The sequence below is a fragment of the Bubalus kerabau genome, chromosome 18 (assembly GCF_029407905.1).
Source record: "Bubalus kerabau isolate K-KA32 ecotype Philippines breed swamp buffalo chromosome 18, PCC_UOA_SB_1v2, whole genome shotgun sequence".
NCBI lineage: Eukaryota > Metazoa > Chordata > Mammalia > Artiodactyla > Bovidae > Bubalus > Bubalus kerabau.
Window position 1 is genome coordinate 40,544,387 of NC_073641.1, and position 288,358 is coordinate 40,832,744.

Consider the following 288,358-nt stretch of genomic DNA (forward strand, 5'->3'; position numbering starts at 1 on the left):
CACAGTCTCTCCCTAGGTCCTTGGTCATGTCCACCCAGAATTTCTCCAACCTTCAACAAATCTAGTGATACAATACATGAAATTGCCATAATATCGAACTCTGTTTTACAAATTAATAACACTTTAAATAAACTTCTCTCTTTAGATGTATTTTATCATTAGGGATTTTTTTTAGTTTATTTCAAAATCACTATGGCTTAAAAATGTTTCTTTAAAATAGACTTTTTCTTTTATCAGTTCCACTGCAATATTAAGATACAAAAGAAGTTCTTCCATTGGTTATGACACCTCTGGTGTCAGGCAGGGTGACATATTCCATGGGTAAAATTGTACACAAAAGAGCAGCCTCTTTGACCTCTGACAATGGCATGTTTTAAGGAAAATAGAAAACATATTTTGGCAAGTGTTATCTCCCTTATGAAGGATCATTTTGATCCCTTTTGGGGAGTGCAGAAGTTAGAAAGATTTGAGTTTAGTTATTGCAAAATCTTTACTTCTGGTTCTAAAAGAGAAGTTGATAAAAGCAGCTTAAAAGAGTTTTTAACATTATTATGAATTACTTAATAATATGAGCTAAAGGAGAAAATGAATGAAAAACACAAAGATTAACAATCCTGTTGATCATATATGTGTTTAAAAATTAAGAGAAAAAAAGATTTGTCCTGAGGATAAAGGCTTTTAGTACCTTTTCCACGGCTATAATTTTTAGCAGCCTCTTGGGCCCTCTTATTATGTAAATATGCAAAATATGGTTATTTGTGCAGAAAGCATAAAGAAATCAACTTTACTTAGAGTTAGTTTATTGTGTGGACCTACCAAAGCAAAATGGATGACCACATACAGAAAATGCCCCTAGAGATTACTGGTGATCCTGCCATACTGATTTGGGATCAAAGATGCAAAATTGTTTACATGAGATTATATAGAAGGTAAGAGTCAGAGTAAGGCTGGTTCAAAACACCTAATGTTAATTCCTGACAGAAAGGAAGAGTTATTGGGCAATGAAAATGTTAGAAATGCTTACTATTAGTCAAAATAATATCTCTGTGAACCAAAAATTTCTCTGTAATAGTTTATAAACTGTGTAGCAGGCATTTAGTGAAATTAAAATCTTCCATTTATGTAAAATAACTGTATGATGCAATAAATACTTTTAAATTTACAATGTTACAAAAGAGCTCTGAATATTTAGTATTTCAGAACTCTTATTCTATGATTAAATTATCCTGCTATAAAATAAGAATATATGAATTTGTTGAATATGTTTTATGTATGTGAGAAATCTACCTTATTGGTGGATTAATATTGAATTGAGAATTCATTCTTAGGCGCTGGTTAATGCACTTAGTATCACATTATCAAAAGATGAATCAGTTTTGAACCTGTTGCAACTATTATTATTCTTATATCATATATGAAGTTAATCGCCAGTCCAGGTTTGATGCATGATACTGGATACTTGGGGCTGGTGCACTGTTTAATTTTTTTTAATTATTTTTGTAGGATGGGAAAAATGGCCTGGTATAAGATTTTTCTCCTTTAAAATGCTACTTTTATGAAATAAAATAAAGAATATACAAAACATTTTAAAATGATAGTATTCACAAAATTTGTAGGCAGTGGAGAAAATCTTGAAAGGAGAGGTGGATTTGATTAAACAAATCTTTGATTTATTCAGTTTTAACTGGTCCTTCATAATGTTATTTCTCAAAATAATTGTAATTTTATAAGATCTTTTCTTTCACTCATTCCTTCATATAATTTTTTTTTCTATTACCACTAATTATGCTTTTCTGGTTCTTTTATCCTTCCAAGTTGGTAAATAAGTGTGTGTCTTTTCTCTATGACAATCTTTCTATTATAACAAGGTCTTTATTTAACTAAGCTAATTTATCCTCTAGACAGATCATTAATGATATGCATGGTTGTGTGTGTCCTGAATACCCAGATGGTCAGGTATCTTATTGTGAATTTTCATGCAAAATTTCAAATTTAAGTCTCTAAACAGATAAACATTTCTCAGAGCCAGTTTGAATATTTGTGCCCCAAGTGTCTCTGCTTGTCACATTCCAGATTCTTCTATTTCAAGGCCATTATAATTTATCACCATGAGTATCTGAAGCATGAGATTACAAAAATTTTGCTCTGGGAACACTGTCAGCCTAGGAATTAATTATAGACAGAATAAAAACCAAAACAAAAAATCTTCCTTTAGAGTTGAATCCAATCTATCAGTGTGAAAAGAGTATCTCAACTTGAGTTATTATTCATTCCCCATTATTTATTTTGAGTTTTGTTTTTATAATAGTTTGAAAAATTATTTTCCTAGTGTATAAGGGGATGATAAAAGGACTATATCAAACTTAAAAAAAAAATTGTACAGCAAAAGCCCATCATTGAAGTAAAAGGCAACCTACATAATGGGAAAAATAATTGCAAATTATATATCTGTTAAAGAGTTAATATAAAAAATATATAAAGAACTCATACAACTTAAAGAACACATACAACTTAATCCCTGGAGTAGGAAATGGCAACCCACTCCAGTATTTCCACCTAGAAAATGCCATGGACAGAGGAGCCTGGCAGATATAGTCCATGGGGTCATAAAGAGTCGGTCACAACTGAGCATCTAAGCACATACAATTTAATAGTAAAAACAGAAAAATCAATTTAAAAATGGGTAAAGATTCTAAACATAAATTTTCCCAAAGAAATACAGATGGCCAACAGGTACATTAAAAGGTGTTCAACATCACTAACCATCAGGGAAATGCAAATCAAAACCACAGTGAAATATCTCTTCACATTGGCAAAACCAATACAATATTGTAAAGTAATTAGCCTCCAATTAAAATAAATAAATTTATATTAAAAAACAAAGAAAAATAACAATAAGATACAATCTCATAAGAGGAAAGGAAGGGTCTCTTCTGTTCTTATTGGCTTTTTGTCCTGCCTGTCTTTTGCTTTCAAAATTGCTCCTGATGTAGCCTCAGCATTTAGGAGTTTACAGACTATTTCTATGTATATGGATCATCACATCAGACCTATAAGATGGACAAAATAATAATTTTTTTATCAGCTCTGCAGAACAAAACTTCAAGTTGAAAGGATGTGACTTCACCAGGGTAACAGGCAATGAAACCATGACTAAATTTCAAATCTTCTTCCTTCTGATCTACTTTTTATGAGACAATAGGTTATCTATTACCACACAGATTATCTTAAAAACTGCTTCACAATCTATCAGTTCAGTTCAGTTCAGTCGTTCAGTCGTGTCTGACTCTTTGCGACCCCATGAATCGCAGCACACCAGGCCTCCCTGTCCATCACCAACTCCCAGAGTGCACTGAGACTCATGTCCATCGAGTCAGTGATGCCATCCAGCCATCTCATCCTCTGTCGTCCCCTTCTCCTCCTGCCCCCAATCCCTCCCAGCATCAGAGTCTTTTCCAATGAGTCAACTCTTCGCATGAGGTAGCCAAAGGACTGGAGTTTCAGCTTTAGCATCATTCCTTCCAAAGAAATCCCAGGGCTGATCTCCTTCAGAATGGACTGGTTGGATCTCCTTGCAGTCCAAGGGACTCTTAAGAGTCTTCTCCAACACCACAGTTCAAAAGCATCAATTCTTCGGCCCTCAGCTTTCTTTATAGTCCAACTCGCACATCCATACATGACCACTGGGAAAACGATAGCCTTGACTAGATGGACCTTTGTTGGCAAAGTAATGTCTCTGCTTTTCAATATGCTATCTAGGATGGTCATAACTTTCCTTCCAAGGAGTAAGCGTCTTTTAATTTCATGGCTGCAGTCACCATCTGCAGTGATTTTGGAGCCCCCCAAAATAAAGGTAGACACTGTCTCCACTGTTTCCCCATCTATTTCCCATGAAGTGACGGGACCAGATGCCATGATCTTCGTTTTCTGAAAGTTGAGGTTTTTTTTTTTTAATTAGCTAAGGTAGTTTCTTTTTTTCTTTTCTTTTTTTAAAATTTTTTAACTTTACAATATTGTATTGGTTTTGCCATATATCAACAAATCCACCATGAGACAGCAAAAGAGACACTGATGTATAGAATAGTCTTTTGGACTCTTTGGGAGAGGGAGAGGGTGGGATGATTTGGGAGAATGGCATTGAATGTTGAGTTTTAAGCCAATTTTTTCACTCTCCTCTTTCACATTCATCAAGAGGCTGTTTAGTTCCTCTTCACTTTCTGCCATAAGGGTGGTGTCATCTGCATATCTGAGGTTATTGATATTTCTCCCGGCAATCTTGATTCTAGCTTGTGCTTCTTCCAGCCCAGCGTTTCTCATGATGTACTCTGCATAGAGGTTAAATAAGCAGGGTCACAAATACAGCCTTGACGTACTTCTTTTCCTATTTGGAACCATCTGTTGTTCCATGTCCAGTTCTAATGTTGCTTCCTGACCTGCATATAAATTTCTCAAGAGGCAGGTCAGGTGGTCTGATATTCCCATCTCTTTCAGAATTTCCCATAGTTTATGGTGATCCACACAGTTAAAGGCTTTGGCATAGTCAATAAAGCAGAAATAGATGTTTTTCTGGAACTCTCTTGCTTTTTTGATGATCCAGCAGATGTTGGCAATTTGGTCTCTGGTTCCTCTGCCTTTTCTAAAACCAGCTTGAACATCTGGAAGTTCACGGTTCACGAATTGCTGAAGCCTGGCTTGGAGAATTTTGAGCATTACTTTACTAGCATGTGAGATGAGTGCAATTGTGCAGTAGTTTGAGCATTCTATGGCATTGCCCTTCTTTGGAATTGGAATGAAAACTGACCTTTTCCAGTCCTGTGGCCACTGCTGAGTTTTCCAAATTTGCTGGCATATTGAGTGCAGCACTTTCACAGCGTCATCTTTCAGGATTTGAAATAGCTCAACTGGAATTCCATCACCTCCACTAGCTTTGTTCGTAGTGATGCTTTCTAAGGCCCACTTGACTTCACATTCCAGGATGTCTGGCTCTAGGTGAGTGATCACACCATTGTGATTATCTGGGTCGTGAAGATCTTTTTTGTACAGTTCTTCTGTGTATTCTTGCCACCTCTTCTTAATATCTTCTGCTTCTGTTCAGTCCATACCATTTCTGTCCTTTATCGAGCCCATCTTTGCATGAAATCTATGCAGTTTAGTAAATCAGACGAGTAGCTTCCTCTACCTTCCTGTCTTTAATCATAATGTGAATTTTTGCTACACTTCAAGTTTTCATTTGATTAAACCTAAAGTGGAGCATATTTCAACTGATTGCAAAATCCCCAGAGAAAACCCTCATGTGATTAGGCCAATCTTTTTTTTTTAATGTATGGTTTTCTATTACTTTAGTAAACTGCCATACTGCATTTACTTAGTGTATGCAATTTATAAAAAACATATCATATTCCTATTAATTCTCTATTTATTAAAAACTCTGAAAACCAGCTAAATATCTTTAATTTTAAAAAAATCCTGACACTGCTTCCTTGCAGAATGCATCAGTGCATGTTAAACAATGCATGACATATGACATACCATATACTAGTTTGTTTCTTCTTAAAATATAACAGTATTTGATCAAAAGTTCACAGACTTTAAGAATTTCTCATTGATGTATTTTCTAGTAATTGACTTGTTTGGCTCTGGGTTATTGCTTCCCTTTATTTTTTCTTTATAATATATTGTTCTCAAGCTTTGTTTCCAAAATAACTGCTTGTTTAGTAAGTAATAATAATTATAATTTCCACTGAGTAATAACTTTAATTCTATTTCTCCAAGGAAAACTCACCACTATTTAGAATTTTTTGTAGACTCGTTAAACAGCCTCAATTAAATATATGCAGATGAAATTCATTAAGCGATTTCCTCTGGAAGATGATGTTCAGTTTGATGTCGGGAGCCGCATTAGGCATTACTGACAAAATGGAGCCACAGCCCCAGACCCCTGTCTTCATTCCGCAGGCACGGTCCCGGGATGAAGGAGTTAGGCCTTGTAATTCTGACTTGTCTTTTCCTCTCCTCGGCTGAGTTGACTGAAAAGGAATATTAAGGTGCTTATTGTTCTTGAGAGGAGCATGAGAAGGCACAAAGCCTTCTGTGGCTGTGCTCAGAGAATAATTTATAAAGTTAATCATCGACATTTGTTTAAGGACTTTTACAAAAGAGTGTTCCAGGATGAGCACATAGGCCGCAGCTTGAGGCCATGGGAGGGATTGCTATCTGAGGCCTATTTGTGAGGAAAATGTTTATGGCAAAAGAGTTTGCTGAATTTAGGTCTTAGGAATAATTAAAATAGTTAGAAGCTAAAGATTTAAGGAATGTTGTAAGGTTAGCATATTCTGCTATAGTTTATAGAAATTAGGGACTTTAGAGATATTATTAGCTAGAAGCCCTTCCTAAGAAATAGTGAGCTTAGGATACTAGGGGCAAACAGGACTTAGAAAGATAAGAAATAAACTGAGGAATGTGGTATGCAGCCCAGACATTAGCATGAGTTACAGTGTATTCACAAGGACACATGAGAAAAAGTAGATAAGAGAATCACTGAGCTAGAAACTCCTTTTGAGGGGAAACAATGATTTATGGAGACAACAAATCTGGGTCAGTGGGAACTGAAAATATCAAACCTCTGACCTAATGCTTTTGTAAAAGTATAAAAGAAAATCATAAGCTTGAAATAAACAGACAGTCCAAGAAAACTGAGAGGCTGCCTCAGTTTCTCGCTGACACCGCTCACCCCTTCCGGTTGAATCCCTGGCTGCTGGAGCTGGACTCCGGCAGTTTATTTCTATTGTGTTGAAGTGGATTGCTATGGTTGATTCCCTTTCATGTGACTCTTGGGTTTTTGTTTTTGTTTTTAGTATGATCCTCTTTGTTTGAGAGGACTGTGCTAACCTTTTAGACTTGCACCAGGATCCATGACCTCATCCTGATGGTTAAGAGACTTGCTCTGTACTTCCTAACCTTTGACTTAGCTTCTTCCTATGATGTCCATTAGGGCTTCTCTCTTCCATGTCAGTGTTGTCAAGATGCTGCTTTGTAACGAGGAAAGAAAGCCCTTCAGATTGTAAGTGCTACTTCATCTAGATTTCAAGATCGTAGCTTTCCATTGAGTTTCCTAGGAAGTGGTATTCACTATACTTTGAAGCCAAAACTCTTAGAGACAGAGTTCAAAGAGCTGTTTTGAGAAAGTACTGTCATGTTCATCTAGATGGTAAGTGCAGAGTGTGACTCCATTTTGGGAGATTCTGAATATTTTGTGGTGGCTGAATTAAAGATAAATATTTTTTGAGGTAGTATGTCATAGACAGATTGAAAACTTAGGTTCTAGTGATGTGGAGAAGTCCTGGTATCTGGGAAACATAGTAGCAGACCTGCCACCTTCTTCTCACCTGGAAGAGGTGTCAGGATGACACTGAAGCTGAATCTCAATCAGCATCTAAATCTGTAACTCCAAGGTATAGTCTTTCCCATTTGGCTCATTCCTTCCAAAGTTTCCACCCCAGCCACCATATGCTGAAAGCCTGCTACAGCAGGTATGACATTCTAATAGAACATGGAAAAGGTCCTTCGAGAACCAATTGTACCTGAAATGTCATAGGCTTAGAAATTCATGTTTACCTAGAACATGATTCTAAAAGGAAAGTGAATACAGGATTTTGATAAAATATAAACTCCATCTAATTGTTGGGAAGACCACATACAGACTGAAATGTGTAACACAGGTACAAATAAACAGTTGGAAAAGCAGATTGTAGGTTCTGGGTCATGTAAACAAGCTAATGTTAATAAATTTAAAAAATAAGGACAGAATCACAGCTGCTGTTTAAACTGCTTCCTAAGAATAGCCAATCTGTAACCATATTTATAATGCTTTCTGAAAGAGGAAAATGTTCTTAGTTCTCAAAAATGTTAGAAACAAAAACTTACAACTGACCCACAAGTGCATGTCACAATTTCAAGGTTACATGACTGAGGAACAATTCTAGAAATTCTGTTATTACATGGGAAAAAGGAAGTTGCAGGACCACGTGGACTTTGGTTAGACTTTGCTGTAGCCTCACAAGCCTTGGAAGTCAGTAATGATCTAACCTTGGAATACACACACTGTCATTCTCACACTATCCATGAATACCAGGCAGCAAGTTCATTGGAGGCCACCTTGGATGGCATCTGGGAACTCACTAGACATTTGTCATGTCTAATGGCATTCAAGGTTATCAATAAAATATGCACAAGTTATGCAAGAGTTAAATGAAAATTTAACTCTTTAACATACTTAGGTATTCCAGGATGATGTTCATTACCAACTTGTGTATTGACTACCAAATCACATGCATATTTTATTGATAATCTTGAATGCCATTAGACATGGCAAATGTCTAATGAGTTCCCAGATGCCATCCAAGGTGGCCTCCAATGAACTTTGCTCCCTGGTATTCATGGATAGTGTGTGAATGACAGTGTGTATATTCCAAGGTTAGATCATTAAAGACATAGCAGCACTTACTTTACTCTCTCTTGGATCACTCTGGGGAAAGCCAAGTGCTGAGGTATGAAGACATTCAAGAAGACTTATAGTGAAAGTCCATGTAGGGAGAAACTGAGGTCTCCTTCCAGCATTTACTTGACAGAGTTGGAAGTGAGCTACCTTGGATGCTGATCCTTGAATCACCTTGGATGCTGATCCAATCACCTGCAGGGGATGGAGGTGTTGGCTGACCTCTTGAGCATAAACTCAGGAGAGACTCTAAGCCAGATCCATTCAGCAAACTGCCTCCTAATTCCTGAGTCAGAAATTGTGAGATACTACATGTTTATTGTTCTAAGATACTAACTTTAGGGGTAATAGTTTATGCAGCCACAGAAAACTAATACAAATGTGTAAAGTATTGTTCTCCAAAATCTCATTCATCAAAAATGTGCTTCTGGCTGAGACTCTCCCAGACCTTTTTCAAAATGCTAGAGTCTAGGTCATAGAGGATAACCAATGGCAAAAAAATGGGGATAATGAAGCCCTTTTTCAGCTCTGCTTTAGTAACTTGGCCCTAGTGATCAGAGGGATCAGAAACATCCTGCTGCTCACTGTTTTCTTCACTCTTCTCTGGTTTGAATGCCACTTAAATGGCGCCTGAATTGGAAGAACTCTAGAAATAAACACTCTTTGCGACCCCATGGATTTGCAGCCTAAGAGGCTCCTCTGTCCATGGGATTTTCCAGGCGAGAATACTGGACTGGATTGCCATTTCCTTCTCCAGGAGATCTTCCTGACCTGGGGATCAAACCCGGGTCTCCCACATTGTAGGCAGATGCTTTACCGTCTGAGCCACCAGGGAAGTCACAGAAATAAACATAATGGATTCCAAACATTTTTGCTTGAGTGCCTTAAATTTCTAGCTACACCACTAGGTAATTCAGAATTGAAAGGACCACTGGGGTGGTAAATATGTAAGAGTGTTGCACTAAAAATGACTGAGAAGAGCACCTGGAGAAGGGTTCTGTCAGGTTCCAAGATTCAAGAAGGCGGACCTATTTCTTTTCAAATCCCAGGACTTTAACCTCATGTGCTAGGTAGCACACTTGCAAAGTTGCAGTGCATGGAACAGAAGCTGGACCAGGCCAGGGTTGCAGGTACTATGGGCCATGTGGGAGGCATGGGGGATGTGCAGTGCAAAATCATGGAGAAGATACTTCAAAAGAAAACTCGAAATCTGAGAAACACTTCTTTCAGAATTTAATCATTCATTTTTTATGAACTTACCAAAAGAGGCATAAACTTGGAAAAGACCTTCAAGAGATTGCAGAAGAATATAGCCATTACATAGCATATAGGAAGTTGATAATAAAGACAGTTGCTGGGAAGAAAGACTTTCAGAGTCCATGGAAAGAACCAGAAAACCATCAGGATTATGTGAAGAGAGGTGACACCAGAGGGATGTTATACACATTTGGAGAACTTTTAAAATGTCTCTTGAGAAGAGAGCAGATGGAGGGTAGCCAGAGAAGATAGAAGAGAACATCCTAACAATACAGGCTTAGACCTTATAAGGGACCCTAAGACCTTAAGGGAAAGGTTGTTCTTCTAGGGTAAGAATGCTAGTTTGGAGGGGTGCTGGACAGATGATTTGTTGAATGGCAACTTTATAATAGTTAAACATTCAAATAAAACAGAAACACTTTTGATAGCATGTATAAAGACGATGAATAACTTTCATGTGGCTGAGAACTTCCTAAGAAAGAGAATCTGTCTGTAACATCCTTGGATACTCAGTTGCCTGGCATACTCCCTGGCATATGATTGGTATTCAGAAATATTTATTCAAACATAAAATCTAATTTTACCTAATTTTGTTAGCAAAGTTGTGCAATTCATCATTTTGACCTCCTAAAGAGTTCCAGCAGCTAATAAGGATTTTGTTTTGGGTTTGGGGTTGGTTTGATCTGCTCTTGCCACTTATCCAGTTGGCATAAACAATGGTTTCTTTCCCCAGCTCAGGGCCTCATATTGTTCACATGGTCCTGGAGAATCTCTCTGGTACCAGGCAGCTCGCTTATTAGTTCTATGTGGTTCCTCTATTTTGCAAATGGGAAATCTGAGAATTTTGCCAGGGCATGCAGCTGGAGAAGAGTGGGTTGAACATTGTTAGCTACACCCTAGTGCTCTTCCATCTTAGCTACATCCTAGTCCTCTTAGGTGTAGGAGACACCCTAAACCAGATCCATTCAGCAAATGGCATATTAGATAGTTCAGTCACTCAGTCGTGTCCGACTCTTTGTGACCCCATGAATTGCAGCACTCCAGGCCTCCCTGTCCATCACCAACTCCTGGAGTTCACTCAGACTCATGTCCATCGAGTCAGTGATGCCATCCAGCCATCTCATCCTCTGTTGTCCCCTTCTCCTCCTGCCCCCAATCCCTCGCAGCATCAGAGTCTTTTCCAATGAGTCAACTCTTTGCATGAGGTGGCCAAAGTACTGGAGTTTCAGCTTTAGCATCAGTCCTTCCAAAGAAATCCCAGGGCTGATCTCCTGCAGAATGGACTGGTTGGACCTCCTTGTAGTCCAAGGGACTCTCAAGAGTTTTCTCCAGCACCACAGTTCAAAAGCATCAATTCTTCAGCGCTCAGCCTTCTTCACAGTCCAACTCTCACATCCATACATGACCACTGGAAAAACCATAGCCTTGACTAGACGGACCTTTGTTGGCAAAGTAATGTCTCTGCTTTTGAATATGCTATCTAGGTTGTTCATAACTTTCCTTCCAAGGAGTAAGTGTCTTTTAATTTCATGGCTGCGGTCACCAGCTGCAGTGATTTTGGAGCCCCCCAAAATAAAGGCAGACACTGTTCCCACTGTTTCCCCATCTATTTCCCATGAAGTGATGGGACCAGATGCCATGATCTTCGTTTTCTGAATGTTGAGCTTTAAGCCAACTTTTTCACTCTCCACTTTCACTTTCATCACGAGGCTTTTGAGTTCCTCTTCACTTTCTGCCATAAGGGTGTTGTCATCTGCATATCTGAGGTTATTGATATTTCTCCCGGCAGTCTTGATTCCAGCTTGTGTTTCTTCCAGTCCAGCATTTCTCATGATGTAGTCTGCATATAAGTTAAGTAAGCAGGGTGACAATATACAAAATATTAGCTACACCCTAATCCTCTTCCATCTTACAGCCTTATCAATAGACCCATATCAGCCCCACTTCTGATTCCTGCCTCAAAACCAGCAGTAGCTGACCCTGAGCCATGAGTTCTTTGTGAAATATAGAATTTAGAGCATCAGTTTGGATTCCACTTACAATTGTTAAGTATGACAATAACTTGGAAAATGGGTTGACTACCCTGGAAAATAGTAATTTTCTTTTCACCCAAATATTGGCACTGTGGATTCTAGTCTTCTATGCAATGCTTTTCACCAGCTATAGATATCTGAGAAGCATGCAAAGGGAAAAATAAGATGACTCTCAGAAAGAGAAAGACAAATATCACACAATACCAAAAAATGTAAAATATTACACAATAAACCTACCCATGAAACAGAAAGATAATCACTGACATAGAGGACAGACTGGCAGCTGCGAACAGAAAGGGAATTGGGGGAGGAACAGAGCGGGAGGTTGGGGCTAGCAGATGCAAGATTCTATATTCAGAATGGATAAACAACGAGGTCCTACTGTATAAAACAGAGAACCATATTCAATATCCTACAATAAACCACAATGGAAAAGAACATTCTAAAACAGAATGTGTGTGTGTGTGTGTGTGTGTATATATATATATATATATATATATATATATATATATATATATATATATAACTGAATCACTGCTCTACAGCAGTAATTAATACAACACTGCAAATCAACTCTCCCTGATTTTTAAAGGAAGCTAACTCTGCTGTCTGTTCTATGTTTGCTATTCCTCCACCCAACCCCCACCACCACAGATCCTCTGTAAGTAGAATCTTAGTACTTCTCTGTCTTGCTCTGTGTGTGCCCTGGGAGGAATCAACCCTGAAGTTTGCAGTTCCTAGGCATCTTTGTGCCCTGGCTTCCCACTGGGTTTGGTGAGAGATTTGAGGGAAGAAAGAGGAAGATTGGGGCTCTTCTCTCCTTATTCCCTCCTAGCTTCAGCACTAAGTTTTGGCAGAATCTGTGACCACAACTCCTATCATCACCTTCTTTCCAAAGCTCTAGGTCTCACAAGGCTCTAGAAATACCATCTCTACACCCTGGATTCCTCTTGCCTGAGGAGGTCACAGCTTTCTTTTATTGATAAATCTTATGAGCCTTCATATCACTTGCCCATATCCTCAAATTGCCCATAGTTCTCTAAGTCATCACTTTATTCATTTGTTTCTAAAATCCCAGTTGGATGAGGCCTTTGCTTCCTGCCAGGACCCTGCCTGATGGAATCACTCTATGAGAAACACTTTTATAATCAATATTTTTAATCAGGCTCTATAATCAGGATTTCTCAACCTCAGTAGTATTGTCCATGGAATTCTCCAGACAAGAATATTGGAGTAGGTAGCCACTCCCTTATCCAGGAGATTTTCCCAATGCAAGGATTGAACCCAAGTCTCCTTCATTGCAGGCAGATTCTTTACCATCTGAGCCACAAGGGAAGCCTATTGATATTTTAGGCCGGATAATTCTTTCCTGTTGAAGAAGCTGCCCTATGCTTTGGTGGATATATAGCAGCATCCCTGGCCTCTGTGCTCAAGCTGACTGTGGCTCAGATCATGAACTCCTTATTGCCAAATTCAGACTTAAATTGAAGAAAGTAGGGAAAACCACTAGACCATTCAAATATGACCTAAATCAAATCCCTAACAATCATACAGTGGAAGTGAGAAATAGATTTAAGGGACTAGATCTGATAGATAGAGTGCCTGCTGAACTATGGATGGAGGTTCGGACATTGTACAGGAAACAGGGATCAAGACCATCTCCAAGAAAAAGAAATTCTTAAAAGCAAAATGGCTGTCTGGGGAGGCCTTACAAATAGCTATGAAAAGAAGAGAAGCAAAAAGCAAAGGAGAAAAGGAAAGATATAAGCATCTGAATGCAGAGTTCCAAAGAATAGCAAGGAGAGATAAGAAAGCCTTCCTCAGTGATCAGTACAAAGAAATAGAGGAAAACAATAGAATGGGAAAAACTAGAGATCTCATCAAGAAAATACCATGGGAACATTTCATGCAAAGATAGGCTCAATAAAGGACAGAAATGGTAGAGACCTAACAGAAGCAGAAGATATTAGAAGAGGTGGCAAGAATACACAGAAGAACTGTACAAAAAGGATCTTCATGACCCAGATAATCACGATGGTGTGATCACTCACCTATGGCCAGACATCCGGGAATGTGAAGTCAAGTGGGCCTTAGAAAGCATCACTACGAACAAAGCTAGTGGAGGTGATGGAATTCCAGTTGAGCTATTTCAAATCCTGAAAAATGATGCTGTGAAAGTGCTGCACCCAATATGCCAGCAAATTTGGAAAATTCAGCAGTGGCCACAGGACTGAAAAAGGTCAGTTTTCATTCCAATCCCAAAGAAAGGCAATGCCAAAGAATGTTCAAACTACCACACAATTGCACTCATCTCACATGCTAGTAAAGTAATGCTCAAAATTCTCCAAGCCAGGCTTCAAAAATACGTGAACTGTGAACTTCCAGACGTTCAAGCTGGATTTAGAAAAGGGAGAGGAACCAGAGATCAAATTGCCAACATCCAGTGGACCATCAGAAAAGTAAGAGAGTTCCAGAAAAACATCTATTTCTGATTTATTGACTATTGCAAAGCCTTTGACTGCATGGATCACAATAAGCTGTGGAAAATTCTGAAAGAAATGGGAATACCAGACCATCTGACCTACTTCTTGAGAAATCTGTATACAGGTCAGGAAGCAACAGTTAGAACTGGACATGGAACAACAGACTGGTTCCAAATAGGAAAAGGAGTACGTCAAGGCTGTATATTGTCACCGTGCTTATTTAACTTATATGTAGAGTACATCATGAGAAACACTGGGCTGGATGAAGCACAGGCTGGAATCAAGATTGCCAGGAGAAATATTAATAACCTCAGATATGCAGATGACACCATCCTTATGGCAGAAAGTGAAGAAGAACTAAAGAGGCTCTTGATGAAAATGAAAGAAGAGAGTGAAAAAGTTGGCTTAAAGCTCAACATTCAGAAAACAAAGATCATAGCATCCAGTCCCATCACTTCATGGCAAATAGATGGGGAAACAGTGGACACAGTGGCTGACTTTATTTTCTTGGGCTACAAAATCACTGCACATTGTGACTGCAGCCATAAAATTAAAAGATGCTTACTCCTTGGGAGAAAAGTGACCAACCTAGATCAACCTAGACAGCATATTGAAAAGCAGAGACATGACTTTGCCAACAAAGGTCCATCTAGTCAAGGCTATGGTTTTTCCAGTGGTCATGTATGGATGTGAGAGTTGGACTATAAAGAAAGCTGAGCACTGAAGAATTGATGCCGTTGAACTATGGTGTTGGAGAAGACTCTTGAGAGTCCCTTGGACTGCAGGGAGATCCAACCAGTCCACCCTAAAGGAGATCAGTCCTGAATATTCATTAGAAGGACTGATGTTGAAGCTGAAACTCCAATACTTTGGCCAGCTTATGTGAAGAGCTGACTCATTTGAAAAGACCCTGATGCTGGGAAAGATTGAAGACGAGAGGAGAAGGGGATGACAGAGAATGAGATGGTTAGATGCATCACTAACTGAATGGACATAAGTTTGAGTAAACTCCAGGAGTTGGTAACAGACAGGGAGACCTGGCATGCTTCAGTCCAGGGGTCACAAAGAGTAGGAAACGACTGAGTGACTGAACTGAACTGAATAAACAATAAGGTTCTTTCCAGTCATGCTAGAGAGAGAACCTGCTGGCAGATGCAGGAGACTTAAGAGAAGTGGGTTCAATCCTAGGGGCTTTGCAGGTTGTGCTAGAGGTAAAGAACCCACCTGCCAATGCAGGAGATGCAAGAGACGTGGATTTGATCCCTGGATTGGGAAGATCCCCTGAAGTAGGAAATGACACCCTACTCCAGTATTCTTGACTGGAGAATCCCATGGACAGAGGAGCCTGGCTGGCTACAGTCCATAGGGTCACAAGGAGTTGGACATAACTGAGTGACTGAACAATAAAAAATAATTCCTCTGTGGCTGAGTATTAAAGAATCTGCCTGCAATGCAGTGGACATGGGTTCCATCCCTGGGTCAGGAAGATCCTCTGGAGGAGGAAATGGCAACCCAAACCAACATCCTTGCCTGGAAAATTCCATGGATAGAGGAGCCTCATGGACTATAGTTCATGAGGCTCACAAAAGAGTCGGACACAACTGAGTGACTGAGCACTCAATAAATTATAATAGAAAAACATTTTTAAAAGAATATATATATGTATAATCTAATCACTTTTCTGTACAGCAGAAACTAATACAACATTGTAAATTAACTATATTCCAGTTTTTAAATGTTTATTTAAAAAAAAAGAATTACTGCTTTATATTAGTCATACCCTTTATGGAACTTCGTCTCTTTGTGTCTCACTTCCAATCCACAGTTGATATTTGTGTCACTCATTAATAATCACAATTCCATTTACAGTTCATCTTTCACATATTAACTTGTTTGAATTTCATAGAAGTAGGCTCAGCCTGTTTCAGTGCTATGGGAAACCAAAGGTCAAAAAAGATTTTGTGGTTTCTTCAGGAGCTAATGGGGGACTTTAGATTTAACCCTTACCCTCAGCCTGCAAGTCCCTTGCTTCATCCAGCTGGTTCTCAGCCTAGGGTGATTTTGCCCCAGGCACTCACAGGGCCTTGTCTGGACATTGGTTGTCACAGGTGTTGGGGAGATGCTGCTGGGATCCACTGGGTAGAGACCAGGGGTGCTGCTTAACATCTCACAATGTACAAGACAGCCCCTCACAACGAACAATTTCCCTCCCCAAATACAAACAGTGCTGAATCTGAGAAACCCTGATCTCTCCACCAGGCTATGTTATCTCCTTAATCAGCTAGTGTTTTCTTTGACTTTTCCTGCCCTATCACATTTATAAAGATAAATCGAAACCATAAATCAGTAGAGAGGTTCCCATTTCATGGAGCTTAACGCATGCTGTTTAACTTTTTAAAATGTTATAGCCCTGTCTCTCTTCTCTATTATTTTTATTTTTTAAATGTTTAATGTTTTTACTAGTCCCTATAGACTATGTTGGTTTAAAAAGTGTAGAGAGAAATCTGCATTTTTCTAATTAGATTTGAAAGCAATTTGGGAACACGGGAATGACAAAAGGGAAAAGAACATTGGTAAATACATTGAAACCTAAAGGAAATTTTTATAACTTGATTATGAATGAAATATTTACAAAATATCCTAGAGCAGGAATAAAAGTTCTAATACTTTTCAACCTTGACCTAGAAATATGATAAACAGGAGGATTAAGGAAAAGAAATTTTTAGTAGGGTTTGAATGAGTCAAAAGGGTATAAGAAGTGTGGTATAGAGTCTGGTGTGTTATTATTGTTTTAGTAGTCCTGGACTGGCTCTAAACTCTGCTGCTTTCATTTTTTGTATTTTTTAAAATTAATACACAGTAATAGGCTATTTTAATGTATTTTAATGCCTGTATTTTATGCATTTTAATATATAGAAGTATGGATTTGTGTAAATACTATCACAATCAGAACACAACAATTGCATCACCCTAAAATTCTCACTTAACATCCTTATGTTGTTCACTAACCCTTAACTTCCCGGAAACCACAATTTTGTTCCTCATTATTATTGTTTTGTCTTTGCAAGAATATCATCTAAAGTGAAATACAGAACACACCACCTCTGCAGACTGCTCTCAGTTCTATAAGGCTTTTGAAATTTGTTTTAGTTATTGAAGATATCAATACCTCATTAATTTTTTATTGCTGAGTCTCATTCCATTGTATAGCTATACCACACTTTATTCATTTATGTCTTGAAGGATATTTAGTTTCCATTTTGGGGGCTATTATAGAGCTACTATAAATTTTAGTGCAAAGGTTTTTATAGGAATATAAGTTTTTATTTCTCTAAAGTAAATACCTGGGAGTGAGATTGCTAGGTCATATGGTAAATGCAAGCTTTCCTTTATATGAAACTGCCAAACTGATTTCTAGAGTGGCTGTGACATTTTGCATTTCCATTGGTTGCTAGATGAGTCTTCCTGTTAATTTGTGTCTTCACTAGCACTTTTAGTTCAGTTCAGTCACTCGATCGTGTCCGACTCTTTGCAACCCCATGAATTGCAGGCCTCCCTGTCCATCACCAACTCCCGGAGTTCACTCAAATTCATGTCCATCGAGTCAGTGACGCCATCCAGCCATCTCATCCTCTGCCGTCCCCTTCTCCTCCTGCCCCCAATCCCTCCCAGCATCAGAGTCTTTTCCAAATGAGTCAACTCTTTGCATGAGGTGGCCAAAGTATTGGAGTTTCAGCTTTAGCATCATTCCTTCCAAAGAACACCCAGGACTGATCTCCTTTAGGATGGACTGGTTGGATCTCCTTGCAGTCCAAGGGACTCTCAAGAGTCTTCTCCAACACCACAGTTCAAAAACATCAATTCTTTGGAGCTCAGCTTTCTTCACAGTCCAACTCTCACACTTTGGTATTGTCAAAATTTTTAAATTAATTTTAGCCATTCTAGTAGGTATGTAGTGGTATTTCATTGTAGGTTTTATTAATTTTTTTAAAACATAACTTCATTTCAGAAGTTTTAGATTTACAGACCTATGAAAATAGGTCCAAGAGTCCCCATGTACCCTCACCCAACTTGCCCACTCATTAACATCTTATATTAATCTGGAATATTTTTCACAATTAATGAACCATATTAATACATTATTATTATTAACTAAAGTTCATGTTTTATTCCATTTTCCTCAGTATTTAGCTAATATCCTTGTTTGTTCCAGGAGCTCCCTCAAGATACCAGTTTTACTTACTCATCACGACTACACACATCCTTTTGGCAGTCATATTAATAATTGTCTAATCTTTTTTTGACTTTGATAACCTTGAAAGTCTTAAGGAGTACTTATCAAATATTTTGTAGAATATCCCTTTTTTGAGATTTGTCTGATATCGTCTCATTTTCAGATTGAGATAGTGAAGTTTGGGGAGAAAGACAGCAGAGGTTAAGTACCATTCTCATCATATCAACAGTTAATGTGTTAATATTAATATCTGTTAATACTGTTAATATTAATATCTGCTTGAGAATATTATTGATGTGATGTGACTTTGATCACCTGACTCAGGTGGTATCTGTTAAATTTTTCCACCATAGAGTTACCCTTTTGTTCCTTTTCCATATTGTGCTTTTTCAAAGGAAGTTCCTTTGTGTACCCCATACTTAAGGAGTGAGTAGTTATGCTTCAGGGCTTTATCTCCTTGTGGGCTGAGTAACTGCATAAGTAAATTATTTGTTATTCTTCTGCATGGGAGATTTATTTGTTCTTCCTTATTTATTTGTTTATTCAATACTTTATATAAGTATGGATTTATCAATATTTATTTTTATACTTTGGGTTATATAATTCAGAACTACTTTTTTTTTTTTTTTTTTTTTTGCTCAATCGTTTCCAGCTTTGGCCATGGGGAGCTCTTTCAGTTGGTTCATTCTGCGTCATTTTGGTTTTTGTTTGTTTTGTTTGCCTAGCACTTCCTTACTTTTTAGTACAAAAAGATGTTTGAGGATCACTTTGTATATGCCATACCCCAGTTGTAGAACCAGCAGTTTGTTCAAGGAGACCTGGTTCCTTTTATTGGCGATGGTATTAGAAACCAAATTCTTGTCCTCCCATTGTGACTAGGGTATCATTGTTTATAGGTCTTCTCAGCTGAGAGAAAGGAATTACTTGTGTGTACACTAACCCATACATACATATCTATAAGTGATTCTATGTGTAACCGTCCATATCTTTATTAAGCATGAATTTATACCCATGCCTCCTGCTCTAATCCGTTGTCACATGCATCAGTCTATTTTCCTGTTCCCTATCTGCAACCTCGCTCTCTCTAATGGTGAGAAACCTGCTTCTCATCCTCTGGTATCTATATTGTATATTTTGAGTTTATATGGATAGTAGTTTCAGAATCATAAATCCATATACCCATGGGATACAACATTATCCGCTGAAATACGGTACTTATGTACAGTTTCTTTTGCCTTTTGTTGTATGTGCCCCACTCATTTCTAAAGTGACATAGGTCAGCACCGTTTCTCATCACCTTCTTCAGTAAGACTTTTCCATACATTTGTAACAGAGTTAGATTTATTAATATTTAGTCACATTATACAACCCATCCTGGGATCCTCAAACCCCCTAATTTTTTTTTCTTTGCATCATTTAAGGTTCACTCCATGGGTTTGACAAAATCCTAGTGTCTTGTGTGCTTCACTATAGTACCCTACAGACTAGTGTCACTGTCCTAAAAAGTCCTCTGAGCTAGTAACCTTCTCACTCTTGAACACTGGCAACCACTGAGATGTTTACCATCTCATAGTTTTACCCTTCCAAGTTGTCATGTGAATGCAATCATAGTACATGTAATGTTTTCAGACTGCTTTATTTCATGCATCAATATGAATTTAAAATTCATGAATAAAGCTACTATAAACATTCACACCCAGGTTTTTTCGTATACTTAAATTTTCAAGTCAGTTGAGTAAATACCTGAGGCAGGAATTGCTGGACTGTGTGTTAAGACTATGTTTAGCTTCGTAAGAAGCAGCCAAACTGTCTTCCAAAGTGGCTTTACCTTTTTGCATTTCCACAAACAATGAATGAAATTCTTATTGCTCCATGTCTTCACTAGCAATTGGTATTGTTGGCATTTTGGATTTTAATGATTCCAACATGCATATATCACTCTTTATTTCTTTCTCCTGTCCATTGTGACATTGTTATCATTCATGTCACTTCTCCATGTGCTTTAATCACCCAATACATTGTTACTATTATTGATTTAAACAAACATATCTTTTTGATCCATTAAACATTTTAAAATTAAGATCATAGTTTACCTTCATTTATTACTTCACTGATGCTCTTCCTTTGCTTATATTAATTCAGGTCTCTGATATATATCATTTTCCTTCTGCCTGAAGAATGTCTTTTAACATTTCTTGTTAGGCAGGTCTGCTGGTAATGAATCTCCTGTTTTGTTTGTCTGAGAAAGTCTTCATTTCTTCTTTACTTTCGAAGCATAATTTTGTTAGGTATAAATTCCAACTTGGATTGTTCCTTTGAACATTTGAAATCTTTCATTCTCTACTTACTCTCTGTTATATTTTTTCTGCTTGGTACTATCTGAGCTTCCTAGATTTTTGATTTGAGGTATGTTTATTCATTTTGAAAAGTTCTGGGCCATTACTATTTCAAATATTTTCTCTCCTACTTTTCTCCTTTCTCCTCATTCTGCTATTCCAATGATGTGCATATTATACCTTTAGAAGCTGTCCTCCAGTTCTTGGATGTTCTCTTCTGTTTATATGTTCTTATTTTGCTTTACTTTTTAAAAATATTTTTCTTTGCATTTCACCTTCGGAGATTTCTACTGACCTATCTTCAAACTCACTTGCCTTTGGGGCCACTGGCAAGTATACTGATGAGCCCATCAAAGACATTCTTCATTTCTGTTACTGCATTTTTGCTTTCTAGCATTTTCTTTGATTCTTTCTTAGAGTGTATTTCTCTCTGCTTACATTACTCACTTGTTCTTACATGCCATCTACTTTCTATAATGGAACCCATTTCATATTCATCATATATATTCTAAATTTACTATCTCATAATTCCGAAATCTGTGTCACACTTGCTTTGTCTCTTCAGACTGTTTTTTTTTTCCCCTTGTCTTTTAGCATGCCTGGTAGTTTTTTTTTTAATGCCAGCAAATACTGTAAGATCTTAGATACCTTACTTAGCCACTCTAAGTAACTCCCTGTTCTTCATCTCTAAAATAATGCCCTACTTATAAATCTGACATGAAGATTGCTTAAAATCAAGATCTGTGTAAAGGTGAGACTTATGGCAGCCAAGGTGAAGTGCATGATTTGACATTTCTTGGAGGTCAGTCTAGTTGATTTTAGGAAGTAGCGAGTTTTCTTTCTTCCTTGGATTTTCATGGCACTCCCTTTGTTTGAGGATAATAGAAATGGAGGGAGTACTGAGAAAGGAGAATCAAATCCTGTATACCTGTTGGAAAGTAACTAAGCCTAACTAAGCCTAATGGTTACATAGGAAGAATTCCATCAACCGTCATTCCTGAATGTGGAAATTGGTTTTCTCACACTAAGCACCAGGTCATTTCCTGGAGTTGTCAGATTGCATTTAAATCTATGCCGCTGCAATTTTCTGTACTAAAGACAAATGGGATGATAGTCATGGTGGAAAATTTGGAGTCAGGAGAAAGCTGATCATATACCACCAAAATACTGTAAATCAAACTCATTTAATGAAAAATACACTCACAGGAAAAGATATTTTGCACAAGAAGAGATTTAAAGAGCCTCTCGGAAAACACAGATGATAGCACACACACATACACCAATCAATTATTTAAATCTCAAATTATTTAATTGAATAGAATTAATTTTAACATGCAGTTTTGCTCCTCTATATTTCAGTGCAAGGAAAGCTATGGAGTTGTCTGTTTGGGGAAAGTCTATAGAAATAGTTGGTTATCTATTATTAAAGATACAACGCCCATACCTTGTGTGTCAGCTTTTCTTAGCCTTGAAAGTACTACCTGTGAAAGGCAGAATAATGGCTTCTCAACGATGTCCACGTCTTAATCCTTGGATCCTTTGAAAGTGTTACCTTACATGCCCGAAAAGAGTTGGCAGATATGAATAAGTTAAGGAGATTGAGATTGTTCCATGGAGGTGCAAATTGAGATGGACATTGAGATTATCCAGGATTCCAGGTGGGTCGAATCTAATCTCCTGGGTTAGTAAAAGCAAAGAGCCTTTCCTGGCTTGTGGTCACAGGGAGACATGATTAGTGAGGGATTGTCAGAGAGATCCAATATTTGTGGCTTTTAAGGTGGTGAAAGGAGGCTGTGAGCCAAGAAATGGAGGTAGAAGCTGGAAAAGATGAGGAAATTAATTTTCCTCCAGAGCCTCTAAAAAGTACTCACCTTGTTGATACCTGATTTTAGCCCAGAGAGACGAGAGTCAGATTTCCAGTCTACAGAATGGAGAATAAATGTATGCTGTTTCAAGTCAATAAGCTTGTGGCAGTTTGTTATAACAACAAAGAAAACTAACACAGTACTATTTTAGAAATTAATTATATCGTTTGCAATAGTTCTACCACTATTCAAAAAGGAAAGCTTTTGTAGTTCTCCCAGTAAACTGTCCAGATCCTAGTACTATATTTGACAGATTATCCACATAGCATTAATGTCCTAGAAATAGTTCTGACCACTATTTTAATTCTGACTATTAAAAATCCATTTGAAAAACATCAGTCCTGAACTTCATGACAACCTGTCTCTTCATAGATTTAGGAGCACAGACAGAGTAGCTAAAATAATTTCCAGTTTTTAGGAGATAAGACAGATCACCAAGACTTCAGATTTGCTGAGTGTGGTAAAAGAATCCACAATGTAGGTGACGCAGGAGACCCAGGTTCTACCTTTGGGTCAGGAAAACCGCCTGGAGGAGGAAATGACAACCTACTCCAGTATTCTTTCCTGGGAAATCCTATGGACAGAGGAGCCTGGAGGGCTACAGTCCATGGGGTTGCAAAGAGTTAGACATGACTTAGCAACTGAGCACTCACACACACACACACACACACTACTTTGCCCTAGCTGCAAATCTTTTACATGTCATTATAGGCTTCTCATATGAGTCACTACATTTCCACGTCTTATAGGTTTTATGGCCCATTGGGAAAAAAAAGTATAAAGAGAACATGGGGCAGCAGTGTATTTTCTGAAGCTAAAGACAAGCAGCAAACAACTGGGCCCCTGATCCTATTAATCATAGCAGAGGTCAGAGAAGGATAATATTTCAGTGTAATTAAAAAAAAACACATAACAATAAGAAATATGAAATTCTAGGTTTTTATAGCACATAAAAATAAAATTGTCCAACATTTAGCAGTCCAAGGAATGAAAAGTTAGAGGGTACAAGTCATCCAAAAACCACCTCTCTTAGCTCTTGGTATGTATATTGGGGGAATCGATAAAATCTGCTTCAGGGAAAACTAAGCCAATTTAAATAAGAAATAAGCTCATGTGCCCGTACATGTCAAATGAGTGAGAGTTTCATTTGTTGTGAATCCCCAAGAAGTTGACATTTTTTAAGAATGTATTTCTCCTTTCCAAAGATTTATCTGGGAAGACAGTTAGTCATAGAAGGACCCTAGAATTATCACCAGAATTGTGGCAATTGAGATCTGCTATGAAAAATATTCTGTAGGACAGTTTGGCATTGCAGGATCCTTAGTATCGTTGCTACAGTTATCGTAATGGAATGATTTTTGCTTAAAAATTAGATAAAAGTACATTTGAACGCCACAGGAAAAGTGACAAAATAACCAACAATTATTTTCCCCAGAATGCAGTAACTGAAAACATGAAAGCTTAAGTTTTTACAGCAAGTGAAAAAAATCTTTCTTTGTTGGGGGCATATAGGCAATTTATTCTCAATTTTGCACTGCATCGTTTGGGAAATTTTAACTTTTCTTCTCTGATTTTAGCCTGATTTTGAGTCTGCTGCAGCTAAGTCACTTCAGTCATGTCCAACTCTGTGCGACCCCATAGATGGCAGCCCACCAGGTTCCCCCATCCCTGGGATTCTCCAGGCAAGAACACTGGAGCGGGTTGCCATTTGCTTCTCCAATGCATGAAAGTGAAAAGTGAAAGGGAAGTCGCTCAGTCATGTCTGACTCTTAGCGACCCCATGGACAACAGCCTACCAGGCTCCTCCATCCATGGGATTTTCCAGGCAAGAGTACTGGAGTGGGGTGCCATTGCCTAGATGCATGTAATATTTCTGAGTACTGTCAGATAATTGTACATTAAACAGAATGAATTCAGAGAATCTCAGTTTTCAGTTCAGCTGCTCAGTCATGTCTGACTCTTTGGGACCCCATGGACTGCAGCACATCAGGCTTCCCTGTCCATCAGCAACTCCCAGAGCTTCCTCAAACTCATGTCCATCGAGTCAGTGATGCCATCCAACCATCTCATCCTCTGTTGTCCCCTTCTCCTCCTGCCTTCAATCTTTCCCAGCATCAGGGTCTTTTCTAATGAGTCAGTTCTTAGCATCAGGTGGCCAAAGTATTGGAGCTTCAGCATCAATCCTTCCAATGAATATTCAGGAAATCAGTCCTAAAGGAAATCAGAGAATCTAGGGTAGTTTGAACCTTTTACTGGATAATAAAAAATAAAATGTTTTAGAGAATTCATGCTAAAGATAAATAGAATCCAGTAAATCTAATACTCCATATTTAGTTCTTGCTGTGCTGCTTGGCTTAATCCAAAATGAATTACGTGGATACACCTTGAAAAAATAGAAGAAAATACAGGTCAGAGAATGACACCTGTCAGAAATTAGATTATCTGACCTGGAGGGGGCAGCAGCAGGAATGAGCGTGTCAACAATAACACCAATTAGAAAGTTTTAACCACCTCTCTTCTCAATGAAATCATATGATTGATTCAGATGGAGTGACCAGATATTGGCTGAAGTTATTATGATCCCTAAGGAAAACACTCTTCCTTCTTTGCCACTTTTAGCAGTGTAAAGAATTCTGAAGCTATATTTCCTTTCAAGAATCTACATCTGGGTTACAGAGATTTGCAACAATTATATATATATATATATATATATATATATATATATATATATATACACGTAAATAAAGGACGAAGTCCAGAGAGCATTCCCTTTGGTATTTAGTGATTGCAAAGTGAACACTTTTTCAGAGAAATGCAAACCTTTTTTTTCATGCCTGGCTAATATCAATAGACATTTATTATGCACAAGTTTGTGTTGTCATCTCTTAATAAATACTAACTCCTTGTTACAACAGCACTATGAGGTAACCATTGTTATCTCATTTTTCAGATGCAGAAGCTGCAGCTCAAATGATTGGCATTTGCCCAAGGTTATGCATCTAATATATAGTAGAGCCAGTAGGTGTGACTCTAAATATTCTCTGTCTCAATTACAACAGGGAACTACTTCTGTGAGCTGGGGTGGAGATGGGGCACTTATTGGCCTTATATTAATACTGCATCCATTTCCTCTCAGCTGCAGAGCTGTAGTCATGTATCCACAGCCAGGAAACCCACCCAAGCTAAAAAGTAAGTTATGTGAAATGTTGATGTCATTAACAAATCAACATGGAACTCCTGGGAGCTGAATGGATGCAAAGACAGTCAAACATTCTACATGTCCTCTTTTTAATAGCAGCGTAGCAGTGAGCAGTTTGATGGTAAGTAAATGGAAGCTTTTCATTTCCTTTATTTATGCAATAATTTGATAAACATTGGTAGAGAGTTACTGTGTATCTGTAAACATTCTAGGTTCTAAAGATCCAGTGGTGGCTGAAAAATGTATCCTGCCTTCAGAAACCTCAATATCTAGTGAGGAAGCCAGGGAAATATGTAGTTTACAAAGATGTGCAGTAAGTGTTCTGCTATACTAAAGCAGGAGTCTCTGAGCACATGTACAAGGATTGCCTTCTCCAATCTGGAGGATGAGAAAGGCTTCTCACACAAGATAAAATGATCACAACGTCTGCTATTTTAAAGTTCTCAGTAAAAACAGACAAAAATGGCAATGAATAAAAGAGATTCAATTAGAATTTTGGAGAAGATTACTTTTGTATGTTTTACAGGCATGGGTAAAACCTTGGATTATTGAAATCAACAGATTGAACTCCATGAGCTCTTCAAGAGAAAGGACTCTATCTTAGACAAATTTATACCGTCAGTACACCTAGAACCCAATAGGCATCTAACAAAAGGTTACTGAACTGAATCTGACAGAGGGTTGTAGTGGTCTTGTTTGATTGAAGCACCATGTTTAAGAAAGATATGATCACTAGAGAAGAAGAAAAGAACAGTAAAAAGATGATTGAAATCTATGTATGAAGTCTTGATCCCTAATTAAAATTTCTGAGTTTTTCTGCAGACCTGCTTCTGTAAAAATGGACTTGAGTCTGATCTGCTTCATCAAAAGTTCTCTTGGAGAATGTTAAAAACCATGAGTTGTGAGGAGCAACCAATCTATGCTTCTCATCTTGGTTAAAGAAGGTAGGACAAGATTGCCCTAATTCTAAAAAGTTAAGAATCACCTGCTTCCAAGTCTAGCTCAAGGATGAAAACTTAAGCTAGACAGTAGAATTAAATTTGAAGTGAACTTTAAAAAACAATAACAATGGAAATATGTCAACATTCCTACTCAGTCTCAGTTGAATCACATGTTTCCTTTCCTTTTCTCCAACTCCTACCACTGGGAGATTTGGGCGTGGAATTGCAAAAACAGGGAAGAGGTCAGGTTTGAAAGGTAAGATGGTATCATAGGAAAAGACTACAGAGTCACTGCAGAATTTAATCTCCACTAAAGAACAGAAATATTAGCACACTACCCAATACTTCCTACCCCACAACTTACCACCAACAGACATGAACAGATGTTAAGAAGAAAGTGCTTGACAGTAGGTTAAATGCCAGAACTCTAAGGATGGAGGCCATGCTCTTGTTGCAAGTTTTTATAAAAAAACATCATTTTGGGGTGAAGAGAATATACACTAGAAGCAGTTGTAGTGTTTTTCTGCCTGTTTTTCTTACTATGCATTGTTTTCAAAATTATTCATCTTTTTGAGAAAAAGAACAACTGAGTTTGATTAAAAATGAATCTAGCTATATTAAATTATCACTTGAACCAAACCCAACATGCTGGGGGAAATAAACCACTTTAACAAGAATTTAAATGATGTTGTCTAGCATTCATGTAGCTGAAGAACCACCACATATTTCAATGTGGGGGACATCATGCTAAATGGGAAATGTATCAGGGAAGACTCTGCTGGTTGGAAAGAGGTTTCATGTTTAAACTTCCTTTAGGATGGGCTTTCATGTTTCACAAGCTAATATGGAGACATGTCATACCTGTCAGATCTGCAGTGTTAAGATCTTACAGAAATATGTTACAGTTTCAGAGCTGGGCATAAGCTAGAAATCAACAGGTGCCATGAATGTTTGCTAAATTGATCTGCATCAGGATTCTTGTTGTTGTTCATTGTTCAGTTGCCAAGTCGTGTCCAACTCTTTTCGATCCCATGAACTGCAGCACATCAGGCCTCCCTGTCCTTCACTATTTCCCAGAGTTTGCTCAAACTCAATTCATTTAGTCAGTGATTCAATTCAATTTATCCAACCATCTCATTCTCTGTCACCCTCTTCTCTTGCCCTCAATCTTTCCCAGCATCAAAGTCTTTTCCAATGAATTGGCTCTTCACATCAAGTGACCAAAGTATTGGAGCTTCAGCATCAGTCCTTCCAATGAATATTCAGTGTTGATTTCTTTTATGATTGAGTGGTTTGATCTCCTTGCTGTTCAAGGGACTCTCAAGAGTCATCTCCAACACCACAGTTCAAAAGCATCAATTCTCTTGCGCTCAGCCTTCTTTATAGTCCAACTCTCACATCCATACATGACTACTGGAAAATCCATGGCTTTGACTATACAGACTTTTGTTGGCAAAGTGATGTCTCTGCTTTTTAATACACTGTCTATGTTTGTCATAACATCAGGATAAACACAGAAATGAAGGATATGTATTTAGAATTACAGCAATTTGACAGTTATTTTGTATCTTTTGCATGTCACAATTTTTTAAAAATCTAGGATTAACTTAGTGTATCTTTGCTTTAAATTTCATTTTCTGGTCATTATATTTTAGTATATTTTACCAAGTTATCCTTGGGAAATTGGAATCTGTTTTAAATTTCATTTTCTGGTCTTTAATTTTTACTTAATTGTCCAAAGTTATCAGTCCTTGGGAAATAGGAATTTTTTTCTAAAAGGTCCTTCTACCTATAGTTTGAGAACTTCCCTGGATTAGGGCTCATGCTGAAATGACCCCAGGGGCAGCCTGGGGCATGAGAAGGTAGAAAGAGGGGGTCAGTATGCACAGTTGCAAGTTCATCTTTCCTTGCTTTGGAAAGCAACACACTATTAATCTGTTTTAAATATTGTATGTCTGCAGGATAGATGATTGTTACAATGAGAGTTACAATGAGATTTATGCTGAGAAGGAGAAAAGGAAGTCATATACCTGAAGGACTAATGCTGAAGCTGAAGTTCCAATACTTTGGCCAACTGATTCAAGAATTGACTCACTGGAAAAAAACAAAACAAAACAAAAAAACCCTGATGCTGGGAAAGATTGAAGGCAGGAGGAGAAGGGGATGACAGAGGATGAGATTGTTGGAGGGCATCATCGACTCAAAGGACATGAGTTTGAGCAAGTTCTGGGATTTGGTGATCGACAGGGAAGCCTGGTGTGCTGCAGTCCATGGGGTCACAAAGAGTCGGACATGACTGAGCAACTGAACTGAACTGATGTCTATAAAAGCTCCCTCTAAACAGAGAGATAATTTATGTTGCTTTTATACCTGTATGCTTCTCTCTGTCCCCTAACGTGTTTTCAGGGATGGGAGTTCAGCCTAAAATATGTGATCAGGTTGGAGGAGAAACTAATTTCTCTCTGTGTTTTGTGCTGTGGCTGCACCAAGGAGTTGTCCTTGTTTAACAGACCTTTGGAACTCAATTTGGGTATGGGATAGAAATTCAAACTGATCTTTATGAGAAGCATTGGAAATTTGAAGTCTTTTGAAAACTAAGGTGGTGATGGAGAAAGAAAGAAAGTTCGAGGAAGATAACCTAGAGATGGGAGAAATTCCCGATGACAGAGAAAGGCTATGGATTTTAGGACAGTATTGCTTAGTATTTCATTTTAAGTTATTGTCCAAGCTATACTGTTAATATTACAGGCAGGAATTTCCTTCCATTAGCCCAAATCTTTCATAAAAGTCCATTTTCTCCAATTGTTTTGTATTAATAGAATTTGGGGATAGGAAGGAATGGAGTGGATGTGTTATGCATTTGTGCAAAGAGGCGTATTGGGTAAAATATCAACTCTGAGGCAAGTTCACCATTCCAAGGGCAGAGTGGCAGAAGCAGAGATGCAGAACAGATATGGAGAATCCAACAAAGTCAGACAAGTGGATGAGAAATGCCCAGAGTGTCAAAGTGCTACTTCTGCCTCTGCCCTGGCCATCACCTCACAAAGATATTTTGTGGATGGGTGCTGGATTTCTCACTGAAGTTCAAACAGAAGCTCAAAGCATTCATTTCAATAAAAAAAGAAAAAGACCCTGCTGCTGCTGCTGCTAAGTCGTTTCAGTCGTGTCTGACTCTGTGCGACCCCAGAGATGGCAGCCCACCAGGCTCCCCCATCCCTGGGATTCTCCAGGCAAGAACACTGGAGTGGGTTGCCATTTCTTCTGCAATGCATGAAAGTGAGAGGTGAAAGTGAAGTCGCTCAGTCGTGTCCAACTCTTAGCGACCCCATGGACTGCAGCCTCCCAGGCTCCTCCATTCATGGGATTTTCCAGGCAAGAGTACTGGAGTGGGGTGCCATTAGTGGCCCCAAAGCTGGTCAAGAAATTTCTATGTGCTAAGTGTAAGAATTTCATTTGGCATCTCATTTACTCTTTAACAAGACCTCAGTAGTTGAATTCTATCAGTATTGCATTTTATAAGTTTAGCAAACCTAAAAACACAATAGTGACAAATTGAAAATCACTGATTGAGACCAACCTCCTTTATCTTTAAAGATAAAGATAAAACAGAAGTCCAAATATTATAAGTTAAACAAATAGAATACAACAGTAAGCGTCAGGGTCAAGTCTAAAAGAAGCCCAGAAGCTTTGCTAGAAACTTATTCTTTTACAAGAGAGCAGAGAAGGGTCCAACAGCATATTCTTAAAGAATTTAAATCTACACTTGGCTAATTAATCTTAAATGACAGCTTTATTTCCTGACAACTTAATTAGAAATGTTTCTGTTTTATCTGAGTGGCCAAGTTGGGTTTTCTCTCCTCATTCTCTTTTACCTTCTTCTGCTATTGCGAAAGAAGAATAAAGGTGTGTTTCTCTAGCTGATTATTCCCATAAGAAAAAACATTCTGTAATGGCAAAAGTACCAGCTAAAGGCAGCTCTTTGTGGATAGATTAGCCTTATCTCGAGACTGACACCTCCATGTATGTACTTACTAGTCTCTCCAGTTTGGAGTAAACAATACCATGTGTGAATTCAGTAGGGTAGGCAATCAGTCGTAAGAAGTTTGTTCTGTTTGATAGGTTTCCTATTTGAGGGTCGAGTACCAGTGCCACACCCTGTCTTACATCAAGGCATGAAACATTGTCCTGTCATCCTGGCAATCCCTGATATCACCCAGGGAAACATTCTTTCCTAGTATTTCTTGATTCATGATTCACTTATATGCATCTAGTTAATGTGTGGCTTAAATAGTTTCCCAGACTCAGAAATGATTAGTTTGAGTCATTATTTCTTCTAGTTTATACTTAAATTTTTTTCATAGATGTATAATATAATTGAGACCTTAAATATCATATTGTGAAATCTCTTTGATTTCCCAGATGAGGAAACTGAGGTTTGGTTCCTGGTGCATAGCTGTTTTTATTGAACCATTTGATAGAACAAAACTTACTTGTGGGTCATATGGCAGAGTTGTGAGAAGAAATCCAGTCGGAAACATCTTGCTCATGGCCCTTTGTACTACATCATCATCTTCCATCAGCCTAAACACACATCTCTCAGTTACTCTGCAACTGCTCACAAAGAGGGAAATTCCAAGTATAAAGAGATAAGAGTCAATGGGGGAGGCTTGGTTTCTAAACACTTAGATTCTGCATCTATCGCAAGGCAATTGATGGGGACCATATTTAAAAGAATGCTAAGCAAGCAAAGTAGAGGCAACTGAGAGCACTTCCTCCTTATACTTCTCTGTTTCTGTCTCTGTTTCCCTTTCCTGAGTAGCAACCTAAAAGCTACAGGTGGAAAGAAGCATAAGGCAGAGAGCAGCAGGCAGCAGAGCTGATAGAAAGCAGTGTCTGGAAACAGTGACTATCATTCATGTACCAGCCTTGGCAATGGTTTCAAGGGACATGTTAGACTGAAGCAGAGGCCAAAGGCAAAGTAACTGCTGACTAGTATTCCTGTGATGACTTGGAAATATCACTGAAACAACGTAACTCTTTTAGGAAGGGAGCCTATGAGAAAGAATTTTCCATCTCATCTCAAACCTGGGACACCGTGCCCTTCCACTGCAGGGCAAATGGTTCCAGTCTGCTCCAAAGGGAAGCTTATTAGAGTGAGCCAGTATTAGCCAACTTAAAAAAAAAAGAAAAACAAACAAAAAACCCTGTCTGCTGTATCCTTCTCCCCTTGGAGACTCCTCCAAGTAAATCCAGCTTTCGCAATTCTTTGTTAGCACTTTCCTCTTTTTCAGCCACCCTAGACCACATGAGTTTACTCTCCTTCCAAGGCGTTTTCTTAAAAAGAAATAACAATGTGAACCCTCTGTGCCATGAATCAGAGGAGATTTACTGCTGATAAACAAAGCACATTAATTACAGTAGCAAGGCTACACTCGCCATCAGAAGTGGGACCCAGCTTCTGGTGGCTTCAGGCTGTCGGCATCCTATGGAGTCTAGGCACTGTCAGTGGGTACACTGATAAACTCAGGGAGACATTTAGGGCAAGAGATTTCAGAAGCTGATGGGTTGGGACATCAGAATCTACAAGCTCTAATACTGAGTGGTCTAGTAGTTTATTTGTCTGAATCATAGTTGGTGTTTCTATACAACAGAAAGGTATTTACTTAATGTGATTTATAGATATGAGTGTTATAATGAGCTTACATATGTATGAGTCTAACATTTGCTCCTCTAATTTCTAGCAAGCAGAGAAAAGGTGGTGAAAGTAGATCTGAACTCAATTCATACAGGAGGAAAAGTCTAAAAATGTCTAGTGCCAAAGATTTAAGGATATTTCCTGAGATCTCTTTACCTAGGAACAAGGGACATTTCTCTGCTTATAAAGGGATGATATGTATACCTTCCAGCATTAGGCTTTTATGTCTATCCAAGTGTGCAAAGGTTAAGTGGTTTGGATGAGATCTTGCAAACCCTTACAAATTTTAACCAGATCATTATTCATGAATATCAGGATCATGCTTTTCTTGCTCGCCAATGAATTCACACCACCTGGCATTCAGACAGTTGTTTCACAAATGAATAAATGATTCATGAATGGAGCACCCTTTGGAGTGCTTGCTGGTCTTCTATGTGGAATGCCTTCTCAGGTCTTTGCAAGGCTGGCTGGTTCTTATCATTCTGGACTCTTCCAATAATACTTTTCTAGAGAAACTATTTTTTCAACCTTCATTTAATAGTCCCTAACCCACCTTGGTCAATTTATTTTCACCCTGCTTTATATTGTTCATAGTTCTTATTATGATCTGTTTACTCCTTTGCGTGTTGAACTATTTATTGACTTCTCCTCTAAAATGAAAACTTCATGTGGGCAAGAAATTTGTCTTGTTCTTTGCAGAAACCACAGTTCCTAGAATGGTGGCACCTGGTATACGAAATGTACTCAGTAAATTTGAGGGAAATAAAAGTTTTTTGATGAAATAATATATCCCTCTAGGTGCATTGGATGGAAAGAGAAGTTTTCAGCAAAACTTTATTTCTTCTCATCTGTTTGAGAGCTATGAAATTTTATTCCTCCCATCCCTCATGTGTGTGAAACATATTCCTCAGAACACTTCTGTGGATCAAAACACTTCTGATGCCTAATCGTCCCAGCCTTTCCTCCAGTAGCTCAGTTTGGCTTTCTCCATGAGCATGAAACTTACTCTTTCCTGCACTCTTGCATGATGAGCAGCCGTAAAAAAAGAATGTGCAGTGGCTTCCCAGGAAGCGCTAGTGGAAACGAACCTGCCTGCCAATACAGGAGACACAAGAGATGCAGGTTCAACCCCTGGGTCAGGAAGATACCCTGGAGGAGGGCATGGCAGTATTCTTGTATTCTTGCGTGGAAAATCCCATGTACAGAGGAGACTGGGGTGCTACAGTGTATAGGGTCGCAAAGAGTCAGACACGACTGAGCACAGCACAGCACAAATGGGCAGTAGGGATCAATATATTTTTAATCACTCCATTAAAAGATTTCTCTGTAAAGTTTTTCATGTCCATTCTTAAAACTGATGTCCATTACATATACTCTACATCCCTTCTCACTCTCCAGTTCACCACCTAACATTCCACAAACATTTCCCCAGTCCATTTTCATCACCCCAGAGAAGAAAATGTTTCTTGGTTTTCTAGTAGGGTCTTTGTTTTAATCTAGGTTGGCCTATCACTTTGTCAAAAACGAAGGTCTACCCTTTCGTTCCTCGATTAAAGTCAAGTATTGATCAACATCAAAGTATTGAGAGGCTTCAATAGCTAAAGTTCTTGCTGAAGCTTATAATTTTTTTTTATATTTAAAGAGACTAGGGGGAATCTAGGATTCCTTTTAACAGTAACAATAATTATAATTGTATAAAACATCCATGACCTCTGGTTTGCTCTAGCTTCTGAGTGGAATAAAAGTTTACTATATCTTAGGTTGTTGTTTCTAACTATTAAAAATTAGCCCCAAGTACACCACTATGAATATACGGGACGAAAAACAAAATGGCAGGTATACTCACCCTGTCTGTTGAGGCTCTCAAGGCAGTCAGTCTTGACTGTAAACATACAAAGACTTTGTATGTAAACATACAAAGAAGTTGTATGTAAACATACAAAGACTGTATGTTTAAGGTCGAGATTAGCACAATGTTTTGTTCTCTACTGACCACATCCAAGAAGCTATCTCAGTGTTAAATTCAATGCATTATTGAGCTAAAAATACCAATTTCCATATAATGGGATACAGTAGTTCTCAGCTTTTTGTCCATCCCCATATCCTTGAAGCATGCAATATATTTTATAGTTTACTATGAAACCTTACTATGCCAGTGTTTCCTGTGGGAAGCAGAGTGTGAGAAATCCATTCAGTTGATTCTGATTTTACACACTCACACACACACACACATGCACACACCTACTGCATAAAGAATTAAAATATAAAGTGGATCTTCATTTCTGTAACATTGTTAGATATTGGGGTTTTTTTTGGTATCCTGCCATTCCCAGCATGTGTAGAATAAATACTTGTTGTTCAATCACTCAGTCATGTCCAACTCTTCATGACCTCATGGACTGCAGCACTCCAGGCTTCCCTGTCTTTCACTATCTCCCAGACTTGACTCAAATTCATGTCCATTGAGTCAATAATGCCATCCAACCATCTCATCCTCTTTCGTCCCCTTCTCCTCCTGCCCTCAATCTTTCCCAGCATCAGGGTCTTTTCGAATGAGTTGGCTCTTTGCATCAGGTGGCCAAAGTTTTGGAACTTCAGCTTCAGTATCAGTCTTCCTATTGAATATTTAGGGTTGATTTCCTTTAGGATTGATTGGTTGGATCTTCTTGCTATCCAAGAGACTCTCAAGAGTCTTCTCTAACACAACAGCTTGAAGCATCAATTCTTCAGTGCTCAGCCTTCTTTATGGTCCAACTCTCACATCCATACATGACTACTGGAAAAACCATAGCTTTGACTAGATGGACCTTTATTGGCAAAGTCATGTCTCTGCTTTTTAATATGCTATCTAGATTTGTCATTGCTTTTCTTCCAAAGAGTAAGTGTCTTTTAATTTCATGGCAGCAGTCACATTCCACAGTGAATTTGAAGCCCAAGAAAATAAAGTCTGTCACTATTTCCCCATCTATATTCCATGAAGTGGTGGGACCTGATGTCATGATCTTAGATTTTTGAATGTTGAGTTTTAAGTCAGCTTTTCCACCCTCCTCTTTCAGCTTCATCAAGAGGCTCTTTTGTTCCTTTTCCCTTTCTGCCATAAGGGTGGTATCATCTGCATATCTGAGGTTATTGATATTTCTCCCTGCAATCTTGATTCCAGCTTATGATTCATCCAGCCCAGCATTTCACATGATATCCTCTGCATATAAGTCAAATAAACAGGGTGACAATATACAGCCTTGATATACTCCTTTCCCAATTTGGAACCAGTCCTTTGTTCCATGTCTGGTTCTAACTGTTGATTCTTGACCTGCATACAGATTTCTCAGGAGACAAATAAGGTAGTCTGTTATTCCCATCTCTTTAAGAATTTTACAGTTTGTTGTGCTCCACACAGTCAAAGGCTTTAGTGCAGTCAGTGAAGCAGAAGGAGGTGTTTTTCTGAAATTCTCTTGCTTTTTCTATGATCCAATGGATGTTGGCAACTCGATCTCTGGTTCCTCTGCCTTTTCTAAATCCAGCTTGTATGTCTGGAAGTTCTCAGTTCACATACTGTTGAAGCCTAGCTTGGAGGATTTTGAGCATGACCTTGGTAGCCTGTGAAATGAGTGCAATGGTGCAGTAGTGTGAATATTCTTTGGCATTGTCCTTCTTGGGGATTGGAATTAAAACTGGCCTTTTCCAGTCCTGTGGCCACTGCTGAGTTTTCCAAATTTGCTGCCTATTGAGTGCAGCACTTTCACAGTGTCATCTTTCAGGATTTGAAATAGCTCAGCTGGAATCCCATCAACTCCACTAGCTTTGCTTGTAGTGATGCTTCCTACTACCATCATTTGAACGATTCTGCAAGCAAATGTCACATGCCACACAGTATTTCTGAGATTTGTAATGAAGAGACATTTTAACACATTGATTTGCATTTTTAATATATTAATTTTTGATTGAATGGTAATTGCTTTACATTATCATGTTTGATTTCTGCCAAACATCAACATGAATCAGCCATAGGTATACATATATCCCCCTCTCTTGAAACTCTCTCCCACTTCCCTCCCTATCCCATCCCTCAATGTTGTTACTGAGTCCTGGTTCAAGGTCCCTGACTTATACAGCAATTCCCCATTGGCTATCTATTTTACATATGGTAATATATGTTCCCATGTTACTCTGTCCATATATCCCTCCCTCTCCATCCCCCACCACCACATGTCCATAAGCCTGTTCTCTATATCTGTGTCTCCATTGCTGCAAATAATTTCATCAGTACATACTGGTTTATAATTTCACCAAGCTGCTTTTAGGGACAAGAAAGGTCAGTGTTTTGGTAAAGCTAGAAGCTTAAATGATGCTAAAAGAAAAAAATTCAGAGGTGGAACGGTGATGGCATGTGCTTCATACTTAAAAGAGGCAATTATTTTACAAATAAAGTCAATAATTACTTGAAATAAATCACAAGATTGTGAGACTGATTTGGCTCATTTCAGGTCAATGTAGCAAAGAGAAAGCACATATCAAAATCAGTCAAGGAATTTTTCCATCAGACATACACCTCCCACCTCTTGTTGAGTATATGCCCACTTTGCCACCTCAATGTGTGAACTGAAAAACCTCCAGGTTACTATGAATGGCTCCCCCACTTCTACTCCTATTGCAGTGAGTATTAAAAATTTGATAGGAAACAGAGAAGTAAGTATTTAAGGCAGCAGGAGCAGAAAAAGTGACTACTTTGAGGCTAGTGGCTTATAGAAGAAAAAGATAACTTCAGATTTAACAAAGTTGCAAATGTAACAAAACAGCTAAAATTTATCAAAGTTTGTTATATTGCAGATAGCACATAATAAGCACCATGGACAGAGAAGGGTGGTAGGCTGCAGTCCATGGGGTCGCTAGGAGTCGGACACGACTGAGCAACTTCACTTTCAGTTTTCACTTTCATGCATTGGAGAAGGAAATGGCAACCCACTCCAGTGTTCTTGCCTGGAGGATCCCAGTGATGGAGGAGCCTGGTGGGCTGCTGTCTATGGGGTCGCACAGAGTCGGACACGACTGAAGCGACTTAGCAGCAGCAGCAGCATCCACCAGTTCATTCATTAGTTTACTCTATTTATTAATTCAACAAATATTCACAAAGTTCCTCCTATGTGCTGTATATATGATAATATTCCAAACAGATTTGTACCTAAGCTTTATAGAGCTTCCATGGTAGATGGGAGAGATATTCATTCAACCAGGGGAAAAACGTAGTTAAAAATTCTGATTTGTGTTATGAAAGAAAACTGAAGTAATATGAAAGAGAAAAATAGGTTAGATGAGCACATGGGGCCATATTTATAAAAGAGACTCAGGAGGAAAGATTTCTCCATTAAATGTACATTTCAGTCAAAGCCTCAAGGATAAACAACACTTAGCCACACGTAGCAAGGTACCAGCGCCCTGTTCCTGTCCCTTCACACTTAATTCCACTGTCAGGGCACTGACTCCCAATTGCCAGCTCCTGTATCTCTTTTCCTGGGGGCTTTCTCAGGTAGCCAGAGCCCACTGTGTCCCAGTGCAGCAGGCAAAAATGCTGGGAAATTACCTTCCCACCCCCAGAGTAGGCTCAAGTAATATCTGACAGGAGTTGATATGTAAATACCCCAGCTTTCTTGCCCCTGGGTGGGATAATTCTGACATGCACTGTGTCAGCTATTTTTCAGTACTCTCTGTTGGGATTGAGCTCCAGCCATCCACAGCAGTGGCCATGGGGTGCCGGGGTCCAGCCCCGGTGGATCCAGGGAAATTTGAAGGAGAGACAGCTTCGGCGAACTGGATACAATAGCTTTAATTAAATATTAATTAGAGATATAAAGAGTAATAGAATGAGGATAGCTCAGTAGGAAAATTCAGTGGAGAAAAGAGGCTGAATAACTTGGTTTACATGGAAAGCTAGTAAAATTCCAAGGCAAGGAATTTACGTCACCTATGTAGGCCGCAGGCGTCCTCCTGTTCTCCCGAAGGAGAGGAGACACTAAGGCCTCCCCAGTCAGATCTTAGAAGCCCAGGCATAATTAGTAGGCTTGACGAGCCTCCATGTTCCAGATGGGGATTCAGCCAGAAGGTGAGAGAAAGAACGACATGGGAAGACCAGTCTTTTGAGGAACTGATCCCATTTTTTATTTTTCCAGGGTCTGTTTTTATACACTGAGATGTTACACAAAAGTCACACAGGGTCAGCAGTCCTGACTTTTATTAAAGTCAGGTGCTTCATACAAATGTATACAGAGGTCTTAGGGGTGTTACATCATCTTCTGGCTAGGGGGCCTGCTGACAATTTATGACCCTCTCCTTGTGACAGCAGTCAGTCAACCAGAACACTTATTTCTCCAGGGGTGATTATTCTTAAAACAGATGCCACCTTCCGAAGGTACCAGATAAAGTTACATTCCTATAGGGTGAGGGTGTAGTGGGTTTTAATTAAGGAAAGAATTTGCTTAGTCTAAGGTCTAATGTGATTAATATCAAAGGTTAATACTTATTTCTCTTATATGTTAGTTATATTCATTAATGTGTATAAGGGGCAAGAGATATGGAGATGTAGCAGTAAACATTGGCTCAACAAATGAACAACCCTTCACCAATACAATTTCTAATCAGCCCACTATACTATACTAATAGTTTTCTACCTTCTCTAAAGAACCTGTTTTTAGAAGGTTTAAAGCATCTCATGCCTCTCACGGTTGGGAGGCTGTGAACAATCACATGTGGCCAGACAAGCCTGTCAGGCAGGCTAGAGAACCTTCAGAGGAGTTTGTAGATTGAAACACTCCTGTCATGCCCAGGAATTATTATTAACTGGAGCTCTAAGTTAACACCTTCTCTGAAAGAGGTGGTGGGGGACAGCCCCCCATAAAGTCAGAGGTGTAGGTGAGAGCACAAAGCAGTAAAGTAGGCAGACTCTGGTTTTGGGGGTAGATGCTCGAGAATTTCCAGGGGGACTCCTGAGGCTTGATCCCGCCTTTGCGTATGTCGAGCCTCCTTCCTCATGACCTTTGCCACGGGTGGAGGTCCTCATTCTGGCTCCTGGCAATGGCAAAAGTGAGGTGGGTTGGCTCTGAGGCTGGCCATAAGTAAGGATGGGATTACTAAAGCACATCAAGTGAGGTGGGTAGTGCCTGAGACCAACCAGGGGAAGGAGAAGGGAAGTCGCTCAGTCGTATCCAACTCTTTGAGACCCCCATGGACTGTAGCCCACCAGGCATGGATGGAGGAGCCTGGTGGGCTACAGTCCATGGGGTTGCAAAGAGTCAGACACGACTGAGTGACTTGAGCCTGGTGGGCTACAGTCCATGGGGTCGCAAAGAGTCAGACACGACTGAGTGACTTGAGCCTGGTGGGCTACAGTCCATGGGGTCACAAAGAGTCTGACATGACTGAGCGACTTCCCTTCTCCTTCCTCTGGTTGGTCTCAGGCACTCCCCACCTCACTTGATGTGCTCTAGTAAACCCATCCTTATTTATGTGGCCAGCCTCGGAGCCAACCCACCTCACTTTCCCCATTGCCGGGAGCTAGCGTGAGGACCTCCACCCGTAGCAAAGGCCATGAGGAAGGAGGCTCAACATACGCAAAGGCCGGATCGAGCCTCAGGAGAAGGCAGCTATAAATCAAGCAGAGTCCTAAAAGCCCTCATTTCCTATTGCCAGATAATGTTCCTAAGCATACACTTAATGGCCTAAGCTACATAACAAAGCTATTATCTTACAGTTCTGGAGGTCAAAGGTCCAATATGGGTCTCATTGAAAGAACTAAAATCAAAATACTAGCAGACCTGTATTCCTGCCTAGAGTCTAGTGCCTGTTCTGCCTGCATCCTTTGGTTCATGACCCTCTTTCACCTTCAAAGTCAGCAATGGTTGGTTGAGCCTTTCTCACTTCTCATCACTAGGACTCACTCTCTCTTGGTCCCCTCTTCCACTTATAAGGATGCTTATGATTATATTGAACACACTTGAATAATACAGGCTAACCTCCCTGGTTTAAGACCAGCAGATTTGCAACCTTCATTCCATTTGCAATTTCACTTCCCTTTTGCCTTGTAGCCTTTAGTAGTCACAGTTCCAGGGATTGGAAATTGAACATCTCTTAAGGGTTGTATTATTCTGTCTGTCATCACCATAGAAAGAAGTTTGGATTTTTCAAAGAGCTAGAGACAAATGGAGAATTTTAAACTATAGAATGGTATGATCTAATTTTTTTTTTAAAGATCCTGCTTGGATGCCCTATGGTTGGAGGGGAGAAAAGTGAAAATAAGGAGATTGATCAGGAAACTATTTCAAACATTCAGATGAGAAGCAGTGATGAGGGACCAAGGGATCAGAGATTTGGGGGGAGGTTCAACCAACAAGACTTGGTTAATGATTGGATCTGGGGAAAAGAGAGGGGAAAGTTTAGAATATGATCCCTATATCCCGCTTTAGCATCTGGGTGAATGAAGCTGGTCAATGACTGACATGAAAAATATTGATTTAGAGAAGATAAAACTTTCAGATTTCATCAAGCTCATTTTTAGATGCATGTGAAATATATAAATGTATATAATCAAGTGGATATATGAGTCTGGAATTCAAAAGTGATAACTGGATCAAGAAAAAAAAATTCAAGCCACTACCATATAGATTGTATTTCTAACCATGGTAATTAATGTAGTCACCACCAGATAGAGAGAAGTAAAACGAGAGGAGGAGGGGACCAATTGTTCCAGCACAGCCTACACTTGGAAATTATTAATATTTGTTCATTCTTCTGTTCATCAGGTGGCTTTTCCTCCTTCTATGTTCGGCCTCCAGGACTTCTATTTATCAGATCCTCTCCTTTGAGACTGTATGCTTCTGGACTGTTCATATTTTGCATTTATTATTTTTTAATCTGTATTTTGGATAAATTTCTCAAATCTATAAAACAGCATGCATGCATATGTGATAAGTGGCTTCAAATGTGTCCCACTCTTTGTGATCCTATGAACTATAGCCCTTCAGGCTTCTCTGTACATGGGATTCTCCATGCAAGAATGGTGGAGTGGTTGCCAAGCCCTTCTCCAGGGAGTCTTCCCAACCCAGGGATCGAATCCACATCTCTCACATCTGATTAGCAAGTGGGTTCTTTATCACTAGTGCCACCTGGGAAGCCCCATACAATTGCATTTGGTGTTGTTCAGTCATTCAATAGTGTCTGACTCTTTGCGATGTCATGGGCTGCAGCACACCAGGGTTCCCTGTCCATTACCACTTCCTGGAGCTTGTTCAAACTCATGTCCATTGAGTCAGTGATGCCATCCAATTATTTCATCCTCTGTTGTCCCCTTCTCCTTCTTCCCTCAATCCTTCCCAGCACCAGGGTCTTTACCAATAAGCCAGTTCTTTGCATCAGGTGATGAAGGTATTGGAGCTTCAACTTCAGCATCAGTCCTTCCAATGAATATTATGGGTAGATTTCCTTAGAATTGACTGGTTTGATCTCCTTGCAGACCAAGGTACTCTCAAGAGTCTTCTCCAGCACCACAGCTTGAAGGCATAAATTCTTCAGTGCTCAGCCTTTTTAATGTCCAGCTCTCACATTGTACATGACTACCGGAAAAACCATAGCTTTGACTAGACAGACCTTTGTTGGTAAAGTAATGTCTCTGCTTTTTAATATGCTTTCTAGGTTGGTCCTGGGAAAAGGCAATGGCAACCCACTCCAGTACTCTTGCCTGGAAAATCCCATGGACGGAGGAGCCTGGTGGGCTGCAGTCCATGGGGTCACTAAGAGTTGGACACAACTGAGTGACTTCACTTTCACGCATTGGAGAAGGAAATGGCAACCCACTCCCATGTTCTTTCCTGGAGAATCCCAGGGACGGGGGAGCCTGGTGGGCTGCCATCTATGGGGTCCCACAGAGTCGGACATGACTGAAGCGACTTAGCAACAAGTTGGTCCTAACTTTTCTTCCAAGGAGAAAGTGTATTTTAATTTCATGGCTGCAGTCACTATCTGCAGTGATCTTGGAGCCCAAGAAAATAAAGTCTGTCACTGTTTCTATTGTTTCCCAATCTATTTTCCATGAAGTGATGGGACCAGATGCCGTGATCTTGGTTTTTTGACTGTTGAGTTTCAAGCCAGCTTTTTCACTCTCCTCTTTCACCTTCATCAAGAAACTCTTTAATTCCTCTAAGTTATCTGTCATAAGGGTGATGTCATCTGCATATCTGAGGTTATTGATATTTCTCCCTGCAATTTTGATTCCAGCTTGTGATTCATCCAGCCCAGCACTTCCCATGATGTACTCTGCATATAAGTCAAATAAGGAGGATGACAATACACAGCCTTGACATACTCTTTTCCTAATTTCGAACCTGTCCATTGTTCCATGTCCCATTCTAACTCTTGCTTCCTGACCTGCATACAATTTTCACAGGAGGCAGGTAAGGTGATCTGCTATTCCCATCACCATCTCTTTAAGGATTTTCCACAGATTGTTGTGATCTACACAGTCAAAGGCTTTAGTGTAGTCAATGGAGTGACATATATGTTTTTCTGGAGTTCTCTTGTTTTTTCTATGATCCAACAAATGTTGGCAATTTGATCTCTGGTTCCTGTGCTTTTTCTAAATCTAGCTTGTACACCTGGAAGTTCTCAGTCCATGTACTCTTGAAGGCTAGCTTGAAGAATTTTGAGCATTACTTCACTAGCATGTGAAATGAGTGCAACTGTGCAGTAGTTTGAACATTTTTTGGCATTGGCCTTTGGGATTGGAATGAAAACTGATCATTTCCAATCCTGTGGCCACTGATGAGTTTTCCAAACTTGCTGGCATATTGAGTGCAGCACTTTCACAGCATCATTTTTTAGTATTTAAAATAGCCCAGCTGGAATCCCATCATTTCCATCAGCTTTGTTCATAGTGATGCTTCCTAAGGCCCACTTGACTTTGCACTCCAGGATGTCTGGCTCTAGGTGAGTGATCACACCATCATGGTTATCTGGTCATTAAGATCTTTTTTGTATAGTTCTTTTGTGTATTCTTGCCACGTCTTCTTAAAATCTTCTGCTTCTATTAGCTCCATACTGTTTCTGTCCTTTATTGTGCCCATCTTTGCATGAAGTATTCCCTTGGTATCTCTAATTTTCTTGAATATATCACTAGTCTTTCCCATTCTTTTATTTTCCTCTCTTTCTTTGCATTGGTCACTTAGGAAGGCTTTCTTACCTCTCCTTGCTATTCTTTGGAACTCTGCACTCAGATGGGTATATCTTTCCTTTTCTCATTTGCCTTTTGCTTCTCTTCTTTTCTCAGCTATTTGTAAGGCCTCATCAGACAACCATTTTGCCTTTTTGAGTTTCTTTTTCTTGGGGATGTTTTGATCATTGCCTCCTGTGCAATGTTACAAACCTCCATGTATAGTTCTTCAGGCACTCTATCAGATCTAATTCCTTGAATCTGTTTGTCACTTACATAATCATAAGAGATTTGATTTAGGTCATACCTGAATGACCTAGTGATTTTCCCTACTTTCTTCAATTTAATTCCGACTTTTGCAATAAGGAGCTCATGATTTGAGCCACAGTCAGCTCCCAGTCTTGTTTTTGTTAAATGTATAGAGCTCCTCCATCTTTGGCTGCAAAGGATATAATCAATGTGATTTCGGCATTGACCATCTGGTGATGTCTATATGTAGAGTGATCTCTTGTGTTGTTGGAAGAGGGTGTTTGCTATTGCCAGCATGTTCTCTTGGCAAAGCTGTTAGCTTTTGACCTGCTTCATTTTGTACCCCAAGTCCAAACTTGCCTGTTACTCCAGGTATCTCTTGACTTCCTACATTTGCATTCCAGTCCCCTATGATGAAAAGGACATCTTTTTTTGGTGTTAGTTCTAGAAAGTCTTTCAGGTCTTCATAGAACACAATTGCATAATTGTGTCTAATCTACTATTTAACATGCTCATAGAGCTTTTTTTCCCTAAAATTCAGTGACTATACTTGTTTGCACAATTTCTATTTAATTCTTCACAAAAATCTTTCTGCCCTTAGATTTCCTTCTTGACTATTTTATTCCTTCTTTCATCTTTCCAAACATTTAAACTTTGCTCATTTGAGGTCTCTTTTTTAAATGTATTTTTTAATTGGAGGAAAATTGCTTTACAATATTGTGTTGGTTTCTGCTGTGCAATGATGCAAATCTGCCATAATTATATGTGTATCACTCCCTTCTTGAGATGTTTAAAATTTTCAGTGCTTGAGTTGCAAATACTCCCCCCCCTCCTTTTTTTTTTTTTTCATTTGCTATTTATTCTTCAGAATGATTTAGTTCCTTGACTGTTTGCTATGTCTGTGAGGTCAACACTGCATTTGGTGGTCAGTTCATGTGCTTTGGCCTGTGGACATTTCTCTCTGCAATTATTTTGTTTACTTTTGCTTTACCTCACCTAGGTTCCAGGGATGCACCAGTTTTACATGAATTTTTATGTGAAGAGCCCAGGCTTACCAATTATTCCTCATTATTGTTGTTAATTAGTTGCTCAGTTATGGCTGACTCTTTGTGACCCCTGGACTGTAGTCCTCCAGACTCCATGGATTCTAGTAATAGACCAGCCATTCAAAAAATCAGAAATAGCTGATTTCAGGTTTGATAGTTCCCACATGCAAAGGATTTGTATCTATACCCCTTGCCTACTGCTACAATGAAGGACTGAACCCCAGCAACAGCCTTTAAGGCTGTGTTCTAACCACTAGTCAATTATTAGATTTAGCTCCCACAAACTATGCTTCTTTTGAAATTCCTGTTTTTTTGAGGGTTTGTCTCTCTTAGTTTACTGCTTGGCTATGTATCTAAGAATTTTAAGACTGAGTTAATTAAAAATCCCTGATCATTCAGTTATAAACATAAAACTGTTTATGTTTTCAGTGTGTGTGTATGCATGCATGCTCAGTTATGTCAGACTCTTTGAGACCTTATGGACTGTAGCCTGCCAGGCTCCTCTGTTCATGGGATTCTTCAGGCAAGAATACTGGAGTGGGCTGCCATTCCATTCTCCAGGGGATCTTTCCAGCCCAGGGATCGAACCTGTGTCTGCAGTGTCTACTGCATTGCAGGTGGATTTTTTTTTACCATTGTACCTCAGTAACTGCCACCAACTGTGTTCTAGCTAGTCCTCTTTCCCACAAGGCATCTATCAGGAGCCTTGGCAACTCCTTGACCAGATGCCATCACTTTTCAAATAAAAAAGAGTCATTTCCTAGGCAGGTTGATAGGGAGTCTAGGGGTCCCCAAGGAGAGAGGGGTCTGGAATTCTCAAGGAGGAAGAAAGGACAAACTTTTTTTTCTTTCTCCACATTCCTTAGGATTATATAACAATAATGTATCCTGCCTAAGGACAGTCTTTGGATTCAACCTTCTGTTATCTTAAAATGTTAATTATGGGAGTAGACCTGGTCTTTACAAGGATGTATCTTGCCTGAGGACAGTGTTATCTTAAAATGTAAATTATGGGAGTAGGTCTGATGAGGTCTTTACAACCTCCAGACATTCTTTGGATTATATAACCTCATTGTTAACACTAGCAAGTGGGTACTCTTTCTGCCCCCTTCTTCCCATCACACGTAAAACTCACTGACTCACGAAGTCCGCCAGACACATCTCTTCCCAATTCCAAGTGTACTGATATCTGTTGAAACTTAAAATTGGCCATGATCTGAGTATTTACACTATGGCAATCATCAAACACTGCAAATCGCACTCACCATCCACCCACTGCCTCCCAGAGAACCAGTTACTAAACATTCACCAGCACACCGCTGCCCTTTCCCTTTGAGGCAAATGTGTGGCTCCACTGCGCTGCAATGTATATGTCTGGGAGTGGGGGAGTTGGGGAGTGGGAAGGAAGAGGGGTCATGCCTCACCCCTGACTCACCTCCTCTGGCTAACATCCTGCTATTGCTACTGGAGGACGTCTATCACAAGTTAACTGTATTCTTCTGTGCTACAATTTGCTTCTAATGGGAAAAGACTGTTACTGAAGCTGAAGTTCCAATACTTTGGCCACCTGATGTGAAGAGCTGACTCATTAGAAAAGACCCTGATGCTGGGAAAGGTTGAGGGCAGGAGAAAAACAGGATGACAGAGGATGAGATGGTTGGAAGGCATCACCACCTCAATGGACATGAGTCTGAGCAAATTCCAGGAGATAGTGAAGGACAGGGAATCCTGGTGTGCTGCAGTCCATGGGGGTTGCAAAGAGTTGGACACCACTTAGTGACTGAACAGCAACATTGGGACTCTGACACTTGTGGTCATGAATCTACGATCCCATTTCTGTTGATCATCACTACTGACCCAGGCCTTTGTCTAGATCTCAGGAGAGTGAGGTCCAACATGTCCTAGTGACAAGAAACAATCCCAAATAGCTGTTCCCTGGGTACTGCTGGACTCTGAGACTGGGTTCCACATTCCAGCAGATCCCCAGCTGATTGCCTTGCACCTGCATCCTTCTGATACATATGTCTCTTTGCCCCATGATGGAGAGACTCTGATAAGCATGTGACCATCATATTTATGGACCTCTTGCACCTAAATTCTGGGTCCACAGACTCAAGTAAGATGTATCTTCTCTCCTTTTAACCAAGAACTTCAGGAGGCAGTCTTTTTTTTTTTTTTAATTGAAGTATAGTTGATTTACAATGTTGCATTAATTTCTGCTGTACAGCAAAGTTATATATATACACACACACACACACACACATATATACATGTTCTTTTTCGATATGACTTATTATAAGCTACTGAATATAGTTCTTTGTGCTATATAATAAGCCCTTGTTGTTTATCCAGTCTATGTATAATGTTTGCATCTGCTAGTCCCAACCTCCCAATGTAATGCTCCCCTGTGCCTCCACCCCAGATCTTGGCAGATACAAATCAGGAGCAGTCTTTGTAGCTGTGTGTTCTGGCCTTACCCAGGCCTTACTGATCTCCAACTACAAAGCAAGCTTTCACGTCCCCTTCTTGCAGATACCAGAGGATTTATAATGCAAGTCTTGAGTCTGTTCACACTGTTCTAACACCTAAGGGCAAACTTTCAGTCTCAGGCCAAGAATAAGATTTTCTTTAAAGAAACCAATCAGACCTTGAAGAATGTTGCCACTTTGTTTTCCATCTAGAGCTATCACCATGTCTTATGTTGATATCTCTGTTACATGTAATCTAGCAGTTAATGTCATTTGAACAAGAGGCATTGGACTTTGCATCAGCTCAGTCTCAGGAGAGGAAGTCAAATTTCACTTCTACTTTCCTGAATTCTATGTTGTTTAAATCTTTATATCTTACTTTTATGATAAAAAAATAAATAAATGCAATGACATAATCTTAATGCACCCTTTCTGACAGAGGTTGGAAGAAGGCAGCCTAAAAGTATTCTGCATCTGGGAAAAGAGATATAATATTGTAATTTTTAAACAAGATATTGTATATATAATTAAATGTTGGTTGCAATATCTTGGTCAATAAGAAAGTAAGCAGATTTTTGTATTTCAAGTTATAGCATAAACACATGTGATTCCACATGAAAAAAAGTTACCTTTCACACTTCTCTTATCCAACCCTAACATACAAATGAGAAAACAGATAATTTAATTATGTATAATAAATCCAAATACTTCTGAGAAATTCTTAAAAGGACATAGCAGTGGTGACTTTGAAATAAATAATAAATAGAGAGTCCAATAGGAATAGAGTGGATTCTGTACAGAAATTAAAACACATATGTAAAGTAAAAGTGAAGTTAGGATAGTAAGAAAGAGGGTCACAAACCTGTTAAACTATCAGCAAAATATCCAGGATGTCAAAGAGATAGCAATGGTTTCTTAACCTTGGGTCTGTGGAGTAAAATGATACACATGCTTCATAGCATGACAGTTTTACTTTTAGGATACTATTGTTTTACTTATGATAATGTTCTTACAGCATATAAAACCAGCAATGTATAATAGCCAGAAAACAACAGATATGTACTTTAAAATTTTTTTTATTTTTATACAATTTTTAAAGGTTATTTTCCATTTACGGATAAGACAAAATGTTGGCTACATACCCATGTACATCCCCATGTATATTCCCCACAACACATCCTTGAGTGCATCTTACACCCACTCCCACTTTGTGCCTCCCACTCCCCTACCCCTGTATCACTTCCTCCCACTGGTAGCAACTAGCTTGTTCTCATATCTGTGAGTCTACTTCTTTTCTGTTAGAGTCACTAGATTTTTGTATTTTTTAGATTCCACATATATGACGTCATACAGTATATGTCTTCCTCTGTCTGGCTTACCTCACTTAGCATAATACACTCCAAGTCCATCCATGTTGCTGCAAGGGGCAAATTTTTACTTTTTATGGCTGAGTAAAATTTCTTTCTCTCTCTCTTTCTGTCTGTCTCTCTCTCTACACACACACACACACACACACACACACACACACACACACACACATCTTTTTTATCCATTCATCTGCTCATGGACACTTAGAAATGCATTTCTTACTCATGTTTACTAGTGGGGGATGAGCAGAGGTTGGTTGAGAGTCTTTCACACAGTCCCTCAGAGATTCAGGATGATGGCTGTTTCCAGGGTTACATTGGGGCTTGTCTCTATCCTTGCCAGAAGGAAGAGGAGGATTACAGAGGTGCATGTATGAAAAGTTTATGTGGTCCAGGCCTATGAGTGGTTTTGATTTCCACCCATACTCCTCAGCTAAAAGTCAGTCACAGTGACACGCCTCACTGCAAGAGAAAGTAAGAAATACATGCTTGCCCCAAAAGAACACATGTTAGTCACTCAGTCATATCTGACTCTTTGCAACCCCATGGACTCTAGCCCACCAAGGTCTTCTGTCCATAGAATTCTCCAGGCAAGAATACTGGAGTGGGTTGCCATTCCCTTCTCCAGGGGATCTTCCTAACCCAGGCATCAAACCTGGGTCTCCTGCATTGCAGGCAGATGCTTTACCATCTGAGCCACCAGGGGAGCCCTAAAAAGAACAAGGGAACATGCACTTGATAAGCAGCTAGCATCAATAAATGTAAATAGAATTACCTTCTCTGAAGGTTGTTCAAAAGAGAATAACTCTTCATCTGAATGCAATAGGATGTGCGTAGCAAGGCCTCAGGTACAAGCATAGACTTCACCAAATGGTCTCTGAAGGACTCTTCAAGTCCTCTAATTTTTTGAAAGTCTCTTGTAGTTTTATTTAAGAAAAAAAAGAGCTCATGGAAGAAGTACACGTGTAAAGCAGTGTGAATGGAGCAATTGGGAAATTACATCGAGTTTCTTGTTGTCAGGGGACCTGGAAGGAGGAAAGTTATAAGGGAACGTGTAGCAAATAAAGAGACAGTAGTGGGAGGGAAAGGGTGCGGGAAGGGGAGAGAGAGAACGCTTTTATTTTTCTGAGAAAAATTCTGCTGAGAAAAGTGTCAAAACAGAAATGAACAGTGTTCTTAAAAGTTAAGAGAAAATACCTCAGTACATTTAGTGCCACTTCTTCCTAACTCTATAAACTTGATCGGCAAAACAGGTTGGTAAATGCAAAGATACAGACTTGGGCTTGGGAAGTCTCTACCACATCAGCCTCAAGGCTACCTTGAAGGTCAGTAAATCAGAGCTGATATGATTTTAACACAATATTTACACTTGGTTAATATGTACTGAAATCAGCTGTCTATTGTCACTATTTGACAATTCTTTCTTAATAAAACTTTGATTAGATTTTGATTGCTTTTTTCCTTTCTCTCTTTCCCCCCTCTCTCTGGAGCCCATGTCAAATAAGACATTCTGTAGCTGTTTTAAAAAGATTAGTGCTATGAAGGAGTTTGAGACTTTTAACTTAAAATAAATAAATAAATAAATAAATCTAGTGGGGACGATCAGTTTAAATTCTGCATGAGACTTTAAGCCTGCCCATATTTTCATATGGTACATTTAAATGAAGATGCCAGAGCCACACATGACCTCAGTAACCAAAATCAAGCAAAGCTGCTGATTCCAATTTTTTTATTTCTTCTGTATCCAGGTGTTTATCTCGTCTACAACTGCCTACATGGAGAAGCATTGCAGCACTTTATCAGCTATTTTGTTTTCATTAGCCTGGCATCAAAATGGCGTGTTCCACTTGGATCAGGATGGACTTTTGAAATGCATCACCAGTTAGAAGGTTGTTCCTTAGGACTTTGCCTCCTTGCTTTAAATTATAGCAGCCAATGTCAGCTGATTGCCTCATGGACTATAGATCATGTGAAATCTGCAGGATCCACAAAATTTATTTTGGTTCCTTCTACAAGAAGGAAAAAAGTAGATGTAAAGTAGAAACTTTAATCGGACACTTTTCCATCTCCATTGGCTCAAAGTAGCTGACCTAATACTTGCCTTTTGTTGTAGACAATGGCAATCGCTAGAGCCAAAATTATTGTCTTAGTGTATTGATTTGGCTAGACCTCACGTAATTTTGCCCCAATTTTATTTTTTTAGCAATGGCTCAAATTCCTTGTCCACTGAAGCCGTAAAATATACATATGCATAGAAAGGACTATATACTGTCAGTTACTGGTGATTAAGGATAGTCTCAGAGATGTTGGCAAAGGATGAAACTTCTTTTGGACACAAGCAAGGAGTATAACAGTCTGGAGACTTTGGCAAAAGACATTATGGACATAGGATAAACCATGTGAAAAATCTAACAATCAATAAAGTTAGTGATATTTCCTTAAAGCATACAAAAAAATGGTGTACATGTAAAATTTCTTTGTAGATTAATACTACAATCATGTATTCAATACAAAAGTTTTTTGTGATTTGAGTGAGTTTTTCTACTTATAAGTTTGCAAAAAAATGTATGTGTAAGTGGGAAATGAAAAAAGTGTTAAAATTGTTAAATATGTTAAAAATATGTTTAACACTTTAAAAAGTGTTAAAATATGTCCATGTTGATTGTTCTTTTGAACTGAGATTTATTTGGTCTCATAGATGGAGATCAAACCAGTCAATTCTAAAGGAAATCAACCCTGAATATTCATTGGAAGGACTGATGCTCAAGCTGAAGCTTCAATATTTTGGCCACCTTCTTTGAAGAGATGACTCATTGAAAAAGACTCTGATGCTGGGAAAGATTTAAGGCAAAAGGAGAAGAGGGTGACCAAGGATGAGATGGTTAGATAGCATCACCAACTCAAAGGACATAAACTTGAGCAAACTCAGGGAGATGGTGGAGAACAGGGAAGCCTGGCATACTGCAGTCTAAGGGGTCACAGAGAGTTGGACACGACTTGGCAACTGAATAGCAACAAAAGATACATGCATGGACTTCTGGTCCTTTCTATATAGGCCTAATCTGTAAGGCCCAACAAAGGTCGATTGGGGAAACAAACCACATTTCTTTACCTTATTGATTTGAGTTTCATAAAGATAGGAGGTTAATGTACTTTCCTTGATGTTAGAATAAATTGCCATTAGAGGACAATATGATAGGCAAAATAATGGCCTCTCAAAACTGTCCATGTTCTAATCCTCAGAATCTATGAATATGGGCAGTTATATGACAAAAGCAAATTAAAGATACAGATGGAATTAGAGGTGCTAATCTGCTGATCTTTAAACAGATTAACCTGGATTATCTAGATGGGCTCAGTGTAATCACAGGGGTACTTAACAGTGGAAGAGGGAGACAAAAAAGAAGTTAGAATCTTGCCACAAGAGAACTGCTCAACCCTAAACACAGAGGACGTGAACCATGAATCAACTGTGTATCACAGGGAGCTCTACTCAATGCTTTGTGGTAACAAAGAGGGGATGTGTATGTACATGTATAGCTGCTTTGCAGCTGCATGGCGTGCTGCAGTCCATGGGGTCACAAGGAGTCAGACACAACTGAGCAACTGAACAACAACAGCAGAGGTGATTACTTTGCTGTATAGCAGAAACTGACATGCATTGCAAAGCAACTATACTCCAATAAAATAAAATAAAACAAAATTGGCACTTATAAACAGGCTCCCCTAGAGCCTTCAGGAGGGAATACAGCTCTACTGACATCTTTGTTTTAGTCCATTAAGACCATTGTGGGGCTTCCCTTGTGGCTCAGCTGGTAAAGAATCTGCCTGAAATGCAGGAGACCTGAGTTTGATCCCTGGGTTTGGAAGATCCCCTGGAGAAGGGAAACGTTACCCATTTCAGTATTCTGGCCTGGAGAATTCCATGGACTGTTTAGTCCATGAGGTCGCAAAGAGTAAGACAGGATTGAGTGACTTTCATTCACTTCAAGACCATTGTGGAACTTAGAAAAATAGTACATCTGTGTAAATCCATGAATTTGGAGATAACTTGCTTTGGCAGCAATATAAACTAATACAAATGTTATCAGGTGCTCTAGAATATCAGTACTTGGAGAAAAATTGATCCCAGCCACAGAGTAGATTGAGGTAACATAGCTAAACTTCACGCTACTGACTTTGATACTGCATAAAATATCATAGACCTTTTTGTTGTTCTTCAGTCACTCAGTTGTGTCTCACTCTTTGGGACCCCATGGACTGCAGAATGCCAGGCTGCCCTGTGCTTCACCATCTCCTGGAGTTTGCTCAAACTCATGGCTATTGAGTAGGTGATACCATTCAACCATCTCATCCTGCAATCTCCTTCTCCTGTCTTCAATCTTTCCCAGAATCAGGGTTTTTTCTAATGAGTTGGCTCTTTGTATCAGGTGGCCAAAGTATTGGAGTTTCAGCACCAGTCCTTCCAGTGAATATTTAGGGTTGATTTCCTTTGGGATTGATTAGTTTGATCACCTTGCTGTCCAAGGGACTCTCGAGTCTTATCCAACACCACAGACTGTTAACAATATATATAACAAGCTATAATGAAAAGAAAATAAAATCACTTGGAGAAAGATATGAAGAGAGAATTTAAAACCAGTGGGAAAAACTCAAAACTGGTAGAATTTTGAAGCAGACACAAGTATTCTACTGGTAATGGAAATAAAATGTTCCAGCAGAGAAAAGAAAGAAGTGAGTTACACCTTGAGTACACAAGGGAGCCTAACATACTTCCTTGACATGTAAATTGGAAACCAGACTGAAATTTCACCAGGTTAGTGAGGAAGGCAGAAAGGCATTGAAGACCTAGACCAAAGACATTTGGCATGAGTGTGGAAGGTATGTTCCAGAAACTACACTGGTACTTTGTGTGGGGTGACCTACAAGTTGAAAGGGAAAAGTAGATTTGGTCCAGATCATGCAAAGTCTTGGATATCTTCCTAAAATGTTTTGACTTTCTTACAGGCTGAAGGTCACAAACTAGAGGCTTGTGGAGGTATTTTAGCTGGCTGTCATAATATTTTTGTATGTACTAGGGATTTTTTGTTTGTTTTATTGTGTTTTGTTTATAATTTGAATTACAAAATTAAAAACATTTTTAAAATTGGGAGAACATAAAGTTCTAGACATCCAGCTTCACTTGGGAAAAAAAATGACAGCAAAAATTTAAAACAGATGATTTGACTACATTTGACCTCATTTGACCACAAATGGTTAGAGCCAAGTAGTTTCTGACGCCATAGTCTAGGCCTGTTCTTGCCATTCTATAGTTTCCAAACTCTCCACCACTCACTCTTGTTAAGATATCTGCCCACCTAAGAAATATTTATACCTGCTGGACTTCCATGGGCATTTTTGTTTGCAACCTCTGCTGTGAACAAGTGGTAACCATTGAAGAGTTTTAAGGTAAAATCTGTGATTTGGAGAGAAAACCATAGTAGCAATCTTAAGATACCCTCTTGCCTTCTGATGGCACATTATGCATATTTATGCCATTGCACTTACATTAGTACCACATTAGGTTAAAATGATCTATTTCCATGTTCACTGTCTCCTCTTCTAGACAGTTCACTGTCTCCTCTTCTAGACAGTGAAATTTTATAAAAGGTCAGAGATGTTCCTTATTCTCCTGTGAGTCTTTGTTACCTAGTGTCCTGGTTGGCAAGTACTAGACACTGAATGAAAGGCAAGGATGGGTGAAACTCTAGAGGCAGAGATAGGTAGGGAGGATATTAACCTCATCTCGGAGAAGTATAATGAAGGCTGAATTAAGGTGGACCAATGATCATGATAAGAAGGTCCAATTATCAAAGATATTTAGAAAGAAGTATTAATTGGATTTGGCAACGGATTTGATAAGGAAGATGAAGAAAAAGAGGAATAAAAAAATGGCTCTGAGATGATGATCAGGCTATGTGGAGTTATTTCTCATGATTTATTGTTCACCGATTCAAAGAGAGTTACTATTCCATCCCAGGACTTGCACCTCCTCTATTCCACAGAGCATGTGGTAGAAGATGTTCCTACTGAGAAGCAGTAGAAAAGCTCAATGGGCACAACAGAAGGTACATGAAGAATCTTCTGGGATGCTGGTAACGTTTTGATTCTTGATGCAGGTGCTGGTCACACCTGGCATATTTTTCCAAATTTTATTGAGCTGTATGTATGCAATTTGTATATTTTTTGTATGTTCATTATAGCTCGATAAAGTTTGTTTTAACTTTAAAGTTTATTTCAGGGGGAATGACCATGTTCATCACAAGTTGAAAGATAAATCAATCTTTGACCAAATTTTTTGACTGATTTGGCACTAATCCCAAATATGTTCATAGTAGGTAAAAGAAATGTTGTCTTCAATTACTTGACTCAATTTGATTTTCATTTTAGTTGGGAATGTGCTTTTTATCCCCTTCCCCCCACCTCGAAGAAAAGAAAAGCTGGTGGCTAGAAACAAAAAGATTAGGACTGGTCACATCTCATCCCCTTCTTACTGTGTGCTGTGTGTGCATGCTCAGTAGCTCAGTTATGTCTGACTCCTTGAGACTCCATGTACTGCAGCCTGTCAGGCTTCTCTGTCTATGGAATTTTACAGGCAAGCATACTGGAGTGGATTGCCATTCCCTTCACTAGGTGATTTTCCTGACTCAGGGATCATACCTGAGTTTCCTGCATCTCCTGCATTGGCAGTTGGATTCTTTACCACTGCCCAACCTGGGAAGCCCCCTTACTATGTGTGGCCTTGGGAAAATAAATTAACTTCTCTAATGTTGAGTTTCCTCATCTATAAAATGATGACTGCATAATACCATAAGAATCTATTAATATGGCTTTGTGAGGATGAAGCTAGTTTATCTCAAAGTGTAAGTCATTTGTGACCCCATGGACTGTAGCCCACCAGGCTCCTCTGTCCATGGGATTCTCCAGGCAAGAATACCAGAGTGGGTAGCCATTCCCTTCTCCAGATCATCCTGAACCAGGATCAAGCCTGGGTCTCCTGCATTGCAGGTGGATTCTTAACCTGCTGAGCTACCAGGGAAACCCAGTTCATCTCAAAGTACTTTTTAAATCATGTTACATTATTCAAATATATATCATGTACAATATACATTAAGTATTCTGCTAGCCACTAAGGATGCAAGGATGAATAAAGCATAGAGATAAATATTCAAAGAGTGTGATTTTTAAAATACAGTTAAATAAGATATAATTGCATGTATATATGGATTTAAATACAAAGATATTTAATTATGTTTTCATTCAACACTTTCTTGCAATTTTTCTAGAAGAATAATATTCTACTAGTAGTTTGCAGCCTAGTACCATGAATTGTAGGCTAATTCAGGTTCCATGCTTGTTTGTATTTCTCCACCACTGAGTTACTGCTTTTGTTGTGTTAACTAAGTATAAATTGCTGATGATACAACTGGATGATGGTGTATTTATTTTTTAATGTATAAATTATGCTTAAAGGAGTGTTTAATACATAATGCATTTGTCTGTCTTACCCAGATCCTTTGAATCACAAAGAAATCCTCTACAATGACAGTGACTGTACTACATATCTGGCAGTTTTGTGACACTGGAAAATTCCAGTGGAAAAAATTGAAATAAGCCACAAGAAAACCATCAAATTCAGTCTCAGTAAATGTAGGTACTTAGATCACTTCCCTGCTCATCTCTCTGCCCTCTTCCATAGATAATACATAAATACATTAAAATCCATTTAGTATGAGAGCTTCTCTATAATAGTATGTTCTATTGCTTCAGCAATTATGTAGGGAGTGAGAGTAGTCTAATTCCAAATAGCTGGCCCATTTGAAGCTGCAAAAAAAGAAAAGAAAAAATGACACCAAGTGAATGCTGGGTCACAGTGCTAACAGATCTAAATATATCCACTCAGCTAAATGAACCAAGTTGCTTTCTAATTTATAATAGAAAAATGTTTTAGATTATTTAGTCACAGAAAAATTCACATGTGAATAAAGCTGAAAACAAATCTAGAAAAGTTACCCTACCAGTGTTTCAATTTGCATCCCAGGTTCACATTGGTAGGATTACCTAGGCATATCCCAATTATTAATATGCTGTAAGGCTATACATCTATTAAATAATGATGTATATCTTTCATTGTTGTTCAGTTGCTAAGCTGCATCCAACTCTTTGCAACTCCATGGACTGCAGTATGTCAGACTGCCCTGTCCTTCACTATCTCCCAGAGTTTTCTCAAATTCATGTCCATTGAGTTGCTGATGCCACCCAACCATCTCATCTTCTGTTGCCTCTTTCTTCTTCTGCCTTCAATATTCCCCAGCATCATGGTCTTTTCCAATTAGTCAGCTCTTCACATAAGGTGGCCAAAGTATTGGAGCTTCAGCTTCAGCATCAGTCCTTCCAATGAATATTCAGGACTGCTTTCCTTTAGAATTGACTGGTTGGATCTCCTTGCTGTCCAAATGACTCTCAAGAGTCTTCTCCAGCACCACTGTTCAGTTCAGTTCAGTCACTTAGTTGTGTCTGACTCTACAGCCCCATGGACTGCAGCATGCCAGGCCTCCCTGTCCATCACCAACTCCCGGAGTTTACTCAAACTCATACCCATTGAGTTGGTGATGCTATCAAACCATCTCATCCTCTGTTGTCCCCTTCTCCTCCCACCTTCAATCTTTCCCAACATCATGGTCTTTTCAAATGAGTCAATATTTTGAATTAGGTGGCCAAAATTTTGGAGTTTCAGCTTCAGTCCTTCCAATGAATATTCAGGACTGATTTCCTTTAGGATGGACTGGTTGGATCTCCTTGCAGTCCAAGGAACTCCCAAGAGTCTTCTCCAACACCACTGTCCCAAAGAACCAATCTTTGGTGTTCAACCTTCTTTATGGCCCAACTCTCACAACCATACATGACTACTGGAAAAACCATAGCTTTGTCTATATAGATCTTTGAGGGCAAAGTGATGTCTCTGCTGTTTAATATGCTATCTAGTTTTTTCATAACTTTCTTCCCAAAGAGCAAGCATCTTTTAATTTCAAACTGCAGTCACCATCCACAGTGATTTTGGACCCCAAGAAAAGATCTGTCACTGCTTCCACTTTTTCCCCTTCTTCCAGTCCCATTGTACATATGTCCTAAATCACTTCAGTCGTGTCTGACTCTTTGCCACCCTATAGACAGTAGCCCACCAGGTTCCTCTGTCCATGGGATTCTCCAGGCAAGAATACTGGAGTGGGTTGTCATTTCTTCTTTCAGGGGATCTTCCTGACCCAGGGTTCGAACCCATGTCTCTTATGTCTTCTGCATTGGCAGGCAAGTTCTTTATAACTAGTGCCAGCTGGGAAGCCCTCCGGTCCCATCACTTCATGGGAAATAGAAGGGGGAAAAGTGGAAGACCTTTAAAGCAAAACTAAAAAGTTCTAGAAGCATAGAAACACATGGAAACAGAATTTTTTGTCAAGACAAAACCAGATAATTTTGGTTTGGGAGTACAAACCACCTTTCATAGTTAGAGTCTCTGATGACCACCAATTTAAAGTGACAAAAATGACTAGGAACCTATTGGCTTAAAGTGTTTAAAAAAAAAGTCTGTGAACACTGTTATGTCAGAATGTGGTGGTGGGGAAAGAAAAGAGCTTTAATCAAAATCTGAATAGATAAATCCTTTTCTTTCAGAAAGAAATCTTTTTCTTCTTGGAAGACTTCTTCCCAATTTTCTTAAAATGGAAGCAAAGATACCCTTCTAGAGCTTCTCTGGTGGCTCAGTGGTAAAGAACCTGCTTACAAATGCAGGAGAGGCAACTTCCGATCCCTGAGTGAAGAAGATCTCCTGGAGAAGGAAATGGCAAACACTTCAGTATTCCTGCCTGGGAAGCCCCATGGACAGAGGGGCCTGGTGGGTGACAGGCCATGAGGTCACAGAGGAGTGGAACATGACTTAGTGACTAAACAACAGCAAAGATACCCTGCACCCCCACCAAAGAAGTGAAACAGAACATTAAGGAGCAAGGGAGGAGGGGGAAGGAGGCCTAAGGCTCAAAGTAGAAGGTTCCATCAACTTCACTATCCATGTAAAAACATTTTGAAGCCTAAAAAAGATAAACAATGGCCACACACAGTTCTATTTTTTAAAAAATGAATGGGAAGAGTTTCAAACTTAAATGTTTACTGGGAATCTTAAAAACTAAGATTAAAGAAAATTCCTATACTAATCTAGATACAAAAATAATTTTTTGAAGTTATAGCAAAAGGAACAAAAATCATCCTGATTTTAGATAGTCACCAACACTAAAAGGTGGAAGATTTTTCCAGCATATGGTTAATGAATGTTTGTGGGAAAACATGGGGACCCCTATTCCTGGTTAACTTGTTGTCTACCAAAGCAAGAGGAATCCATTCAAACATACTCAAGTGATGAAAAAAATATGCCATTTGTATATTCATTGGAGTGGGGTGACAGGGGTAATTATTTAAAATGTGCTCTATCTGGCTAAAAAATTAACCAAAATCAAAGTATCAAGAATGTGAAAATTGAGGCATTCCTGGTGGTCCAGTGGCTAAGACTCTACACTCTCAATGCAAGGGACCCAGGTTAGATCCCAGGTTAGGGAACTATATCTCACATGCTGCAACTGAGACCTGAAACTGTCAAATAAATAAATATTTATTATAAAGAATGTGAAAATTGTTTTATTTATAGTCTATGCTGCTGCTGCTGCTAAGTCACTTCAGTTGTGTCTGACTCTTGCGACCCCTTAGACGGCAGCCCACCAGGCTCCTCTGTCCACAGAATTCTCTAGGCAAGAGTACATGGGTGGGTTTCCCAAGTGTGTTGCTGTTTCCTTCTCCATTATAGTCTATGAGTGAATATCAAAAAACATTAAAAGTAGAGTTATGTATAAATAATCATTAAAAATATCTGTTTAGTAGAGTTCCCCCAGACATAGAGCCTGAGGCATGGATTTAAGAGCAAGTATTTTCTTCAGGATGCTAAGAAACATGCAGAGGAATAAGAAAAGGAAAGTAACCAGTATAGGATAAGTCAACAAGCCAGTTACCTTGAGGGTGACTGGAGTTTAATCCCACAAACTATGCAAATTGCATGTCCCAGAGTTACGGAACCCAAGGGGCAAGAGAGCTGGGCTGTTTATACATCAGTGCTCACCAGCCATTTTTTGAGAAACTTCAGGAGTGGGTTATTCAGACAAATTTCCAGCCTGGATTATGGGCAGAGCCCCCTGTGCAGCCTTGAGGACCTGAAGTGTGGCATGGGATGTGACAATTAGCAGGAGCACAGGGCAGTGCTTACAGCCAGGGGAATGTCAAGTGCCACAGACAGGGGGCACTGCACGCTAGTTAGGGCTCAATGCAAGCAGCCAAATTGATTCTTAAAGATGATTTTATGGAGAAAAAAAAATGCAGAGTGTAAGCTGACTCACGGCTCCAGATTTTTTTTTTTTTCCAACTTTTGGAACACTTTAATCAACAGAATGGAAGTATACAAATGAATTTCAAAATGAGATCAATGCACCCAAGAGGGAGATCTAACATGAGAGTATCTACAGCTCACAATGAGAATCTGGTCAGATGGAAGAAGGCCAGAGTCCAAAGCAGATTAAATAAATATAATTCTGAGAATTGAAGAAGAGGAGATAAGGGAGTGAGAGAAATCCATGGCAAACTTCTTATTGATTGTACGTGAAAGAGAAAATGTTACTATTGGCTGAAAATTACAGAAATATAGGTTTAGCTCAGGTCTTCCCTGGTGGTTTAGCTGGTAAAGAATCTGCCTGAAATGTTGGGAGACCTGGGTTCGGTCCCTGGGTTGAGAAGATCCCTTGGAGAAGGGAACAGCTACCCTTTCCAGTATTCTGACCTGGAGGATTCCATGGACTATACAGTCGATATGGTCACAAAGAGTCAGACACAACTGAATGACTTTTACTTCCAATAGTTAGGTGGCACTAGTGGTAAAGAGGAGAAGGCAATGGCACCCTGCTCCAGTGCTCTTGCCTGGAAAATCCCATGGACGGAGGAGCCTGGAAGGCTGCAGTCCATGGGGTCGCTGAGGGTCGGACACGACTGAGCGACTTCACTTTCACTTTTCACTTTCATGCATTGAAGAAGGAAATGGCAACCCACTCCAGTGTTCTTGCCTGGAGAATCCCAGGGACGGGGGAGCCTGGTGGGCTGCAGTCCATGGGGTTGCGAAGAGTCGTACACGATTGCGTGACTTCACTTCCACTTTTCACTTTCATGCATTGGAGAAGGAAATGGCAACCCACTCCAGTGTTCTTGCCTGGAGAATCCCAGGGACGGGGGAGCCTGGAGGGCTGCCATCTCTGGGGTCGCACAGAGTTGGACACGACTGAAGCGACTTAGTAGTAGTAGTAGTAGTGGTAAAGAACCAGCCTGCCAATGCAGGAGACATAAGAGGCGCGGGTTCGATCCCTGGGTTGGGAAGATCCCCTTGAGTAGGAAATGACAACCCACTCCGGTATTCTTGCCTGGAGATCCCATGGACAGAGGAGCCTGGAAGGCTATAGTCCATAGGGTTGCAAAGAGTAGGACACGACTAAAGTGACTTGGCGTGCACGCAGGCTTAGTTTAACCATGTGTTTGACAAAATTAAGGGCAACTACAAGGTTCCAAATAGGAAAAGGAGTATGTCAAGGCTATATATTGTCACACTGCTTATTTAACTTATATGCAGAGTACATCATGAGAAACATTGGGCTGGAAGAAGCACAAGCTGGAATCAAGACTGCCGGGAGAAATATCAATAACCTCAGATATGCAGATGACACCACCCTGATGGCAGAAAGTGAAGAGGAACTCAAAAGCCTCTTGATGAAAGTGAAAGAGGAGAGTGGAAAGGTTGACTTAAAGCTCAACATTCAGAAAACGAAGATCATGGCATCTGGTCCCATCACTTCATGGGAAATAGGTGGGGAAACAGTGGAAACGGTGTCAGACTTTATTTTGGGGGGCTCCAAAATCACTGCAGATGGTGATTGCAGCCATGAAATTAAAAGATGCTTACTCCTTGGAAGGAAAGTTATGACCAACCTAGATAGCATATTCAAAAGCAGAGACATTACTTTGCCAACAAAGGTGCATCTAGTCAAGGCTGTGGTTTTTCCAGTGGTCATGTATGGATGTGAGAGTTGGACTGTGAAGAAAGCTGAGTGCTGAAGAACTTATGCTTTTGAACTGTGGTGTTGGAGAAGACTCTTGAGAGTCCCTTGGACTGCAAGGAGATCCAACCAGTCCATTCTAAAGAAGATCAGTCCTGGGTGTTCTTTGGAAGGACTGATGCTGAAGCTGAAACTCCAATACTTTGGCCACTTCATGCGAAGAGTTGACTCATTGGAAAAGACCCTGATGCTGGGAGGGATTGGGGGCAGGAGCAGAAGGGGACACCAGAGGATGAGATGGCTGGATGGCATCACCGACTCGATGTGCATGAGTTTGAGTAAACTCCGGGAGTAGGTGATGGACAAGGAGGTCTCGCGTGCTGGGATTCATGGGGTTGCAAGGAGTCGGACATGACTGAAGTCGGACATGAGCAACTGAACTGAACTGAACTGAGCAAGGGAATAAAATGCTAGTTATTTTCTTTCTAAATTGCTACAGTCAGGGGAATGTCAAAGGCTTGCACCCAGTTTAACCTTGTGTTTGAGAAAATTAAGGGCAGCTACAAGGGAATAAAATACTATATTTTACTAATACTAATACTAATTTTACTAATACTAATAATACTATATTTTACTAAATACTAATACTATTTTCTTTCTATATTGCTACACAAAATATAAGGAAACAAATGAAGGAAAACCAAAGAGAGGTAGACAGAATTAACACTACTTAGGTTTCCCTTGTAAGTATGTATGAGTAAACTGCTCTATCAAAATGCAAATGTTGTCCTTCATAATTCCTACATATGCTGCTTATGGAAAATATCTAAGCAGCACAGAGTTTAAAAGTAAATAAGACACCATGTCTACATGCAATGCCAAGTCAAAGTGGAAATGTTTTCCTGTGAGGAATATACAGTATGCAATTATAAAGTAACCATTCATTGTGTTTATTTGTGGAGTTTACTAATTCACCATGAAATACTGTTTTGGGTTAAGATAATATAAAATTTATAATGTGCATGTGTGCTAAGTCATTTCAATTGTGTCCAACTCTTTGTGATGCTATGGACCATAGCTTGCCAGGCTTCTCTGTCCATGGAATACTCCAGGAAAGAGTACTGGAGTGGGTTGCCATGCCCTCCTCCAGGGGATCTTCTGACCCAGGGATGGAACGCACTCTTTTCTGTCTCCTGCATTGGCAGAATAGTTCTTTACTACTAGCACCACCTTGGAAACCCATAAAACTTATAATATCCCACACTAAAATGAGGTCGTTGACAAGAAACTGGCTAATGATTATCATCAATGAGAGTATTTAAGAAGTGAAAGTCACTCAGTTATGTTGGACTCTTTGTGACCCCATGGACTGTAACCCACCAGACTCCTCTGTCCATGGAATTCTCCAGGCAAAAATACTGGAGTGGGTAGTTGTCCCCTTCTCCAGGGGATCTTCCCAACCCAGGGATCAAACCCAGGTCTCCCGCATTGCAGGCAGATTCTTTACCATCTGAGCCACCACGGAAGTGCATTTAAGAAGAGCCTAATATTAAAAAAACTTGAAATGCCTTGAAATCTTATAGCTTATGTAGGAGAGGCTTTCCAAATTTGCAGCTCACATCACATTACCAATAAAATGTGAAGATGAATCAATAATGAAAAATTCTGATCAATTATGCTATAAGAGATTCTTGTTTTTCTTTGCTCTATAGATGATATTTTAAAATCTGTTCTTGCTGTGGAAAAACACTACAGAAAGAAACAACCAAAGAGGACATAGGAAAGAATGGATAAAAAGTAATAAAGTATATCTGACAACTAATAATAAAAATATCATGTGAATTTTTCTGGATTTTCTGATGTTTGTGGTACTTATAAGCTTTTGAAAATGGATAAATTGCTATGTTTTTCTTTTCTCATTCTAAGTAAACATTCACTGTCACACTTCCTTTGTGTCTATAATTGCTTGTGTGTGTATTCCTTGAAGAGAAATCCCCAAATCTGTACTTCAGCCCCACAAAATCTGGGTCCAACTCAGCATATGGACATGTGTGATTTTCAAAGCTAATGCCAAATTTCCTTCTAGTGAGGACATGCCAACTCAGATTCCCACCAGCAATTATGAACATGCATGTTTCCTCCAAACAATTTTGAGAAGTAATAGCTATGAGGAGAGTCCTGCACTTTCACCTATTGATGATCTGGCATCCGGTCCCATCACTTCATGGGAAATAGATGGGGAAACAGTGGAAACACTGTCAGACTTTATTTTTTTGGGCTCCAAAATCACTGCAGATGGTGACTGCAGCCATGAAATTGAAAGACGCTTACTCCTTGGAAGGAAAGTTATGACCAACCTAGATAGCATATTCAAAAGCAGAGACATTACTTTGTCAACAAAGGTCCGTCTAGTCAAGGCTATGGTTTTTCCTGTGGTCATGTATGGATGTGAGAGTTGGACTGTGAAGAAGACTGAGCGCTGAAGAATTGATGCTTTTGAACTGTGGTGTTGGAGAAGACTCTTGAGAGTCCCTTGGACTGCAAGGAGGTCCAACCAGTCCATTCTGAAGGAGATCAGCCCTGGGATTTCTTTGGAAGGAATGATGCTAAAGCTGAAACTCCAGTACTTTGGTCACCTCATGCGAAGAGTTGACTCATTGGAAAAGACTCTGATGCTGGGAGGGATTGGGGGCAGGAGGAGAAGGGGGCGACAGAGGATGAGATGGCTGGATGGCATCACTGACTCGATGGACGTGAGTCTGGGTGAACTCCGGGAGTTGGTGATGGACAGGGAGGCCTGGTGTGCTGCGATTCATGGGGTTGCAAAGAGTCGGACACAACTGAGCGACTGAACTAAACTGAACTGAAACATCAGTGAACTAGCCTGGAAAGCCCAGGAAGACATCACAGAATCTATATGAAGAACATAGCATATATTCTTTGAAGTGTCACTTCAAGTCAGTGGAGAAATAAAAAGTGATTCAATAAACTGTTTGGAAAATAAACCTGAGAAAACAGTGGCGGCAGATATGTATTTCATTCCATGTAGCAAGATAACTTTTGCATGGATTGGAAATAAAGTGTTAAAAATATTAAAAATATAGATACATATTCATCTCATTTAGGGATGTGAACACTTGACTAATCAAAAATTCGTAAAAAATAGTAAGCAACAAAGGAAAATATTAGTGAATTAAATTTAATTTATTCACATAAAATTAATATCATAAAAATTATATATCATAAAATTTTTGGAAAGATATTTCCATATGTTTCATACATATGATAAACATAAATTTTCTGTAATAGGAAAAAATTTTTGGTGGAAAAATAGGCAAATAGGAATTTCAGAATAGAAAAATACAAATGGTTAATAGATATAATAAACATCCAACCTCATTAGTAGTTAAATTTAAACATATTTCATAATAATGTGAACAATGCCTTTGCTTTTCAACTAGGTGAATATTTTTGTACTGTTGTTGCTATTGTTCATAATGGTGAATATGCAGTAAAATAGACCCTTTTACTCACCATTTCTAACAATGTACCTTATTTTCTATAGGACAATTTGACCAGGTGAATAAATTTTCAGAATGTAAATTATTGTTCCTGTTACTATGAATTATTGCAAAGGAATATACAAGAATTGCATGCAGATTTATGACCTAGAACGTCCAGTGCAGTGGTATTTATGATAGCAGACATTTAGAAACAATTAAAATTTCTGAGGATTAAGATCAAATATGACAGCACAATCATATGATGAAATCCCATGAGACCACAAGAAAAGTTATGCCTTTAAGGAGAATTAGTCATGGTAGGGAATGTTCATGGCATATGTTAGGTGAAACACCAGGATTCAAATATCTTTTTTTAGGCTCTTTTCAAGCACTGGCTGTGCTTTCTGCTTACATACTATTCTTCATACTGTCTACCCTCTAATGGATGAGGATAAGAGGCTTATGGAAGCTTCCTGGTGGGATTGACTGGTTGTGGGGAAAACTGGGTCTTGCTCAGGTGGGCAAGACAATGTACATAAAATCTTAAATCCAGTTTTCTGTTGATTGGTTGGGCTGTGTTTCCTCCCTATAGTTTGGCCTGAGGTCAAACTATGTTATGGGTAATGGCAGTTTAGTTCAGTCACTCAGGCATGTCTGACTCCTTGCAACCCCATGAACTGCAGCACAGTCTTCCCTGGCCATCACCAACTCCCAGAGCTTGCTCAAACTCACGTCCATTGAGTCAGTGATGCCATCCAACCATCTCATCCTCTGTCCTCCCCTTCTCCTCCTGCATTCACTCTTTCCCAGCATTAGGGTCCTTTCTAATGAGTCAGCTCTTCATATCAAGTGGTCAAAGGGTTGGAGCTTCAGCTTCAGCATCAGTCATTCCAATGAATATTAAGGATAGATTTCCTTTATGATTTTCTGGTTTGATATCCTTGCAGTAAAGGGACTCTCAAAGTCTTCTCCAACACCATGGTTCAAAAGCATCAATTCTTCAGTGGTCAGTTTTCACATGGTGAAAGCTCTCACATCCATACATGACTACTGGAGAAACAACATCTTCGACTAAATGGACAATTGTGGCAAAGTAATCTCTCTGCTTTTTAATATGTTGTGTAGGTTTGTCATAGCCTTTCATCTAAGAAGCAAGTGTCTTTTAATTTCATGGGTGCAGTCACCAACCACAGTGATTTTAGAACCCAAGAAAATAAGTCTGTAACTGTTTCCATTGTTTTGCCATCTACTTACCATGAAGTTCACAATAAAGGACAGAAATGATATGGACCTAAGAGAAGCAGAAGATATTAAGAAGAGGTGGTAAGAATACACAGAAGAACTATATAGAAAAGATATTAATGACTCAGATAACTATGATGTTGTGATCACTCACCTAGAGTCAGACATCCTGGAGTACAAAGTCAAGTGGGCCTTAGCAAGCATCACTACAAACAGAGCTAGTGGAGGTGATGGGATTCCAGTTGATCTATTTCAAATTCTAAAAGATGATGCTGTGAAAGTGCTGCATTTAATATTCCAGTAAATTTGGAAAACTCAGCAGTGGCCACAGTACTGGAAAAGGTCAGTTTTCATTCCAATCCCAAAGAAGGGCAATGACAAAGAATGATCAAACTATGCACAATTACACTCATTTCACATGCTAGTAAGGCCATGCTCAAAATACTCTAAGCCAGGCTTCAACAATACATGAACTGAAAACTTTCAGGTGTGCAAGCTGGATTTAGAAAAGGCAGACGAACCAGACAGAGGTTTTGAACTGGATGTGGAACACCAGACTGGTTCCAAATTGGGAAAAGAAGTACTTCAAGGCTATATATTATTACCCTGCTTATTTAACTTCTATGCATAGTACATCATGTGAAATGTCAAGATGGATGAAGCACAGCTGGAATCAAAATTGCCAGGAGAAATATGAATAACCTCAGATATGCAAATAGTACCAGCCTTATGGCAGAAAGTGAAGAGGAACTAAAGAGCCTCTTGACAAAGGTGAAGGGGAGGGTGATAAAGCTGGCTTAAAACTCAACGTTCAAAAAACTAAGATCATGGCATCAAGTCCCATCACTTCATGGCAGATAGATGGGGAAACAATAGAAACAGTAAGAGATTTTATTTTCTTTGGCTCCAAAATCACTGCAGATGGTGAATGCAGCTATGAAATTAAAAGACGCTTGCTCCTTGGAAGAAAAGCTACAAACCTAGACAGCGTATTAAAAAGCAGAGACATTACTTTGCCTACAAAGATTCTATAGTCAAACTATGCTTTTTCCAGCAGTTATGTATGGATGTGAGGGTTGGACCATAAAGAAGGCTGAGTGCTGAAGAATTGATGCTTTTAAACTGTGATTTAGAGAAGATTCTTGAGAGTCTCTTGGACTGTACAGAAATCAAACCAGTAATCCCAAAGAAAATCAACCCTGAATATTCATTGGAAAGACTGATGCTGAAGCTGAAACTCCAATACTTTGGCCACCTAATGCAAAGAGCTGATTTTTGGAAAAGACCCTGATGCTGAGAAAGATAAAAGGCAGGAGGAGAAGGGGATGACAGAGGATGAGATGGTTAGATGACATCACTGACTCGATGGACATGAGTTTTAGCAAACTCCGGGAAATGTTGAAGGACAGCGAAGCCTGGTGTGTTGCAGTCCATGGGGTCGCAAAGAATAGGACACAACTAAGCAACTGAACAACAGCAACTATTCTCCAAGATCTTCTAATGGCTTCCTCCTTATCTTTCAAATCTCACTGCAAATGTTCCTGGCTCAGAATGACTTCCAGAGCCCGCTGGTGAAAGCAAACCTTCCTCACATCTACCTCTGGGAACCAGAACTTTATTTCACCTTTCCCACCATTTGTTATACCTAAAATTTTCTTGGTCCTTTTGTTTAAATATTTATTGCCTATCATTCTTCATGCTCTACCCCCAGTACACACAATATAATAGATGCTCATTAGCTGTTTTTATCATTACTGAGTCTCTACCTCAACAATGGACTATTGCTGGTCAGCCAATGACTAATGGACACATGCATGGGAAGAAAGAGTGGAAAGAAATATACCAGATTTTATTTTAAGTGCCCATCTCTGAGTGATGATAGGATAGGTGCTTCTTATCTTCTGCTTTATGTGTGTTTGAGTCTTTAGGCTTTTTTGTAGACATACAATCAGGAAAAATAAGGTAATCTCCTCAGTGTTGATAGTCCAGCTCAATGTTAATAGTCCAGTTTATAGTCCAGTGATTCTTCAGACTTTTTGTAGACACACAATCAGGAAAAATAATGTAATCTCTTCAGTGTTCATAGTCCAGCTCATAGTCTGTATCTTTTCCATTAAGACCTCACAAATTCCTTTGGTAGTGAACTAATCACCAAAAAAAAGAGCACTCACGCAGCATTCTACACCTCTTTTATAATACTCACCACATTCTGTCTCTTTACAAACCAGCATCCCAACAGATCATAGACTTTTCTCATACAATATCTGTGCCTTCATATCTGTCTGTCTGTTGGTCTATCCAGATACTAGCAAAGTATTTGGAACATTGGGTATTCCATAAGTGTTGAAAGTATTTATCCTGAAATAGGTATACCAAGATGCTGCTGCTGCTGCTAAGTCACTTCAGTCGTGTCTACTCTGTGCAACCCCATAGACGGCAGCCCACCAGGCTCCCCTGTCCCTGGGATTCTCCAGGCAAGAACACTGGAGTGGGTTGCCATTTCCTTCTCCAATGCATGAAAGTGAAAGTCAAAGTGAATCACTCAGTCGTGTCCGACTCTTATTGACCCCATGGACTGCAGCCCACCAGGCTCCCCCGTCCCTGGGATTCTCCAGGCAAGAACACTGGAGTGGGTTGCCATTTCCTTCTCCAATGCATGAAAGTGAAAAGTGAAAGTGAAGTCGCTCAGTCGTGTCTGACCCTCAGTGACCTCATGGACTACAGCCTTCCATGAGATTTTCCAGGCAATAGAGAACAATTATCTTAAAGCAAACACCCATGGAACCCTCAGCCTCAACAACAAATGCAACCTTGCTGGCATTTCAGAAGCTCTTTGCATGCTTCTTAATTTTAACCCTCTTGTTTCTTCTCAAATGTAACTGATATTCTGAATTATTAAGCAATCACTTGCTTGATTTCATCATCTTAAAATAATCCTAAATATTGACTGCTAACTGAATCTTGCATAACTGGAATCATAAAGCTTCTTTGGGGCAGTGTTATGTTTGTGAGGTTTATCCATGTTTAGTATATACCTGTAGTTCATTAATTTTTAGTGCTGTATACTATTCAATGGATAGTTTATTCATTCCACTGTGGTGGACATTTTTGATGTTTTTCATTTTGGGCTTCTCTGTATAATATTAGTAATGTATATGAATATTCTCATTCATGGTTGGTGCTTATTTCTGGTAGGTATAACTATAAGTGAAACTGCTGGTTTATCAGGCATGTGTATTTTTAAATTTAGTAGATGTTGTCAAACTCCTTTCTAATGTGACTGCATCAGATATTACACTTATACCAGTCACACCTGGGAGTTCCCATTGCCCCATAACTTTGGTTGTTTTGGTCATTTTATTTTAATACTAGTCATCCTGATTCAGTCCTGTCTGACTCTTTGTGACCCCATGGACAATTCTCCAGGTCAGAATATTGGAGTGGGTAGCCTTTCTCTTCTCCAGGGGATCTTCCCAACCCAGGGATTAAGCCCAGGTCTCCAACATTGCAGGCGGATTCTTTACCAGCTGAGCCACAAGGGAAGCCCAAGGTATATGTTGCTGCTGCTGCTGCTGCTGCTAAGTCACTTCAGTTGTGTCCAACTCTTCTCAACCCCATGGACTGCAGCCTACCAGGCTCCTCCACCCATGGGATTTTTCAGGCAAGAGTACTGGAGTGGGGTGCCATTGCCTTCTCTGAGGTATATGTTAGTATTCCCTTAATTCGCAATACTGTTATGACTCTTTTCCACAAGTAGTACATTGACTACTTGTGTTTCCTGGGTGTGAGATGCCTGTTTAAACCTCTTGCAAAAACGGTCTTCAAACTGGAAACATAAAACCTCATCAACTGTAAACTCATGAATAATGGTTCTGATTATATTTCTATTATCAATGCCAATTGTGTTCAGATTTTGCCTTGATTATAGGAATAAGAAGAAAATGATTTATTGTAAAGTAAAAAAAATTTAAAAAAAAGAATGAGAAAAAAAATTTTTTAAATAAAAATTCTTAATGGAAAAAATAAATAAATAAATAAACTTCAGAATCTTGTTGAGACCCTCCTTCTTTTCCTACCCCCAAAGATTCCCACTGTGGTTTTATACGAATCATATTAAATGCATTGATTAATTTGGAGCTAAATGAAAAAAATAAATAAATAAAAATAAATGTATCTCATCAATCCTTACTAATGGAGGAAGCACATACTAAAATTATGGAATTTTTAGAGAACAATCAAATTTATAGAAATCAAGAAAATTGATACAAGAGAAAAAAGTTTTATATGCTAGTCAATAAAAAGAAATTTTAAAAAGAACTAATGAATTTGTAACTAGTATGTTGAAAAAAGCACAATAAAATAGATTGTAACAATATAAAAAAGACTTTAAAAATAAAAGTAGGAATTAATAGAGTAGAAAGTAGAAAAAGAATAGAACAAGAGCAAAAAAAAACCCCAACCTCATATGTGCGTACTGAGTCGTGTCTGACTCTTTATGACAATCTTAACTCTAGCCCACCAGATTCCTCTGTCCATGGGATTTTCCAGGCAAGAATACTGGAATGAGTCACCATTTCCTTCTCCAGGGTATCCTCCTGACCCAGAGTTTGAACCCACATTTCCTGTGTCTCCTGCACTGGCAGGTGGATTCTTTACCACTGAGCCACATGAGTGGCTTTTAAAGAGTAAAATTTAAATTTTAAAGAGTAAAATTAAAAAATATATATCCAAATGCTGGGTTTTTGAGAAACTCAATAAAATAATCATTAACTACTTTAAGGGGAAAAAGAAAGGTATAACTGTACCAAAATAATAATAATAAATAACAAAGGATATTTAAAGAATCATAAGAAAGCTTTTGTACAGTTTCATACAAATAAACTGAAAATTTGGATTAAACAAATAATTTTCTAGAAAAATATAACTTAAAATTTATCTCAAATGAAATACACAATATTGAAAGACATTTTATATAGGGGAAAAAAAGATAATTTTTTTCAAAGAAACAACCTCACGGTTACCAGATCTGAGGAGTTTGTCCCAAATCCTAAAATTTACCATGCTATTTCATGACTGAAAGCATTGAATAATGGAAATTTTCAATGGAAAATTGAAATTTTGGAAATGGAAATTTTCCAAAATTTTTAATTGATACCCACATTACTATATGTAACATTAATAATGCAATAATAATACTGGGAAAGCAAAACTACCAAGCCAAAATTCTAAGTGAAATATTTCCAACTATATGAGTAATATATTATGATCAAGTGCAATTTGATACAAGGTATGTCATACTGTTTCAATGTTAGGAAATTAATTGGGATAATATATTATTATATTTAAGAATACTAATGATGTGATCATTTCAAAGCAAATTCAAAAAGCATATGACAACATTTAAGATTCTTGAGACATAAAAAAGAAACAAGAAAATAAAGACAGATGAATAGTCAGTATAACAAACTATTTTATGTCAACTCCAGAATCCTGATTAAAGAGAAAATACTAGATTCAGGAACAAGACAAGGAGTTCCACTACTGCTGTTTTATTTAACATATTACAGGTAAAAAGTCATAGCAATTAAGCAACAGAAAAATATCAAAGTTACAAAATTTGAAAAGGATAAAATGACTGTATCCCTGTTGCAGGTGGTATTATTATATAACCAGAAAACTGAAAATTATAAAATAAAAAATATTTAAGAAATAAGATGTTGGATAAGTTTGGGGAGTACAAAGTCCATTGTTTTCACACACATAAACAATAAGACATATATATATATAGCATTATAGATTTATATATTTAGTAAATATATATTATTTTAATAAGAAAATAATTACAATATAGCAAACATAATTATGGGCTTCCTAGGTAGCATTAGTGGTGAAAAATCCACCTCCCAAAGCAGGAAACATAAGAGACTCAGGTTTGATTCCTGGGTTGGGAAGATTCCCTGTAGGAGGGCATGGCAACACTGTTCAGTATTCTAGCCTGGAGAATCCCGTAGACAGATTATCCTGGCAGGCTACAGTCCATAGCATTGCAAAGAGTCAGACATGACTGAAGCGACTTGGCATGCAGGCACGCAAACATAATTATAATTTTACCTTGATTTTATAATTATAATAGAATAATTTTTTTACATGCATCTAGCTATGTTTAATGTTTTTATAAATAATAAAGACCCAATAACAACCATTAAATTCTGGAAAAACAAAGCAATAATGATGAGAATAGCCTTACCAGACATTATGGTATATTATAAAGTTTCAATAATTAAAACCATACCATATAAATGCATAAACAGATACACAGGACAATGGAACAGAAAATTACTTATGAAAAAGATCCAAACACATCTAGAAACTTAGTTTATAATTAGATAATATTTCAAATCAGGTAGCTGCCTGAGAAAAATAATGTTAGGACTATATTCACACCCTTCATGGGAATAATGCCAAATGGATCAGCTATTTAATTATAAAAAATAAAGCCATGAAACACTAAATTTAAGAATTAGATAGTTTCTTTATACTTTTGAAGTAAAGATAGCCTTTCTATGATCCAAAACCTATAAGTTATAAAGGAAATTTTGACTACATAAAAGTTTTTTTAACTGTATTAAAAGAAAAATCAAAGTCAAAACGTGAATGAGAAGAATAATACACAAAGGATAAGTGAGAAAAACAGTTGATCATCACAACAAGAAGGACATATCTTCAGTTCAGTTCAGTGACTCAGTCCTGTCCAACTCTTTTTGACCCCATGAGCTGCAGCACGCCAGGATTCCCTGTCCATCAGCAACTCCCGGAGCCCATCCAAACTCATGTCCATTGAGTCAGTGATGGCATTCAACCATCTCATCCTCTGTCATCCCCTTCTCCTCCTGCCCTCAATCTTTCCCAGCATTAAGGTCTTTTCAAATGAGTCAGCTCTCCACATCAGGTGGCCAAAGTATTGGAGTTTCAGCTTCAGCGTCAGACCTTCCAATGAACACCCAGGACTGATCTCCTTTAGGATGGACTGGTTGGATCTCCTTGCAGCCCAAGGGACTCTCAAGAATCTTCTCCAACACCACAGTTCAAAAGCATCAATTCTTCTGCGCTCAGCTTTCGTTATAGTCCAACTCTCACATCCATACATGACTACTGGAAAAACCATAGCCTTGACTAGACTTTGTCAGCAAAGTAAAGTCTCTGCTTCTTAATATGCTGTCTAGGTTGGTCATAACTTTCCTTCCAAGGAGTAAGCGTCTTCTAATTTCATTGCTGCAGTCACAATCTGCAGTGATTTTGGAGCCCAGAAAAATAAAGTCAGCCACTGTTTCCACTGTTTCCCCATCTATTTGCCCTGAGGTGATGGGACCAGATGCCATGGTCTTCGTTTTCTGAATGTTGAGCTTTAGGCCAACTTTTTCACTCTCCTCTTTGACTTTCATCAAGAGGCTCTTTAGTTCTTCTTCACTTTCTGCCATAAGGGTGGTGTCATCTGCATATCTGAGGTTATTGATATTTCTCCCAGCAATCTTGATTCCAGCTTGTGCTTCCTCCAGACCAGCATTTCTCATGATGTACTCTGCATATAAGTTAAATAAGCAGGGTGACAATATACAGCCTTGATGTACTCCTTTTCCTATTTGGAACCAGTCTGTGGTTCCATGTCCAGTTCTAACTGTTGCTTCCTGACCTGCATGTGAGTTTCTCAAGAGGCAGGTCAGGTGGTCTGGTATTCCCATCTCTTTCAGAATTTTCCACAGTTTATTGTGATCCACACAGTCAAAGGCTTTGGCATAGTCAATAAAGCAGAAATAGATGTTTTTCTGGAACTCTCTTGCTTTTCCGATAATCCAACGGATGTCTGCAATTTGATCTCTGGTTCCTCTGCCTTTTCTAAAATCAGCTTGAACATTTGGAAGTTCACAGTTCACATACTGTTGAAGCCTGGCTTGGAGAATTTTGAGCATTACTTTACAAGCATGTGAGATGAGTGCAATTGTGCAGTAGTTTGAGCATTCTTTGGCATTGCCTTTCTTTGGGATTGGAATGAAAACTGACCTTTTCCAGTCCTGTGGCCACTGCCGAGTTTTCCAAATTTGTTGACATATTGAGTGCAGCACTTTCACAGCATCATCTTTTAGGATTTGAAATAGCTCAACTGGAATTCTATCACCTCCACTAGCTTTGTTTGTAGTGATGCTTCCTAAGGCCCACTTGACTTCACATTCCAGGATATCTGGCTCTAGGTGAGTGATCACACCATTGTGATTATCTGGGTCATGAAGATCTTTCTTGTACAGTTCTTCTGTGTATTCTTGCCACCTCTTCTTAATATCTTCTGCTTCTGTCAGGTCCATACCATTTCTGCCCTTTATTGAGCTCATCTTTGCATGAAATGTTCCCTTGGTATCTCTAATTTTCTTGAAGAGATCTCTAGTGTTTTCCATTCTATTGTTTTCCTCTATTTCTTTGCATTGATCGCTGAGGAAGGCTTTCTTATCTTTCCTTGCTATTCTTTGGAACTCTACATTCAAATGGGTATATCTTTTCTTTTCTCCTTTGCTTTCACTTCTCTTCTTTTCACCTCTATTTGTAAGACCTTCTCAGACAGCCATTTTGCTTTTTTGCATTTCTTTTTTCTGGGGATAGTCTTGATCCCTGTCTCCTGTACAATGTCACAAACCTCCACCCATAGTTCATCAGGCCCTCTGTCTGTCAGATCTAGTCCCTTAAATCTATTTGTCACTCTCACTGTATAATCATAAGGGATTTGATTTAGGTCATACTTGAATGGTCTAGTGGTTTTCACCACTTTCTTCAATTTAAGTCTGAATTTGGCAATAAGGAGTTCATGATCTGAGCCACAGTTAGCTCCTGGTCTTGTTTTTGCTAACTGTACAGAGCTTCTTAATATATGTAATATATTTCTCATAAGGAAAAAAAAAAACTCAATACAAAATAAAAACTTGTAGATGAGCTCTCAGAGGAAAGAAATCACAAAAAGTTATCTATCAACAAAAGCTCAATATCACCTATTAAAAAAAAAAAAGAAATGAAAATTCAAATTCTGCAGGTATGTCAAACTTGTGGATTTTTGCTAACTTGATAAAAGGAATAGTATTTGTTGGCAAGATTTTAGGGACAGAAGAATTTTCATGCATTTCTATTGGAGTGTCAATTGGCACAGCACTTACAGATAATAATCTGGCAGTATCTGTCAAAATCATAAATGCATATTCACTTTTGCCTAACAATTCTACATCTGAGAATATGTGCCTTATGAACAGGCTTACTCATTGCAGTATTCTATCACAACTTGTTATAGTAAAAGATTACCAACAAATACTCACAGATCCATCAAAAGGGAGATACTAAAATACTGGTGCTTTCACAAAATTATGCAGCCATGAAAAGAATGAGAAAGACTAAGGAGGATCTTGGAACTGATATGGGCTTCCCTGATAGCTCCATTGGTAAAGAATCCACCTGTAATACAGGAGACCCCGGTTCAATTCCTGGGTCGGGAAGACCTGTTGGAGAAAGGATAGGCTACCCACTCCAGCATTCCTGGGCTTCCCTTGTGGCTCAGCTGGTGAAGAATCTGCTTGCAATGCAGGAGACCTGGGTTTGATCCCTGGGTTGGGAAGATCCCCTGGAGAAGGGAATGGCTACCCACTCCAGTATTCTGTCCTGGAGAATTCCATGGACTGCATAGAACTGATATGAAAACATCTCCAAAAAATACATTGGTGCCAGATAAGGTATAAAAGGTCTATAACAGCCTATCAGCCTGGTTAGCCCAGGGCTAAGAAGTTTCCCAAGACACAGAAATGTCTGTGCTAAAATCGAGAAATCTCCGCTTAAGTCCATCTCCCGTTTTCATTAGCAGATGTGAGATTGGAATATGAGTTCACATTCATTTGTTTATGCATACAAAGCCTCCAGAAGGATGTGCAAGAAAGTAACAATAGTGAAGTGAAGTCGCTCAGTTGTGTCCGACTCTTTGCGACTCCATGGACTGTAGCCTCTCAGGCTCCTCCGTCCATGGGATTTTCCAGGCAAGAGTGCTGGAGTGGATTGCCATTTCCTTCTCCAGGGGATCGTCCCGACCCAGGAATCGAACCCAGGTCTCCTGCATTGCAGGCAGACACTTTACCGTCTGAGCCACCAGGGTGCTGGCCTATTTTATTATAAGTAGGGCTGGTAAGGAAGTGATTGGATGGAAGACTGAGACTGAAGAGCATTGTTTCCTTCTATGGATATTTTAAAATATTTGATCTATATGAACTGGACAGTTATTCCAAAATTAAATAAGCAAGCAAATAAACCTAATCAAATGCATCAGAAAAGGCAGTCTGATTTGTGAGGGGAAATAAGATAATTTCCTAAGTAGAAAGCAAGTGTCTAGGTAATTTATATAGTTGAAGGGCTTGGAAACTTTCTTGCAAAATATATTTCTTTATAACATCTGACAACCAGCTTCGGGATAATGAATACAATGCAATATACTGCCCTTTGAGAATGAGGAATTGCAGGTTGTCTTACCCTAGTCAAAAAGAGCAAGTCTAAGCTGCTCTTGAATTTCTGAATTGACCAGACAGTCTCAATGCAGGCCATAAAACTACTATCTGAAAGAAAATGGATGGTATCCAAACCAAATCAGCCTGTGAGCAACTGCATATTTACCTCAATTTGGACACACAATCTGTCTCACAGACTATTCTTCTTTATACTGCTCGTGTTCACTGTAGGAAGAAACTCTGTCAAACATTTAATGTCTTAGAAAAATTCTGTATAAAACTTAAGCTTATTTGCAAATTTATCTTTTTTCCAAAATGTTTGTTTTTTCATTGTTTGGGGCCAATAGAGAAAGAGGAAGGCAATGGAAAGAACAGAAATAGTTCCTGGGGTGCTGAATGCATGAATGTGTGTGCAATTGTGGACATATATTCTTGCTTTTGAACCAAGAACATTGATGGTATAAGTCTTAGTCCAAAGGCAAGAGACGACCAATGTCCTGGCTCAAATAGTCAAGCAGAGAGAGAGAGAGAGGTCTCCCTCTCTTCCCCTTTTTGTCCTATGAAGGCCCTCAAGAGACTGGATAATTCCTGTCAACAGGGGAGGGCAATCCACTTTACTCAATCTATGGGTGAAAGTGCCCACCTCATCCAGAAACACCTGCATGGACACACCTCAAAGTAATATTTAGTCAAATATCAGGGTGCCGTATGAGCCAGTCAAAATGGCACATAAAATTAACCACAATAGTTGAGATCAGAGATACACAGAAATGGGTAAGATACAATTCAGTGTTACAAACAACTCACTGAAAAAAATGGGCAGAAGATCTAAATAGACATTTCTCCAAAGAAGACATACAGATGACCAGCAAAAAACATGAAAAGATGATCAACATCACTAATTATTAGAGAAATGCAAATTAAAACAACAATGAGATATCACCTCACACCAGTCAGAATCAGATCAGATCAGATCAGTCGCTCAGTCGTGTCCGACTCTTTGTGACCCCATGAATCGCAGCACGCCAGGCCTCCCTGTCCATCGCCAACTCCCAGAGTTCACTGAGACTCACGTCCATCGAGTCAGTGATGCCATCCAGCCATCTCATCCTCTGTCGTCCCCTTCTCCTCAATCAGAATGGCCACCATCAAAAACTCTATAAACAATAAATGGTGGAAAGGATGTGGAGAGAAAGGAACCCTCCAACAATTGGTGGGAATGTAAGTTGGTACAGCCACTATGGAGATCAATATGGAGTTTCCTCAAAAAGCTAAAACTAGAACTACAACATGTCCCAGCAATCCCACCTCTGGGTATATACCTGGAGAAAACCATACTTCAGGAATGTACATGAACTCCAATGTTCACTGCAGAAGTGTTCACAACAGCCAGGACATGGAAACAGCCTAAATGTCCATCAACAGAGGAATGGGCAAAGAAGATGTAGTATATATATGTACAATGGATTATTAGCCATTAGTCAGAGATGTGGATAGACATTGAGACTGTCCTAGAGAGTGAAATAAGTCAGAAAGAGGAAAAAATATCATAAAATATCACTTAAATGTGAAATCTAGAAAGATGGTACAAATGAACTTATTTGCAAATCAGAAATAGAGGCATATGTAGAAAACAAATGTATGGATACCAAGAGTGGGAAGGGGAAGGTGGGATGAATTGGGAGATTGGCACTGACATATATAAGCTGAAAATGAAAGTGGCTCAGTTGGATCCGACTCTTTGCAATCCTATGGACTATACAGTCCATAGAATACTCCAGGCCAGAATACTGGAGTGGGTGGCTGTTCCCTTCTCCAGCAAATCTTCCCTACCCAGGTATGGAACTGGGACCTCCCACATTACAGGTGGATGCTTTACCAACTGAGCTATCAGGGAAATACTACTATATATAAAATAGATGACTAATGAGAACCTGCCATATAGCACAGGGAACTCTATTCAATGCTCTTTGGTGACTTAAATAGGAACAAAATGTAAAAAGCAGGGATATATGAATATGTATAACTGATTCACATTGTTGTACAATGGAAATGAGCATAACATTGTAAAGCAACTATGCTTCAGTAAAAATTGAAAGAAAAGAACTAGTGTTAAAATTCTGGAAATGGTTGGGCATGATATATTTAAATTGCCCAAATGGCATAGACTGAAAGATGCCACTCTTGGAATTGGATGTCCAGTCTGAAGCAGAGAAGGCTCTAGAAGGAAAGACTGCATGAGGGTGTTTTGAGGATATTCAGTGCAGCTGGAGAAGTGGACAATGGATAATGGGGCTAGTGTTGTATTGCAAGTGGCAGCAAAAGCAAGTAGCATGAAGTGGCAGGGTGTGCTGAAAGGAAAGAGATGGAATGTGGGCAGAGGAATCAAGGAGCAGGCATGAACTGGAAATGAGCAATCAGCCTCAGGAAATCTAAGTAAAATGGGGCTGGGCAGGAATTCATCTCTAAAAATCTGTTCCCAAGTCAGGAAAAGGATGGGAACGTATGGACCAACAAAAGACAGATCCCAGTTCTAGAGGGTCTGAAAACACAAGGCAAATTTTCAAACTGAACTTGGGCACAAGGAGAGACAGAAATATATTGTCCCAGAATTTTCCTCGTATAATACACAAAAACAATTCAAAGAGGATCAGAGGCTAAAATGCAAACTAAAACTTTAAGTTCTAGAAAATAAACACACAAAAAATTTCATAAACTTAGGTCAACAAAAAATTACTAGATAAAACACAAAAATGATTCATAACAAAAGAAAAACATGAGAAGTTGGATTTCATTACAACTTTGTACTGCTCTTCAAAATACCATTAAGAAAATGAAACTGCAAGCAGCAATTCATAATATGTATATTTGAGAAATGAACTGAATTCAGAATGACACAAAAGTTCTTCCCAGGTAGCGGGCTTCCCAGATGAAGCTAGTGGTAAAGAATCTGCCTGCCAATGCAGGAGACACAAGAGACACAGGCTCAATTCCTGGGTCTGGAAGATGCCCTGGAGGAAGGCATGGCAACCCACTCCAGTATTCTTGCCTGGAGAATCCCATGGACAGAGGAGCCTGGCAGGCTACAGTCCATGAGCGCCCGTGTGCGTGCACACACACACACACACACACACAGCTTATGGTAGCCATTCCCTTTTCCAGGGGATCTTCCCATTCTAGGGATCGAACCTGAGTCTCTTGCACTGCAGGTGGATTTTTTACCAGCTGAGCTACTAGGGAAATCCCTAATAAGAAGACAAACAATCTGATAAAAAATTTACAAAACTGTAACTAAAACTTCAGAAAAGAATATATACCCATGGCCAATGAGCACATGAAAGGATATTCAAATAATTGTATATCAAAGAGATGAAGTTTAAAAACAATAAATTATAACTGTACACCTACTAGAAACAGCTGAACTTTTAAGATTATTGGGTTTGTATGCATGTATTTAGAGGGATTTAATGGCAAAACTAATTTATGACTCATATAGAAGAATGTCCAAAAAGAGCTAAGAAATCTTTTAGAAAGAATATTTAGGGAAAACTGCCTTACTGCACTTTTATTTGTACTTACCACAAAACTACGTGATCACAATAGTATGACATTGGTACAAACAAGAAAAGTATGAGTAAAATAGACTAAAATACTCTGGAAAGAGATCCAAGTATATAAATGAAACTTAATATCCAAAAAGGAAAATTCCAAGGGGGCAGGAAAAGAATAATCTAACTATATTTAAACAAATCTTTCTAGCAAATTGACTCCATTCAACTATTCAAAAATAAAAATTAGGATTGAGTTTTCTGTACTTTAAAAAAAAAGGTCCTTATTGATACATTTATGTCTTTTTGGTAGCATGAATATAGAAAAAGGTGGGGAATAACAGAATGGAGGATGTTTTTACTGATTACTTAAAGGGGTGGAACTGGAGGGAGTTGCGAGAGGAATATTAAATTGTTACCAATTATAACATTAGTATAATGTTACTATGCATATTTACTATATTATTAATAAAAATATGAATATACTTTTGGATTTCATTTGTTATTGTTAGCATGATTAAAATTTGAAACCTAAACTTAGAAAAGATCCAGCACTTTGCCTATTGTATCAATAAGCATATATTATTGTTTTAAGAAAAAATGAAATGTAAAGTCCAAATGTATCTGTGAAAATTCAAACCTATATTTGCCTTTTTCCCTGGCTTTTCCCCTCCTTTCCTTTCCTTCTTTCCTTTCTTCTTAAAATAAGGAAACATATTTCAGTTAATCTTTGACACCAGGGTTGTAATCAGAATGTTTTAGTAATTGTTTTTGCTAATTATTGTCCTCCATAGTGAAAATATATAAAATACTTAAAGCCAACAGATCACAGCCTAGGTGAAGAAGTTTGGGATTCCAAGAGAATGGAATAAGTGACTGGTAATGGTAAAGCTTTGAATGGAAGTAGGCAGCACTCAGTGATCTAGGATTCTACACTGTATGCTGGGGGATTTGCACTTGATTCTCAGCTTGATGGGGAGCTGGAAGGTTTTGAGCTGTTCAGGAACATGGTGAGACAGGTAACTGTAGGGCTTGTGTGTAGAAAGAACCTGGTGAAACAAAGTAAATCCCCTGATGTGTGGACCTGAAAATCCCTTCTCCTGGCATACTCAATTCCGCTTTAATTCCAAAATGATACAAGTGTAATTCTGAAACAGTTCCATATGCCAGCAATCTATTTCTACTATGACTCAGAGATCCCTGTAGTTTAGTGCTTTTTTTCCCAAGAGAAATTGAGTTTCTTTTGGACTGTTGAAAGCATTTATACCTTCCTAAATGGAATTATGTTACCAAAGACATAATTGATAGTACTTCCTGTCCCACACTTAAATGTTTCTCTGTTCACAAGTACAAATATTATTATAAAACATAACTCCAAAAGCTCCACAATTAAGTTCCAAATCCTTTATGTATTTGTTTATCAATTATATATGGGTAATATTGCCTCTGTCCTTTATAGAGTCCCAGCTACCAAATGGAGGCACTGATTTTTTATAAAACTATTTGAGAAGCCTCTAGAACAATTCAGACCTCTTTAGGGTCCACAGTAGAAGATTCTCTTGCAAAATCAGTGTCTGGTTTTCCTTTCTTTATAGGCATAAAATAAAAAATTACACTTTCCAGCCCTACTACTGTGAGGTGGGGCCATGTGACTGGTTGTCATCAAAGGACTAAAATAAATGGAAGTGGCACATGTCACTTCTGGGAAGAAACACAGGAAAGGGACGTGTGAGGTCTCCATGCTATCTTTTCTTTGCCCTCGTAACCAAGAAGGCAATGTTTTGTTTTGTTTTGTTTTGCTTTTTTCTGTTAGCCTGGATCCCTGAGTGACTGTGAGTAACAAACCCCTCTACTCCTCTCCTTCCCCAAAGTGCATTGCATATATACTCAAGACCAAGAAATAAACATTGGTATTCTAAGTTACTGATATACTAGGCTTCATTTGTTACTGCAGCATTCCTGGCTTATGCTATCTAATAGTTTCAAATACTCCTCTGAGAATCAGGTGACTACTCTGTACTCTGGCCTCAACTAGATGCATATTCAAATAGTATTTTAAATAAAGAATATGACTAAGTCTCTTATTTAAGCCCCATCACAGATGGATATCAAAGAATATTTAGCTCTTTCCCAGTATACAAAGTGATTGTGTGTGTGTGTGCGTGTGTAGAAATACTTATTATTTGTTTTATAATGGTTTAGAAGTTATCCGATTTTGGAGCTTAAAGTTGGTGAGTTGATATAGGAAAATCAGTTAAGTCATTCTTACGTTGTGCATCAAAACAAGACTCAGTCTGTCATTCAGCACACTAACTCTAGTTAAAGCAAAGGAGTAGCTTACTGCCCAGGGACAAGAAGGATACAGCTCAGTATTTGCTAAATGGATAGGTTTGTACACTGGAGGATGGAGTTGTAGAGGTGTCTGCTTTCCCTGGGGGACTGAAGTTGTGAACTGAAAAGAACCCTTTGCCATTCTGACTTGCTTACTTCAGAGAAAGTGTACAAGTTTGTTTCTCAGAAAGAAAAAAAGAAAAAGGAATATTCTCAAGTCATGTAGAAAGACCTTCTTAACATCCAAGGGCTCTTCTGAGAAACTGTTGGTGAAGGAAATAAAAAAGTATCAAAACCCTCCAGACATATTAAACATTGAGAGGTAGAAGTGTTTTGTTAGAATGTTTTTGATTTACCAAACTAAACCCTTCACATTTAAATCATAATGTTTGAAGTGTTCGCTAAATGAATCAGTCACTCCCATTGTGTTTTCAGGCAACTTCATGGACTAAGGCTAGTTCCTGGGTAATATGAGAAGACAGCATCTGTCTCCTGTGCTTGGCCTCATTCCAGCTTGTCTCTCCTTTTTGGCCCTCTATATCCTCATTTCCAGCTTTCCCCATCTCCGCCCTGTCTTTCCTCTGCAGCTCCTATGGCTGCTGACCATACTACCTGGTGGAGTGTAGATGAATGCTTGGTTAGCCAGGGCAGGTCAGAGCTTCAGACCTTCTACTATTCTTCCCATCATCTACTGAAATACAAAGTTTAGTTTTTAGTCTTTGGGGCTAGTCTACTTGTATATGTCAGAGGTGAGAACCTCTTGATCTAAGAAAATGGTAGCTTCTTAAAATCAAAGCAACAACACAAGGATGTTGGTGGTCACTTACATTCAACTGCAAAATACAGTATGTGCATTCAGTAGTGTGTGTTGTCTGTCCCAAAGTCATTAGCATGAAAGATACAATTCACCTTGCTTGCTAGCAAAGAAAATGACAAGAACAGAGGAATGTTTGTGGGGAAATGAACAAGATGGCACGAGTCACCTCTCTCATGCAGTCTCAGCCCATGCTCTGTAAACGATGGCTTTGCTTGGTTATATAATGGCTAAAATCACTTACAGCACTGCCCATGTGCATCACAGGTACTCGCTTGGTCACAGGTTGTGTGGTTTGGTTTATATCTGTATGAGCTTCACCCTGAAAGCCCTGGTTGCTGCTGCTTTGGGGCTGTACTTGAAAGGCATCATGGTTATGTTAGATGAGGTTATGTTATGACTCTGTTTTAGCTGTGTTAGGTTATGTTATGGCTGTGTTATGGCTGCCGTGCCAGCCAGGAGAGAATAAACTACATCTGTAGTTCCTATGGCTCCTAGAGTCTCCTTCCAGCCTCTTAGTTCGCACCTTGCCTATCCTGGGCTCAGCAAACTGTGCAAACAGCAAGACAACTGGCGTCATGAACAGGATCAGCAATATAAATGTTTCTTGGAGAAATGAAGAGGTGAAATGAAAACATTTAGTTTACGTGTGAGACCACTCAGAGGGAATAACATGGTTGTCTTCAGAAGAGCTGACATGTAAAAGATGAAACAGTTCTGTTTTCTGAATCCGTCTGCAATGCAGGAGACTGTGGTTTGATTCCTAGGTCAGGAAGATCCCCTGGAGAAGAGATAGGCTACCCACACCAGTATTCTTGAGTTTCCCTGGTGGCTCAGACTGTAAAGAATCAACCTGCAATGTGGGAGACCTGGATTTGATCTCTCTGTTGGGAAGATCCCCTGGAGGAGGGCATGGCAACCCACTCCAGTATTTCTGCCTGGAGAATCCCCATGGACAGGGGAGCCTGGCAGGCTGTAGTCCATGGGGTCACAAAGAGTCAGACACGACTGAGCGACTAAGCACAAAAGGCAGAACTAGGGCCACCAGTGGAAAGCATGTGTGAAGACAGGAAGGTTTAGATCAATACAAGGATAATTTTTGTTGTTGCAAAAATTAGCATCAGATTTCAATAAAGATTATAAATAACTTTAAACTTACAGTGTGAAAGTAACAAAAATCATTGCATAAAACTGTAAAATAGTACATCAAAAAGAAATAACAAATAAGGAACTATAAGAACAATAGCTAGCACTTTTATTTTTTGTGTTGCCATTTGTCCAGCATAAATGATAGAGACTCATTTATATTAATTCCAACAAACCCCCCAAATCCCAAGTAATAGAAGATTCTATTATCTTCATGGTCTTTGTCGAAGTTAAGAAAGGTTAAGATAAATTTCCACAGTTACCCAGTAGTTACAGAAATTGGGATTTTGAAGCAAGGCAGTCTAGCCCCAGAGTCCATATTTTTACCTACATTGTAGTCAAGAGAAAGAAATAAACTGAAATTTATAGGAGAAAACAAAAGGAAAGATGATAGGAACAAGGTGATTGGTCTACAAAGTTGAAGTAATAAGATAAAATACAAATGTCAGCAAATAAACATAAACAGAGGGTCATAACTACTCAGATCTATAGGACTCAGTTGATAAAGTGTCCCGGTAAAGATATTTAAAATATTTCTCATTCAAAAAAAAAAAAAAAAGATTGAATTGAAAGAGAAAGAATAGAAACAAGTAAAACATGCTTGTTCCTTAGATCTGCAAAGTGACAAGGAAACAAAGCACACTTAGGTAAGAATAAAAGAACATAACTGCAAATTGTCTGGCCAGGAAAAAAAAAAAAAAGATCTGAATGGTGCATATTAGAGAGGCAAAAAGATGCATGTCTAGACATCAGTTGGCAGACTTTCTCTGCTAAAAGACAATGGACCAACAGATTCTTGACTTGCTAAATACACAGAGGTAGACGAAATAGTGAGATTAAGGTTTACTCTAGTTCTAATTTTGGTCAAGGAAAACTTACAGAGGATATGGAAGTGGAAGGATCCTTGCAAGAAAGTGGATTTGTAGTATCAAAGGAAGTTAACACTAGGTATCATCAGCTATTGCCTAGGCTTCAGGAAAAGGAGATTCAGAGTTAACCTTAATAATAACACAAAGTATTGCTTTTACCACTTACCTCATAATGCTACAATCTTAGAATATTTTACATCTACTTACCAACTTTCATGTTATTATTTTCATGCATTTTAGTGCAATAGATTTTTTAACTCCATGGCATAATATCATATAGTCTATCCCTGACTTACAATGGTTCTACTTATGATTTTTTGACTTTATAATGATCCAAAAGCAATGTGCATTCAGAAGAAATCATACTTCAAATTCTAAATTTTGATCTTTTTCTGAACTAGCAACATGCTTCATGATATTCGCATGATGCTGGGAGGTGAATCTTAGCTCCCAGTCAGCCACATGATTCAGGAGAGCAAATAGTTAATACACATACAACCATTCTGTACACATACAGCCTTTCTGTTTCTCACTTTCAGTAGAGTATTCAATGAACTCCATGAGCTAGTCAGTACTTTATTATAAACTAGGCTTTGTGTTAGATAATTTTGCCCAACTATAAGCTAATGCAAGTGTTCTAAGTATATTTAAGGTAGGCTAGGCTAAGCTGTGATGTTCAATGGGTATATTAAGTTCATTTTCAACTTATTCTATTTTCAGCTTATTATGGGTTTACAGGCACATATCCTCATTTTAAGTCAAGATCTGTATTGCTTTATATGATCAATTTCCTTGATATTTATCTATATATATATCCTCATGCTCTTTCTTCCTACTGACATTTTCTGTTTTCATCTAGGCTCATTCCCCTCTGCCCATAGAATGACTTTTATTGTTTTTGTTTGTTTAGACAGTCTGTAGATGACAGAATAACTCAGAAGTCATTACCAGGATGTTTTCCTTGGGTATAGAAATCAAATTTGGCAGTTTTCTTTCAGCACTTTAAATATGTGATTCAACTCTCTTCTGTCTTTTTATCACTCCTAGTGGGAAGTCAGCTGGCAATGTGGGTTCTTTGAAGGTTAAGTGTCTCTTCTTTTCTGTCACCTTTAAGATTTTCTCTGGTTCTTCGATTTTCAGCCAGTTTGACTATGATGTGCCTAGTATGATTTTTCAAATTTTTACTGCCTGGGGTTCTCTAAGCTTCTTGAGTCTCTGGTTTGAGATTTTTCCATCAATTATGGGAAATTATTTACCATTGTCTGCTTAAAAATTGCTTCTGTCTCAGTCTATATCATTTTTCCTTTTCTGAATCCAATTACACAACATTCTTCCCTGGCTTCCCTGGTGGCTCAGACAGTAAAGCATCTGCCTGCAATGCGGGAGATCCAGGTTCGATCCCTGGGTTGGAAAGATTCCCTGGAGAAGGAAATGGCAACCCACTCCAGTACCCTTGCCTGGAAAATCCCATGGACAGAGGAGCCTAATAAGCTACAATCCATGGGGTCGCAAAGAGTCAGACACGACTGAGGGACTTCACTTTTCTATACAACATTAGAATTTTATTATCATGTTGTACCCAATTATTGGATTTCCCTGGTGGCTCAGATGGTTAAGAATCCACCTGCAATGAAGGGGACTCAGGTTTGATCCCTGAGTAGGGAAGAGCCCCGGGAGAAGGAAATGGCATTCCATTCCTCCATTCCAGTATTTTTGCCTGGAGAATTCCACGGACAGAGGAGCCTGGTGGGCTACAGTTCATGGGTTGCAAAGATTATTACATTTTTGCTCATCTTTCTTCTTCATAATCTTTCTCTCTGTGTACTTCATTGCATATTTTCTATTTATCTACTATCCAGCTTAGCAGTCTTCCAGTGTATCCCACCTATTATCAAATGCATTCACTAAATTCTTAATGAAAATATTGTATTTTTTAGTTCTAGTGTTAGGGGAAGCATACTGATTGAAACCGTCCACCCTGGCCAGACACCATAGTAAGCATTTTCATGAGTTGTTTTACCACAGGAGGTCCTGCTAAGGAACACAGAACTAATAAGCAACCACCAACCGGAAGAATTCAGGAAAGGTCAAAAGGAGACATCACATGTCCAACCACTTCCCAGAATCCTTCTTTCTGGCATCCACCTTGGCTGAACAAGGCGTGCACCACCAGGAAGGACTCTGAGTCAGAATGATTGGCTAAGGACAACCCGGAAACTAAACCCATCACCATAAAACCTGAGACTGCAAGCCATGTGGCAGAGCAGTTCTCCTGGGTTCCCTTATTACCCTACTGCTCTTCACCCGGGTCCCCTTTCCCAATAAAATCTCTTGCTTTGTCTGTGCATGTGTCTCCTCAGACAATTCATTTCCGAGTGTTAGACAAGAGCCCAGTTTCGGGCCCTGGAAGGGGTCCCCCTTCCTGCAACACTAGGATGTGCATTGGTTCTCTTATAGATTTCAATTCTGTGAAATCTTTTATGTTTTCATGTATTTTCTTCATCTTTTTCTCTGTTTTATTAACATATTAATCATGGTTATTTTCAAGGTCATGTCTGCTAACCACAAATTCTGAATCACTTTTGGGTAGGTTCCCATTGTCTTTTTTTTTTTTTTTTCTATTGGCTATTAACCAAATGTTCTTGCCTTATCTCATATCAAGTATTTTAAATTTATTGAGTACAAAAGAACTATAGTTTCCAGATGATATTATCTTCCCACAGATGGGGTTTAACCTTTCCTCTGGTAGACAGAGAAAGCATATCATATATCACCATAATCCAATCAGGGATTAAGCTGGGTCAGGCCTGGGTCACAGATTTGGTAAGCTTCTGTCTTATTCAGGTTCATCACTGTTCCTAAGACACTGGTACTAGCCTCCAGGACTTCCACTGACAGTCTGGTGGTCTTTAATTCTTTCACCTTGAAATTCTGCAGGTGACTTAGTTCAAGCATCCTTTCACAGGGGTCATTGTTTCATGAGATTCTGGAAGATTTCATTCTGTTTTCCAGGGGCTTTGGGTTAGCTTCCCAAGTAGATTAAAATTAAATATATATCTTGTGTAGGTAAACACCATATGTTTGAGACCTTTCATTTTTCCAGTATTGTCCTAATAACAGCAAGTGAGTTATAAAAGTTTTGTTACCTTCTTTTCTACCTCAGTGGCCCCCTAGCTGAACCAAACCCTAATATTCAGGCTTACCCCATGCCCAGAAAGAGAAAATAATTGCAATAAAAATACTCTGCTGATCCTCAGATCATAACTGAGTGGTCTGTTTTAAGCCAGTAACCACCTTTTCCTTTGACTTTCATTATACTATAAATATCTGGATTTCCTCCCAACCCTCTGGCTGTTCTGATTTTTCTACTTGTAGTCCTTTTTTCTGATCTATTTTTAAACGTTTGTGTTCGTCTGTGTTTGATATTCATATGTCTAGTACTCAGCACAAACATTTTACCTCCAGGCTTTAGTATATGTCCATCTGATTAGAGCAATGATTTATATTTTTTAAAGTGGAAGAAAGATATAAACCAATCAGTGAGTATAAAGGAGTGGCATAACCCTGTGTTAAGAATAGAAACAGGAAGGCTGACATCCAAACTATACCAGCCCTTTTTAAGAAGAGGCAAAAGAACAAAGAGAATAAAATCAGCACCTGGGGTGGATCAGTAGCATGTTATGAGATTCTGAATGGCAGAGGGTGGGGAACCTATAAGCTAATTGTACTTTTTTCCTACCTTCTTTAGTGCTCTTCAATCAGTTAATGGTAGAATAATTATAATCAACAAGGACTGGAAGTTTCAGATAAGAGTTTAAAGGAGGTGCATGTTCTGTGTACAAATTAAAAAAAAAAAGCTGTTAAATGGAGCTTCAAAGTATATAGTTGGAAAAATGCTTAATTTTGCTTATTTCAGAATATTCCAAAACTGTTGATTAAAAAGATATCTTTTTTTGATGTCTATTCCCTTGTCAAGTATAGATATATAGCATAAATACCTTCAAGATACAGTTAAACAAGTAAATATTCACTGCTGAGTCTTGGTATCTGGAATAACAATGCACTGTATTAATATCAAATATTCCCTGAACATTTATCAGCCAAGGGAAGGGGCAATGCCCCAGAGTTATACTCATTACAAGAAGAAATCTAGCCTAAGACCAAGATTAAACATGGATAACCCAGAAAAGAATAAAAAGCAATACATGGATAACTGGTCTTTGAGTATGCAGTTAATAAAATTTAAGAGCATAGATCTCACAAATTTTTAATTATAATAACCAGCATTTAATAAGGAGCTACTATGTGCTCCTTAACAGCCTTAGAAGGTAAGTATCATTTCAACTGTTTCAGAGAAGAAACTAAGGCTTAGAGACTACAGTATAAGATCAAGGTCTAGAATCCAGGCTGCTGGAGTTAGAATCCTGAATATACCACTGGTTGGCTCTACAAACTTGGGCAAGTTACTTAAACTCCCTGATTCAGTTTCCTGCATGAAAAATGGAGATAATGATGGGAATGTATTTCAGGGTAAAGTAGCTGGCACATAGTCAGTGTCTATATGTCATGACATTGAGCAACTCATTCAGTAATAGCTTGCCTAAGGTCACACAACTAAGAAGTGGCAGATCCTGGATTTCTGTTCAGACTCCAAAGCTTGTATCTTAACTAAAATGCCCCAATGATTATCCCAAATCAGATTGTAGTCTTCCTGCTACATTTAGCTAACAATTAGTATGCATTTTATCTTGTTTCACAAAACTCCCTAAAATAGTATCAACTGTTCTCATTGCTTATTGCTTATTGAGTACTTATGGCACAGAACCAGATACTTAACAAAGATCTGACAAGGCTCAGAAAAGAAGTGTGTGTGTTTGTTGAGGATGAGTGGACAATCATGAACTCACAATGCCACAGGGATGAGATTTTATAAGGAAAGATATATTTAGAGGCAAGTCAATTGCCAATAAACAATTTGCTTCAAAGAAGAAAAAAAAAAGAGAAAAGGGCCACAAACTAAGAAATACAGCCTTTTTCTGTCTGCTTTCTCATCTCATTTATGCTGTCATCTATGATCTTGCTCTTCAGAGCAGCTGACATTTGTAAAATGATGCTGTTTATTTTTCTTTAAGCAGAAAATAGGAAAAATGTTACCACTATTGATTTAGCTGTGCTTTTGTTCCCCATGCAACATCACACCTGTGCCCAAACAGAGGTGTGTACTTTTACAGCATTTCCTGGAGTTATTTTTAAATTGGCCTTTCTTGTTCCAGAGCAAGTTGGCAGCAAACCCATGGTGGCATCAGGAAAAACAAAATTTCATAACTCTGTGTTGTCAGGTAACATTGACTGAATTCATAAATCACATTATGAAGAAACCTTGGACCTGAAACGCTGCTATAAGCCAGTCTGCATTTATAAGCATCAAAGACCACAACTCTGGAGACCTGTCATTGTAATCAAGATAAGACAACGGAACATGGTTCCTGGGCTGGGTTGCCTTCAGTTCCAAGCAGGAAGCACAGGAAATACCCTCCACGTTGATCTTGTCACATCTCATCTCAGAGTCCTATACTGGCTTCCCTGTCTACTGACTCAGACGTAAATACTTCAGTCTTATTTGGAAAATTCTAGAAACTATAACCCCAAACTTATCTCCCACTACTTCATCTCATGAACCCTGTACTTGATATGCAAACTGAGCAACTTGTCGCTTTCCAAACAAGCTGCACATTTTCTTTTAAGCTGGTTTACACGTATTCATTGGACACTGCTATGGACACTGTGTTGGGTGATAGAGCCGTAACAAACCTGCACTCTGTAGAGTCTGGAGGAAAGCCTGACTTTCATTACGAGTGTTTCAAGTTCTATGAAGAACAACAGGGCAGTCTAGGAGTTTATAACATAGAGAAGCAGTCTGGTATTGAGTATCAGGAAAGGTGCTTCAGTTCAGTTCAGTCACTCAGTCATGTCTGACTCTTTGCGACCCCATGAATTGCAGCACACCAGGCTTCCCTGTCCATCAGCAACTCCTGGAGTTCACTCAAACTCACTTCCATCAAGTTGGTGATGGCATCCAGCCATCTCATCCTCTGTCATCCCCTTTTACTCCTGCCCTCAATCCCTCCCAGCATCAGAGTCTTTTCCAATGAGTCAACTCTTCTCATGAGGTGGCCAAAATACTGGAGTTTCAGCTTTAGTATGTCAAAGCTGTATATTGTCACCCTGCTTATTTAACTTATATGCAGAGTACATCATGAGAAACGCTGGGCTGGAAGAAGCACAAGCTGGAATCATATGCAGATGACACCACCTTTATGGCAGAAAGTGAAGAGGAACTAAAAGCCTCTTGATGAAAGTGAAAGAGGAGAGTGAAAAAGTTGGCTTAAAGCTCAACATTCAGAAAACGAAGATCATGGCATCTGGTCCCATCACTTCATGGGAAATAGATGGGGAAACAGTGGAAACAGTGTCAGACTTTATTTTTGGGGGCTACGAAATCACTGCAGATGGTGATTACAGCCATGAAATTAAAAGACGCTTACTCCTTGGAAGGAAAGTTATGACCAACCTAGATAGCATATTGAAAAGCAGAGACATTACTTTGCCTACAAAGGTCCGTCTAGTCAAGGCTATGGTTTTTCCTGTGGTCATGTATGGATGTGAGAGTTGGACTGTGAAGAAAGCTGAGCACCGAAGAATTGATGCTTTTGAACTGTGGTGTTGGAGAAGACTCTTGAGAGTCCCTTGGACAGCAAGGAGATCCAACCAGTCCATTCTAAAGGAGATCGGTCCTGGGTGTTCTTTGGAAGGAATGGTGCTAAAGCTGAAACTCCAGTACTTTGGCCAGGAAAAAAAATAACTTTCAGTTATAAGATTAATAAATTTGATAGATCTAATGTATAGCACTATAGTGTATAGTGACTATAGTTAATAGTAACAATGTAGTTAATAACAATGTATTGTACACTTGAATTTTGGTAAGAGAGTAGATCTTACGTGCTCTCACCACACATGCCTACATGCACACAAAGATTAAAAAGTTTGACTGGAGGTGTGATTTCACCATGTACACACGTATTAAAGCATCCCATTGTACACCTTAAATATATTCAATGATGACTGGTCAATCATACCTCAGTTACGCTGTGATAAACAAATAAATAACAAAGAATTGACATTGCTATCTATTCTAGAGGCAAGATTGTGGATGAGTTGCCCCTTCTGGTACATTCTTTTATTGTCTGTTTTCCTAATTTTCTAATTCTTCCTAGGAAACAGTGAGTTGGCTGTTGTGGTCTGCAACATAAATGATTTACAGATCTATGAGGTTATTTTAAAATTCTTCATAGCTTTTAAGTGTATATTCAGAAAATGGAAAGTAAAGCAGTGTTTTAATACTGGTTGTGCACACTTTTCTCCTTTCAACTCCCTTCAATCTATTTCTTTGATTAACTGATTGGAAGAAATGGATCTGTTTCCAATCATTTACTACCATTTTGAAGTACAATCTTATATCTACATGGGAAATATAGAAAACCATGTTTACCTGGAATTACTTTGTTGCTATACTCCTATTCAAAAACTTCTACTGAACAACATAAAGTAATAGGTTTTGTTGCACCCAGAATCCTTGACATCAGTTGAGCCTGTGGATGCCTTAGCAACAGTAGCTTTGTAGTCATGGTAACAACCTTGTGCTTCAGAGGCAAAACCAATGAGCTTTAAGCATCACTTCATTCTAGCTAAGCTTCTCTGACCTTATCAGGGTGGAACAAGATCTGTGTGTTCTTTTGAGCGCATGTGCCCCTCAGCAGGGAAGGAAAATTGTGCATAATGTACCTGATTTAAATACCATACTTGGATTATTCAAACAAGTGAATCTTTATTCTGGTTTGATGGCTTAAATGACAATTTGTTTTTTTCAAAAAAACTAGATTGTTGATTTCAATTACCAAGGAGCATTGCTATGAAAGTAGAGCATATAACACGTATGTTGTGAATGTTGTGATTATTAAAATTTCAGAGGAGTAAAACACATCAATTCCTTCAATTACACCGATTAGAAAAGTCCAGGGGAGCTGGAAAATGATTTTCATCTGTTTTGCTGAATGTTTTCCTCTCATGCAAAATGGTAATAAGGAACAATATCATATTTCAAATTAATATGTCATGCTGAGATTGCAGTAGCAAGAAACCAATCATAAACTCAATCTACACCTGGCCTACAATATCTTTGAAAGGCTTAAGACTCCCTCTGAATACATCCTTCCTAAAACTGGACTAATAAACTGTAGGTCTAAAAGCTTTATATTCAACTAGAGTGCCAGGGCTAAGCAATCCATTCATAAAACGTACATATAGAATTCCTCTTTCAATTAAGCTTTCCTATGAGGGTTGGACACGACTGAGTGAGTTCACTTTCACTTTTCACTTTTATGCATTGAAGAAGGAAATGGCAACCCACTCCAGTGTTCTTGCCTGGAGAATCCCAGGGATGGGGGAGCCTGGTAGGTTAACATCTATGGAGTTGCACAGAGTCGGACATAACTGAAGCGACTTAGCAGCAGCAGCATACCCCTGTTTATGGATATATTATATATGATTGCATAACCTCATATCAAATGTGTAATAAAAAACCAGATGGGTTTCCCAACTGTATTTACTTAGCTCTTCTAGTTCACCTGAACTGTTTTGCACTGCATAGCATATTTCATATCAAAAGTATAGCTCAAATATCATTTTTTTGCATTTTGAAATACATTGATCTCTTTTTTTATGTCAATTTTTCATTCATTCTATTCTACTAGTGTTTCCATTTCAAGCCAGGATAAAGCAAAAGCTCCTCAAGGAAAATTATCCTTTATAAATTAGCTCTAGTTAGGTAAAATTTTAAGGCTTCTAAACTGTCCCAATTCACAGTAGGAACTCTACTTCATGGACTCGATTAATGTATATAAATGTCTGTTGTGTGAAATGCCATTGAAGGGACAAAGATTAACAAGAAATGGTTCTTGCTCTCAAGAAAGTTGCCAACAAGTCTTGACTGAAATGGGTTATCATCTTTGGCACTGTGTAGTCATCTTAACGCAATACTTTGAAGACATGAACTCTCCTTTCCTCATTTCCAACAAAACCTAAAGGAGAACTGTAGATTTATTCTTCATTGACTTTTGTGGGTTCATGTGTTTGTTTTGCTGTTTATATTTGGCTAACTCTAAGATCTGAAACATTTAAAGCCAGCTATTGTGTTTGAGGTACATTTCATTACCAGCATTTTGCAATCATGTCTGTGCTGTGGCTGAGAATTTATTTTTATCACCAGTTTACAAAATAACATCTTAAATATTTTACTGAATTGGAAGTGTTTTTCTATCAGGAGAATCACAGCTATTTGCTTCGTGGCATCCTTTGTTCCATAGTCTGTACCAATGAAGAAGGTCGTGTTGGTGAATATCTTGGAACTGTCATAAAGCAGGCAACAGACTTTCATTTTAAATGAAACTCAGATTTGGTGAACTAAACTTAAAAGAAGTCATTGTCCAAGAAATGACTTCAGCCCTAAATTTTCGGCTGGTTGTATGAAAAATAAAAGTCAAATGGAGAACCTTGAATTTATTATTTGGGAAATGATCTGATTTACCATTGTGTCCTTTTGATAATTTATAATAATTATGAATTTCATATTATTTAATTTTATCCTCATTTGGCCATTGTGATCTTTGCCAATATCTGATAGGCAGAAAAATTTAAAGAAAGTTACTTTCCTACAGAATCACAAAAATAACATGGCTGGAATGGACATGACCTCCAGGTAGAAAAACTCCATCATTTTGAAAATATGGAAATTGGTATCTCTGAGTTTTCATTTTCAAATTTCAGCTTTAACTATTTCTTAACAATCCAACCAAACTGACTGGTTGACAGCAGTGTGGACTGGCAAATAAAAGTTGTCTGATTTTAGTAGGATTCTTTTGATTCATTTGCTTTAGTTTTTTTTTTTTTTCCTCACTCTATTTTTCTTCTTCAGTTTATTTCATTTTAGCTTCTGCCAAGTCAACAGATGGTCCAAGTAGTTTATGAAGAGCTATTAAGAGACAGACAGCCATTATCTAGTATTCTCTAGAGGTGAGATCATCTTAAATTGCACTGATTGAGATTTAAGCTAAATATGAGGAAGAAATGGAGAACAGTGATAGAGGGCTTTTTAAAAAATATTTTCAACCTTCTGAATCTATCATTTCTTCTGCATTTAGGATTTCCTTTTTCTCTATTACTTTACATCTGGTCTCCATATACCCTCACATTTTCAATTTATTTCCTCACCTTTCTTCAATTTCTTAACCTTCAATAAACTCACACGTCTTCTCCTCATGAATGTCTTAATGGTTGCCAAGCTGAGACATCATTTAATCTTTAGCATCTAAATAGGAGCATAAATTCATGGTCCTGTGTGTGATCGTTGGATTCTGTGTGAGAAAATGCATGTACACAGACACATACACACACGCACGCACACTACAAACAAAACGATGCTATCTCTTAGGGACAAATCTCCTCTATAAGCAAACTGTGGTTTGACAAAATTGCTCCTCAGTGTCTCTTTATCAGCATGCATGTATGCTAAGTCACTTCCATCATGTCCGCTCTTTGCGACCCTGTGGACTGTAGCCCGCCAGCCTCCTCCGTCCATGGGATTTTCCAGGCATGAATACTGAAGTGGGTTGCCATGCCTTTCTCCAAGAGATCTTCGTGACCCAGGGGTCGAACCCACGTCCTTGTGTTTTCTCCTGTGTTTGTAAGCAGATCCTTTATCACTAGCACCACCTGCCTCCTTTGTTTTGATTGAGTGTCTCTCTTGAACTTAGTGTGTGGCCTCAGGGCTCTGTATTCCTTTGGGATCTCCGGGGAGGCGTTTCCTCACCCACAGTGCCTCTGTCCTCGGGTTTTCAACCTCCCTCTCCCCTTTGAAAGCTTATTTTCCTCCAGATATTATGTTCTCAAGATGCCAACATCTAAGGCCAGCTATAATCTTCTAGATTATTTTTCTAAAGGCATTAATGGAGGATAATGGCTTAATGTGCATCTTAAAAAGACTCCTTAGTACTTTAACCTCACTGAGCTAGGAATTTCTAGGACTGTGGTGTGCTGGTTGGGGCTATTTTAAGAGTTCATATCTTGAACTGTATGGCCTTTAATTTCTTCAGGGGTTGGTTGCTCACTGTCAGCTGTGAGCCAGTACTGTTTGCGCAACTTAGTGGCTGATATCTGATGCTTCAGTGGAAAAACTAATAATAACAACTCTTATCCATCAAAACTCTATTATGAGCCTGACTTAGTTTACTAGGACTGCTCTAACAAAATATAACAGCCTGAGTAGATTCAACAACAGAAATTTCTTTTCTCACAGTCCTGGAGGCTAGAAGTTCAAGATTAAGGGGTCTGCAGGGTTGATTTCTTCTGAGGTCTCTCCCCTTTGTTTGCACATGATAACCTTCTCACTGTGTCCTCACATGGCCTTTCCTCTAGTTGCACCCATATCTGCTTCCTAATCTCCTTTGTTTATATGGACAGCAGTCATATTGGATAAGGGTTCATCCATAGGACTTCATTTTACCTTAATTACCTCTCAAGGCAATTAATGACTTATCTCTGATGTAGGCACATTCTGCGGTTGTGGGCAGCTTGGAATTCAACATATGAATTTTGGAAGGATACAATTAAGCCTTTAACTGAGTTTCACATTATATTAAACAATGTACATGTGCTATCTTTCATTACTAAAAATATCTAGAGAGGTTCATTTTATTTTTCAATTTTTTTTGTTGAAAAATTGAGGGTCCAGAAGGATCAGTAACTTATCCAAGGTCACATAACTACTAGGTAGTAAAATTGGAAATTGAATTGAGCCTTACAGCTCCAAAGTTCATATTTTTCTGCTCTTCCACTCTGCCTCTGGCTAAAATTTATAGCCAGTCAGCCTGCTCCAAAGCACATTGATCTTCCTGGAATTTTTTGCTTCACAGGGGATTGACACTTAACTGATACGTAGGCAAAAAGTCTCCTTGAAAGAATGTGCTCAAAAAATAGAAAATGGCCTATTTTCTAACAGTCAGATTTTTTAACTTGGTAAACATTAAAGAAGACTTTTACTATTTTTTTTTTTTCGAAAGCAAGGAAACTTTGGAATTTTAGGTTTTACCATAGCAACATAAATTAGCTTTTAAAAACTATCTAATGTGTGTCTAGCTTCTAACCCACCAGGGGGTGCAAGGTGAACTGACTTGGGATCGTCAATGTTTTAGGAGGAAAGCAAGCCACAACATCCTTAAGTTTTTCTAAATCCAAACATGTTTTTCAAGGAAACAGTTTTCTGAACATAAACAAGTCCAGGCTTCTTTGTGGTCTCCTTTTATATAACTGGGAATGTAGACAAGATGTCTCCTTACTCATTCAAATTATTTCTTTTGCCCATTTTTCTGCTACAGATCCTGAAATGAGAGGTTTTTATAGGAAGAAATGGTCTCTGACAAGTTAGTTCTTTTATTTTTGTTTTTTGCAGCACAGAAAGTTTACATGAAAAGAAATCCATAACTTAAATCAGATGGCAAGATAGTGACAGTATTCCTAAGGAAGATAATAGGAAAGTGAAATTCTTTTATGTTAGCTTCTTGTTAAGGTTTTTTGTTTTTTTTTTTTTTTTAAACATCCTAAAGAAAGGGGAAGAAAAGAAGAGGAGGAGGAAAAAAAGAATAAACATTAAATTTTGGACACTAAAGTGGTAAACTTGGAGATGGGATATTGTGGAAATTGTGATTAAAACTTTCTAGCTCTACAATTATTACAGAAAAGTTAGAGAAATATATTTCCTACTAGGTACAGTGTTTCTTTACTGTGATGTATTTATTACACTGGAATAAATGCACTAAGTGATGATGAAATATAATTTAGCAATAGAGGAAAAAAATAGGAATTTGTTTCCTCAAATCTAATAGTTAAAAAATTAGCGATATTACCAAATTTGAATTATATTCTGTTAATAAATCCCTCGCAGAATTACAACACCTCTGGAGAGGTGTCAAAGACCACAGTTATCTTAATGTATAGCCCGGCATCTAGTACTGGAGGGCTAAACCTATAGACTCCATTTTATGTGATGGTTGCTTCCCCTCAAGGTCTTGGCCATTGACCTTTTTTTTTTTTTTTTTTTTTTTTTAATAAAGCTGAACTCATTATATCCATTCTCGGTGAATATAAATACAGTGTTCAAAACTCATTTTTTTCACTGTTGTCTTATATTTTTGTAATGTTATTTTTAAAACTTTTATTTTATATTGGTGCATAGTTAATTAACAATGTTTGTTAGTTTCAGGTATACAGCAAAGTGATTCAGTTATAAATACACATTCTTTTTCAAATCTCTTCTCTTTCTGATTCTTTAGGTTATTAGAGAATATTGAGCAGCATTCCCCATGTTATACAGTAGGTCCTTACTTCTAACCCTAATTAGGCACCTTGCTCTTAGATGCTCCTGATGTACAAGTGACTTGATGAGATTGTGGATAGTTAATGGTAAATCTAATTTTCATGCATGTAATCAGCAAAACAAGGGTTCCTGGCATCAGAACATATGAAGGACAGTTTGTACGCAGGTACTCAGTACTGTGGTTTGGCATTGCAACCATACCTCTAGAAGGTGAACTTGTAGACTTGAGATCTCTCAAGGTTTATAGTGCTGAGAGGGCCTGAAGAAGGTTACTTCTGGACAAGAAAATTAAGTTTCTGCTTTACAGATTAGAAATTTAACTGACAACTAACTTGAAGGAGATCAAATTCAAAGATTATTTTATAAATTAAAACTTTTAACAAACTGACTTGCAAATTTTTGCATCTCTCATTACACCTACCACTGTGCCAGGAATGTGGGACATAGTAAAAAAAATTGCAAAATACAGCATCCTGCTAATAAATAGTTCATCAGCAGGATAGCAATTCACTAGTTTACAGTAAACAAGTATGCTTAACCTGTTTGCAGGGGTCACGAACTCCTTTGGGAATCGTTCGACGCGTCTTCCCAGAATATAGTATGCACGTGCATCCAGCATTTGCAGACAAATTAAAGTGTCCACAGTACATTCAGAGACGATCCATGGACTCCAGTTTAAGAAATTCTGACATTAAAAAAGCATAAATTACCAGTGACTGGTGTATTTACCAGTCTTGAGTGATATTGGTATTGATATTGATAAAGGAGAAAGCTGTTTGATATAGCTATCATTAGAGAATTGAGAAATGATTGTTAAATTATTTCATCCCAAGTAAGTTGCTCTGTTCAGTGAAGAAGCTTGCATGTGAACATAAGTTAGTTATCTTTGCTGTCAATAGATGCCAAGTCAAAAGTCAAATATGCCCAGGGCAAAGAGGACATCCTGTTTTCTCTACTTTAAGAGGTTCACTTCTGAATATTTACAATATCAATTCTTTTAAGACTCTATCATACCTCTATATCATGGCCTATTATTCTAATTTTTTGCTATATTGCTATATAATAATAATTATTATTAATATACAAATTTATTTTTGTTTAAAATAAGCTTACCTGTATTGGGGCTTATCAATTCCAAAATATTCATCCAACAAGTAATTAATTTTTATAGTAGTCACAGAAACATAGTGATGAACAGATACACACTGTTTATGGAGTTTACAGACTTGTGGATTCACCAAATAGGGACAAAGCCAGTGTTTTAGAGCTCTCAGTTTTTCAAAGTTATTGAAGAAAATTCTCCCAAATTCAACTGAATCACTTCATTGAACTCTTTCTACATATAAAGTGTTGTTTATAAATAATAGGTTCAATCCTTGTTCTTAAAGAATTTATAATTTTGTTATGAAGATACAGTAAGCATTATGAGTTAAGGAGATTTGGTTTCAAATTCTAATTCTAAAAAGCTCTACATACTCTTTCCCTTTCCTTATCCTTTCTCATGCTCAGTTTCTTCATCTTAAGATAGGGGAAGTAAGAGTAGTGTCATGGTATTGTTATGAAATTAAAATTGGTAAAAATGTTTTAAAAGATCTTGGCACATGTGTTTAATGACAGATATTACAATTTCTAAAACACATATAATAAATTATAAACAAATAATGTCACCTGGGATGGTTTTGGTAGCTGTCTCCTATACAATGTTATGAACCTACATCCATATTTGTTCAGGTGTTCTGTCTACCAGATCCAAACCCTTGAGTCTATTTGTCACCTTCATGTATAATCATAAGGGATTTGATTTAGGTCATAGCAAAATGGTCTAATGGTTTTCTCTACTGTCTTCAAATTAAGACTGAATTTTGCAAGAAGAAGCTCATGATCTGAGCCATAGTCAGCTCCTAGTCTTGTTTTTTGCTGACTGTATAGAGCTTCTACAACCTTGGCTGCAACGAATATAATCAATCTGATTTCAGTATTGACCATGCGGTCAATGTGTCCATGTGTAGAGTCATCTCTTGTGTTGTCGGAAGAGGGTGTTTGCTATGACCAGTGTGTTCTCTTGGCAAAATTCTGTTAGCATTTGCCCTGCTTCATTTTGTACTCCAAGGCCAAACTTGCTGTTGTCTGGGTATTTCTTGACTTCTGGGAATACCAGACCAACTTACTTGTCTCCTGAGAAACGTGTATGCAGGTCAAGAACAACAATAACAACTGGACATATAACAACAGATTGGTTCCAAATTGGGAGAGGGGTATGGCAAAGCAAATTGTCACCTTGCTGATTTAACTTCTATGCAGAGTAAATCATGCAAAATGCTGGGATGGAAGAATTCCAAGCTGGAATCAAGATTTCTGGGAGAAATATCAATGACCTCAGAGATGCAGATGATACCATTCTAATGGCTGAAACTGAAGAGGAACTAAAGAGCCTCTTGATGAGAGTGAAAGAGAAGAGTGAAAAAGCTGACTTGAAATTCAACATTCAAGAAACTAATATCATGGCATCGCATTCCATCACTTCATGGCAAATAAAAGTGGGAAAAATGGAAAAGGTGGGCTCCAAAATCACTGCAGATGGTGACTGCAGCCATGAAATTAAAAGATGCTTGCTCCTTGGGAAAAAAGCTGTGGCAAATTTAGACAGCATATTAAAGATCAGAGGCATCACTTTGCTGACAAAAGGCTGTGTAATCAAAGCTATGGTTTTTCCAGTAGTTATGTGTGGATGTGAGAGTTGGACCATAAATAAGACTGACTGCCAAAAAATTGATGCTTTCAAATTGTGGTGCTGGAGAAGACTCTTGAGAGTTCCTTGGACTGCAAAGATATCAAGCTAGTCACTCCTAAAGGAAATCAGTCCTGAATATTCATTGGAAGGATGGATGCGAAAACTGAAGCTCCAATAGTTTGGCCACCTAATGTGAAGAGCTGACTCAGTGGAAAAGACCCGGATGCTGGGAAAGATAGAAGGCAAAAGGAGAAGGGGGCAGCAGAGAATGAGATGGTTAGAAAACATCACTGACTCAATAGTGACTGAGTGATTTGCTCCATGAATTTGAGCAAACTCCAGGAAATAGTGGTGAACAAAAGAGCCAAGATGTTGTAATCCATGGGGTTGTAAAGAGTTGGACATGACTTAGCCACTGAGCAACAACAATGTCACATATTGCAGACAATGACAAAATATCAGATGATTAGTATATGTGAGAAGAGATTTTGTGGAGGAAGATAATGATTGGTTGAGATATTCAGAAGCTTCAGGGCAAATGCAACCTGAATTCTACCTTAAAATCTGAGTAGTAGGATTTGGTAGAGAGGAGAGATCATACCAGATAAAATAGTGATATGAGCAATGACTATAAACACTGTATATATATGTTTTGCTGAGTGACAGTGAATAGATTAATCTGCTTTATTCAGAGGATCCATGTAAAGTAACAATAGAAGAGAATGCTGGAGAGGTAGAACTAGGAAAAATTGGGGAAGATCTTGAATCTTCCTGAAAGAGCAAGGGATGGAAAGGCATTTCAGAGGAAAATGACACATTGTAGGAAGATTCATCACATCATTGTAGTGTAGGGTATAAATTTTACTTGCAAAGAGGGATTTAAGAAGTGGAGAAGCAAGGATACTATCTGAGGTTATCACAAAAAACAAGTTGATACTGATATGATCTTTTTGGATATTGGCAGTTAGAATGGTATGGGATAAACAGGCTGGAAACATTTAAAAAAAAAAAAGGATTGAAAATGTTTATCGGTTCATGGTAAAGAGAAGTTACCTGAAGATGATGGATTCAGTGAAGACATATTAGAAGCATAGTTGTGAACCTGGGTGTCTTAGGAAAGAGGACACAATGTATAAGGGAAGTTGGGAAGTAGGCTTCTTCAGGCAGGCAGAAGTGGGGAGGAAATCATCCTAAGCTCTATACAGTTTACCTCTTGAAGGTAAGAACCATGTCTCATTCATCTTGGAATCCTCAACACTTAGCACAGTATCGGGAAGATGATGGGTTCAAACCGTGTGTGAGGAACAAATGAATGATATGTCATGGTTCACTTTGAACTTGAGTAGTGTAAGTGTAAAACTAGGATAAATTCAAAGCTAGAAATAGAGATGTGAATGGCTAGAGTATAAGAAAAGACACATTCTGAGAAAGAGAGGCAGATGGTGTTTTGATCCATGGTTGGGGACGGGCAGATGCCTACCTTTTCCGTAGCTTACCATTTCCATGCAGTGAGCCAACTTTCACTGTCAGCCTCTACAACCCTTTGCTTGAGGACTTTCATTGCCCACCAGAGCCCCCTCAACCTTGTAGGCAAACAAGAAGCACTAAAGAATTAGCAGCCTGGGGAACAGCCCTTAAACAATGTTGGTAGGGAACTGATGGGTAAATATTCTAGGTCCTTCAAGCAGGATAATTTTCTGGTATATGTGCTATACTCTCTCTCATTTATAATCCAGACGCAGTTGACCATGGTGCTAATTTGTTTGATGGCTCACCTTTTGGGGGGAAGGGGGCTCTTCCCCTTCCTCTATCACTTCCTACTGGTGCCCTGTCCTGTTGATTTTTCCTAATAATTCCTTGCAAATATCCTTTTTTCAGAGTCTGCCTCTCAGAAATTGCTTGAAGTCAATAAGAGTGACACAGATCAGCAAGAGAAGTGGACCAGGCAAACCCAACTTGAGTGGGAAGCACCAGTGGGTCAGGACATGCCTAAAGGGCATAATGAATGAGATGCCACATACAGTCAAGACAATCCAGTTTGGACCTGCATCCTTTGGAGAAGCGAGGCATGAATGTATTCTGGATACCAAGGGCCAAGCAGAGGCTAGAATCCAGTGTGTGTCAGTTTGATGGAGAGGTACCCAGTCACATGTAAAGTCAAATTAGATGAATAAGGTTGGTGATCCAAAGAACATATCAAAAAGCAAACTGGAAGATGTGAAAATGAACTAATTTCAAATTAGGCAAAGGACTTTAAGAAAGGGAAGGGTTTATACTGCTAAATACTAAAAACTACACAAGCAAGTTAAAGGTCTTAGAACCCAGCAGAAAGGAGAGGTTTGACTGGGTAATAGACAAATCTGTTTGCTTTGTTCTGTCATTTTAGGTCACTGTCATCCACATACTTTCGGTATGTATTGTCTGTCTGCAAGTAGGCAGGTATCTGCTATGGGCTATACACTTTCTTATTCTTTCAATATTTATTCTCTTCTCCCTTGGCCTCAAGATGATGTCACTGGAATCTGCCCAGTGCAATCCCCTGTTGGTCTTTAAGGCATTTGTGCTCTTTAAGGCATCATGACATTGGTAAGTAAGAGAATCAGGTCACAAAAGCCTGATCCAGTGACTGTATTGGTCACTGCTTTCTGCCTGCAGCACTGCTGTTCACCTCTCTCTATTGAGCAAATTTTTTTTTGAATATTTATTTTTATTTTATTTTATTATTTTATTTTTTAACTTTACAATATTGTATTGGTTTTGCCATATATCAACTATTGAGCAAATTGAAGAGAGCCCTTACCACCAGATCTTGTTTTCATCTTCAGAGTTGAGCCCTGCATGTTGAATAGTCCTCTTTGGGGGTCACCATTCAGATAGTGCAGGCTCTTCTGGATAGTATGGAAGAAGATAGAGAGTTGAAAGCAGCACCAGGAAAAGGCCAAAATTGTGTTGTCACTGCTATCGCTGCTGCTGACACCACAGTAGCCCCTCTTCTCTGAGGCAGTTGCTCATTCATCCTATGATCCAGGTTTTCGGCCCCTTGGCTGACATTTACAACATTACAGAGAAACAATGACTGAAGGAGCAGCACAGATGTCATCTGGCTAAATGAAGCTGCTGGTTTTAAAATGTCAAGGCTTTGCCTCTTCATAGTTCACTTTCCTCCTTCAAAATATTCTACACTCAAGGCCCCTGGGAAATGGCAACATTTCTTATTTCAACCCCAGGGCATGTGAACCTTATTGGTTTGGTTCAGTTCAGTTCAGTCGCTCAGTCGTGTCCGACTCTTTGCCACCCCATGAATCACAGCACGCCAGGCCCCCCTGTCCATCACCATCTCCCGGAGTTCACTCAGACTCACGTCCATCGAGTTGGTGATTCCATCCAGCCATCTCATCCTCTGTCGTCCCCTTCTCCTCCTGCCCCCAATCCCTCCCAGCATCAGAGTCTTTTCCAATGAGTCAACTCTTCGCACGAGGTGGCCAAAGTACTGGAGTTTCAGCTTTAGCATCATTCCTTCCAAAGAACACCCAGGGCTGATCTCCTTTTAGAACGGACTGGTTGGATCCCCTTGCAGTCCAAGGAATTCTCAAGAGTCTTCTCTAACACCATAGTACAAAAGCATCAATTCTTTGGCACTCAGCTTTCTTCACAGTCCAACTCTCGCATCCATACATGACTACTGGAAAAACCATAGCCTTGACTAGACGGACCTTTGTTGGCAAAGTAATGTCTCTGCTTTTGAATATGCTATCTAGGTTGGTCATAACTTTTCTTTCAAGGAGTAAGTGTCTTTTAATTTCATGGCTGCAATCACCATCTGCAGTGATTTTAGAGCCCCCAAAAATAAAGTCTGACACTGTTTCCACTGTTTCCCCATCTATTTCCCATGAAGTGATGGGACCAGATGCCATGATCTTCGTTTTCTGAATGTTGAGCATTAAGCCAATTTTTTCACTCTCCTCTTTCACTTTCATCAAGAGGCTTTTTAGTTCCTCTTCCCTTTCTCCCATAAGGGTGGTGTCATCTGCATATCTGAGGTTATGAATATTTCTCCTGGCAATCTTGATTTCAGTTTGTGCTTCATCCAGCCCAGCGTTTCTCATGATATACTCTGCATATAAGTTCAATAAGCAGGGTGACAATATACAGCCTTGACGTACTCCTTTTCCTATTTGGAACCAGTCTGTTGTTCCATGTCCAGTTCTAACTGTTGCTTCCTGACCTGCATATAGGTTTCTCAAGAGGCAGGTCAGGTGGTCTGATATTCCCATCTCTTTCAGAATTTTCCACAGTTTATTGTGATCCACACAGTCAAAGGCTTTGGCATAGTCAATAAAGCAGAAATAGATGTTTTTCTGGAACTCTCTTGCTTTTTCGATGATCCAGCGGATGTTGGCAATTTGATCTCTGGTTCCTCTGCCTCTTCTAAAACCAGCTTGAACATCTGGAAGTTCACAGTTCACATATTGCTGAAGCCTGGCTTGGAGAATTTTGAACATTACTAGCATGTGAGATGAGTGCAACTGTGCGGTAGTTTGAGCATTCTTGCTAAGGTGAGTCTAAAGAGCCTTGAACAGTTTCCTGTTGTTTATTGTAAAAGTCAAAATCATTATCAACCACATAGGAAAAAATGTGGCTGGAAAGGAACTAAATTTGAAGTTTAGGTATTCCTGGCTTGTTTGAAAACCATCAGACCCAAGCACACAGCATTCAGTGACAGCATTGTAATGAGGTCTCTGTGGGTTAAACTAATCAGCTGAAAGATCATATAAAAACATCTGTTAGAGAGTTGACTGCCCAGCTGAATTTAGAAAGATTCTAGAGTTGTCTTTCTGCCTACAACACTTAGACTGAAAAAGAAGGTGCTGACTCCAAAATACTCAACCTGACAGTGCACATTTTTATGCTAAATATTTTTTTATAAGATCACTTATGATGAAAAAGATAAGCCAGAACCCAGCCAAAGAAGTAGCTCTTGTAAAGTTAGTGTTAGCCTTCTTCATGTTAAGTGTGTTCACGTGTTTATGTGTGGGCTAATGATGTGCAGTGTGAAATACAGTTATGCTTACCAATTATGTTATCTTATGGCAACCACTGACTTGAGCCTGAAATATTCTAATGTAACTGTAAAACATGTTAATCTGGTAATTTCTTATTTATAAAAGATTTAATTGCAGGTATCCTTTTCCTGTTTCACTTACTACAAAGGCATCATAGTAATTGCCCCTATCATTTAAAGAAGGCCAGAAGAAGCTGGATGGATTAGAGGGAGACAGAGAGAAGGATAACGTGGATATCTTAAAATCTTTAATATCCTTGAAGTTGAAATTCTATGTGAGCTCATAACAAAGCCATTATATTTTAAATACTTATGGGAAATTTGTTAATTTACTGTGAAAATATATTTGCACATACAGCTTCACAGAACTATAAAATAGTTGGTGCTTGTTTCTTTTAAGAATATTGTGGGTGCACTCTATACTTTCAGAAAGAGTTCTTCATAATATTCAAGTCAGGATTAAAATCAAGTAAGGAGATCAAATTGCCAACATTCGTTGGATCATCAAAAAAGCAAGAGAGTTCCAGAAAACATCTATTTCTGCTTTATTGACTATGCCAAAGCCATTGACTGTGTGGATCACAATAAACTGTGGAAAATTCTGACAGATGGTAATACCAGACCATCTGACCTGCCTCTTGAGAAATCTGTATGCAGGTCAGGAAACAACAATTAGAACTGGACAAAGAACAACAGACTGGTTCCAAATTGGGAAAGGAGTATGTCAAGGCTGTATATTGTCACCCTGCCTATTTAACTTATATGCAGAGTACATCATGAAACACACTGTGCTGGATGAAGCACAAGCTGGAATCAAAATTGCTGGGAGAAATATCAATAACCTCAGATATGCAGATGACACCACCCTTATGGCAGAAAGTGAAGAACTAAAGAGCCTCTTGATGAAAGTGAAAGAGAGTGAAAATTTTGGCTTAAAACTCAACATTCAGAAAACTAAGATCATGCCATCCTGTTCAATCATTTCATGGCAAATAGATGGGGAAACAGTGGATATAGTGGCTGACTTTATTTTGGGGGGCTCCGAAATCACTGAAGATGGTGACTGCAGTCATGGAATTAAAAGATGCTTACTCCTTGGCAGGAAAGCTATGACCAACCTAGACAGCATATTAAAAAGCAGAGACTACTTTCCCAACAAAGTAGTCAAAGCTATGGTTTTTCCAGTAGTCATGTATGGATGCGAGAGTTGGACTATAAAGAAAGCTGAGTGCAGAAGAATTGATGCTTTCGAACTGTGGTGTTGGAGAATACTTTTGAGAGTCCCTTGGACTGCAAGGAGATCCAACCAGTTCATCCTAAAGGAGATCAGTCCTGGGTGTACATTGGAAGGACTGATGTTGAAGCTGAAACTCCAATACTTTGGCCACCTGATGTGCAGAACTGAACCATTGGAAAAGACCCTCATGCCAGGAAAGATTGAAGGCAGGAGGAGAAGGGGATGATATGGTTGGATGGCATCACCGACTCAATGGACATGAGTTTGGGTAAACCATGGGAGTTGGTGATGGACAGGGAGGCCTGGTGGCTTCAGTCCATGGGGTCGCAAAGAGTCATACACAACTGAGCAACTGAACTGAACTGAAGGTAGGTAAGCTACCAGTTTTTAATTGTATATTCTTAAGAGAATTACCTAACAATAAACTCAACGTTCGGAGAAGGCAATGGCACCCCACTCCAGTACTCTTGCCTGGCAAATCCCATGGACAGAGGAGCCTGGTAGGCTGCAGTCCATGGGATCCCTAAGAGTCGGACATGACTGAGCGACTTCACTTTCACTTTTTATTTTCATGCATTGGAGAAGGAAATGGCAACCCGCTCCAGTGTTCTTGCCTGGAGAATCCCAGGGACGGGGGAGCCTGGTGGGCTGCCGTGTATGGGGTCGCACAGAGTCAGACACGACTGAAGTGACTTAGCAGCAGCAGCAGCAAACTCAACGTTATAATCTGTATTTATTTATTTTATTTTGGGATAACAACTTTATTGAGATAGAATTCACATACCAAACAATTCACTCATTTAAAGTGTGCATTTGAATGATTTTTAAATTTTGTTCACTAGTTTATTCATTTACTTATTTAATATTGTTTGCAATATTAGATTACTTTTTAAAGTGAAATATAGTAAACCAGACCTGCCTCTTGAGAAATCTGTATGCAGGTCAGGAAGCAACAGTTAGAACTGGACATGGAACAGCAGACTGTTTCCAAATAGGGAAAGGAGTATGTCAAGGCTGTATATTGTCACCCTCCTTAGTTAACTTATATGCAGAGTACATCATAAGAAATGCTGCTTCTGATGAAGCACAAGCTGGAACCAAGATTAGGTGTTAAAACTAACACCCAAAAAAGATGTCTTTTTCATTACAGGGGACTGGAATGCAAAAGTAGGAAGCCAAGAAATACCTGGAGCAACAGGAGCATTTAGCCTTGGAGTACAGAAAGAAGCAGGACAGAGGCTAATAGAGTTTTGCGAAGAGTACGCACTGGTCATAGCAAATGCCCTCTTCCAACAAAACAAGTGATAACTCTACACATGGACATCAAGAGATGGTCAATACCAAAATCAGATTGATTACATTCTTTGCAATCAAAGATGGAGAAGCTTTATACAGTCAGCAAAAAGAAGACTGGGAGCTCACTGTGGCTAAGATCATGAACTCCTTATTGCAAAATTCAGACTTAAATTGAAGTTGGGAAAACCACTAGACCATTCAGGTATGACCTAAATCAAATTCCTTATTATTATACAGTGGAAGTGAGAAACAGATTCACGGGATTAGATCTGATAGACAGAGTGCCTGAAGAACTATGGATGGAGGTTCATGACATTGTATAGGAGGGAGGGATCAAGACGATCCCCAGGAAAAAGAAACCCAAAAAGGCAAAATGCTCATCTGAGGAGGCCTTACAAACAGCTGTGAAGAGAAGCGAAAGGCAAAGGAGAAAAGGAAAGATATACCCATTTGATTGCAGAGTTCCAAGAACAGCGAAGAGAGACAAGAAAGCCTTTTTGAGTGAACAGTACAAAGAAATAGAAGAAAACAACAGAATGGGAAAGACTAGAGATCTTTTCAAGAAAATTAGAGATACCAAGGGAATATTTCATGCAAAGATGGGCACAATAAAGGACAGAAATGGTATGGACCTAAAAGAAGCAAAAGGCATTAAGAAGAGATAGCAAGAATACACAAAAGAACTATACAAAAATATCTTCATGACCCAGATAACCAGGATGGTGTGATCACTCACCTAGAGCTAGATATCTTGGAATCTGAAGACAAGTGGGCCTTAGGAAGCATCACTATGAACAAAGCTATTGGAGGTGATGGAATTCCAGTTGAGCTATTTCAAGTCCTAAATGATGATGCTGTGAAAGTGCTGCACTCAATATGCCAGCAAATCTGGAAAATTCAGCAGTGGCCATGGGACTGGAAAAGGTCAGTTCTCATTCCAATCCCAAAGAAAGACAATGCCAAAGAATGCTCAAACTACCGCACAATTGCACTCATCTCACATGCTAGTAAAAGTCATGCTCAAAATTCTCCAAGCCAGGTTTCAACAGTATGTGAACTGTGAGCTTCCAGATGTTCAAGCTGGCTTTAGAAAAGGCAGAGGAACCAGAGATTAAATTACCAACATCCTCTGGATCATTGAAAAAGCAAGAGAGTTCCAGAAAAATATATACTTCTGTTTTATTGACTATGCCAAAGCCTTGACTGTGTAGATCACAATAAACTGTGGAAAATTCTGAAAGAGATGGGAATACCAAACCACCTGACCTGCCTCTTGAGAAATCTGTATGCAGGTCAGGAAGCAACAGTTAGAACTGGACATGGAACAACAGACTGGTTCCAAATTGGGGAAGGAGTACATCAAGGCTATATATTGTCACCCTGCTTATTTAACTTTTTTGCAGAGTACTTCATGAAAAACACTGGGCTGGATGAAGCACAAGCTGGAACTAAGATTGCCTGGAGAAATATCAATAATCTCAGATATGCAGATGACAGCACCCTTTTGGCAGAAAGTGAAGAAGAACTAAAGAGTCTCTTGATGAAAGTGAAAGAGGAGAATTAAAAAGTTGGCTTAAAACTCAATATTCAGAAAACTAAGATCATGGCAACCAGTCCTGTCACTTCATGGCAAATAGATGGGGAAACAGTGGAAACAGTGACAGACTTTATTTTTTGGGCTCCAAAATCACTGCAGATGGTGACTTCAGCCACGAAATTAAGACACTTGCTCCTTGGAAGAAACGCTATGACCAATCGAGACAGCATATTAAAAAGCAGAGATATTACTTTCCCCGTAAAGGTCCATCTAGTCAAAGCTATGGTTTTTCCAGTAATCATGTATGGATGTGAGAGTTGGACTATAAAGAAAGCTGAGCGCTGAAGAATTGATGCTTTTGAACTGGGTGTTGTAGGAGACTCTTGACAGTCCCTTGGACTGCAAGGAGATCCAACAAGTCCATCCTAAAGGAGATCAGTCATGAATATTCATTGGAAGGACTGATGCTGAAGGTGAAACTCCAACACTTTGGCCACCTGATGCAAAGAACTGACTCACTGGAAAAACCCTGATGCTGGGAAAGTTTGAAGGCGGGAGGAGAAGGAGAGGACAGAAGATGAGATGGTTGAATGGCATCACTGACTCAGTGGACATGAGTTTGAGTAATCTCCAGAAGTTGGTGATGGACAGGGAGGCCTGGTGTGCTGCAGTCCATGGGTTGGCAAAGAGTCAGATATGTCTGAGCAACTGAACTGACAGTTAATTCATAATATTGTGCTAATTTCAGGTGTGTAGCATAGTGACTGTTTTTGCAGATTATATTTCATTATAGATTGTTAAAGTTAGTATAATCTCTTCATTTTTGCTCCTTCTTATTTATTGAATTTAAATATTTTTATTTAAATTCTATAGTACTTTACAATTTTCAAGTTTCACAGACATGATTTCATATAATCCCATAATAATGTTTTTCTCTCTAACCCTATATTGCCCCTGCCCCGCCGCTCTCTTCACTGGTAACCACTAGTTTGTTCTCTATGCCTGTGAGCTGCTTATTTTTGTTTTGTTCACTGGTTTGTTGTATTTTTTTATATATTCCACATATGAGTGATAGCATACAAATACCATACAGATACTTGTCTTTCGTTGTCTGATTTACTCAACTTAGCATAATGCCCTAGAATCCATTCATGTTGCTGCAAATGGCAACATTTCATTTTTTGTTAAGGCTGAGAACTATTGCATATATATACATCACATATTCTTTACCTATTCATCTGTTGATGGACTCTTAGTTTGCTTTTGTATCTTGGCAATTATAAATAATGCTGCTATAAACATTGAGGTGTCTGTATCATTTCAAATTAGTGTTTATATATACACACCTAGGAGAGGAATTGCTGAATCGCATGGTTGTTCTATTTTTAGTTATTTGAGAAACCTCCATACTGTTTTCCACAGTGGCTGCAGCAATTTACACTCCCCCCAAGAGTGTACGAGTGTTGCCTTTCTCCACTTCTTTGTCAACACTTGTTATTTGTGTTCTTGGTGACAGCCAAGCTGACAGGTGTGAGATGATATCTCATTGTGGTTTTTGTTTGTATTTCCCTAAAGATTAATGATGTTGACTATTTTATCATGTGCCTGTTGGCCATCTGAATTTTCTCTTTGGAAAAATTTCTGTTAAATTCTGTTCATTTTTAAATTGTGTGGTTTTTTAAATGTTAAGTTGTACAAGTTGTTGTTTATATGTTGACTATTAACCATTTTTAAAAAAACAAATGAAAACAGAAGATCAAGGACCACAAACTTCATGGGTAAAGAAAATCTTTCAAAGGGAAGCCCTTGCAATGTGAAATCCAAAATGAATAGGCTGGACAGAGCAGTGACATAGTTGAATTTCTGTTGCTTTCTTCAAACTAATTGGCACATAGAAGGAAGACTCTTTTCTCAATACTTAATAACTGATGTAATATTTTTTTATTTAATGAGCACTCACCTTGTGTTAGATACTATGTCAAACTAAGTCTTCTGCGGTCATATATCTTTTAACCCTCAAATTAACTGTAAAAAAAAAAAATAGCTGTCATTGTCCTCATTTCATAAAGGAAGAAACTCAGTATGAGATTAGTTGAGTAACATGTCTAATACCATCCAACCCATAAGAAGCAGAACTGGAGTTTAAAATCAGGTATCTGAGGCAAGAGCCTGTTCTGAACAGTAAGCTTGACTTAATGAGTCCTGAGATGTTCATCCAAGATGAGTCGGTTGCTACTTATAGCACCATTGATGGGCACAAGGCTATGAGTTCCAAGTCTTCTTTGTTCAATGGCAGGGTCCCTCTTTCCTCAGACTGAGGCACAATGGGAGCCATATCAGCTTAGATAACAGGGATAAACAGGGAGCAGGGGCACAGGAAAGTGCCCTTTATTTGGGAATAGATATTAGTAAAATTAGAGTCCAAGCAACTCTTTTAAAGCAAAGGTCATCATACAAGCCCATATGCCTTGGATAGTACTGACCATATGATAGGGTATCAATAAGCATCTACAGATTAGTCAGAAATGCCTATTGCTGGCATTTTGAATGCAGCACATTAGCAGCAGCATCTTTTAGGATTTGAAATATCTCAGCTGGAATTCCATCACCTCCAATAGCTTTGTTCGTAATGATGTTTCCTAAGACCCACTTGACTTTGTACTTCAGGATATCTGGATCTAGATGAGTGATCACACCATTGTGGTTATCTGGGTCATTACGATTTTTTTTTTTTTAATAACTCTTCTGTGTCTTCTTGCCACCTCTTCTTAGTATCTTCTGCTTCTCTTAGGTCCATACTGTTTCTCTCCTTTAATGTGCCCATCTTTGCATAAAATATCCCCTTGGTATCTCTAATTTTCTTGAAGAGATCTCTAGTCTTTCCCATTCTGTTGTTTTCCTCTATTTCTTTGCATTGATCTCTGAGGAAGGCTTTCTTATCTCTCCTTGCTATTCTTTGGAACTCTGCATTCAGATGGCTATATCTTCCCTTTTCTCCTTTGCCTTTCACTTCTCTTCTTTTTCTCAGGTATTTGTAAGGCCTCCTCAGAAAACCAGTTTGCTTTTTTGCTTTTCTTTCTCAAGGGGATGGTTTTGATCACCACCTGCTGTACAATGTTACGAACCTCTGTCCATAGTTATTCAGCCACTCAATCTATCAAATCTAATCCCTTGAATCTATTTGTCACTTCCACTGTGGCTCAGCTGGTAAAGAAACTGCCTCACAATACAGGGGACCTGGGTTTGATCCCTGGATTGGAAAGCTCCCCTGGAGAAGGGAAAGGCTACCCACTCCAGCATTCTGGACTGGAGAATTCCTTGAACTGTATATGTTCCATGGGGGTGCAAAGAGTCGGACACGACCGAGGGACTTTCGCTTTCACTTTTCCACTGTATAATTGTAAGGGATTTGATTTATGTCGTATCTGAATGGTTTAGTGGTTTTCCCTACTTTCTTCAATTTAAGTTTGAATTTGACAATAAGGAGTTCATAATCTGAGCCACAGTCATCTCCCAGTCTTGTTTTTGCTGACTATATGAAGCTTCTTCTTTGACTTCAAAGAATATAATCAATCTGATTTTGGTATTGACCATCTGGTGATGTCCATGTGTAGAGTTATCACTTGTGTTGTTGGACGAGTGTGTTTTCTATGACCAGTATGTTCTTTTGGCAAAACTCTGTTAGCCTTTGTCCTGCTTCATTTTCTATTCCAAAGCCAAACTTGCTCGTTACTCCTGATATCTCTTGACTTCCTACTTTTGCATTCCAGACCCCTATGATGAAAAGGTTAGATAGCTGCATAAAAAGTTAGATAATTCCAGAAAAGTTTAGATAACTGCATACATAGATGTTTAAAGATCTGCAGAGCTATCTATGATCTTTGTGTTAAGAATTCCAGTTATAAATTTAAGAAGATCAATGAGATTGAAAGGAGAGATGGACATTTGAAAGTCATCAAGAAGCAGAATCTTTTCCCTTCCCCTACACACACACAGTTTAAGTCAGACTGTCCTAAAACAAGGTCAGAGAAGGTAACAGCACCCCACTCCAGTACTCTTGCCTGGAAAATCCATGGACAGAGGAGCCTGGTAGGCTGCAGTCCATGGGGTCCCTAAGAGTTGGACACGACTGAGCGACTTCACTTTCACTTTTTACTTTCATGCATTAGAGAAAGAAATGGCAACCCACTCCAGTGTTCTTGCCTGGAGAATCCCAGGGATGGGGAAGACTGGTGGGCTGCCGTCTATGGGGTCGCACAGAGTTGGACATAACTGAAGCGACTTAGCAGCTTAGCAGCAGTCCTAAAACAATGTAGAGTCCTTGTGAGATTCCAAAGACTCAAGTTAATGAAAAGACTGCAGAAGCAATGAAGAGTTATAAGTTATTTTAATAAAGAAGACACAGAAACTCAGATTTTGCATGAAAGAGCTCCAAATTTGGGAGGTCAGCTCAGTGCCCAGGCTGCATTTTTAGCTTAGGACCTGGAAGACTCAGGACTGGCAGTTCTTGAAGGATCTAAATTGGTGCTGCTACTCCTTGGACTCATAGTTTAAGTGACTGCAGGCTCCAAGCACAGAAGTGTCCTTGGGTTGGAGTTATGGATGCCAGATGTGTCATAAGTCCCCACTGCAATGTTCATGCCCTGTTATCACCCTTCCCCTAAAACTCTGTGCTCAGTAAGGATCCAAAGAACATGTTCTTTTCTGGACATCACAGGGGAGAAGAATGGCCAATATTTGCCTTCATGCTTCCAGACTTGGGAAAGCTCAGGCCTCACCTCAGGTGATTCAAGTTCTCAGGACTTGCTGACTTGTTTTCCTGGTTTATTAAGGAGTTTTTTAAAATTATGACACAGTTCTTCCCTTTAGATTAACAGTAAATCAAAATTTGTGTTTTTTTTATTCCAGTTTTCTTGAGATATAATTGACATACAGCATGGTATAAGCTTACAGTATACAATGCAATTATTTTACATACACACATTATGAAATGATTATCATAGTAAGTTTAGTGAACATCCATAAATTCATATATGTACAAAAGCAAAGAAACATGAATTTTTCCCTGCTGATAAGAACTCTTAGGATTTACTCTCTCCACAACTTTCATATATGACATATAGTGGTATTAATTATACTTTTCTTGCTATACATTGCTTCCCTAATACTTATTTGTCTTATAAGCAGAACTTTGTACCTTTTGTCTGCCTTAATTCAATTCTTCTTCTCCCCACCTTCCACCTCTGCTGTCCACTATTCTGATCTCTTTTTCATATCAATTTTTTTAAGTATAATTGAACTACAACACTGTGTTGCATGCATGCATGCTCAGTTTATTCAGTTATATCTGACTCTTTGCGATACCGTAGACTGTAGCCTGTCAGGTTTCTCTGTCCTTGGGATTCTCCAGGCAAAAATGCTGGAGTGGGTAGCCATGCCCTCCCCCAGGGGATCTTCCTGACCCATGGATTGAACCCTTGCATCTCCTGCAATGGGAGGTGGGTTCTTTACCATTAACACCACCTGGGTTCTATGCATTTCAAAATGACCATCACAATGTCTGGTTATCATCTGTCATCATACCAAAAGGTATTTTTGAAGCAAAAGGATCTAAGATACAGCATAAGGAGGAAGTGTGATGTGTTTATAGAAAAAGAAGACGCCTGACCTCACAAGGATATAGGACTCCAGGGTGAGAAGTACTGTCCATCCCATACTCACAAGTTGTGCATCCACGTAAACAGAGGGGTGACTGAACTGCACCACTTTATACAAGAGACCTGAGCTCCCACAGATTTCAGGATCCACAGAGGGCCCTGGAATCAATCCCCCTGTGGATAGCATGGGACAACTGTAATAGATATTCTATAGAGATGTTTTACTTGTAAATACAAGGGAGATACCTGAACACTATATAGAGAACTACAACTTAAAGGGCTGGGAAATAGGGTGCCACTGAAGGTTTAGGGAATGATATAGTGAAATAAAACAAGATGTTAAAAGCAAGAGGCAGATTTGATTGACAGAAGATGAAACTGGAATTAAGGAATCAATCTGAAGCATATGTGCATGAGAAGATGAGGATCTGCATCATGGAAATGAAAATTAAGAGATAAAACTCAGGAGAAAAGGGGCTTTCATGATAAGCCTGATTGTGTATAAACCAAGAGGCTCATTATGAGACTTCAAACACACTGACCAGTCAGAAGAGTGGACTCAGTATAAAAGCCAGATTTGAAAGAGGGCATTGAGAAGAGCATGACAGATTCAGTTTGAGATATTTTGAGTTTGAAGCTTACTATTATTCACTTCTTTGTTATAAGCCTCACGATTATTTCCTTGACTACTTAGTGATGGCTTCCCTGGGGCACAGTCTTAAGTTGTGGAGGTTGAAAGCGATCTCTTTCATGTGCTATAAATAAAGTTGTAATTCCACACAAAATAAAACAAAATTTTGAGAATTTCTTCTGAATATTCAGTCTCTCTCAGGGTATAATTGAGTTGATCATATGTGCTAAATGAATCTCCTGCCATGTCAATAAACAAGAAATGTCAAAGCCATCAGTGATTTCTGGCCTCCAAATGTGAAAGAAAGTGAAAGTCGCTCAGCCATGTCTGACTCTTTGTGATCCCCTTGGAATTCTCCAGGCCAGAATCCTGGAGTGGGTAGCCTTTCCTTTCTCCATGGGATCTTCCCAACCCAGGGATCAAACCCCGGTCTCCCACATTGCAGGCAGATTCTTTACCAGCTGAGCCACAAGGGAAGCCCAAGTGTGATTGAGAGCTTCCAAAACTTTGAAATGATCCAGCGGATGCTGCCACCACCCCACCGCCCCTCCCACGGTGATGGCTGAGGAGCTGGGGGCATGCAAGCAGCGATGTGAACTAAGAAACAGGATTGGCCCCAGAGAGCTGAGATGCGTGAAAGGAATGAATTCGGTGAGCCCAGAGGCTTACACCTTCCCATACTTAGAATGCTAAATTCCTTAACTTGATACCTGATCTTTGATGTTCAGACTGTCTGCTCCCTTTGCTGCAAACTTGTATGTAACCTGACTTCCCCTTGTACCTCCCTGGAGCAGTTTTCCCAGAGCTACTTAGATGCTGAGTCCTAAATATTCCCACCAAATAAAATAACTCTCTACTTTCAGGCTGTGATAATGAACCTCTGAAGTGTTTTCTACAATTCAATGTGCAGCTCACACACATAAATTTCATCGAACTCAATTTAATGAATATTTATTGAGCACACATATAGACTGAGTACATACATACATAAAATAGGATTATTTTTGTTTGTTGCACAGCAATTCTTTTGAACACAAAGAAAATCAGTTTTTCCATTTGTAGTTGAATCTTCTAATTTTGTTTTGTGATGATCATTCATTGAAATGTCTTTATTCTTAGTGAAAAGACAAGCCTAAACTCAGACTTAATCTGAACCTGTGGTGTGAATTAGTGAGGTTTGTCTGAATAGTCTATTTATTTTTATTAAAAAAAAAACAAAAAACAAAAAAAACAGGTCAAATGCAAAACAGGATTCACATTTAAACCAGACATTTTAATAGTGAGCTGAGAGACATCTGTGTGCAGGATTATTGTAAAGCCTTCTCTCTTAGGACAACTGCATAGAGAGTTTACAAGCGAATCATTACATATGGGTTGCTGGACCAATAAAACCAGGTATTTAGCTACATGGTGAGCATCAGGCATTTCTATTATCTTCTCATATTTACATCTGCCTTGACTTCCTTAAACAGTTTTAGTTTTTGTCATGGAGGTAGACACTATTCATTACACCAGTCTTGCCTCCCTTCGTGTGTGCTCTGCTCACTCTTAAAGGCCATATGGGGTCACTTTAGGACAGCTGGAGGACCCAGCAGCTCCATGCTCCTTACATTTATTCCTGATACTTCGGTGTATAAGTCTATACTGGGAAACATACTTCCTACATTCTGAATCCTTTTCTCTTGAGAAGTCTTTGAGAAGAGTCTTGATGAGTAAATTTGTATTCTTTATACTTTATTACATACCCTCATCACATTCAATTCAGTTCACTTCAGTCATGTCTTTGCAACACCATGAACTGCTGCACGCCAGGCCTCCCTGTCCATCGTCAACTCCCAGAGTTTACTCAAACTCATGCCCACTGAGTCGGTGATGCCATCCAATCATCTCATCCTCTGTTGTCCCCTTCTCCTCCCACCTTCAATCTTTCCCAGCATCAGGGTCTTTTCCAATGAGTCAGTTCCTCGCATCAGGTGGCCAAAGTATTGGAGTTTCAGCTTCAGCATCAGCCCTTCCAATGAATATTCATGACTGATTTCTGTTTGGATTAACTTGTTGGATCTCCTTGCAGTTCAAGGGACTCTCAAGAGTCTTCTCCAAAGCAGGTCTCTAAAGACCTCTACTAAGTGAGAGTATAGCCTAATGACAATTTTCTTAGGCTAAACATTTTAAACTTCATGGAAGAAAATTACACACATTTTTAATTGAAGTTCCACACTAATTCAAAATGAATTTTTCCAAATTAATAGCAATTAATGAAGATTGTTCTCCTTCTAGAAAGGATACAGTATTTAATGTCCTCTTATATTAGAAAGGTTATTTTTACATAATCAAAAGCATCACAGAAGTAGTGAGCCAGAGGCAAAATAAATTACTGATGCTATTTGACAGAGAGGAGTAAATAATAATGTAGTTTAGTTCAGTGAATTTACAGTTGTTTGAGATAAGCATTCAAGAACTAAAAATTAGAAAAATTTTCATTCAATAAATTCTGTATGTATATAAAGAGTATTTCAATTGCTTGTGAATTGCCAGTGGGTTAAGATGAAAAATGAAAAGGACAAAAGTCACGGGGAAAAAAATTAACAGATCAATGATAGGATAGGGCAAGAAAAATGGAATGAGGAGACATAACACTGAGAAGGAAAGGAAGACACATACAGAGAGAATTCAAGGGAAGTTGGACAAGAAGAACATGATTGAGTACTTTCTTAGATGTTTCTAAACTTTCATCTTTCCCCTGCTCTTCACCTGGGTCATGGGTTTGGAAAATGTTTACACTTTACTTTCTGTGGTTTGAAATTGGCAACATCACCACTGTTCTTAGTTCTCATTGGAAGGACTGATGCTAAAGCTGAAACTCCAATACTTTGGCCACCTGATGTGAGGAACTGACTCATTGGAAAAGACCCTGATGCTGGGAGGGATTGGGGGCAGGAGGAGAAGGGGACGACAGAGGATGAGATGGCTGGATGGCATCACTGACTCGATGGACATGAGTTTGAGTAGACTCCAGGAGTTGTGATGGACAGGGAGGCCTGGAGTGCTGCAATTCATGGTGTCGCAAAGAGTTGGACACGACTGAGCAACTGAACTGAACTGAACTGACTGAACTTCTCTTTAGCCCTAACCCTTCGGATGTTCTGTTCTTAATGAGACACTATTAGGTTTGGAAAATTATTTGATACGTCCAAAAGCAATGGGATAATATTATCCCTTGAATTCAATTTTAGGTCAATCTACTAAATATTGAGTCCAAGAAAGACATATCCAGTAGGCTCATTTCCCTGCTCTGCCTTAGTTGAGAAAACTGTAATAGATAACACAGTTGTTGATATAATGGCATGGGAGTGCAGTGTGTGTACACACATTCATACCCACACAGACACACACTAAAGATGCTTTTCTTTTGGCAAACCCAGTAGCATGACTGATGCCAAGTTAGCCTCATCCTTTTATAGTTCAAGATGTGTTCTCATATTCCATGCCAGGTTAAATTTTTGGAGTGGTCCCAAGAAATTATAAAGCACAAACACAAAGAAAACAATCTTTTATATTTAGAGACTTAGCTCATACAGAGAGACAAGATTAAGATTTTCTGTCTGAGAAGATGCATTCAAATAAATCTTTGTGGTTCAAGAAGTATTAATACTACAAACTGCTGATATATACTAACACCTATCATGTGTGAGGTTATGTACTTGGTAGATCACAAATCAAATTTTCTGTGAATAAAGAATACAAGTATTTGCAAACTTCAAGTATATTTTTCAAAATAGCTATTGTTCATAATATGCATGACAAATGTTCTATGAAAAGAGGCAGTGTAGTAAGATAGAATGACATGGTTTTCTGTTGCTGCAAAAAACAGTGGCTTAAAAAATGGTTTTATAAGGACAATCATTTTTTAGGTGGATTTCAGAAAGAGCTTGACTGTACATTTCTTGCTTGGCATCTGTAGGATTGGACAGTGTCCCCTCAAAGTCATATCCACCAAGGATATTAGCATGGAAGCTTATTTGAAATAGCATGTTCACAGATGTCTGGAGAAGGAAATGGCATCCCACTCCAGTGTTCTTGCCTGGAGAATCCCATGGACAGAGGAACCTGGAGGGCTATAGTCCATGGGGTCACAAAGAGTTGGACACAACTGAGTAACTAACACACTATTCACAGATGTAATCAGTTAAAGATCTCAAGATGAAATCATCCTGGATTAAGAGTGCGCCCTAAATCCAATGACATCTTTGTAAGGAAAGGAGAGGACCTAGAGAGAGACACACATGGAGAGAGAAAGATAGAAAGAAAAGTGAAAGTGAAGTCACTCAGTTGTGACTGACTCTTTGCGACCCCGTGGACTGTAGCCCACCAGGCTCCTCCTTCCATGGGATTCTCCAGGCAAGAATACTGGAGTGGGTTGCATTTCCTTCTCCAGGGGATCTTCCCAACCCAGGAATCGAACCCAGGTCTCCTGCATTGCAAGACAGAGGCTTTAACCTCTGAGCCACCAGGGAGAGAAAGATAATATGAAGGTAAAGGTGGGCAGAGTTTGGACTTATGCTGCCACAAGCCTAGAAATACACTGAAAGTTAAAAGAGGAGTGGGGAGCAGGTAGGGATTCTTCTCTAGAGACTTCCAAGAATGCATGGCCCCTATGACACCTTGATTTCCTACCCTTAACCTCAAGAATTATAAAAGAACACATTTCTGTTGTTTTAAACCACCTAGTTTGTGGCACTCTGTAACAGCAGCCCTGAGAAGTGAACCATCTCCCCTGTGACTGTAATCAGATATCAGCTAGTACTGCAAACATCTGCAGGCTCAACTAGGCTAGAAGTCATTGAGGATGAGTCAGTGGGATTACTGGCAAGTTGGTGCTGGCTGTCAGCTGTGAGTTCGACCAAGATTGTCAGCTGCAGCTGCAATTAGTCTATATGTGAACCTCTCCATGGGGCCACTTGGGCTTCCTCAAAGCATGGTACCTGGCTTCCAAGAGGGAATGTCTTTAGAAGAAATTTCCTGAGAGTAAGGTTTCTCAAAGACAAAAGCAGAAGCTGCATTTTTATGATCAAACCTCAGATTCTGGAATCCAACTTCCACTGCATTCTATTCATCAAGAAAGTCACCGAAGAGTAGTCCAAACTCAAGGAAGGGAAATTAGACTCCACCTCTCAATGGAAGGAGTTAAAAAGATTTTGTGGATGTCTTTCATCAGTTCCATAGACCTAGGTTCAAATCACAGCTCTACCATTTTCTACCTGAGAGCATGTTTCCAAACCTCTCAGCCTATTTTCCCTTTCACAAAATAGAGATAATGTCATTGATAGAAGTTATTATAATAATTAAACTAAATTAAATAATGTTGTTTCAGTCCTTGAAAATTACATGATGTTCATGGCTGCACGTATAAATAATGGGAATACATATAAATGGGAGATATAGGGATAAGTATCAAGACATTAGCTAGATGAAACAGAATGTTAGTTTCAGAGGTGACATTTTGGGAATCTTCTACTTGTGTGTCTGTTGCAGTTTCTATGTCTAGAATTCAAATGAGGATTATGCTTAGCTTTACGACGAGATGAACTCTGGGAGGGAGATGTGGCAGAGGTTTACATTTTAGCTTTAAAATGCCTGCGGAGAATCCCAATACCACTCTGAAAATTCAGCAGCCAATGCCTCCTGGTTACTCCCACTACAAGACAAAAGGATTGGCAAAATCTTAGAATCCCATGGCCTTTAGCTAAGGTTCAATTTTATGTTTGTGGAGCATTTTGCCACCTCTGATGCTCCTCGTCTGATCCTGATTGTTGTAATGAATTCCAACCACAGTTCTATATTGTCTTGCACAATTCAAGCTTTCCTTCCAGCTCAATGACCTTTATCAAGAAGAAAGGAAGCTTTGTTTCTTAATATCTGGGCAAATAAACGTTAAGAGTTTGACAGGACATCAGAAACCTTGAGTTCCTATGCTCCATTCCTCTCCTTCACCTGCTCCACCTCAAAATTCTCCTTATTCCTTGACTTCAAGTTAGTGGTAAATTCTTGGGTAATGGACTTACACTAGCAATTCTCCATCCTCTCCCACAATAAATTGTAAGCATCAGTCAATTTGTACTTGCATAGTTGGAAAATATCTTTTTCCTTACACACTTCATCATAGAAGTGTTGTCAAGTAGAAACTTGGGTTTTTACAGTCATGGTGTTGTCCAAGGATCCTACAGGAGTTTGAGTTTTGTTTGTTTTGTTTTCACACAATTCAAGTTTATCCAACATGGAGGCCACTATTTCTTAAAATCCCAGATTCTGAAGACAGACCATCTGCATTTGTAACTCTAGCTCTGCCATTGACCAATTCCATGTTTTTAAGGCAGATTACCAAAACTGTTTTTGCCCTAGTTTCTGCATCTGTAAGATGGGGATAATACAAATATTTATAGTTATGAGAATTAAGTGGTTAACATAAAAAAAGTATTTTAAAGGGTATCTGGCACCTAGTAAGAACTCAATAAATATTTGTTTTTATGTAAGATGATGTTCATGGGGTCGCAAAGAGTCGGACACAACTGAGGGACTGAACTGAACTGAACTGAAGATGATGTTAGGGCTTTACAGATGAATATTCTTAGTAATTGTGCACTTATTTCAGTGCATGCCTGAAAAAATGTAACTCACGTATCAAACCTGTAATTTCAGATTGTATTTCTTGGGCCAAATAAAAGCCATGAGCCTACTGGAAACATAGACTGTGCAAACTAGCCTAGGTGATATATGGATAAGGAAAAAGTCCTAATGGTGGGCAGGCGAATGACTAAAATTTGGGAAACACTCCACTAGTTAGAAAAAATGAGGAACTAACCCAGTAAATGAACCCACTCTTTCTTCATCTATCTGTAAATCAGTCATAGGGTATGCCCTTAAGTTAGACCCAAGGCATTTGTTCATGTTTGCTAATGAGTCTCTGCAACCAGCCTGTGTACGGATTTCCTGCCCCAACTTTTAGCAGTGAGACAGTTCCCCTGAGTTAGGATATGGTTGTTCTCAAAACTAGATGTATGTGAAGTCTAAATGACTGCTATTTTGCTGTCAGCCACGCTCAAGTAACATGGGAACAGGGCGCAGGAGCCAGTCAACTTGGTTTCTGAGTCTCATTCTTGACTTTTTTCAGTGGTCTAACCTCAGGCAAATGACTTACTCTTTCTGGCTTTGTGTTTCCATTATCTGTAAAACAGAGACAGTAGGTAGCAACAGCTCTGCTTCCTTACAGTGATGTTGCATGAAATAAGTAGCATATGGTATGTGAAACTTGTCTGCACCCACTGGGTAGAAATAAGTATACAGATGTAAATACTGAGCTCATGATCAGGCTGTGAAAAATTGTTGTTAATGGTACTTTCAAGAGAAAATAGACATCACTCAAGATTCTTACAAGGGAGCATAGCTTAGTGGTCTGGCACATGGACACTAAAGCCAAACTATGGAGCTCCCGTCCAAGCTATGCCTCTAATGGCTTGTATGAGCTGTGTGTCTCAAGGTCCTTATTTGTAAAATAGGGATAATAATGCTCAATTCAGGAAGATTTTATGAATGATGTGTTAACATATGTACAGTGCTTGGAGGAATGACCTACTCACAGTGTATGTTCAGTAAGTTAATTATTAATGTCAAACTACTATCTCTAGACACTGCCAGTGAGAATTCTGAGCATTTACTAGGGTTATTTTTGTTGACACATGCAGTCTAGTTTCCTTTTTCTTATGTACTTTCCATTAAAATACAGGCTTTAAATGAATTGACTAAAAAGATTTTAGAGGACACATTATGAGTTCTTTCTCTTTTACTTACAGCATGTGATTTATCCCTTTGAGTATTGTTTTTAAACATTTGACTTAATTTTATGACATCTGGTGGTTAAATTTTCCCCTAAGGCCAGTGGAATTAGAGAATAGTGATCAAGCCATGGAGTCTGGAATTGGGCTGCTTGGATCTGAATCCCAGTTCTATATTTCCTAAATGTTTTGACTACCTTGGACAAATTAGTTAAGCTCTGAAAACATCAGTAACCTCAGGCATAAATTGAAAGTAATTAGTGCTTATTTTATGGGATTATTGAGTAGTTTGTTAAAGAAGTGAGCTGTTGAGTAAACATTGGCTACTGTTACTACCAGGTGAATTTACAATAGAATCTGTAGCACTATGTTTCAAGTTGCTCACAGGGTAGAATTAGATACATGTTCAAAGTTGGAGATAGAAATTTATATTTAAGCAATGACACTCTGACCAGGTTTCTGATTCTCCAGGCAGGAGAAAACTTGCATAAACATGGCCTGCTTTCTTCTTTTCCTGCTGGAAGGCATTCTGACCTCATTACTTAGTTAAGATGCCAGGCACTCTGCACCATCCTTGCCATTACTTGTCAACAGATCGTCTCGCTACCTTTTCATGTCCCTACACAGCACCTTGTTCAGGTTGCCAGCTTCTGAAGCGGCAGATGTTCATCTCAGCAATGTTTCTAGAGTTATCCCTCAAAGTATACAAAACAATTGACAGCTGTGGTGGCTGAGTCTGGTTTGTTAAAACTGGATGCTGAGAGCAACAAAGGTCCATCTAGTCAAGGCTATGGTTTTTCCTGTGGTCATGTATGGATGTGAGAGTTTGACTGTGAAGAAGGCTGAGCGCCAAAGAATTGATGCTTTTGAACTGTGGTGTTGGAGAAGACTCTTGAGAGTCCCTTGGACTGCAAGGAGATCCAACCAGTCCATCCTAAAGGAGATCAGTCCTGGGTGTTCATTGGAAGGTCTGACGCTGAAGCTGAAACTCCAGTACTTTGGCCACCTCATGCGAAGAGTTGACTCATTGGAAAAGACTCTGATGCTGGGAGGGATTGGGGGCAGGAGGAGAAGGGGACGACAGAGGATGAGATGGCTGGATGGCATCACTGACTCGATGGACGTGAGTCTGAGTGAACTCCGGGAGTTGGTGATGGACAGGGAGGCCTGGCATGCTGTGGTTCATGGGGTCGCAAAGAGTCGGACACGACTGAACGACTGAACTGAACTGAGCTGAGAGCTATTTAATAGGTAGATACCCAAGCCTAACATGATTGGGCATTACCACTGGGTTATAAAAGCCCCTGGGACTTTCTGCCACATGAAGTTTGCCATCTGCCTTCCAGTTCAGACTTCATTCAAATCAATGATTTTAACCAAAAGACACAGTCATGTATCCACGACTCGGGTTTCAAGAGCAGTGCAGACATTTCAAAGCCTTGATCTGAGAAGGTGGTTGAGATAAATATATAGTATTATGTTTTAAAATATATATGTAGTATACTATATATATATACACACACACACATATTTAAAGCTGAATATTTTACTTCTTTTTTCTTATTACACCCTGAAGTGTCTATGCTACAGCAGGACATAGGGTTTAGGGTTTCTTCACCACCTCTATAACATTTTTAAAAGGCATATATTTGTGCACATGATTTATTATAAAACAATATACATCAAACCTAAAATACCATTTTAACATATGTCTGATAAGTTATTTGAACTCTGTAACAGATTCTAAGCTAGCCTAGTATTTGGCTCCATGCCCTAAGATCAGGATTTAATCCTCCTAGGGACTTCTCTACACAGTGGGCTGGAGAGATTTTACATAACACACTGACACTGGTGGAAAGTTACAAAACTAATTAATGGCAAGTGTTTCAAAATCTTCCCCTTTCAACATAAATCATGAATTTGTTCCTTACTTGTGTAATACAGGATGCACTCAAAAAAAAAAAAAACTCATAAGGACAAATTTCTGTAAGGGAGGATGAGAAGGAAATGTAGTTAATAGAATAGTTTCAACAAGAAGGACTAGTCATGATGGCAAGCTCTTTACTTAAATTTCTTACTAAATTATCACATAATATGAAGTACATGTTAGTCAAGACCCTAAAATACATAAAATTATGAATCTTCAAAGATTACATGAATCTTTAGTCCCTCTTCACAAAAAAATAAAATAAAATAAAATAAAAATAGTTGACAACTGGGGCTGCTAAGGAAATAGTTCTGGAATAGTCAGTATATTCTTGCCCATTCTGGGCACCTGAATCTTAATTCCCTCGAGGTTGACTGGGCCACACAATCCAAGTATCTCTTTTTCCCCATGATGAATCTATCCTGATTAATAATAGGATACCAATGATTAGTATGAAATCAAGAAGGGCAAAGTACTTGAGAGCTTTGTTATCACCAATGTGGCAACTTGCAAAAGACTCTAAATTATCAATAAGTTATCAAGTCCATGAACTCAGGTGGCTCAGGTGGTAAAGAATCTGCCTGCAATGCAGGAGACCTGGGTTCGATCCCTGGGTCTGGAAGATCCCCTGGAGGAGGGAAAGTCTACCCACTCCAGTATTCTTGCTTGGAGAATTCCATGGCCAGAAGAGCCTGGCAGGCTGTAGTCCATGGGGTCACAAAGAGGCAGACATGACTGAGTTACTAACACACACACCGAGTCCATGGTGTTTGACTATCAGTTGTGAATATTAACCCCTCTCATTACTTTGCCAACAAAGGTATGTATAGTCAAAGCTATGGTTTTTCCAGTAGTCATGTATGGATTTGAGAGTTGGACCATGAAGAAAGCTGAGTGCTGAAGAACTGATGCTTTTGAACTGTGGTGCTGGAGAAGACTTTTGAGAGTCCCTTTGACTGCAAGGAGATCAAACCAGTTCATCCTAGAGGAGATCAGTCATGAATGTTCATTGGAAGGACTGATGCTAAAGCCGAAGCTCCAATATTTGGCAACCTGATGCAAAAAACTGACTCATTAGAAAAGACCTTGATGCTGGGAAAGATCGAAGACAGAAGGGAATGAGAGAATGAGATGGTTGGATGGCATCACTGACTCTATGGACATGAGTTTGAGCATGCTCTGGGAGTTGATGATGGACAGGGGAGCCTAGCGTGCTGCAGTCCATGAGGTCACAAAGAACTGGACACTACTGAATGCCTGAACTGTACCCCTTTCAGATAAATCTGTTGAGAATATTTTCTCCCAGTCAGTAGGCTGTCTTTTTCATCTTGTTGATTGTTTCCTTCACTATTCAAAATTTTTTAAGTTTGATTGAGTCCCATTTGTTTATTTTTGCTTTTGTTTCCCTTGCTTGAAGAGACATAGCCAAAAAAAAAAAAAAAATAGTTAACACCAATGTCAAAGAGCATACTGGAGTTTATGGCTTCAGATCTAACATTTAGATCTTAAATCTATTTTGAGTTTATTTTTGTATATGGTAAAAGAAAATGTTCTAGTTTGATATTTCTACCTGTAGCTGTCCAGTTTTCCCAATAGAACTTTTGAAGAGACTATCTTTTCCCTTTGTATATTCTTGTCTGTTTTGTTATCAGTTAATTGACCACAGATGTATGGGTTTCTTTCTGGACTCTCCATTCTAGTCCATTGATCTATGTGTCTGTTTTTGTGCTGGTACCATACTCTTTTGATTACTGTAGCTTTGCAGTATAGTCTGAAGTCAGGGCATGTGATACCTCCAGGTTTAATCATCTCTCTTAAGATTGCTTTGGCTATTTGGAATTGTGATTCCATACAAATTTTAGGATTATTTGTTCTAGTTTTGTGAAAAACACCATGAATATTTTGATAGTGTGTATATGTGTGCACATACAAAAAAGCAAAATGGCTGTCTGGGGAGGCCTTACAGAAATGGTATGGACCTAACAGAAGCAGAAGATATTAAGAAGAGATGGCAAGAATACACAGAAGAACTGTACAAAAAAGATCTTCACGACCCAGATAATCACGATGGTGTGATCACTGACCTAGAGCCAGACATTCTGGAATGTGAAGTCAAGTGGGCCTTAGAAAGCATCACTACGAACAAAGCTAGTGGAGGTGATGGAATTCCAGTTGAGCTATTCCAAATCCTGAAAGATGATGCTGTGAAAGTGCTGCACTCAATATGCCAGCAAATTTGGAAAACTCAGCAGTGGCCACAGGACTGGAAAAGGGCAGTTTTCATTCCAATCCCAAAGAAAGGCAATGCCAAAGAATGCTCAAACTACTGCACAATTGCACTTATCTCACAGGCTAGTAAAATAATGCTCAAAATTCTCCAAGCCAGGCTTCAGCAATATGTGAACCGTGAACTTCCTGATGTTCAAGCTGGTTTTAGAAAAGACAAAGGAACCAGAAATCAAATTGCCAACATCCGCTGGATCATAGAAAAAGCAAGAGAATTCCAGAAAAACATCTATTTCTGCTTTATTGACTATGCCAAAGCCTTTGACTGTGTGGATCACAATAAACGGTGGAAAATTCTGAAAGAGATGGGAATACCAGACCACCTGACCTGCCTCTTGAGAAATCTGTATGCAGGTCAGGAAGCAACAGTTAGAACTGGACATGGAACAACAGACTGGTTCCAAATAGGAAAAGGAGTTCGTCAAGGCTGTATATTGTCACCCTGTTTATTTAACGTATATGCAGAGTACATCATGAGAAACGCTGGACTGGAAGAAACACAAGCTGGAATCAAGATTGCCGGGAGAAATATCAATAACCTCAGATATGCAGATGACACCACCCTGATGGCAGAAAGTGAAGAGGAACTCAAAAGCCTCCTGATGAAAGTGAAAGTGAAAAGTGAAAAAGTTGGCTTAAAGCTCAACATTCAGAAAATGAAGATCATGGCATCTGGTCCCACCACTTCATGGGAAATAGATGGGGAAACAGTGCAAACAGTGTCAGACTTTATTTTTCTGGGCTCCAAAATCACTGCAGATGGTGACTGCAGCCATGAAATTAAAAGACGCTTACTCCTTGGAAGGAAAGTTATGACCAACCTAGATAGCATATTCAAAAGCAGAGACATTACTTTGCCAACAAAGGTTCATCTAGTCAAGGCTATGGTTTTTTCAGTGGTCATGTATAGATGTGAGAGTTGGACTGTGAAGAAGGCTGAGCGCCAAAGAATTGATGCTTTTGAACTGTGGTGTTGGAGAAGACTCTTGTGAGTCTCTTTGACTGCAAGGAGATCCAACAAGTCCATTCTGAAGGAGATCAGCCCTGGGATTTCTTTGGAAGGAATGATGCTAAAGTTGAAACTCCAGTACTTTGGCCACCTCATGCAAAGAGTTGACTCATTGGAAAAGACTCTGATGCTGGGAGGGATTGCGGGCAGGAGGAGAAGGGGACGACAGAGGATGAGATGGCTGGATGGCATCACTGACTCAATGGACATGAGTCTCAGTGAACTCTGGGAGTTGGTGATGGACGGGGAGGCCTGGCGTGCTGCGATTTATGGGGTTGCAAAGAGTCGGACACGACTGAGCGACTGATCTGATCTGATCTGATATGTGTGCTCAGTCATGTCTGACTCTTTTTGTGATTCCGTAGACTATAGCCCACCAAACTCCTCTGTCCATGGAATTTTCCAGGCAGGAAATACTGGAGAGGACTGCCATTTCCTTCTCCAGGAGATTTTCTTGACCCAGTGATTGAACTCGTGTCTCTTGTGTCTCCTGTATTGGCAAATGGATTCTTTATGACTTGCACCACCTGGGAAGCTCCATATTTTGATAGGATATATATTAAATAAGTAGATCGCTTTGGGCAGTATGGATGTATTAACTCTTTAAACTGACGAACATGATACATCTTTTCATGTACGTTTCTATCATCTTCATCAGTGTCACAGTTTTCAGAGTACAGGTCTTTCACATCCTCAGTTAAATTTATTCCTAAGTATTTTATTCCTTTTCATTCAATTATACATGGGATTGTTTTCTTGATTTCTCTTTCTGATAGTTATGCTTTCTTCTGTATCACCTATTTGCTGTTAATTACTTCTAGTTTATTTTTTTCATTTCAGTTATTGTATTCTTCAGTTCTGACTTGTCCCTTTTTATATTTTCTATTCTTTGTTGAAGTTTCACTTTGTCTATTCTTTTCTCCAGTTTAGTGAGCATTTTTAATCCTATTGCATGAACTCTTCATTACATAAATTATTCATCTGTTTCAGTTGGGGTTTTTCTGGTGTTTTATCTTTTCTTTCATTTGGAACACTCTCCTCTGTCTTCTCATTTTGTTTGATTTTTTTCTGTTTGTCCCTATGCAGTTATGCAAAACAGTTACCTATCCTTGTCTTGAAGGTGTTATCCCTATGTGGATGTATCCTCATACAGTCTACCTGTGTTCAGTGGTTTTGGTGCGAAACCTGAATCTGAAGTGAGGACAGGCTATGTGTTCGCCCAGGGTGCACTGGCAGCTGACACCTTGGTGGGGCATAAGGTTGGATGGAGGGGCTCTAGCCAGAGCCAGGTGTGAGCCAGGGCTTCTCCCAGGCTTCATGGCAGTTGACACCCTAAAGGTGGAGGGGCTGGGGTCCAAGGGGCTGGAGTAAGAGCCCTGAATGAGTTGGGCTTCTCCCCACCACAATGGTGGTCTCAGCCTTGACTGGGGGTAGGGCCAAAGCCCAAGGTGCTGGAACCACAAATCTCAGCTACTTCTGCTTTTCCCCAGGACAATGTTGGTCTCTGCCTTGTTTGGGGCCAGAGCCAGGGCCCCAGAGGCTAGAGCCAAAAATCTGAGCTAATTCCACTTCTCCCTGATGCAGCAGTAGTTGCCTTGGTCAGGAGTGGAGCCAAGGTCCAAGAGGCTAAATCTGCAAATCTGAGCTAGCTCCACTTATCCCTAGCATGATAGTGATCTCCTCCTTGCCAGACCAGAAGAGGCTGGAGCAGGAGCCTGATACGGGCTGGGAGGAAAACTGAGGTGGTCCTGGAAGGCTGACCAAGTACCAGGCAGTTTTTAACCTGCTGCTTCTTCTCTGGAACTGGAAACAAGCAAGGCTGTCTGTAAATTCTTAAGGAGCAGAGTCTCAGTTTCCTACGGCTCCCTGGAATTCTACTGCTCTTCAAACAAGCCAAAGAATCTTCCCAGTGCTGGACCCCAGGGTTGGGATGCCCAGTATGGGGCTGAAACCCCTCATTTCTCAGGGAGGATCCTTGGGCCTATGACATTCCCTTCATCTTCTGGGTCACACGCCATGGTTGTGGATCCTGAATAGATTGCACCTCCTCCCCTCCAACCTGAACCCAGTTCTTTCTGTACAACCCTCATCACAGAAGAGCTGTTCTGAGAGTCCTCAGGTGATCTGCAGAGATAGTTGCTTTCTATATAGTTGTACTTTTGATGCGCTCAAAGACGGGAGGGGAGTTCAGGGTCTTCCTACTTAGTCATCTTATTCCAACCCCGGCTTTCACGGCTGCATGTGTTTTCAATCATTAGAGAGAAGTGGGAGGAAGAAGCTACTTTTTTACTTCCTTTCTCTTTGACTCACAGATATCACTTCTGGTGGCCTCACGTCATTGATTCTGCTCCATTTGTAGGCTTTCACTAGGATTGAATTTTAGTTGTTACTTCACACCTTCTAAAATTACATAGTAACATTTTTTCTTTTACCTACATCTGCTCCCTAACACTCAAATTTGACAGATTTTGAAGTTTTTCAAAATGTATTTTAACATATTATCTGATAGGTGTTTGCTTAATAAAAGAAAAAAAAGTTTATTTTCTCTTTCTTCTTTTTCTAACAAATGTGCTGATCCCAGATTTTTTGACTGCGTCCATATTTTCCAGTCTTCAAAAGTTGTATACTGGGACAAAATTTAGTTTAGACAGGGGCCAGGATAGAAGAACAAAATCCAAAGTTGGACATCCTTGAAATTTTTCATGTTGGTTGTATCTGTGAAGTTCATCGGCAGTTCTGAAAAGCAGTTTTAAAGTCTAGAATCTTTAGTTCAAATACTGGATCTAAATTTGCTAGTTCTATAGCCTTTGGCAGATTAGTTAGCATCTCTGAAACTTGATTTTTCTTTTGTAAAATAGGGGTGATGTTTTAGGACTTGGCTCCAGAAATGCTTATAAGAAGTAAGATACAGGACACAAACTCCTGTCCTTAGAATCATTACCTCACTTAATTCTTATAGCATCCCTATGATACTAATATTGTCTCAGTTGTACAGATTAGACAACTGAATATTGACCATAGTCACAGAGCTAGTATTCATTCATTCAATACAAATGGATGGAAAGCCAGTTATGTGCCTTCAGGGAGCCTTTTATTCTAATGCAGAGAGATGACAATAAACATATAGCAAACACACAAATGAGAGTTTTCAAAGCAATAACTGCACTGAGAAGATAAAACAGGGTAACAAAGAGAGAGTTATGGACCAAGAGAGGTGTGTTCAGAAAGGCTCCTGAAGAAGTAACATTCAGCGACACCAGAATGATGAAGAAGAGCTGCAGAACAGCCGACAAGTAGAGGGAACAGCAAGAGTGAAATCAAGAATATGGGCTGTACATTCATAAATGTGCAACAAGCAGTTGATAGTCTTACTACCTTAAAAGGAGGCTTGCATCTCTGGGCAAATCTCTTGTAACTTTAGCCTTAATCAGAGAATGAATGTGTGTTAGTCTCTCAGTCATGTCTGACTCTTTGCAACCTCATGGACTATAGCCCACAAGGCTCCTCTGTCCCTGGAATTCTCCAGGCAAGAATACTGGAGTGAGTTGCCATTCCCTTCTCCGGGGGATCTTCCCAATCCAGGGACAGAACCCGGGTCTCCTGTGTCTCCTGCATTGGCAGGCGGGTTCTTTACTATCTGAGCCACCAGGATTATATGGCATTTAGCAGTCTTCTGGGTTTGTAATGTCTCTAGTCACCAATTTGTTTAAGTTGAATAACATGTTGTGTTCCATATATTTGTCATTCTGTGATTTCAAGGTGACAGGGTGATCAGAAGGTGAATGTGCCTGTTGTGTTTCTTGCCAGGTGCTAACTTCAAAAGAAACGCCCTATCCATTAAGCATCAATGGAGAGGAAAAGAGGAAGAAAAGCTTTTAATGAACAAAACAATCCAAATCATTACTTGGCTACTGGGGCACCACAGGAGACAATTTGCTTAGTGCTCTTAAACTGGGGCTGACTAGCCTCTCAACAGAGCAGGAGCAAAGCTACCACATAGATAATGTCTTGAGGAGAGTTGTTTTCTCCTAAAGAGTCCATGGTATTGACAGTTTCTGCTGCCACATTTCACATCTTCTTGTGGCTCTGATTGATTACACCATCCCAAGATGTCAAATATTTTGAAAAGTATTAGAACTTGGCAGGAGGTTTTGATTGGATTTGTGACCAAACTTATTCTCTAGTAATTTTCTCTGATTAATCTATCATTTACACATTGTGGTATGTTCCTCTTGGATAGGAGAGGAATTTTTCACATTTGGGTATACAAAGGGAGGAGAATCAGAAGCTCCAGTAAGACCTCAGGTAGACCAATAACTGTAAAATCAGTGATTCAACGTGGCTACAGTACTTACCACAAGGCATAGACCTTTACACCATCCACATAGGTCCCGAAATGAAAAGATACACAGTGAGTATGTGCAAGGAGCACATCAGAGTCACTGGCCTTAAGAATGTGAAAGTAAGAGAAGTAAATTGTATGCCACCTTAAATAAGGTATGTTATTTTCCTAGGGTTGTCATCAGTTCAATTCAGTTCAGTCACTCAGTTGTGTCCGACTCTTTGTGACCCCATAAATCGTAGCACGCCAGGCCTCCCCATCCATCACCAACTCCCAGAGTTCACTCAGACTCACGTCCATCGAGTCAGTGTTGCCATCCAGCCATCTCATCTTCTGTCGTCCCCTTCTCCTCCTGCCCCCAATCCCTCCCAGCATCAGAGTCTTTGAGTCAACTCTTTGCATGAGGTGGCCAAAGTACTGGAGTTTCAGCTTTAGCATCATTCCTTCCCAAGAAATCCCAGGGCTGATCTCCTTCAGAATGGGCTGGTTGGATCTCCTTGCAGTCCAAGGGACTCTCAAGAGTCTTCTCCAACACCACAGTTCAAAAGCATCAATTCTTTGGCACTCAGCCTTCTTCACAGTCCAACTCTCACATCCATACATGACCACTGGAAAAACCATAGCCTTGACTAGACGGACCTTTGTTGGCAAAGGAATGTCTCTGCTTTTGAATATGCTATCTAGGTTGGTCATAACTTTCCTTCCAAGGAGTAAGCGTCTTTTAATTTCATGGCTGCAGTCACCATCTGCAGTGATTTTGGAGCCCCAAAAAATAAAGTCTGACACTGTTTCCCCATCTATTTCCCATGAAGTGATGGGACCAGATGCCATGATCTTTGTTTTCTGAATGTTGAGTTCTAAGCCAACTTTTTCACTCTCCTCTTTCACCTTCATCAAGAGTTGGCAAAACTAATACAATTATGTAAAGTTTAAAAATAAAATTTAAAAAAAAATATAACAGAACAAGATAATTTTGAATGATGAGATTTAAACAAACAAGCAAAAAAAAAGAGTTGTCATCATAAAGTACCAAAAATGGGGTGACTTACAATAGACATTTACTCTCACAGTTCTGCAGGCTGTGTTGGCAGGACCACGCTCCCTCTAAAGACTCCAGAGGAGAATTCTCCTTTGCCTCTTCTATTTGCTGGCAATGAATGGTTTTCTTTGGCTTATCAATGCATCACTCTAGTCACATGGCCGTCTTCTCTCATGTGTCTTTAATTGTCTTCCCTCTGTGCATGTTTGTCTCTGTGTTCAAATGTCCCTCCTTTTTGGGGGGAAGGGGTAAATTGCAAGGTTGTGATTAACATATACATACAATTATATATTAAATAGGTAGCCAACAAGGACCTACTATATAGCACAGGGAACTCTACTCATAACCTAATGAGTTATGAGTAGAACTCTAGTTCATAACCTAAATGAAAAAAGAATGTGAAAAAGAATAGACTACATGTATATATTTAACTGAATTACTTTGCTGTACACCTGAAATTAACATAACATTGTAATTAGCCATATTCCAATATATAATAAAAATTAAAATTTAAAAAATTCTCCTTTTTATAGGGACACCAGACATACTGATTAGGACCCTTCCTAATGACCTCATGTTAACTTGATGACCTCTATAAAGATCCTATTTACACATAAAGTCATATTCTGAGGTCCCAGGATTTCGAATGTCCTCTTCAGAGGACATAGTTCAACCCATAACACTAGGTTAGACTACAGGTTGTTGACACTGAAAGCTGTAACCTGGGTTACCCGGAGAGGGATAGAATAGGACTGCCAGATTTAGAAGAAAAAAGATGTTTGAGTAAATGTGAATTGTAGATCAATGATGCATAATTTTTTAGTAGGAGTATGTCCCAAATATTTTATGAGACATACTTATGTTAAAAATGTATTGGTTGTTTATATGAAACTTAGTGACAGATTTTATTTTCTTTGGTTCTAAAATCACTGCAGACGGTGACTGGAGCCATGAAATTAGAAGACACTTATCCTTTGGAAGAAAAGCTATGACAAACCTAGACAGCATATTAAAGAGCAGAGACATTACTTTGTCAACAAAGGTCCCATATAGTCAAAGCTATGGGTTTTCCAGTAGTCATGTACAGATGTGAGAGTTGGACCATAATGAAGAACTGAGTGCTGAAGAATTGATGCTTTCAAATTATGATTCTGGAAAAGGCTCTTGAGAGTCCCTTGGACTGCCAGGAGATCAAGCCAGTCAATCCTAAAGGAAATTAACCCTGAATATTCATTAGAAGGACTGATGCTGAAGTTGAAACTCTAATACTTTGGCCACCAGATGTGAAGAAACCACTCATTGGAAAAGACCCTGATGCTGGGAAAGATTGAAGGCAAAAGGGGAAGAGGAATCAGAAGACGAGATGGTTAGATAGTGTCACCAACTCAATGGACATGAATCTGAGCAAACTCCAGAAGACAATGAAGGACAGGGAAACCTGGCGTGCTGTAGTTCTTGTATCATTTTGTGTCTGAGCAGACACAGAATGCTGACTGAACATTCTTTAACTGGATATGAATGCAGCATCGTTAACTGGGTGTCCTTTGTTTTATCTGGTAATCCTAAAATAGGCTCTTGTGAGCTCTTCTTCTGATAGCTTCTAGGTTCCTCTCATCTACCCCATCAAGATACAAGAAGAAATGGCGATACATGCAAAGAACCTGCACTAGGAGCTCTGAGCCTTGAGTTCTGAGCACCCAATATACTATATAGGTGTTCTTTGATTTTCTAATTTATTCATTTTTAATTGAAGGATAATTGCTTTACAATATTGTGTTGGTTTCTGCCATACAGCAACATGAATCAGTGATAGATAGGTATACATATGTCCCCTCCCTCTTGAAATTCTTGAACCTCCCTCCCACCTCCCACTCCATCCCACCCCTCTAGGTTGTCACAGAGCCCTGGTTTGAGTTCTCTGAGACATACAGCAAATTCCCACTGGCTATCAATTTTACATATGGTAGTATATATGTGTCCATGTTATATATAGGCGTTTGACTTAATCAAAGCACTTAACAACTCTAAGACTCAGTTTCATTATCAGTTAAAAATAGATATAAGAATATCTTTCCTACTGACCTTTTATTATTGCTGTGATGCTAAAACAAGATAAATGAAGCAAAGATACTTCCCAAATACATAAGCACTATCATAGTAGAAAGTTGTTTTTATAGCTTCGGATTTAGGAGCTTGAAGTTCTGCCTTATTTCTTACTCAGAAAACCAAATAAAATCAGCAGATAGAGTGTGGGCACCTCCACATCTTACCTTTCATAAATTAAGGGCCTCCTTGAACCATTGACCTGGCTTCAGTACTTTACAGTAAAGGATTAAGAATTGGAATGAAAAATGTTGGCCATAAAAGTGGCCCCCTGAGTTGTTGACCAGTCCATTTTACTTTCAGACCTCCGCCCTGAAACATAAAAATGTACTTCCATACAACACTTTAGTACCTCTCATTTTCTGATAAAGGAATTAATGTTTGTGTACCTGTAGGCAAAAAGTCACTTTTTAAATTCAGAGAAAAATCTCATTTAAAAAAAAAAAAAAAAAGAAGGAGAAAAGAGAGGCCCTGAAATGCTGAGTATTGAGATCACAGCCTTTCATGAACACTATGCAACCAATTCTGGCGAAAATTTTCAAATAAGAACTGGAATAATTACCCACACTGACTAAATAAACACCCAATGTGGTTGCTATCAAAATGAAAATCCATCATTTCTGTATTGACTCTAAGGGCCCATAATTAAGTAGGCTTGGCAGCTGTTTTAAATCCATGCACCTAAGAAGGAAAATTATATGCTTTATCCAGTGAGGAGATTGTGGTTTGTATTTTAAATTTTGTCTCCAAGGGATTTTTTTTCACCAGTAGGTAAACAATTTTTCTTTACCTGTTTGAAGCAAAGTACTCTTATCAGAGTTTATGAAAAGCATCATAAAGTGAAAATTAATTTTCAGTATGAAATTTAGTATTGCAATGAAGTTTCATTACAGTAGATTGCTGCAACCTATGTAACATTTCAAGATATTTACCATTCTATTTTTCTCAAATGTACTCTTGTTAATATATACTACATAAGGGCAACAATGTACTGTCATTATTTCAATTGGGCATATAAGTGTGTTACTGTCAAGTGTTAAAGCAATTGATTTTTTTGTTGTTGTTTTCATGAAATCTTTTATTTTACAATGATCTTCTGCTTCCTGCAAGACCACTGTATACTATGAACAACATGCATGGTCTACACCTCTTGTAGGTATACTTGTAGACTGGGGCAAAGAATAAATTCTGTGAAACTGCCAAGGAGAACAGGGTTAAAATATTTATGTTGCCTAGAGTAAACACCTCTTGCTTTAACAGGGACTTTAACTTGTAAGTAATATTTTCCTCTTTAATTTTATGTTTAATTTAGAACATGGGCTCGAGACACTAGTCTTTTATGGTAGTCAGTGACTTTATGATAACCAGTGATTCCCCCCTGCAACACCCGAAGGGTCAGGTCACATCGTTAGAGAGGAGTACAGCTAAAGAGATGGGGAATCAGCCTGTTCGTCTTGCTGAAAGGATTTGGGAGTAAGAATAAAACGGGTCTGGAGGAATCAACCTACCTGACTTCAGGCTCTACTACAAAGCCACAGTTATCAAGACAGTATGGTACTGGCACAAAGACAGAAATATAGATCAATGGAACAAAATAGAAAGCCCAGAGATAAATCCACACACATATGGACACCTTATCTTTGACAAAGGAGGCAAGAATATACAATGGATTAAAGACAATCTCTTCAACAAGTGGTGCTGGGAAATCTGGTCAACCACTTGTAAAAGAATGAAACTAGAACACTTTCTAACACCATACACAAAAATAAACTCAAAATGGATTAAAGATCTCAACGTAAGACCAGAAACTATAAAACTCCTAGAGGAGAACATAGGCAAAACACTCTCTGACATACATCACATCAGGATCCTCTATGACCCACCTCCCAGAATATTGGAAATAAAAGCAAAAATAAACAAATGGGACCTAATTAACCTTAAAAGCTTCTGCACATCAAAGGAAACTATTAGCAAGATGAAAAGACAGCCTTCAGAATGGGAGAAAATAATAGCAAATGAAGCAACAGACAAACAACTAATCTCAAAAATATACAAGCAACTCCTACAGCTCAACTCCAGAAAAATAAATGACCCAATCAAAAAATGGGCCAAAGAACTAAACAGACATTTCTCCAAAGAAGACATACAGATGGCTAACAAACACATGAAAAGATGCTCAACATCACTCATTATCAGAGAAATGCAAATCAAAACCACTATGAGGTAGCATTTCACACCAGTCAGAATGGCTGCAATCCAAAAGTCTACAAGTAATAAATGCTGGAGAGGGTGTGGAGAAAAGGGAACCCTCTTACACTGTTGGTGGGAATGCAAACTAGTACAGCCACTATGGAGAACAGTGTGGAGATTCCTTAAAAAACTGGAAATAGACCTGCCTTATGATCCAGCAATCCCACTGCTGGGCATACACACTGAGGAAACCAGAAGGGAAAGAGACACGTGTACCCCAATGTTCATCGCAGCACTGTTTATAATAGCCAGGACATGGAAGCAACCTAGATGTCCATCAGCAGATGAATGGATAAGAAAGCTGTGGTACATATACACAATGGAGTATTACTCAGCCATTAAAAAGAATACATTTGAATCAGTTCTAATGAGGTGGATGAAACTGGAGCCTATTATACAGAGTGAAGTAAGCCAGAAAGAAAAACACCAATACAGTATACTAATGCATATATATGGAATTTAGAAAGATGGTAACAATAACCCTGTGTACGAGACAGCAAAAGAGACACTGATGTATAGATCAGTCTTATGGACTCTGTGGGAGAGGGAGAGGGAGAGGGTGGGAAGATTTGGGAGAATGGCATTGAAACATGTAAAATATCATGTATGAAACGAGTTGCCAGTCCAGGTTCGATGCACGATACTGGATGCTTGGGGGTGGTGCACTGGGACGACCCAGAGGGATGGTATGGGGAGGGAGGAGGGAGGAGGGTTCAGGGTGGGGAACACATGTATACCTGTGGCAGATTCATTTTGATATTTGGCAAAACTAATACAATTATGTAAACTTTAAAAATAAAATAAAATTTAAAAAAAAAAAAAAAAAAGAATAAACGGGTCTGTACCATTCTGGCTATCTCACCATGGGAGTAGAGCTTCCCAGAAGAAAAAATGACAAGGAAATGAGAAAGTCAATTCCTAGGCAGATTGATAAGAAGTTTGGGGTCCCTGAGGAGGAGAAAGGGGTCTGGGGCTCTCAGGGAGGAGACAGGGGTCTGGAATTCTCAAGAAGGGGTAAAGGATGAATGTTTTTTACTACACTCCTTAGTAAGAATTATATAACAGTGTATCCTGATTGAGGACAGTTTATCCTTCTTGAAAACCTTCTGACTAAACCTGTTATCTTAAAATGTATATTGTGGGAGTGGGTCTGATAAAATTTCTACAACCTTGAGACATTCTTTTGATTTATTGTAATAACCAATTGAAAAAGTGTATTAATTCCCTTGCTAAGACTAGCGAGGGGGTTACTCTCCATCCCCCTCTGATGTCTATGTCAGAAGCTTTCTCTGTCCCTTTTTCACTTGAATAAAACTCTGCCACACAAAAGCTCTTGAGTGATCAAGCCTGGACCCTGGTCCTAAAGCTAAATCTTCTTCTTCAGAGATCACAGATCCAACATCGTTCACCATAAGCGATCAGTAAGATGACATCTACTGAGCAGACCCACCATGCAGACACATCCATTGATAAGCCTGTCAAGTGTCCATCACCTGAGAGTCCCAAGCAGCCTGTGCATAAGTCCCAGGTCCTCATTATTGGTCAGTGTATGCTGCAGAGGACCTTGAATTCTCTTTCAGAGTAGTCTGAATCTGGATCTCCCTCAATGGGGAGTATCTAAGGCTTTTAAGCTTTAGAAAGGCTTTATTTTTAGATGTGCAAGTCTTTGGACAGATAAGTATGTTGGGCCACAACAAGACTAGGCTTTAGGACTAAGCAAAGTTTGTTTATTACTAGATCACACTACCTTTCGAGAAGTGAATCATGACTACTTTCCCTTTGCTGTACTTGTGCTTGTTAACTATTTCGTACCTTTTTTTTTTTAACTTTACAATATTGTATTGGTTTTGCCATATATCAAAATGAATCTGCCACAGGTATACATGTGTTCCCCATCCTGAGCCCCCTATGTCGTACCTTTGTAAAATGGAAATCAAATAAAACAAAACTTTAAAAAGCATTTCACAATAGTTATCTCAAATCTCTCATCCCCATCTTATAGCTGAGGGACATATGCTTCAAAGAGATGGTGTGACTTTCCCAGAATCCCACGGTAAGTAAGTCTTCTTAAAGTGCCATATATCAATTATTCCTTCACTGAAGACTATTGATGAGAACCTACTAAGGACCAGGCAATATGGTAGGTGCTGGAATCGATTGGTGATCAATCAAGAAATAAGATGTACATGGTCCCCACTCTCTTAGAGCCTATGGTCTGTGAAGGGAGACAGTTAAGTGAGCAATAGCAACACTGCGTGATGAGTACTGTCCTAAGTGAGGCCAAGGGCACTGCTGAGAGGTTGTGAAAGGCCCCATATCACCACCATCTCAAGTGAACTATAGAGAGCTCTGATTGCATGCCTGCACTGTGTCATCACTTTGCAGGTATTATCTTTCTTAATATTCCCCCCAGCTTGATAGATGAGAAAAGTGAGACATGGAGAGGTGATCTAACCTACTCAAGTCACAGAGAAAGGTAGAGCCCAAATTCCACCAGAAAGTCTGATCCAAGTCCACACACATAGACCTCCACTTTTACCACCAATTCTAATCTTCCTGAGGAAAAGATTAGGATATTTTGGCTAGCAAAGTAACCCAGAGTTTTGTCTAGTAAGGCAGAAAGGACTGAGAAACTAATAAAATTAAGTTTGTATTGCCAGAGCATAGAAATTCTTTTCATGTTCCAATTGACCCACAGTTGAATCAAAGGATTTGGCTACCATGTTCATCTCTGCTATATAGAAATCAGGGCTTTTATCTTTTGTAAATCAATCAGGAAGACAGAAATTACCAAATGGTATCAGTATGACCACAGAGTACTTAACTTACATAGCCTTTGAGTTTTGTTGCTGGAAAAGCATCTAAACGTCAACCCTCTAGAAGACAGGTCCAGGGTCAAGCTTGTCATGGTACATGGAATGATATATTTTCTCATTTTTCCCCTAGCCTGTCTTGAATTTCATTTTTCACGATTTTTTTAAACATCCATCCAGGCACACTTAAGTTTCCCATTCTCACTGGTATGCTTTTATATCAGGTAAAACCATGTTTTATTTGATTTGGTGGCCTATATTTCTTTTCTGGATACTAATTATGAATCTAAAATATTGCTAGCAATCAGGAGTTAAAGACAAGTGGCAAAAGTGTTTCAACAAATGTGGCACCATTTTGTTTTGTTTTGCTTTACAGTTTGAAAAAAGAAACTGCATTGCTTTTGAAAATGATTGTGAAATTCTAAACCACGGCATTTCTATTCTGGGCTTCAGTTGAAACTATCTGTGGCAGTCAATTCACACAAAGTCCTGTCTTTAATCAGCCTCTATCTATGTAGAATATTTATCCCATTCCAACAATGTATAGGATGGAAAACTAGGACAATGAAATTACTGTGAACTATAACACTTTATTTAATTAAATATATTCAACATGTGTTCTATCTGTTTGCCTTCTTTTTTCTTACATACACTCCAAATCACATATTTATTCTTTTAATGTCTATCTAATCTGTTAAAGAGAAACTTAATCTTCATGTAGACTTTTTTTTTTAATGTTTGTTACCTCATTAGTTGTTAGGATAACTGACAAACAGCCTAGCTTCCCATTATGACAAATATCTGAAGTGACTATTATTACTCTCCATACAAAATTTTTACACTGAGAAGGTCATTACTCATTTTGAGTATGCCTTCAGATCAACTTTTGCTCATTTTTTGTTGTTGTTTTTTCCCAAAAACTTTGCAATTTTTTCAAGATTTATACTTTTAAGAACTCTATAAATATTCTACAAGCTAAAAATTTCAGAAGACTAAGATTAATTTTTACAATAGTTATCAGTACTGAATAAAGTACATAGTTCCAACAAAACAGCTATCCTAAAATAGTTTATAATTGGGGTATATAATGTGAATTTTTGAAATAACAACTTAAAGTCATATGCTTTCACTTTTTCATCAAGGAGGTGAAAATCCTCTTTGTAGAACAACTTGTCGTTAATTATGTCAGGTCTAGAGGGCAAGCATGGAGGGAACATTCAAAGTCAAATGAAGAGCTGAGTGACAGGAGATAGTAAGACTTTATTAAGAGAGCATAAGCATAGTATAAAAATAGAACTGTTGGCAGAACGAGAGAAAGATAAGAAAACAAATGGATTGATAATAAGGAAAAAATAGCTACACCTTCAGATCAGGTCAGATCAGATCAGTCACTCAGTCATGTCCGACTCTCTATGACCCCATGAATCGCAGCACGCCAGGCCTCCCTGTCCATCACCAACTCCCGGAGTTCACTGAGACTCACGTCCATCAAGTCAGTGATGCCATCCAGCCATCTCACCCTCTGTCGTCCCCTTCTCCTCTTGCCCCCAACACCTTGGCAAGTGCTTATTATACATCAGCCATTGTTTTGGGATGTTTGTATATTTCACCTCAGTCAAATACCAACTTAGGAAAATCAGAAAACTGTTCAGTTTAAGCTGCAAATGGAGAAGATGTTGAAACATCAGGAAGGAAGTGAGAACTTCAAGAGAGTCACCACCATGAAGCCAAGGTAAATGAACATGAAATAAGCAGAGGCAAGGGGAGGGAAGGAGGAGGATGACAGGAAGGTACTGAGTGACAGGAAATGACTGAAAATAAGAAAGTCAAAGAATTCATCCTTCGAAAATGGAGACGGAAACCTCAAGAAGACTGGCAGTTAGAAGCACAACTTTCAGGCGTTGTGCTTTATTTCATTAAATTGTATTACCAAGTCTTTCCCTGTCGTCTCATCATGGCAGGTGTCGTTCCAGTCCACAGGATGCCAATGTTCCGGAAATGGCCCCTGTTGCCAGTCTGCAGGCCCTGCTCTCTGAGCCACTGAACCCTGGGAGCAGGACAGGAGACAGGCCGTCAGCAGCCAGTGCTGTCAGGGCTTCGGAAGCTGGACGTGGCAGCCAGTTAGAAATGCTCATTCCCACCTTCCAGCCGCAAGTCCTTTCTGACCTCCGTCCTGAAAGAGCTAGAGTTAACTGGTAAATTGAATACAATTTATTGAGTAGGAAGAGGGCAGAAAAGGGAAACAAGCAGAAGATCCCAGTTCTAAAGTCCGGGTGGCCTTAGGCGAATCTTTCCTCCTTTCTGGTCCTTTGTTCTATCAGACTGCAGGCACTGGCACAGCTATTCTCTGAGGTCCACTCCAGCCCTAATGTGAGTTTGGGAAGGAATTCGATGCAAGGGATGTAAGCCTGTGCATGCTAAGTCGCTTTAGTCATGTGGATTCTTTCTGACTCCATGGACTGTAGCCCACCAGGCTCCTCTGTCCATGGGATTCTCCAGGCAAGAACACTGGAGTGGCTTGCCATGTCCTCCAAGGGAATCTTCCCGACCCAGGGATCCAACCTATACCTGTTACATCTCCTACATTGGCAGGCAGGTTCTTTACCACTAATAAATACAAGTTGCTATCACAGATTCATATGATAATGAAATTCTAAATTCTCAATCAGTAGCAGGTTAGCTCAAACTCTGGAGTGTGATCAACTCTGGTCAACTCCAGGAGTGTGATGAGACGACTCACCCCAAACAAATGATTTCCAAGCAGGGACAGACAGGCCTATCTGGGTCATCTCAGCGATGTTCAGGATACCTACACAGGACAGATTCCCATCATCATCAGATGTTCCCAGATCAGCATATTCTAACAATTAGCCACAGCAGAGCCATTTGTCTTAATTAACTTAACGTCTGTTAGCTGAAGCCTAATTAAACACTGCCAATTACTTGGAAAAACAATTTAAAAAGTCATTCCACAATACCATCTTGTCGTTGCAGAACCTTTTAATAAGCTGGCCTTACAAAGTATGGGCAATCTTTTCCTCAAGTGTGTGTTGCCTTCGGATAGAGCTAATGTTCTCATTTAAAATAACATCTTGCTGAGGGACTTTGATGAGAAAGCTTTCCTCTCAATGAAGGTTTGAGGAACATCTGCTGTCAGATTTTTTCCCACAGTTCAGTTCAGTTCAGTTGCTCAGTCGTGTCCGACTCTTTGCGACCCCATGAATTGAAGCACACCAGGCCTCCCTGTCCATCACCAACTCCCAGAGTTCACTCAAACTCACGTCCATCGAATCGGTGATGCCATCCAGCCCTCTCATCCTCTGTTGTCCCCTTTTCCTCCTGCCCCTAATCCCTCCCAGCATCAGAGTCTTTTCCAATGAGTCAACTCTTCGCATGAGGTGGCCCAAGTACTGGATTTTCAGGTTTAGTATCATTCCTTCCAAAGAACACCCAGGGCTGATCTCCCTTGGGAGCAGTCAAAAAAAGAATAAAGGCAAAACTTTTTGTTCAACACAGCAACTGAAGGATGTATAGAAAATATCCAAATCACATAATTACAATATAACCCAAATTTTCCCAAATACTTCTTTCAATTCCATAGGACTTCTTAGTTTTAGGTATTTGGTGGGGTTTTCCCATCTACAAACTTACTGACCCTAGTAATTTCTGGTGCTTTAGTGCTCCTGAAAAATTCAAAATTGTCCCCTTCATGGTTCAGCACTTAAGATTCTGAATATATAGCAATATGACCAGTACCAGCCTGGGGCTTTCCAAGAACAATCTAGAGAAACTGTCAGGGGAATTCTTAGTTCCTCCTCTTAGGCTTGCTGATAACTCTCTGGCCCTCGGTGAGTTTTCTGAAGGTGTTTGTTGTTGTGAGCTGTGGTTATAAAAGTTTCAACTTGAAGCTAATTCTGTAGTAAATAAGAAAGTGAAAATCACTGTTCTTGAGGCAAAGTGGTGGGTAACCTGCCCTCCTCCAAAAAGCAATTCAGTGGTTTAACTCTCTGTCCTTCTGGTGCCTCCACAGAATCAAAAAGCCTGGCTCTTCCAACTTCTTTTGCCTTCATTTCTCACTTGAAGTTAGAAACATCTCTTTGACCCCCAAATGGACAGAGGCATTAGACTTGCCATATTGAATAGATTTCCAATGAAAGTCTTTCATTCAGCAGCTGCCACTGCCAAGTACAGAGTAGTATCCTCAGAAAGTATATGAAAGCTAAAGAAAGGAGAGGAGCCCATGCAAATTCTCAGCAAATCTGACCTAAACACAGAAAAGAAGGGTGCTCTGAGGTCTAGGGTAAGACTCGGAGCTCGTTTGATAGCTTGTGATCACCTCTGGATCACATCCAGACTCTGCCTTGAAAACTCTACCATGTTGAGACAGAAAGTGTCCCTGAAGAGAAGTAGATGTGGACTCCAGGCATCTCACTAGATGCTTCCAAGAAGATGCTTATTCTAGATGCTTATTCCATGGAATAAGGCTCAAGATCAGTAAGTGTGTTCTCACGAGCTAGTGATGAGTGACAAAACAAGGTAAACTGCCCTGGGTTAGTCGTTGATGCCTGTGTTTGTATTTCTATTTATTTTTGTTTTAATAATATGTTGTTTGGAATTTATATCCATCTAATTTTCCAGCTTTGGAAATTATGAAAACAGTGCCACTTAGAAACCAATTCACATAACTCTTCACTTAGAGCAAGACCACATCCTCTGATTTAGAACATTCACTGTCATCCCCATATTGTGTGAATTTTCAGGAAAAAAAACAACCTAAGGGCTATGTACAGTAAATATTCTCAATCCTTGAGGCTACTGCAGTACTCAAGTGCTCAATCCTCAAGGGACCTAGAAAGAACTAGTCATTCAAAATGAAGCAAATAACCAAACCCCTAGGTAGGGCATTGCTGATAGCCAGAATGTGCAAAGTCATGAGGGGTACCTGAACTTGTTCTACACAAAGATTTAAAAAGGAAAACTGTGTTATATCTCCCTGCTATATAGCACCAACAATTGCTCGAATGATTATTTCTTACATAATTCCTGTGAAGTAGGGGAACAGAATGATCACATTTTCACATCTATTGGTTTAGGTACAAGGAAATTTTCAATCCATGAGTATGTTCTTTGGGATATGAAAATGGAATGAGAATCTTACTCAGTTTCTTAAATAATGGTTCTATAGCCAAATATTTTAGATTATCCTACATCTATTAAAATAAAATTGGTTTCTTTAGATCACTCTTTGGTAACCAGCCTTCAACATGGCCCCCATGGTCCTCAAATCCTGGAACTTACACTTGTGTGTATTTTTTTTCCTTCTATGTTTTAGCTGGGTTGGTCTACATGACCAATAGGACATGGAAAGAATGATGGAATGTTACTTCTGAGGTCAGTTATAAAAGACTCTGATTGCTTGCTCTGGAAGAAGGCATTTGCCCTTTCCTGAAAACACTCAAACTTCCTTATGGAAAGACCTATTTGTGAAGAGCAACTGAGGCCAAGAGCCGGTGAGGAATTGAGGAGTCCTTCCAGCATCTGCAGGAATGAGCTTGGAAACAGATCCTTTCCTTCAGTTAAGCCTTGGATGACTGCAATCACAGTCAGTCTCTCAATCACATTAACATGAGAGATCTTGAACCAGAACCAACCAACTGAGCTTCTTCCTAATGTCTGACTCATAAAAACCTATAAGATAATAAGTATGTGTTGTTTTTAGTGAGGAGGTTTGGGGGAAACTTGTTGTACACAACAGATAAACTAAACAACTCTCCTTTCTGATCTTAAATGATTTAAGGTTGATGCTTTATCATTTATTTCCCTAAACCTATATACTCCAAAGTAACTTCCTATGTTTTCTAAAAGTACAACTTCAAAAATTTTTTAACCAACTCAAATAAAATATAAGATCTATTCCAAGGATACACACTTGAAAACACTAGTTTTTTATCTACAGAGGTTGTCCCACAAGGGTTTTCTCTAAGTATTGTGTCAGACACAGACATGTAATTATATGCCTAATTCATCGATTTTGCTAACATGAATCTTACCAAGATGCTAAGCTGGGACTGAGAAAGCAATTCATCTTAATGTTTTAACTATCTGAAGTAGAAAAACCACTGTATTTTCTCCTCCACAAATTATTAGCACCTGAAAATGAAGTGTTTAAGCACCTTTCAGTGCCAGTTTTCTCCTCATCTAAGAGACAAACACTGAGCATTGCTTATTCATTGACATGTCTCCCTGGTAAATCCTTATTACAGATAAATAAACTGACTCTCAGAAAAGGTTTTGTGATGGAAAATCTGCTGCTAAATCTTGCAATATTTTCCAAACATGCTGACAACACTAAATTCCCAAAGACTTAAGATATCCTAAGACAGGAAGTGTGGCTCCGGGCCTCTAATTTTTAATCCTCTACTCAAGCAAATCAAATTACCACCTCTACAGTCAAAGCAGCTCTTAACTAGAGGCTAATGATTTGAAGAGTCTCCTAGTGGGATCTCTGTGACTTCAGGTTGTTTACTGAAAAGAAAATTTATCTTCATTTTTATACATAAATGATCATTGCTAAACTTCCTTGTGACTTTGTGAAATAATTCTCTAATGAAAATATATGACTATCACTAATAAGAAAATAAGAAAAATGCAGCTTATTCCCATGATTCTGTTTTTGTTAATTAAAAATTCCAGTAACTGTAATAAGTTAGACAATTTGTGCTCCATAATACTTCTTTATTCAACATTTTCTTGTCAAGTGAAATAGTCAATGATGGAGAAAGGCCACAGATTTGAGCTGATCTATTTGCATCTAAGATGAAGAGATGCATGTCCAGTATAGATTAATGACCTTCATATGCTTTGTCAGTATACACTGTGAGCAAAGGAAAAAAAGGAGGAAAGAGCACAATATTTCAAGTCTCTAGCTCAGGTCATATATGTGTGCTAAGTCACTTCAGTCATGTCCAACTCTTTGTGACCCTATGAACTGTAGCCTGCCATGGGATTCTCTAGGTAAGAATACTGGAGTGGGTTTCCATGCCTTCCTCCAGAGGATCTTCCCAACCCAGGGACCAAGCCAGAGTCTCTTAGGTCTACACTGGCAGGTGGGTTCTTTACCACTAGTACCACCTGGGAAGCGCTAACTCAGGGTAATGACCACCAGTGGGTTTAGCCTACAGAGTTTCAATTATTTAAAATTTAGGTTGCTTTTTAATCCAAATAAAAGTTTAGATTCTCTCTACAACTTTTACCCTGAAACTTATTTTTCACTTTGTATCTACTTTATGAACATCAGTCATCTTAAATTTTTGATATATTGTTCCTCAAAGAGTTCAGTTCAGTTGCTCAGTCATGTCCAACTCTTTGCAACCCCATGAACTGCAGCACACCAGGCCTCCCTGTACATCACCAACTCCTGGAGTTCACTCAAACTCACGTGCATCGAGTTGGTGATGCCATCCAGCCATCTCATCCTCTGTTGTCCCCTTCTCCTCCTGCCCCCAATCTCTCCCAGCATCAGGGTCCTTTCCAATGAGTCAATTCTTCGCATGAGGAGGCCAAAGTATTGGAGTTTCAGCCTCAGCCTCAGTCCTTCCAATGAACACCCAGGACTGGTCTCCTTTAGGATGAACTGGTTGGATCTCCTTGCAGTCCAAGGGACTCTCAAGAGTCTCCTCCAACAACACAGTTCAAAAGCATCAATTCTTTGGTGCTCAGCTTTCTTCATAGCGAACTAAAATGGACTGGAATGGCTGAATTTAACTCAGATGGCCATTATGTCTACTACTGTGGGCAGGAATCCCTTAGAAGAAATGGAGTAGCCATCATGGTCAACAAGAGAGTCCAAAATGCAATACTTGGATGCAATCTCAAAAATGACAGAATGATCTCTGTTCATTTCCAAGACAAACCATTCAGTATCACGGTAATCCAAGTCTATGCCCCAACCAGTAACGCTGAAGAAGCTGAAGTTGAACAGTTCTATGAAGACCTCAAAGAGTTAACTACCCTCAAAGTCTCACTAACCCCCAACTAATGAGTCCAATGGATTCATTCTTCAAAAATGCATTGTTAATAGAAAAAGCCCACCAAAAATGCACACATATTAATGATGAGACTCCAGGTCTAAAATGTGCTCAGATGTCATATGGCCATAAAACTAGAATCAGAAAACTATCACTGTCCAATAGAATTATCTTCAGTGATAGAAAAATTCTATATCTGTGCTGTTCAGTTCAGTAGCCACGAACCATATATGACCTTTGAGCATTTGAAATGTAGCTAGTGTTTGCACTGTTTACAGTTGCCAAGACATGGAAGCAACCGAAGAATCCATTGACAGATGAATGGATAATGAAGATGTGTTACATATATACAATGGGACATCATTCAACCATAAAAAAGAATAAAATAATGCCACTTGTAGCAACATGGATGTACCTAAAGATTATCATAAGTGTAGTAACTTAGAGAAAGACAAGTATCATATGATTATCACTTATATGTGGAATCTAAAAAATAGTACAAATTATTGACAAAACATAAACAGCCTCACGGATGTAGAAAACAAATTTATGGTTACCAAAGGAGAGGTGGATGGGAGGTTAAATTGGGAGTATGGATTAGCAGGTTAACAGGTACACACCAGCATGTATACAACAGATAAAAAGCAAGGACTGACTGTATAGCACAGGCAACTATATTCAACATCTTGTAACAAACTATAATGGAAAAGAAGTTTTTAAAAGATATAGATATGTGCATATATCACTTTGCTATATACTTGAAATTAACACAATATTGTAAATAAAAAATTTTAATAAATTTATTTTTTAATTGAATGATAATTGCTGTATAGAATTTTGTTGTTTTCTGTCAAACATCAACAAGAATCAGCCATAGCAGTTTCAATCTCTGGGTCAGGAAGATCCACTACAGAGGAAATGGCAACCCACTCCAGTAGTCTTGCCTGGGAAATCCCATGAAGAAGAGCCTGCCTGGCTACAGTCCATTGGGTCCCTCAGGCACTTAGTGATAAAAACAGCAACAACATAGTTAACATAAAACAAACAGTTTTTGAATGTTCCAAAAAGATAAGACATTTATTGTAAAGACTAGAGACATGTGTCTTCCTATTTCAATACTCTGATAATTTGCACAGTTTAATATTATAACACTGCCTGTAGAACTAAATGTTCTGAGTAAGAATGCATTCACAAGTAATCCTTTACCAGGTATGTGAGCGTACAAATTTACAAATCAGATTTTTGTGGGTTGTCATTTCCTTTCCAGAAGTATTTTTTATTGAAGAATATTTGGTTTACAACACTGTGTTAGTTTCAGGTTTATAGCAAAGTGATTTAGTTTATATATATATATATAATTTTTTCTTCTTTTCCATTGTAGGTCATTATAAGATATCAAATATAGCTCTCTGTGTTATCTAGTAAATCCTAATTGCTTACTTTATATAAAGTATAAAGAAGTATATATCTGTTAATCCCATATTCCTAATTTATCCCCTCCTCCTACTGCATCTTTGGTAACCATAAGTTTGTTTTCTATGTCTGTGGGTCTGTTTCAGTTTTGCAAATAAGTTCATCTATAATTTTTTTAGATTTCACATAATGAATGATATTGTATAATTTTTGTCTTTCTCTGACTTACTTCACTTAGTATGATTAACTCTAGGTCCATACATGTTGCAACAAATAGCACTACTTCATTGTTTTTATGGCCAAGTAATATTCGGTTGAATATATATACAATTCATCTTTTATTCATTCATCTGTTGATGGATGCTTAGGTTGCTTCCATGTCTTTAGCTATTGTACATAGTGCTGTTATAAACATTTTCAAATTAGCTTCCATCTTTTCTGGATATATGCTCAGGAGTGGAATTGCTAAATCATTTGGCAATTCTATTTTTAGCTTTTTAAGGAAACTCCAAGCTGTTTTACATAGTGACTGCACCAATTTATGTTCCCATCAACAGTGTAGGAGGGTTCTCTTTTCTCCACACCCTTTCCGGCGTTTATTATCTGTAGACTTTTTTGATGATGGCCATTTTGACTGGTGATATCTCATTTTATTTTTGATTTGCATTACTCTAATAATTAGCAATATTGAGCATCTTTTCATGTACCTGTTGGCCATCTGTCATGTCTTCTTTGGAGAAGTGTCTATTTAGGTCTTCAGCCCATTTTTTGGATTGAGTTGTTTGTTTTTCTGATATTGAGTTGTATGAGCCATTTGTGTATTTTGGAAATTAAGCCCTTTTGGTCACATAGTTTGCAAATATTTTCTCTCATTGTGTGTAGGTTGTCCTTTCATTTTGTTTATGGTTTCCTTTGTTGTGCAAAAGCTTTTATACTTGATTAGATCCCATTTGTTTATTTTTGCTTTTAGTTCAAAAAAGTCTTTTGGAGTAATTCATATTCCCTTCTTTAAACAGTGGTTAACAGTAAAAGTACATATAAACTGTTTACCAAATCTAATTTGCTTGTTCTATGCTCAATGGTTCTGAGTAACTTTGTTGTTGTTCAGTAGCTAACTCATGTGTGACTCTGCGACCCCATGGGCTGCAGCATGCCAGGCTTCCCTATCCTTTACTATCTCCTGGAGTTTGCCCAAACTCATGACCACTGAGTGAACAACTTAGAACTTATTTGTCTCATCTGCCTACTAAGAACAATCCAAAAGGACACAAAGCTATCCCCAAATTATAATATACTGATGAAAAAAATCCTGATCAAAGTCATAGATATTCACACAACTTTATAGAAATGTAACTTTATTTAAAGTGACAAACCCTTGATATTACCAAATATTTAGCTAGAGGGTTATATTTTCAACACATATTAATTTATTGCTATTTTATTATTCATTTTTTATGGGGAATACCCACTTTGGCCTCCACTTTAAAAGTGAGTTTGTTTCTGAGAAGAGAGCATCTGAAAGGTATTTTTTCTTCCACAGCTGTTAGGAACTGCCTCATCAGAAGGTCACGCCAACCTTCTCTGGTCTTTTCTTAATCTTCTGTAGAATCAGACCCACAAGCTCGCCAAGATTCCTTCAAGCAAATACAGAGCCCAGGTCTAAGGATAGCCTGATGTTTGTTCAGGTTGCTGGTGTCTTCTACCTGATACCTGGACCTATGCCCAGACACTGCCCTTTGTTTCTCTCACTCTTTGGTTGGCTTCACTTCTATCTGAGATCCTCATTCTGGCTTCCCACCACTTTTTAGATCCCTCAGTTCTGGCACATGGTCTTCTCAGACGTAACTCTTATCCCACCTGCATTAGTTTTTCTATCTGTTCCCTCCTGCCTAATTTGAAGTTCATGCATGTGACTCTTTGGGCCCTTTGATTTGTGTTTTGACATTATCTTCTGCCTTATTTGCAGTTGTTTTCTGGACTTGATTTAGAAACAGTCAATGCAAAAGCACACTGAGACTCAGAGAAATGCAGTGATTTCCCCAAGGTCACACAGCTGGTAAAGGGCAGTAATGGGGTTTCTGAATTCAGCTACCTCCCACCATGCTTTCTGCCCCTGAAACCTGGGAAGGCCGGGTGCTGACTCTGTACCAACAGTGGGAAGCCCCATTCTCCTGATCGGCAGCCTAAAGCTCTATCTTCCTGCAGTATCTTCAGCTGAGCAAAATATAATACGTGAAAAAAGTAGAAAACTATTAACCTGGGATCCCCCTAAAAATGCAAACATAATGAAAAATCAGTTTTGATGTATAGTTTCTTATTTTTAACAAAACCTCTACATTGATTTATGCTTTTATTAAGTAATAAGATTGTTATACAGAGAGGTGATGCCAAACATTGCTAGCAACATAAAATACTTTTATGACTAATAAAAGAGCTTCAGTTTGCCTTCTCATGATCTAATGATTTAAGAGAAAGAGATGTGGTGACTGAGTAACTTTCCACCTGACAATAAACAATGTCATCCAACGGAGTCATTGGAATTATTATTAACTTAAATGATGTATTTTAGCTTTGACATCCCAGGACAACCTGTTCTTTAAGAATGGGCCAAACATGATGACTTACATGTCTTGGAGAGGTAAGATTATCCAAACAGTCTACCACTCTCTCTGGGGATATTTGAATTTGCCAGTCTGGAGGATGCTTGGTCTTCAACCTAAACTGACAAGCCACATTCACAGTAGAATTGATTTCAGGAGCACTGCCTTGAACCTTTAAGTCTCTGTTTTTATGGAATTGTGCTAAACAGAATCATAATATTCAGACTGGGATAATATACAGCCTAAACAAACAAACAAAAAAAAACACCTCCAAATGTATTCATTAGGAATATCTAAATGGAATTGAGTTAAGCTAATAACTGACATCATCTTGCTAAATGCTGAGTAACAGGCTCAAGAGAGTAGATATTAAAGATTTTCTGCAAGTTAATAGATAAAACGCAGGAAACTTTCAGATATATTTGGGGGAGACTGATATCCAAATGTATTTTTATGATGAAGTATGTGTTGAACTGTTCTGAGTTCCACAGGTACAACACACCCGAAGAACAGAGGTGCAATGTAACAGTAGATTTTGCTTTCTGAGTTATGTGGTTAAGTAATATAGAGAAGACAGTCATTTTATGTTGGACTCCATTCAATCTGCAATCTGCTGCAGTGTACAAATAAACATCAAAAAGCCCATGCCTCACAACTGCTATTTTTGGCTCCTTTCATTATCAGAGAGCCAAATTGATGAAAGATGAGATGATCAGCAGAAGGGCAGAGTAACATATTAAAGGCTCCAAGTCCACTAAATGCAATTTAGGGAAAAAAGAAAACAAAAACCCTAAGCACTAAGGAAAGAGGATTTAGGGCATCATTCCAACTCATTACATCTAGAAAAAGAGAAGAGCCTTTTTTAAGGGTTTCAGCCTCAGCAAGATGGCCATAGAAGCTGTGAGCTCTGCCACTGCTGTGGAATTAATCTAACCAGGAGTGGAGAGGGTCCAGCAGTGCCATGGCCACCACGGCGGCTGCAAGGGGAGCAAGGAGAACCACTCAGGCAGGCTGAGAGGGGACCCACAAGGAGAGCCCGCTCTGGAGAAGGGAGCCCTCAAGACCTGTTTCTGACCCTAATCCCCAAGGAAGACACTTCTTTAAGGCAGCAACTTCCTTAAAGAAGACAGGCATCTCTTCTATTAGGAAAACAAATCATATTTAGAACTACAAGGACTATAGGATCTAAAGAGGACCAGAGCATGCATCCGTGGTCTCTTTTTCATGGATGGGCAGCTCTCATTTCTGTCCCCTCATTCACTCTGAGAAGCTAGAAACGGAGTGACTAGCAAAGCTGTGAGACAGACAGTAACAAAATACAGGGCTGTTATTTAGGAAAGTTCAACTGGAGTACTTGATCCATAAAATATTAGTACTCTGATTCAACAGTCTGTTTCAGCTTTTTTTTTTCTTAAGATGAAAATTTCATGTTTTCTCTCAGCTATTCACAACCACCAACTTCCTCTCTCATCTCTTTTCTATCACCGTCAGTTGCCTCTTTCTATTATAACCTAGCTCTCTTCACCAAGATTATGGTAGTAAAAACAATACATAAGTACCCCTGAATGTACTAGAACAGAATTTTGGAGGATACCATGAAAAGGAATTTACCTCTGAAGGCCAAGGACACATGATTGACTGGACTCTTTCTTAACCCACTGCAGTGTCACACTTCACGGTCAATGAGAATTTTCTTATATCAAATTAAATCTCTTTGGCCTTCATTTCAGTCTTTCTCTATCCCACTCATTCAAACTCCAGTGGTCATAAGGAAGCACACTGTTTTCATTAATATCTTGCATCTCTTCATGGATTTCTCCATCATCTGAGAATATTGCTGACCTATAATTTTGAAAAGTGCTATGCATGCTTATCAGCAGCTAACCTATGACAGAATACATCTCCTTAGGTAAGGTAGAGCCTACTAGTTGTCCCTTAACAACCTTTATTCTCTCTGAGAAATAATGGAATTTCCTATTTCCAGTTGGGTACAAGGCCATTTGGGATGAAGATCACATATCTCATCTTCCAGTGTTGCTAGGAATAGCTCTCCTACAAAAATCTGGCCAGAAGAATGTGAGAAGCAATTGTGGAAGCAACTTCCAACTTGTGTCTTTAAAGGATAAGCCATTCTTATTTCCTCTCCCTGTTTTCATGATGATCTTGAAAATAATCCTGGTGCTAAGCCATGTTAGGCCATCAGGTAAAGTCAGTACCCTAGAGATGGAAGAACAGCAAAAATGTTTCTTACACTCTCATAGATTAAAGCCTCTATACCGACCCTGAACCACCTACTTCTGAATGTTACACAGTGAAAGTGAAGTGAAAAAGTTACACAACCACTGCTGGGCATACACACTGAGGAAACCAGAAGGGAAAGAGACACGTGTACCCCAATGTTCATCGCAGCACTGTTTATAATAGCCAGGACATGGAAGCAACCTAGATGTCCATCAGCAGATGAATGGATAAGAAAGCTGTGGTACATGTACACAATGGAGTATTACTCAGCCATTAAAAAGAATACATTTGAATCAGTTCTAATGAGGTGGATGAAACTGGAGCCTATTATACAGAGTGAAGTAAGCCAGAAAGAAAAACACCAATACAGTATACTAACACATATATATGGAATTTAGAAAGACAGTAACAATAACCCTGTATGCGAGACAGCAAAAGAGACACTGATGTATAGAACAGTCTTTTGGACTCTGTGGGAGAGGGAGAGGGTGGGACGATTTGGGAGAATGGCATTGAAACATGTATAATATCATATAAGAAACGAATCGCCAGTCCAGGTTCGATCCAGGATACAGGAAGCTTGGGGCTGGTGCACTGGGATGACCCAGAGGGATGGTATGGGGAGACAGGTGGGAGGGGGGTTCAGGATGGGGAACACGTGTACACCCGTGGCAGATTCATGTTGATGTATCACAAAACCAATACAATATTGTAAAGTAATTAGCCTCCAATTAAAATAAATAATTTTTTTAAAAAAGTTACATAAGAAGGAAATGAACTTCTATCTTATTTAAGCCACTGGTGGACATTTTGGCTTAAAGGCTTTCAGGCTGCCAAATCTAATAAACATGATTATCTACATTTATCTCTTGTGTTATACCAACCTAGACAGAAAAGCTCAATGGTCAACCCCAATATAGTTTCTTTGGGAATTATTCGGAGATGGCCTCCGGATACTAGAAATCTGACCCCAAAAGCCAAGAATTAGCAAGAGTTGAGGTTGTAACGCAAGACAGCTGGGTTGCAGCCCACCGAAAGAAAGGAATCAAGGTAAGGCAGGCTGAATCTGACAGTCACACAAATTAGAGAGCCCCAAGGAAGGCACAGACATGCTGTCAGTCATATAGGAAATCTATCATGGTGGTACAGACAGGTAGAGAGAGGATGCTGGGCAGGGGAATTCTTAAAGCTTCAACGACCAGCTCCAAAGTGAAACATGTGAACGTTCATTGCACCCTCTGACTATGGGCTTTTGATTCCTTTCATACTGAAGTGGTGCAGGCTTACTGGTTCAGCCACATCTCCTGGTTCTCTGTCTTAAAAGCTCTTTTCTTCCATCTGAGCAGAAAACTCACTGCTTACTTCAGAGGGGCAAGGTGTTCCCTGCAGTGAACTGGGAGTCTCATTGATGGAAGGAAATCAGGACCATCAGTATTCCCCTGGAACTTGTGGGAGAGAAATCTTGAGTTCAGGGTTTAGGCTGTATTGTTTAATATGGTTGCCATCAGCCACATGTGTCTACTGAACACTTGAAATGGGCTAGTTAGTACTGAGATAGGCTGTAAATGTAAGGTACATAAGGCACACAATGGAGTGTAAAATATCTCATTAATATTTTTATATTAATTACATGTTGAAATGATGTTTAAATATAGTAGAGTAAAATCAATATAATATTACAATCAATTTCTATTTCTTTTTATTTTATGTGAGGATTCTAGAAAATGTAAAATTATGTATGTAATTCACATTATATTTCTATTGAACAGCAGTGGTCTAGACTCTGGGTTTTGAATACCTAGAAGAAACTTTTGTTTCCCCAGGTGAGAGTGTTACTGACTTAAGCTTGTACTACTTGCCATAGGACAGCCCAATAAGTTAAGGGACAAAGTGTTGGGGCAAAGAAAAGTGACTTTATTCTCAAAGACAGCAAACCAAGAAAATGGTGAACCATGCCTTTAAGAAACATATTAATTTGGGGTAAAATTCAAGCTGCTTTTATGCTAGGGAATGGGGAAGCAGGATGGGGTTAAGAGCATGAAGTGATGGACAACCATAGTTATCTGGGCACCAGCAAAGGTCCAAGGAAGGTTGTGAAAACTCTTTGTTCTTGGTCAGTTGACTTCAGTTGGTGTGAGTCTGGTCACAACGTTCCTGTAAATCTTGACAAAATAATCATTACTTTTGCTCATATATTTTAATGCCTGAAGGAGGCAAGTTTTGGTCAGGAACTGTTTGCATAAATCATTAACTGTAAGCAGAATCTCTGTGATTAATGCATTCATGCAGGGTTAAGCAGAGGCTTATGACTTAGAGGTTAAATAGCAGAAGAGGCAGATACAGTATGAAGTCAGAGATGCCAAACTTCTGGCATAAGCAAGGGGCAGGCAGGGGACATGGCGTGGGGACGGATCCTAGTTCCTGAAGAACAAGTCAAAGATATTCATTATATTGTATCCATACCCCTTGAAGAAGAATGGGGACTCTTTTATGGCTGAACTATCGTCATTACTTTTCTTATTTAACTGCTTTTCCTTGTTTCTGTATTCCTCCCTTCCCTAATTAGTAACTACCTCTGCCTGCTCTTTGGAACTCTGGGAATGCCTAGGAGACTAAAGCTTTTTTCTACAAATAAAAAATGGGGCAAATGAAAGGGCTTCTGTACCCAGGAGGACCCTGCAGGGTCCCGCTCAGTTTCATCCTCTCTTTTCTTTGATGCTGCTCAGTCCTGAGGGGAACAAGGGTAGGACAAGAGAGGGAGTGAAGTTTTTAATAGAAAGGCTAATTATAATCTCATCAGAGGAATTCCGTTTTAGGGAGACTCCATTTCAAGAGAAGGCTCAGACTGCAGACACCTGATTCCTGAGTCTCACCCAACACAAAAGTAGCATATAGCCAATTTGGCTTCAGACATGTTCTCTTATTCCTGTTTGATAAGCCCAAATATTTTGCATTAACATAGACATCCAATCTTGGCAATGGAATTTTGTGTACTGTCCCCATGGGGACATCTTTGCTGACCAAATTGTTGACCTACTGCAATTGTTAAGAAGCAGTTCCACCTATTAAAAATTTAAAAATCTATTTAGAGACACTGGAAAAATAACAGGAGCATGGGCCATCTCAGAAGGTGAAAGGCGCCTGAAATATGAGCTGGTTAGTTTTTATGGGCTGGGTAATTTCATAGGTCAATGAATGGGAGAATTATTCCAACTGTTTTGGAGAAGGGGTGGAGATTTCCAGTAATTGGGCCACCATGTACATTTTGGCCTTTTAAGGTTGGCCTCAGAACTGTCATGGTATCTGTGGGTGTGTCATTTAACATGCTAAGGTATTGCAATGAGAGTGTGATAAGTCCCAAGATCCACTTGAAATCGATTCTTCTGTTATCTTGGTCCTAATTGATTCTAACCAGTTATGTTGTAGCCTCAATGGCTATATCCTTCTTTTAAGGTCGTGCCTTGCCCGTTCCCTCCTGTTTCAATGTGACAATGTTAGGAATATAGGAAAATATTTAAACACCAGTACATTTTTAAAATGGGAAATTCTCTTCTTTCTTTTCCCTGACTATCCTAAAAGAACAAATTAGGCCTTTAAAAAGTATAATGGGATCCCCAATGAGCCATGGCTTATCTTCAGATTGGCACAACTTAACATTTGGTAGAAAATTGGTAAACAGGCAAACAAAGTTCAGGTGGGCACACTTACCAGACTCTGTGTACATGATGGAGTTGATAAGTTTCAGTAAATTTGTATTATTTACATGTGCAGGCATGCGTCAGTCACTATAGTCATGTCCGACTCTCTGTGACCCTGTGGACTTTAGCTTGCCAGGTTCCTTTGTATATGGGATTCTCCAGGTAGGAATACTGAGGTGGATTGCCATGCCCTCCCCCAGGGGATCTTCCTGACCCAGGGATCAAACTGCATCTCCTGCATTGCAGGCAAATTCTTTTCCCACTGAGCCACCAGGGAAGCCCATTATTTACACATTAGAAACAGTTGTTACTGTGCTATGCTCTTGAGATGGAAGACTTAATAAGCCTTACTCTTCTTTTGGGGGGTCTCATTGAAACATCATTTTGGCTTAAGAAAAGAACTCTGTTGTCCATGGTTGTGCATTTCCAGGCTAGGTGCAATCATCCTGGAATCCCACTTTTGACTAAACTATTGGTCAATGCGTGATGCAAGCAGGCTGGTTGTCTCATGGTTTTTCTATTTTCTGGTCTCATGTTAAATTTTCTACCTAGATCTTATTCCTTTAATCTCTGCTAAGCTTTTCTTAGATTTATTTTTAAAAGTCAGTCACATTTGGGTTAAATTAAAGTCAGTTCAGTTCAGTCACTCAGTTATGCCCAACTCTTTGTGACCCATTGACTGCAGCACGCCAGGCTTCCCTGTCCAACACCAACTCCTGGAGCTTGATCAAACTCATGTCCATCGAGTTGGTGATGCCATCCAACCATCTCATCCTCTGTCGTCCCCTTCTCCTCCAGCCTTCAATCTTACCTAGTATCAGGGTCTTTTCCAGTGAATCAGTTCTTCACATCAGGTGGCCAAAGTATTGAAGTTTCAGCTTTAGCATCAGTCCTTCAAATGAATATTCAGGACTGATTTCCTTTAGGATTAACTGGTTGGATCTCCTTGCAGTCCAAGGGACTCTCAAGAGTCTTCTCCAAATTAATTTAAAGTCATGGGGTCTAATATGGATGGACCTTGAGGGCATTATGCCAAGTTAAATAAGTCAGGCAGAGAAAGACTAGTGCTGTATGACCTCATGGGTGGAATTCAACCTTTGTAGAAATCGCCTACTTAAAGAATAAAATGGTGGTTACAGGGGATCAGGGATAGAAGAATTGGGGGCTGTTAGAAGATGAATAAGCTCTCAGGATCTGATGCCCTGCATTGTGATTATAGTTACTAATACTGTGTCAGATACTTGCTAAGACAGTAGAATTTAAATGGTCTCACACACAAAAAAAAATGATAATTATATGACATGATAAAGTGTTAGCTAATGCAATGGTGGTAATCATTTTGTAATACATAAGTGTATCAACACATCACGTCCCACGCTTTGAAACTTACACAGTGTTTATGTCAGTCATATCTCAATAAAGCTGAAAGGAAAAATAAAGTCATGGGGGTCCACTACAAAGAGTAGAAATAAGGAGGACAGTCATGTCAGATGCTTGACTAGTTCCCACCTCTCCCAGTATGGAGCTAAAGTCCAGGTGGGCAAGAGAGTAGATCAAGATACAGGGTAGTCAATGCTGTTCTAGCCTTATAACCTTGTCCCTATGGGTGTGAAGATAGTTTCACTTCCTCCTTTTCAGACCACTCAGCAGCCTATTCCCTGCTTCCTTGCTGCTCCTTACCAGATCCATTCAACTCCCTTGTGGCTCAATTTCTGACCCTGTCAGAAAAAAAAGATTTCTTCTCATTGGTGCTGGTCGGGGCTCTCAAGCACGACAGTTTTTCCATCCAGTTTTTGTTGCCAGACTCTTCTCATTGTTATTCATAATCCTGCAAACCACATTAAGAACTGTTTTAATCATATGTCTGTTTGCAATAAGATTAAGTGTGATTAAATAAAGGTATTCTAGATTCTAGATATTCTAGATATTCTAAAAGTAAGGACTCGCAAATGAGTCTTATGATATGTAAGGATATTAAACACAATTTTTCTCAGAGATGATTAGAGATGCTTATGGTTTTATGTGATTTAAACTGCTTAAGAGAAATGCATGATTTATCAACAAATTTATTTTAAAGGATGTTGTATTATATTAGGTTTTGGTATGGAGTATAAAGATGAAAATTTAAGTGGTAATTGCGCTGAAAAGACTGCTACTGGGAAAGATTGAAGGCAAAAAGAGAAGAGGACAGCAGAGGATGAGACAGTGAGACAGCATCATCAGTTCAATGGACATGAATTTGCTCAAACTCCAGGAGATAATGAAGGACAGTAAAGCATGGCATACTGTGGTCTATGGGGTCACAAAGAGTTGAACACAACTTAGTGACCGGACTGAACAACAACAAATTGCACTGAAATGAAGAAAAAATTCTACCTTAACCTTGAATTATTTCATTTTGCTTTACAAAAAAAAAAAATCAACTGCATTATTTTTATACATCTATTCCAAATGACAAGATAAGACTTAAAAATTTCAATCACTTTTCTGTAGACAGTGCATTAAAGATATAAATAACATTTGCTACCATTGAATTAAAAGCCAAATCACATTTATTTATTATACTTTCTTCAATGTAGATTTTTGAAACATTAGAGAAATGTTTGGTCAATATACTAATTGACTAATACAACTGATAGAACTATTAAAAGGCATCTTGAAGTAAAGCTGCAGATATATAATCAGTTTTATATTACTCATTAAGTTGTATTTTAACTTGATTACACCAAATCCTTCCTGACTTCACTTAATGGGCCATTATAGATATGAATTAAGTAGTATATGGCTAAGAATATACTAAATAATTTAAAATTTTATAGTGGACTCCTGTTTCCAGTAATACAACACACTAGATACCCTGAGTGACTCTCTTGAAGGAAACAACTAAGACACTGAGAAATTAGAAGTATCATTTTAAATGTATTGCTGGAGAAAACTCTTGAGAGTCCCTTGGACAGCAAGGAAATCAAACCAGTCAATCCTAAAGGAAATCAACCCTGAATATTCATTGGAAGGACTGATGCTGGAGCTGAAGCTCCAATGCTTTGGCCACATGATACGAAGAACCAACTCATTGGAAAAGACCCTGATGCTGGAAAAGATTGAGGGCAGGAGGAGAAGGGGTTGACAGAGGCTGAGACGGTTAGGTAGCATCACAGATTCAATGGACATGAATTTGAGCAAACTCCAGGAGACAATGAAGGACAGGGAACCTGGAGTACTGCAGTCCATCGGGTCACAAAGAGTTGGGCACAACTTAGTTACTGAACAACAGCAAATCTCTGAGGAATTATCTAGAGCTGAGTTGCTCAGAAGAAACTATAAATGAACATTGTACATCTATCATCTATCTATCTAGATATATATGCAATATGTAGATACATACAGAAATATGTATATCACATATCTTTTGACTTTTAAAATTGGTAATGAGTAATACTTTCAGCCATTAACAATACTTTGGAGTGATTTACTTGTTTTTTTAGAGGAATAGACCCTAATGCTGGGAAAGATTGAAGGCAAGAGGAGAAGGGGACTATAGAGGATGAGGTGGTTGGATGGCATCACCAACTTGATGGACATGAGTCTGAGCAAGCTCCAGAAGTTGGTGATGGACAGGGAAGCCTGGTGTGCAGCAGTCCATGGGGTCACAAAGAGTTGGACATGACTGATAAACTGAACTGAACTGAGCTGATAATACCAGACAGAAGTATTAAATTTTGCTGCAGTTCTGAGACATGAGAGAAATCGGCTTTAAAGCTCAACTTTATCATCATCACATACACACAAAAGATGTAAAAATAGAAAACATGTATGCATTATCAAATATGCATGAATAGAAAATCTATAGAATATTAAAGGCATCAGTTCAGTTCAGTTCAGTCACTCAGTCGTGTCTGACTCTTTGCGACCCCATGAATTGCAGCACGCCAGGCCTCCCTGTCCATCATCAACTCCCAGAGTTCACCCAGACTCACGTCCATCAAGTCAGTGATGCCATCCAGCCATCTCATCCTCTGTCGTCCCCTTCTCCTCCTGCCCCCAATCCCTCCCAGCATCAGAGTCTTTTCCAATGAGTCAACTCTTCGCATGAGGTGGCCAAAGTACTGGAGTTTCAGCTTTAGCGTCATTCCTTCCAAAGAAATCCCAGGGCTGAAAGGCATATGTCCATGTAAATTCTTGTGAACCTGGAAATGATAACGAACAAACACACAACCCATTCGTTTCTTTCAACTTACTTTATAGAACGATATTCCACCATTCTTTTCACCTTAGGTCCATTATGAACACTACCACTAGTAAACTTTTATTTTAATTTTGTTCCTCCTATTAAAATTTTGAATGGTTTCCCATTGTCAAAAAGAAAAATTGCTGAGATGCCTTAACTTGGCATTCACTGTTACTCACAGTTTGTTTCCATGTCACTCTGCTCCATGCTTCTACGCTCCAATCACACTGACCTTCTTAATACTCCTTAATCCCCCAAGCCTCTATGCTTTTATTGGAATTGTTCCTAGGTCTCTCTTATGTTCTGTATCACTTAGGATATGGCTAATTTAAAATGAAAAAGTAAATAATTCAAAATCTCAGTAGCTTGAAATAAGTGCAGGTTTATTTCTCAGTCATGCAGCATGTGGATAGAGCAGGCACTACATGTGTCTCTGCAAGTCTAGTGCAGATATTTTCTGTATCGTCTTTTCCTTCATAATTTTCCTATCTTATTTTACCTTCTTGATATATGAACTATAGCTGTAGTAGATATATGAACTATAGTTTAAAATAGCTGTTTTTTCTTCCATTTTTATTGAGATGTGATTGACATAGACCACTGCATAAGTTTCCAGTATATAGCATAATGATTTACTTACATACACCATAAAATGTTTACTACACTAAGTTAAGTGAACATCCATCATCTTATAGAGACACAAAATGAAGGTAAAAGAAAAAATATATTTTCCTTGTAATGAGAACTCAGAATTTACTCTCCTAACAATTTTCATGTTTCATAACATGGACCAGTATTAATTCCATGAGTACATCACATCCCTAGCATTTATTTACCTTGTAACTGTAAGTTTATATCTTTTGGCCACTTTCATTAAGTACAGCCTCCCACCACTCCTCACCTCTGGTAACCACAAATCTGATTTCTTTTTCTACGAGCTTGTTTGTTTTTAAGCATAATTGATATACAAAACTATGTTAGTTCTGGTGCACACCATAGTGATTTGATATTTCTATACTTTCCAAAATGATCACTGTGAGTAGTAGTTACCATCTGTCACCTTACAAAGATATTAAGTTACTATTTACTGTATTCCTCTCCTGGTATATTCCATCCCCATGACTCATTTATTTTGTAGCTGAAAGTCTATACCTCTTAATCTCCCTTGCCTATTTCCTTCATCCCTTGACCCACTTCCCTCTGGCAACCACATGTTTGTTCTCAGTATCAATGACTCTGTTTCTGTCTTGTTATGTTTATGATTTGTTTTTTTTTTAATTCCATATACAAATTGTAATACAGAGTATTTGTCTTTGTCTAACGTATTCCATTTAGCATAATATCCTCTAGGTCATCCATGTTGTAGCAAATAGCAAGATTTTATTCTTTGTTATGGCTGGGTAGTATTCCATTGTACATATATTCTACAACTTCTTTAATCCATTCATCTATGGATGAACATTTAGGTTGTGTCCATACCTTGGCTATTGTAAATAATTCTGCAGTGGACAAAAGGGTGCATACATCTTTTTGAATGAGTGCTTTTGTCTTCTTCAGATAAATACCCAGAAGTGGAATTACTGGATCAAATGTTAGCTCATTTTTAATTCATTTTTAGAAACCTCCATAGCTATTTTTCATGGTGTCTGCATTTATTTACATTCCTATTAACAGTGCACAAGGGTTTCCTTTTCTCCACATCCCCTCCAGCACTTCTTACCTGTTGTCTTTTTGATACTAGCCATTCTGAGAGCTGTGAGAAGATATCACATCATGGTTTTGATGTGTGCATCCCTGACGATTAGTGATATTGAGCATCTTTTCTCATGCCTGTTGGCCATCTGTATGTTTTCTTTGGGAAAATGTCTATTCATGTTTTAATTGGATTATTTGATTTTTTTGATGTTGAGTTGTATGAGTTCTTCGCATATTTTGGATATTATTTTGGATATTAATTCTTCTCCCATTCAGTAGGCAGCCTTTTTGTTTCACTGATTGTTTCTTTCACTATGCAAAAACTTTTTAGTTTGATGTAGTCCCATTTTTTTACTTTTGCTTTTGTTTCCCTTGCCTAAAGAGACACATCCAGAAAAAAATTTACTAAGACCAACGTCTGTCCTTGCTTACTAATTCTATCATCTGTGTCATTTCTGGTCATACTTATACTGATAAATTTTTCTCATATTTATGGGTCATATTCAACTGCTTGTTTGCTGAGTAACTTTTGATTTGACATCAGATACCAGACATTGTGACTTTTAAACTTTTTGGTGCCAGATTTTGCTTAAAATATTTGATTATTCAAAAAAATATTTTTTAAATATTTTTATTAAGGAAAATCAGTCCTAAATATTAATTGGAAGGACTGATGCTGAAGCTGAAACTCCGATACTTTGGCCACCTGATGTGAAGAACTGACTCATTGGAAAAGACCCTGACACTGGGTAAGATCGAAGGCAGGAGGAGAAAGGGACAACAGAGGAGGAGATGGTTGGATGGCATCACCAACTCGATGGACATGAGTTTGAGCAAGCTCCAGGAGTTGGTGAAGGACAGGGAAGCCTGGCGTGCTGCAGTCCATAGGTCACAAAGAGTCAGGCATGACTGAGTGACTGAACTGAAGTGATTTTGATATTTTGCTCTTACATTTAGGTTATTTACATGGAAACAGTTTTATCCTTTCAATGCTTACTTTTAAGCTTTGCTAGATGTGGCAAAAGAACTTTTAGCCTAGAGCTAATTTGATCTCGTTACTGAAGCAATACCTTTCCCAGGACAGGACTTGTTGCCTTGCCCACCAGGAGGCATTTCACTCGGCTGCTGGGAACAAAAACAATTCTCAGACTTGTATGTGAAATTATTTCAATTATTCTCTCCTTGTTTCTTTTCTGTAGTTGTTTCAATTCTTAGTTTCTTTATGTGCATGCATTAATCAATACTCGATCAAAGACTTGAGTGGGACCCTCACCTCCAGAGTGGTTTGTTCTCTCTCTCTCCACTCCTCCCACTTGCTCCTCTTCTTAAAGTTTCCTCTCTGGTACCTTGCATGCAAATCCTAGCTATCTTGATCTCCCTGAATTCACACTTTTTCTCCTCAACTTGGGGAGATAGCTGGGCCATCGTTGAATGCTATATTGTAGCCTGGAAATTCTGTGTAGGGAGTAAGCTGGAGCAATCACAGGGTTCACCTCTTTGGTTTCCCTTTTACTTGGGAATTACTGTCATGTACTGCCTACTGTCCAACATCTAAAACTATTGTTTCACGTATACTCTATTGCCCTCTACCCCTCTACAACTTACACTCAGTTCAGTTCAGTTCAGTCGCTCAGTCGTGTCCGACTCTTTGCGACCCCATGAATCGAGCATGCCAGGCCTCCCTGTCCATCACCAACTCCCGGAGTTCACCCAGACTCATGTCCATTGAGTCAGTGATGCCATCCAGCCATCTCATCCTCTATAGTCCCCTTCTCCTCCTGCCCCCAATCCCTCCCAGCATCAGTCTTTTCCAATGAGTCAACTCTTCTCATGAGGTGGCCAAAGTACTGGAGTTTCAGCTTTAGCGTCATCCTTCCAAAGAACTCCCAGGGCTAATCTCCTTCAGAATGGACTGGTTGGATCTCCTTGCAGTCCAAGGGACTCTCAAGAGTCTTCTCCAACACCACAGTTCAAAAGCATCAATTCTTTGGCGCTCAGCTTTCTTCACAGTCTAACTCTCACATCCATACATGACCACTGGAAAATCCATAGCCTTGACTAGACGGACCTTTGTTGGCAAAGTAATGTCTCTGCTTTTGAATATGCTATCTAGGTTGGTCATAACTTTTCTTCCAAGGAGTAAGCGTCTTTTAATTTCATGGCTGCAGTCACCATCTGCAGTGATTTTGGAGCCCCAAAAAATAAAATCTGACACTGTTTCCACTGTTTCCCCATCTATTTCCCAAGAAGTGATGGGACCAGATGCCATGATGTTAGTTTTCTGAATGTTGAGCTTTAAGCCAACGTTTTCACTCTCCTCTTTCACTTTCATCAAGAGGCTTTTTAGTTCCTCTTCCCTTTCTGCCATAAGGGTGGTGTCATCTGCATATCTGAGGTTATTGATATTTCTCCCAGCAATCTTGGTTCCAGCTTGTGCTACTTCCAGCCCAGCATTTCTCATGATGTACTCTGCATAGAAGTTAAATAAGCAGGGTGACAATATACATCCTTGATGTACACCTTTTCCTATTTGGAACCAGTCTGTTGTTCCATGTCCAGTTGCTTCCTGTTGCTTCCTGACCTGCATATAGGTTTCTCAAGAGGCGGGTCAGGTGCTCTGGTATTCCCATCTCTTTCAGAAGTTTCCACAGTTTATTGTGATCCACACAGTCAAAGGCTTTGGCATAGTCAATAAAGCAGAAATAGATGTTTTTCTGGAACTCTCTTGCTTTTTCGATGATCCAGTGGATGTTGGCAATGGGATCTCTGGTTCCTCTGCCTTTTCTAAAACCAGCTTGAACATCTGGAAGTTCACATTTCACATATTGCTGAAGCCTGGCTTGGAGAATTTTGAGTATTACTTTACTAGTGTGTGAGATGAGTGCAATTGTGCGGTAGTTTGAGCATTCTTTGGCATTGCCTTTCTTTGGGATAGGAATGAAAACTGACCTTTTCCAGTGCTGTGGCCACTGCTGAGTTTTCCAAATTTGCTGGCCTATTGAGTGCAGCACTTTCACAGCATCATCTTTCAGGATTTGAAATAGCTCAACTGGAATTCCATCACCTCCACTAGCTTTGTTCGTAGTGATGCTTTCTAAGGCCCACTTGACTTTATTATCCAATAACATTACAGGAGAAACTGTCTTGTATATATTTCAAAAAAAATAATTGATCAGGAATAGACCCCACCCTGGAGAATTTTACATCTAACGTGGCCAGAATTGAACAAACTCCACAGGTTAAGCTGGCTAAATTCCCAAATCCCCAGATTTACTCCTTTTTAGAAGTAGAAAGTTTATGTAATTTCTGCTACCAAGAAAAAGGCAATTGCTAGCAGTCTTGCCTTGTCTTGCAGACAAATGTAACATAAACTGAGGTGGAAAACAGCAGCATGGCTTCGCAAAATGCACTCAGTTAATTAGTAGAAAAAGTGAGTCTAAAATCCAGCTGTCACGACTAACAGTTGTCACTGTTTTTTCTTCATTATTCCCCCTCTGTGTATTTATCTATCACTTATAAAACTGAACAGTAATAAATCACTGTTCCCTTAGTCATAAGATCAAGCAGATGATGATTCAACTGGGTGCTGGTAAAATACTGATATTGAATTGTTGTTAACAGTTGTCCTGGCTCCCAAGCAGAACTCAACCCAGGACACTGTAATGAGTATCTGTGCCATTTCTATGGCCCTCCAGAGCTTTCTTTGGGGTATATGGGCAGTAGCCAGTGGTTGAATGTACACAGGTTCTAGGCTAGGCTGACTTAACATTGTTTCCCTGTCTACTTCCTGCCAGCCTGTTTCCTCATTTATACAATGAGGACAAAAAAATACCCTTATGGTGGATGTGTCATAAATCTGAATGATTCAGTTCATTGAAGTGCTTAGCATTTATTCTGAATCTTAGCAAGAAAATAATAAATGTTCATTATTTGCATTATTTTGTTATATTTCTAGAACGTCTTTGTTTTTAACAATAAAAGCTGACAGTCTTCCCTTGAGAGCCAAAAACTTCCCATTATTGTGTACCTCCATTTAATTTGGCTTAAACAAGGCTCTGTGACGGAGAAGGCAGTGGCACCCCACTCCAGTACTCTTTCCTGGAAAATCCCATGGACAGAGGAGCCTGGTGGGCTGCAGTCCATGGGGTCACTAAGAGTCAGACATGACTGAGTGACTTCACTTTCACTTTTCACTTTCATGCATTGGAGAAGGAAATGGCAACCCACTCCAGTGTTCTTGCCTGGAGAATCCCAGGGACGGGGGAGCCTGATGGGCTGCCGTCTATGGGGTCGCACAGAGTTGGACACAACTGAAGTGACTTAGCAGCAGCAGCAGCAGCAGCAAGGCTCTGTGAAATCAAATAATTTTTTTTCCACTAAAATGATTATTAATAAAATTCTCTTTATACCTGGGTACCTATGAGTGCATACACCATGCTCTTTTAACTGAACATTATAAATATCTGCAGAACCCTTGCAAGAAATGCAGAAAATTAAGTTTAACACATAATTTCACAGGGAGAAACAACAAACAGGTTGACCGTAGGCTGAATAAATGATCACTCCTGGTGATGCTGATTTTGTTAGGTTCCACACAACTTCTTTTTACCACTTTCTTCCCTTTAATTAAGTCAGCTGACCAGATTCCTTCCTAGCTGAAAAACCAGGCAAACACTATAAGCTCAAACTCAGACATTTTCTGTTGTCTTCAAAGCAAGTTGAATGTTTGGGTTATTTATTGACCATTTACAAATGTACACATGAAACTGCTTCAGCATTTTACCAAAATCCATTTTGAATCATTGTCCATTAATACCAGTTTGGAAATGTTCTTTTGATTCATACCTGAGATTGGCAGCCAGCAACCCTTTCAAACTCTTCAATTCCAGTGGGTATTTGAATAAGACAGGTGGAATATGCTGGGTAGATATATTCTGCTTTCAAGAATAGTCCTAATACTGTTAACTTACTATGCCCTGAGCAACCCACTAGCCAATTCTTGCTAAGAAAGGAATGAATAAGGAAGCAATTTGTAGAACAAAGCAGCTACCTCCTACTCCTAACCATTTTCCCCAGCCACGTTAGTAGGGATTCAGAAAACTAAGATCATGGCATCCAGTCCCATCACTTCATGGCAAATAGATGGGGAAACAGTGGAAACAGTGGCTGATTTTATTTTGGGGCGCTCCAAAATCACTGCAGATGGTGACTGCAGCCATGAAGTTAAAAGACACTTGCTCCTTGGAAGAAAGCTATGACAAACCTAGACAGCATATTAAAAAGCAGAGACATTACTTTGCCAACAAAATTCCATCTAGTCAAGGCTGTGGTTTTTCCAGTGGTCATGTATGGATGTGAGAGTTGGACTGTGAAGAAAGCTGAGCGCCAAAGAATTGATGCTTTTGAACTGTGGTGTTGGAGAAGACTCTTGAGAGCCCCTTGGACTGCAAGGAGATCCAACCAGTCCATCCTAAAGGAGGTCAGTCCTGGGTGTTCATTGGAGGGACTGATGTTGAAGCTGAAACTCCAATACTTTGGCCACCTGATGCAGAGAGCTGACTCATTTGAAAAGACCCTGATCCTGGGAAAGATTGAGGGCAGGAGGAGAAGGGGACGACAGAGGATGAGATGGTTGGATGACATCACTGACACAATGGACATGGGTTTGGGTGAATTCAGGGAGTTGGTGATGGACAGGGAAGCCTGGCGTGCTGTGGTTCATGGGGTCTTGAGGAGTCAGACACCTCTGATCAACTGAACTGATGAGGACTGTAATTGTTTCTAAGTCTCTATTGTACCTGACTTTATATTTAGCAGAATATCAGAGAAGATGAAAGATTTGATAATATAGATGTGGCCTTAGTGAAAACTGGTAAAGTAAGACTGAATTATATTTAATAAATAAGACAAAGTAAAGATTTTACCAGCAGTCATTAGCATTAATAGAAAGACAGGAGACAGCCTGATGAATACAAAACATTTCCATTCTAATTCTGACTTGTATTGCTACAGTGTTTTCTCACTACAGCTGGGCACAGGCTTTTAAGAGTTATGTCTGATGTGAGTAACATGTTCTGGAAAATGTTTTATTACTGCTAACATCACCAGCATATAAGTCTTAGAGTTGATTTGTCTTGTAGGAATGTTTACTAAATTCTTTATAAGGTTTGCCAAGAAATAGACTCACTATAAATGAAAAATACATAAATAATAATGCTTTTATTCACAAATTAGTCAGAGATCATTCAAAGGCAGAAACTTTTTCTTCAAAATTAAAAAAAAACAAACAAACAAACCCAGTGCAGATGATACCACCTTAATGGCAGAAAGCTGAGAGGACCTAAAGTGCCTCTTGATGAAAGTGAAGAGAAGAGTGAAAAAGCTAGATTAAAAAAGACAGCATAGTAAAAAGCAGAGACATTACTTTGCCAGCAAAGGTCCATCTAGTCAAAGCTATTGTTTTTCCAGTAGTCATGTATAGATGTGAGAGTTGGACCATAAAGAAGGCTGAGCACCAAAGAATTGATGCTTTTGAACTGTGATGTTGGAGACGACTCATGAGAGTCCCTTGGACTGCAAGGAGATCAAACCAGACAATCCTAAAGGAAATCAACCCTGAATATTCATTGGAGGGACTGATGCTGAAGCCATCTGATGCAAAGAGTCGACTCACTGGAAAAGACCCTGATGCTGGGAAAGATTGAAGGCAGCAGGAAAAGGGGGTGACAGAGGATGAGACTGATGGATGGCAACATCGACTCAATGAACATGAATTTGAGCAAACTCTGGGAAATAGCAAGGATATGGAAGCCTGGTGTGCTACAGTCCATGGGGTCCCAAAGAGTCAGACACGACTGAGCAACTGAACAACAACATTCTAATCTTCAGCAACCATAACCCTCATCAGTCAACAGACATCAACATCCAGACAAGACTCTCCAACAACAAAAAGATGACAATTAACTAAAGGCTCAGATGAGAGATAACACTTTTTAGCAACAAATTATATTTAACTAATGTATGCTGTGCTTAGTCACTCATTTGTGTCTGACCCTTTGTGACCCCATGGACTGTAGGCCATCAGGCAACTATGTCCATGGGGATTCTCCAGGCAAGAATACTGGAGTGGGTTGCCATGCCCTTCTCCAGGGGATCTTCCCAACCCAGGCATCTAACCCAGCTCTCTCGCATTGCAAGCAGATTCTTTACCACTGAGCCACCAGGGAAGCCCTTAATTAAGGTATGTACATAATTATTTTAGGCATAGTGCTATTGCATATTTAACAGACTATAGTATAGTATAAATATAATATTTATATGCATTGGGAAACCAAAACTTCATGTGACTCAATTTTTTGTGACATTCACTTTATTGCAGTGGTCTAGAACAGGCCCACAATATTTCTGAAGTATTGCTTTTTTTGTTGAATGCAATATGTTGTATGCTGGGAGAATAAAAATGTTCTCTTCTTTCAAAAAAATTATACTTTCATTTTGATCTCTATTTTCTTTTTCAGGACTCTTGTTTTTAAAAACTAGGTAAGAGTTTGTGCATCTCTGAAGAGGGGTGCACATAGACACTCCTGTGTGTGAGAGGTGACAGTGAATGATGATATATTAAGCATTCACCTTTAGCTAGGCTTATTGTGTGTTTTCTCTTTTGATCTTCACGATCCTTATACAATGTGAGGACTATATTACAAATGAGAAAAGATAAGTGAAGTGGAGCCTTTCTGAAACATTAGGTCTTTTGGTCATACTGCTAAGTCACTTCAGTCGTATTCGACTCTGTGCAACCCCATAGATGGCAGCCCACCAGGCTCCCCCGTCCCTGGGATTCTCCAGGCAAGAACACTGGAATGGGTTGCCATTTCCTTCTCCAATGCATGAAAGTGAAAAGTGAAAGTGAAGTCGTTCAGTCGTGTCTGACCCTCAGCAACCCCATGAACTGCAGCCTTCCAGGCTCCTCCATCCATGGGATTTTCCAGGCAAGAGTACTGGAGTGGGGTGCCATTGCCTTCTAGGCAGTGACCAAAATGGAAACCATTTATCTTAGATTGAGACTTGAACCTATGTGCTGGGACTCAGTCCCAGTCAAAACCCACAGTCTTTCAACTGATTATCACAGACCTGGCTTCAGGACCTAATGGAGCTTTGGTTCTTGATGTCTCATCTCAGAAAGAATCCAGTGAGAGATAAAGTGATAGGTGAAAAAGGAATTTATTCAGAGAGAAACACACTTCACAGACAGACTGTGGGCCATCACAGAGGGCGAGTGTAGCCTCAAAATGTGGCATGGTTAGCTTTTATGGACTGGGTAATTTCATAGGCTAATGAGTGGGAGGATTATTCTATTTTGGGGAAGGCATGGAGATTTTCAGCAATTGGGCCACCACCGCTTTGATAGTGCCTTGGAGCTGTCATGGCACTTCTGAGTGTGTCATTTAGCTTGCTGATTGAAGATCAAGATCTAGTCAAAGTTGATTTGTCTACCATCTTGGACCCATTTGATTCTAATAGGTTTAGGTTGTGTCCTTAGGCTATGCCGTTCTTTTAAAAGTTGTGCCCTGCCCCCTTCCCTCTTGATTCAAAACCATCCCAAAGAAAAAGAAATGCAAGACGGCAAAGTGGTTGTCTGAAGAGGCTTTACAAATAGCTGGGGAAAGAAGAGAAGTGAAAGGCAAGGGAGAAAAGGAAAGATATACTCAACTGAATTCAGAGTTCCAGAGAATAGCAAGGAGAGGTAAGAAGGCCTTCTGAAATGAACAATGCAAAAAAAAAAAAGAAAATTAATAAATAAGAAGAAAACAATAGGATGGGAAAGACCAGAGATTTCTTCAAGAAAATTGGAGCTATCAAGGGAATATTTCATGCAAGGATGGGCACAATAAAGGACAGAAATGGTATGGACCTAACAGAAATAGAAGATATTAAGAAGAGGTGGTTGAATACACAGAAGAAGTATATAAAAACGGTCTTAATGACCTGGATGATCACAATGGTGTGGTCACTAACCTAGAGCCAGACATCCTGGAGCGTAAAGTCAAGTGGGTCTTAGGAAGCATTACTACAAACAAAGCCGGTGGAGGTGATGGAATTCCAGCTGAGCTATTTCAAATCCTAAAAGATGTTGCTGCTAAAGTACTCCACTCAATATGTCAGCAAATTTGGAAAACTCAGCAGTGGACACAGGACTGGAAGAGGTGGGTTTTCAGTTGAATTCCAAAAAGGACAATGCCAAAAAATGTTCAAACTCCTATCCAATGCACTTATTTCACATGCTAGTAAACTTATGCTCAAAATGCTTCAAGCTAGGCCTCAGTAGTATGTGAACCAGATGTACAAGCTGAATTTAGAAAAGGCAGAGGAATCAGAGATCAAATTGCCAACATTTGTTGGATGATGGAGAAAGCAAGGGAATTCCAGAAAAACATCTACTTCTGCTTCATTAACTATGCTAAAGCCTTTGACTGTGTGGATCACAACAAACTGTAGAAAATTCTTAAAGAGATGGGAATATCAGACCACCTTACCTGTGTCCTGAGAAACTTGTATATAAGTAAAGAAGCATCAATTAGAAGAATATGGAACAACTGCCTGGTTCAAGATTTGGAAAGGAGTACAGCAAAGCTGTATAATGTCAGCCTACTTAACCTCTATGCAGAGCAAATCATGTGAAATGCCAGGCTAGATGAATTACAAGATAGAATCAATATTGCGAGGAGAAATATTAACGATCTCAAATATGCTGATAATACCACTCTAATGGTAGAAAGGGAAGAGGAACTAAAGAGCCTCTTGATGAAGGTTAAAGAACTAGAGTGAAAGCTGGCTTGAAACACAACATTCAGACTACTTAAGATCATGGCATCCAGTCCCATCACTTCATGCCAAATAGAAGGGGAATAAGTGGAAACAGTGACAGACTTTATTTTCTTGGGCTCCAAAATCACTGCAGATGGTGACTGCAACCATGAAATTAAAAGACACTTGTTCCTTGGAAGACAACCTACGCCAAACCTAGACAGCATATTCAAAAGCAGAGACATTACTTTGCCAACAAAGGTCTTTACAGTCAAAGCTCTGCTTTTTCTAGTAGTCATGTTTGGATGTGAGTGTTGGACCATAATGAAGACTGAGCACAGAACTGATGCTTTCGAACTGTGGTGCTGGAAGACTCTTGAGAGTCCCTTGGACTGCAAGGGGATCAAGCCAGTCAATCCTAAAGGAAGTCAACCCTGAATATTCATTGGAAGGACTGATGCTGAAGCTGAAGCTCTAATACAAGTACTTTAGCCACCTGATCTGAAGAGTCAACTCATTGGAAAAGACCCTGATACTGAGAAAGATAAGGGCAAGAGAAGTGGGTAGCAGAGGATGAGATGGTTAGACAGCATCACTGAATCAATGGAGATGAATTTGAACAAACTCCAGGAGACAGTGAAAGACAGAGGAGCCTGTTGTGCTGCAGTCCATGGGGTTACAAACAGTTGAACACAACTTAGCGACTAAACAACAACAATACCTCACTAACCAGTATATCATAAGGGTGTTTCTCACCTGAACATCTTTCCACTGGCCACCACAATCTTTAAATAACTGAGGAGTGACCACCTAGTTCATGTGTCCTTGTATTTAAAAAGTATCTTAATAGATGTATGAGAATATCTGGACCACACTCTCTGTCAAGATCTAAACTTAAAAATAATCATTTTTTTAAATTTTTTTATTTTATTTTTTAACTTTACAATATTGTATTGGTTTTGCCATATATCAACATGAATCTGCCACAGGTATACATGTGTTCCCCATCCTGAACCCTCCTCCATCCTCCTTCCCTGTACCATCCCTCTAGGTCATCCCAGTGCACCAGCCCCAAGCATCCAGTATCGTTGTGCATCGAACCTGGATTGGCTAAGGGGAGTTTTGTATCAGTTTTTCCTTCTTTCCCCCAAGAATCTAGTAATGCCTCTTCTCTGTATCACAGTTCTTATCTGTCCTTTGGACATTCTCAAACTCCCTCAAGTTTTACCAGGCCATCTTGTGGGTACATACTCTTCTTGATTCAGAGATCTTAAAGTCATCTGTAATTCTTCAGTTCTGTGTCTCTCTCTAGCCTAAATGTGTTCTACCTACATCCTCTCTGGAAGCATGTTCTTTTTGGCAGTATATTATCTTTGATTTCTCCACTAGTCTGGGTAAACTACATTTAGAAGGAGTCCCTTCCTATTTGGAACGTGAACTGAGAACATTAGCCAGCACTCATACCTGCCCTTGGAGAGTATTATAAACATGTTCCAGTAATGGTCAGTGTTATTACTGATAAATCACTCTGTGCCCAAGTAACAGGTGGATGGAATTGTAATGTGGAATCAGTCCCACATTATAATCCTACCTTGGTACTCTGTGACTACCTAGAGGGGTGGGATGGTGTGGGAGCTGGGAAGGAAGTTAAGAGCAAGGAGACATATGTATGACCATGCTGATTCATGTTGATATATGGCAGAAACCAACACAATATTTTAAAATGATGATCCTCCAATTAAAAACAAACAGATTTTTTAAACAATGGAAAAAATCCTACTTTGGACAAATTATAAATTAAAATGCTGAAACTTTTGGTTATTACAACATTAATGTTCTACGTCTATGCTAAGGTACCCTTAGCTCTTCTGTTTTGTATTCTACTATTAATAATCCCCACATAAGAATCTGAGTGCTTTAGATATGCCTGAGGATGGTCTGGGCAACACTCTGAACTCCCTCCATTGTTCCTAATGAGCATCCTGTTGCATCATACAGATGTGAAGGGGAAAGTTGAACCCTGTTCTGACTTTAGAAGAAACCAGTGTAGTAAGAAAAAAGCACATTCTTTAATTGTTTGGAATTTGACAAATTATAAAAGAGAAAAATCACAACCATCAAGAAAATCTGGAGGAGGAAAATTTAGGATATGTCAGTGATGCTGAGCACTTTTCTCCCTTTCTTTGAAGTTCAAGTTCCTTCACGTGGAAAGATGCTTTTTTATGGTATTGCTGGGCTTTTAGCCATGGTTAGATTGAACGATACAAATGGTTTGTTTGTGTACAATGTCTTTTATCTGGATTCTTTGCAAGGCTTTAAACGCACAGTCATTAATCCTCACAGAGTTTTATTGTATGTGTGAACTGCTTTCCTCTTTAGACAGGAAGTCAATAGGCAAGGTAATGCAAATATTGATGTTCATTATCATGCAAGCAGAATCCCAGTTTTCTGGCCATTTTCTGACATAACCAGTTTTTCTGGGTTTTTTTTTTTTCTCTTTGCTTTTAGTTGTCCCCAGAGAATTTCATCACATGCAAGTACTTTCAACTTATTTAACTGTGTACCTTTCTGAGTACTTATTTTACCAACCTGAATTATGCAGTTTTGCTGTAGTGCTCACACTGCTGCTAAGTCACATCAGTCGTGTCTGACTCTGTGCCACCCCATAGACAGCAGCCCACCAGGCTCCCGTCCCTGGGATTCTCCAGGCAAGAATACTGGAGTGGGTTGCCATTTCCTTCTCCAATGCATGAAAGTGAAAAGTGAAAGTGAAGTCGCTCAGTCGTGTCTGACTTTTAGCAACCCCATGGACTGTAGCCTACCAGGCTCCTCTGTTCATGGGATTTCCCAGGCAAGAGTACTGGAGGGGGTTGCCATTGCCTTCTCCAAGTGCACACATTATTTTCAAGCAATTTCCCCCAAAATGAATTTCTAAACTCTAGTTTGGACAAAAGTCCCAAGGGAAACATTCACCTGGGATTTGTCTAGAAAGTTTATGAAATGTCGATGACCACACTTTCTTTTGATTGAAATTTTCAGCTGTGTTGCTAATGAAACTTAATCTTTCTTTCAATAGTGCTGAGTGTTCTCCAAAGGCACATAGGTTTTTCAAGAAATAAAGGTGGGGTTCCAAATAAGGAAAGGAGTACATCAAGGCTGTATATTGTCACCTGGCTTATATAACTTATATGCAGAGTACATCATGTGAAATGTCAGGCTAGATGAAGCACAAGTTGGAATCAAGATTGCTGGGAGAAATATCAATAACCTCGGATATGCAAATGACATCAACCTTTGGCAGAAAGCGAAGAAGAACTAAAGAGCTTCTTGATAGTGAAAGAGAAGAGTGAAAAAGTTGGCTTAAAACTCAACAGTCAGAAAACTAAGATCATGGCATCTGGTCCCATCACTGCATGGCAAATATATGAGGAAGCAATGGAAACAGTGACAGACTTTATTTTCTTAGGCTCCAAAATCACTGCAGATGGTGACTGCAGCCATGAAATTCAAAGACAATTGCTCCTGGGAAGAAAAGCTATGACAAACCTAGACAGCATATTAAAAAGCAGAGACATTACTTTGCAAACAAAGTTCTGTCTAGTCAAAGCTATGGTTTTTCCAGCAGTCATGTATGGATGTGAGAGTTGGACTATAAAGAAAGCTGAGTGCCAAAGAATTGATGCTTTTGAACTGTGGTGTTGGAGAAGACTCTTAAGAGTCCCTTGGACTGCAAGATCAAACCAGTTAATCCTAAAGGAAATCAGTCCTGAATATTCATTGGAGAGACTGATGCTAAAGCTGAAACGCCAATGCTTTGGTCACCTGATGTGAAGAACTGACTCACTGGAAAAGACCCTGATGCTGGGAAAGATTGAAGACGGAAGGAGGAGAGGACGACAGAGGATGAGATGGTTGGATGGCATCACCAAGTCGATGGACATGAGTTTGAGTAAGCTCTGGGAGTTGGTGATGGACAGGGAAGCCTGGCATGCTGCAGTCCATGCAGGCACAAAGAGTCGGACACAGATGAGCAACTGAACTGAATTGAATCTTACTTATTATTCTGTATAACTTGCTTGATTTTATACTTAGCAAGTGCCATTCCCTTTTTGCATCTCCTTAAACACAGAGACCCACCATCACACACATACAACTTTGTCATTGGGGTTTTTGTCAAGAGCAATTCAATGTCTACTTTTAGATGAAAAGTCTGGCACTCTGTACTAAAGGTTCACACACTATGAGTGGGAAATAGAAAAGGATGGACTGTTCTACATGGATTGGAGGCAAATGTAATCCTCCCTTCTCTCCCTAGTTTAAAACCAGATACCTAAAAGTGACTGGTATAACCATGCATAGGAAAAGTGGCAGCTTTTAAAACAGTTTGAATCCAAATAGTCTGATTTCTCCCACAACTATCTTCTCCTCTGTGGCACTCAGAAACTGGTTCTTCCAAGCAACTCTTCCTACCATATGTCATAGGAGGTCCTGAGGGGAGTCATAATCTGAAATCTCTACAGATAAGAAGAGACCCCCCCAACCCCCGTCGCAAGAAAACATTAACTGTTCATTGTATCTGAGATTGTTATTCACTTACAAGCAGAATAGACAGATATCCATCTAAACTCTAGTCTTATTCTCTGGTATGTTTCTTGTGTGGCCTCGCTCACTCTCAGGGCTTTAATAATCATGTTTACATTGCTAGTTCTGCATCCGCAACTGTGAGATCTCTTCTCATTCTCAGAATGCTATAGCCAGCTGTCTGTAAGTCATCCTGACTCTCATGTTAGTCGCTCAGTTGTATCCAACTCTTTGCTATCCCATGGACTGCAGTCTGCCAGACTCCTCTGTCCCTGGAGTTCTCCAGACAAGAATACTAGAGTGGGTTGCCATTTCCTTCTCCAAGTGATCTTCCCAACCCAGGGATCAAACCTGCATCACTTACATTGCCAGCCAATTCTTTACCATCTGAGCCACCAGGGAAACCCCACTTTGACTCTAATTTCTCACTAAATTAAATTCACACTCTTTCTTCTTTGTGTTCTGTATCTGAGGTATCATCATACTGTTGCAATTGCCAAAACCAGAAATTCTGTGGCCATCCTTTACTTCCTCTTCTTCTTCCTACACACACACACACACACACACACACACACACCTCTTCAAAGCCACCTATTGACCCTACCTTTAAAACAGCTTTGGAAATTATCTACTATGCTCCATCCCCACTGCCACTGGTTGTGGTTTTAAGTCACTAAGCCATACCCACTCTTTGCAACCCCATGGACTATTACCTGCCAGGCTCCTCTGTCCATGGGACTTTTCCAAGCAAGACTACTGGAGTGGCTTGCCATCTTTTTCTGCAGGGGATCCTCCTGACCCAGAGATTGAATCTGCATCCCCTGCATTGGCAGGTGGGTCCTTTACCGCTGAGCCACCTGGGAGGCCCTTGACTGCCCTCTCCCTTATACCTGAGCCTCCACACATGCTGTACCCTCCAGGTAGAAGACTGCTCTACCTTCCTTGACTGGCAACTGCTACTGACCCCTCAGATCTCAGTTTGGATGTCACTGCTCTAACCTCCAAATTGGATTAAAGCATCTCTCCCTTGTGGTCCCCAAGCACTCAGGGCTTTCCCGTCACAGGCCTGTACTGGAATTCCTTGCTTGCTTTTTTATGCTACCAGCTGACTGTAACTTCCATCAGGCCTGGAACCTGGCCCATTATTGTTGCTCATCATTGTTTTTCTGGCAGTTGGCAAAGGTTGGGACACAGTTGGTATTCAGTAAATATTTGTGAGCTCAGAAGAGGAAGGGAAGAAGGAAAGCAGAAGGAAGAATATTGACTGTATACCATCTGCTTTGGTAAATAGATGTGTAAATGTGAATGACTGTGTGCAAAAATAAAGCCCTGAAATCAGTGAGGGTTTTTTTCTTGTGATTTGACTCTTTGTTATAAAAGTAGACTATAGAGAAAAAAATAAACAATTTAATTGAAGTTTTAATTAGTTGGCTTCAGACTTGTTTTAAACTGAGATTTATTCTAAAAGTCTGAATAGTCTTCATAACACATAAGAGGAGTTTATGTATTTAATAAGATAATTTAATGGAAACATCTGCAAAATGTATTATCTTTTTATTTATGGTTTTTCAATCCAGAAATAGCACCTGCTTTAAATGAGATATATCAGAATAACTCGGAGAAGGTGATGGCACCCCACTCCAGTACTCTCGCCTGGAAAATCCCATGGACGGAGGAGCCTGCAGCCCATGGGGTCGTGAAGAGTTGGACATGACTGAGCGACTTCCCTTTCACTTTTCACTTTTCACTTTCATGCATTGGAGAAGGAAATGGCAACCCACTCCAGTGTTCTTGCCTGGAGAATCCCAGGGACAGAGGAGCCTGGTGGGCTGCCGTCTATGGTGTCACACAGAGTCGGACACGACTGAAGTGACTTAGCAACAGCAGCAGAATAACTACTAAATTGGTTAGCTTCAAGAGTTTTCTGGAACACTCTTAGATGCATTACCTTAATAGAAAAAATTATCACAGCAGGTAGAGAGTGGGGCCCATACTTAAGTTTGAATATTTTTAAGATTAAATTTTAACAAAAAAGTGTGATCTTTCTTAATTTCCTTTTAAAGTCAATTCTAAAGACCATACTAATACACTGTTAAAGGTCAGTTAAGATCTTTCCAAATATAAATCTATAAATGTCATAGTGACCAAAATATCTGGGTGTATGGTAGGAAGACCATCTTCTGCGTGCTTTAAGTTCCACTTTAAGCCTAGGAGATGCAAACCAATTGGATGGAATATTGTTACATTCATTTTTCAAGGTCAAAGTACAATTTCAAGGCCAGATACCAATTTGTCCATCATCTTTTCTTCATTCCCTCTCCTTTTTACTTCCTGTGGTCACTTGAACCATTTCTCCCTCATCAAGAGAAAAAAAAAAAGAAAACCAGGAGCAAGAGAGCTTATAAGCATGCTTTTAAATCATACATATAAATTACATATAAGTTATACATATGTATCCTACATATATATCGTATGCTTGAGAAAGACAGAGACCCTGGATTTAGAACAAAATAATTGTAATGTTACTTCTCTAGTGCAAAAAGGTAATAATGCACATAACAATGCTATAATCAAAAAGAGTAATTCCATTCTTACCTGAGAGTTGGATAATGACTTAATTAGCTTTTCCCACTGCTGATGCCAACAAATCCTATTGTCCAGACAGTGAGAGGCCAAGAGCCACGAGGTCTGCTGGAGCTCACAGTTTCCCATTCATAGAGGACAAGGGATTTACAGAGATGCAGCATGTAATCTGCTGGGCAAGACCAGGCCTGTGGGACTGCTGTCCATCTTTGGACAGTCAGAAACAAAATTACTATTGTACCAGAAAGTAATTATCTTTTCTAAAAGTATCAGGATTAGACTTTTTCTAGTATTGAGTAGGTCGGATTGTGATAGGTCCAATGGAGCTGGCTGTTCCATGCAGGGAAGAGTGGGATGGGGAACTTGGGAGAGAGTTTTAACAGTCTCTTCTCTCAGGTATTCTTTGAGTGTATTACTTGGTTTTCTGTATATCCAACCCCTTAAGAAAAGGTTTAATCATTTAAATTAACAATTTGTTTAACAGAAAGGGATGTTTGTTTGACTTGCTGCTGCTGCTAAGTCATTCAGTCATGTCCAACTCTTCCCAACCCCATGGACTGCAGCCTACCAGGCGCCTCCACCCATGGGATTTTCCAGGCAAGAGTACTGGAGTAGGGTGCCATTTCCTTCTCCTTTATTTGACTTAATTATAGGCTGCTGCTGCTAAGTCGCTTCAGTCGTGTCCGACTCTGTGCGACCCCATAGACGGCAGCCCACGAGGCTCCCCCGTCCCTGGGATTCTCCAGGCAAGAACACTGGAGTGGGTTGCCATTGCCTTTTCCAATACAGGAAAGTGAAAAGTGAAAGTGAAGTCACTGAGTCCTGCCCGACTCTTAGCGACTCCATGGACTGCAGCCCACCAGGCTCCTCCATCCATGGGATTTTCCAGGCAAGAGTACTGGAGTGGGGTGCCATTGCCTTCTCCGTAATTATAGGCAAATATAGTTATTGCTTTTTTTTTTCCATCACTAAGCCCCTGTTTGTAACCATGATGTAAATTTATTTAATGTTTTGTCTTACTTCACAGAGATTTGTTAAGATTTGCAAGTATTTCTGTTGCCTTCTCATTTCTACTTATTATGTCCTTTGTTTAGTTAGGTTGAGACACTTAGCTATTATCCATAGCTGCTCTATAGCTGGTAAATTTTTAAAATAAATACATCTTCGTCTGAGGAAAATATACAAGCAAAATTATTTTTTCTATAAAAAGGATGATTCTTGATTTTATTTTCAGTAAATATTTATTTTATGTCTAGCATAGCTTGGATATAATCTTTGCACTGGCCTCTTTACAATTTTATTTCCCTTATCAGCATGCAGCCTGCCTTTAATTTTTTTGTCCCTGATATGTATACTCTTTTTCCTTCCTAAGATTCCAAGGCACTTTGTCTTTATTATTTTTAGTACTCTTAATGATAGAAAATTAAGACAATGTCTTTAATCTTTATATTGCCAGCACTTAGCAGAGAAAATAGGGTATAGTAAGAATTCAGTAGAAGTTTGTAAGTAAATATGTGATTGAAATAATGTTATATTATTATTTATATTTTTATCTACCCTCTTTGATTAATTTTCTTCATCCTTCACAGCTTATGGCAAACCATAAGTTCAATAAATGAATGATCAATGGCAAAATAGTAGTGAAGTGATGCCTCATGAAAAGAAGCACCATTTGCCCAGGTTCAAGGACCTTTGTCTCTGCATCTTTTGAATTCATTTTTTTTCCCTATCATTCCCCCAAGAGTATAACTCCTCTTTGCTCCTTGAAATTAATAAGCTAATCTATATGAAAAATTATTAAAAGGTAAGTCCAGTAAACAGCAGAGTTAATTAATATTGGAGTCTGGGAGATGGGCAGAGCCTAAATCATGAGAATGGCTTGACTCAATTGTAGTAAGATGTGTGATGTGTGATGCAGCTTTGACTGAGTAACTGAGGATACTTTGATGGGAGGCAGCACATGCTAATAAAAAAGTCTGATTTTTATACTTCTTCTAGAATGGTCATAATTCACCTAATATGTTTGTCCTTTTTAAAGAAAGGTATTTAAAATCCAAGTGGGTATCTGTGTACAACAAAAAGAAACTTTTCCTGCTTTCTTTCTGTTAATAAAATCACTTAATGTCATTCACAGAGGCTTTCTTACCTCGCACTGGCATTATTTGCCGCAAAAGAGGGAAAAAATTCTTCCTCTCCCTTGCCAGCTTCCCATTCTTCCCAGGTTTGTAACCTCAAAGAATAGAAAAACAACCATGTTCAATATGACTTGGAGCCCATGTATGCAGCCACATAGCCTTCTAACTGAATTAGGCTGCTCTTAGGAACTGAATGGGCTTCCCTAATGGCTCAGAAGTAAAGAAACTGCCTGCATTGTAGGAGCCGCAGGACACTTCGGTTCGATCCCTGGGACGGGAAGATCCCCTGGAGGAGGGCATGGCAACCCACTCCAGTATTCTTGACAGGAGAATTCAGTGAACAGAGGAGCTTGGCAGGCTGTGGTTCATGGGGTCGCAAGAGTCGGACATGACTGAGTGACTTAGCATCCACACAGGAACCAAATTCCATCATATGTGGCCAAATATGTATCTATGTTGAAGAGAGGAAAGTTGAAAAATAACATTTTATTGCATATTAGTCAGTACATTTTAAATGATAAGAAAAATTTTAATGAATATCTCACGAGGAAAGAAAGGATAAATTTGCGGCTTTGAACTTTCAAATACCTATGTGAAAAACTGAACAAAAACAGGAGAACCAGATTAACCTAGGCAACTTTGTCACTAAGAGCATTAATGATTGGCCCCTGTGAAATGTTCAGTTCCTGAGGTAACCAAATTAAAGGTTTTTTTTAATGGGGGGGAGTGGAGAGATCACTTTGTGTATAACTTGCATCCAGGAATTACAGAATAATGAACCAGGATGAATCCACAAGACTTCCCAGCAATATTTGCTGCATTCTTGATTATTCCTTAGCTCTTACAGAGAATTTAAAAACACAAGTAAATGATTTGATGGGAAGGTAGTCACATGACTTTAGGCAATATTGTGCTGTTGTACCTCGTAATGGGAAAAAGACGTAAGCTTGGAGTGGACTTCGTGAAGTAAGAAACATGGGAAACTATCTGTGAGTTGGCAGATCAGAGCAAGAAAGGGTTCTTTCTCTTGATGTAGTCCCCCAGACCTACCCCATTCCTAGTCATTAACAGGGTAGGACCAAATTCCTGGCATGAACATTTTGTTCATCAAGTTCTAAAATGGTTTGGGTCAACTTGCCTGGCATGCTGCGATTCATGGGGTTGCAAAGAGTTGGACACGACTGAGCAACTGAACTGAACTGAAGAATCAATAAGGCTCAGCAAATAGTGAAAGTGAAGACTATAAACTTGTCTGTCTTGTTCAACATTTATCTATCACCACGAGCTGGTATACACGCTAAGATTTATGAATGAATAAATGCTTATATGATACTAATAAGAATTGTTTCCACTTATTGAAAACTTACTAAGCACTTGAGACTGTGTGAAGCACTTTATGTGTATTCCCTTACTTAATCCTTTTTTATTCCACCAGGATGGGATTCATTTTATTTTCACTTTAGCCTTTCTGAAAAGTAATGGTTAGAATGCTTTATGGTAAAATTAAGAGATTTAAAATTAAATGTTTGGAAGTTTCTTTATTGAAGTCATTTTAATAATCATGAAAAACAAAGGCTAGAAAAGTAAAAACTCTTTATGTGAATTTAAAAATTTACAAGATTATAAGGGAGGAACTTTTAAGGTCATCTTGCCCATTCTCTAATTTTAAGGAGGAAAATGAGCCACAGATTAAATTAGACCCAGTGTCAAACAGTGGATGCCAGCATTGGGAGTAGACATCTCCTCCCCAAGACGCACAGGCCATAGTGTGTTTCTCTTGCAATATTCTCTTACTACTCCTTTCAAGATTATTATAGTGAATGAGTAATGATTATTAGTGTCAAGGGAACTACAGAACCCCATTCATTGCATCACCCCAGGTCACCCCAGGTCACCCAGGTCTCTGGGATCTTGACATAAATTTTGGTGTATGCCATAGTGAGGATTCTCAAGAACATGATTGTGACACAGATCAGTGGGAGGAAGAAAAATGAAGTAATAGCTACACCACATCTCTGATTTCTCACAGGCTCTATCTGGGCTACCACCAGCTAAAAATAGATCTATTCTAACTGTGAATCCTCAGGTGACTTTCCCCTCATCCACTAGTTCAAAAAAGTTTGAAAAAGTTTTGAGAACTTCACCTTGTGTCCATAGGGAATATTGTCTCTCTGGTCAAACATTGTGGGGGGAGGGGGGGGGAGGAAGCCATGGCTGGAGCCTGAGATAAGAAGTCAGAGCTTCCTAGTCCCCCAGAGGCACTGCGGGCAATGCCCTTCCAAGAGACCCAGCTCCTGCCCCTCCAGCTGTGAATGGAAGGGCTGCCCAGAATGTCCTGCTGTCCTTGGGTTACAAGATTGGTTATATAACAGCTGCAAGGGTGCTTGCTGTAGTTCTGTGGCATGATCTAAAGGTGGTCATCTGGTCACTGGAACATTTAGACAACTCAGAAAATAACCAGCATGTGACAATCCATCTTTGGATAAAAAGAAAATTCATGGGGGATTATGATATATTCTTACAAATGGAGCAAGGCTGGTTACTTTTCAGATGCTCTGCATATTTTGAAAGAAGTTTTGAGTGCTTCCCACAACCTCCAGAAAGAACCATCTGGTAACCTTCCCCATTTAATGAAATGCTACCCTATATTGTTTCATTTTTAAGATTTTTATCTTCATAGTATAGTTGATTTACAATATCATGTTAGTTTCAGATGTACAGCAAAGTGATTCGGTTATATATACACATGTCTATACATACATAGATATCTATCTATATTCTTTTTTTCTTAAACTTTTCCATTACAGTTTATTAGTTTTAAGATCTTTAAAACCCAATTTTCCAATTTTTCCAATATTCAGCTCATATGCAATCAAGAAGTTTACTCTGTACCCAACTCTAAGGCTGCTTAAGCTTGAAACTATGCATTTGAAAACCAAGCAACTCAACTCCACACTGTCTTTGTGGAGGCAGAATATGAAGAGAATAATAAGTCATTTCTTAGATGGTTGATTTCTTAACAAGATAAAGCTTCGTATGGATCAGCTAGCCACACAACACTTCCCAGCAAGGAAATGCAACAACATAGCAGTTGTCTTTGGTTCTGGTGGACAAACTTTAATTTCAGAAGTATCTATGATCCTGATCTCTACATTTCTTTCTCTTAGTAATAAGGACTCAAATAGTTAATCTAGCCGCTCATCTAGTAAGTCAAACAGGATTCCTTCTACAGTTGCCTGGAAATCTAGCCCTGATTCTAGTTTTATTTCTTCCTTTTAGGTCAAATAATGTCAAGTTCCCCCACTTATTGATGCTCATCTTAGGTATGATTTTAAAAAGTAAAATCCAAGTCCGCCCAACAGCAGATCCCTTGTGTTTGTGAGGCATGACATCACAGATCACATTCCCTCTGCCCCAGGCAATTTTTGTTTGGCACTTTGTTTTGTCTCTTAGGAGAAGTGATTCAGACCCATGTGGATGAAGGTTTTCCTGGAGCCAGACTGATGACTAGCTTCTAAGCTTTTAGGGAACATTTACGGGGGCAGAGCTCTGGTAGCTAATATGTTTCACTCTAAAGATTTGCTCCTTTGTCTCACCAGGTATCTACAAAAAATCAAAACAAGAGGAATTTAGGGCATCTGACTGTAGGAGTGTTTGCATCGAGGGTTGTGGTAGGGTCCCACAAAGCTTTTCAGAAGCCCTTTCTGAAAGCTTATCATATTGACTGTGCTTCCTGTGTGTATGTACTGTGTTTAGTCGCTCATCTGTGTCTGACTCTTTGCAACCCTATGGACTATAGACCCTCAGGCTCCTCTGTCCATGGGGATTCTCCAGGAAAGAATACTAGAATGGGTTCCCATGCCCTCCTCCAGGGGATCTTCCCAACCAGGGATCGAACCCAGGTCTCCTACATTTCAGGTGGATTCTTTTACCATCTGAGCCACTGGGGAAGCCCAAGAATACTGGCATATTGACTGTATTGTGTGAAAATTCAGAATTCACAAAGAACTGATTTAAACATCAAAAATAGATCATCAGGATGACAGTATTCTAACCAGATATATGATTAGAGGGTGGGCTGAAGAAGGTAGCAGAACACCAAGCAGCTGTTACCTTTTTTGCTATAATCAAATTATAGCAAATAACATATATATACATTATATAATGTATATATAACATTATATAATGTTATATATACATAATTATAATAACCAGATTAACATTTGAGTAGGCTCAATAGTTGTGGAGCATGGGTTTAGTTGCTCCACATGTGGGATCCTCCCATATCAGGGATTGAACCCATGTGTTCTGCATGGACAAGTGGATACCTTACCACTGAGACACCAGGGAAACCTCTTACTCAATCTTGGGCTTCCCAAGTGGCTCAGTGGTACAGAATGTGCCTGCCAATGCAGGAGACTACAAAGGACAAGGGTTTGATCCCTGGGATGGGAAGAAGCCCTAGAGTATGAACTGGCAAGCCAAATTCCAGTATTCTTGGGGCTTCCCAGGTAGCTCAAATGGTAAAGAATCAGCAAAGAGTCTAACACAATTGAGTAACATACACACACACACACACCAGTATTCTCGCCTGGAACATTTCATGGACAGAGAAGCCTGGGAGGCTATAGTCCATAGGGTTGCAAAGAGTTGGGCACAAGACTGAGCCACTAAGCATCACACATGCACATACATTCACATTGTAATTCCAGTTTAAGGTGAAAATGGGTTCAATTCTCTCAAAACCTTCAAAATAGCTCTCTTTTTTAAGGGAAAAAAAGCAAAATACTACTTTTTGATAGAGAGAATTAGCCTCACCTATTGATAGAGCCTTACCTATTATAACCTACATTTGCTTCTTCAATCACTGAATATTTCATGAACAACCAGAAGATCCCTAGTACCAAGCTAGGCTCACTGATAAGGACTCCTAAGGCCTCTTCCAAAAGGAAATTTTATGAGCACTAGATAGGCATACTTCAAACTTTAGAACAATTCCACCTTTATATCCTCATCTCTTAGCACATTTTATTTTAGATGTCCAATAAACCACCAGTGAATGGCTTAAAAAATGAAAGTAAATGAAAAACCACTGTGTGTTTCTGTATTCTGGAAGGCTTTCCATATAAAATTGGAATGGGTTTTATTCTGAAACTAGAAAATGCTAAAGCAGAAGCCATTGGAACTGGGAGGAGGGGTGAGATGTCCACAGCTGGAAGGAGCCAGCTGTGTTTGAGGTTGGTGAGTGAGTAGGCATGACTGGAAAGAATGACAAGGTCCAGAAGTATAATGGATGACGGATGTGTAGAGGAGAACAATAAGGGATGTTCTTACTTGTCTTTGATACTTTAAAGGCACTTATATTTTCCAATCAGGGAACAGAATCAGCTAAAGCCTTGATTTAGGAAGGTAGATACGGAAGGAACATATAAGGTGGCTTACAGCAGGTAGAGAAAAGGATGATGTGATGATTTGCAAATATGTCTGTAAATTTTTCATCACTCCTTCCTTTAATGTGGAGCTCAATCCTGCCTTCCTTGAATGTGGGTCAAATTAAATGACTCACTTCAAACAAATAAAATATGGTAAAAATAATAGTGTGTGACTTCTGAGGTTAAGTGTAGTTTCAGCCTGAAGACTGAATCCTTCACTTGGAGAAATAAGCTTAATGTCTTGTTGATGTTCCAGCTGCTCTATGGAGAGGCCCATGTAGGGAGGACAATGCGAGCTCTCACTTAAAATCAGCACCCACGTGCCAGCCTCATGATTGAGCCATCCAAAAAATACATCCTGGGACTTCCCTGGTGGTCCAGTGGTTAAGACTCTTGCCTTCCAATGCAACGGGTGCAAGTTTGATCCCCAGTGGGGAAACTACGATCTCACATGCCGCAAGGTACAGCCAAATAAATACATAAATCTATTGTTTAGTTGCTAAGTTGTGTCCACCTCTTTGTAACCACATGAACTGTAGCCCTCCAGGCTCCTCTGTCCACGGGATTCTCCAGGCAAGAATACTGGAGTAGGTTTCCATGTCCTTCTGCAGGAGATCTTCCCAACCCAGGGATCAAACCCACACCTCTTATGTCTCTTGCATTGGCAAAAGGGCTCTTTACCACTAGCGCCACCTGGGAAGTCCCTAGAGATTGGTTAGTTAGCAATTGAACCATTTTACAGATATAGACAAGGCAGTCACACAAGACTCTGCACTTAAAAGGGCTCCAGGCTTCTTGGGTTAATGCTTGGCTCCTGTCCTCTTGAAATTTTCAATAATTTTTGAACAAGAGGCCCTGCATTTTCACTTTTTACCAGGTTGGCAAATTAAGTAGCTAGTCTTGTGTACACTCCAAACTTTCTCTGTTCTGAAAGAGTTATTTGATGAATGTGTTATTATCTGTCTCTTGGGGTGGGGGAGAAAGGTTTGCTTCTTACTGCACTGCATCATTTGCTGTCATGTTAATGTGTTCCTAGAATTTGCCCTTCTCTAGGTGATGGTTATGTGTCTAAGACACAGATTTCCTTTTGATTCCAAGCAAGTGATGTACCTGATTCTCAAACACAGATTCTCCTTCAGTGGAGATGTGGGGTCCCATTGTGGAGATGTGTTATATTGGTGAATCCTGTATCTGCTAATTGTAATATTGCACGATATTTTATGGTATGTCCTAAATCAACTCACATTGCAAACACAAGACTGATATAACCTTGGACAAATGATGAGGATATGACGCCTTCTTTACCTCAGTGAATTCAAGTTCACGATAGCTAAGCTAAATATGTGTTTCAGAATATCACTGAAGAAAAACTATTAGGCCAAAAAAAAAAAAAAAAGTAGTCCTCAATTAGGAGGCAAAAGAGTATGTTGTTTGTTGTTGTGCACGCATGCTCGGTTGTGTCCGACTCTTTGTGACCCCATAGACTGTAGTCCACCAGGCTCCTGTGTCCATGGAATTTTCCAGGCAAGAATACTGAAGTGAGTTGCTATGGCCTCCTCCAGGGGATCCTCCCAACCCAGGGATCCAACCCTCATCTTTTACGTCTACTGCATTGGCAGGCAGCTTCTTTAGCACTAGTACCACCTTGGAGAAGTAGAATACAGATACTTGCTCCTGAGAAACACTCCAACATTAAACCTATAAGAACAATAGTTCTATATGGATATGAATCTCTTAATTTCATTTCATACTTTTATTAATACTCAGTGAGTATTAGGCAGAGGTGTTTGAAACACTATAATTTTATAAAAAATAAATTCCTTGGTGGCTTAGACAGTAAAGAGTCTGCCTGCAATGTGGGAGACCTGGGTTCAATCTCTGTGACAGGAAGATCCCCTGGAGGAGGGCATGGCAACCCACTCCAGTATTCTTGCCTGGAACATCCCACGGAAAGCGGAGCCTGGCAGTCTACAGTCCAAGGAGTCACACAGAATCTGGACATGACTGAGCAACTTTCACTTTCACTTTGAACCATATCTTATTTCAAACTACTGCAATTTAATTATTAACGCCTGTAATTTCATTTGTTGAGGAGTAGAAAGAAAAACACATAGAGATGCCTGATAACAAGAAGTGGAACCACAATCGTTGCTTTATTTTACTTTTTAATTAAGTTTTATTGGAGTGTAGTGGCTTTACAATGTTGTGTTAGTTTCTTCTGTACAGCAAAGTGAATCAGCTGTACAGATGCATATATCCCCCTTTTTTTTGGATTTCCTTTCCATTTAGGTCACCACAGAATATTGAGTTGAGTTCCTTGTGATTTATAATAGGTTCTCATTAGTTATCTATTTTATCCATAGTATCAATATTATACATACATCAGTCTCAATCTCCCAATCCGTCCCACTCCCACCTTCCCCCCTTGGTGTCTCTATGTTTGCTTTGCAAATCACAATTATTGCTTTTAAATACACAAAATTGAATATTCAGAAGCAAAGAGTACTGAACAGAAACAGGGCACATACACAGGATTTTTGTTTGCTTTTGAGTAATCATTTTTTACAACTGAGGAATTTGCATCCCAGGAGTGCCACCCGATTTCCAAGTATTGTTTGTCATTTCTCCCAATCACCAAGTATTGTGTGCTGCTTCCTACTATAACTGTGAAAAAAAAAAAAAGGAATGTTATTTGCACAACTAGCACACTATATTGCAATTTCATAAGCATTAGGTCTGCAGACTCCCATAAGGTCCATGGGACATTATGGGGGTGATAACCTCCCCTGAAGTGTTAGGCAAAATATGGCCCTAATGTGCATGCATGAAGAGAAGTACTTGGAGTATTTATTTGCCTGGAAAGTGGGCCTCCTGTCTCCCACCTGGCCCTGAAAGCTCAACTCAAATCCCACCTTTTTCTAGAAACAGTATCACAGTCACCATATCTCTCACCTCTCCCTGCTCTTGGGAAGTTCTCCTACTTTGGACTCCTGAGGCTTTTCTTATCTGCATCATTCATCTGTCCTTTGTCACATTGTGATGCTTTCCCAATACATTGGGAAATCCAGGAAGGAATGTGTCCTTCATATCTCGTTGCCTTCATATTCCCAATATATAGACTGTAACGGGAGGCCTTCCATAAGTAGATGATGATGCTGTGCATTGTCACTGAGACTGTCCCAGTTTCCTGGCATGAAATTAAAAGACATTTGTCCTTGGAAGGAAAGCTATGACAAACCGAGACTACATATTAAAAAGCAAAGACATCACTTTGCTGACAAACGTCCGTAGGGTTTTTCCAGTAGTCATGTATGGATGTGAGAGTTGGACCACAAAGAAAGAAGGCTGAATGTTGAAGAACTGATGCTTTCAAATTGTGGTGTGGAGAAGACACTTAAGAATCCTTTGGATTACAAGGAGATCAAACCAGTCAATCCTAAAGGAAATCAGCCTTAAATATTCATTGGAAGTAATGATGCTGAAGCTGAAGCTCCAATAATTTGGTCACCTGATGTGAAGAACCAACTCATTGGAAAAGTCCTCAATGTTGGGAACGACTGAAGCCAAAAGGAGAAGGGGGCAGCAGAGGATGAGATGGTTAGGCATCACTGAGTCAATGCATGTGAATTTGAGCAAACTGGGAGATAGTGGAAGACAGAGGATCCTGGCATGCTGTAGTCCATGGGGCCACAAAGAATCAGACACAACTTAGTGAATGAACAACAATAATGGCGGGGGGCGGGGGGTGCGGTGGTGCTTCTGTGAGTAGATAGTGATGCTACGTGTTGTCATTGAGAATGTCTCCATCTCGTGGCACATCTTCCCTGTTCATCTCATTCCCACTTCAAGGCTGACCTCATTAGGTTTCATCAGTACTTTACATTTCATTGAATGCTTCACATTATTTAATTCCATTTGTGCTATGTATTTTTCTCCTCTGTGCAGACAAAAAGAGTTCACATCTGGATTGGGGGAATAATATTTCTAAATGATTGTACACTTGTATGATAAAATTTGTTAAAGGTTTTAAATGGCATTTCTCTAGTGTCGCTGAATAATAAATAAATCTCTTGAATATGTTATAACTAACCTTCATAAGCAACTATTCACAGAAGAATGTGCTTCTATCTCATTTGGTTAAATAGTGATAAAGATACTGAAGATATACAATATGAATTAACAAGACTTGCTTTAGAAATATACAACCCACTCAGTGTACATGTGAATGGGTGTGTATGCATAGTTTCCATGCGTTTAGGTTTTGGGATCTACTGTTTCTCTACTTCTGTTACTGCACCTATCAGAACTGGCTTTGTATTAACAGTGTTTACAGACTTGTTTAATCCTCCTCTAAATCAGAGATTCTCAAGAGATGGGAGCCAGAGATCTTTTCAGAGGAGCCTTCCACTGGATTGATTGCACAGAATGCTTTTCATATGGAAAGCTCAAAATAAAGTTTAGCTTAATTTGAGAGAAAGCATTCATAATGATATGAAATATTAAGGTGATATTCAATCACTGCAGGTTTGGGCAAGAAGATACCTCAAGTATATGTTTCCCTAATCTGCTCCTTCCAAACAGACAGTAACATCAGTTAGATTGCAATTGTCTATCACCAGAGATAGTTTTTCTTCCCACTTGGGAAACACAGCTAATATTATCAACATGGACAGTTCTACAGCCAAGAAGACCCCAGAGACCCAACAGACTGAACTTTATTTCCTCAATTAACACACAGGCAAGTTCTTCTCAAATGATTTCTTAAAAGGGTGTGTGTCTCTAAATGGTCACAGGTGGACTTTTCTTTTAGATTAGAGCCAAGAACTAGGTTTTCTGACTCAGCTCTACACTTGGACCTGTTGTAGTCCCTTTGGGTAGCATCCCCTTGTTCTGGGGCCAGCTCCTGCTGCTCTGCACACATGTCACATCTGTGGATCAGTTAGAGCACAGGGCGGGGGAGTTTCATTTTCTGTCAAGCACCTCAGAAACTAATGTCCCCACACAAATGGGACCAGAGAGTATAAGAAACATAGACTTCTGATCAAAGTGCCTTGAGGAGGCATCTGAGAATCCTCTTTCTCTACCTGTAAGCACACAACACCTTTTCTCTTAAATTAAAGTCAACTTGCCGGAACTTTTAAAAGACCTTCTGGGTATGGGAAATTTCCCTCCAGCACAGAGTAGACTTCTTTTAAGTTTATGTGCATGTGTGTGCTCAGTCACTCAGTCATGTATGACTCTGCAACCCCGTGGACTGTAACCAGCCAGGCTCTATCCATGGGATTCTCCAGGCAAGAAGACTGGAGAGGGTTGCCATTTCCTCCTCCAAGGGATCTTCCCCACCCAGGGATTGAACCCTTATCTCTTGCACCTCCTGCATCACCAGGTATATTCTTTACCACTGTGCCACCTGGGAAGTGCTTTTAAGTATATCTAATTACAAAAAATCTTTTTATGTAGATGATCTCTGGCAAATAGAAGGGGGAGAAAGACTTACACACTGAGTATATAGTATGTCCTATCTTTTTTTTTTTTCCCTGATTTCAGGGTAATATTTGTCTCAAAGTACATTATAAAACACAGAAAATAAAACTCCAGCCACTTTCAAAGTAAACACACTAGCCAACCACTGCAGAATAACTAGTCATTTGTGGGGTTTGTTTGTTTGTTTATTTGTTTGAAGTATAGTTGATTTACAGTATTGGGTTAATTTCTGCTGTACAGCAGGATTGTTATACAAATTCTTTTTAAAAAATCTTTTCTTTTTTTATTTCATTTATAAGGCTTAAACATAAAAGCACATTAAATAGCTTCCTTTTGGCAGAAGAAAACAAAAAGAGAACTGCAAGATTCAAATAGCCTCTCCTCCTTCAACTCCACCCTTCCGGTTCTGCCCTCTGCCCCATCCAGTCCCATTCACACAGGGTTACGTGGGGTTGCTCTAACAGCACTTGCTGGTTAAAATCCTGGACTAGTGTTCACTGTCTAAGCTCACACACCTCAACTAAACCCCTCAATGTGTTTTCCCTCCTCTCCCACAGATCTAAGTGGGAAACGCTATAATTTTAAAATGCTTAGCAAATTACTGTCCATTAAACATCCAGCCACATTATATTTAACTCAAGTCTTCTGTAGAGATTGAGAAAATAACACATCTGATTAGACTACTTTAAGGGAATTAAGTTGTGAGTGTCCAGAAGACTTAATATATGCTTGTGTGTATGTGTATGTGTATGTGTATTAGTTGCTTAGCTGGAAGGAAAACAAAACTTGATATCTAGGTGCTTTTAGTAAGCCACAAGGAGATAAGACTTTTGTTAGATAATTATAACGTGTGTGCCTTCATTCCGGCAGAAGATCTTCCGCCAGATCTTACTGTGCTTTGCAACTTATGCAATTAGTCACCTACTTTGCTTCTACCTTCCAACTCCATACATAAGTTGTAAAGATCAGTAATGTATGAAGAGGCTTTGGAGGAAGAACTGGCGTATCTCCTTGGCGATCCTGCAGGGAATTCACGGTTCTCTTATGACTGGCAGAATGCACACAGACAGTGACTTGCAATGGAAATTGGGTGAAATGCATATTTGTATTCCTTCCTCTGAAATTCCTTCTATCAAAATAAAGTTTCTGGTAAAAATTAAGCAGTTTTCCTTCAGCCTTATCTCTGCTAGGTCAGTGATGTTTGTGCTTCAACCAGACTTGCCAGCATCCAGGTTCCTGGGTTTTGTTTCAGATTTTCTGATTCTGTAACCCTGAAGTAGGGCTTGGGGACATTCAGGTGTCAAACACCCTGCCCCCAAGTGATTCTGATGCAGGTAGGATTTCTGTGGAAAGAATCCACTCTAGGCTCTAGGCCCGTGGTGCTCCAAATTTAGCAGGCATCAGAATCTTAATGAAAACTTACTAAGACATCAATGGCTAGCCCTACCCTGAGTTTCTGAACCTGAGTTTGAACCTGAGTTTCTGGTTCAACAGACCTTGGTGGGGCTTGAGAATATGCATTTCTAACAGGTTCCCAGGTGATGCCAACGATGCTGGTCTGGGACAACACCTTGTGAACTGCTACTCTAGGCCAAATTAATGTGGCTGCTCAGTGTAATCTGAAAAACTATGTGTCCTCAAAGCCTTCAGTGTCTCCTCCAACTAGTCCCCCTACCTTTCCAGTTTCATAGGACCACTCTGAGGCACCCTATTATCCAGCCAACCCAGACCCCTTGCCATTCTCTAAGTGTTCAGACACGTATACGTATGGGCTAATGCCTTTGCTTGGAACGTGGAAATCTGACAAGGTTTGCAAATCCCAGGACACATGATCTACTTGCAAAGATGTACACAACCTCTTCAAACCAAAATAATTACTTTCTCCTCATCATCATAAAACCCAATGTTTGCAATGTTTTTTACCTAGTGGTATATATGTCTACCTTATCCACCAGATTTTTAGCTCCCCAAGGCTAGGTTTCAGATAATTTACTTTCTCCCTGAAGACTAGCAGAAGTACCAGAAGAATCAAAGCTCAATGACCCATATCCTTCAACGCAATGATTCTCAAATTATAGCTCACAGACTGCCAGGGATACCTAATACCCTTTCAGAGCTGGAGGTACAAGGTGAAACTACTTTCATAATAATATTAGGTTAATAATGAGAGTTATTTGCTCTTTTTTTTTATTGTGCTGATGTTTACTTTGGTACAAGACATAGTGGGTAAAATTGCATGAGTATAAATCAGGATGGGGCTCACACTGTGTTAACAGTCATTGTATTTTTTTTTTTAACAGACACACATTCACTGGGAAAATTCAAAGAAGCCAGTTTTACCTAACAGCTTCTTTAATGAAGCAGTAAAGTGTACTAATTTTATAAGATCATAAACCTTGAGTACAAATCTTTTATACTGTGTGGAAAAATGGGAAGTTCACCGAAATGCCTTTCCTCATACCCAGGTGTAAGCGTTGTAAGAGGGAAAGAAATCAGGTGATGGACTTGCAACCTAGCCCAGATGCTTCTTTTTCTTTTCTTCTTTTTTTCAGTTTTACTTGTAAGAAAAAATGAATGACGAACTATGGCTATTTAGACTCAGGTATTTGACAGACATCTCAGGAATGAACAAAGTACATCTGTCACATCAAGGAAATCAACTGACAGCTTTGTTGCCAATGATAAAATCTGAGCTTTCCAGAGAAAAAATAGCAACTTAGAAAAATCATCACCATGAGCCTGACAGCACCACCAGAACTTGAAGCCTTCATGGTATTAACAAACGCAATTTTTAGATATGGACCATGAAGTGTGCCAGTGCCATAATTAGATATATAATGCTGACATTATCTTAAATCTGGACTTTTAGATACAGCAATTAGAGACCACATAATTTTATCTTGAGAAGTCAGTATATGTTACTACAGTTATTATTATACAATTATCATTATTATTCTAAAATAAGAATAAATTACTCTCGTCATTTGCAACCAAAGAATATCAGGAATCATACAAAACTCTCCCATCTGCTCTAAGATTGAATTGGAGTGTATTCTCTAATAATAACAACAAAAACAATACTAGACAAATATCCATGTAACTATTAAGATGTTCTTACCATTTAGTCACTAAGTCATGTCCGACTCTTTTGAGACCCCAAGGACTGTAACCCGCCAGGCTCGTTTGTCCATGGGATTTCCTAGGCAAGAAGACTGGAATGGGTTGCCATTTCCTTCTCTAGGGGAACTTCCCAACCCAGTGATCTATCCCACGTCTCCTACATTGGCAGGCAGATTCTTTACCACTGAGCCACCTAGCAAGCCACATGTAACTATTATAGTCATTGTCTAGATGTCATTGAGGCACAGAGAGGTAAAGTAACTTGCCTAAGATCCCAAAGCTCGTTAAGGATCTGTGGTTAAACCAAGGCCACCTGGCTTCTGAGCCTGTGCTTTTAAACAATGAGATCTGCCTATTAATGCAAGCAAACACACACACACACACACACACACACACACACACACACAAACACACGCATGCGCATATAAGTTGAAAAATACAGAAAGACCCAAGACTACTGACATAAACTCATCACAAATACCAGTGTTATGGAAGACAGGCTGATGGTAGAATAAAGATTAAAGAGACAGGAAAATCAGGTGCAAAACATCAATGAATTCTGGTCTGAGGAAAATATACAGGCACAGCCATACAGGAAATTTGGGGACAATTTTTATACTTACACACAGAGAATGAGAGATAAAGAAAATATTACAAATGTCAAGTAATTGTGTATGTATGTGTGTGAAAGTTTCTTTCTTTCTGTGCAATCTAGAAAGCATTCCCCATTCAGTTATTTACCTCTCAATCTTTCCCTGGCCCCTATTTTCCTCACATACCAATTTGTATATAAATTCTTACAAAATAACTCTCTTTTAAAATCCCAAACAGATTAATCCCTTCCTCTAGGTTCTAGACTCCCTCCTTTCTGGACCCCTTGCCTCCACAGTTCATTTTCTCACAGGTTCTCTCTCTTAAAAAGTGCATTTCTTTCCCATTTCATTCTGGATGAATCACACCTTTCTGATACAGAAAGGTTTTCCTACTTTTGCTGGGTCCTACTCTCTCAGGTGCTATTTATTGGGGTGAGTGGTAAGAAGGGATCATAGATCCCTGGGATTCACTGCAAGGGGTGGACTATACTTCTTTGGGGATTTATAACATTCTTCTGGAGCTTCAGTAGACACTGAGTAGACATTTAATGAAGATCCTCCTTTTCAATACCATATCTGTGTTCCGGTCACTCATCTTCTATTGGTTTGTCACTAAAAGGAGGAAAGTGATATACTGTGGCTTTGTTTTCAAAACTGTCTTTCGCCTCAAAGCACTTTCCTAAAATCTCTAAGGAGAAACTTTTGCAGAAATGAAGGTTATTATAGTTACCATGTTGGGAACTTTTGCATAATTTTCTATGGGTATCTTGAAGAAAATTAATGCAAATTATACCTATGCATGATGAAACATAAGTCCCCTATGAGCCTCAACAGTGATTTTTCAAAACATAGTCTGTTTCTCCAACCAACCTGTAAAAAGAAAAAACCCACATCTCCTATTATCTCCAAATTTACTTTCATCCTTTGCTGATGATCATGGGGGATTCTAATCTTACCTTTGACCCACTGATCTCTTATTGTCTCAAATCATTTGACATTCATTTCTTGGAGGTTCTCTAAAAGGAATGAGGTAGTGGATGGAGGGAAGACCAAAGACAAGTTGTAGTAAATGAGCTAACTTTTCAAAATGTGTGGAGATGGTGTTGGAAACAGGAGTCACAAAGATGAATTTGCACAGCAGCCAGGAGGCAGCAGGAATGAGTGAAGCAAGCCTAGGTACAAAAAACTTTTCTTCCAGTTAACAACTTTCATCTTCCCATACTATTCCCCTAGAAACATGAGCCTCCATCAGTTCAAATTTTGTTCTCTCACTTTTAATAACTACCTGGCATTTAAAAACTATATTTCTAGTCTAAGAAAAACAATGCAAGTGAAATAATACATAGTAACTGACAGGTGGCTTCAGGGTCAATAGCAGATGGAGGAAGCCAAGGAGACTGGTGAGGCAGAGAGGGAGACCCATGGAAGAGGGAGGCTACCCGCAGTGACAGTGGGCTATTGACAGCGGGGATGTGTGTCCCATGGGCACAGACAGTGTTTTTCAAGAAATGCTGCGCATATGAATTTTATGGTAATATTTCATATTTTTTGGTGAAAAAATCAATGAGCTGCATTTCATTTCAAAGCTGAGGCTGCTTTGCATGACCTGTTTCATATATGAACGAAATGATATGGTGTAAGACTTGAAACCTGAGGACATGGTTGGCTAAAATTTCAATGGCAGTATTAGAGATTTAACATTAAAAAATGTATTATTTCCCAGAAGCATTGTGTGGTTGATTAAAAGGTCTGTAGTCTCCTTTTCAGAGAGGTATTTATGAGAAGAGTAAACATCAGGACAATTTTTGGAGCAGTCTCACTTCCCAGTAAGAGTGTAAGATCTCATGGCGATCTAGGTCCCGTGGGCTTTTTAACTCTGAAAGAGAATAAGCCAATTGAGTCGAGCAAAGGAGCTGTTTCCACTTGGCCTGAGCGCTGACCAATGTATACTGGTTAAAACACTGCCTGATGGAGGGCAGGTGGTCCAATTACAAAAACAACAAATCACTTTACACAGTTTAGGACGGCGCCATGCATCTCCATGGATGGTGCTAATGTTTGCCTTACCACATAAACAATGACTGATGTTGTTTGTCTTTCAGCCTAAGTAGAGTGGGATGTGTTTGCCTTGGCAGCCACGTCCTGCCCACGAAAGCAGCATTAGCACATAGGATTCTGTGAATTGCCTGACCTGCCCTTGTACTATTAGTCAACAGGCACCAGGTGACAGGGTGAAGGGGACATGGCGTGCCACGCTGACTGTAGCCCCTCTGACCTCTTTCTCCAGGGGTGAATCCTGAGATATGAATCCCACATGAAGCAAGAGTTGGTTTCATGCCTTCAGCCAACACAGGAACCCCACAGATGTGGGAGACGGACACAGAACGGTAGGAGAAGCTATTGGCCGTGGTTTCTTTGGCAGGAACTGGTGAGGCATCCATCCTGCCAAGTGTCCCAGCTGTGCCTCAGCCTGGCTGGTGGCTCTTCTCACTCCACAAGGAAGCAGCTGGTCCCATGTACCATATTCTGGACAGAGAATCCACATTCCCTTTAAAATTAAGAAGAAAAAGAAAGGGGAAAAAAAGGTAACCAGAAGGTAACAGTATAATTTCCTAGCTCTTCTCTCACTTTCCAGCTAAGTGGCCCGTGGGGCTGGTGATCAGTTCAGCATATGAGTGACAAGATTTCAGAGCCTCTGAAACCATTTCTACTCCCCTTCCTGACTCTGCTCCCACTGCCCCACCTCTCACCCTGAAGACAAGCCTTGGCAGAGGGGAGACCTGACTCCATCTGGTTAGATGGCCATAGTGTAAATAAGCTGGGACTGAGCATTCACATATGTGACAAAGCAGATCTGTGTTCCCAGGCTGAAAAAGCCAGCTGAGAAGGTATAAGGAGCAAGGGCAACAGGCAAGACAAATACATACCTATGTTCTTCCTCTCCTGGATTTCTCCTTTCCTCCCTTCCCTGCCACTTCTCTCTCTCTCTCTTTCCCTGTCACTCTCCTTCAATTTCTCTATTTCTCTATCCCCATCTCTCTCCCCACCACCTCTCTCTCTCCTTTCTTCACTCATGAACATTGAAGATGAGTGGGTTTATAACACCTGAAAAAAAAAAAAAAAACACCAGCATTTGAAGAGTGTGTTTTCACTCCCCAGTGGCCCCATTTCTACCCCTCTGGTCCCTGCAAACTTGTAATTCTTTTTTTCCCCCTTAAATCAGACCCTGCTCATAGCCACACTGTGCTCTGAGATGCAGCTACATGGCAGGCACTCCACCTATGGTCCTGGTTGGGAATCCAGATTCCCAAATGTTTCTTTGTGACCTGAGGTTAAAGGAAGGCAGCAGAGAGCGAAGCCCTGGTGTGCCAGCCCAGTCCTTTGTTCCCCCTTGCCAGCAGCTCTTTCTCTGGCTCCGGCAAAGAACTCAAAGTTATGGAGGAAATCTGCATAACACCTTCTAGATGACAACCATTGGAAGGCTTGTTCTCTTAGAACCCCAGCCCTGAAACACTGATGCTGGAAAGATGCCCTCCATTTATTCCATTCCATGTAGGAAGTACAAAAGAAGAGAGGAAAGGACAGGCATGGAGAGAGGCAGGCTCAGAGAAAGTTCTCACTTCCAAGATGGAAAAAAAAAAAATTAAATAAAGATAATGTTTAAGAAAATCTCTTTTTAACAGGACTTCCTGGTGTTAATATTTTTTATGACTGTGTTGAAGGGTGCTGGCAGTCCAGGCAATCCTAGGGAGACTGGTTCATGATGAGAAGCAGACAGCAAAGCCAGCTAATCCTACTGCATGGAGAGCACATGCTCTGGCAGATGGTTGCCATTTCTGAAGCCATTTGGTAGCCCAGCCAAGCACTCAGCCACCTACAGAACTCCAGGTCCTCAGAGTTTACAACTTGGCTTTCCAGATGTTTACAAAGGATCTGCTTTGTTTTGGCTTAGAAGGAGACCAGAGGCTGGCAACCTTGATCCCATAAACTAAATTAACAACATCTAATAGTTTTTAAGGGCTTCCCTGGTGGCTCAGAGGTAAAGAATCTGCCTGTTAATGCCAGAGACCCAAGTTCAGTCCCTGGATTGGGAAGATCCCTTGTAGAAGGAAAGAGCAACCCACTCCAGTACTCTTGTCTGGGAAATCCCATGGACAGAGGAGCCTGGTGGGCCACAGTCCATAGAGTCGCAAAAGAGTTGGATACAACTTAGCTACTAAACAACAACAACAATTTCTGGACTCATGAGGTACCATGAGGTCACAGGCCACTTTGCCTGGGCCCAATTTTGTGAACTTAGGAAAGTCTTTACTTCTCTGGGCTCTAATCTCCTAGTCTTTAAAGTAAGAAATTCCATCAGTGACTGTCAAATATTACAACCCAGAGTGGAAGACAGGAAACTGTTGTTTACATCAAAAATTCTCCATTATTTTGAATTAAAGTCCAAAGATCTTTCTAAGAAACTTCAAAGAAGTATCTCTTTCAGATTACAACCCTTTATATGACTAAAGAAAACTAACCGATTTGCCTTCCTTCCACTCAGCCAAACATCATCAGGACTATAGGACTTTCCACATATGATGCAATTTCTAGCACTTAAGACATAACTTCTATGATTGTCTTGTCAACAATCATACTAACCATAAAGTTTGCTACATGCCTGATGCTGTTCTAAGTTCTTTTACTTCAGTAATCTCTTAATACTCAAGCAGTCTGGCAAGACAGGTACACTTTTTATTCCCATTTTATAGATGAGGACAACTGAATACATAAAACTTAAGCAATTTGTCCAAGACACATAACCAATAAGTAGTAGAGCCAGACACTCTGCCTAGCAAGTCTGATTCTGGAGATCATACTATTCATACCACTTTGCTCTGTCATGTATGCATATTAAGTGCTTCAGTTGTGTCTGACTCTTTGTGACCCTATGGACTCTAGCCCTCCAGGCTCCTCCATCTATACGATTATCCAGGCAAGAATACCAGAGTGCGTTGCCAGGCCCTTCTCCAGATCAAACCCACATCTGTCACATCTTGTGAACTTACTAAAATCTTTACTTCTCTGGGCTCTAATCTCCTAGTCTCTAAAATAAGAAAATCCATTCAGTTCAGTTGCTCAGTCATGTCCGACTCTTTGCGACCCCATGAATCGCAGCACACCAGGCCTCCCTGTCCATCACCAACTCCCGGAGTTCACTCAGACTCACGTCCATTGAGTCAGTGATGCCATCCAGCCATCTCATCCTCTGTCGTCCCCTTCTCCTCCTGCCCCCAATCCCTCCCAGCGTTAGAGTCTTTTCCAATGAGTCAGCTCTTCCCATGAGGTGGCCAAAGTACTGGAGTTTCAGCTTCAGCATCATTCCTTCCAAAGAAATCCCAGGGCTGATCTTCAGAATGGACTGGTTGGATCTCCTTGCAGTCCAAGGGACTCTCAAGAGTCTTCTCCAACACCACAGTTCAAAAGGATCAATTCTTCGGTGCTCAGCTTTCTTCACAGTCCAACTCTCACATTCATACATGACCACAGGAAAATCCATAGCCTTGACCAGCCTTGACATTACTTTGTTGGCAAAGTAATGTCTCTGCTTTTGAATATGCTATCTAGGTTGTTCATAACTTTCCTTCCAAGGAGTAAGTGTCTTTTAATTTCATGGCTGCAGTCACCATCTGCAGTGATTTTGGAGCCCAGAAAAATAAAGTCTGACAGTGTTTCCACTGTTTCCCCATCTATTTCCCATGAAGTGATGGGACCAAATGCCATGATCTTCATTTTCTGAATGTTGAGTTTTAAGCCAACTTTTTCACTCTCCACTTTCACTTTCATCAAGAGGCTTTTGAGTTCCTCTTCACTCTCTGACATAAGGGTAGTGACTGTCAAATATTACATCCCAGAGTGGAAGACAGGAAATGTTTGTTTCTATCAAAAGTTCTCCATTATTTTGAATTAAAGTCCAAAGATTTCCACTAAAAAACCTCATGGCCAGTTCAGTGTGAGTTCAGACTAAGATTCAGGCCTTCTGGTCCCCAGTTCAGTGCTCTTTCTACCATGTCACATTATCCTGAGTGTGGATGGAATGCCTGGAGGAGAAGGTAGGGGGACTTTGAGGAAGGAGAACTAGAGTATAAAATTCCCAATTCCAAATCCCCAGGAGAACTGTTTAACAATAGAACTTTCAATTATGTTACCACAAGTAGAAAATCACCTTCCCCATTTCTCAATTGAGTCAGGAATATGAACTTTGGCAAAGACAGAAAGGCAGTCTTGCTTAAGAAAAGACTCTAAGACTTGCCCTAGTTCTCATAATTTAGGCATCAGGGAAGACAAAGTTCAAGGAAGTCTTAAGTCTGAACCAGGAAGGAAGCAGTAGCCTCCAGCCACAGGTTCTTGTCACCAAAGGCTGTTTAGATGGTGAAAGCTCACTAGTGAAAGCTTCTTTGTATAGTATTTTTCCTTCTTCCCCAGGGGTTTGAGAGGAGGCATTCGGAAGAAGGGATGACTTCAGCTTACAAAGCTGAATCTGAGAAGATATAACAATTATAAATATATATGCACCCAACATGGGGGCACCGCAGTATGTAAGACAAATGCTAACAAGTATGAAAGGAGAAATTAACAATAACACAATAATAGTGGGAGACTTTAATACCCCACTCACACCTATGGATAGATCAACTAAACAGAAAATTAACAAGGAAACACAAACTTTAAACGATACAATAGACCAGTTAGACCTAATTGATATCTATAGGACATTTCATCCCAAAACAATGAATTTCACCTTTTTCTCAAGCACACATGGAACCTTCTCCAGGATAGATCACATCCTGGGCCATAAAGCTAGCCTTGGTAAATTCAAAAAAATAGAAATCATTCCAAGCATCTTTTCTGACCACAATGCAGTAAGATTAGATCTCAATTACAAGAGAAAAACTATTAAAAATTCCAACATATGGAGGCTGAACAACACGCTGCTGAATAACCAACAAATCACAGAAGAAATCAAAAAAGAAATCAAAATTTGCATAGAAACTAATGAAAATGAAAACACAACAACCCAAAAACCTGTGGGACACGGTAAAAGCAGTCCTAAGGGGAAAGTTCATAGCAATACAGGCACACCTCAAGAAACAAGAAAAAAGTCAAATAAATAACCTAACTCTACACCTAAAGCAACTAGAAAAGGAAGAAATGAAGAACCCCAGGGTTAGTAGAAGGAAAGAAATCTTAAAACTTAGAGCAGAAATAAATGCAAAAGAAACAAAACAGATCATAGCAAAAATCAACAAAACCAAAAGCTGGTTTTTTGAAAAGATAAATAAAATTGACAAACCATTAGCCAGACTCATCAAGAAACAAAGGGAGAAAAATCAAATCAATAAAATTAGAAATGAAAATGGAGAGATCACAACAGACAACACAGAAATACAAAGGATCATAAGAGACTACTATCAACAATTATATGCCAATAAAATGGACAACATGGAAGAAATGGACAAATTCTTAGAAAAGTACAACTTTCCAAAACTGGACCAGGAAGAAATAGAAAATCTTAACAGACCCATCACAAGCATGGAAATTGAAACTGTAATCAAAAATCTTCCAACAAACAAAAGCCCAGGTCCAGACGGCTTCACAGCTGAATTCTACCAAAAATTTAGAGAAGAGCTAACACCTATCCTGCTCAAACTCTTCCAGAAAATTGCAGAGGATGGTAAACTTCCAAACTCATTCTATGAGGCCACCATCACCCTAATACCAAAACCTGACAAAGACCCCACAAAAAAAGAAAACTACAGGCCAATATCACTGATGAACATAGATGCAAAAATCCTTAACAAAATTCTGGCAATCAGAATCCAACAACACATTAAAAAGATCATACACCATGACCAAGTGGGCTTTATCCCAGGGATGCAAGGATTCTTCAATATCCGCAAATCAATCAATGTAATACACCACATTAACAAATTGAAAAATAAAAACCATATGATTATCTCAATAGATGCAGAGAAAGCCTTTGACAAAATTCAACATCCATTTATGATAAAAACTCTCCAGAAAGCAGGAATAGAAGGAACATACCTCAACATAATCAAAGCTATATATGACAAACCCACAGCAAACATTATCCTCAATGGTGAAAAATTGAAAGCATTTCCTCTAAAGTCAGGAACAAGACAAGGGTGCCCACTTTCACCATTACTTTTCAACATAGTTTTGGAAGTTTTGGCCACAGCAATCAGAGCAGAAAAAGAAATAAAAGGAATCCAAATTGGCAAAGAAGAAGTAAAGCTCTCACTGTTTGCAGATGACATATCCTCTACATAGAAAACCCTAAAGACTCCACCAGAAAATTACTAGAACTAATCAATGACTATAGTAAAGTTGCAGGATATAAAATCAACACACAGAAATTCCTTGCATTCCTATACACTAATAATGAGAAAACAGAAAGAGAAATTAAGGAAACAATTCCATTCACCATTGCAACAGAAAGAATAAAATACTTAGGAATATATCTACCTAAAGAAACTAAAGACCTATATATAGAAAACTATAAAACACTGGTGAAAGAAATCAAAGAGGACACTAACAGATGGAGAAATATACCATGTTCATGGATTGGAAGAATCAATATAGTGAAAATGAGTATACTACCCAAAGCAATCTATAGATTCTATGCAATCCCCATCAAGCTACCAACGGTATTCTTCACAGAGCTAGAACAAATAATTTCACAATTTGTATGGAAATACAAAAAACCTCGAATAGCCAAAGCGATCTTGAGAAAGAAGAATGGAACTGGAGGAATCAACCTACCTGACTTCAGGCTGTACCACAAAGCCACAGTTATCAAGACAGTATGGTACTGGCACAAAGACAGAAATATAGATCAATGGAACAAAATAGAAAGCCCAGAGATAAATCCACGCACATATGGACACCTTATCTTTGACAAAGGAGGCAAGAATATACAATGGATTAAAGACAATCTCTTTAACAAGTGGTGCTGGGAAATCTGGTCAACCACTTGTAAAAGAATGAAACTAGAACACTTTCTAACACCATACACAAAAATAAACTCAAAATGGATTAAAGATCTCAACGTAAGACCAGAAACTATAAAACTCCTAGAGGAGAACATAGGCAAAACATTCTCTGACATACATCACAGCAGGATCCTCTATGACCCACCTCCAAGAATATTGGAAATAAAAGCAAAAATAAACAAATGGGACCTAATTAACCTTAAAAGCTTCTGCACATCAAAGGAAACTATTAGCAAGGTGAAAAGACAGCCTTCAGAATGGGAGAAGATAATAGCAAATGAAGCAACTGACAAACAACTCATCTCGAGAATATACAAGCAACTCCTACAGCTCAACTCCAGAAAAATAAATGACCCAATCAAAAAATGGGCCAAAGAACTAAATAGACATTTCTCCAAAGAAGACATACAGATGGCTAACAAACACATGAAAAGATGCTCAACATCACTCATTATCAGAGAAATGCAAATCAAAACCACTATGAGGTAGCATTTCACACCAGTCAGAATGGCTGCGATCCAAAAGTCTACAAGTAATAAATGCTGGAGAGGGTGTGGAGAAAAGGGAACCCTCTTACACTGTTGGTGGGAATGCAAACTAGTACAGCCACTATGGAGAACAGTGTGGAGATTCCTTAAAAAACTGGAAATAGAACTGCCTTATGATCCAGCAATCCCACTGCTGGGCATACACTCTGAGGAAACCAGAAGGGAAAGAGACACGTGTACCCCAATGTTCATCGCAGCACTGTTTATAATAGCCAGGACATGGAAGCAACCTAGATGTCCATCAGCAGATGAATGGATAAGAAAGCTGTGGTACATATACACAATGGAGTATTACTCAGCCATTAAAAAGAATACATTTGAATCAGTTCTAATGAGGTGGATGAAACTGGAGCCTATTATACAGAGTGAAGTAAGCCAGAAAGAAAAACACCAATACAGTATACTAATGCATATATATGGAATTTAGAAAGATGGTAATGATAACCCTGTGTACGAGACAGCAAAAGAGACACTGATGTATAGAACAGTCTTATGGACTCTGAGAGAGAGGGAGAGGGTGGGAAGATTTGGGAGAATGGCATTGAAACATGTAAAATATCATGTATGAAACGAGTTGCCAGTCCAGGTTCGATGCATGATACTGGATGCTTGGGGCTGGTGCACTGGGACGACCCAGAGGGATGGAATGGGGAGGGAGGAGGGAGGAGGGTTCAGGATGGGGAACACATGTATACCTGTGGTGGATTCATTTTGATATTTGGCAAAACTAATACCATTATGTAAAGTTTAAAAAATAAAATGAAATTAAAAAAAAAAAGCTGAATCTGAAAGATTTCATCAAGAAAGTAAGCTCTCAAGATAAGTTCATACGGCAAAAATCTCAGAAAGAAACAAAGATGGAGACAGGGATGACAATTGTCAATAGCATTCCATGGCATCAGGTATGGTGACCCATTTGAAATAAAAGTCAGCTCCTGGCACTCTGCTCAACACTCCAATGGCTTTCTTCTTCCTTCCTAGGAGGAGCTTTATTCCAAAAAAGTTCTTCAGTGTCCTTATTCAAGATTCAGCTCGTTATATTATCAAAGAGGCCCAATATTGACCTTCTGACTTAATCCACATCTCCTCTCTGCGTGGTTTTACTTCTTAGCATATATCATCACCTGATATTGTTTTTTTGTTTGTTTTTAATCTTTCCTCCTCCAAACTGCAGAATATAATACCGGATCTCAGACTGAGTCTAGTTACATTTTTCCTGCTGTAAACCAGCACCTAAAAATGAACCTGGCATTTTTGACAAGTGAATGAATGAAAAAAAAATTAAAGAATGAAAAATGAACGCAAGGACATCCACTCTCACCACTTCTATTGAGCATAGCACTGGAAGTCCTTAATAGAGCCATTAGGCAAGAAAAAGAAATAAAAGGCATCTACATCAGAGAGAAAGGAACACAATTATGTTTATAAATAACATAATCATGCATGCAGAAAACCTTAAAGACTCCACACACACACAATAAAAAAACTATTAGAACTAATGAACAAATTCAGTAAAATTACAAGATACAAAATCAACATACAAAAAGTTACATTTATGCATACTAACAATAATACATTATACAAAATGAAATTAAGATAATAATCTTATTTACAGTAGCATCAAAGGAATAAAATATTCAGGAATAAAGTTAACTAAGAAGGTGAAAGGCTTGTCCACTGAAAACTATAAAATAGTGCTGAAAAAAGTTTAAAAAAACACAAATAAATGGAAACATATCTCATGTTTGTGGATAGAAAGACTCACTACTGTTAAAATGTCCACACTAACCAAAACAATATTCAAATTTGATGCTATCTCTATCAAAATCCCAATGGCATTTTTACAGAATAAGAAAACAGTTCTACAAATCATATGGAACCACAAAATAGCTCAAATAATCAATCAGTTTTGAGGAAGAATAACAAAGGTGGAGACATACTTTCAGATTTTAAACTATATGACAAAGCTACAAGAATAAAAACAGTATGGTATTGTCACTAAAACAGACATATAGACCAACAGAACAGAATTGAGAGACCAGAAATACATTCATACATTTACTATCAATTGATCTTTGAGAAGGGTGCCAAGAATACAAAATGGGCAGAGAAGAGTCTCTCAACAAATGGTGATGGGGAAATTGTATATCCACAAGCAAAAAAAAATGAAACTAGACCCTTATCATACAGATACACAAAGATCTACTCAAAACAAATTAAAGACTTAAATGTAAGACTCGAAACTGTAAAACTTCTAGAAGACACTGAGGGGAAAGCATCTTAATATCGGTCATGAAATGACATTTTGGATATGACAACAAAGGAATAGGCAAAAACAGCAAAATAAACAAGTGCAATTACCTCAAACTAAAAAGCTTCTGTGTGCAAAGGAACAATCAACAAAGTGAAAAGATAATCCATGGAATGCAAGAAAATATTTGCAGACTACATATCTAATAAGAAGTTAATGTCCAAAATATATAAGGAACTCCTACAACTCAAAAGCAAGCAATAAAAATAACAACATAAATAATCTGATTTTAAAATGGCCAGAGGGATTAAATTGCATTTCTCAAAAGACATACAAACGACCAAAAAGTAGAAGAAAAGTTACCTGACATCATTAATTATCAGGGAAATACAAATCAAAACCACAACCAGGTAGTGCCTCACACCTGCTGGTAATTATTTTTAAAAAGTATTGGTGAAGATGTGAAGAAAGTGTAACATTCAAGTGCTACTGGTAGGAATGTAAAATGGTGCAGCTGCTGTGGAAAACAGTATGGAAGTTCCTCAAAACTGTTCATTATTGGCATGTAAATACTCATGCCAAACAAAGCAGAGTATTGTCCAGAACAGATATAAGTATATGGAAATGTATAATATCTGACACTAGAAATCAGTGGGAAATTAGGGATTTTTTTCAATAAAACCTAATAGGATAATTGACTATGCATTCAGAAGAAAACTGATTTAATCCTCTATCTCATGTAATATTTAAAAACCATTTCTAGGATAATTAAAAATCTTTAAAAGTATTTTTAACAATATTAGAAGCAAAGAAACAATAGAGAAAACTCAGAGACTTAATAGAATATAATTGACAGATTCGGCTAGGTGAAAATCTAAAACTTTTGTACAATAAAACATCCCATAAATAAAATCAAAGGAAACACGACAAATATTAAACACTTGCAATATATTTAACAAAATGTAAATGTATATACAATAGTAAAGAAAAATCATTTTTTTAGAAAAACAAATATACCAGAAAAAAAAAATAGGCATAAGATTGAAAATAGAGAAAAAAATTCTCAAGGGATAATAAACATATGAATTATGTCTTCCCTCACAAGTATTTGGGGGACTATGAATTAGAACAATTCTAAGGTATAATACTCTGCTTATTGAACTGAAAAAAATTATTTTGATAAAATTCGTTCCTCGCAAGGATGCAAGCAAACACTTGGTTGGAGTGTATACTGGTACACATCTGTATTGATAAGTATTGAGGAAGAATTTAAAGTAATCAATACATATGAGAATTTTTAATGTTCCTACTCAGGGCTCTCATTTCTAGGACTTTTTTCTACAACATTTTTTGGAGAGCAATCTGGCAGTGATCTTACAAAATTTTAGTTCTCATTCCCTTTGACCTAACAATACCATTTCTAAGTATCTGTCCTGAGGTACAGGGCTTCCCTGGTGGCTCAGCAGTATAGAATCTGCCTGCAATGCAGGAGACCCGGGTTCGATCCCTAGGTCAAGAACATCCCCTGGAGAAGGGAATGGCTACCTACTCCAGTATTCTTGACTGGAGAATCCCATGGACAGAGGAACCTGGCAGGCTACAGTTCATAGGGTTGCAAAGAGTTGGACACAACTAAAGTAACTTCATATGCATGCACGCATCCTAAGGTACAGGCAAAGATAATCATGATAGCACTTTTTACAATAAAAAGTTGAAATGATCAAAGATCTAACAATGGAAGAATGGTAGAATAAATTACAGAAGCGGCCGCCATTAAAAAGGATGGGCTAATTCTATAGCTGGTAACCTAGAATATATAATTGCATGACACAAAAGACAAGTCACAGAAATTATTCAGTTTTTAGTTTAAAAAAAGAGAAGCATGTACATATAGAGACGTGGCTACATACATGTAGGATGAGGAGAGTTGTGCATGCTAAGTTCCTTCAGTTGTGCATGCTAACTCTGTGCAACCCTATGGACTGTGGTCTGCCAGGCTCCTCTGTAAATGGGATTCTCCAGGCAAGAATACTGGAGTGGATTGCCATGCCTTCCTCCAGGGGGTCTTCCTGACTCAAGAGATGGAACCTGCATCTCTTATGTCACCTGCACTGGCAGGCAGATTCTTCACCACTAGCACCACTTGGGAAGCCAAGGCTAGTTACACATCAATAAGTTCATGGTGGTCACCTCTGGAGGTGGGATCAAATGAAAGAGGGAGCATGTGTAATGGACCAAAGATAAAACGGTTCCCATCCAGGGAGGAGGAGAAAAAAGAGGGGCCATGGCACGAGGCAACAGAGGAGGGCCATAGACAGCCTGAGGACAGTCAGGGGAGGAGGGCAGGGCCTGAGAGCAACACAATGAGGATCTCAAGAGGAGGGAGTGAAGGGATGCCGTGAGCCCTAGGAAGGTGCAGTCCTGAGAAAGAAAGCAGCTGAGTAGTCGTGGTGGAAGCCAGGGTGCAAGGGGATTAAGGCAGTTTTTGTCCACTCTGCTGGGGCATCTTCATAGAAACAGACAAATCGGGGCCCTCCCCTGAAACCGTCTGAACCAGAAGCTGTGCAAGTGACACCCAGATACAGTGTGTTTGAAACTGTCCTCAGATGACCAGGGTACAGCAGGAGTTAAGAACTACTGAGAGAAGGCGTTGAGAGCTTACTGAGTCAGGGACAACTGAGAACTATAGCTCATTCTTTCAGCAAACTTGACAGATGAAGAAAGGAGTGAATTAAATCATAAAGCCACCAAAAGGGTTAGCAGGGTCAAGGAAGATGCGAAGATATTGTAGGCTGAGAAAGAAGCTGATAAGGCAGAAAACATTAACTGTGAGTTGAAGGTAGGGAGAAGAGGAAGGGGGCAGTGGAGGGGGGGAACTGAATGTTATTTGTTAGGCATTTTACTTACGTTATCATCATTATGGCTCCTTTTGCTGATAATTAATAAACACTATTGTTATTTTTTGAGGCCTATATTACTGTGTCAGATTTACAATGTGGCAAGTGAGGTTTAGGGAAGCCAAGTAAATACTGAAGATCCAAATCCATGCCAACAAAGAGCTGGGCTTTTTCCTCTGTACTGGCTGTACAGTAAAATCTTGGAGGCAGCTGGTAGGGCTGGGGTCTAGGACTCAGTTGGAAGAGTAGCTTAGGAAAAAGGAGGAACACACCCACTGAAACAGTGACAAGACAGAGACAAGCAAGAAGGGAACACAAGTAAAGGGGTAGGGCTTGTGAATCTGTAGAGAAAAGGGTCAGGGAGACAGTTTGGAATGGGGTTGAGATTCACCATTGACTTCCTGCATCATCTCAGTAGAGCCGGGGCAAAGTAATTAATTCCATGAGAGCTAACGCTGGTGGTTCGTGGACGGTGCCTGTGTGCTACACAACAGAGTGGAAAGCCTCGTCCTTCTCTTCCAATGAGATGTGGATTAGTCACTCAAGAACCCATCTGTCAATCTGGAAACCAGGAGCACTGATGAACTGAGCTGTCTGTAGCTAACTGGGAACGACAAACAGGAAGAACAAGGGCCCTACCTTCCAAGACCTGACAGTCTAGAGTTACTTGGGTGAGATTTTTTCCACCAACTATTTAAATCATCTGATTAGAACATTAAAAAAAAAAAAAAAAACTGGTGATGCCTTGCTTTGCAAAGGCCATGTAGAAACATTCTGCCACTGACGATCCCATGTCACCCAGTGGTTTTGAAAATAAACAGGGGTTGCATACCTTTATGGCGCCCCCATGAACAAGGTAAGCGTGCAAGAAAGAAGCTTCTCCCATCAGCTAAGAGAACTCTGGGGGACGGTGAAGGACAGGAAAGCCTGGCATACTGCAGTCCACTGGGTCGCAAAGAGTGGGACAGGACTGTGCAACTGAACAGCAACAAAGACAACCAGATGGTTACGGTTTAATTGTACAAGGTCACATTACTGAACAGGAAGCATCAGGTGGTCACGCCTATACAGGTGCCTCTGGGCTTCCAGTCCAAAAAGATCACCAAACCATCTTGGAATATTCAGTGGCTTCTGGAGACTCAGCAGGTGGCTACTACTGAGTGTCATTCGCCAGTAATTCCAGAGTGTCAATCATTCAAAAGGGAATACACCTAGAATTCCAATAATTTTTTGTTGAGAATGTATTGTCTTTGTTTAAAATATTCTCCATGGTATCCCCCTGGGTAATTAAATAAGCAGATAAGATATTAATTAATAGCAGCAAACAGACACTAACAACTTACTAATTGAGGGATAAGAATTTCCTTCAGGCAGCTACTACTTTTGTTTCAGTACTTTTGCCAGAGAGAAAAGGCAGTGGTTATGCATGGTTTTGTTATTGCCAGAAAAAGAGAAAAAAAAGTCAGACCCCCCATACAGAAAAGACAATAGAAAACATGAATTGTATATTTGTGGAAAAGAACAAAAGCGTGGGTTGTTTCAGCACCACCAATGCTTCTGTGTTGCACTCATGCGGTAGAGAATAGACAGGCACTGGGGTATCTAAAAAGAAAGCAAAACCAGCTCTCTCGCTGTCTCTGCTCTCTCGGGTCACTGACTGTTTTTGCCCGTTTCACTCCTACCCCTCCTTCTTCTGAGGGAAGGTGAGATTCAATTCCCCGGAGCCTCGCTCCAGTGCTGTCAAGCTGCTGTTCAAGCTGTTATTCGAAAATAAGGAAAGAAATCTGACACGGAGACACTCCAGTCTTGGCTGCCAGGAGAAATACCAGCTTTGAGGTCGTTCCATTTACGAAGTTATTTTTAAATTATTACTATTATTGTTTTGCCAATCTGTTTTGTGATGCAGTCTCATTGGAAGACCTGTGGTCCCCATCTATCGTGCAAAATCCATCTAAGGGTGAAACCGTTCTTCTTTCTCCACTTCTTTGCTGCTTTCCGCTTCCCCAGCTTCTTCCTTCACCTGGTGAAGCTGGCCGGCTCTGGACATTTTGCAGGCTTAAGAAAATCACTGTTTCGCCTCGAGCAAGGAACACAAATGTTGCAACCTTGACTCCTCCTCTCGCAAAGAAAGAGTGAACAAGTGCACTTGCTGGGCTTCTTGTCCCAGAGCCGCCGGGCTGCTGGAGTCCAGGTTGGGATACCCAGACACCAGCCTGCTGGTCTTGGGCTTCCCACCCCCGCCCCCGTTCCCGCCCCCGCCCCCTTTCTCTTTAAGTCTAACTCGCTCCTCTAGCTCTTTCTGGAGTCTACCCGCTGTTCCTGAAACAGCTTTACGCACGATGGAGGTTCACAACCTCGTGCAGGAAGTGCTCACGGAGTGAGATGGCAGACCTCGCTCCCGGGGAAAAGTGAGTACCCACCGCGGGCGGAGCCGAGGGCGCGGGGGCGGCGCCGGAGTCGCGGGTTCAAGGCCAAGTGCAGGCAGACGCGCACCGGCGGCTGGGCTCGGGCTGCTCCGGAAGACGCCAGAAACCCGCCGGAGCCGCCGAGCGGCAGCCTGGGGCAGAGCCGGGACTCTGACAGCACGGAGGTCCCCTCCCAAAGGAACTAAAAAGACTCTATCCGCCCCCACCCTCGCCGCTTTTACGACGGCACACATTAGTCTTTATAAAAAGCATCTTGAGGATGAGTTTCGGCGTGACTGGGGGATTCTCAGAAGACACATTATTCAAGTCAAATTGAAAAGAAAAAAAGAGCGGGGAGGGGAAGGAGCTCAGACAGGTGATGTGCGGACGGCGGGCTTGAGGATTCTCCCAGCATCAGCCGCGGCCGCCTCGGGGTATCCGGAGGAAAGTTGAGCGATCGCAGTGCCGACCCGAAAGGTGTGGCTCCCCGCCCCCTCAGAGGCAGTGGAGGTAGTGACAGGTAAGCAGCCTCCTGGCTGTCACCCGTAGCTCAGCCGAAGGGAGGCGGCCTGACCTCAGCGAAGGAATTCCAGCTGGAGAAGCAGCTTCAGGAACCGCTGGAGGAGAGAGGACGAGAGAGCAGAGGAGAGGAGGGGGAAGTTGGGCAAACAGGTAAGGGAGGGTGGGGGGGTAGCCAGGGCGCTACCGGAGCCGGGGCTGGAGTTGCAGCTCTTTGGGTGGAGAACATCCTTGTAATGGCCTCTCCCTGTTCTGCGGAAGCAGCCCACCTTACCCTAATAACAAGCATTTAGAATTTTCGGTAACTGGACTTGAAAATGATTGCAAAACATTATTATGACACTATAGGGATCCGCTTGTTTACATCCATCAAATTGCTTGGTTAAGCTTTCCCACCTGAGTCTCATGCTTCTTGGTCAGTGGAGTGCTGCTCATTCCACCCCTGCTGTGCAAAGTTGGGCAAGACCCTTGGGGTCTGTGGGCCTCGATTTTCTTTGCACATGTTGCACTTTGCATGCGTGTATATGCGTGTGTGCAACATTTAAGGATATATGTGTTGTATGTATATATGTATGTATGAATATATGTGTGTGTATATATTCTGCCCTAAATGTGTACATATGTGTGTATACATATATATATATACACATACATATATATATTTAGATTACTACTGGTATATGAATATATTTAAAACTAATGGAGCAAAAGTGCTGCTGAATCATGTAAGAAAGAAACTGATGAAATTGTATATTTTAGTGATTCTTAAAAATTGGTGCTCATTAAGTCCTTTTGAGAATGAGCTATGAGTCCTCTTCCAAGAGAGGAAAGCATTTTTATGGAATGTTCATAAAGTTTTTCAAGCAGTCCCAGAAGGTTGTGGACATGCCCTGAAGTCTTTGCCTGAGCCCCTAGTGAACATCCCTTGCCTTCCTCTCTAGGGTCTGCATCAACAATCCAGCCAAACCTCTGTGGCAGCTGGGTTGGCTGTGGGAGCCATCTGCAGCCTTCTCTGGGGGTCTGGAGTTAGCCCTGCCAAAGGACAGAGCCCGGCTTTCATGAGTGAGCTCCCGGGACACTGTTTCCCAGGAGCTTCACTGGTCTCTGCCTTGTGGGAAACCCTCTTCACAAGCTCTTGCAATGGCTTCCCTAAGATGACCATCCTCAGCCCTGGAGTTTTCAGTCTTACAGACAGCATTGGAGAACACCTGCAGAGGGTCACTGTCTTAAGGAGAGCTCTTCAGGTCCCACCGTTGGATGTCAGACACTGGGACCGAGGTCTGGTTTTGAAATGAAGTGCTGTTTGCTCCCCAGTGCTGTGTAGGAATAGTAACAGTCTCCTTGTGCACCTCTGCACTTTTCCTTTAAGGCACTAGGTTCCTGTGCCTTGGAGGACCTGGGTCTTCCATTGGCAGTGCCAGCAAGGTGTAGCAGAGGACACGGGGAGCTTTCAAGCCCAACAAACCAGGCTTCAAATCTTGGCTCCCTTGCTTCAGGCAAGTCACTGAACTTCTCTGAGTCTCACTTTTCCTCTTGTGCTTTCTTGCATGGTTATTAGGAAAATGAAATGCCTAGTCTATGATAAACTGCTATTACTGATATGAATGTGAGTTTATAAGTCAGTGTTAAATAGTCTCCTACTTTTTTTAGAGCAGTTTACTGTCTTATGGGGCTTATGTCAGCAAAAGAATGAATACAGTCAGTCCTGATCTAGTTATTCTAAAAGATGGATGGTGGGTTCAGAATACAATGTTGGGTTTATTGCTTCACCTTTGTCAAGGAATTTTCTGTGTTGCCAGCAAGTGAAATGTGTCCAGACTAGCATGAAGTCTCGACCCTTTCTCTGAGTTCCCTTTTGACCCATAATCTTGAACAGAAAACAGCTAGATCTGTGCCTGTAGCTGCATGAATCTCAGTATAGAAACTGGAGAGGGCTGATGGCTGCATCCATCTCCAGGTACAACACAAACTGTCTCTGTAAAGAGAAATGTCTTCATTTCCATCTTTCACAGCTTGGAATAGATTTAATCAACTCAGCTAGTACCGCCCCCCACCCCCTGCAGTCCTGGCCCCTCAGTTGCAAGAAATTGAATGACATAGAAGTAAGGGACAGAAATAGCAGAATCTTAAAAGGAAATTGGATTCCCACTAAGTATCCATTCCAAGACTGATGAGTATATTCTGGCAAGGCATTCTTGAATATGAAGATGACAGTATTGATACCTACTGGTCACTGAGCCTTCAAGATATACTAAGCACTTCCCTATGTTCCTTCTGTTAATTCTCATGGTAATTCAATGAATTCTCTCTTCAATTAATTTTCTCACTGCAGGGTACGGATTATTAGATAAAGCTTTACAGATAAGGAAACTGAGGATTAAGTAAATTTACATGACTTGCCCAGTCTCCACAGCAAGTAAAAGGTAGAACCGAGCCAGGACATAAGCCCAGATCTGTCTTATCTTGACACCCACTCTTGTTCCACTAACCCGAGCTGCCAGGCTCCCTGGGGTCAGAAAATTGCATCATGCTAATTGAATGATCCAAACTAGTTCTTTTGAAGGACAGGAATCACCAAATCCACTGGGTGATTTCAGTGGCATGAAATCACTTTGCGTGTGAACACATCAACAGGCAACAACAGTGAAATCACCTATGGAGAGTGATTTTCCCATCCTTTCCCAAATCCAGCTATAAAGTCAATAGTTACCCACAGCAGGTGAGGCTGGCTCTAGGCCACTGATTTCCTGAGCAATTTGTTTATGTTGGAAAGAGCTCTGAAATTCTTATTCTTCATTACCTTTAGAATCAGGACACCTTGCCATTTGCCTCCCTGTGTTAAACATTCATTCATTCCATGAATACTTGCTGAGCTCTGAATATAACAGACAAGACCTTGGCCCTTGTGAAGCTTCTATGCAACAGAGATGTATAAGAGGCAGATGAACACAGATATATATCAGATCATTTCAGACATTGATAAATGTTTTGTTATTGTTGGTCATTCGCTGAGTCGTGTCCTACTCTTTGTGACCCCATGGACTGCAGCACACCAGGATACGGGCTTCCCTGTCCTTCACTGTCTCTCGGAGTTTTTTGAAACTCATGTCCATTGAGTCAGTGATGCCATCCAGCTATCTCATCCTCTGTCATTCCTTCTCTTATTGCCCTCAATCTTTCCCAGCATCAGAGTCTTTTTCAATGAGTCGGCTCTTCACATCAGGTGGCCAAAGTATTGGAGCTTCAGCTTCAGCATCAGTCCTTCCAGTGAATATTCAGGACTGATTTCCTTTAGGATTGACTGGTTTGATCTCCTTGCTGTCCAAAGGACTCTCAAGAATCTTCTCCAGCACCACAATTAGAAAGCATCATTTCTTCTGCATGCAGCCTTCTTTATGATCCAACTCTCATATCTGTACATACATATCAGAAAGAAGTAAAGAGAAGACTTTGTCTTCCAATGCAAGGGATACCAGTTCTACCCCTGGTCTGGGAACTAAGATCCCACGTGCCTTGGGACCAAAAAAAAAACCCAAAACTTAGAACAGAAGCAGTATTGCAACAAATTCAATAGTTTAAAACTGGTCTACATTTTTTAAAAAATCTTAGAAAAAGAGATGCCACTGAAGGATGTAAGGCCAGGCTATTAGTTCAGTTGCTCAGTCGTGTTTGACTCTTTACAACCCATGGGCTGCATGCAGCATGCCAAGCTTCCCTGTCCATCACCAACTCCCAGAGCTTGTTCAAACTTATGCCTATCGACTTAGTGATGCCATCCAACCATCTTGTTCTCTGGCATCCCCTTCTCCTCTAGCCTTCAATCTTTCCCAGCATCAGGGTCTTTTCTAATGAGTCAGTTCTTTGCATCAGGTGGCCAAAGTACTGGAGCTTCAGCTTCAGCTTCAGTCCTTCCAATGAATGTTCAGGACTGATTTCCTTTAGGATTGACTGGTTTGATCTCCTTGCAGTTCAAGAGATTTTCAAGAGTCTTCTCCAACACCACAGTTCAAAAGCATCAGTTCTTTGGTGCTCAGCTTTCTTGATGGTCCAACTCTCACATCAATACATGACTACTGGGAAAACCATAGCTTTGACTAGACAGAACTTTGTTTGAAAAGTAATGTCTCTGCTTTTTAATATGCTGTCTAGGTTGGTCATAGCTTTTCTTCCAAGGAGCAAGCGTCTTTTAATTTCATGGCTGCAGTCACCATATGCAGTGATTTTAGAAACCAAGAAAATAAGGTCTCTCACTATTTCCATTGTTTCCCCATCTATTTGCCAAGAAGTGATGGGACCGAATGCCATGCTCTTCATTTTTGAATGTTGAGTTTTAAGTCAGCTTTTTCACTCTCCTCTTTCACTTTCATCAAGAGGCTCTTTAGTTCTTCTTAACTTTCTGCCATAAGAATGATGTCATCTTCATATCTTAGGTTATTGATATTTCTACCTGCAATCTTGATTCTAGTTTGTGCTTCATCCAGCCCAACATTTAACATGATGTACTCTGCATAAAAGTTAAATAAGCAGGGTGACAATATATAGCCTTGACCTATTCCTTTGCCAATTTTGAAATTATTATGTCCAGTTCTAACTGTTGCTTCTTGACCTGCAAACAGATTTCTCAGGAGGCAGTTCAGCTGGTCTGGTATTCCCATCTCTTAAAGAATTTTCCAGTTTGTGTGATCCACACAGTCAAAAGCTTTAGCATAGTCAATGAAGCAGAAGTAGATGTTTTTCTGGAGCTCTCTTTCTTTTTTGATTATCCAGTGGATGTTGGCAATTTGATCCCTGGTTCCTCTGCCTTTTCTAATTCCAGCTTGAACATCTGGAAATTCTCGGTTCATGTACTGTTGAAGCCTCACTTGGAGAATTTTGAGCATTACTTTGCTAGAATGTGTGATGAGTGCAACTGTGTGGTAGTTTGAACATTCTTTGGCATTGCCTTTCTTTGGTATTGGAATGAAAACTGACCTTTTCCGGTCCTGTGGCCACTGCTGAGTTTTCCAAATTAGTTGGCATACTGAGTGCGGCACTTTCCCAGGCCGAGCTGTAGACCAAAGGAAACAGGCATGGGCGTGGGGGTGGGAGCTGGAGAGGAAGGCATTCCGAGTAAGGATGCATACGCAGTTGGCCTGCATATGGAAATGTGAAGGGAGTATTTGGCAGTATGAAAAAGAACATGAAGAATAACTAGGGGCGCTTTTAAAAATTACTGATGCCCCCACCTTGTTCTAGAATTTTCATTGAAGAATGGGGCCATGGTGCCAGTGCTGCTGTTGTTCTTTGTTGTTTGTGATTCCCCAGAACATTCTAATGTGAAGTCAGAGTTAAAAGTCATTGAGTAAACACACCGAGTCTTTGTCTTATCATCATGGGCAATAAAATTAAAAGGGTAATGTTTTCAAGAGAAAGAAATGGACAGTTAAGGTGCATGGTCTTTATTGTGTAGAAGGTTTATGGACATGGATATTTCTGCTCAGTTGCTTTCTTCACAATTGCTGTCTGTAATCATTCTGTTGACTTGGATGTTGTGGCTAAAAAGTGTAGCCAGCTTCCCATCCCTGTACTCTGTGTGCTTTGGGGGTGCCCTGTAGTCAACCCTGGCATAGGGTAACTATAGGGTGCTGGGTGTCTCATGGCTTTTTGTATCCACCAGGCTTTGTGTGATCATTGCAGAGGGCTTCATTACTGAGCCCATTAGTGCCATAGTAGCTATTTTATAACAGTCTGTAACCTTGCCTCACCTTTCCAACTTTACAAATTAGGAAATGGAGTTTAATTACTGGCCTTGGGCCTTGAGGCTTACTGGTGATAGAATGAAATTAGGATTCTCAGCCACTGAATTCCTCATATTTATTTGGCTCTTAAAGCACGTGGTGCCCCATCCCCTGTTGCTGTTACAATACTCTGTACCTAGCCCTGTTATCACTTCCATGAATGAATTAGTGTTACAGATCAATCGGTAAAAGGTGACTAGATTGCCCGAGCTGGCAACACTGTGATTTTAAGTGTCAGCAGCTCGGAGGCAGCAGAGGTGGTCCCAGGAGCCCCGTCCCTAGCATCTTGGAGTTCAAGTAAAAACGTGGCCATGCATACTTACAGCTTATGCACTCCTACCTGTGGGAAGTAAAGACTCCTTAGTCTCAGAGCTTTCAAGCTGTTCTGATTTCTCTTCTCTGAAGCTTCTGTTCGCTTAAAAGATAATGGTTTTTGTTACATGTCTAAAAAAAAAGAAGAAGAAAGCTGAGCAATTTTTACAGCTGCATTTTTAAAGAATTCCTTGTTATGTCTCAAGAATGTCTGGGTTTATTGCCAGTGGTGAAGCTGGGAGGTCTTTATGAAGGGTAATAGAAAAAGGCTAGAGTCTTAGCACTACAGCTTCTTTAGGATATGAGGATAGGTCAGTTTTGTGCCATTCCAAAATGGTTCTTTTCTTTTTCTCTGTTTTGAAATCCCTTACTTATTAAAAAAACAATTTCTAGTATCTTTAACTATAGCAAAAAGCAAGCCTCTAAAACAGTGGTCCTCAACACTGACTGTACATGAAAATCACCTTAGGAGCTTTAAAAAATACAGCTGCCCAGGCCCTATCCATAAACCTATTAATCAAGATTCTGGGTGTGGAGGCTCTATATCACATTTATTTACAATTCTCCAGTTGATCTTCACTAAAATGGACCTTACTTCTCAGCGAAAGTACAAATCTTCATGATTTATTTCTGTTTCTTCTTCTGCCTTGTTCTAGGTGTCATGGACCCCAAAGAGCCATCCAAATCATATTTTCATTGGGTAGCAACTCCATCAGTCTAGCATAAAATTGAGGTTTCTACCTATATATGAACTAACTCTATCTTCAGAGTGACCCTGTATAAACTCATGACTAAAATTTCTTGTATGTACAATTTGGAAATCAAGTTGCCAGAGGCTTGATAATCATGAGATTGGAAGATAAAGGTTAAGCCTTCCTGCCATCCATGTATTAAATTTCCCAGTTGCTATGTTGATCTTTAGTCAGCCAACCCTTGCTTTCCTGTCTCAGCCATTTTAAAGCCAATTAACTCCGTTCCTGTCCACACCCTTATTAAAAATATAATTATAGCAGTGTTCTCTATCATTGGGTAGACTTTATGAGGTGAATTGGCCAAGAACTAACTAGGTTGTGTAAAACTCTCTCAGGCTCAGGAGATCATTTGGGTTGCAGAGGCTACCAGCAAGAGGCTGGGCTAGGAGAGCCATGAATGTGGGTTTGGAAAGAACCAATTGCAAGTCATACCAAATTGAGAAGAATTTAGAGTATGGAAAAGGATTCTAAGATCAGTCTGAGAATAATTATCCAGGGTCCAGTTAAATCTAAGATGGCAGCCCTTCTCAAAAAGTTGTATAACTACCAAAAAGTAACCAAGATTTTGTATTAGATTTGGCGGGGATTGAAAGGATGGACCACTCTACTTTTCTTGAGTGCTGAGATGGCAGGATTAGGAGATAAGAAGTTGCCAAGGAGATAGCAAGGAGAAGAATGAGCAAAGGTCTGCTGTTGTCCAAGCATCGTGGGCACTGACAATTGTTATTCACTCAACTAATATTTATGTAGCGTCTGTTTTGTGCCAAGAACCCTTTGAGGAGCTGGAGTTGAAGAGATGGTGTTCTTGTTCATGTGGAGTTTACATTACAGTGAGAGCAAACAGATATCCGTACTAAGAATAATACTAAGATAAATAAAATCAGTTAGTTGGTGCTATGAAGAAAAATGAAGTGAGATAAAGCAGTCAGACTGACGATGGCTGCTTTCAATAGGCTTACAAGAGTCACTGTCTCTGAAGAGGTGACATTTGAGCTAGCATGTGTAAAGAGAAACCCACACAGAGATCAGGGGAAAAAAAAAAAAAAAAAACTGGCAGAGGGATCAGCAACAGCAAAAGCTCTGAGGTTGAAAAAGGTTTTGCATATTCTGAAAATAGAAAGACCAGTGTGCCTGGAGACTTAGGAAGGAAGGAGTGGAGTCAAACAGGAAAATAGCCCAGAGAGTCTGAGGTCATGAGTGGAATTAGGGTTAAATGCTCTAAGGGAATCACTGGGAGTGTTTAAGTAAGGAGGTAATGTGTCTTCCATTGCATTTTAGAGCTCTCCTGGCTCCTGTGTACAGAGTGGATTGTAGACTGAGAGCAGAGGGAAAGATGGGAGGTTGACCAGGAGTTTGGCAAGAGGTGACTATAAGTCAGCTGAAGGGTAGCAGTGGGGAGAAGAATTCTTAGATTCAGGAGTGAATGTGAAGGGAGGGCCAACAAGGCTTCTAGATGCATAAGGGCAATGACAGTGAGGCCAGACCTTGTCCTGTCTGAGATCATTGCCCCTCCCCTATCTTGACTTGGGCCACTGATTTTGAACCAAAGTGGAAAAACATCTAGTGTTATTTGAAAACTTTGGGGATTTTGACCCTGACTTATTTACAAAGGGAGAAAAACAAATTCCTGTCCAAGGAGAAATCTGTTTGTTGTTTTTTTACCTACTAACGATAAAAATTTCATCCTTTCTCATAAGAGTCTTCTGATGAGGTGTTTTTGTTGTTGTTGTTGTTGTCTTTTCTTTTTTTTTTTTAATTTTATTTTATTTATAAACTTTACAATATTGTATTAGTTTTGCCAAATATCGAAATGAATCCACCACAGGTATACATGTGTTCCCCATCCTGAACCCTCCTCCCTCCTCCCTCCCCATACCATCCCTCTGGGTCATCCCAGTGCACCAGCCCCAAGCATCCAGTCCAGGTTCGATGCACGATACTGTCTTTTCTTGTTTTAATTAATTTTTATTAGAGTTGGTTTAAAATGTTGTATTAGGATCTACTGTATAGCAAAATGAATCAGCTATACATATACATATATCCCCTCCCTTTTGGATTTCCTTCCCATTCAGGTCACTACAGTACATTAAGTAGAATTCCCAGTGCTATACAATATATACTCATTAGTTACCTGTTTTATACATAGTATCAGTATGTATATGTGTCAATTCTAATCTCCCAATTCCTCCCACCCCTCCCTTTTTTCCCCTTGGTAGTTGATGTTTCTGATTACTCTGCTTTTCATAAGTGACAGAAATGTGACATTCACATTGCTAGTTTATTTTGACACTTGGGCTGTATTAACTAAGCTCTTCATGCTGCCAGACAGTTATACATGGCCTTTGGCAGTTGGTCAATTTCTCCATATAAATGCTAACATTATAATAGCAAACATTTACTGAGCACTTACTGTATGCCAAGGCATTGTTTTAAGAATTTTACATGTTTTAATTGCTTTGTTCCTCCCAGCCATTGATTAGTGAGCATCTTTATTATTATCATTTTATGAAAGAAGAAATTGAGGCAAAAAAAAAAAGAGTAAGTCATTTGTCAAGATCACATAGCTGATAACGGAGAAGGCAATGGCAACCCACTCCAGTACTCTTGCCTGGAAACTCCCATGAATGGAGGAGCCTGGTAGGCTGCAGTCCATGGGGTCACTAAGAATTGGACATGACTGAGCGACTTCACTTTCACCTTTCACTTTCATGCATTGGAGAAGGAAATGGCAACCCACTCCAGTGTTCTTGCCTGGAGAATCCCAGGGACGGGGGAGCCTGGTGGGCTGTCATCTATGGGGTTGCACAGAGTCAGACACGACTGAAGTGACCTAGCAGCAGCAGCAGCATAGCTGATAAAAGTAGCAAAGCCAGGTTTTGAAAAGAGTCTGGTTGCCGAGCTTGGTTTTACCACTTTCCATGGATCTCCTTTTCACTCTTTCCTGTATCACTGAAGCTGAGACTTCAAAATTAAACTTATTTTTCCTGCAAAAAAAAAAAAAATCAACCTTGAATATTCACTGGAGGGACTGAGGCTAAAGCTGAAGCTCCAATACTTTGTCCACCTGATATGAAGAGTCGACTTGTTGAAAAAGACCCTGATTCTGGGTAAGATTGAGGGCAAGAGAAGAAGGTGACAGAGGATGAGTCAGTTGGTTGGCATCACAGATGCAATGGACATGAGTTTGAGCAAATTCCAGGAGATAGCAAAGAGCAGAGAAGCCTAACGTGCTGCCTTTTATGGTGTCTCAAAGTCAGACATGGCTTGACTATTGAACAACTCATGCAAAAACCTCAAGGTACCACTAGGAGGCGCTTCAACTGAGCAAGGCTTTCAGGAGAGGGACTGCTGGGGAAATGGCATAATTCTGCAGCTGGATGATCCAGCATCCTCCAGGAGGGTCTCGAATCTCAACCTCCTGCCATCTGCCAAGGTGAAAGGATAAATCCACACCTAAGGAGCTGGCTGGACAAAGGTGTCAACACCAGAGGACATTCAAGGAAATGCTTCCTCTTCTCACCCTGTCTTCTGCCCAATTTGCTTAGTTCCTGTAGTGGTACCCACCTACCTGTCCCCTCACAAAGGATGGAAAATACTAGAGTTACTCAAAAAGCTGTGCAGAAAACTGTTCTCCACAGTCATCTGAGACTGGCCTTCAGAAACTAATCAAGAAATAGTCTTTAATTTAGTTATCACATTTTTGCTTTAAACATGTAGAGGAGTCTCCCCAGAGTTGTATTATTAGAAGTGGAACGAGTCTGGGCAGCAGAGTAGATTATTCTGTCTTCTGCACCTTCTACTACATAACTGCTCCAGAAAAGTCTTCTCACAAATGACTTCCAATAATCAGTGTGAAAACAACAGATCTTCACCTCTTCCTTGTGGAGGTAATGACGGTGAATTTAACAGAATGGAAGTTTATACAAAGAAATTCATTACTGTTTCTTTAATTCCATTAATGAATTCTCTAGCAGTAATTGTGGTGATTCATCTTCTGTGCTATAAGTTTTAACTTGTTATATGTTTTAATTAACAGAAGGCACTTTTTCTCTTTTGCTCCAATAGTCATAGGGTAATTTTCTGTGAAGAGTGGTGTGCGTTCATAGGAATTGTTGAATTCATCTAATCACAGCATGTATGCTCATTCAACTGATTTTCAATAAAAGTGTTATGTTTAAATGTTATACATGACAGATGTTTCCTATGGTTATTAACTCCCAAATTCAAAACTACAACGGAAACAAATATAGTTACAGTTGTAGTAGACTATCATCTTATTGAAGTTAGGAGGATTGCTGCTAAGCTGCTAAGTCACTTCAGTCGTGTCCGACTCTGTGTGACCCCAGACGGCAGCCCTCGAGACTCCCCCTTCCCTGGGATTCTCCAGGCAAGAACACTGGAGTGGGTTGCCATTTCCTTCTCCAATGCATGAAAGTGAAAAGTGAAGTTGCTCAGATGTGTCCAACTCTTAGCAACCCCATGGACTGCAGCCTACCAGGCTCCTCCGTCCATGGGATTTCCCAGGCAAGAGTACTGGAGTGGGGTGCCATTGCCTTCTCCAGGAGGATTGCTATGGAACATCAGTTCATTAAAGAAAGCTTGAAAGCCATTTTAGGTCTTTGAATATCCCTCAAATAGATACAATCTTACAGTTTAATTTTAAAAAAATATATCTTTTAATCAATAAGGTAAACTCCTCCCTTGATGGATGGTTTGGATTAAATATTCAGTAGAAAGTGAGAGTGATATGTATCAAATGTAGATACACCCTAAAACCCTCAAATAGATCAGAATCTTACAAACAGTTTAATTTAAAAATATATATATCTTTAAATTAATAAGGTAAATTCCTCTCTTGATGGATGGTTTGGATTAAATATTCAGTAGAAAGTGAGAGTGATATGTATCAAATGTAGATACACCCTAAAACCCTCAAATAGATCAGAATCTTACAAACAGTTTAATTTAAAAAATATATATCTTTAAATTAATAAGATAAATTCCTCTCTTGATGGATGGTTTGGATTAAATATTCAGTAGAAAGTGAGAGTGATATGTATCAAATGTAGATACACCCTAAAACCCTCAAATAGATCAGAATCTTACAAACAGTTTAATTTAAAAAATATATATCTTTAAATTAATAAGGTAAATTCCTCTCTTGATGGATGGTTTGGATTAAATATTCAGTAGAAAGTGTGAGTGATATCTATCAAATGTAGATACACCCTAAAACCCTCAAATAGATCAGAATCTTACAAACAGTTTAATTTTAAAAATATATATCTTTAAATTAATAAGGTAAATTCCTCTTTTGATGGATGGTTTGGATTAAATATTCAGTAGAAAGTGAGAGTGATATGTATCAAATGTAGATACACCCTAAAACCAAGTCATTCAAAGATCAGAGCAGTGCAGTGGCAACTATGTGATCACAGGGGTGACACCATTGCTTCACTCAGAGTTTGACCAGAAGAGTTTAATTTCTCTTTAGCAAACATTTCTGATTTTACTTTTCAGAGGACATCACTGAAACCATAGCATGTTCATATCTGTGACTTTTAAATTTTTATTTATTTTTGTACATGCTTTAAAATTCAAAATATGACAGAATCATCAGTGAGAAATAGACCTTTTCTCTATCTCCTATCCCAGCCATCCATTGCCCCCAAAGGCAATCACTTTTACTAGATTATTATAAAAAATATCCTGTACCTTTACAAAGAGACACTATGTATATATATATATATATGGGTTAGATGTTCTTTCTTAGTTGTTTCCCATCTGAGATGCTAGACTCTGAGAAGTCAGAACTTGTACTGTATTACTGACCTCCCGATTCTTCCAGCATCGATTTCTTATTGGGCCTGCAGCTTCCTATCTCAGCTTAAATTTTTTTCCTAGAGGATGACAGCAGTAGTTTCAGAGGAGGTCTCATCTGCTAATTTTTTGTCCCCCTCCCACTCTATGGTCTGCTTTCCTCTGTCAAACACCTTCCTCCTCTGAACTGGATGTTCCTAAGAGTGTGTTAAAGAACTTGGTCAACAGTTCAGGCTCTCATAGTTCAGGAAATGAACACTCCCAGCATGGGCATTTTAATAGCAGCATTGGCATTTTAATAGCAATGGTTGAACCCAACATCCCCACGGGTGGAGACCACTAACAACTAGGTGGGGGAAACATATTTGGGGCAGATGAAGACCTCCAGTCACATATAACTTCCTCTGCTGCTGACATGTAATATTACAATTATGAGAAGGCTAGTTGGTATCCACCTGAGTTCAAAGTAAGCCCTCATTTTCCTAGATTCCACATGTATGCCTTAATAAGCGATATTTGTTTTTCTCTTTCTGACTTGCTTCACTCTGCTTGACAGACTCTAGGTCCACCCGCATCTCTACACATGACCTAATTTCTTTCTTTTATGGCTGAGTACTATTCCACTGTGTGTCTGTGTATAATATATATGTATATATAGATAAATGCATATATATATGTATATATAGATAAATGCATATATATGTATCAGATCAGATCAGATCAGTAGCTCAGTTGTGTCCGACTCTTTGCAACCCCATGAATCGCAGCACGCCAGGCTTATATGCAGGCTTCCCCAGTGGCTCAGACAGTAAAGAATCTGCCTGCAGTGCAGGACACCTGGATTCAATCCCTGGGTCAGGACCCTGGAGAAGGAAATGGCAACCCACTCCAGTATTCTTGCCTGAAAAATTCTATGGACAGAGGAGCCTAGCAGGCTACAATCCATGGGGTGGCTGAGTTAAACACGACTGAGCAACTAATACTTTCACTTTCAATATTCCATGTGTGTGTATACACACACACACACACACACACACACATATGTGGAATCTAGATAAATAGTACAGATGAACTTATTTGCAGGGCAGAAATAGAGACACAGACATGTAGACAAGAGTGGGAAGGGGAGGATGGGACAAATTGAGAGATTAGGATTGATATATATACACTACCATGTGTAAAATAGATAGCTAGTAGGAAACTTCTGTATAGCACAGAAAGCTCAACTCATTGCTCTGTGATGACCTAGAGGAGTGGGATGAGGCAGGGACAGGGGGGAGGAAGGCTCAAGAGGGAGGGGATCAGTTCAGTTCAGTTCAGTCGCTCAGTCATGTCCAACTCTTTGCGACCCCATGAATCGCAGCACGCCAGGCCTCCTTGTCCATCACCAACTCCCAGAGTTCACCCAGACTCACGTCCATCGAGCCAGTGATGCCATCCAGCCATCTCATCCTCTGTCATCCCCTTCTCCTCCTGCCCCCAATCCCTCCCAGCATCAGAGTCTTTTCCAATGAGTCAACTCTTCGCATGAGGTGGCCAAAGTACTGGAGTTTCAGCTTTAGCATCATTCCTTCCAAAGAAATCCCAGGGCCGATCTCCTTCAGAATGGACTGGTTGGATCTCCTTGCAGTCCAAGGGACTCTCAAAAGAGTCTTGGGATATATGTATACAAATAGCTGATTCACTTTGTTGTACAGCAGAAACTAACACAGCACTGTAAAGCAATTATACTGCAATTAAAAAAAGAGAATGTACAGCTATGAAAAAAAAGTAAGTCTTAAATGCCAGAGCCCTTACTCTTAATACATCAAAGAACTTGGGCCTTTTAAGAACCCGGAACTTGCCCTTTTGGTTAGTCTGGTGTGTGTCTTGCCAATGAGAGTATTCACTGGAATCAGACAGACTCAGCACAGATTTCAACTCTGCCTCTTCAAGGGCAAGGCTTCACCTTACTTTCTCATCTGTGAGGTGAGGAGAGTAAAACATACATCCCAGGGCTGCTGGGAGAATAAGACAAGGTCGAGTGTGTAAAACTTCCTTGGCAGCAAGGAAGCACTCAGTTCACAGGAGCTAGTGCCACCTTCCTCAAAGACTTCATGGCTTACTGGGAGACCAAGAGATGCACAGTCTAGGAGGCAAAATGCCAAGGACATGGAGGTAGTGTTGAGTGTGAGCTTAGTATGAATTCGGAAGCCTGTAAGGTCCTCAGAAATCCTCCTGTGAGCCACTCAGTTCAGCCATTCCCCTTCCTTCTTATTCTAGCAGATCAACTTCTGGTTGGTAACCCTTACAAAGAAGTTACCTTCTCTGAATACAGAAGCAGCGTATTCTTTCTCTCTGCTGAATCTGCTTCAAGGCTGTGCCTTGGAGCTGGTGTGTGACTCGTGGAAAGTTTGCTTAACTTTTTTGAGCCTGTGTCCTTACTTGTAAAAACATGATAATGAAGTTAATGCCTTTATTCCAGGATTATTTTGAGGATGGCATAAGATAATGGATTAGAAGCATCTCATCTATAGTTTGCCTTCAAAATAAGGTCATTCCCTACTCCCGACCCCATGGATGTGGTTGATTAACATTGCATCACATGTGGAGGGAAAGCTCTGGAATGGTAACAAACAGTTTGTTGATTTGGTGCTGTGTACACCCAACCACAAACGGCACACTTTCAAGGCCATTGTTTTTGCCAAATATTTAACCAGGGAGCTAGGTTATGATGGGACCCAGATCTGATAAGCATTTAGGAAAACTTCTCAAGAGAGATGAAGCTAGAAGATTAGCTGAATATACTGTCTCCATTTGCCCTACATTTGATGCCACAGGCAAATCAGAGCTGGTTGGGCAGTGTGCAATTCTGAGAAACAGGCAGAAGGCAGGAGTACCTGTTTTTCCTCTGAAAGGCAAATTTTGGAAAAGCTCAGAAATATATCAGCACCACTGGCAAGCACAATGGGGGAGGCAGCAAAAACTCATATTGCGTATTGCTGGGGAAAGCACTGCTGCCCACTGATGCTGGAGAACCTGTCAGACTGGACAAAGCCCTGGATGGTCAAGGGCTGGGCTCTGCAAGATCTGGGCCCTGGGCACAGAGCATTAAACATCAGCCTAACAAAGCAGGCCCATTTCCATTTGTGAGCGATGAAATGATATGGGGTTTGTGACTCATCGACACACCTGGAGGGCCAAACAATTACAAAAGCAAAGTGCTTGGCTTCTCTCGGCCACGTGGAAGAGGCCTCAGACTTGGATGGCTGTGTGTGTGCCAGCAGGAACTGTTGGGTTTAGATGCTTATTATTATTTGCTGTTTAATTTTGGTTCTTTCCATGTATTTCAAATTTCATTTTTTAAAATGTGTATTTGTTTATATTTGGCTGTGCTGGGTCTTCACTGCTGTGGGTGGGCTTTCTCTGGTTGTGGCCTGCGGGGAGACCCTTTGTTGTGGTGTGAGGACTTCTCATTATGGTGGCTTCTCTTATTACAGACCACAGGCTCTAGGGCGTGCGGGCTTCAGTAGTTGTGGCACGTGGGACAGTAGTTGTGGTTCCCGGGCTCTGGAGCACAGGCTCAATAGTCGTGGCACACGGGCTTAGTGGCTACGGGGCATATGCTCCCTCCCACATCAGGGACTGAACCCCGTCCCCTGCATTGGCAGGCAGATTCCTATCCACTGCTCCACCAAGGAAGTCCTATTTCTAATTTCTTAAACATAATTGTAATTAGTGGTGTAAAAAGGAAACATTCACTTGTGAACAAAGTGTGTAGTGAGAATTCAATAGCAAAAATCTGTAAGAGACTAAAACAGGTGTGGAAACTGCATAACGTGGGCTCCAAATATCGTGTGTTCAGTTGTCAAGGTGAGCATCAACAATGTACATGGGGAATACTTTGAAATCTCAGACATGATCAAAATGTAATAATTTAAAGGTTGTGGGTTCCTTTTAAAACAGAAATCACATGTAGCTTAGTGAAATCTTCAACAGGAGCATAAGCAATGTTTATGGTCTCTCACCAGAGTCATCAGGAGACTGTGTTATGTAAGAACTTGACAAATACATGTTCAAGGGTAAAACAGCTTTCCCTACAGTGGTAATGAAGGCCTGCTTTACAAAGTGGCCAGTGATTGTGACCTTCTTACTGATACTTCTCTGGAAACAGATAATGAATTTCAGATAGGACATGATTATTGACAATGCTGCCGGTAGCTCAGATTATCGGAGCAGCTAGGGCATTAAACAGTGGCAAAGCATTAAGCCTCTCTGGGAATCTTTCTTCTGTGTAGGTAGATGGCTGCTATCAAGACTTCCTTTTTTGTGCTTTATTTTGCCTAGCAAATGGCAAACTTCCAGTGAGAGTGGGAGAATGACACTGATTATTATGGATGACAGGTTGAAAATGAAATAATGAATCTCATACTTGGACTGGATAACTGAATCAGAGCCTTGTACTTGAAGAGCTTAACCATGGCATCTCAAAATTTAGATCTAATTATTGACTGATGAATCTTTCTTCCCCTCTGTTTTGATAGAAATTTTAAATTCTCTAAGGGATTCAAAGTTTTAGACAATAAAAAGAATCTTAATCATGCCAACTCCAAAAATAGCAACTCCCTGCCTTCTGATTGATACCGGTTTGTCAAGTATGAATTAGATTCAACTGTGAACCCCACCTTTATCAGTGGTCTCTGTATTCTAAGCACTGTTATCAGAAAAGGGATACATAAATGGAAATCTGTCCCAGAATGTATTTCATTATGCATAGGGGGAACAAAAGAGCCAGAACTATAGACTCATTTTCCTAGGTTGTTCTCATGTAAACATTTTGGTGCAAAAGAACTACTGGGATTACCAAAGTTATGTCCTAATGCATGTATACAAATTGATTTCATACCAGGGAACTTCACTGGGAAAAAAAGGAAGCCACTATTCTTAAGACTATGAGTTTTGTTTTTTTGTGGGTAAAATGCTGCTAATGTATTTGGTGTATAGGAAAGTACAATATTTTTATCTAAAAATCAGAAGCCCTGATATTAGTTCCAGCTAATTTATGACATTACTTAATACTTCTGAACTTTGTTTTCCCAAAGTTCCATGATTCTTTGTAGATGAGGAGCCCAGAATTGAGAAACATCGAATACAGGTAGATATAGTCAGAAGCCCATTTTCTCACCATATTCCTCAAATCCAGAAAGCCTCTTTAACTTCATTACCAAACCCCCAAAGATGTGATGATTAAATGACTGGTAAATATGCATTTTTCAGACTCTTCATATGATTGTCAGTAATTTCTGCCCTAGCTAATATTCTGCACCTACCAGAGGGTGTTATCTATAAGATCTTTTTCATCCTGCTTAATGTGGGCCTCAGATATGAAGAATATTAGCACGCTGCTAGTATGTCCTAGAGTGGAATCAGCAAACTTTTTTTCTGTAAAAGTACAGAGTGTCCGTATTTTAGAATTTGCAAGTCACACACTGTCAGTCACAATTATTCAACTCTTGTCTTTATCACACAAAAACATCCATAGCCAATACACGAATGAATGCGTGACATTGTTCCAACAAACCTTCATCACCAAAAATAGTCAATGAGTCAGATTTAGCCCATGGACCATATTTGGCTAACCCTTGATCTATAGTCTTTTAATGCCACAGTATCCATCCTCTGTCTTAACATAGGCTAGGCTAAGTTGCTTCAGTCATGTCTGACTCTTTGCAACCCTATGGTCCATAGCCCACCAGGCTCCTCTGTCCACAGAGTTCTCCAGTCAATAACACTAAAGTGGGTTGCCATGCCCTCCTCCAGGGGATCTTCCCAATCCGGGGATTGAACCCAAATCTCTTATGTCTCCTGCATTGGCTGGAGGGTTCTTTACCGCTAACGCCACCTGGGAAGCCCTAACATAGATTTAATTTATCCATTTAATTTATCCTAAATTCTAGGATATCCTAGTTTATCCTAGTCATATTGTAGTCCATGTTATATAAGACTTTCTGAACCTGTGTTGTCATGCTGCTACCATGCTGTGCTTGGTCGTGTCTGACTCTTTGCTACCCTATGGACTGTAGCCCACCAGGCTTCTCTGTCCATGAAATTCTCCAGGCAAGAATACTGGAGTGGGTTGCTATTTCCTCCTTTAGAGGATCTTCCTAACCCAGAGATTGAACTTGCATTTCCTGTGTCTCCCACATTGCAGGTGGATTCTTTACCACTGAGCCACCTTGGAAGCCCTATATATTGTCATACCACATAGGAATTCATCTAAACATTGATTTGATCTATTAATATTTAGACATTATGCTATTACATCATGAATTTGTTGTCCTGTCCTATGTAAATTTATTTTACCTTTTGTTTATCAATATTTGTAGTCAACAATAAACACATCTTGAAGTAAAGAGTATTTTCAGTTAACTATCTGTTGGATAATATAGCAAATCCTTTGCTCATCCCTAAGCTTTTTCTGACACAAAGGGATTTTACATAATTACAGAATTGGGAAAAAGTCTATTTATCCTATCCCTTCCTTGCTATTACCCATGTCCTGCGATAGCTTTTATCTTCGCAGACTGAGTAGTTCTGATCTTCATGATATTTCCTTAGATAACCACCCCCTCCCTTGGCTCCTCAATCATTTTATGCCTCCATCATTGAGTCTCTTTGGGTTTTGTGAATCCTTCAAGTTTAGTGACGAGACTGAAACACAATGTTCCAGGTTGGTCACATCAGCTCTTCCTTAATGATGCCCAGCTGTACCTTTTGACTCCAGCAAGCAATAAACAAAGAAGTGTGAAAGTAGGGAAGAAATTGAGAAAGCCCAGAGGATTTGGGGAAGAGCAAAAGGGACTACATGAAAGGAAATCGTTGCCTCTTGCAAAACACTCTGAACTGGCTACTAAAGCATTCCATAATTCCTTAAGTAGTCACTGTGACCACAGTTAAGCTTTCTGGAGTGTTGAAAAGAGTAACAACAAAACCAGCATCCTGCTTTGCCTAGAAGTGTTCCTGTTGTAATTTAGAGTGAAGAGCTGTGGTGAGAATTCGTCCCTCTTGTATACTAATCATGCAGAGTTTTCACAAACCCACACTTCTGATGTGGGATGAGAAAATCTGGGATCTCCCTTAGCACCATGAAATGAGTTCTGCTGCCCAGACAGGACTGCACTGCTAATCTGGAAAGTTTTGCCTTGGCATTGAATTCTCACCTCTACCTTCCTGATCCAGTGGGGGACATTAACCTGAATTTAGCAAGATCAGCTGTAGAGGGACTGTGTCATCACTCAAAGTCCTGTGGAAATGTTCAGGTTAAAATCGATCATAATCAGCATTGGAAGTGATCCTACAAACATTTATCAAGCCCCTTAGAAACTGTGCTAGATGCCAGAGAAATCATAGTGAACATAATAGTCTCTGCTCATATGGAGCTTATGACAAGGAAGCAGATATCAAACAAATTCCTGAGCACTTGTGAGTATGGTAAGGACAGGAAAGGAGGGGACTTATACTCTTTAAGAGAGCAACCCTGAGAAAGTGATGATTCACCTAAAATCAAAATGGGAAGAAAGAGCTTCCTCAGTAAAAGGAACCACACCTGCAAAGGTGTAAGTGAGAGCATACCAAATGTGGGGGTACAGAAAAAACACCACGTGACTAAACCAAGATGAAACAAAATAGGAGGGAAAAAAGAGAGAAGCCAGACCATGCAGAATCTCAAGGAGCAATAGGAAGTCTTTGGGGTGTTTGAAGAAAAGGTATAGCATGACCCAATAGGTATTTTTAAAAGAACTGGGGTAGGGAGAGATAAATTAGGAATTTGTGATTAACAAATACATAGTACTAGTAGCAGTAGTAACAGTGTTCGTCGCTCAGTCGTGTCCAACTCTTTTGCAACCCTATAGGCAGTAGCCTGCCAGGCTCCTCTGTCCATGGAATCTCCAGGCAAGAATACTGAAGTGGGTTGCCATGCCCTTCTCCAGGGGGATCTTCCCAACCCAGGGATCGAACCTGAGTCTCCTGCATTCATTACCTTGTGAGCCACCAGGGAAGCCCCAACAGACACACACCACTATATATAAAATAGAGAAACAACAAAGACCTACATATAGTACAGGGAACTATATTCAGTATCTTGTAATAACCTATAATGGAAAAGAATCTGAGAAAGAATGTATACATATGCACACACACATATGCATGTGTATGTATATGTATATATATATATATAACTGAATCACTTTTCTATACACCTGAAACATTGTAAATCAACCATATTTCAATTAAAAATAATTTTAAAATAAAAATAAACTTAAAAAATAAGAGATAAATAGCAAGAACTATGCAGGCTACTCTGTGGAGGCTTTTGTGGGAGGCAAGAGTAAATACCTGTGAACTTACTCAGTTCAGGCAATTGGTAAGATACTGGCTTGCCTAGTATGCTTTTTAAATAATAAACTGGCATGTGGCCCAAGCCTGGGTACGGTCACACAGTTAATATGTTTTCCTTTGAGAAGAAGTGCAAATGACTGTTGTACCACTCAGCTTGATTGACACCCTCCATGAGTGTTAATTCTTCAGGATTGCAGGCATGATGTAATTTTTCTTAATGTCTTCTTGGGATTTCCATCTCTGTGAATTGTTTCCAGCAATAAACCAACTAACTGGTTTACCCCTCAAGTCTGGTCAATTCTGAACCATGGGTGTTAAGTACCCTGTTGATGTTTGAGGGTTTATTTATTTTATATTGACCTGCCTCTTAATACTCCTTTTGCCCAAGGATAAGCATCTTTTCTCCATCAGTGGTTTCTAAGAAAGTTTAATTTTATTTGGTACCTTGTTTCCCTGGTAGCTCAGCTGGCAAAGAATCTACTTGCAATGCAGAAGACGCCAGGTTGACTCCTGGGCCAGGAAGATCCCCTGCAGGAGGGATAGGCAACCCACTCCAGTATTCTTGCCTGGAGAATCCCAAGGACAGAGGAGCCTGGTGGGATACAGTCCATGGGGTCCCAAAGAGTCGGACACGACTGAGCGACTAAGCACAACACAGCACAAGGCGATAGACAGAGTAATTTTGCATGAGAATATGAAAACTGTTCTCATACTATACAGTGAGTTCCTGAAGTTGGTAAAGGCTTAGAAACAGGGATTTTTATATAGGCTTAAAAATTTTTACCTTTCTTCTGGCATTATGAAATAAGATAAAGAAAATTGGTAGCACCCATAATTCAACCACCTCCCCAAAAAATACACTGTTTATATAAGATGAAATTTTTTCCTGTTTCATTCTTTGTATGCATATCTTTTTAAAATCTCATTTTGAAACAATATTTTATGATAGTCTTATGTCAATAGTTTCTGAAAGCATGATTTTTAAGCTCACATAATGTTCTTTCATATGAATGTACTTTTTTTCCAATCTAATAAGTCTAAAATAATATTAATCCTATTTCTTCAATTAGCAGGTATAGCTAATTTTTCATGCATTTAATACCCTCCATGTTTCTTACTTTGTTACTTATGCTTTCTTTTTTTTTTTTTTTATTTTTTTTTTTTTTTAATTTTTTTTTTTTAATTTTATTTTATTTTTAAACTTTACATAACTGTATTAGATTTGCCAAATATCAAAATGAATCCGCCACAGGTTTACATGTGTTCCCCATCCTGAACCCTCCTCCCTCCTCCCTCCCCATTCCATCCCTCTGGGTCGTCCCAGTGCACCAGCCCCAAGCATCCAGTATCGTGCATCGAACCTGGACTGGCAACTCATTTCATACATGATATTTTACATGTTTCAATGCCATTCTCCCAAATCTTCCCACCCTCTCCCTCTCCCACAGAGTCCATAAGACTGTTCTATACATCAGTGTCTCTTTTGCTGTCTCGTATTCAGGGTTATTGTTACCATCTTTCTAAATTCCATATATATGCGTTAGTATACTGTATTGGTGTTTTTCTTTCTGGCTTACTTCACTCTGTATAATAGGCTCCAGTTTCATCCACCTCATTAGAACTGATTCAAATGTATTCTTTTTAATGGCTGAATAATACTCCATTGTGTATATGTACCACAGCTTTCTTATCCATTCATCTGCTGATGGACATCTAGGTTGCTTCCATGTCCTGGCTATTATAAACAGTGCTGCGATGAACATTGGGGTACTCGTGTCTCTTTCCCTTCTGGTTTTCTCAGTGTGTATGCCCAGCAGTGGGATTGCTGGATCATAAGGCATGTCTATTTCCAGTTTTTTAAGGAATCTCCACACTGTTCTCCATAGTGGCTGTACTAGTTTGCATTCCCACCAACAGTGTAAGAGGGTTCCCTTTTCTCCACACCCTCTCCAGCATTTATTACTTGTAGACTTTTGGATTGCAGCCATTCTGACTGGTGTGAAATGGTACCTCATAGTGGTTTTGATTTGCATTTCTCTGATAATGAGTGATGTTGAGCATCTTTTCATGTGTTTGTTAGCCATCTGTATGTCTTCTTTGGAGAAATGTCTATTTAGTTCTTTGGCCCATTTTTTGATTGGGTCATTTATTTTTCTGGAGTTGAGCTGTAGGAGTTGCTTGTATATTCTGGAGATTAGTTGTTTGTCAGTTGCTTCATTTGCTATTATCTTCTCCCATTCTGAAGGCTGTCTTTTCACCTTGCTAATAGTTTCCTTTGATGTGCAGAAGCTTTTAAGGTTAATTAGGTCCCATTTGTTTATTTTTGCTTTTATTTCCAATATTCTGGGAGGTGGGTCATAGAGGATCCTGCTGTGATGTATGTCAGAGAGTGTTTTGCCTATGTTCTCCTCTAGGAGTTTTATAGTTTCTGGTCTTACGTTGAGATCTTTAATCCATTTTGAGTTTATTTTTGTGTATGGTGTTAGAAAGTGTTCTAGTTTCATTCTTTTACAAGTGGTTGACCAGAGTTCCCAGCACCACTTGTTAAAGAGATTGTCTTTAATCCATTGTATATTCTTGCCTCCTTTGTCGAAGATAAGGTGTCCATATGTGCGTGGATTTATCTCTGGGCTTTCTATTTTGTTCCATTGATCTATATTTCTGTCTTTGTGCCAGTACCATACTGTCTTGATAACTGTGGCTTTGTAGTAGAGCCTGAAGTCAGGTAGGTTGATTCCTCCAGTTCCATTCTTCTTTCTCAAGATCGCTTTGGCTATTCGAGGTTTTTTGTTTTTCCATACAAATTGTGAAATTATTTGTTCTAGCTCTGTGAAGAATGCTGTTGGTAGCTTGATAGGGATTGCATTGAATCTATAGATTGCTTTGGGTAGTATACTCATTTTCACTACATTGATTCTTCCAATCCATGAACATGGTATATTTCTCCATCTGTTAGTGTCCTCTTTGATTTCTTTCACCAGTGTTTTATAGTTTTCTATATATAGGTCTTTAGTTTCTTTAGGTAGATATATTCCTAAGTATTTTATTCTTTCCGTTGCAATGGTGAATGGAATTGTTTCCTTAATTTCTCTTTCTGTTTTCTCATTATTAGTGTATAGGAATGCAAGGGATTTCTGTGTGTTGATTTTATATCCTGCAACTTTACTATAGTCATTGATTAGTTCTAGTAATTTTCTGGTGGAGTCTTTAGGGTTTTCTATGTAGAGGATCATGTCATCTGCAAACAGTGAGAGCTTTACTTCTTCTTTGCCAATTTGGATTCCTTTTATTTCTTTTTCTGCTCTGATTGCTGTGGCCAAAACTTCCAAAACTATGTTGAATAGTAATGGTGAAAGTGGGCACCCTTGTCTTGTTCCTGACTTTAGAGGAAATGCTTTCAATTTTTCACCATTGAGGATAATGTTTGCTGTGGGTTTGTCATATATAGCTTTGATTATGTTGAGGTATGTTCCTTCTATTCCTGCTTTCTGGAGAGTTTTTATCATGAATGGATGTTGAATTTTGTCAAAGGCTTTCTCTGCATCTATTGAGATAATCATATGGTTTTTATTTTTCAATTTGTTAATGTGGTGTATTACATTGATTGATTTGCGGATATTGAAGAATCCTTGCATCCCTGGGATAAAGCCCACTTGGTCATGGTGTATGATCTTTTTAATGTGTTGTTGGATTCTGATTGCTAGAATTTTGTTAAGGATTTTTGCATCTATGTTCATCAGTGATATTGGCCTGTAGTTTTCTTTTTTTGTGGGCTCTTTGTCAGGTTTTGGTATTAGGGTGATGGTGGCCTCATAGAATGAGTTTGGAAGTTTACCATCCTCTGCAATTTTCTGGAAGAGTTTGAGCAGGATAGGTGTTAGCTCTTCTCTAAATTTTTGGTAGAATTCAGCTGTGAAGCCGTCTGGACCTGGGCTTTTGTTTGCTGGAAGATTTTTTATTACAGTTTCAATTTCCGTGCTTGTGATGGGTCTGTTAAGATTTTCTATTTCTTCCTGATCGAGTTTTGGAAAGTTGTACTTTTCTAAGAATTTGTCCATTTCTTCCTCGTTGTCCATTTTATTGGCATATAATTGTTGATAGTAGTCTCTTATGATCCTTTGTATTTCTGTGTTGTCTGTTGTGATCTCTCCATTTTCATTTCTAATTTTATTGATTTGATTTTTCTCCCTTTGTTTCTTGATGAGTCTGGCTAATGGTTTGTCAATTTTATTTATCCTTTCAAAAAACCAGCTTTTGGTTTTGTTGATTTTTGCTATGGTCTCTTTTGTTTCTTTTGCATTTATTTCTGCTCTAATTTTTAAGATTTCTTTCCTTCTACTAACCCTGGGGTTCTTCATTTCTTCCTTTTCTAGTTGCTTTAGGTGTAGAGTTAGGTTATTTATTTGACTTTTTTCTTGTTTCTTGAGGTGTGCCTGTATTGCTATGAACTTTCCCCTTAGGACTGCTTTTACCGTGTCCCACAGGTTTTGGGTTGTTGTGTTTTCATTTTCATTCGTTTCTATGCAAATTTTGATTTCTTTTTTGATTTCTTCTGTGATTTGTTGGTTATTCAGCAGCGTGTTGTTCAGCCTCCATATGTTGGATTTTTTAATAGTTTTTCTCCTGTAATTGAGATCTAATCTTACTGCATTGTGGTCAGAAAAGATGCTTGGAATGATTTCTATTTTTTTGAATTTACCAAGGCTAGCTTTATGGCCCAGGATGTGATCTATCCTGGAGAAGGTTCCATGTGCGCTTGAGAAGAAGGTGAAATTCATTGTTTTGGGATGAAATGTCCTATAGATATCAATTAGGTCTAACTGGTCTATTGTATCGTTTAAAGTTTGTGTTTCCTTGTTAATTTTCTGTTTAGTTGATCTATCCATAGGTGTGAGTGGGGTATTAAAGTCTCCCACTATTATTGTGTTATTGTTAATTTCTTCTTTCATACTTGTTAGCATTTGTCTTACATACTGCGGTGCTCCCGTGTTGGGTGCATATATATTTATAATTGTTATATCTTCTTCTTGGATTGATCCTTTGATCATTATGTAGTGACCATCTTTGTCTCTTTTCACAGTCTTTGTTTTAAAGTCTATTTTATCTGATATGAGTATTGCTACTCCTGCTTTCTTTTGGTCCCTATTCGCATGGAAAATCTTTTTCCAGCCCTTCACTTTCAGTCTGTATGTGTCCCCTGTTTTGAGGTGGGTCTCTTGTAGACAACATATGCAGGGGTCTTGTTTTTGTATCCATTCAGCCAGTCTTTGTCTTTTGGTTGGGGCATTCAACCCATTTACGTTTAAGGTAATTACTGATAAGTATGACCCCGTTGCCATTTACTTTATTGTTTTGGGTTCGAATTTATACACCATTTTTGTGTTTCCTGTCTAGAGAATATCCTTTAGTATTTGTTGGAGAGCTGGTTTGGTGGTGCAGAATTCTCTCAGCTTTTGCTTGTCTGAAAAGCTTTTGATTTCTCCTTCATACTTGAATGAGATCCTTGCTGGGTACAATAATCTGGGCTGTAGGTTATTTTCTTTCATCATTTTAAGTATGTCTTGCCATTCCCTCCTGGCTTGAAGAGTTTCTATTGAAAGATCAGCTGTTATCCTTATGGGAATTCCCTTGTGTGTTATTTGTTGTTTTTCCCTTGCTGCTTTTAATATTTGTTCTTTGTGTTTGATCTTTGTTAATTTGATTACTATGTGTCTTGGGGTGTTTCGCCTTGGGTTTATCCTGTTTGGGACTCTCTGGGTTTCTTGGACTTGGGTGATTATTTCCTTCCCCATTTTAGGGAAGTTTTCAACTATTATCTCCTCAAGTATTTTCTCATGGTCTTTCTTTTTGTCTTCTTCTTCTGGGACCCCTATGATTCGAATGTTGTAGCGTTTAATATTGTCCTGGAGGTCTCTGAGATTGTCCTCATTTCTTCTAATTCGTTTTTCTTTTATCCTCTCTGATTCATTTATTTCTACCATTCTATCTTCTAATTCACTAATCCTATCTTCTGCCTCTGTTATTCTACTATTTGTTGCCTCCAGAGTGTTTTTAATTTCACTTATTGCATTATTCATTATATATTGACTCTTTTTTATTTCTTCTAAGTCCTTGTTAAACCTTTCTTGCATCTTCTCAATCCTTGCCTCCAGGCTATTTATCTGTGATTCCATTTTAATTTCAAGATTTTGGATCAATTTCACTATCATTATTCGGAATTCTTTATCAGGTAGATTCCCTATCTCTTCCTCTTTGGTTTGGTTTGGTGGGCATTTATCCTGTTCCTTTATCTGCTGGCTATTCCTCTGTCTCTTCATCTTGTTTGAATTGCTGAGTTTGGGGTGTCCTTTCTGTATTCTGGCAGTTTGTGGAGTTCTCTTTATTGTGGCGTTTCCTCGCTGTGTATGGGTTTGTACAGGTGGCTTGTCAAGGTTTCCTGGTTAGGGAAGCTTGTGTTGATGTTCTGGTGGATGGAGCTGTATTTCTTCTCTCTGGAGTGTAATGAAATGTCCAGTAATGAGTTATGAGATGTCTATGGTTTTGGGGTGACTTTGGGCAGCCTGTATCTTGAAGCTCAGGGCTGTGTTCCTTTGTTGCTGGAGAATTTGCTTGTTATGTCTTTCCCTGGAACTTGTTGTCCCTTGTGTGGTGCTTGGTTTCAGTGTCGGTATGGAGGCGTTTGATGAGCTCCTGTCAATTAATGTTCCTTGGAGTCAGGAGTTCCCTGGAGTCAGGGATTGGACTTAAGCCTCCTACTTCCAGTTATCGGTCTTAATTTTACAGTAGTTTCAAAACTTCTCCTTCTATACAGCACCACTGATAAAACATCTACGTTAAAGATGAAAAGTTTCTCTACTGTGAGGGTCACTCAGAGAGGTTCACAGCGTTACATGGAGAAGAGAAGAGGGAGGAGGGAGTTAGAGGTGACCCAAATGAGATGAGGTGGAATCAATAGTGGAGAGAGTGGGCTAGCCAGTAGTCACTTCCTTATGTGCACTCCACAACTGGACCACTCAGAGATGTTCACGGAGTTATACAGGGAAGAGAAGAAGGAGGCAGGAGACAGAGGTGGCCAGAAGGATAAAAGGGGGAAATGAAAAGGCGGGAGACAGATCCAGCCAGTAATCAGTTCCTTAAGTGTTCTCCACCGTCTGGAACACACAGAAATTCACAGAGTTGGGTAGAGTAGAGAGGGGTTAGGGAGGAGATACAGGTGACCTGGTGGAGAAAATGGAGAGTCCAAAGGGAGAGAGAGCAGTCAAGCCAGTAATCTCGTACACTAGTGAAAAATGGGTCCTGAAGATTGGGTTCTTAAAGGTACAAAATTGGTAACAAATACATAAAAACAAAAATTAGAAATCTAGAGTAGAGTTTGGAATTTCAAAAAAGCGATGTTAATGAAAAGGAGAAGGAAAAGAAAGAGAGAAAAAACGAACAAAGAAAAACAAACAAGGTCGTGAAAGTAATAAAGAAACTACAGGTACAAAATTGATAACTAATACCAAACAGCAAAAATTAAAAATCTAGAGTAGAGTTTGGAATTTCAACAATACAACGTTAAAAAAAAAAAAAAGAAGAAGAAGAAGAAAAATAAAGAGAGAAAACAAACAAACCAACAAAAACAATGTCGCAAAAATTATAAAGAAAATACAGGTACAAAATTGATATCAAATACCAAAAAGCATAAATTAAAAATCTTGAGTAGAGTTTGGAATTGCAGATATACGATGTTATATAAAAGAAGAAGAGAAAGAAACAGAGGGAAAAAAAAAGTCACAGCAATTATGAAAAAAACTATAGGTACAAAATTGATAACATATATCAAAAGGCTAAAATTAAAAATCTAGAGTAGAGTTTGGAATTTCAAAAATGCAATGTTAAAGAAAAGAAGAAAAAGAAGAAAAAAAAAAAAAAAAAAAACCACGGTCAAAAAATTATAAAATATATATATGAAGTTTGCTGAAGAAGAAAAAAAAAAAAAAAAAATAGGGTCTTTTTTTTTTTTTTTTTTGCAAAGTAATAGTTATAAAAGTGAAAATTAAAGGACAATAGAGGACTTAAAAAAAATTTTTTTTTAATTAAAAAAAAGAAAGAAAGAAAGATTGATCGTAAAAATAGTAAAAATATATCTAGGTCTTTCTCTGGTTTTGTTGTGAGTATTGTGGGTTCAGTTCATTTTTGGCAGTTCCTTAGTCCAACTTATATTTCTCAAGATCTATAGGCCCCTTCCTATGTAATCCGTAGTAACCACAGGGTTTTAATCTATGGCCTGTAGCTTCCAAGGCGTTTCCCTCTGTTATAGCTTCTTCTGTTTGCTGGTCTCTTCAGTGTCTGGTTCCCGCCAACACAAAGGGGACGGTGGAGGACCCTATTTTTTTTTTTTTTTTTTAATTTAGGCTCACTTGTTCAGCCGCACTGTGGGGAGGGAGGGAGGGATGCTGCAAACAGATAGCACTGGCGTGCGCTCGAAGTGCCTCGGCCACACTGGGTCTGCCCCCCGCTCACGGCGCGTGTAACCTCCCTGCCCACACTGCTTGGGCTCTAGGTTGTTCCGCCGGGAACAATCAGAGGCCGGCCCTGGACTGAGCTCCCAGGTCCAAGCCGCTCAGGTTCAGGCACTCGGGTAGTCCTCAGAGGTGCAGACTCGGTTGGGCCTGCGTTTTGTGTTCTTCCCAGGTCGAGCAGCTCAGGTGATGAGGTGTTTGGCGGGCGCCAATGCTGCGACTTATCGCCTCCCCGCCACTCGGTTATCTGGGTGTAAAACCGGCGCACCTTCTCAGGCAGATATTGACCGTCCAGACCCCCAAGAAGTTTTAGTTAGCAAAGAAGCCTGCTTACAGTTTTATAGATAGTGTCTCTCTGGGGCTGCGATTGCCCCCTTCCGGCTCTGGCTGCCTGTCACCGGAGGGGGAAGGTCTGCAGCCGGCTATCTCTGTTCAGTCCTTTGTTCTGTGCGCGGGCCTGGCGGTGTCTTAGGTTAGGGCTGGCTTTTCGCGTGGTAGATATCCCACAGTCTGGTTTGCTAGCCCAAATTATTTCGCTCAGATAGCGCTCAGGACATTCCGCCCGATTCTTACTCTAAGGGACACAGCCCGTGCCGCACTTCCCTGCCCAGCCCCCGCTTGCTAATGCTGTGTGCAGGCGTCTGCGCTGCTTCTCCGCTGGGGGAGATACCGTAGGGCTCACAATCCGCGATTTTTAATTGTTTATTTTTTTTTTTTTTTCCCCTCCCTTTTATGTTGCCCTCTGTGCTTCCAAAGCTTGGCACAGATTCGGCAGCGAGAGGGTTTCCTTGTGTTTGGAAACTTCTCTCTTTTTAAGACTCCCTTCCCGGGACGGAACTCCGTCCCTCCCTCTTTTGTCTCTTTTTTTGTCTTTTATATTTTTTCCTACCTCCTTTCGAAGAGTTGGGCTGCTTTTCTGGGTGCCTGATGTCCTCTGCCGGCATTCAGAAGTTGTTTTGTGGAATTTACTCGACGTTTAAATGCTCTTTTGATGAATTTGTGGGGGAGAAAGTGTTCTCCCCGTCCTACTCCTCCGCCATTTTGGCTCCTCTCCATCTACTTATGCTTTCAAGTTGATGTATTATTTGTATTTGACTCAATATTTTCTTAGTATTTCTTAACTCTAAAAAAAATGAATCCTTTATATTTGGAAGGCATCAATCTGTTTTCTATAATATTTGTTATAAATAATTTTCCAATTTGGTGACTGTCTTTTAATTCTTTTGAAAATATTTTTACAAACAAATTTGTAAAGTTTTGTGGCTTGAAGTCTATCAGATGTTTCCTTTGTGATTACTTTTTAGCGGTTCACTCAGCAAGTCACTGGAGAAGGAAATGGCAACCCACTCCAGTGTTCTTGCCTGGAGAATCTCAGGGACGGGGGAGCCTGGTGGGCTGCTGTCTATGAGGTCGCACAGAGTCGGACACGACTGAAGTGACTTAGCAGCAGCAGCAGCAAATCACTAACAGCGTTATGTGTTCAGGCACTGAGCAAGATGTATCCGTGTGTGCTCAGTTGCTCAGTCATGTCCAACTCTTTGCGACCCCATGGACTGTAGCTCAACAGGCTTCTCTGTCCGTGGCATTTCCCAGGCAAGAATACTGGAGTGGGTTGCCATTTCCTTTTCCCAAGGGATCTTCCCAACCCAGGGACTGTACCTTCATCTCTTGCATACGTTGGCAGGCAGATTCTTTACCACCCAGACACTAGGGAAGCCCACCAAGCAAGATACTAGGGATAAAACAGAAAAGAAGACAGAGATGACTTCACCTCTTCAGAGCTTACAGCCTAATAAGGGAGACATACAAACAAAACCCAGGCCATTATAATATAGCTTATTATAAGCTGTGCAAGAGGAAGTACAGAGTGGTATGAGACATTAGTCTGGACTTTGGGGATATGGGAAGGCTTCTAGAAGAAAGCAGCTTCCTAGCTGAGAATGAAGAGACAAGGGCAGTGTGAATTGGGACGGAGGAAACAGTATATGTGCAGGTTCAGTCACCTAAATGCTAGATATTAACAACAGCGCAGAGTGCCCGGAGGGCACACGCATGCGCAGTGGGGTGAGGGGCGCAGTTGTCAATAGGTTGAGCAGAGGACCCTTGGGGAGGTTGTTGCTGAGGTCCAGGAGAGGGGTAACCGTGGGCAGGGAATGTACTGTATAATTCATGCTTTTTCATTCAATAAGTAGTGCTTTAATTATATATATTAAGTTCTTATGCACATCATATTATTTTGAGTTTTATGAAAAGTTTAAACCAGTAGGGCGTGTACCGTCTGATCACTTTTTACTTTCAAAATTGCTTTATCTACTCTTGCCAATGTGTTCTTTTGGAAAAACTCCAAAATGATTTTGAAAATTATGAGTATATGCATTTATATCATCTGTATAAATACATATGTATATATGTGTGCACGCACACGCACGCACACACACACACACACATAAAATATCCCATTGATAATTTGACTGGGAATATGATAAACCTGGGCTTCCCAGGTGGCACTAGGGGTAAAGAACCACTAGCACAGAAGGAAATGGCAACCCACTCCAGTATTCTTGCCTGGAGAACCCATAAACAGAGGAGCCTGGCAGGCTACAGTCCATGGGATTGCAAGAGTCAGACATGACTTAGCAACTAAACCACCACCATCATACACACACATTTGTATACACACACACATGCACACACACATAAAATATCCCATTGATAATTTGGGAATATAATAAACCTGGGCTTCCCAGATGGCGCTAGTGGTAAAGAACCCACAAGACATAAGAGATGTATGTTCAATCCCGGGGTCAGGAAGATCCCCTGGAGGAGGGCATGGCAATACACTTCAATATTCTTGCCTGCAGAATCCCCATGGACAGAGGAGCCTGATGGGCCACAGTCCATAGGCTCGCACAGACTGGGACACGACTGAAGCAACTTAGCACAGACACACGTGATGAACCTGGAGGTCAGTTGTGGAATAAATGGCATTCATTTTAGTATTGAGTCAGCCCATCAAGAAGCGTTAACTTATTTGAATTATCTTTTATATTTCTTTTCAAAACCTTACAATTTTTTTTATATAGGTCCTCACATTTTTTATTAGAGTTATTCTTTTGTATTTTATAATTTTAGTTTCTCATTATGAATGGATCTTTTTAAAATATCTTCCAGTCCAGGTTCGATGCACGATACTGGATGCTTGGGGCTGGTGCACTGGGACGACCCAGAGGGATGGAATGGGGAGGGAGGAGGGAGGAGGGTTCAGGATGGGGAACACATGTATACCTGTGGCGGATTCATTTTGGTATTTGGCAAATCTAATACAGTTATGTAAAGTTTAAAAATAAAATAAAATTAAAAAAAAATAATAATAAAATAAAAATAAAAAAAAAAATAAAATATCTTCTGTCTAATACAGCTGAAATATATGTATATTTTTCCATCTATTTAACTCATTATAATTAATTATGAGTTTTTAGTTGATTTTAAGAGTTTTTAATCATAGTGCCTGTAAATAATGATAATTTCCCTCCTTCCAATAGTTGCCTTTAATTTCTATTTGATGTCTTACAATACTGATTGTAACTTCTGGTAACTAAAAGATAATAGTGAGCATTCTGTTTTAATACCAATTTTAAAAAGATTGCTTCTTTGTTTAACATATTTTAACGTATATTCTGTGAGAGCTAATAAAATAAGCTTGTTTTATCTACTCTTCCAAATGAAATCCTGTTCCCCAGGGGTTCACAATTTGTATTAATGTATTAAGATTCTGAGATCTGCAGTAAAGAAATATTCCCCTGAGTTTGAGCATTTCTTAAATTCATTTGCCCACAGTATTCTTCTCTCATTTGGAAATTTACATCAGTTATAACAATCAAAATTATATTAATTTGATCTTAATTTTTTCACAATATTTTGTGCATCCTTGTCTCTGTCTTTTGCCATGGGCATTATGGTTTGGTTTTGCTAATAATTTTTTTCAATAATTTAGAAAATAGTCATCCTCTTTATTTCTACAAGTGATTGCACTTGAAATTTTTCACAGCATTTCTACTTATACTGTATGCTTACCAAAGTCCAAGATATAAACACCTACTTTTCTAATCAAGTTCAGAGTGAAATTGTGTGTTTGAATAACCCCCCCACAGATGAGAAATTTAATCCATTTTTACATCCTTCCAGCCTTTTTCTTGGACAAGGCAATGGCAACCCACTCCAGTACTCTCGCCTGGAAAATCCCATGGATGGAGGAGCCTGGTGGGCTGCAGTCCATGGGATTGCTAAGAGTCAGACACGACTGAGCGACTTCACTTTCACTTTTCACTTTCATGATTGGAGAAGGAAATGGCAACCCAGTCCAGTGTTCTTGCCTGGAGAATCCCAGGGACAGAGGAGCATGTTGGGCTGCCGTCTATGGGGTCACACAGATTCGGACGCGACTGACGTGACTTAGCAGCAGCAGCAGCCTTTTTCTCAGTATTTATAAGAATAATTTAGCATTTTTATTCAAGTTACTGTCAGTATTTTATATTACATGATTTCTCTTTTGTGAATTATTTTACCTACTCAGCAGGCAATCGTATTTATGGTATATTACTGGACAGTTCTATGGTTACTTGATATCTGTGTCCATAGCTCTTGTCCTTTTCCCTAATTTCTTACTTTTGACTTATTTTAATTCATCTTTCAGGCAGCTGAAATGTCTTCAAGAATTATTGTAAGCAGGGCAAGTTGGTTATATATATATCTCGATCCTTTGCTTAACTTGAACAAATTCTGTCAGGTTTCAACATAATGATTTGTCTGGGTATAAAATTCTTATCTAACCATCTTTCTTGCCTTTCATATTTAGTCATGTAGTAGAAAATCTGAGCTCTTCCATGTTATTGTTTCTTATTCATCTGTTTTTCTTCCTGGATTTTTATGGCTTTTACATTGTTTGTTTTTTTTTTAATTTTATTTTATTTTTAAACTTTACATAACTGTATTAGTTTTGCCAAATATCAAAATGAATCCGCCACAGGTATACATGTGTTCCCCATCCTGAACCCTCCTCCCTCCTCCCTCCCCATTCCATCCCTCTGGGTCGTCCCAGTGCACCAGCCCCAAGCATCCAGTATTGTGCATCGAACCTGGACTGGCAACTCATTTCATACATGATATTTTACATGTTTCAATGCCATTCTCCCAAATCTTCCCACCCTCTCGCTCTCCCACAGAGTCCATAAGACTGTTCTATACATCAGTGTCTCTTTTGCTGTCTCGAACACAGGGTTATTGTTACATTGTAATTCAAATATTTTATCACAATGTATCTAGGTGTAAGGTCTTTTTACTGATTTTGCATAGTACTTCCTGAATCAATTAAATTTCCAGAGTCAGATCTTACATAAGTATTGGGGAGATTGTTTTAATTTTTTAAATAATTCTGAATATTCCTTTGATTATATTTTCTTTATTCTCTTTTTGCTTTTTTTAAATTGAGGCATAGTTGATTTACATTGTGTCTAAAAATTATGGAAATAAACTTATTTACAAACAAACTCATAGACATAGAAAACAAATTTATGGTTACCGAAGTGGAAAGGGAGTGAGCAATAACTTAGGAGTATGGATTAACAGATACACACTACAATATATAAAATAGATAAAGAACAATAACCCACTGTATAGCACAGGGAACTATATCAATATTTTTTAATAACCTATAATGGAAAAGAATCTTTATTCTCTTTTTAAAATATATTTTTAAAATTTTAATGCTTTTTTTAGATAGGTAATTTACATCTGATAAAATACAAGCACTCTGAAGTGTATAATCTTAGTGGTTTTGCCAAATGCATGTATCTGAGTAACCCAATCCCTGTAAGATACAGAAAATTTCCATCATTCCAGAAAATTCCTTCATGTTCCTTCCAAGGCAACCCCACGACCAGAAGTAACCGTTGATCTGATTTCTATCAACTTGGATTAGTTTTGCTATTCTGAAATCATATAAATGGAATCTTACAGTATTATGTATAAGACTTTTTTTGAGATTTGTCCATGTTATTGCTTATATCAGTAATTCATTTCACTTATTCCTGAATAGAATTTTATTTTATGAATACAATACCATATGTTTATTGATTTTCCTATTTGTGGATATCTGAGCTGTTTCTGGGCTTCCCTTGTGACTCAGCTGGTAAAGAAGTCACCTGCAATGCGGGAGACCTGGGTTGGATCCCTGGATTGGGACGATCCCCTGGAGAAGGGAAAGGATACCCAGTTTGGGGCTGCTATGAATAAAGCAGCTATAATATTTTTGTAAGTGTTGTTGTGGACATAGTTTTCACTTCTTTTGGATAATTAATTACCTAGACTGGAATTTTGAAGTCAAAAGATGACCATAATTTTAACTGTTAAGAAGCTACTAGCAATTTTCCAAAGTAGTTGTGTAAAACACCCCTACCAGCCATGTGAGTTTCAGCTATCCTGAATACCACTTAGCATGCGGTGGTGTTACTCTCATTATAGTTGTCCTAGGAGGTGTGTAGTGGTATCTCATTGTGATAACTCTTCTCTTTTTCATGAGTACAAATTAACACTAATTTGATTTGTTCCCCATTTTAGGGATCTATCATCTCTTACCTCATTTATTCCTTTGAGGGAGTACAATGTACAGCTTCTATACTTTAGAGAGTGTCTGATTCTGTTTCTTATAGTGTCAGTTTCACCTCTTATTGCCTTCAGTGGATCTATTAATACTATTTGGTTGGCCATAAAGTTCATCTGGACTTTTCCATAATATCTTAGGGAAAAATCCAAACAAACTTTTTGGTCAGCCCAATATTATTACTATTTTTTCCTTCCCTATAATCCCTCCTTATCTCATCCAGCACCTTTTTTTTCTTACATCTCTTTATCTCACAATGGCTGCCTGTCATTTTCCACACTGTCCTTTTTCCACATACACGGAGGGTGTGAAACAGTTCTAAAACTGTCTTTGAGGTGATGCTTCACTTCCCTGGTTATGCCTTTTTCCACTAGTTGGGCTATTTATTTTTCATGTTAACTCATCCAGGAGTGAAAATCAATCTCCTTAGACCCAATATTTGTGAACACAGAGCATGTGCAGTGTGTTCCAGGACCTGCTCAATGTATACTGAGCTATAAGTTTTCTGGTCCACAGCTGGAAGTCTGAATGACATGTCCTAGTTCAAGATCAGCTCCTGACAAGAATGCCACTGATGGTGTGTGTGCTAAGTCACTTCTGTTATGTCCAACTCTGTGCAACCCCTCTGCTAAATAGAACCATTTAGCTATCCATCTGCTAAACAGAGCCATCTTCAGTCCAGTAGGGTGTCCCTTCCATATCTGTATAAAAGTCTCAGTACCCAGAAAACAATGAAGTTGGATATTACAAGACTGAGTAGTGGCACAATGAACCCTGGAACACACATCTAGCAAGAAAAGTCTAGGTGGGGAGAAAGGAAGAGTCCATGGAAGAAGGACCTTCTAAAGATGAGGCACTTTTGTGCATCATGTAATTCAGTGGTCCTCATTCAATACACAGAGCACCATCAGTGGCTTCCCAGGTGGCGCTAATGGAAAAGAACCCACCTGCAGTTTCAGGAAAGGAATGAACACTCTCCCTACCTGATTTGAATCCAACAGTTTGACTTTGTTTCTAGCAGTAAATCATATGTTGCTTAATAATGATGACTCTCAATTCAGTAGCATGGATTATGTTAATCCTGATATTTCTTTCAAGTTTCTGGCTGTAGTCTGACTGTACATTTTGGTTTGGGGTGTTTTTTAGTTTTCCTTTTCTCCCCTTCTCCACTTCATGTCTTTATAAGTAATCAAAAATAGGGACAACTTTCCAGAAATATAATGTGTCCTTTTAAGTTCTATCCAGTTTTAAGAGTTTGCTGCTGCTGCTGCTAAGTTGCTTCAGTGGTGTCCAACTCTGTGCAACCCCATAGACAGCAGCCCACCAGGCTCCACCATCCCTGGGATTCTCCAGGCAAGAACACTGGAGTGGGTTACCATTTCCTTCTCCAATGCATGAAAGTGAAAAGTGAAAGTGAAGTCATTCAGTCATGTCCGACTCTTCACGACCCCATGGATTGCAGCCTACCAGGCTCCTCCATCCATGGGATTTTCCAGGCAAGCGTACTGGAGTGGGGTGCCATTGCCTTCTCCATTCAAGAGTTTATCATTCTATATATTTCCCCCATGAATCTTGACTAAACTTCTCAGTTTAAACAAATCCAAGTTTGTATGAACAACTCATGTTTTCTCTATTTTATACACATGTGCTGGGCTGTGCTTAATTGCTCAGTCATGCCCGACTCTTTGCAACCCCATCGACTGTAGCCCACCAGGCTCCTCTGTCCATGGAATTCTTCATGCCAGAATACTGGAGTGGGTAGCCATTCCCTTCTCCAGATCTTCCCAACCCAGGGATCAAACCCCAGTCTCCCATATCGCAGGCAGATTTTTACCCTCTGAGGGTAAAAAAGAAGTATAAAAGTCTCAATACTCGGAAAACAATGAAGTTGGATGTTATAAGACTGGATGTTACAAGATGTTACCACTTCTTCTCAGAAACTTAAGAAGTTAAAAGCTCAGAAGCTTAAGACTAAAACTTAGCACAGCTCTATAGGCATTTTGTAGGTACCCTTGCTGTATACAATAAAAAATCCCCAAAACCTGCTCACACAGGAAATAGATTACCCTAGTCATAAGATTGAAAGTGTTGCTAAGTGTTTCATCATCATGCTTATGAGTATATGTATTATATACTCTCAGCCCAGGATACTTTCTTATCCAGAAGTAAGACAACAATCAACAAAGGTTGATTTCCAACCTTTTTTTTGAGAGAAGTTTCACACGATTAGCCTTTGAAATGTATATTCCCTAAAGTACCATGAAAACTTTGTTTCATAAAAGTGTTTCTAGGAAAGTCCTATGTCCTCATCTTGATGTTCTTTCATATCACAACTAGTAAAAATAAGAGCTGTGTTGTTCTCTTGATGACCCTCAAAAAAATCAATCTCAGCTTTCTCAATATTGGGTTACAACACCAAGGATACCAAACAAAGAGAAAGGTCCAAGGAGAGAAACATTAACTACCTGCCCAAAATAGTTACTATAAACATTCTGAGCTTTTGATAAAGGTTCAAAATTCCCATGTTTATCCACTAGATGAAAAGAGAATCTTTGTTATTAGGAAACCATATTCAAAATGTTAGTCCCACTGTTGTAGCCACCCATCCCGGGAAACAAACTCACTCAGAAGGACAATGCAGATAGTGGCGTGCAGTTTATTACACCGGCGGGCCCAAGGCAGAGTCTCCTCTTAGCCAAGGACCCCGACCAGTTTTTGTGAAAACCTTATATACCCTAAGTGTACGTGCTCAAACCTACCTCCCCGCATTCTCTGAAACTAGTCTGAAAAAAGGAAAAGAAAGATACAATCAAAGTTAACCCATGATTCATATGCCTTAAGCCTAGGTAGTTAACAGTGGACAGTTATCAATAGGCCTGTGGTAATACCCCAATAAGCACAATAGAATCTATGATTCTGTTCAGTTACACAAATAATTAGGGTATTCTTTTAGGTGATGGAAAGTCCAGGTATGAGACCTGGGGCTCTTCCATCCAGGGGGATCTGGTTTTCCAGTTCATATGTCATTTCCATAGATACTGGGCATATAGCTCAAAGTCTACAGTCCAGCCCAAGATGGAGTCCTGCCTTCATTCCCCACTCTTGATGCTCTTAACTCATAGTACACGCATCACTCATAGGGATATATTGCCCCCTGGCTCTCCGACCACCAATTTTGGAGAACGACACCAACCTTTGGGTTACAAAGTTCATAATACATTGTAAAGTGCAGGGGCCACAAAGCAGAACTATCAAGGCAACTGTGGCAATGGTAAATATAGTTTTCCACCAGTCACCCTCCACCCAAGCTAGGACCGAAGTCCAGAAAGGAATGTTTTCATTTGACATTGCTTTTACCTGGTTTTTCATGTCATCTAAAGCAGCTGATACATTGCCAGATAAGTCAGGAATATATACACAACAACACAACATTCAACCTTAATTATAGCATAGGTCCCTCCTTGAGCAGCTTTGAGCATGTCCAAAGCCATTCTGCTTTGAATTACCACTTTTCTTCTTTGGATTTGTTCTTCATTTAAGGCTTGGATGGCTTTAGCACTATCTAGGAGGGCCTGTTTTGTGAAATTAATCAAGGCCGCTACTTTAATCATAATATCTGTTGTCCCTAGAGAAGGTATGAATAAGGCAGCAATATATTCATACCATTGAAACACAGACCTTGTCCACCTAGCTTGTAAATAAGGTATATTTACCAGGCTTGTTGTAGGTTAGGCTTTATGCTGCTGCTGCTGCTGCTGCTAAGTCACTTCAGTCATGTCCGACTCTGTGCAACCCCATAGACGGCAGCCCACCAGGCTCCCCCACCCCTGGGATTCTCCAGGCAAGAACACTGGAATGGGTTGCCATTTCTTTCTCCAATGCATGAAAGTGAAGTCACTCAGTCATGTCCGACTCTAGTGACCCCATGGACTGCAGCCTACCAGGCTCCTCTGTCCATTGGAGTTTCCAGGCAAGAGTACTGGAGTGGAGTGCCATTGCCTTCTGCTGCCATGGGCAAAAGTGAATCCCAGTGTGCAGCGGCCTACCCAGCCAATTGGTAACCAAGGCCAAAGGTTAGGCCCACAAAGCCATTGGGTTCCATTGGGCGCCATCCAACGGATTCCAGGGTTGTATTTCCAATCAGAGCCTGGCCAATGGATGGACTGGTTGGGGTGGTGTGTGACCTCGAATGTTCATTTACACTGTTCAGGGGATAGGTACCCCCTATATTTTAGTTCTTTTGGGTCTAATGGAGGTCACCAAACCCTACCCTTCATTCTTTTTGTTCCAAGTATATAGTAGTGGGAGTAATTAATTGACCCTTTTCTGGGGTCATCCAGAAATATCCATCCCAGACTTGGTAGAATTGTTCAACATACCTAGAGGCCTGTCCTCTCTAGTGGGTCAGGGAGCTTTTTTCCTTTTGTTCTTTAAATATGAGGTATAGGCTTTTGTTACTCTTATGAAACTCGTGTTTACCTCAAATGTAAACCCATGACCTGAGTCTATTGACTGTAGGTCTGGCTTACACCAAGAGAGCAGGGAGAGATTATGATTGACAAGAGAAAAGAAAGTCTTTTTGTTGTCCCAGAAAAGAGCAGAGTGGTTTAAAATCTCCTTGGCAGAGCAGTGACACCCACCAAGCAAGTCCATCCATCACAGACAGAGGCATAGCCCCACATACCCAGCAGTTAGAGGTGTTGTGGAAATCCACGTAGGAATGTGCCCATGAGATGAAAACATTGTCCTGAGTTGAAATGGAAGTTAAATTCAAAATCACGTTGATGAGGCCAAGCAGCAGGAGTTGATCCTTCACCTCCTTCAGGAGGGGCTTCATCCTGAAGGTGCTCATCCGGGATCTTCTTTTCCTTCTTCTTCATAAGGATGATCTTAGTCTCTTGAGGGTCAGTGGGATGCCTCTGTGCATCCATTCAGCGTTTTCTGGGTCTGCGTGGTATGTTCTCTTTATCCTCATATGGTGGATCCCAGGAGTGATACCTGCAACTTTAACTGCTGTAGGGGTGGTTATAACAACAGTATATGGACCCTTCCAATGTGGGGCCAAGGAGTCGTGTTTCCAGTCCTTGACCCACACCTGATCCCTGGGCACAAATTCATGAATCTGTTCCCCAAGGGGGAATGGCACCCTTTCTTGTACAAACTTAGTTACCTGATTTATTACCTTACCCACTTGCTCCATATGCTGTGAAATCTCATCTCCCCTTACCTGAGGCAAATTTGTTGACACCTGTTTTATTATGGGAGGGGGCCTCCCATACACAATTTCGTATGGAGAATAGCCATGGGACTGTGGGGTCATCCTGAGTCTGAGCAGAGACCTTGGAAACAAATCCACCCAGGAACAGTCAGTCTCTAAGATCCACTTGGAGAGTGTCTTTTTAAGTATCCGGTTGGTTCCTTCCACCATCCCAGAACTCTGGGGCCTATATGCTGTATGTAATTTCCACTTGATATTTAAAGTTTCCCTTACTTGTTATATTAAATCAGCTACAAAAGCCAGGCCATTGTCCAATCCAATGCTGATAGGAAATCCAAATCTGGGAACTATCTCCCTAATCAGGCACCAGGCTACTTTTGATGCTCTTTCAGTCTGGTAGGAAAAGCTTCTACTCATCCTGAGAACGTACATACCATGACCAGCAGCTAATGGTAGTGTCAGCGAGGTTTCATTTCAGCGAAGTCCACTTCCAGGTGTTCAAAGGGCAGCGTGCCTTTTAGCTGAATTCCTGGAGGTTTCTGTCTGTGCCGAGAGGCAGCATTGACCTGTGAGCAGGCAGTGCAGTTCTGAGATTTTGTCCTGCATAGGGAAGAGAGGCGGGGAACCAAGAAATATTTTCAAATTAGCTATTCTAGTTTATCATGGCCTAGATGGGTATCTTGCTGTGTTTGGCTTACCAGAGTGGGTGCCAGCTCCTCCGGTACCAATAATTTGCCACTTGGCAATTCCCACCATCCTTTTTCAGTCCTGTTGGTCCCTTCTGCTCTGGCTAATTGGTTTTGGGCTTCAGTGTATTTTGGAGAGTCCACAGTTAGCTCAGGTAGCTCCGCCAATATGAGAGCTTTAATAGGGGCTTCACTTGTCACCCCCAAGCCCTCAGCTGCTTGTTTAGTGGTCTTATCTGCCAGTCTGTTCCCTGAGCCCAGGGGTATCCTCTTTTTGATGGCTTCAGCAGTGTATGACTGCAACCCTTTCTGGTTCCCAGGCAGCATCTAATAGGGTCTTAATTTCTTCCTTATTTTTAATATCTTTTTCACTAGCTGTCAAAAGGCCTCTCTCCTTATGCAGAGCCCTGTAGTGTGGCAAAAGCATACCTGGAGTCTGTGTAAATGTTTGTCTTCTTACCTTTTGACAGCTGGAGGGCCTGGATTAGAGCATATAGTTCGGCCTGTTGAGGGGACCAGTGTGATGGCAGAGAGCTAGCCTCAGTGATGGTTTCTTCCATGACGACTGCATATCCCGACAGTCACTCTCCTTGTTTCACCAGGCTGGTGCCCTTGGTGTACAGGACCAAATCTGGGTCCGGGATTGGCTGGTCTCTCAAGTCAGGTCTGCTGGCATATTTCCTTGCAATCATGTGAGGGCCCACCTTCTCCCACAGGAAGAAGAGTAGCTGGATTCAGGGCCTGACAAGGCTCAGTAGTAAGGTGGGGGTTCTCACATAACAGTCCCTGGTATTGAGTAATCTGGGATGTTGACAGCCTTTTATGGGGGTCCCCTCGCAGGAGAGTGTTGACCTCATGCGGGACTTTTACGAACAAATCTTGGCCCAAAGTCAGCTTGATTGCCTCCCAGACCAGTAAGGCAATTGCAGCAACTGCCCGTAAGCATCCCAGCCACCCAGTGGCAACATTGTCCAGCGGTTTCAGGAGATAAGCCATGGGTCTGTCCCATGTCCCCATAGTCTGGGGCAACACTCCCATAGCCACCTTGTCCTTTTCAGTCACGTGAAGAGTAAATGGCGTAGCAAGGCAGGCCCAAAGTGGGTGCTGACATAATTGTACTGGGTTTGAGTTCTATTACCAGTGGGACTTGTTTTGCAAGGCTGTGGGGGTGGGGTTGTCTTCCTCCCAGACCTCAGGGAATTGTTGACTTAACTCTCTCTCTCTACTGTTTAGCCCGTCCAGTTTCCCTTCTGGGAGATCGTGCAACCTCCATTCATCTTGAGGGGTTACCAAGAGGCAGAGTAAATAGGTGTTGAGCCCCCTTGAAGAGTGAGTCTTACATGGGGTGGGGGGAGTCACTTGTGCCCCCAATTTAGACAGCAAGTCTCTTCCCAACAAAGGTTCTGGGCATTCAGGAATGTATAAAAATTAATGAGTCACTTCGTGTCCACCCATCTGGCATTTTCAGGATAGGCTTGAGACACAAAGCCTGCATTTATCACCATCTGAGACCCAGCAGCCTCTGGATCTATTGGCATATAAAGTCTACAGGCCTCGCACAGTCTTTCATAGAACTGAGGGTGATTTGCTTTCCCTTTGAATCACTTCAGAGAGTTTTGCCATACTCATAGGTTTTCAGCCCCCCTCTTGAGACCTTGTAAAATAGCCACCCGATATCTCTCCAGGTGGCCCCCCCTTCCTCTGTGTTACAGTCCCAGTTGGGCCTCTCATCAGGGGTGGATGGTTCTGCCCACCGCTGCGGGTTTGCAATACCCTCAGGTGCCATTTCTCTTAACCATTTTCTGGCCTCAGTTAGGATCCTGTGTCTTTTCTCAGTGCTGAACAGGGAGACTAGTAGTTGGATTGTGTCATCCCATGTAGGGCAGTGGGTTCAAAAAATAGTCTCCATTAGCCTAATGATGGCTTGTGGCCACCCCCCCCCCCAAGTACGGTAAAGTATGTCTCTGCCAGTTTAATTTATCCGTAGAGGAAAATGGCAAGTAATATTAGGCTACAGGGAGCTGATGGTAGTGCCCACATGCGTCCTGAACCGGAGGCTGTTGTAGCTCTCTGAGGGACATCTGTAGTGGGGTTCTTTCCCCCTGTTCCTTGGCAGAGTGCAGCCTCTGTCTAATTGCTGTGTTTTCTATCCCCTTCCCATCAATACTCACTGGGAGAGGTGGATACAATCTAGGAGGTCCAGCTAAGGTGGAATTCTGGGGGCGTTGACCAGAGGTCTCCATTGCTGGGATCAGAGCCTGCCGATACGGTGGCTCTATGAACTCCGGGAGAGCTGGCGGAAGAGCAGTGGCTGCTGCAGGAACTTCATCTGGCCCTGGATTGGGCGTTAAGGCGGCCTCCGGTCCTGGTGGAGCACTGGGAGGCAGGAACATCATTATCCAGTATGGGGGAGGGGTCAGGTCATCCCCGTCCAAATCTTGTAGAATTTCCTTTTTTATCATCAGTCAATTTTTGTGCCATTAATATTTTTCCCTTTCCCGTCTGGATACAAAACCTTGTCCAAGTAGGAGGGTCTTGAGCTAACCCTAGCCATGAGTCAATATATGGATATTGATCCAGGTGTCCTGGCTCTCCTGTGACTACTGTATAGACTGCTTCCACTATTTTTAAGTTCATGGTGTCCTCTGGTGGCCATCCTACTCCCATAGGGGGCCATTCGACCTCACAGAGTATGTGGAAGCGGTTAGGCTTCATCTTCACCCCATAGTCTCCTCCTAATCCCTTCTTTAAATTTTTAATCATGCACTCCAATACAATTGCCTTAGATTCGCTTCCCCCTATCTTGGTTACCTTTTCGGACCTTCTTCTGCTTTTCCTTTTCGTTCTGTCTACGAAGTTCTCAGTACCCTCTGTACTTCTGATACTTCCACTCAATGACACTTAAATTGCCATTCTGCCTCCTTCCTAATTGGGGTGAGAAGAGCCTTACCTGCCAGATCCCAGAGGGAGAAGGGGGATCAGCATGTCTTCGCCTGCCGGTCAGCATGGCCAAACCAGAACACCAGATGGTCCAAGACTGTTTCTCCCTTAGCTTTTTTTTTTTTTTTTTTTAATTTAATTTTATTTTTTAAACTTTACATAACTGTATTAGTTTTGCCAAATATCAAAATGAATCTGCCACAGGTATACATGTGTTCCCCATCCTGAACCCTCCTCCCTCCTCCCTCCCCATTCCATCCCTCTGGGTCGTCCCAGTGCACCAGCCCCAAGCATCCAGTATTGTGCATCGAACCTGGACTGGCAACTCATTTCATACATGATATTTTACATGTTTCAATGCCATTCTCCCAAATCTTCCCACCCTCTCCCTCTCCCTCTCCCACAGAGTCCATAAGACTGTTCTATACATCAGTGTCTCTTTTGCTGTCTCGTACACAGGGTTATCCTTACCATCTTTCTAAATTCCATATATATGCATTAGTATACTGTATTGGTGTTTTTCTTTCTGGCTTACTTCACTCTGTATAATAGGCTCCAGTTTCATCCACCTCATTAGAACTGATTCAAATGTATTCTTTTTAATGGCTGAATAATACTCCATTGTGTATATGTACCACAGCTTTCTTATCCATTCATCTGCTGATGGGCATCTAGGTTGCTTCCATGTCCTGGCTATTATAAACAGTGCTGCGATGAACATTGGGGTACTCGTGTCTCTTTCCCTTCTGGTTTCCTCAGTGTGTATGCCCAGCAGTGGGATTGCTGGATCATAAGGCAGGTCTATGAGGTACCATTTCACACCAGTCAGAATGGCTGCGATCCAAAAGTCTACAAGTAATAAATGCTGGAGAGTGTGTGGAGAAAAGGGAACCCTCTTACACTGTTGGTGGGAATGCAAACTAGTACAGCCACTATGGAGAACAGTGTGGAGATTCCTTAAAAAACTGGAAATAGACCTGTCTCCCTTAGCTTTTAAAGTCCATTCTGCCTTGTTGGGCTTGATCAGGTACGGATGAAAACACAAATGGGTTAAATATCCCACGTCCCAGGCCGTCTCTGGAAAAGCCAATTCGTACTCACTTATGTATCCCCCTCCTTCTAGCCTGACAATTCCAAGGGGGTCAAGAATTTCATAGCAGATGGGACACCTCCTTGGGGAGGGCAGAATATGAGCACAAAGAGACCAAGTTTCTTCTCCTAAAAAATCCCCTGGCAATTGCTTGGTAATAATTTTCCCCAAGACGGTGTGGACACCGCCTCCTAAATGACCTTCACAAGTTTCCTTCCTAAGCCCTAACATGCTCATCAACCTGTGTACCAAGCAATCACTGCCACCTGCCTATTCCAGGCTCCTGTGGGTCTGTGCCCCTTCTAATCCCTCCCAGGGGGGTGATCAGGCCCCCTCTTCCACCCTACTGGGTGGGTTCCTCCTCACCTGAGCACTCAGTTCCCCTGCTGCTGTCCACTACCTGCTAACATCAAAGGTCCGGGCATTGAGAAGCAGAATCCTTCCAGAAGGGCAAGGAGCCTTCACCTCTCTGGAAGATTCAAGCTTCAAGGCCTTGGAGTAGTCCCAAATGGGACTTATATCCTCAAAGTGAGGAGTTTCCTGGTCAATGCACCAAAAGTTGTAGCCACACATTCTGGGAAACAAACTCACTCAGAAGGACAATGCAGATAGTGGAGTGTAGTTTATTACACCAGCGGGCCCAAGGCAGAGTCTCCTCTTTTAGCCAAGGACCCTGACCAGTTTTTGTGAAAACCTTATATTCCCTAAGTGTACGTGCTCAAACCTACCTCCCCAAATTCTCTGAAACTAGTCTGAACAAAGGAAAAGGAAGATACAATCAAAGTTAACCCGTGATTCATATGCCTTAAGCCTAGGTAGTTAAGAGTGGACAGTTATCAATAAGCCTGTGGTCATATCCCAATAAGCATAATAGAATCTATGATTCTATTCAGTTACACAGATAATTAGGGTATTTTTTTAGGCGATGGAGAGTCTAGGTACAAGCCCTGGGGCTCTTCCATCTGGGGGATCTGGTTTTCCAGTTGGTATGTCGTTTCCATAGATACTGGGCATATAGCTCAAAGTCCATAGTCCAGCCCAAGATGGAGTCCTGCTTTCAAGATGGAGCCTGTTCTGTCTTTTTCCTCCTTCACCTCTAATACTCCGTATAAATTATTGCTCTATTGACTCAAATGTTTGACAAGTTATTAGCAAAGCTGTTAGATTAGCACAAAGCCCCCATCAGATCTACATTAACACCTCCAGCCACTGACCCGTCATTTAGTAGACATCTGCTTCCCTCTACACCATGAGTGGTAGTCAGTACCTCAGACCACAAATGGGCAGAATGACCCAAAGTTTTGGCCCAATGAAATGCTGCCTACTCCTTGTGATGATTTCAGATATAACCTAATGACTCTTTGCCATGGTAGGAGCTCAAGAAATCTTGGTTGGGTTTTGCTGGTGACACCCTCAGCATGTTCTGCTGAGCAGGGCATCTTCTGTGGCCATAATCACCCCTGGCATAATCAGTTATTTGATGGTGCCCAAAGATATTTTTAAACCATATTTTGCCAAAAGCCCAACCTCTATTCCCACAAGAATCTATTTTCTGTTAGTTTTCTATTGCCTGTAGAAAAGGACATCTCAGTCTTTCTAAAAGGATTGTTCTCAAACAAGGGGCATATAAGACAACATGTCAACAAGGTGGCCTGGTGACATGCTCCTTCCAGAGCCAGATGGAAGATGCAGTTGACTCAGTTGTCCCTTTAAGGCAGGATCTATCCAGGACATAGCTAACAATGAGAAGTCATTAGGGGATTTATAATGGGTTTAAGAACAAAACCAAGAATGGGGTTGTTATGCAACATCCCCCATTTGATTGTCAGAGGACAGATGCTCCATTAAAGAAGAATTTCCACTGACATTTCCAGGGGCCCATAGAATAATTGCCACTTGAATGTTTTTTTCAGGCTTTCAAAGGAGTGTAGGAATAACCTGAGGCTGTATTGCATTCATGTCATTAGTCAAAGTTGCCTTGTCAATATAGCTTGTATTATTAGTTTATATTCAAACAGATGTCCTTGTGTATTTTTCTAATGAAGAAAGGAGCCATATTATGATGACCATTCTTAAAAGACTAACATAAAATATACTCATTCATTCTTTCAATCACTTGCAGTCAGCTTTTGTCTGCCCACCATGTTGGATGCTATGCTAGGCACCAAGATGAAAAGGTGACCACTCTATACCTTCCAGAAGCACATAGTCTAGTGGAGGAGAGAGCTGAATACAGTCACAGGTGGAAGTGGGGCAGTTACTGAAGAAGCAGGAAGAGAGTAAGGAGGAGATTTACAGAGGAAATGGCATGCACAAACTTATAGTGATTCTTATTTCCCTAATATTTTGGGCAATTGCAAATGGTCTGATGGGCAGAACATACAAAGAAGTAGAAAATGACAGCAAGTATCGCTAAAAAAGTAGGGTGGGGTCAGATGGTAAAGGGTTTTGAATCTGCACTAAGTGGTTTGATCTGTGCTTTAAGGGAGCCACAGTTAGTAGCAGATTTGGGGTCAGGTCTCTTGATTCAAAGGTGTGGTTTTCTCACTGGATTGCACTTATGCCTCCAAACACTAGTGACCACCACACTGGATGTGACTAATGATCACCCAGTGCAAGGGGTCTCCCTGGTGACTCAGATAGTAAAGAATCTGCCTGCATTGCAGGAGACCCAAGTCCAATCTCTGGGTCAGGAAGATTCCTTGAAGAAGGGAAAAGCTACCCATTCCAGTATTCTTGCCTGGAGAATCCCACAAACAGAGGAGCCTGGCAAGCTACAATCCATGGGGCCTCAAAGAGTTGGACACAACTGAGTGACTCACTCACTTCCCTAATGGAAATATACAAATTACCTATTAGAAGCAACAGGTGACTACTCTTACTATTATCTCCATCTTACTGATTAGGAAACTAAAGCATAAAGAAGTTATGTAATGTGTCCAAGGTCACACAGCTTGTTAGGTGATCCCAGACAATCTGACTACAGAGTCTGTAGTTTTAACCATACTTTATCTTCTCTTGATCTAGAGATCTTTATGCATTTATCTGTGTTCTGCTAATACTTGTGTTGACAAGTAAAGGCAGCCTTCTATATCAGTTTTGATAATTGGTCAATTTTAACTGAAAAGATTAATGTATGTAATAATACAGGTATCAGGGTCAAAGAATGAAGGATAATCCCTAGTCATGTCTCCAGGTATCTTTTCCTTTACCTTTTTGTGGCTATAGGAAACCAGATATGCGGAACTGGGCATCCTTGTCCTGTTAAGGACACAGAAGTACTAGAAAGCTCTCAAGGGAATATTAACAGATTTGATGAAATCTGTGAGATGCTACAAACACTGCAATTGCATTCACTGTCCAAGACACTGAAAGGTAAAAACTAAAAATTGAATAGGAATATCATGTGCATGATAAATAATGGTTGTTTGGTTTTAAGAATAAAAAAGACGTTGGACTATAAGCTGAAGTCAAAACCGGACAGACAGGTCCTGCAAGTGCTTCTTTTTTTTTGCGTTGATATTAATAACATCCAAACAGCCCTTAGGGCTGTCTTCTTACTTTGCTATTACCAGAAGAGTAGGGTATTATTTTCCTTGGAAGCCCAAGAGTTAAATATACCCTTACAGCATGATTCAAATTTTGTGATTTTTACAAATCAGCTACTGTGTTTCTAATTTCCCCAGCTTCTCAATATCTTACTCAGCTCAGCTCAGCTCAGTCACTCAGTCGTGTCAGACTCTTTGCGACCCCATGAATCACAGCACGCCAGGCCTCCCTGTCCATCACCAACTCCCGGAGTTCACTCAAACTCATGTCCATAGAGTTGGTGATGCTATCCAGCCATCTCATCCTCTGTCGTCCCCCTCTCCTCCTGCCCCCAATCCCTCCCAGCATCAGGGTCTTTTCCAATGAGTCAACTCTTCGTATGAGGTGGACAAAGGACTGGAGTTTTAGTTTCAGCATCAGTCCTTCCAAAGAACACCCAGGACTGATTTCCTTTATGATGGACTGGTTGGATCTTCTTGCAGTCCAAGGGATTCTCAGAGTCTTCTCCAACACCACAGTTCAAAAGCATTAATTCTTCGGTGCTCAGCTTTCTTCACAGTCCAACTCTTGCATCCATACATGACCACGGAAAAAACCATAACCTTGACTAGACGGACCTTTGTTGGCAAAGTAATGTCTCTGCTTTTTAATATTTTATCTAGGTTGGTTATAACTTTCCTTCAAGGAGTAAGCGTCTTTTAATTTCATGGCTGCAGTCACCATCTGCAGTGATTTTGGAGCCCCCAAAATAAAGTCTGACACTGTTTCCACTGTTTCCCCATCTATTTCCCATGAAGTGAAGGGACCAGATGCCAAGATCTTAGTTTTCTGAATGTTGAACATTAAGCCAACTTTTATAGTCTCCTCTTTCACTTTCATCAAGAGGCTTTTTAGTTCCTCTTCACTTTCTGCTATCAGGGTGGTGTCATCTGCATATCTGAGGTTATTGATATTTCTCCCAGCAATCTTGATTCCAGCTTGTGCTTCTTCAATACCTTACTAGGAATCAGTATTTTCTGGAAGTTCAACATCAAAGACTTATTGTGTGGGAGAAGGTAGAGTTGCTTTAGAGTTAAAACCAGAACAATGGTAATTGTTATAGCAGGACATATCTAGCATTATAAAGGAAAGCTTTCCAGTTAACAGGGACTGTGATACACTGCATCTCCTATGTGCAGTATTCACTTCCTTTTCCCCTGAAATGTTTTAGCAGACACTGAATAACAAAAGTTGGTGCTAGGGAAGAGTAAGAGCATAATGCCTGAGGCTGTACAAGACTGGTCTTAGAAGGTTTCTATAGCTTGAAACTGTGAAATAATCTACAAGCACTGGCCTGTACCAAGACCTCAGTATTCTATTTTATCATGCTCACACATCCTACTTGGAAAACGACATTTAGTCCACCTTTTGGAGGGTTGTCATCTTCATGTTCATTTTTATATCTCCAACATTTTAGTATACTTTTAACTATATGTAGATATAGATATAAAATGGACTGGAATGGGTGAATTTAACTCAGATGACCATTATATCTACTACTGTGGGCAGGAATACCTTAGAAGAAATGGAGTAGCCATCATGGTCAACAAAAGAGTCTGAAATGCAGTACTTGGATGCAATCTCAAAAATGACAGGATGATCTCTGTTCGTTTCCAAGGCAAACCATTCAATATCACAGTAATCCAAGCCTATGCCCCAACTAGTAACGCTGAAGAAGCTGAAGTTGAATAGTTCTCTCAAGACCTACAAGACCTTTTAGAACTAACACCCAAAAAAGATGTCCTTTTCATTATAGGGGACTGGAATGCAAAAGTAGGAAGTCAAGAAACACCTGGAGGAACAGGCAAATTTGGCCTTGGAATACGGAATGAAGTAGGACAAAGGCTAATAGAGTTTTGCCAAGAGAACGCACTGGTCATAGCAAACACCCTCTTCCAACAACACAAGAGAAGACTCTACACATGGACATCACCAGATGGTCAACACTGAAATCATATTGATTATTTTCTTTGCAGCCAAAGATGGAGGAGCTCTATACAGTGAGCAAAAACAAGACTGGGAGCTGATTGTGGCTCAGATCATGAACTCCTTATTGCCAAATTCAGACTTAAATTGAAGAAAGTGGGGGAAACCACTAGACCATTCAGTTATGATCTAAATCAAATCCCTTATGATTATACAGCAGAAGTGAGAAATAGATTTAAGGGACTAGATCTGATAGATAGAGTGCCTGATGAACTATGGACAGAGTCGTGACATTGTACAGGAGACAGGGATCAAGACCATCCCCATGGAAAAGAAATGCAAAAAAGCAAAATGGCTGTCTGGGGAGGCCTTACAAATAGCTGTGAAAAGAAGAGAAGTGAAAACCAAAGGAGAAAAGGAAAGATATAAGCATCTGAATGCAGAGTTCGAAAGAATAGCAAGAAGAGATAAGAAAGCCTTCCTCAGTAATCAATGCAAAGAAATAGAGGAAAACAACAGAATGGGAAAGACTAGAGATCTCGTCAAGAAAATTAGAGATACCAAGGGAACATTTCATGCAAAGATGGGCTTGATAAAGGACAGAAATGGTATGGACCTAATAGAAGCAGAAGATATTAAGAAGAGATGGCAAGAATACACAGAAGAACTGTACAAAAAAGATCTTCATGACCCAGATAATCACGATGGTGTGATCCCTCACCTAGAGCCAGACATCCTGGAATGTGAAGTCAAGTGGGCCTTAGAAAGCATCACTACGAACAAAGCTAGTGGAGGTGATGGAATTCCAGTTGAGCTATTTCAAATCCTGAAAGATGATCTGTGAAAGTGCTGCACTCAATATGCCAGCAAATTTGGAAAGCTCGGCAGTGGCCACAGGACTGGAAAAGGTCAGTTTTCATTCCAATCCCAAAGAAAGGCAATGCCAAAGAATGCTCAAACTACTGCACAACTGCACTCATCTCACACACTAGTAAAGTAATGCTCAAAATTCTCCAAGCCAGGCTTCAGCAATACGTGGACCATGAACTTCCAGATGTTCAAGCTGGTTTTAGAAAAGGTAGAGGAACCAGAGATCAAGTTGCCAACATCCACTGGATCATCAAAAAAGCAAAAGAGTTCCAGAAAAACATCTATTTCTGTTTTATTGACTATGCCCAAGCCTTTGACTGTGTGGATCTCAATAAACTGTGGAAAATTCTGAAAGAGATGGGAATACCAGACCACCTGACCTGCCTTTTGAGAAACCTATATGCAGGTCAGGAAGCAACAGTTAGAACTGGACATGGAACAACAGACTGGTTCCAAATAGGAAAAGGAGTATGTCAAGGCTGTATATTGTCACCCTGCTTATTTAACTTCTATGCAGAGTACATCATGAGAAACGCTAGGCTGGAAGAAGCAAAGTTGGAATCAAGATTGCTGGGAGAAATATCAATAACCTCAGATGTGCAGATGACAGCACCCTTATGGCAGAAAGTGAAGAGGAACTAAAAAGCCTCTTGATGAAAGTGAAAGAGGAGACTGGAAAAGTTGGCTTAAAGCTCAACATTCAGAAGACTAAGATCATGGCATCCAGTCCCATCACTTCATGGGAAATAGATGAGGAAACAGTGGAAACAGTGTCAGACTTTATTTTTGGGGGCTCTAAATCACTGCAGATGGTGATTGCAGCCATGAAATTAAAAGATGCTTACTCCTTGGAAGAAAAGTTATGACCAACCTAGATAGCATATTGAAAAGCAGAGACCTTACTTTGCCAACAAAGGTCCGTCTAGTCAAGGCAATGGTTTTTCCAGTGGTCATGTATGGATGTGAGAGTTGGACTGTGAAGAAAGCTGAGCACCGAAGAATTGATGCTTTTGAACTGTGGTGTTGAAGAAGACTCTTGAAAGTCCCTTGGACTGCAAGGAGATCCAACCAGTCCATCATAAAGGAAATCAATCCTGGGTGTTCATTGGAAGGACCGATGCTGAAGCTGAAACTCCAATACTTTGTCCACCTCATGTGAAGAGTTGACTCATTGGTAAAGACCCTGATGCTGGAAGGGATTGGGGGCAGGAGGAGAAAGGGACAACAGAGGATGAGATGGCTGGATGGCATCACCGACTCGATGGACACGAGTTTGAGTGAACTCCGGGAATTGGTGATGGACAGGGAGGCCTGCTGTGCTGTGATTCACGGGGTCGCAAAGAATCGGATATGACTGAGTGACTGAACTGAACTATACTGATAGATATATCTATATCTATAGCCATGCAATTAAAAGACGTTTGCTCCTTGGAATAAAACTATGAGAAACCTAGACAGCAGATTTAAAAGTAGAGACATTACTTTGCTGACAAAGGTTCATCTAGTCAAAGCTATGGTTTTTCTAGTAGTCATGTATGGATGTGAGAGTTGGATGTAAAGAAGGCTGAGCACTGAAGAATTTATACTTTCAAACTGTGGTGCTGGAAAAGACTCTTGAGAGTTACTTGAACAGCAAGGAGATCAAACCAGTCAATCCTAAAGGAAATCAACCCTAAATATTCATTGGATGGACTGATACTGAAGCTGAAGCTCCATTACTTTGGCCTCCTGATGTGAAGAGCCGTCTTAATTGGAAAAGACCCTGATGCTGGGAAGGATTGATGGCGGGAAGTAGAGGGGATGACAGAGGATGAGGTGTTTAGAAGGCATCACCAACTCATTGGATGTGAGTTGGGCAAACTGAAGGAGATAGTGAAGGATAGGGAAGCCTGGCGTGCTACAGTTCAACATAGCTAATATTTAAGAAGCTCAGGTTAGACTGAGTTTGTTTACAAGGACTTCCCCAATCTCTTGGATGAGAGCAAAAGGAGACACACAATTTACATTTGATGAAGCTGCTGCAAGTCAAAGTGTCCTGATAACAAGACAAATCTGATACTACTAATATTAGCATGAGAGAAGTAACAAGATAAATGTGAACAGGTGACTAAACCAAATTTCCCTCCATAAATCAATTCTTGTCTCAGTCACATGAAATATTTATCAGAAGCATTTGCCAAACTGGATCCAGTGCTTGTTGCTTTAGGGAAGCTGTATAAAGCCCAGATATTGCCTGATGGAAAAGAGTTTGTTTTCTTTTCACAATGTTCAAAAATAATGATAATTGTTTGCCTCATCCTGCTGGAGAGCCAAAATCAAAAACAAAATACGAAGTCGTCTACTTGGAAATGAATTCAAATGAAGAATCAATTTCTTTTTGCTTTGGCTTTTCTTATATGAGAAATCTCACTCAAGGATTGGCTACATATTTGGGGGGGGTGGTCACAGTTTTGCAAAAGAATGGGCCATGTTCTCCCAAAGAGAGAACTGAGTGTCTTCTTAAAACTGCCAGAGTTCCCAGGCATCTTGACAGAAACTAAATTAAATAGGCCCACTCCCTAGGGTCTTTCTGTGTTCTAAGCAGTCTTATCTCTTGCCATAAAGATTCATTTGTAATACTTGTCAATCATTCTCTAGCTATAATTAATAACTTAGGCAAGCATACATCAGTGCTAGCTGTCCTTCCGGATAAGGCAATGGCACCCCACTCCAGTACTCTTGCCTGGAAAATCCCATGGATGGAGGAGCCTGGTAGGCTCCAGTCCATGGGGTTGCTAAGAGTCAGGCACGACTGAGCGACTTCACTTTCACTTTTCACTTTCATGCATTGGAGAAGGAAATGGCAACCCACTCCAGTGTTCTTGCCTGGAGAATCCCAGGGACAGAGGAACCTAGTGGGCTGCTGTCTATGGGGTCGCACAGAGTCGGACATGACTGAAGCGACTTAGCAGCAGCAGCAGCAGCAGTTGCTGCTGCTCTTCTCTCTAACTGCTGAGGTGACCCCCTCAAAATTAGCCTGTGCCAATCTGCTGAAAAGTCTGCCTTTTTTTTTGTTTCAGGTAATTATCACGTCTTCTCCTTCATCTTACTCCATTGCTCCAAACCAATGCTTTGTGTACTTATGCTGCTCTCCTTATAGATTTTCAAGATGGTTCCAGGGGAGTGAATGATTGAACTCAACATCTTTTGTTTTATGCTGTTTTCTTGAATCACATAAGATGGATCCAAGTTCTTAGCTACTCTTCAGCAACATATTTCATTGTTAAAATATGGAGAACAAGTAGAGAAGGTTTGCAGTAGTTGTATTTTTGCTTACTGCTACACACAGCCTTTCCTTTGCAGAGTTCTTCTGAAGATTATATTGCTATTTTTCATTCCATTCCCATAGCGACTCCAGGAGGTATATATTAATAGCTTCATCTTTCAGAAATGAAGAGACTAAGCCACAACAGTAAATGGCATGTCCATGACCACGTGGCTGAGAAGCAGGCATGCCAGGACTCAGACTCTGGTCTTCTGATACATGCCATGTCCTGTGCTCTGTCTTCTACTCCACGCTGCCTTTGTAGTTCTGGGAAGGGAATCAAAGCCTGGAACAAGAATAATAGTAAAATTAATAACTGAATTTTTAGCATTGGCTCTGTGCTAGATAGGGTTTCCCAGGTGGTGCAGTGGTAAAGAATCTGCCTGCCAATGCAGGAGACAGGTTCTATCCCTCTATCCCTGGGTCAGTAATATCTCCTGGAGGATGAAATGACGTCACCAACTTAATGGATATGGGTTTGAGCAAGCTCTGGGAGATAGTGAAGGACCAGAAAGCCTGGCATGCTGCAGCCCATGGGGTTGCAAAGAGTTGGACAGGAGTGAGTGACTGAACAATAACAACTCCAGTATTCTTGCCTGGGAAATCCCATGGACAGAGGGGCCTGGCAGGCTACAGTCCATGGGATCAAAAAGAGTTGGACAAAACTAAGCTACTGAGAATGCATGTGTGTTAGATATTGCACTAATTACTTCATATGTATTATTGTTTCTACTCTTCATAATTTTTGAGGCTATATTTATCCCCACTGAAAGGAGAAACTGGGTTTCAGAGAACATAAAGTGATTTGCATAAAGATACAGATTGGTAGAGACTGAATCTATCTCTAGATCTGGGTGTTGAGCTGTAGAATTAACTAGTACCATATAGCTAAAATCTGAGAGAAAGAGCAGGGTCTTGTGAAGGATAAGGATGTGAATTTGAGTTCTAACTCTGCTTCTGTTTACAGTATGATCCTGGGAAATTCTGTTAATCCTCTGGACTCTTGGCTTCTTAGTATGAAATGGAGCTGGTTCTGAAACCACACTCCTCCCTGGGTGGGACTCAAATGCAGCCAAAACTCAGACTCAATTTTGAATCCACAGGCTAGGACTTGAACCCATCCGCACTGCTTACCTGTTACTGAACCTTGGGTTCTTTTGTCTCTTTGCATAAAGAATTCAGGTGAGGCAAAGTGGCAAGCAAAGAGTGAGTCTGTTAGCTTAGGACGCTTGTGAGAGATACAAGCTGGCCGGCAGGGTGGTGGGGAAGGGAGAAGACCACCTTCTTTCTCATTCTTGAGCAGATGTCAAGGCTTACATCATTAGTCTCTCCTTTAGCCATATATTGGAGAAGCCAATGGCACCCCACTCCCATACTCTTGCCTGGAAAATCCCATGGATGGAGGAGCCTGGAAGGCTGCAGTCCATGGGGTCGCTGAGGGTCGGACACATCTGAGCGACTTCCCTTTCACTTTTCACTTTCATGCATTGGAGAAGGAAGTGGCAACCCACTCCAGTGTTCTTGCCTGGAGAATCCCAGGGACGGGGGAGCCTGGTGGGCTGCCATCTATGGGGTCGCACAGAGTTGGACACGACTGAAATGACTTAGCAGTAGCCCTGTATCATTTAACTGAAACTGTTATGGTGCTATTTAAATCATATGTGTATCAGCAAAAGTGTGGTAATATGTACTAAAATGTGGTAATTTATCTTGGGATTATTACCCCTTTTGGGATTTGGGGATAATGTCCCCTTTCACCTAGTTTCTCTCCCCTTTCACCTTTTTTATTCTTTTTTCTCTCTTTTTATTTTATTTATTTATTTTTTTATGTTTTTATGTTTTATCAAGGCATTTGCTTTTCTTATTGCATTCAGTCCTGGGTTTCTCACATTTAATTATGGCAATAGATATATTTTTTGAAATGTTGATGCCTTGAAGTACAAATTTGGAATTTATGGGGATAAGGCAGCTGCAAAATATAGTGGGAATTGAAATACACAAATTCTTATTTCTTTCTTGGCTACATGCAGAAATGCTACTCTTCAAGGACTGTTAACACTCTGAATTCCTGTAACAAGAGTCAGACCCCATACTTACTGTCTTGTGTTTTAACTATCAGGGTTTGTGGCTTGAGTATGTCTGGTGCTTAAATGCACCCCATCTTCCTTCAAGGTAGTATAGATTATTGCTTGGTTACTGGATTCTTTTTTGAGTGATCATTAACATGAAACAGTCTCCCAAACTCCCTTAAAATTCCCTTTCTGTCCTAAATCCCTTACTGGGATTTCTAAATGGACTATTTGATTATCCTACTCTGTCCCTATCAGTATTATTTGACCTAATATATCACATAGGAGGCTCCATCAGGTCAGACATACTCAGGATCTGACTAAACTAAAGAGAATGATACAAAGGCAAAGCATCAGTCTTTGTGTTAGAATGGAAACTACCACCCTAGTATCTTAACAGCTGATGGCAATGCCCAGAAAAACTGGGCTCTTCCTTCAGTCCCATATTCTCTCCATAGCTGCCAAACTAGTTTGGTTATTAAAAAAAAAAAAAAAAAAAAACAAACAAGTTTTGTTCATATAGAATGTGTCCATAAGAGTTACTCCCTTTCCTTATAGTATAAAAACTCATTAAGTGAAATTTAGCTGCCATTTACAAAGAGTATATTTTTGATCACCCTCTCATTGGCTGCTGGGAAAAGCAACTGTTAATAAACTAAGTGGGCAGAATCACTGCCCTGAGGGATTTTATTTTCTGAGAATGATCTGCAACCTCCTCTGCCCTAGAGTAAACAGGTGTTTCAGAGGGAAGGTCCTGGCGCAACTTGTGGCCAAGACAGAATTGATTTGTTCTTGTGTTTAGGGTCATTGACTCTCATGAGAGCTACCACTTACCAAGTGCTTCCAGTTGGACACATGCCCTAAACATATTATTTCTGAACCTCACCATAGCCACATGAAGTTCTCTTATTCCCATTTTATAGAGGCAAAGACTCTTCAGAAACTACCCAGAACCTCAGAGCTTGTCAGTTCCCCACCGGTCTTCCTCCTGTGTCTTCTGTTGCATATCACCTAAACAACCAGCCATCCTCAAAGTTCCCTCCTTTCCTCATCCAATGCTACCATTCCTTTCTTGCTGATCTACTCAGGGCTTGGAGAACCATGCTGGCAGGAAAGAAAGCCTGCATTTTCTAAACTTCACACTCATGATTTGGGCGGGGTAGGGACTGTGACCAACTCCTACCCCTGCTTTGTCGTTGTTGTTGACAGTTTATAAGAGTCTTTGCTTTACTTATGTGCATTAGCCCTGGATTTCTCATGTTTAGTTATGATAGATTTTTTGGAAATTTTGCTGCCTTAGGGTACAAATTTGGAATTTATAGAGGATACGGCAGCTGCAAAATATAGTGGGAATTGAAAATGCACAAAAGCTTAATTTTCAGTTTCATTTACAGGTTTATAGTCACCTGATTTTAGACCATCAAGGTAGGTTACATGCATTGCTCATGTAAATAACCAGATTTTATTTTGAGAATGATAAAGGTAAAATGTAAAAAGGGAGAACATATTTTAAATGAGTTTTTTTTTAATTTTTGAAAAAAAAGATTTTAGAAAACTTTTTTATTATTTCTTGAAATTTCATCTCCTTTAAGGGTAGATTTATAGCTATAAAAAATGACACTATGAAAACTTTTCTATCATAATCCTAATCACAGGAGATTATTGGGGATTATTATTTTTCCTAACCATTTGTTACTACAAAATAGATCACAGCTCTTCCTTTCAGAAAGTGACATTTTTCAACCAGCTGCTGTTGTCTGTCTCACCATAATAATCACTTTCATATCTGGCATATCTTAAATTGAAAAAGTCCACAAATGTCACAGCCTGGCTTAGGGGCAGGAAAGAAAGAGGGTCTGCATCAAATTCTGACCCTTGGCTAATTGTGTGTTTCTCCTGTAGAATTTCTTTACACTGAAGAAAAAGCTCGTTGACCTGTGAATTGTATGAACCTTCTGAACTTTTTAGTGAAGTTGGGAGGCTTAGGGTCACATTTCTGTGCATTTTCTCTTACTTTTCCTGCTTCTGCATAAAAGAAGCTCTATTCCTATGCTGGAGCTTTCTGCTAATGGACCCCAGTTGCTTTGCAGCCAGCTCTGGGGAGGACCGGAAACCCAGCCTGGAGGGAACAACCCAAGGCATGGGCAGACAACACGTACTCAGTTCATTTGAACTCTGCTGCTGTTAATGTGATGGTGAATGTGATTTAGGAGCAAAGACTTCAAGGGAGACAGATCATCTGGCTGCAGGGATGGTTTCAGGCTTCTTGGCATAAGCTAATCACCTCGCTAACAGTTTACCTATAGAGTGTCTACAGTTCACTGAGGACACACAGTCAGAGTTCATTTGTTGTTTAGTTGCAAAATCGTGTCCAATTCTTTGTGACCCTCTAGACTGTAGCCTGCCAGGCTTCTCTGTCCATGGGATTTTCCAGGCAAGAATACTGGAGTAGATTGCCATTTCCTCCTCCAGGGGATCTTCCCAACCCAAGGATCGAACCCACATCTCCTGAATCTCCTGAATTGGCAGGCAAATTCTTTACCACTGAGCTACCTGGGAATCCGTTGACCCATCTTATAATCTAAACCAGGTATGTAGTACATACTATTCAGTGGCGAAGAAGGGACAGGGTGGAAAGAGAGAAAAAGGGCCATGTGGTAGAATTTAGGAATAAAAACAAAGCAGGAAACCCAAAGGATTTTTTTTTCAGCAGTCAAAATATTTTCCTGTTTAGAGAACGAGTGTCTCTTACTTAACCACAAATACCAAAAAATAAAATTAAATAAGATTAAAAGGCTAACTGGGGCAAGGGAATCACAGTCAGAAATTCAGGCTCTTAAGAAAGGAAAGAGGCAAAGAGAAGAAGTTGAAAATGTCAGTGTTCATTTAATGAAATAAAAACAGACTTCTGTAAGCATCCCTCAGAAACATGCCTTTTGTCTGATGCCAAAAACTTTGTGAAGGTTATCAGCTTTGCAACTCCCTACAGCCTGGAGGAATACTCCATAAAGTCCAGGACATGGTATAATAGTGTTCTGTTTGCTTACTATGGCGGGTGTAAGACAACTTTACTAAGTCATACCCTGTTAGGGCCTGGGGCCAGCACCCTTAGAGCAGGAAAATGTAGTCTTTCTCTCAGACAATGTTTTCACAACCTTCCTGCTCTCCAAGGGGCCTTGAAATGTCCACAGCAGGAATGTAAAATTTGTCAGCATCCTTGGTCAATTCCTGAAGTAGAGCTGAGCTACCTAAAATACTGCTCTGTCACTGGGGGATCCGAGGGGAGAGTGAAGATTGTTGAAAGAAGGATTGAAAGGCTGGCTAGAGAAGTGGTCCCAACGTCATCTACAGTGCAGCACCCTGGACTCTGCTCCACTATCATCAAGGCAGGTCTCTGAAGCTGGTTTTCCGTCTCACCAAGGCAGTCAGCACTCCTTTGGCTCACCAGCCTCTGTCCTCATGCCCTGGCCTGCCCAAGAAGCATCCGCAGGATCAGACACAGATGTCAGTCAGCAAACCCAACTGGGAAGGAACCCTGAATCTTCCCTTCAGGGAGCTTTGCTCCAGTTCACAAATGGGCTAAGGCCGCATACTCTGATCAGCGCTCGCTGATGACAGAGGCCTCCCGAAGCAGGTGGATCTCTGCCACTGGCCCAGGAGTGCTCCGAGATGGTGCCAGGTTAGTTGACTGGCTTACCGTCAGCCTCCACCCACACTTAGACCCCATAGGTCCATCTCTCCAGCCTCAGAGACTGAAGGGCATGATGAGGGGCCGAGCAGTTATGGTCATGAGTGACAGAAGAAGCCAAATTGCTGAGCCATGGCACCTGTGCAGACTCAGCAAGGGCAGAATTGGGCAGAGTCATAATCATTCACTGGGGCCCTAGTCATTTACCTGAGTGGGTTGCTTCCAGTTCGGAGCCATGAGGGAACCCTCCCAAGGGGAAGCCCAGCAGTTGATTTTCCTGAGAACACAGGCAGAAGGGGAGGCATTGGCCCTGTGGCTGATTGAATTCAAAGCAAGAAAAAATAAAACTAAAAATGACTGTAGCTTCAAACACTCCTATTGACCCTGTGAATCCCACCAGGTCCTATAGCAAAGCTCACAAGTAGAACCAGCCTCACCCTCTTCCTTTCCATCTTGTGACATTTTCTATCTCATCATGGCTGAAGTTCTTCAAATGCATCCATCTTGGACAAAAAAAAAAAAAAAAACATTGAGGTCAGAGGGAGGTGGTTCCCAAGATCTTAAACACCCAACGCTTGGACCCTATGACCTATTCTTGAAAGGTGGTCAGTTAGTCTTTTTGCAAACATGCACAGGGTAGGTGTCCCCTAGCCTTAGCTAGCTCCACACACCCCCAAAATTGGGGGACTTCTCCCCTTGCTGGCTTCCCCTGGTGGGAGGAAGAGATAAGGTATTAGGAATGAGGGTATGAGGAGATATTCCTCTCCAGGGCAGCGGTGGTGGTGGGGGGCAGTCTTTGGAGAATCCCTTCAAGGATCTCAGTTGGCCTTAGACATCCCAAAATGTGTTTGTCCTCTTTGTCTATGCATGTTAAGTTTCTGGGCAGGCAGACAGTATGTGAAAGAGAACCTTTAAGAAAATAAAACTATTCTCTCATTCCCTTTGTTTTTCCTCCATTGAGTTTCCTCTCTTCACTTCCTGCCCTTTCATCATCCTGCCACACTCTTGTCACCTCCTAGGATACATATAGGCTTTTTGCCACCTGTAGGATTGAGCCCCAACTCCTCAATGTGGCCTTCTGTGGGGTGCAGGCTCAGTATGAGACCACTGAATGTGGTATGAGAATGAGCCATTCTTTAGCCTTTGTTTCACAGGAATCGATGAACTGCTTTTTCTGGAAACTTGAGGATGAGTAGTTTCCTTCATAGTTGACTCATTGGAAAAGACTCTGATGCTGGGAGGGATTGGGGGCAGGAGGAGAAGAGGACGACAGAGGATGAGATGGCTGGATGGCATCACTGACTCAATGGACGTGAGTCTGAGTGAACTCCGGGAGTTGATGATAGACAGGGAGGCCTGGCGTGCTGCGATTCATGGGGTCGCAAAGAGTCAGACACGACTGAGCGACTGATCTGATCTGATTTTCCTTCAAAATCAACTTTGTCTTTTTGCTTAGAACCTGTTAAAGACTGAGGGCCTCTCTCCCACTCCCCACCCCCATATAAACTCAATAGACGCACTTAAGCAAGCCTTCCCCTGACCCCAGGCTCTTGACCCTTGGAACCTGCAGAGACCAAGTGTGCCTTCGTGTTTTTCAGCAAGAGATTGTCTTGCCTGCCCTGTCCCCATAATTGAACAATGATTAACAACCCTGCATACTTTAATACACAGATAAATTATTAACAGTGAGCTGTGCCTTTTCCCAGGTTGTAAAAAGATGACTGGTTAGACTCCCAGCGTTCTCCTTGTTGGGGGAGGAAATGTAGAGGGAATGTCATCTGAGGCCACTGGCCTCTGAGATACAAAACAAAGATGTGGCAGGCTCCAGCCCAGAGTGGGAGCCAGGCGACAGACAACAGGAGGGCCCAGGTGAGAGGCTTTCAGCTCTCTTTGTCAGTTTTGAGTCTTCTCTTTCATTTTTGTCTTCTGCATTTGGGAATGGGTGGGAGGCATGCAGTAGGATTAGGGTGTCAATGACTGCACAAAGTTCTTAGGGAAAAGTCCTTGTTTTGAGGAGAGATGAGCAAGAAAGCGGCAAGTGAATATAAAGACCAACACGAAGGCCCCCTCTAGACCTTGGCTGTTCCAGGGAGAGAGTGTGGGCTGGCATGGGGGCGAAGATCAGAAGGACAGCATGGGGACACAGCTGCTTGGTCACTTGACAGATCAGGCCTGGGGATGTGGGAAGGGGGAGCAAAAGATGATGAAGTCAGGATGCATTGCATTGATGGCAAGTTGGGAACATCTCCAGACCGCTGGAGGCAGAGGGAGGCCAGGCAGTGAACTGTGAAGACCCAGTGGAGCCCATACGAGTGAATCAAGAGAAATCTGGGTGATTTGGGCTGAAGTTTTTGGGTTTTACTTGTTTTTAACAGACTTCTTTTTTTTTTTTTTTAGAGCAATCTTAGGTTTACAGAAAAAAATTGCACAGAAAATACAGTGAATTCTCACATCCCTTCTCCCCTGACACATGGATTCCTCTATTATTAACATCTTGAATTAGTATGAAATGTTCCCTTGGTATCTCTAATTTTCTTGAAGAGATCTCTAGTCTTTCCCCTTCTGTTGTTTTCCTCTATCTCTTTGCATTGATTGCTGAGGAAGGCTTTCTTATCTCTCCTTGCTATTCTTTGGAACTCTGCATTCAGATGCTTATATCTTTCCTTTTCTCCTTTGTTTTTTGCTTCTCTTCCTTTCACAGCTATTTGTAAGGCCTCCCCAGACAGCCATTTTGCTTTTTTGCATTTCTTTTTCTTGGGGATGGTCTTGATCCCTGTGTCCTGTACAATGTCACGAACTTCTGTCCATAGTTCATCAGGCACTCTGTCTATCAGATCTAGTCCCTTAAATCTATTTCTCATTTCCACTGTATAAAGGATTTGATTTAGGTCATACCTGAATGGCCTAGTGGTTTCCCCTACTTTCTTCAATTTAAGTCTGAATTTGGCAATAAGGAGTTCATGATCTGACCCACAGTCAGCTCCTGGTCTTGTTTTTGCTGACTGTATAGTGCTTCTCCATCTTTGGCTGCAAAGAAGATAATCAATCTGATTTCAGTGTTGACCATCTGGTGATGTCCATGTGTAGAGTCTTCTCTTGTGTTGTTGGAAGAGGGTGTTTGCTATGACCAGTGCGTTCTCTTGGCAAAACTCTATTAGCCTTTGCCCTGCTTCATTCCGTACTCCAAGGCCAAATTTGCCTGTTCCTCCAGGTGTTTCTTGACTTCCTACTTTTGCATTGCAGTCTCCTATAATGAAAAGGACATCTTTTTTGGGTGTTAGTTCTAAAATTTCAGCCATGAAATTAAAAGACGTTTACTCCTTGGAAGGAAAGTTATGACCAAACTAGATAGCATATTGAAAAACAGAGACATTACTTTGCCAACAAAGGTCCGTCTAGTCAAGGCTATGGTTTTTCCAGTGGTCATGTATGGATGTGAGAGTTGGACTGTGAAGAAAGCTGAGCACTAAAGAACTGATGCTTTTGAGCTGTGGTATTGAAGAAGACTCTTGAGAGTCCCTTGGACTGCAAGGAGATCCAACCAGTCCATTCTGAAGGAGATCAGCCCTGGTTGTTCATTGGAGGGACTGATGCTAAAGCTGAAACCCCAATACTTTGGCCACCTCATGGGGTTGCAAAGAGTCGGACGTGACTGAACGACTGAACTGAACTGATCTGCATTAGTATGGTACAATTATTACAGTGATGAACCAGTATAGATACATGAGTATTAACTAAGGCCCATAGTTTACATTAGGGTTCACTCTTTGTGTTGCGAAGGTCCATGGTTTTGACAAATTTATAATGTCATGTATCCCCCCGGTTCAATGTCATAGAGAATAGTTTCACTGCCCTAATAGTCCCCTGTGCTTCCCCACATCATCCTGCCTCCTTTCCCCCAAGCCCCTGGCAACCAGTGGCCCTTTTTACTCTCTCTATAGTTTTGCCTTTCCACATAGAATTTCCTCATATAGTTGGAACCCTACAGGCTGTAGTGTTTTCAGATTGGCTTCTATCACCTAGTTATATGCTGCATGTCTTTTATTTCCTGCATGTCTATTCATAGCTCAATAGCTCATTTCTTTTTGTTGTTGTTTAGTTGCTAAATTGTTTCTGACTGTGCGACCCCACGGACTGTAGTCCGCCAGGCTCCTCTGTCCATGGAATTCTCCAGGCAAGAATCCTGGAGTGGGTTGCCATTTCCTTCTCCAGGGGATCTTCCCAACATAAGGATAGAACCCACATTTCCTCCATTGGCAGGCAGATTCTTTACTGCTGAGCCACCAGGGAAGCATTTTTATTTAGTGCTGAGTAATCGCACATTGTATGGATGTACCACAGGACTTTTATCCATTTGGGGAGATAAAAGGCAGAAACAATGGAAAGGGTGGATGGCAAGAAAGCAGCGAGGTCCAAGGGATGTCGTAGAAGGAAGGAGGAGGAAAGTTTGAAATGGAAAAATAAACATTAGTACAGAGGCCTGAATCGACCAAAGGTAGGTTCTTGAGACCAATGCTTGGTAGGAAAAGCCAGCTCCCCACTGACCCCCACTAGGCCTTTCCTGTTCTTATAGACAGAAACTTCATGAGGGCAGGAACAATGACCACATCATCCATCAGCCCAGTACAATGCAGACATCCAATAAATATTTGTTGAACCCTTTCAACCTTCCAAGATCTTTCTTAAAGAGCAAATTTGCCCAGACACCAGAAGATCTGAAGCTCCTGAGGTCATCTCAGGCAGGTCTTCACTGCTCGCTCTGCTGAGCCTTTTTTTTTTTTATTGCAGTGGGGCAAAACTTGCCTGGGATGTTTCCCTCCTCAACCAAGAATCCATCTCTCTTGTGAGATATTCCATGGACAGAACCAGAGGCAAACTGTAGGGAACCATGAAAAATAAGGAAGCTTCAAGCTAACCTAACATCCCAGGTTAAAAAAAGGCACTCTCACCAAGGGATCAGAATCCAACTTTCCAAGCGTTCATTTTCCAGCCCAATCACAATGCAGCAGAAGTAGCCCAAATAATCACTATGGAAACAGGAAGAGCAAGCAGGGGATTCAGGTGCTAGGAAACAGCTGTGAGAGGAGATGAGTCAAACCCTCCAGATGTTCATATTTGAGGGGAGTGAAGGTCCGTGCCACACAGTAGCAGCCCATGTGTGGGAGATGTTGGAGTGCAGCATAGAGTCTTGGTTGAAGGGATGGTCCTCCAGGTGAGCTGAAAAGTCAGCTCAGAAACTGCAGGGTCAATAGCTATTCACCAATCAAAATTCATCACATGTGTAGTGCTCCCCAGGCAAGAGTTCACCAAGCAGACCTTAGTCTTGGGCAAGGTCACTGCTTAAAATAAGATCGTCTGCAGAGTGTGATACTTGCATTCCTTGATACCTGTATCACTTTCTCTCCTTGTGATGAAAGGGGTGAATGAATCCAGTAAGACAATGAGGGCATTTTGCTTGGGATTTGTCTATACCCCGTTCATAGTCACTTGACTCAGAGAGTCAGGACCAGGGTAGAGAATGCTTGAGAATTTCTCTTCTTCCTTCCTTCTTTCTTTCTTTTTTAATGTTTGAGAACTAGTTGTTTTGTTTATTTATTTATGCTGCACTGTGTGGCATGTGGGCTCTTAGTTCCCCAACCATGGACCAAACCCAGGCCCCTGCAGTGGAAGCATGGAGTCATACCCACTGGAAACCCAGAGAATTTCTTATCTGGGGGAAGGAATGTGGGCCGCTTGGCCCGAAGCCTGTTTTGAACAGTGGGGCTCATCCAGAGACATACATTTTGCTCCCTATCTCTTGGGGAGCTGAGGGTGAAGGTGGACAGTTAATCAGATGCAGAGGGTTGAGGTAGGGGCAGTGAGTGGGGTGAGGAGTAACTGCCTTCCCTCCTTGAGGCCCCCTAAATGACAGCCCCTGAAGAAAGGGGACATACCCATGGAGAGGGTAGCCCAGTATTGATTCTGTGTGTTTCCAAGTTGCCAGCCTTGAAGCTCCTTCGACCATGGGGCAGCAGAAGTGGCCCCAGCACCTTCATGTAGCCAGAAACACAGCAGGCAGGGAAGAGCTAGGCGTCTGTCAGTGTTGGGGCAGCTGGCCCCTTCTGCTGAGCCTGGCTGGTCTCCAGGGCATTTCTTGCACATAGGGGCTTCCTTGGTGACTCAGACAGTAAAGAATTTGCCTGCAGTGCAGGAGACCTGGGTTCAATCCCTGGGTCAGGAAGATCCCCTGGAGAAGGGAATGGCTGCCCACTCTAGTATTCTTACCTGGAAAATTCCATGATAGAGGAGACCGGAGGGCTACAGCCCATGGGATCACAGAGTCAGACACAACTGAGCAACTAACACACACACACACACACACACACACACACACACACACACACAGGCTCCCAGAGAACTACCACCAAGTTAGTTCTCTGATTCCAAATATTTCTACGAGAAAGATAGTGCCTGTGTATCACCACAATCCATCACTTCTTTGAGGGCATCTACCATTTGGGTGCTTGCCAGCATGACATTTTCATTTCATTTTCTTGTTTCTATGTGTTTGCCTTCATCAGAGGGACTATGCATGGAAATGTTAAGAGGCTCATTACTCTGTCCTGGAACTGGGACTCCCTGCTTTCCTCCTCCCACTCAAACTTTTTCTCCCCAGCTTTCCAGAACACTCTTAAGACTTAACTTCCTTCTATCTTAGTCTAGGCCCTTTCTTCCCATTTACCTTGTATTTCTCAGCCACCTGCATTGGAGCACATTTAAATATCCACCCACAACAAAGGTAAAACTTCAGCAAGAGGTCTGGGCTTCCCAGAAAACAGAGCCGGGAAGAGCAAGACACAGAGCTGAGAGTGGCACTAGCTCCTTCACAAGAGACCCTGAATATCTGGGAACGTGACAGGAGAGGTACCCACAACAGAGTCCAGATCCTTGCCCTGGCTATAATATTAAACTATGACTCATTCATTTATTCATTTTGCAACAAATTATTTATTCTCTCAATAAATGTTTATTGAGCACCAGTTATATAACAAGTTAGGTCTTAATGATATAGAGATAAATGAAAGTCCTTGTCCCCGAGAAGCTAGTTGGTGACACAGGCACATGGACCAGTAATGGGGATAACAAGTGTGAAGGAGTCTGTAGTCCTGAAAGACCCCAGGGCAGTGGGTATGCATGAGATGGCCTGGGACCCAACTGAGCTGCTCTGGGAAGAATTTGTTAGAACCTAATGCCTGACCTCAATGGCACCCCACTCCAGTACTCTTGCCTGGAAAATCCCATGGACAGAAGAGCCTGGTGGGCTGCAGTCCATGGGGTCGCTAAGAGTCAGACATGGCTGAGCGACTTTACTTTCACTTTCATGCATTGGAGAAGGAAATGGCAACCCACTCCAATGTTCTTGCCTTGAGAATCCCAGGGACGGGGGAGCCTGGTGGGCTGCCGTCTATGGGGTCGCACAGAGTTGGACATGACTGAAGCGAATTAGTAGCAGCAGCAATGCCTGACCTGAGTCTTGAGGGTGAGGTGTGGAGGAGAAGGGCCCCGGATAGCACGTTCCTGGCCAGAGGATCCCTGTGCGGGAGCAGAGGCCCCTAGAGAGCGGGAGGCATCAAGGAACCTAGGATGTGAAGTGGCCAGAACCCTGAGTGTGTGGCCTGGAGACTGGGGGAGACCTGAGGCCAGAAGGCAGAGCAGCTCAGGATGGACTTTGAGGCGGGCAAGAAGGCTGAGGCTACAGAAGATTACAGAAGGACTGTGCACAGGAGAGATGTGCGAGCAGATTCCCATTTACAGAAGGGCAGTCCTGGCTAAAATGTGGTGATCAGTTTGGAAGGAGCAAGCCCAGAGGCCCAGGGAACACTTAGGAGGCTGTTGCAATAAAATCACCTGGAAATGGTATTCCTCAGAAGTCCTTCTCCACACTGTCCACCTCGGGCTTCCTGTCAGGGAAGGCAAGCTGGCACAGCAGGCTTTCAGAAAAATAGCTCGCTTGTTAATTGTTCTGGTGCTGTCAGTGACTCTATTGCTTTCTTTTACAGTCTCTTGTCATGTAAAATCACTGCCTTTTCTAAAACCAGCTTGAACATCTGGAACTTCACGGTTCACATATTGCTGAAGCCTGGCTTGGAGAAATTTAACCCATAACCCCATGTAAATAGATTCTTCAATGAAAATTAAATGAACTAGTGCCTGTAGAACAGTGCCTGGCACCTAGAAGTTCTCAATAATGCTAAA